This window comes from Scyliorhinus torazame, chromosome 6 (assembly GCF_047496885.1).
Source record: "Scyliorhinus torazame isolate Kashiwa2021f chromosome 6, sScyTor2.1, whole genome shotgun sequence".
NCBI lineage: Eukaryota > Metazoa > Chordata > Chondrichthyes > Carcharhiniformes > Scyliorhinidae > Scyliorhinus > Scyliorhinus torazame.
In genome coordinates, this window is record NC_092712.1 from 286,968,074 (window position 1) to 287,233,967 (window position 265,894).

General features: G+C 50.6%; 1 protein-coding gene and 1 pseudogene across 3 annotated transcripts; one reads left to right on the top strand and one right to left on the bottom strand.

Annotated features, from left to right (window-relative positions):
- The first annotated feature begins 44,588 nt into the window (after positions 1-44,588).
- LOC140425814 (uncharacterized) lies at positions 44,589-195,439 on the top strand. 3 transcript variants are annotated; one of them, XM_072510217.1, is made up of 18 exons: positions 44,589-44,727; positions 53,757-53,897; positions 57,818-57,947; positions 65,462-65,549; positions 66,792-66,857; positions 67,892-68,035; positions 80,319-80,391; positions 85,313-85,451; positions 116,672-116,777; positions 126,558-126,649; positions 135,638-135,759; positions 147,636-147,666; positions 151,184-151,278; positions 152,596-152,620; positions 157,827-157,931; positions 166,940-167,071; positions 181,879-181,996; positions 195,080-195,439. In XM_072510217.1, the coding sequence occupies exons 2-18, from the start codon at positions 53,789-53,791 to the stop codon at positions 195,248-195,250; spliced, it is 1,746 nt and encodes a 581-aa protein (XP_072366318.1). In that variant the 5' UTR covers positions 44,589-44,727; positions 53,757-53,788; the 3' UTR covers positions 195,251-195,439. The 3 variants fall into 3 exon arrangements, with proteins under 3 accessions (XP_072366318.1, XP_072366317.1, XP_072366319.1); XM_072510216.1 differs by having other exon boundaries at positions 44,589-44,682; XM_072510218.1 differs by lacking the exon at positions 166,940-167,071 and having other exon boundaries at positions 44,589-44,682.
- Positions 195,440-207,468: 12,029 nt separating this feature from the next.
- LOC140425481 (zinc finger protein 706 pseudogene) lies at positions 207,469-208,253 on the bottom strand (annotated as a pseudogene).
- Positions 208,254-265,894: the final 57,641 nt, after the last annotated feature.

Here is a 265,894-nt window from a genome sequence, read left to right on the forward strand (position 1 = left end):
ATATGCCCAGGCGGATCATTACATTCATTTCCATGTGGACTGAGCCCACCAGGATGCCCGTTCAGCGGGGTTTGCTGCCAACGCTGGGATGTCCCGGGTCCAGGGGGCGTTAGGAAAGATGCATGTCGCCCTTCGGGTACCTGCAGATAACAGGCTGCTCTACACTATCCGAAGGGGGTACCACTCAATGAACGTACAGCTGGTCTGTGACCATCAGCTGCGTATCGTGCACCTCTGCGCCCGATACCCGGGCAGTGTGCACGACTCCTTCATCCTGGCACACTCGGTGATTCCTGACATGTTCGAGGGGGAGGGGCGGGCAACCCCCCACCCCACCCCACTCCCACCCCCCCCACCCCCCCCACCCCCCCCCACCCCCCCACCACCCCACCCCCCCCACCAGCCCCCCCACCCCCCCCACTCCCCCACCAGCCCCCCCCCCACCCCCTCCCCACCCCCCCCACCGCCCCACCCCCTCCCCCTCCTCCTCCCCACCCCCCCCACCCCCCCCATCCCCCTACCACTCCAGCCTCCTCCCCGCGGCAATGGGTTGGCTCCTGGGCGACAGGGGTTAACCGCTGATGGCACCTATCCGGAGGCCACAGACCGACGCGGAGACCCGCTACAACGACACCCATACAGCGACCAGGAGTGTGATCGAGCAGTGTTTCGGCATCCTGAAGATGCGCTTCAGGTGTCTGGACTGCTCTGGAGTCGCCCTCCAGCATGATGCAGAGAGGGACCCCCGCATCGTGATGGCCTGCTGCATCCTCCACAACATCGTGCAACAGAGGGCGATGTGCTGGAGGAGGAGGAGGAGAAAGGACAGGCCTCATCCGGCGAGGTGGATATGGGGGAGAGGGACAACGATTAGGACATGGGGCCCGGGTTATCGCCAGGCCCAACGCGCAAAGGATGCTCTGATCGCCTTCAGGTTCACCAACAAGGAGGGAGGGGGTGGAGGGGGGCGGGGGGGTTGCTTGACAGGGGCACGGACACCAGACTCCAGACCCGCACCCCCTCACCTGCCATACCGCCAAACTGCCCGCTTGCACACCCCTCGTTATACATACCTGCGGCGCTATGAGCCCAGGGTTGGCAGTGACAGCAGGTCTGGTCCATGGGATGGAGGATGATGACAACCCGCTCTGCGATGAGCTCCATGCTCCACATCAAATGACGATGTCTGACTCATGCTCACAGTAGCAACTTCCACCTGGATGATCCCTGCATGCGAGCTGGTCAGTCCGTCACACAGTTCCGCCGAATCCCTGGAGTGGGGGTACTGGGGACAGTCGAGGGGGCGGGGGGTGGGGGAGGGGGGGATGTAGCACGGCCCTCCCATAGGGAGGTCCGGTCATTGCTCGGGTGTCTCGGGTGGCATGGTGCCGCTCTGCTCTGCCCACTGCCTACCAGATGCACCATGGACGGGGGGTGGGGGGGGAGGAGTCCGAGGTGCTGTGGTGTTCCGGCACCTCCCCTGCGGGAGTCACCGGCACAGGCCCCATCACCTCCTCCTCCCTCGGGGTGCCTGATGGCTCCTGGGCTACTTCATTAGCTGGGGGTGCGAGTGGAGCCATGCCCTGAGCCCCCCCTCCTGCCACATGGCGCTGCCAGTCCTGGAGGCCCGCTCTGGTCTCGACCAGGGTCTGGACGCTCGCAGCCATGGAGCACAGGGAGTAGACCATCTCCGTCTGGGACTGTACCGCATCATGCTGCAACTGTGCCATCAGCCAGTGACTGGGCCATCTCCCATTGGGACCAGGTCACCCCGCCCAGTGTCTGCGCAATGCCGGCCAGCACCTGGGCAATGCCGCTGACGTTCCCAGCCATAGCCTGCTGTGACTGGGCCATGCTGAGGAGCACCGCTGCAATTTCCAGGTAACTCTGGCACATGGCTGCCTGTGAGAGGGCAGCCCTGTCCTGGGCCTCAGCCACCGCCTGCACAGAATGCCCCAGGCCTTGGACACGCTGATCCATAGCTGAAACCCCAATGCCTCCACTGTGGACGCTAACCGTGTGGTGTCGGTCTGGGTGGCATGCATGACCGACGCCGCTCCCTGCTCCTGCAAGCAGATGGACTCCTCCACCTGCCGGTGCTGGATACTCACCGTCATCCCCTCTTGTGGGCCCTGGGTCTCTGACTGCACCTGCACTGTGGATGGGACTGGATGTTCCAGAAGCCCAGGAGCCGCCTGGACAGCAGCTGGTTCCTGGGGCCGGCCAGCCCTCCGACCGTCCGGCCCCTCGGCTGCTCCTCCCGCCACCTGCTGTATCGGATGCGATGCGTGGTGTACACCAGATGGTGTCCCAGGAGCCTCTTCGCTAAAATGCCCAACTGAGGTGATAGTCTCTGGGATGGTGGAGGGTGTTGGAGACAGCTGTGACGGAAAGTCAGTGTTCTCCTCCGACCCGAGCTCCGGGGTGTCCTGAGTCTCGGGCGGAGGGCTGGCGTTCGGCCTGCTGCCCCCGTCAGTGCTCGGCCATCTGGGGGACACCAGCTCTGGCACTGGCTGGGGGCGGGGGGCTCCGGATGAGCCGTCCGCATCTCCGGCAGGTCCTGTAAGACACAAGATGACCTGAATGGTTAGACAGCGGGCCGCGGGGGCATGGTGGGGGCAGGTTAAGGGGGGTGAGGGGGTGTGGGCTGAGAGGGGTGAAGAGGTTCCGGATTCAGGGGGGGTGAGGGGTGTGTGGGTTGAGGGGGGGGAGGGGTGTGGGTTGCAGGGGATGAGGGACGTGTGGGGGGGAGGGGATGTCCACACATGGGGATCCTCAGCTAAGCAGGGTCTCACTTCTGTGCCCGCCGCTGAACTCCACCTCGGTGGCCTCCCTTTCCTCCGGGCCACTGACCACGTTCAGTGCCCTCTGCTCGGGCATGGTGAGGTGCCGCAGTTCTGCTGGTCCCCCTGCCGGTCTTCTCCCGCTGCCAGCGGTTGTGTGCGGTCTTCTCCTGGGGGAGGGGGGGACACGCAAACACAAACAACAACACCGTTAGACGGGCCGAATCATGCATCCCAGGGGTTGGGTAGATGGTGGCCTCAGTAGCTAGGGCACCCAGCCATGGAGGCTGGCATGGGTGTTGGCATGTGGGACGGGGGGGGGGGTTCGGCTGTCCCCCGGGGGGGAGAGGCCAGGTTACGGGTGTGTGTGTGGGGCGGGGTTAGTGCCAGGGGGACGGAGCAGGCGACTCACCCTGGCCGCCCTGAGGAGGTTGTGGAGTTTTTTCTGGCACTTGCTGCCAGTACGGGCGACGTTGCCCATGGCGCTGACCGCCTCTGCCACCTGCGCCCAGGCACGGCGAATGGCGGCGCCTGGCGGCCTTCCTCCCGGGCCAGAGTACAGGGTCATCCACCTCTCCTCCACGGCATCCAAGAGGGTGCATCCCTGAACCGTAGGGCTGCTCTCCTTCCAGCCATCTTGTTGGCTGGGATGGTGTGTGTGGGAGGTGGGTCGTTTTAGTGCGGCTGCAGCGTGTGAGCCTCATGTCCACCAGTCGCGGACCCGGCAAACCCGGCACCGTGTTGCATGGAATTGATTGTGTTCCTCGTGACGGAACGCCACTGTTACCACGCTGGCGTCGGCACTTCGTCTCAAAATCGATGAATCCAGCCCAATCTCCCACATAGAGAATCCTGCCCATTGTCTGGTCATTATCACATTTCTGTTATTGGAAGATCCACGAGCACAAACTGGCAGGTGCACTTTGTGCATTATAAGTGACCAAACTTCAAAAAGAACTTCAGTGGTCATGAAAGGCAGTATATAAATGCAAGTTTAAAAGTAAACCACAACAGATACTCTCTTACTCCCCATTTTGTTACTCATTTTATAGAAATGTTCGTCCTTTAGTGTTGATTTATTACAGTCTCACTTGCTTTCTTTGCTTTTCGTTACATCAATATCTCAGAAGCCTCTTTCCCCTCAAAGGTTGATTGAGCAAACTGCTAACGGTGAGGTTTAAATTCGGAGTCTGCAGGCAAATGACATGGCCACTGGATGGCTGGTTTGCCTTTTCTAATACTATTTCAGTTTTTTTAAAGAACTGTTTACTGCTAAGAATACAGTTGGGCTTGCAACAAGGGGCAACACCAAGGGTATCTGTGCTGCAATCACTCGTGACAAAGGTCATAATGTCAGTATTTGATTTATTCCCGAGTGTTCAGGCTGAAACCACAAAGATCTTCAGCAGAAACCTTAACTGCTCCTTGGAAAGGTCATCAGATCATTGCTTGAATGGTGAGTTACACAAGGGAGCTTCAGCAATATAGCTGTAATAGGTCTGCTTCAATGTTAGCTGCTAGGTGCAGTTCAATGTAAAAGGCTTCCAAACAAAACATTAAATATGAAATCCCATGGATATAAAACCTCAAACTGTACTATAAGGGGATAATCTATCAAAATGTTGACATCAAAACCAACACTGGGACATTGACATATCAAAGACAAAACAGTGGCTATCAGACAATCCAATGAAAGAAACTGGGAAGCTATCAGAGCTTTGGTACCAAACAACAGCCATTATACAAATAAAGATCCCCAATAGCTACTGGACTTCATCACATATATATCAACATATCAACATTACACCTGAATGGGGTCCATTGTTTCGGTCGTGGGAACAATATCCCAATGAATTGTTTGTCTGGATTAAGGCTGGATTAAACCAAGATAAAAGAGATTAAAAGGTGCTAAACACTGACCATCCAAACAGATGTCTACAAGAATATGCTTTGATGTTTTAGATGATAGTTTTGTGATAAAAAGGGCAAGACACTGCAGTCACCAAGGTCAGGAATGGTCAATCTGATTCCAAAGATGTGCGGGTTAGGTGGATTGGCCATGCTAAATTGCGCTAAGTGTCCAAATAATGTTAAGTAGGGGTTACTGGGTTACGGTAGATACGTGGGCTTCAGTAGGCTGCTCTTTGTAAGGGCCGGTGCAGACTCGATGGACCGAATGGCCTCCTTCTGCACTGTAAATTCCATGATTTCTATGATTTCTATGATTCACCACCTACAGATCCTACCAGAAGGACCAACTGCGTGGGCAGTTGTAAGTATGAGGCAGATTGGAGAGATATTGGGGCTGAGAGAATTTAAGGGTCGCAACTAAATCCTGAAGGGGTTTGAGTTGACGTTTGGGCAAAAATATAAGGGGCTGGATACTCCGATCCTGCGGCTACTCCGTCCAGTGGGGGGTTAGCAGCCGCGCAGCGTAAAGCCCCCGGCTTTACCTGCGGATACGGCCAGAGAATGACCAGGTCCGTGGCCGGGCCTGCGCACGGCAGCAGCCTGTGGCGGCTGAGCCTTGCGACATGGCGCCGGCAGCGCGCGGACCCGGCCTGGCAAAAACTGCCCCCACCAGCCCCCCCCCAGTCCCTGCCGAAGCCACCCTGCCAGCGGAACGTCTCCATCCCACCCCCCCCCCCCCCCCCCCCCGGGAGTGTGGCGGCGCTGGACTCAGTCTGCAGCGAGGTCCCCAAACGGTGTGTCCCACGCTGTCGGGGACTCGGCCCATCGGGACGGAGCATCAGGGGAGGGCTCAAGTGGCGTCCTGAGGCCGTCCACATGGGGCGGAGCATCGCAAACTGCCGCCGCCCCCGATTCCGGCGATAGCAGGGATTCTCCGGTCGATCGCCAAGCGCGATTTCGCCGTCGCTGAGCGGAGAATCCAGCCCAAGGTCTTTTGCCTGTGGTTTTTTGTGGAGGCTTTTATTAATAAGTCGTTGTTTTGAGTGTTGTCCGGCATCATTACCCTAGTTTAGAGCTCTTGTAGTAGGGCATCAGGAACGTTGTTAATAAAAATGTTTGTGGTTCAGCCTAAAAGCCTGTGTCTGTGTAAGTTTGTCCTTTATAAAATCCTAAAGTCAAGAAGCAACAGTAAGGGTAAACAGGAGCATGCACCTCTTACCATATTGAATCCCAAGCCCTTTTTGTGGAAACACAGCCATTAAACAGAGAGCCAAAGAAAGCAAAACAACTAGAAAATGGAAACACAGTAAAATATGGAAAATAAGGAAATTCAAAGCGGGTAAACGATGGACAAATCATAGAACTTTCACAAGGAGATTAAGCATCAAAGGAATGGGTGAAGCACAAAATACTATTAACAAGAAAGCAAATGAACAGAAATTTTATAAGAAGGACTTCTAGTGGCGGCCATGTGTGAGTGGTCACACACAGGGCAGCTCCTACTCGAAGCATAGGAAAGAGCTCTTTTTACTGAAAACGGAAGAAATATCGATGGAAAAGTGTAGCTGAAGCTTGGAGGGGAAGTTACTCTTTGGGTGGGGCATGTCTGCTGGTTACCAAACTTGGAAGAAGAAGGTGAAAGACCTGGCCAAGGAGTTGGAAGAGACCTGTGGCACGCAGTTATTGGAAAGGTGGCAGCGGGGAAGGACCAGTGCAGGTTGAAAGCTCCTGATGGAACAGTCGATGGCTTTCATCAGGGAAGAGTTCCGTCAACAAAGGAAAGAGATGCAGGAGGACAGAACAAAGGCCATCGAAGAGGCTGTGGCATCCTTGAAGGACTTGATGGAAAGGGTTGAAAAGTGCTTGGAGGCTCCTGTGTCGCAGATCCCAGAGCTGGAGAAGGTGATGTCACACCAGAGCGATCGCGTGGTCCCATTGGTGGCAGATGTGGGGCACGTAGGAGACATTTGAAAGATGCTGAGAACAAAAGGTGGAAGAACAGGAGACTAGGTCGAGAAGGCAGAACCTGCGCATCGTCAGCCTGCGGAAGGAGTGAAAGGCACGGGTGCCATGAGGTACGTCTTGAGGATGTTGGCAGGGCTGGTGGCGGAGGATATGCTGGACAAGGCCTCAGAGGTGGATCGAGCGCACAGGTCTCTGAGGCAGAGCCAAGAGCTGGGGAGCCGCCACGGGTGGTGATCGTAAGATTCCACAAGTTCGTGAGAAAAAGAGAAAACCCTGATAGGGAGAAACCAAACTGTGAATGAGAGAGCAACAAGTTCTGAATATACCAGGACATTGGAGCTGAACTGGCAAAATGGCGTGCCGAGGGTTTAACAGGGCCAAGGCGGTGTCATATCGACAGCAGATCAGGTTCGGGGTGCTCTATACCTCAGCAAAACTGTGGGTGACTTATGAAGGCCGGGAATACTATTTGGAGGACCCAGAAGTGGCCAATGACTTACAGAGCTCAAACTGGAGGAGAACTGCAGCGGGATTTTCCGACCCACTGCTGGGTCGGTGAATCCCCGGGATGCGCGCAAATCCCGCCCCGCCACCCTGACGCCGGCTGCCGTATTCGCCGGCGCCGGTTTTCGGGCGGGGGCAGGGTTCACGCCACGCCGGTCGAGGGCCGTTGGCAGTGGCCCTCCCGGCAATTCTCCGGGCCCCAATGGGCTGAGCGGCCGTCCGTTTTTGGCCAGTCCTGCTGGCGTGGGTTAGACTTGGTCCCACACGGCGGGACCTAGCAGGTAAGTTGGCTGGGGCGGTCCTCGGGGGGGGCGTGGGGGATCTGAACCCGGGGGGGGGGGGGGCGAGAGCCCCGACGGTGGCCTGGCCCGCGATCGGGGCCCACTGATCTGTGGGCGGGCCTGGACTTGTTCCTTCTGCGCCGGCCCCTGTAAGGCTCTGCCATGGCCGGCGCGGAGAAGACAACCCGCTGCACATGCGCCAAAATACGCCGGCCGGTCTGCGCAGACCCATGCCAGCGGTTCCGCGCATGCGCGAGATCACGCCGGCCCTTCGGCGCCAGCTGGAGCGGCGCCAACCCCTTCACCGTCCACCTAGCCCCTGGAAGTGCGGAGGGGGGCTGTTGACGCCGGAGTAGTTGGCGCCAGTTCTCCCGCCTGGCGTGGGGACCTAGTACTCAGAAAGGAGAATATCGCCCCTGAACTTTATTGGCAGATGGTGGTGTCGGCACTTTGGAGTACAGAAGATATGGGTAGAGTGGTGATGGAAGGTGGGGGGGGGGGGGGGGGGGGGTTTCTTTTCCTCCACAGGTGAAGGGTTTTTCTTTTTTTTTTTGTTGGGTCGACAAAGGGTAGCAGGGTTGAAAGGTTTGTAAGGGGACAGCCATTCCCGCCCCCCCCCCCCCCCCCCCCCCCACCGCGCCACCCCCCCCCTCCATGCTACAGCTTGTGGCTCTGTTTTTCTTTATTTTTTGGAGGAGACGAGCTGTGGTTCGGGGTGTTTCTTTGCTTGGGTGGGGGAGGGGGAGGTCCGTGGGGAGCCTTCTGCACAGAACAAAGGGGAGAGGGTGGGGGGGTGTCAGTAGGAGGAGCCTTTGGTCAGGAGTTGTCACGCTGGCAAGTAATGCTGGTGAACGGAAGTGAGGTGCGGGAGAAGGCCGTTAGAGAAGGCTGTAGGGACTGGGAGGGAGGGCTGGGGGCAAGGGAAGCAGTTGCGACGTGGCAGGGTTGGAGAAGAAGCTTGGTCGGGGCAGATACGAGGGCCATCTTAAATGGGCCCGGTACAGGGCACAATTAGAGGGGGCAGAACCAAAAGGGGAGGATGGTGGACAATAGAGGGGAATGGGGTCGTAAGCCCCCGGTAAAGCTTATAACGTGGAACGTGCGAGGGCTCAATTGATTGGTGAAAAGATCGCGGGCCTTCGCGCACTCGGGATTTGACTCAACGCCGCGCGGGGTGGGGGGGGGGGGGGGTGGCGGTGGCCATTCTGATATGCAAGAAGACGGGGCTTGTGAGCACGAAGGAAGTGAGGGACCCGGGGGGAGGGGCGGAGATATGTGATAGTGAGCGGGGTATTGGAGGGGACACCGGTGGTGTTGGTGAATGCATACGCACCAAATTGGGGCGATGTAGGGTCTATGAGGGGGTTTTTGGCAGTGATCCCGGATTTGGCCATGCACTTGTTGAGTATGGGAGGAGGAGACATTAATTGTGTGCTAGAGCCGAGGGTGGATAGGTCGAGCCCCATGTCAATGGGAAGGCTATGGATGGCAAAGGAGCTGGGAGGGTTCATAGAAAGGGATGGGTATGGGGGACCCGTAACATGTTAAGAACCCAGTGGTACTCCTTTTTCTCGCCTGTCTACAGGGTACATTCAGGAATTGATGTTTTTTGTGGTGAGCCGTGAGGTGTTGGTAGGGGTGGAGGGGGCAGAGTGTGCAGGGATAATAATTTCGGACCAGTTCCGTCGCATACCTCTTATAAAAGTCCGGCGGGTAACCGTCCGGCCCCAGTGCCTTTCCCAATTTCATCCCCCTTACACTGTCCAATACCTCCCTCAGTCCCAAAGGCTCCTCGAGCTCCTGCCTCTTCTCTTCCTCCTGTTTGGTCCTCCGCAAACACCCCCGGGACAAAACCTTCCATCCTCCCCACCACCAGCTTAGCCAACGCTTTTACATCCGTATTTAACAGCAATATGGGCCTGGCTGGAGGTTCGTCTTAGATCGGGATGGGAACAGAGGCCGGGATGGAGGCTTGAATCGGGAATGTTGACAGAGGATTTTGTGATAAGATGCGGTCGGCGACTAAAGATTATGTAGAGTTGAACCAGAAAGGGGAGGTGTCGGCGGCACTGGTGGTCCGAGGGGAAATAATCTTGTTTAAGACACATGAGGAGAGGAAAAGGAGTGAGGCGTGCAAGTGGTTTTTGGGCGAGACAGTCGAGGTTGACAGGGAGTATTCGGGGGCACCCACCACGGATGGATTTGCAAGAATCATAGAATTTACAGTGCAGAAGGAGGCCATTCGGCCCATCGAGTCTGCACCGGCCCTTACAAAGAGCACCCTACTCAAGCCCACGTATCTACCCTATCCCCGTAACCCAGTAACCCCCATTTATTTGGACACTAAGGGCAATTTTAGCATGGGCAATCCACCTAACCTGCACATCTTTGGACTGTGGGAAGAAACCGGAGCACCCGGAGGAAACCCACGCAGACACGGGGAGAACGCGCAGACTCCACACAGGCAGTGACCCAAGCCGGGGATCGAACCTGGGACCCTGGAGCTGTGAAGCAACTGTGCTAGCCACTGTGCTACTGTGCTGCCCACACACAAAAATGCTACAGGGGCAATTTGATAGGTTGTCGATAGGGGGGCAGCTGCGCTGGGTGAGCTGGTGCAGTATGAATACGTTGAGAAGGCAAGTTGAATGTTGGCACACCAGTTACGGAGGCAGGCCGCGTCCAGGGAAATTTTGAGGATACAGACAGAGAAAAGGGAGGTGCTGGTGGAGCCGGGGAAGATAAATGAGACATTTAGGGAATACTGTAAGGAACTGTACAGGGCGGACTTGGGGGGGGGGGGGCGGTGTAGAAGGGGATATGGGGTGGTTCTTGGATGGGCTAGAGTTCCTGTAGCTAGAGGAAGAGAAGAGGCAGGTGCTTAGGGAGCCTTTGCGGCTGAAGGAGGTATTGGACAGTATAAGGGGGATGAAGTCGGGAAAGGCCCCAGAGCCGGATGGTTACCCGGGGGAATTTTATAAGGAGTTTGTGAAGGAGATGGCACAGCATCTGCTAGGGGCGTTTAGTGAGATGCTGGAGAAGGGGGAGCTGCGGAGACGATGATGTAGGCGATGATTACATTAATACTAAATAAGGGAAGGATCCTTTAGAATGCGGGTCATACAGGCCCATATTGCTGTTAAAATCAATGTAAAAGTGCTTCCAAGCTGGTGTGTGTGGTGGTGGGGGGGCGGGGGGGGGGGGGGGGGGGGGGGGGGGGCGGGTGGGGGGAGGGGGTGCAGGTTGGAAGGTTGTCTCCAGGGGGTGGTCGCGGAGGACCAGAGGGGCTTTGTAAAGGGCTGGCAACTTTACAACTGTTAAATGTGATTATGACCCCGTTGGGAGGACGGGGACTGGAAGTAGTGGTGTCCATGGATGCGGAGAAGGCATTCGACCGTGTGCAGTGCTGGTACCTGTTTGAGGTCCTGGGAAGGTTCGGGCTTGGACTTCGCTGCTGTTCACACTAGCAATAGAGCCCCTGGCAATGGCCCTCAGGGGGTCGGCAGAGTGTCAAGGGATGACCTGTTACTGCACCTGCCGGACCCGCTGGAGAGCGTGGGGAGGATTATGGACCTATTAGAAAGGTTAGGGGTGTTCTCAGGATACAAGTTGAACATTGGGAAAAGTGAGGTGTTCCCGGTGAATGAATTGGGTCGGGGAGCCAGCCTGGGGGGGGGGCTCTGCCATTCAAGGTAACCAGAGACAGGTTCAGATACCTGGGGATTCAGGTAACGGGAGTGTGGGCGGCGTTGATAACAAAGCTGGTGCAGGAGGTTCGGAAAGATTTTAAGAAGTGGGATTCACTGCATCTGACTCTGGCAGGGAGGGTCCAAATGGTGAAGATGAATGTCCTGCCAACGTTCCTATTCATATTCCAGATGCTTACGATTTTTGTACCAAAGGCCTTTTCTTGGACGGTGGATATGATCATTTCATGTTTATGTGGGCGGGGAAGGTGCCAAGGGTAAAGAGGGCCCTGTTACAGAGGCAGAGGCTGAGGCAGAGGCAGAGGAAGGGGGGGGGCGGGGGCATTTCTGAACCTGCTTCATTATTATCTAGTGATAGATATGGAGAAGGTGAGGCGGGTGGTGGGAGGGAGAGCGGGCAGAACGGAGGAAAAATTCTGAAAGGGGTCCAACCTTTTTTTTTCTTTTCCAATTCAGGGGCAATTTAGTGTGGCCAATCCACCTAACCAGCACATCTTTGGGTTGTGGGGGTGGAACCCACGCAGACATGGGGAGAATGTGCAAACTCCACATGGAAAGTGACCCGGGGCCAGGAGGGGGTCCAACCTGAGGGCTGTGGTGACAGTGGAGTTGCCACTGGTGCCAAGGAGATATACGGAGAGCCCAGTGGTGCAATCCATGGTGAAGGTGTGGAGTCAGCTGAGGAGGCACTTTCGGATAGAGGGGATGTCGGTGTTAACGCTGTTATGTGAAAACCACAGATTTGAGCCGGGGAGGGGGGGCGGGGACAGACGGTATGTATAGGAAGTGGAGCGAAATGGGGCCGGTGCGGGTGGGAGATCTGTACCTGGAAGAGAGGTTTGCTAGTATAGTGGAACTGAAGGAGAGGGAAGGGCTCCCAAGATAAAACGAGTTTAGATATTTACAGGTAAGGGACTTTTCACGGAAGGTCTGGAAAGAGTTCCCCGAGCTGCCGAAGTTTGCCCCACTGGAGCGGTTGTTGCTCCCAGCTAGGATCGGAGACATATATGGATGGCTGGGAGAACAGGGGGTGGTGAGCAGGTGGTGAAGATTAAGGAGAAGTGGGAGGGGGAGCTGGGAGGGGAGATAAATTGGGGAATATGGAGTGAGGCACTCAGATATACCCTCAGCTTCTGGTGGACTGGCAAAAAGCATTTTCATTTTCAGCCAAACCACAATTCTGGACTGGGAGCTAAATTGATCCATTGAGTTTAACAAAAAGACAGCACCTTCAGGCACTATAATAATCTAACCACTTTCCTCAGGCTTGATACCCGCACGTTCAACCGCACACATACTGTGGTTTAACATAACTTCCCCCAGTGCTAAGAAAAAGCTATTTTCCTGTTGATAGTATAAGTAATTGCTAATGGTAAAACAAATAAACTTTGGGAAATTATAAATAGATTTACCAATTACACGTAGACATCGATTTACATCATTTGCAAGTTTAACTGCAGCAGACTGTGCCAGTGTCAAAAACACAAGAGCTCCATTTTGAACCCCAGCTCAATATCTTTCCAATCTCTGAAACAGGAAATGCAAAGAAGCGTACTGCGGTTTTGCAATCTCTATTTTAGCAGGTTTTTAGAGGTGACGATGAACTAAACATTAATGGCAAAAACCTTGTGAAATACAATAGTTTTCACATTCACAAAACTTGAGGGCCTGTTCATATATCCAAGGAAACACTATGAAAAGCAGCATTTCCAGGTTTACAGCTGTGTCCACTTTCAACGGGCATAAAACCCCCAATAACATTAATTTCAAAATGCAAGTATTGTTTGCAGTCGAACGTAATAGCTGTAACTATTGTCTGAAGTTTACAGGATCCTCAGAACAGCTGGAGCAACATGTCAAGGCATCTACATTTTTTTTAATAAACATTTTATTGAGGTATTTTTGGTATAGTAACAACAACAAAATAAACAATATACATGAAACCATAAAGATAGTGCAAAAGCCATTTACCTCTCGTACAGGTCCCACCCTTATTGACCTCCTACTCTAATCTAAACTACTCCCCCTCCCGCCCCCTTCTGCTGACGATTAATTTCCCGCAAAGAAGTCGACAAACGGTTGCCACCTCCGGGTGTACCTGTAGCCATCTGGGATGGCCACTTACAACAAGAAACATGGACGTTCGCAAAGCCCAAAGGGAAATATGGACAATGTAAGATTCAGGCAGGCACAGAGCCTGCATGTATATTCGTGAGCAGAGAATCCAGACAGCATCGAAACCCCCAACCGATTAGCATTTTAATGGCCCATCTCCGTAAGACAAAGGATTGATACTCAGTCCAGACATTTTGGCGCCACTCCCTTTACTCAGGGTCCAAACCTAAGGACCGCCCAAAAGAACGCGAAACCTCCCAACGATAAAGAGAGACACTGCCATGTGTTCGATCTCTTTTGGACATGGCGCTCCGGCAACGTCCATCTCCAATCGCAGCACCACGACCAGAAGCAAGTTCAAGTTCAATGCTCACTACCAGGCGGATGAGCCCAGCTGAACAGCAGTTACTTCTCCAGACCCAGTAGAGACCAGATTCGAACAAAGGCCACTGTTCTTCTGACCTAAGCTGGGTGCCTGAAGTTAAGTACCGTTGTCATAGTTGTTAGGTATAGTTTAGCTCGTAATGTTTATGTTGCATGTATAAGTTAATCTTGTGTGTGAATAAAGTATTATTGAACTTGAACTAACTAACTGGTTGTTGGGTGTTTGATCGCTATCCGGTTAAACCTTGTGGTGGTATTATTTGGTACCTAACCTGGCGACTCTGAAAGCAATATAATATCAATATTTAGACAAAGAAGGGCAACCTTATTGACTGCCATATTTATAGCGAGCAGAAAAGGCAACAGTTATTGGCGACTCTGACGGGACTCGACCCAGAAGTGACTGTGTCACTCCGAGAGAATCCACAAAACGGTTAAATTAGAAATCCAAATTTGGCAAAGTAAAAGAAACCACAAGCATAAGACCAGTATCGATCTAAGCTCCAAGATTCGGAAGTGTGTAATTTGCATGCGTACTAACAGGGATATAAGGTAACCTCGATAGATTTTATTGCGTGAAACTTTTGGGGGTTGTGTGAAAATAGCCTAAGCCATACCCGCTGTTTGCACCACCGCTTTATTCCCCCCTGTCCCAAATTCACAGTAGAGATACAGAGATTACGGTAGAGATGGCAATGAAGACAATGGAATGCCTTATGCACCCACAGGAACCCGAGGTCGCAGCGACCAACAGAGCAGAGCAGTGTCCCATATGGGAAGAGGAAATTGGGAAGTACCTAAAGGGGAAAGGATGGCTCCTCTGGTCTGAGTTTTGAGCAAATGAAGAGACAGGTCCTGGTAGTATAGGACAAACTTGGTGGGATAACCTGACCGAGATCCATAAAAAGAATTTAGGTAGAGTTCGTAAGCCAATGGCAATCGTGTCCTGTTTGGCACAATTGTGAGGCACAGAGGAGGTCGTGAGGATGCTCCGCAGACAGCTTGAAGAGAAAGAGAAGAGTAGTGAGGGAAACGTCAGCGAGTGTGAGAAAGTAAATGAGTGACTCCGAGAGAAGCTAGCGGCAGAGGACAAGGAGATGCCTGATGTCAAATGGGCACACCAGTCTTATCTCGCTCACCTAAGTAGCAGTATGATAAGGCCTACCAAGACACGCAACACGCGGTCTTGGTAAGAGAGGAAACAGAACACCAAGTAGAACAATTGAAAAAGCAATGCGAGGACTTAAAGGCAGCCCTACGAGCACTCCACAGTTCCACCACGGAACAAAGGCAGAGGTCGGTAGACCATGCCAAATGCAAGCAGCAAATTGCAAGATTGCAATCACTGCTCTCAGTTCAGAATGGGTTCAGAGGTACCTTTGGACCAAATTTAGATCAGGAAGATGGCCCCGATTGGCAGAAACTTAATGAAACGGCCCATCGATATGTAAACGGAACTGAGATTCAGAATAGAGCCCCCCCAGGCCCCGAAAAGGAAAGCACCCGCACCACCGACTGCACAGGCAGCACCCAACCCTATGAATCCAGTCACCACGCAGCACAGAGTACCGACAGAAGACCAACCCGATTTTGTGTACACCACCCCACCAACCATCACCCAGTTGAGGGTTGCCCGTGATAAAATAGAAACCTTTCACCCCCACATCAGACTCACACAACTTCTTTGAACGAGTTAGGCAACAGACAGTCATGTATGGTCTGGACGAGCAGGAAGAAGTAAAATTCATAGTAATGAGCCTTGACCCATCTGTTAGTTCAGCTCTTCCCGACCCACAAAATGTAGGAGGAGGTAGCCTCCAGGATATGAAAACAGCCATCCTAGATGCAATTGGCTATAGTAGAGGAGACCCAGTAGAAGGACTCAACCGATGTAGGCAGAAAAAAGGAGAGCATCCAACAGCATTTGCCGGACGCCTCTGAATACACTTCATGGCAGTATTTGGAGATCTAACCCACGCCCATTTATCTGCAGACAATACGGCCAAATGGATCTGTATTTTAATCTCCCATGCCACGGAGGCAGGACAAAAAGCATGTGCAAACTACGACCCCTCAGACCCGGCACACAATGAAGTGTGGGTTCTGAAGAGACTATCTAGAGCTTGGGAACAATCCCTACATAAAAAGGCAGAGCAGGAGAAAGTAGACGCAAACATGAATCCAGTAAGGACACACCAAGACCCCGCATGGATGAATGAAGGTAGAAATAACATGCAGCACCCTAAAACGCAGGGATGCTACAATTGCGGACAGAAGGGACATTACGCCCGAGAATGCCAAGCCCCCCCCGAAACAGCAATGGAATCAGCCCACAAATGCCCCACCTAGGAACAATGCCAGACCTATCCACAGCATTCGTGCCCGTTCAGACAATTTGGCCATAAATGGCACCGATTGACGGTGTTCGGACTCCCCAACTTGGGTCTGCGACATACTTTGGGAGAAGACCAGAAGACCGGTAGTTGCAGGCACAGTCCGGGGACACCCCGTAGAGTTCCTTTGGGACACAGGAGGGTCCCGAACCATGTTAAACTCCTCCACGATGTACCAACGAGATCTATGGCCCACTACAGACACGATCACTCTTAGTGGATTTACAGGACACCTCCAGCAGGGACACATTACGGCCCCTGTGGATATTCAGATCAGTAACGTTAAAACCAAGCACTCAGTCATTTTGGTAGATTTACCCCAGACAGCAGAACACATCCTGGGGATAGATTTCATGAGCTCACACAACCTTTCTTTTGACCCCGTAAATAAGTGCATGTGGAAAATGGCTAGAGTAGCACGAGCCCCCGCCACGCTCACAGTAGGAGACTACGAACACAGGATTAGCTCAGTGGGAGATTACTGGTTTGATCCACAAACCATTACCACGGACAAAACAGTTAGGGAAGTCTTGAAGAGACACAAAGCATCTTTTGCCCAGCACAAGCACGATTGCGGTAAAATTCCAGGAATGGTCACCATTACAGGTCCCGATTCCAAGCCCCATAAACAATACGGTTTTCCACAGCAAGTCGAGGGAGAAATAGTTGATGTAATTCAAAGTTTATTGGCTCAAGGCGTAATTCGGCCCATAGCCTCAACAAACAATGCCCCGATTTGGCCCATAAGAAAACCAGATGGTTCATGGCGACGGACCATCGATGATAGAGAATTAAACAAAGTAACTCCATTAGCAGCCCCCACCATTGCCACGAGTCCCGAGACCAGGTTAAAGCAGGGACTTCAGTCAAACTTTTTCACGGTTCTGGACATTAGCAATGGCTTTTGGTCCATTCCATTGGATAAAACGTGCCAATACAAATTTGCATTCAGGGACAGCAGTACACATGGACATGCCTTCCACAAGGCTTCCACAACTCCCCCTCCATTTTTCAGACAATTGGCGAACGGATTAGCAAAATTTTCCCGACCTGAATGCCTCATTCAGTATGTGGACGACTTTCTCCTACAGACTGACACCAAGGAAGAGCACATTTCACTTCTTTCTGAACTATTAGGTCTCCTAACAGAAATTGGATGTAAAATCAACCCCCAAAAAGCCCAAATTCTCCAAGAAAAAGTCACTTATTTAGGTACGGTTATAACGCATGGTAAGCATGAGATAGAACAAAAATGTATCGATTCCATGTTAAATTGTCCTTGCCCCATAATGTTACAGCACTTCAGTCATTTTTAGGACTGGTCGGTTACTGCAGGAACCATATAGACGGTTTCACCACAAAGGCAGCCCTACTTTCCGAGCTCCTTAAGAAACAGGCCCCATGGAAATGGCTTCCACAGCACACGGATGCCGTAGATGCGTTGAAATGCGCCCTAAGTACAGCCCCCGCTTTGCAGGCACCAGACCTACACTCCCCATACGCAATAGAGGTAGCGACCACCGACCGAACCCTTTCGGCCGTACTTCTCCAGGAAAGGCACGATCATTTAGGACCCATAGCCTATGCCTCACAAGTTTTAGATCTGGTAGAACAAGGATTTTCAGCCTGCGAAAGGCACTTGCTCGCAGTTTTTTGGGCTGTTCAGTACTTCTCGTACATAACAGGACTCAACCCCGTAACCATTTTGACCGAGCACACCCCGACACAGCTACTGTTAGACGGTAGGCTAAAAGACGGTACAGTAAACCAAATTAGAGCAGCACGCTGGATCCTACTCCTACAAGGACACGACATTACAGTAAAGAGGACAAAGACGCGCACGTTTCTGGCCGATAATTTACAATATGCAGGAACCCCACATGAGTGTGAAATCATTGCAGCCAAGCACAACACAGGACCCTTTGTTCCCAAATTGTCACCGACAAAGACAGGCATCAGATCACAGAGAACCCAGCCCACAGATAATTCGCTAAAAGTTTATGTAGATGGCTTCTCCACAATTCTAAATGGAAAAAGGATTACAGGATGTGGCATTTATGTCGAGGATGCGCATGGACGTTAGAGGAGATATCATTAACGTTGCCAGGACATTTAGGTTTGCAGGCAGCCGAGTTAGCAGCCATTGCTTACATTGTGCAGTACCCAGATTCATTCTCGACCCCAGCAGACATAAATTCGGACAGTTTATATGTTTGCAACAGCTTGAAGGAATTCCTGCCCCTGTGGGAATCTAGAGGATTTATATCCACCGACGGTAAACCCCTACCCTCAGCACCATTACTAAAGCACATTCTCAAAAAAGTTAAAGATTTCAAATATGGAATCATAAAGGTTAGAAGCCAGATCGTTCCTCCCCACCCGGTAATGTAAAAGCAGACGCCCTAGCAAAAGCAGGCTCATGACATGGTCACTTTTGGCAACCCCCCCGAGAGTGTCCCAGTACACGCGGTCCAGGTCTCACAGACCAATATTCAAGATTTGGCACAGGCACAAAAGGAAGACGGCACGCTTAAGGAAATTTTAAAAGGAGACTTCCCAGCCCCCTATGATAGGTTCAAAGACACTTTAACGGTACACGACCGAATCATATTAAAGAATGGTATTTATGTGGTCCCCACCCAGGACAGGAACCAAATTATTTGTCAATTCCATGAAGGACACGGACACAAATCCATCCTTGCCCACCTCAGACCTCTCTGCTGGTGGCCCGATTTAAAAACTGATGTAACCCACTACATTGAAAATTGTTTAATTTGCACCCAGAACAACCCAGACAGATGCGCAAAGAAAGGTCAGCTAAGACACACCCGCCCTGTTAATGGCCCATGGACGAACTTGCAGTTAGATTACATTGGTCCCCTTCCCCCCTGCAGAAATGGATTTAAATATGTGTTGGTCATGATCGACACCTTCACAAAATGGGTGGAAGCATTTCCTTCCAGGACAAACACGGCGAAAGCAACAGTAAAACTTCTCACCCAGCAGATTTTTACTAGATGGGGACTCCCCCGTAGTATTGATTCGGACCAAGGTTCGCACTTTACAGGAAGTGTAATGAAAAACGTCCTCACAATTTTCAGAATTAAACAGAAGTTTCACGTTGCCTATCACCCACAATCCAGCGGCATTGTGGAACGCATGAACCGAACCCTAAAGGCAACACTTAGGAAGATGGTGCAACAGCACAATACAACATGGGACACAGTTCTCCCCTTTGCACTGATGTTTATTAGAAACACTGTGTCGAGTTCGACAGGATACTCCCCCCACACCCTCATGACTGGATGACCCATGAAGGGTACCGAGTATTTATTTGGACTTGATTTGGCCAGCCCCACAGTCACCGCCCTTACCCACGAAAAAGCGGTCCAACAAATAAAGGAGAATGTTAAAGCAGCACAGTTCGCTGCAGCTGTTCGACTAGGCACTAAGAAAAAGCAGAGTAAGGCCTGCTTTGATAAAACAGTACACCCGGTAGAATATACAGTTGGCCAGCAAGTCATGGTCCCCATGTACAATCCGAGTTCATTCCTCTCCCCCAAATTCGCAGGACCCTACTCAATTTCTGATAAAGTAAGCCCCTCAGTTTATAAGATTACGTATCCAAATGGAAAGTCAGGATGGTTTCATATAAACCAGCTTAAGGTTTATGGAACGCAGTGCAGCCACTCACACCACATTTCACTGGCAATAGCAGACAATGAAGACCCGCCCACTGGCAACCTAATCCAACCCTCCCCCAGCCAGGACAGCATGTCCACAGACACAACCTTAACTCCACCCCCAGAGAGCAGTTTCCGCCTCACACTTGATTCAGCCGCTAGCGATAGCGATAGCGACAGCGAAAGCACCACGGACGCCTTTGAAATTCCCGATCAATGGCAAAACAGACCAGGCCCCAGTCACTACAGCCCCAGTGACACCAACCACGATATGTTCGGCCCGCAGAGACCATTTATTTGCCACTACCAGAACCTGACCCACCGCCCGACGATAGCGACCCCCCCCCCCTTGCCCCTACCACCTTACAGGATAAGAAACACTGGCACTGCGACAATTCTTATCGACTGATCAGAAATGACGAGATGGATCCCACATCGGCCCATGCCGCCTTGGCACAGAAACTCCAGTCACGAGTTTGGCAACCGGGAGATGGTGATGACTCAGAGTCTGACTTCCACCATGCTAACCCCTTTATGACCCTTTTCGGAATGGATCCTTGAGGTGTCCAGATGATGAGAGAAAGGAACCGATTGAGATTTACGGTGTCCTATTCGCTGATGGAGCCTGCCAGCTTTCTTTCTTTAGTTTTTTAAAAATGTTGAATGTTTCTCTCTTGTACGACTTTGTGTGTCGATCGCATGCAAAATTTCTTGATACAGTTATGACTACTCCTTTGACGCCACATGGTAGTTAAAGGGACAAGTTTGTCAGAAGTCCATAGAAATTCAAATTCTTACCGTTCTTGTAAGGTGACTCAGGCAGTGGAGTAACAGCACTGATCCCCGCCCTGCCTGAGGACCCACTATGTATTTGGTCTGCCAAGCTCGGGTAGTGGAGCAAAGGCACTGATCACCGCCCTACCCGGGAATTCCACCCATTCTTGCCCTGCCATGGCTCATACGCACCCCATTCAGAAAGTTCTTTTTGAAACTCTTTTACTGTTCTTTTAAAAGTGTGGTTTAAAGAATGCACTTTGCCACAATTTTTGTTCCCTTTCCGGCGACCCTTCGATCGCTAACCCCCACCTGCTATTTACATGTTAAAACACTTGGTTGAAACGAATCTGCTGCTAGTAAACACTACCTCACTACTGGACAGAGAAATTGTCCGCCCACTCAGCCCATCAAACACAGGCTGCGAGATTGCTTGCACTGTGACAGAATTTCTTTTTCGGATGTCTTGTCTCCCAAATGGTTGGTTTAAAAAGAAAATGAGGGAGTCACATATGGTGACAATTCTAAATGGGAAATTGATGTTAAGGAGAAACAGACAGACAAACAAGATATTAAACAACAAGATAATAACAAATATTATGCTTGTACCCCCAGGAAGATACGAATATACCAGGAGACAGAGGAAGACAAAGACAAAATGAAGACGGACCTGATGACTTGCATCATGATCATCGTTGGATCACTACAGTTGCGTGCGTTATCAGCCCCTATACCCCTCACCACACAGGCCCTAAACATGACCACCCAACACGATACCCCTAGCCCAGACACTACACCACACATAGAAACAGCCACTGATATCCCCACATAATATCATAAAGTGGTAGTACCTTTCTTACACGGTAGAAGCCCTATTGATTATAGCATTACTTTGCAGTGTTGTCCAGACACTCAGACTTCGGAAATGGCGAAGGAGAGCCTCCCACCCCCCCCCCCCCCCCAGTAAACACACTCAGAGCCCCTTTTCTCAGACTTCAACAGACCCCACACTCTTTCTGAACCCTTTTTCTCCCTAATAAATTCCGTGGTTTTCAAGACAAATTACTTTCCCTGTAAATGGCATAAGTGTTAAGTAGAAATGTGATGCTGCTATTGTTTATTTTGTACTGTAATATAAGTTCCTTTCGTTATTAGCTAGCAGCATAAGTGTAGTTTAGGTAAGGACAATTAGAGGTCCCCCTTTGTGTAAAGAAATTGAAATGTATGATTGAATGTTATAGTGCCCCCTTAGAATTTTTATAGGTGTATGTTGTATTCAGAAAAAACTTAGGTAAATGTTCCAATCCATAGGATAGAATAGGATAGAACCTGTCCTTGATTGAGGGTACCCGGCATACCAGAGAACAGAAGAAGATTCAGTAGTGTGATCCATCACACTTCGCGTTTAGGGTCAAGAGGACGGACTGTAGCCACCTGGGATGGCCACTTACAACAAGAAACATGGACGTTAGCAAAGCCCAAAGGGAAATATGGACAATGTAAGATTCAGACAGGCACAGAGCCTGCATGTATATTCGTGAGCAGAGAATCCAGACTGCATTGAAACCCCTAACCGATTAGAATTTTAATGGCCCCTCTCCGTAAGACAAAGGATTGATACTCAAGTCCAGACATTTCGGCGCCACTCCCTTTACTCAGGAAGCATAAACAGCAAGGTCAATGACCGCTTCGGACATGCCCATCAAGGCACCTGTCCCTTTATTGGCTCAGATCGAAGGCAGTGTTCGAGAACTGCCCAATTAATTGGGTCCAAACCTAAGGACCTCCCAAAAGAGCGCGAAGCCCTTCAAGGATAAAGAGAGACACTGCCATGCGTTCAATCTCTTTTGGACATGGCGCTCCGGCAACGCCCATCTCCAATCGCAGCACCACTTCCAGAAGCAAGTTCAAGTTCAATGCTCGCTACCAGACGGATGAGCCCAGCTGAACAGCAGTTACTTCTCCAGACCCAGTAGATCCAGATTCTAACAAAGGCCACTGTTCCTCTGACCTAAGCCGGGTGCCTGAAGTTAAGTACAGATTGTCATAGTTCTTAGGTGTAGTTTAGCTCGGAATGTTTATGTTGCATGTATAAGTGCCACAGCAAAAAACCGCATCGACCTCCTCAGAAGACAAACATGGGACACAACCAACAGAATACCCTTCGTCGTCCAGTACTTTCCCGGAGCGGAGAAACTACGACATCTTCTTTACAGCCTTCAACACGTCATCGATGAAGATGAACATCTTGCCAAGGTCATCCCCACACCCCCACTACTTGCCTTCAAACAACCGCGCAACCTCAAACAAACCATTGTTTGCAGCAAACTACCCAGCCTTCAGAACAGTGACCATGACACCACACAACCCTGCCATGGCAATCTCTGCAAGACGTGCCAGATCATCGACATGGATACCACCATGACACGTGAGAACACCACCCACCAGGTACGCGGTACATACTCGTGCGACTTGGCCAACGTTGTCGACCTCATACGCTGCAGGAAAGGATGTCCCGAAGCGTGGTACATTGGCGAGAACGAATGAACGGACATCGCACGACAATCACCAGGAAGGAATGTTCCCTTCCAGTCGGGGAACACTTCAGCAGTCAAGGGCATTCAGCCTCTGATCTCCGGGTAAGCATTCTCCAAAGCGGCCTTCAGGATGCGCAACAACGCAGAATCGCCGAGCAGAAGCTTATAGCCAAGCTCCGCACACATGAGGGCGGCCTCAACCGGGACCTGGGATTCATGTCGCATTACATTCATCCCCCACCATCTGGCCTGCGAAATCCTACCAACTGTCCTGGCTTGACACAATTCACACCTCTTTAACCTGGGGTTACCCCATCTCTGGATCTGTAAAGATTTAATCACCTGCTAATGCTTGCATTCCAAGCATTGTCTGGCATCTTTGAATCTGTCTATATATATGTGCCTCATTCACCTGAGGAAGGAGCAGCGCTCCGAAAGCTAGTGACATCGAAACAAACCTGTTGGACTTTAACCTGGTGTTGTAAGACTTCTTACTGTGCTCACCCCAGTCCAACGCCGGCATCTCCACATCATAAGTTAATCTTGTGTGTGAATAAAGTATTATTGAACTTGAACTAACTAACTGGTTGTTGGGTCTTTGATTGATATCCGGTTGAACCTTATGGCGGTATCATTGATACCTGGTGACTCTGAAAGCAATATAATATCAATATCTAGACAAAGAAGGGCAACCTTATTGACTGCAATATTTATAGCGAGCAAAAAAGGCAACAAACCCTAACAGTGACCCTCTCAAGGCGAACTTGTTTTTCTCAACAGAGAAAGCTAGCCATGTCCGATAGCCTGGTCTCCGACTTCGGGGGCTTTGAGTCCCTCCACGCTAATAGCATCCGTCTCCGGGCTACTAGGGAAGCAAAGGCCAGAACGTCTGCCTCTTTCTCCTCCTGGATTCCCGGGTCTTCTGACACCCCGAAAATCGCCACCTCCGGACTCAGCGCTACCCTTGTTTTTAACACCATGGACATGATGTCCGCAACCTCCAGCCAAAATCTCCTAAGCTTTGGACATGTCCAAAACATGTGGACATGGTTCGCCGGTCCTCCCGCGCATTTTGCGAACCGGTCCTCCACCCCAAAGAATCTGCTCATCCGGGCCACTGTCATGTTCGCCCGGTGAATAACCTTAAATTGTATCAGGCTGAGCTTGGCACATGTTGTGGACGCGTTGACTCTACTCAACGCGTCCGCCCATAGACCATCCTCTATCTCTCCTACCAGCTCCTCCTCCCACTTGCGCTTCAGCTCCTCAGTCTGTGTCTCCTCCGACCCAATAAGCTCCTGATAAAGGTCTGAGACGCTCCCTTCTCCTACCTACCCTCTGGAAACTACCCTGTCCTGAATCCCCCTTAGCGGTAGGAGCGGGAGGGTTGACACCTGTTTACGAAGGAAGTCCCGCACCTGCAGATACCTGAATTCGTTTCCCCTCGCCAACCCAAAATTTTCCTCCAAATCCCTCATACTCGGAAAGCTCCCCTCTATAAACATATCCCCCATCCTCTCAATCCCTGCTCTCCGCCATAACCAGAATCCCCCGTCCATACCCCCGGGGCAAGCCGGTGATTATCACAGATTGGGGCCCAGACCGATGCTCCCACTGCTCCCACATGCCGTCTCCACTGGCCCCAAACTCTCAGGGCCACCACCACCACTGGACTGGTGGAGTAGCGTGCCGGTGGGAACGGCAGAGGTGCAGTTACCAACGCCCCAAAACTGGTGCCCTTACATGAAGCCACCTCCATACGCACCCATGCCGACCCCTCCCCCACCACCCACTTCCTGATCATGGCCATATTAGCCGCCCAGTAACAGTTGCTAAAATTTGGCAGCGCCAGCCCGCCCACTCCCCGACTCTGCTCAAGCATTACCTTCCTTGCCCGTGGGGTCTTGTTGCTAACTTTGCCTTAGTTTAATTGCTCTGTTTTATCACCTTTGCTCTTGAGTCGCCAGGTACCTTTATGATACCACCACGTGGTTCAAGTCCGAGTAATGATCAATAATCCAATACACCGCTTAGTAAGATTTAAATCAAAGCACATTTATTATACACAGTAATCACTACACATGTACAAATTCTACGTCTAAGCTACTTCTACAGCTAACTGGCCAATGCTTAACTTGGAACTGGCCCACCAGGTCAGGGAAACGAATGGCCTTTCGTTTGGTTCTGAGCCTGCGGGATTCGAAGTTGGTACAGATTGGTAGCTAGGAGCGCCTATCTCGTAGCGAGCGTTGAAGTAAGACTTACAATTTTGAGCTGCTGTTGAAGAGTGAAGAAAGCTGCAAGCGGTTGAAGAGAGGTGGAAGAGAGTGAAGAGCTGGAAGAGAGTGAAGAGAGTGAAGAGAGCGCCTTGAACTTGGGGCTTAATTCTTATAGTCCCCAGGGGCTTCCCGCCTTTCGGGGCGGACCCTGTACCTGGTTCTAAGTGATTGGACTTTGTCCCAATCACTTGGTTCGATTTTCTCCAATGCCTGATCGATGTGCGGTCTTGAGGTGGTCGTTCACCTCCCATTGTGTAGGCTTCTGCTGGCGCCGAAGAGTCTGGTTTTGCTTTATGTGTCTAAATGTTGCTCATTGTTCCCGGGGATTGCTCATTAGTATGCAGATGGCTGGTGTTTTGTTATGCTGATGGTTGCTGATATCGATCTTGTCTGGCCTTTCCAGAGATAAATACACAGTCAACCTGCAGCTGCTTGTTTTTGTTCTGTTGGCTGATTTTCCCATCAGCCTTTGCCGTTCGCCATTTTAAATCGGGAGTTAGCCATTTTAAGTGATCCTCCTTGTGATCCTAACGCGAAGCGTGAAGGATCACATAACTATGTTGCTTTCCATTCCCTGACCTGGGGGGACACTTCCTTCATGGCCCCTGCACTGACCATAGCTATGCAAAAATCTTTTAACTAACAATTCTAAGGGCGCTATGTCAAACAGGGACATGCACTACAAAACAATAAACTGGGAACCTCTAACTATTCTTAATACACTACACTCACTTAAACATTTCACCATCTTAACTTCCTCACCCTCCTTGTGATCCTAACGCGAAGCGTGAAGGATCACATAACTATGTTGCTTTCCATACCCTGACCTGGGGGGGGGGGGACTTCCTTCATGGCCTCTGCACTGACCATAGCTATGCCAAAATCTTTTAACTAACAATTCTAAGGGCGCTATGTCAAACAGGGACATGCATTACAAAACAATAAACTGGGAACCTCTAACTATTCTTAATACACTACACTCACTTAAACATTTCACCATCCTAACTTCCTCAACCATACAAACAAAATCATAACATTTTATACATCAGTCTTCCTGGCTTGGCAGTCAAGCTCAGGATCGTACAATTTGCTCATGAACAGTTCTGTACATTTCTTTATTTACAATAAACGCAAGTGGATGCACTTTATTATAGATCGCGGGGGTCGGGGGTCTGGTCGTATCCGAAAATAGGGGATCTGATCCTATGTACCGGGGTTCGAGCGCGGTAGGCTCTCCTCCATTTCCATAAACGCATAGTCTGCACTATGCAGCAGAATATCGCTAATACCAGTAAGGTTTCTATTACATAGGACAGGGAGTAGCAGGTTATGAATCTGGCACACCAAGATGATGTGGTGTCGTTGGTGACTGGGCTCTGGGTACTGCGGGGAAGTGAAACATTAACGGCTGGGGGGCTTGAAGTCATGGGGTTCGCGTTCACGCGCAACCAAATGTCCATAAATATGATGCTGATCCATGTGAAGGAAGTCCTCATGGCTCTTCTCGTTCCTTTTCTTCTCTTCTCCGGTCCTGGAGCTTCTGGAGTTCTGTGGAAACAAGCATAGTGTCTGTAACTATCTTTGTTTAATATCTCGTACGATAGTGTGTCTGTCCTTTTGTGCCAATTACTCCCTTTATAATTGGTCACTATGTGTGACTCCCTCATTTTTTTTTCTCCAAAAACCGAATTTTAGGACAAGACATGCTTCCCAATAATGAACCAGTGCGAGCCGTCTCACAGACTGTGCAATTTACCATCCAAATGTTTCAGGATGTAAATAGCATGTGGTTGGCAACCTAAAGGTTACCTAAACAAAACAAAACTTTTTGAACTGAAAGTGCCAAAATGAGGTGCGTATGGGCCGCGACGGGTAAGAGTTGGATGGAGTCCGCGGGTAGGACGGCTACCAATGCCGTGTCTCTCCTACCCGAGCCTAGTTGACCAGAGGGGGGTTCCCAGGCAGGGCGGGTCCCAAGCCGTTTCTCCACTGCCTAAGCAACCGACAAGAACGGGCAAGAAATGTAGTCATCGCGGTGGGGCTGCCGTAGTGGTTCTATCCTTCGAACCAGAAGGGCAGTTATGAACGGGCATCTGGTGCCTTAACCAGTCTCTGCAGAAAAGTTAGTTTCGCTGAACTAGTGTCCAGCAATAGCGAGTCTCTGTAGGCAAGTCCTCAGAGGTTTCGGACGAATAGGCGTGGGGCAGTGATAAAAAAATTCTCCTGTCGGACCTACAACATTTAACAAACTTACAACCAAAATACAACATTCTGCAGGTTCCATCAGAAAGGACAACACTTCTCCCAAGCGGTTCCTTTTAAAACATCATCTGGACACGGGCAGCATGGTAGCATTGTGGATAGCACAATTGCTTCACAGCTCCAGGGTCCCAGGTTCGATTCCGGCTTGGGTCACTGTCTGTGCGGAGTCTGCACATCCTCCCCGTGTGTGCGTGGGTTTCCTCCGGGTGCTCCGGTTTCCTCCCACAGTTCAAAGATGTGCAGGTTAGGTGGATTGGCCATGATAAATTGCCCTTAGTGTCCAAAATTGCCCTTAGTATTGGGTGGGGTTACTGGGTTATGGGGATAGGGTGGAGGTGTTGACCTTGGGTAGGGTGCTCTTTCCAAGAGCCGGTGCAGACTCGATGGGCCAAATGGCCTCCTTCTGCACTGTAAATTCGATGATCGATGACACTTCAGTTCTCGGTTGCGAACAGGGTCGCAAAGGGGTTCTCGGTATGGGAGTCAGGCCCAAGGTCATCATCTTCTCCCGGGTGCCAAACTCTTGAGTGTATCAGGGCTGAAAGGGCTGCATGGTGTGAGGTGGGGTCGCTCTCGTCGTTGCGGACGAGTCGGAACGAGTTATCTCGGTACCAATAGTTGGTGTCTAGTTGTGTGGGGACAAAATCGGGGTCGTCAGTGTAGTTCGGTTGTCGGTGGTGGGGTTTATTTAGGAAAGTGATCATGAAGGGATCACTTGGATCGAAGTCGGAATCGCTGGGTGTGGGTCCTGTTGCATGGGGATAGTAGGGAGGCGTGCTGTGGCTATCATCCGAGTCACAGTCGCTGTCTCTGCTGCTGCAGTCTGTGGGCGTTCCGGGGCGGAGTGTATATTTTGGGGGTGGAGTCGAGGTCGAATCCGTGGCTGGGCTGGACGTGTTGGGGGATGGTAGGGTTACGTTGGCTGTGGGCGGGGTGTGGTGTGCTGCATCAAGCATGACATGGTGTGCGTGGTTCAACTGTGTTCCATATGCCTTCAGCTGGTTTATGTGGAACCACGCAGTCTTACTGTTGGGGTACTTTATTTTATACATGGAAGGGCTTACATTATCCGCAATGGAGAATGGACCCGAGTATTTTGGGGACAGGAATGTGCTGGGGTTATATACAGAGAGCATAACTTGCTGTCCTATACTGTACTCAGTCGCATGCACTGTCTTGTCGAAACAAGCCTTGCTCTGTTTCTTTCTGGTGCCCAATTTTACTGCGGCTGCTAGCTGAGCCGTTTTAACATTTTCCACTAATTGCTCTACTGCTTTCTCGTGTGTGAGGGCCGTCACCTCGGGGCTGGTCAAGTCTAAACCTAATAAAAATTCTGTGCCTTTCATGGGGCGTCCGGTCATGAGGGTGTATGGGGTGTAACCTGTGGAAGTAGAAATAGTATTACGCAGAAACATCAGCGCAAAAGGGAGGACTGAGTCCCAAGTGGTGTTGTTCTGCTGGACCATTTTTCTGAGGGTGGATTTTAGGGTCCGATTCATGCGCTCCACGATACCACTTGACTGTGGGTGGTATGCTATGTGGAATTTTTGGGTGATGCCAAATATCGTGAGGATGTTCTGCATGACACGTCCCGTAAAATGGGAGCCTTGGTCTGATTCAATGCTGCGGGGGAGTCCCCATCTTGTAAAGATGTGGTGGGTCAAAATCTTGGCTGTGGTTTTTTGCAGTGTTTGTGCGGGCTGGGAATGCTTCCACCCATTTCGTAAATGTGTCAATTACCACAAGTACATATTTATAGCCATTCCTGCAAGGGGGCAATGGTCCTATAAAATCGATCTGGAGGTTAGTCCAGTGGCCATTAACGGGTCGGGTGTGGGTGAATTGAGCCTTTTTGGCATATCTGTCCGGATTATTCTGGGCGCAGATAAGACAATTCTTGATGTAGTGGTTTACATCTTCCTTTAAATTCGGCCACCAACAAAGCTGCTTGAGATGGGCTGTAGTGGGATCGATTCCCTGATGTCCATGACCGTCAAGGGTGTCTTTTAACACCACACCGTCATGTGTGGTCAGTGCATTTTTAAATCTCTCATAGGGAGCTGGATAGTTTCCTTTTACAATTTCGCTGAGATTGCTGTCCTACTTCTGGGCCTCCACTAGATCCTCGATCTTTGTCTGTGAGACCTGAACTGCACTCACTGGTGCGCTTTCGGGGGGTGTCCAAAGGTATCCATGTCTGCAACCTGCCTTAGCCAGTGCGTCGGCTTTTACATTTCCAGGGGGGGAGGAACGATGGTGACTGCGGACTTTGATTATCCCATAAGTCCTGTTCTGGGCTCGCTCTAAAATGTGACGGAGCAATGGGGCTGAGGGGAGGGGTTTTCCGTCTGCGGAAACAAATCCTCTTGCTTTCCACAGGGGCAGAAATTCCGTGAGGCTGTTACAGACATAGAGGCTGTCTGAGTATATGTCTGCTGGGCTGGCGAAGGAATCTGGGTGTTCCACTATATACACGATGTCCGCAAGCTCTGCTGCCTGCGCGCCTAAGTGGCCTGGAAGTTTTAACGATATTTCCTCAAGGGCGCGTCCCTGCGCGTCCTCAACGTATATACCACAACCTGTTATGCGCTTCTCATCCAAGACTGTGGAGGATCCATCGACATAGATCTTTATGGGCTCACACGTGTCCATGTGCTGGGGGCTCTGGGTTGAACTACCTATCTTTCTGGGGGGTGTTTTAGCAATAAAGGGGCCTGTGTTGTAGTGTGGAGAGATAATTTCGCATTCATGGGGGGTTCTGGGGTACTGTAAGTTGTCGGCTAAAAAGATGTGCGCCTTTGTCCTTTTAACAGTGATGTCCCGTCCCTGCAAGAGAAGGGTCCATCTAGCTGCTCTAATCTGGCTTACTGTACCGTCCTTGAGTCGTCCATCCAGTAAAAGTTGGGTGGGGGTGTGATCGGTGAGAATTGTGATGGGGTTCAGTCCGGTAATATATGAAAAATACAGCACTGCCCAAAATGATGCGAGCAGGTGCCTCTCACAGGCTGAAAATCCCTGCTCCACAGCATTTAAAATTCTGGAGGCGTAAGCTATGGGCCTTAACTGGCCGTGCCGTTCCTGCAGGAGCACGGCCGAAAGGGTGCGGTCTGTGGTCGCTACCTCTATGGTGTAAGGGGAAAGCGGGTCTGGAACTTGTAGTGCGGGGGCTGCTATGAGTGCCTGCTTTAAAGAGTCCACAGCATCCGTATGCTGCGGAAGCCATTTCCAGGGGGCTCCTTTCTTTAGGAGGTCTGAGACGGGTGCTGCCTTGCTGGCGAAACCCTCAATGTGGTTTCGGCAGTAGCCAACCAGTCCTAAAAATGACCGGAGGGCTGAAACGTTCTGGGGAAGGGGCAATTTAGCAATCGAGTCAATCCTTTTATGCTCGATCTCGCGTTTACCATGTGTGATAATTGTTCCCAAAGATATCACTTTTTCTTCCAAAATCCGGGCCTTTTTGGGGTTGACTTTACAACCGATTGAGTGTAATAGTTCCAGGAGTTCAGACAGAAGCTCAATGTGCTCTTCCTTGGTGTCTGACTGCAGTAGTAGGTCGTCAACATACTGAACCAGACATTCGGTGCGAGAGAATTTGGCTAAACCATTTGCCAGCCGTCGGTGGAAAATGGAGGGGGAGTTGTGGAATCCTTGTGGCAGGCATGCCCACGTGTACTGCTGTGCTTTAAAGGTGAAGGCAAATTTGTACTGGCACGCCTTTGCCATTGGAATGGACCAGAATCCATTACTGACGTCCAAAACCGTAAAGAATCGGGAATTGAGTCCCTGCTTGAGCATGGTCTCGGGACTTGTGGCTACTGTGGGGGCTGCTGCGGGGGTGATTTTGTTGAGTTCCCGGTAATCGATGGTCAGTCGCCATGATCCATCGGGCTTTCTCACTGGCCAAATCGGGGCATTATTAGTGGAGGCTACTGATCTAAGTACGCCCTGCTCTAATAAGCTTTCTATTACCTTGGAGATTTCTCCCTCTGCCTCTTGGGGAAATCCATGCTGTTTTTGGGGTCTAGGGTCAGGTCCTGTTATTTGTACGGAGCCAGTCATCCGTCCACAGTCGTGCTTGTGGGCCGCGAATGCTGCCCTGTTCTTTTGCAGAACTGCCCTAACCTGCTTGTCCGTACTAAGTGTGGTCGGGTTAAACCAAAATTCGCCTACTGCGCTAATTTTGTTCGTGTACTCTCCTATGTTGAGCGTTGCGGGGGCTCTTGCGGATTTTGCCATCTTCCAGACACACTGGTTGACTGGATCGAATGAGAGATTATGGAATTCATGAAATCGATTCCCAGAATGTGTTCTGCTGTGTGGGGCAGGTCAACTAAAACTACGGGGTGCTTGGTGGTGATGTTACCGATTTGAATGGGTACAAGGGCTGTGATGTGTCCCTGCTGTGAGTGGCCTGTAAAGCCGCTGACGGTGATAGTGGCTGTAGTGGGCCACGTGTCTTTTTGAAACAGGGTGGAGGAATTTATTGTGGTGCGGGACCCTCCTGCGTCCCAGAGAAATCCGATGGGCTGTCCCTGAATTTTCGCTGCAACTACCGGTCGTCCGGACCTATCCCAAAGGGTGTCACAGACCTAACTGGGGGAGCCCGTACACCGTCAGTCCATTCCGGTCAAGTCCGTCTGATCTGAACGGGCGCTAACGCTATGAATGGGCTCTGTCTTTTTCTTACTCAGAATGCCCGTCTGCTGGGCTCTCTGCGGCCTTTTAGGGGCATTGCACTCTCTTGCGAAGTGTCCCAACTGTCCGCAGTTGTCACACTCCTGTGACTTGGGTTGGGGGCTGTTCTTTCCCTCATTCACCCATGCGGGGTCGTGAAGTGTTTTTACTGCCTGCATTTCTGCGGCGGCCTGCTTTTCCTCGGTATTCTTAACTGCGGGTTTGGTTTGAACAGATTGCTCCCAAGTGCGGGACAATCTTTTCATTACCCACTTCTCGTTATGGGCCTTCTCTGAGGGATCATAACTCGCGCAGGCTTTCTGTCCTGTTTCTGTGGCATCGGAGATAAGGGTGCGGGTCCATTTAGCCATGTTGTCTGGGGACAAATGGGCACGGTCTAAGTCTCCAAAGACTGCTGCAAAGTGAATCCACAGGCGTCCAGCAAATGCTGTGGGGTGCTCGGATTTCTTTTGCCTACATTTGTTGAGGCCATCTATGGGGTCACCCCGGTTATACCCGATCGCATCCAGGATCGCGGTGTGCATTTCTGCAAGGGTGCCTCCTCCTACATTCTGTGGGTCGGGTAGGGCTGCTGCTACTGAAGGGTCTAAACTTAAAACCGTGAGCTTTACATGCTCTCGCTCATCCAGGCCGTACATGGTCGCCTGATGCTCAACTGTGGCAAAGAAATGGTGGGGGTCTGAGGTGGAGAGGAACGGTGTGATCTTATCGCACGCATCCCGTAATTGGGTCACTGTTAAGGGGGGGGGAATATAGAAATTCCGCATCATCCGATGTGGCTGTGCGGTGGGTGGTTACTGGGTTCATTGGAGCTTGAACTATCTGCTGTGTGGTTGGGGGGGGTTGGGGCGCTTTTCTCTTTTGTGGCTTTCCCTGCGCACATGTTCCCTGAATATATCTCTGCGCAGTTTCGTTCAATTCTTCCCAATCAGGGCCGTCTTCCTGATCTAATCTTTCTCCAACGGTTTCCTGAAAACCTTTCTGATTGAAGCTCTGCAATCTGCTTCCGGCACTTTGCGTGATCTAGCGTGCTTTGTCTTTGTTCTGTGGTGGCGGCATGGAGTGCTCTTAATACTGCCTTGAGGTCGCTACACTGTTTCTGTAATGCCTCTACCTGCTTTTCCGTTTCTTCACGTACCAGGACTGCACGTTGCGTGCCCTGATAGGCCTTTTTGTATTGAGACTGGAAGCTGCTTAAGTGCGCCAGACAAGGCTGGTGTGCCCTTTTGGCATCCTCCACCTCTACATCTTTTGCTGCCAACTTCCTTCTCAATTCCAAATTCTCCTTTTCTACCTCGCTTACATCGACCTTACTCATTCGATGTATGCCCTCAACTTCTTTCCGGAGCGTCCTGAGGATCTCCTCTGTGCCTCGCAATTGTGCCAAGCAGGACACGATTGCCATCGGCTTGCGAGCTTTCCCTAAGCTCTTTTTGTGGATCACGCTCAGGTTCTCCCACCAAGTATGTCCTATATTCCCGGGACCTGATTCCTCGTTGTCACAGAAATCATTCCAAAGGGGCCATCCTTTCCCTTTGAGATATTTCCTGATCTCTTCCTCCCAAATGGGACATTGTCCCACTCTACTGCTGCTGGTCGCTGCGACCGCAAATTCCTCTGGGTTCATTAGGTGCTGCATTGCCTGCATTGCCGTCTTTCGTATGTTCCGTCTTTCGAAGAGACTTATGTAAGGCTGAGGAAACAAGATTCAGACAGGGCATTGGAGGGATACAAGATAGCCAGGAGGGAACTGAAGAAAGGGATTAGGAGAGCTAAGAGAGGGCATGAACAATCTTTGGCGGGTAGGATCAAGGAAAACCCCAAGGCCTTTTACACATATGTGAGAAATATGAGAATGACTAGAGCGTGGGTAAGTCCGATCAAGGACAGTAGCGGGAGATTGTGTATTGAGTCTGAAGAGATAGGAGAGGTCTTGAGCGAGTACTTTTCTTCTGTATTTACAAATGAGAGGGGCGATATTGTTGGAGAGGACAGTGTGAAACAGACTGGTAAGCTCGAGGAAATACTTGTTAGGAAGGAAGATGTGTTGGGCATTTTGAAAAACTTGAGGATAGACAAGTCCCCTGGGCCTGACGGGATATATCCAAGGATTCTATGGGAAGCAAGAGATGAAATTGCAGAGCCGTTGGCAAAGATCTTTTCGTCCTCACTGTCAACAGGGGTGGTACCAGGGGATTGGAGAGTGGCGAATGTCGTGCCCCTGTTCAAAAAAGGGACTAGGGATAACCCTGGGAATTACAGGCCAGTTAGTCTTACTTCGGTGGTAGGCAAAGTAATGGAAAGGGTACTGAAGGATAGGATTTCTGAGCATCTGGAAAGACACTGCTTGATTAGGGATAGTCAGCACGGATTTGTGAGGGGTAGGTCTTGCCTTACAAATCTTATTGAATTCTTTGAGGAGGTGACCAAGCATGTGCATGAAGGTAAAGCAGTGGATGTAGTGTACATGGATTTTAGTAAGGCATTTGATAAGGTTCCCCGTGGTAGGCTTCTGCAGAAAGTAAGGAGGCATGGGATAGTGGGAAATTTGGCCAGTTGGATAACGAACTGGCTAACCGATAGAAGTCAGAGAGTGGTGGTGGATGGCAAATATTCAGCCTGGATCCCAGTTACCAGTGGTGTACCACAGGGATCAGTTCTGGGTCCTCTGCTGTTTGTGATTTTCATTAATGACTTGGATGAGGGAGTTGAAGGGTGGGTCAGTAAATTTGCAGACGATACGAAGATTGGTGGAGTTGTGGATAGTAAGGAGGGCTGTTGTCGGCTGCAAAGAGACATAGATAGGATGCAGAGCTGGGCTGAGAAGTGGCAGATGGAATTTAACCCTGAAAAGTGCGAGGTTGTCCATTTCGGAAGGACAAATATGAATGTGGAATACAGGGTTAACAGTAGCGTTCTTGGCAATGTGGAGGAGCAGAGAGATCTTGGGGTCTACGTTCATACATCTTTGAAAGTTGCCACTCAAGTGGATAGAGCTGTGAAGAAGGTCTATGGTGTGCTCGCGTTCATTAACAGAGGGATTGAATTTAAGAGCCGTGAGGTGATGATGCAGCTGTACAAAACTTTGGTAAGGCCACATTTGGAGTACTGTGTACAGTTCTGGTCACCTCATTTTAGGAAGGATGTGGAAACTTTGGAAAAGGTGCAAAGACGATTTACCAGGATGTTACCTGGAATGGAGAGTAGGTCTTACGAGGAAAGGTTGAGGGTGCTAGGCCTTTTCTCATTAGAACGGAGAAGGATGAGGGGCGACTTGATAGAGGTTTATAAGATGATCAGGGGAATAGATAGAGTAGACAGTCAGAGACTTTTTCCCCGGGTGGAACAAACCATTACAAGGGGACATAAATTTAAGGTGAAAGGTGAAAGATATAGGACGGATATCAGAGGTAGGTTCTTTACCCAGAGAGTAGTGGGGGCATGGAATGTACTGCCTATGGAAGTAGTTGAGTCGGAAACATTAGGGACCTTCAAGCAGCTATTGGATAGGTACATGGATTACAGTAAAATGATATAGTGTAGATTTATTTGTTCTTAAGGGCAGCATGGTAGCATTGTGGATAGCACAATTGCTTCACAGCTCCAGGGTCCCAGGTTCGATTCCGGCTTGGGTCACTGTCTGTGCGGAGTCTGCACATCCTCCCCATGTCTGCGTGGGTTTCCTCCGGGTGCTCCGGTTTCCTCCCACAGTCCAAAGATGTGCAGGGTAGGTGCATTGGCCATGATAAATTGCCCTTATTGTCCAAAATTGCCCTTGGTGTTGGGTGGAGGTGTTGAGTTTGGGTGGGGTGCTCTTTCCAAGAGCCGGTGCAGACTCAGGGGGCCGAATGGCCTCCTTCTGCACTGTAAATTCAATGATAATCTATGATTAATCTAGGACAAAGGTTCGGCACAACATCGTGGGCCGAAGGGCCTGTTCTGTGCTGTATTTTCTATGTTCTATGTATGTTCCTATCCGAATTGTGCTCTTCAAATTTGGGACAGGCGTTTTAATCCGAATGCTGCTCTTCAAATTTGGGACAGGGGTATTAAGGAGGTGCTGTAAATACGGGTACGGCTTTCGCTACTTTGCGATATGCAAACATCCAACAGTTTTGTCGCAACAAAAAAATCTATCAGTTTTACCTTATCGCCCTGTTAGTTACGTATGCATACACACACTTCCGAATTTATGAGTATTGATCAGAACTGCTTGAACACTTGTGGTTTTCTGTTCCCAATTGGATCTCTAATTCAAATTCTGGGTTCTCCCGGAGTGGTTTTCCACATCTAGATCGGGTCCCGGCGGAGTCACCAAATAATGTTGCTAACTTTGCCTTAGCTTAATTGCTCTGTTTTATCACCTTTGCTCTTGAGTCGCCAGGTACCTTTATGATACCGCCACGTGGTTCAAGTCCGAGTAATGATCAATAATCCAGTACACCGCTTAGTAAGATTTAAATCAAAGCACATTTATTATACACAGTAATCACTACACATGTACAAATTCTACGTCTAAGCTACTTCTACAACTAACAGCCCAATACTTAACTTGGAACTGGCCCACCAGGTCAGGGAAACGAATGGCCTTTCGTTCGGGTTCTGAGCCTGCGGGATTCAAAGTTGGTACAGATTGGTAGCTAGGAGCGCCTATCTCGTAGCGAGCGTTGAAGTAAGACTTAGAATTTTGAGCGGCTGTTGAAGAGTTGCAAGCGGTTGAAGAGAGGTGGAAAAGAGTGAAGAGCTGGAAGAGAGTGAAGAGAGCGCCTTGAACTTGGAGCTCAATTCTAATAGTCCCGAGGGGCTTCCCGCCTTTCGGGGCGGACCCTGTACCTGGTTCCAAGTGATTGGACTTTGTCCCAATCACTTGGTTCGATTTTCTCCAATGCTAGAGCGGTTCCCTGATCGATGGGCGGTCTTGAGGTGGTCGTTCGCCTCCTTTTGTGGAGGCTTCTGCTGGCGCCGAAGAGTCTGGTTTTGCTTTATGTGTCTAAATGTTGCTCATTGTTCCTGGGGATTGCTCATTAGTATGCAGATGGCTGGTGTTTTGTTATGCTGATGGTTGCTGGTATCGATCTTGTCTGGCCTTTCCAGAGGTAAATACACAGTCAGCCTGCAGCTGCTCGTTTTTGTCCTGTTGGCTGATTTTCCCATCAGCCTTTGGCATTCGCCATTTTAAATCAGGAGTTAGCCATTTTAAGTGGCTACAGTCTTGCCCATCCAGACAAAGCCCGTGATCACTCTGTTGATCCGCTTAAAAAAGGACCACGGAATAAAGATGGGTGAACACTGAAATACAAACAGGAATCTCGGGAGGACCGTCACCTTCACCGTTTGTACCCTCCCAGCCAGAGACAACGGAAGCGCATCCCATCTCTGAAAATCGTCCTTCATTTGATCCACCAGCCGGGCCAGATTCAATTTATGCAGTCGGTCCCATTTCCACGCCACCTGGATGCCTAGGTACCTAGGCATCTACATTTTTAGTGCAATCTTAAACCCAAATGATTAATTAATTTCTCTTGCTTGAAGGACGTTGCTCTGAAAAAGAACAGTCAAAGATCTGAGCTATGATTTAAACCGCAAACATTTCCACTCTGGCGTTTAGAGTTAGCTGCTGAAGATGCAATAATGAACAAATAATTTAAGCCGACCTATTATATTTCCACCTTTGCAATGTTCATGTAGCCGTTTATACTCAATACACCATTGTGTGACAGTTGTTTTCTTTTGTGTGTGGTTTCTTTCTCCTCATCAAAGCTTGGAAACCACATAACTTTCCGCTAGATGCCTATTCATTCTTCAACAAGCAGAACAATGTGCATCTCAGCTTTATCATTCCTTTGATCTTGAACACCAGCATCACCTGAACTTAGTCCTCAATTAAACTAACACCGCGACGCCAAGAAGTCCAATGCAGACTGGTTGTTGTCATTTTTTTTTTTCTGTGCGCCTCCGAATAAACACTGTGGAACATTTTGGTCCTGGAATTATTCAAGTCAAGGTTCGAGCCAATCCAGTCACAGCCTGCAAATTGTTGCAAAATAAATAAACACTTGAGTGGATTCGTGTTCGGTGCGTTTAAGGTTATAATTATACTCCCCACTTCATTTTGCAGCTTTTCACAAGTATTACAAACCAAAGATTCACAGGATATTCTGGTCACTGAAAAAAAAAACCCAGTATGCAGATAATAATCTGCTGAGACAACGCAGGGGCACGCGACGTCCGAATAAATTGGGGGAGTAGATGGTAAACGCAGGAAAGAACAGTACACACGTAAAGATTCAGTCTGGAATCGTGCCTTTCGAAAGATTAACAAAAATCAGTAAGTTCAGCTCCAAAGGCTTCCATAACCCCAAAAAACAATCTACTTAATCAGTGGTGTAGGTACACCCACAGTGCTGTTAGGGAGGGAGTTCCAGTTTTTACAAAAAGGGTGGCCTAAGTGATTAGCACTGCTGCCTCACAGTGCCAGGGACCGGGTTCGATTACGACCTTGGGTGACTGTCTGTGTGGAGTTTGCACTTTCTCCCCGTGTCTGCGTGAGTTTCCTCCGGGTGCTCCGGTTTCCTCCCACTGCCCAAAGATGTGCAGGTTAGGTGAATTGACCATAATAAATTGCCCCTAAGTATCCAAAAGGTTAGGTGGGGTTACGGGTATGGGGTGGGGGCGTGGGACTAGGTGGAGTGCTCTTTCCCTTGGTCGGTGCAGACTCAATGGGCCAAATGACCTCCTTCTGCACTGTAGGGATTCTATGAGTGCTCGATTGCAACAGCCTGGAAGGATGTGGATGATGAGTTAAAGCGTCTTTTTGGATGGGTCGGGGGGGGGGGTGGGGCATCTCAGACTACTATTACACAGCGACTGGCTAGCACTGGATTGCATTGCTTGGAGGTGTGGTGGAGGCAGTTTCAATCCAGGCATTTCTCTCAGCTTTGCTAGAAGAAAAGCCATACCATGGGCTAATGGTTAAGAAAACAAATGCAGAGGTCTGAACTGCAGCTAATTAAGAAAATTAGGGAAATGAAGAGAAGCATCAAAGAAGTCGGAAGTTAAGTGAACAGAGACCAAGGTATTGTTCAGAAGAATTCAAGGAAGAGTAAAAGAGTTGGATAGGAAACCAACATCGGACATGTGGGAGTCTTTCAAGTGACAGTTGATTAGGATTCAGGAAAGTCACGTTCCTGAGAGAACAAAGGATAAGTATGGGAAATTAAGGGAGCCTTGGATAAACGAGGGATATTGTGAACCTCGTCAAAAAGAAAAAGAAGACTTTTGCACAGTCTAGAAGGGTGGGGACAGTCGAAACCCTTGAGGAGTATAAAGAAAGTAGGAAGGTACTGAAGCGGAAAATTAGGAGGGGGTCATGAAAAATCCTTGGCAAGTAGGATTAAGGTGAATCCCAAAGCTTTTTATTCATATGTAAAAAGCAAGAGGGGGGCAAAGGGAAAGGATTGGGACACTTAAGGACAGTGGGGGGAATCTATGTGTTGAGTCAGAGGAAATGGGCGAGGTACTAAATGAGTACTTTGCATCAGTGTTCACCAAAGAAAGGGACTTTGTGGAAGACGATTCTTGGGTAGGGTGTGTGGACAGTCTGGATCATGTTAACATCAATAAGGAGGCGGTATTGGGTCTTTTAAAACATATTAAGATAGATAAGACTCCTGGGCCGGATGGGATTTACCCCAGAATATTGAGGGAAGAAAGAGACGAAATTGCTGGGGCCTTGACTGATATATTTGTATCCTCATTGGCTACAGGTTAGATCCCAGAGGACTGGAGAATAGCTAATGTGGTACTGCTGTTTAAGAAAGGTAGCAGGGATAATATGGAAACTATAGGCCGGTGAGCCTCACGTCAGTTGTAGGTAAATTATTGGCGAGAATGCTCAGGGACAGGATTTATACCCATTATGAAATAAATGGACTCATAAGCGATGACAGCATGGGTTTGTGAAGGGGAGGTTGTGCCTCACTAACCTGATCAAGTTTTTTGAGGAGGTGACAAAGATGATTGATGAGGAGAGGGCGGTGGATGTTGTTTACATGGACTTCAGTAAAGTCTTTGACAAGGTGCCTCAAGGCAGACTGATACAAAAGGTGATGTCACAAGGGATTAGAGGTGAGGTAGTAAGATGGATACAGGACTGGCTCGGACACAGAAAGCAAAAGGTAGCAGTATGGAGGGTTGTGACTAGTGGTGTTCCACAGGGATCTGTGCTTGGGCCTTTGTTGTAGTGTACATAAATGATTTGAAGGAAAATGTAGCCAGTCTGATTAATAAGTTTGTGGATGACACCAAGGTTGGTGGAGTGGCAGACAGTGTTGAGGATCGTCTGAAGATCCAGCAGGACATAGATAGGTTGGAGACTTGGGCAGAGAAGTGGCAAATGGAGTTTAATCCGGATAAGTGTGAGGTAATGCATTTTGGTAGGTTTAACATAGTCGGGAAATGTACCGTAAATGGCAAAACTGAGAAATATAGAAAGTTAGAGAGATCTAGGCGTGCATGTTCACAGATCTTTGAAGGTGGCAACATAAGTGGACAAGGTAGTCAAGAAAGCATACGGAATGCTTGCCTTCATTGGACGGGCATCGAGTATGAAAACTGACAAGTCATGCTACAGTTGTATAGAACCTTGGTAAGGCCGCACTTGGAATATTGCGCACAATTCTGGTTGCCACACTACCAGAGGATGTGGAGGCTTTGGAGAGGGTGCAGAGGAGGTTTACCAGGATGTTGCCTGGTCTAGAGAGTCTTAGCTATGTGAAGAGGCTGAATAGACTCGGTCTGTTTTCATTAGAAAGACGGAGGTTGAGGGGTGACCTGATAGAGGTTTACAAGATTATGAGGGGCATGGATAGAGTGGATGGGCAGGCACTCTTTCCCAAGGTGGAGGGGTCCGTAACTTGGGGGCATAAGTTTAAGGTCCGTGGGGCAAAGTTTAGAGGAGACGTGCGAGGCAGGTTTATTACGCAGAGGGTGGTGAGTGCCTGGAATGCGATGCCAGGGGAGGTTGTGGAAGCAGATACATTAACGCCGTTCAAAAGGCATCTTGACAAACACATGGATAGGATAGCATAGAGGGATACGGTACAAGGGAGTGCTGAGGGTTTTGGCAAAGGTTGGTATCATGACCGGTACAAGCTTGGAGGGCCGAAGGGCCTATTCCTGTGCTGTATTGTTCCTTGTTCTTTGAGGTATTCTGAGTTAAAGAGACAATTGCAGTAACCAGATTTAAAGTGAGACAACAGCCTTCAGAGGTAAAACAAAATTCTGATGTCATTTTTATACAGTCTGAGAATTGAGAGCTAAAGCAATTGTGAGAAGTTTGCACAGCAGTCAAGACAAAGAAACCCAAAAGGGGTTAGTGTGAAATCCTGGATTGGAACGCTGTTAAAAGTGGAGCGGAAGCTTTGTTTAAAAGTGTCATTTGGAAAACCAGGGACGGGATTCTCCGCCGGCATGATTCTTCATTTTGTCGGCGCCCAGGAGTTTCCCGACAGCATGAGGCTGCCCCACAATGGGAAACCCCATTGACCAGCTGGCGTAAAGGAGAATCCCGCCGGCGGGTTGGGGCAGAAATGTGGCATGGCGGGGCAGAGAATCCAATCCCTGGTCTGGATTTTGGAAAGCAAACTGCCAAGGGAAAGCATTATAATTATGAGAGAAGATTTTAAAGCATGTTTTTAGAATGGGAAACAATCATCTGGCCGGATCTGAGGAGACATCCATAAACATTCACTTGGGGTTCAGAGTAGAGAGTGTATTTGCTCACAGTCATCTTGTGTGCTTAAAGGGGACTTTGTGTGAATGAGACCTGATGCTCAATCAATGACTCCAGAAGTGAGATTGGATGACAATTGAAGGCTTTATTGGACTAGATGTTTCCCCCAGCAGCGCAGGTACTGAGTGCAGCTGCTAGGGAGACACAGACTCTTATACTCCGCCTCACTGGGCGGAACCAGCATGCAGGCTTCACCAATGATCTTCCTGTCTCAGGTACCTCCCACACCAATGATCTTACAGCCTCAACCTAGGTACCGTAATACCCCTAATACCGACTAATTCAAGACGATTGTAGATTAAAATGTACTTTGTAATCTGTGTTAATCCCAAAACCTGTGTGTAATTGTTAAACTAAGGGGGGAGCAAAGGAGTATTGAATATCTAATCCATTTTTAAAATGTTTAATAAATGTATTTTTTCTTGTTGTTAAAACTAATTGGCCATCCCATGACACTGTTCCTCCACATTTTATAAAGAAAATAATAGTAGTAATGATAATAATGTTTAGTGTCACAAGTAGGCTTACATTGACACTGCAAGTTACTGTGAAAAGCCCCTGGTTGCCACATTCCTGCACCTGTTCGGGTATACGGAGGGAGAATTCAAAATGTCCAAATCACCTAACGGCACATCTTTTGGGACTTGTGAGAGGAAATCGGAGCACCAGAGGAAACTCACACAGACACGGAGAGGACGTGCAGACTCCGCACAGTGACCGAAGCTGGGAATCGAACCTGGGGCCCTGGGGCTGTGAAGCAATAGTGCTAACCATTGTGCTTTCGTACTGCCATAAAAGTTACAGGGCGGGATTCTCCATTTCTGAGACTAGGACTAGATTCGCTGATTTTGAGACTAAGTTCTGACGTCGACGTGGAAACAGTGGTGTTTTACGACAGAAAAAATGGTGCAACAGCTGCACCAATTCAGCTACTTTAAATGGGCTAGCACAATCGCCAGGGGAAACACAATCAATTCCATGCAAATTGGTGCCGTATTTGCACACATGAGGCGCACACGTTGCAGCTGCACTTAAACGATGCATCCCCTGGAAGGAGAGAAGCGCCATGGTTCAGGGAGGCTGAGCTGGACACCCTCATGGATGCTGCGGAGGAGAGGCGGATGACTTGGGATGAAGACCAGCAGGTACCTCTGTCCAACGTGGCTGGGCGCAGGTGGCCTGCACCATGGGCAACGTCGCTCGGACTGGCATGCAGCGCAGGAAGAAACTCCACAACCTCCTCAGGACGGCCAGGCTGAGTAGGCAGCACTGTGCCCCTGGCACTAACCCCGACCCCCCCCCCCCCACATTCCCGTAACCTGGACCCTCCCCCCAGGGGCCGGTCGAACCCCCACCCTGATCCATAAGCCAGCCACCATGGCCGGGTGCTCTGGCCACTGAGGCACCATCTACCCAACCCCTGAGCTGCATGCATCGGAGCGTCTAACTGTTGTGTTGTTTGTGTCCCCCCCCCACCTCTCCCCAGGAGAAGGCCGGGAGAAGACCGGAGGGGGACCACCAGAATTGAGGCCCCTCACCATGCCCAAGCAGATGGCACTGGATGTGGTCGGTGGCCTGGAGGAAAGGGAGGTCGCCCAGGCGGAGTTCAATGCACTCAAGCTGTATCAAGGAAAGGAACAGCTGTATCTATACGAGGTCCCAGGCCTCCCATTGGCATTCACAGCAGCTGACATTTTCGAGTGGGATGGTAAACAACATTTAGTTTTACTTGATTTGTATTCTGGGCAGTTTGAACTTGACTACCTGCCAAACATGATGAGTAAACCACTCATCATCAAGCTTAAGAGACACTTCACCACACACGGCATCCCATAGAGATGCATGACAGGCAACGCTCACCAATTGTCTCTGCAGAATTTCACAACTTTGTCCGCACATGAGACTTTGAGCATATCAGCAGCAGCCCCCTATATCCACAGTCAGATGGTTTGGTGGAACAGATGGTTCGCTCAGCCAAGCATCTTCTAGAGAAATGTGCCCAGGATTGCACAGATTACTCAGCTTGGGAAACCTACAACAGGGCCTGCTCTAGTCAGCACAATGACTTTTTCCCCAAGCGCACCAGGATAGTGATTCCTACTGCTAAGGTTGTGCTGCAGCCCAACCCAAACCTCAAACCAATGTGATCGATGCCCTCCTGCAATGCAGGTTGCAAAAGCACTATGGTCACGATGCCCATAGACTCGGACAAGCAAAATCTAGTGGCCAAGTTGCTGGAGGGAATGACATTGGTGCCCAGTGTGGGAGTGACCCAGACAATGGATCATGCGGTATATGCACCAGGAAAAGGACAGCAACCCTGCAAAAACTACCCCCTCGGCAACAATGGTGTGTGAGCCTGGCCCGAATTCCCAGCAGCCTAACCCGCACCCCCTGGATCTCCTCCTGGTGGTGTGGTGCTGAGCAGGCCATGCTGGGGCCTTCATTGTTGCTGGCAGCGTCACCGCTGATGTGGGTCGTGTTGCTTTGTGGAGCGGCGCCTCTGCCGCTCCAACCCAGTGACAGAGGCAGATGGTCGGCGGCGGGGAGAAGCTCATAAGACGCACCCGCTAACATTCCGGACGCGCGGCGCTAACGGCTCACTTTGTGTCAACGGTAAAGTTTATATTTGCTTCCAGTGTGGGGTTTCTCCTTTGACAGGTACGCTTTTAAAATAAACGCGGGGGGAGGGAGGTATTAACTTCTTATCAACAACCAAATCATGATGTTTGGAAGTGTTCTTAAAACTTTGCAAACTGGATCGGGGAAAGATGTGCGGGGTAAACCCTGGCCCAGCGCTGCCCACTGACCGGTCCTGCTGTGGGACCTCCAGCTTCAGCCTGATGGCGCCATTGGTTGCTTTTAGTGGTACTTGGGAGGGTAGCTTGTTGGGCTGGACGCTACCAGCCCTCTGAAGAGGGATTGGGAAGGGGCAGGGCTGGTAAGGGGGTGTGAAGGGGCAGGGCTGGTAAGGGGGTGGGAAGTGGCAGGGCTGGTAAGGGGGTGGGAAGTGGCAGGGCTGGTAAGGGGGTGGGAAGTGGCAGGGCAGGGAAGGGGGTGGGAAGTGGCAGGGCTGGTAAGGGGTTGGGAAGGGGCAGGGCTGGTAAGGGGTTGGGAAGCGGCAGGGCTGGTAAGGGGGTGGGAAGGGGCAGGGCTGGTAAGGGGTTGGGAAGGCGCAGGGCTGGGAAGGGGGTAGGAAGTGGCAGGACTGGTAAGGGTTGGGAAGGGGTTGGGAAGGGGCAGGGCTGGTAAGGGGTTGGGAAGGGGCAGGGTTGGTGAGGATTTGGGAAGGGGCAGGGCTGGTAAGGGGGTGGGAAGTGGCAGGGCTGGGAAGGGGGTAGGAAGTGGCAGGGCTGGTAAGGGGCAGGGCTGGTAAGGGGTTTGGAAGGAGCAGGGCTGGTAAGGGGCTGGGAAGGGGAAGGGCTGGGATGGAGTTGGGAAATGGCAGGGCTGGTAAGGGGTTGGGAAGGGGAAGGGATGGTAAGGGGGTGGGAAGGGGCAGGGCTGGTAAGGGGTTGGGAAGGCGCAGGGCTGGGAAGGGGGTAGGAAGTGGCAGGACTGGTAAGGGTTGGGAAGGGGTTGGGAAGGGGCAGGGCTGGTAAGGGGTTGGGAAGGGGCAGGGTTGGTGAGGATTTGGGAAGGGGCAGGGCTGGTAAGGGGGTGGGAAGTGGCAGGGCTGGGAAGGGTAGGAAGTGGCAGGGCTGGTAAGGGGCAGGGCTGGTAAGGGGTTTGGAAGGAGCAGGGCTGGTAAGGGGCTGGGAAGGGGAAGGGCTGGGATGGAGTTGGGAAATGGCAGGGCTGGTAAGGGGTTGGGAAGGGGAAGGGATGGTAAGGGGTTGGGAAGAGACAGGGCTGGTAATGGGTTTGGAAGGGGCAGGGCTGGGATGGAGTTGGGAAGGGGCAGGGCTGGTAAGGGGATGGAAGTGGCAGGGCTGGTAAGGGGTTGGGAAGGGGCAGGGCTGATAATGGGTTGCGAAGAGGCAGGGCTGGTAAGTGGGTGGGAAGGGGCAGGGCTGGTAAAAGCGCAGTGGAAGGTGTCGCGAGGTGTGCCCTATATCTCCCTGTTGCCACGGCATTCACCGCCGTAGGAAGCACAGTGATACGGCTGCCCCACTGGGCAGTGACGTTTGGGGCAGTTGTACCTACTGCCTCCCCTGGCCTTCTGCCCATGTTGGAAGGGGATGCTTACTGCATGTAGCGACTGCAAGGTAAAAAAAACACTGAAAGCCTTGCGGTGGATGTCTGGGTTGGGGCGGGGGTCAGGGTCTAAGGCACCAACAGAGCAAATTCCACGCTGATCGCAGGGCCTGCCTGCCCCTGCCTGGTTAATGAGAAAGCTTGCTTTCTCTTCAAGTGTGTCTTGGCATTGAGATGGCCTCACCTTCAAGCTGCAGCTTCAGGAGCGGCCATATCTAACAAAAGAATAAAATTGAAGGGCTGCAATGGGATGGAAGGCAAGGCAGATTAGGTAAGCAAAAGGATGCTGGTGCAAGAAGCTGTGAGAAATGTCAGCCACTCTCGATCAAACAAAGATTTTATGCATATGCAAGGGAGAGAATCTCGGTGAACCAAAGTACCTCTCAATGATACAGAATTTGCAACACATATTTCTTGTTCCTATCTTCTGGCTTGCACTAGATTTCACTACAGTCATTAACCTTAACCCTACCATTCTATCAATGACCTGGATCAAGTAGGCCCAGCAGATGATCCTGGCATCTCAACCTTCAGCCTGGGATTTGCTCGTTGCCATGATGACTCCACCGTCTTGTTTGGCCTATAGTTCCCCTCATCTCCTTCCTCTGTATAACAATGTTTATACAGGTTGTTATTGCTAGCTGCTTAGTCAGCATCCCTAGGGCTGCCTTTGGTCAAGTATCACATCATGCCAAGGAAAGGAACCCTCATAACCACAGTGAAGATGAGTAGAGCATTTTAATGTTCGCCCTACTAGTGTACGCCCCCTGGCCCCTACTTCAAAGGCAAATGGGACAATAAAAAAACAAAAGGTGCACCTGGAGGAGGTGTACTTGAGAGTACCTTTAAGAAATGGGTGTTTATAAATGGGTATGTATATAAATATCTGTAGTGAGAGTACCTTTAAGAAATGGGTGTTTAAGAAATGTACCTTTAAGAAATGGGTGTTTATCAGTGATGTCAGAGTGTGGGTGGAGCTGGGCTGTCTGCTTTACTTTTGTTTTTGAGCAGGCTGCTACAGAGTGAGTTTTTAGTTTTGTTTTCAGAGCTGGGTAGCAGCAGTCACAGCCAGAAGGTGTATTAGTCTCTCTCTCTGTAATCTAAAGACTGTAAATCGATCCTTTGGTGATTTAAAACTAATAACTGCTCTCAGTAGTGACTTTAACCTGATGTGCTTCTGTTAAAAGTTTTTTTTAAAGTCTTATGAATGTTAAAAGGACAGCTTAAGGATTACTTAGTGTTGTATTCTTTGGGGGTTATATTTGAATTGATGGTTGCTAAGATGTTCACTGTATGTTTTAAAAAGCTGAACTTGAGTTCATAGAATAAACATTGGGCGGGATTCTCCGAACTGGAGGCAGAGTGTCCGCGCTGTCGTGAATACCGTTGTGTTTCACGACGGCGCGAAGCGGGCGCGGGCACTACCGATTCCGGTCCCCACAGGCGCTGGAACGGTTCACGCCATTCCAGCCTCTCTTCCCGGCGCCAACTGGGCGCCACGCCAACCCGCGCATGCGCAGTGACGCCGCACCAACCCACGCATGCACGGGGAACTTACTCAACTCACCGGCCCCGAAGCAACATAGCGTGGAGGTTCAGGGGCCAGCCGCGTAACAAAATACGGCCGAGGCTTAAGAGGCTGGCCCGCCAATTGGTGGGCCCTGATCGCGGGCCAGACCCCATCGGAGGCCCCCCCCCCGGTGAAGGAACCCCCATCCCCCTCCCACAGGCCGCCCCCGACCCTGCGCGCCGAGTTCCCGCTGGCTGCGAGCAGGTGTGGCCGGCGCCGGCGTGGCTCTGCTGTTTCCGCACAGCCGCTCGGCCCATCAAGGCGGGGAATCGGCGGCCTAGCCACGGACAGCGGCCCGTGATCGGCGCTGTGCTGATTCTCCGCTCCTCGGAGAATCACGTCCGCCGTCGGCGCGGCGTTGCACGGCTGTGGCGATTCTCCGGCCCGGCGCGGGGCTCGGAGAATCCCGCCCATTGTTTTGCTTTAAAAAATACTTTTCGATTTCTGCTGCACCACACCTGTAGAGTGGGCCGTGTGCTTCCCATACCACAATCTATTAAAAGTTGTGGGTCAGATGAACTCCACGATACACTTTGGGGTTCTCTAAACCCTGGCCCATAACAAATTGGGGGCTCGAGGGGGATAAAAGTCTATCTATTGGATTGGCTTAGTGAACTTAAAGACAGTGAGGGGTGAGCATATTGTGGTTGCTTTTCAGGTGTGGTATTTTAGTTTAAGTAGAGAGTGTGTTGTGGACAATGGCTCTTTCAGAGGCTCGGATGTTTTTGGGGGTGGAGATGGTCACACGCAATACCTTACAGACAGAGACTAAAAGCAGACTTTTAGATTTGGCAAAAACATTGCAGTTAATATTACCTGACAAAATGCGAAAAGGTGAGGTACATACCGTGGTAACTGAGCATTTAAAATTGCCTGAGGTACAGTCTGACTAATTAGAAATGGCAAAGATCCAGTTGCAGATGAAGCACCTTGAACATGAAAAAGAATTAAAGCAGCTTGAATATGCAATGAGAGAAAAAGAAAGTGGAAGGGAGATACAGATCGGGGGAAAAGAAAAGGAGAGAGAAGGAAGAAACAAAGAAAGAGTAGCCCTAGCAGAACGAAAAGAAAGAGATAGGAAAGGGAAAAAGAGAGAGAGTTTGAACTTCAGCAAATGGCTATGAAACTTAACAGTCAGTTAAAATTGGCAGACGTAAAGGGAAACGTACAGTTGGAGGATAGTGATGAGGATAGTGAGAAAGAGCATCATAGTCGAAGGCTATATTTAAGATCTATTTAAATATGTCCAAGCATTGCCAAGGTTTGATGAGAAGGAGGTGGAAGCCTTTTTCATTTCATTTGAGCAGGTCGCTAAACAAATGAAATGGCCACAGGACATGTAGGCATTACTGATTCAAAAAAAGCTGGTAGGTAGGGCTAGTGAAGTGTTTGCATCACTATCGGAGGAGTTATCGTTGTATGAGGAGGTGAAAAACATCCATCTTAGGTGCATATGAACTAGTTGTGTTATGCTGCTTCCTTGATGTATGCTTTGACAAAGGAAGCTCCAGACTATGAAATGAGTTCAACATGTTTATTGAACTATTAACACAGTTCTTAAATGAGTTTGACTCTCTGCTAATCTAGCTGTAGTAACTCAGTCTATCTTTACCAGCCTGCTCTGAGCCACGTGCTGCGTGTGATGCTGCTGATCAACCCTGATGTCTGTCTGTGGAAAGAGGCAGAGCATGTGTGTCCTGTCCTTTTATATGGGTTGTGAAATGCCCCCTTGAGGTAATGCCACCTCTGGGTGTCCTGATTACCCATTGGTTGTGTCCTGTTGTAATGACCCATTGGCTGTATGTCTGCATGTTATGACATCTCTGGTGCTCCCTCTAGTGGTTACTTAGTTGTAGTGTACTTACATTAACCGCTTGTGTATATACAGTGATGCATATCACCACATGAGTGCCCGAAGCCTACAGACAAAGGTTTAGAAATTTAAGGAAAGAATTTGGTCAAAACATACATGGAGTTTGAAAGGCTCAAACAGAGTAATTTTGATAGGTGGATAAGGGCTTTGAAAATAGACCAAACGTATGAAGCTCTCAGAGAAATTATACTTTTGGAGGAGTTTAAAAATTCAATTCCTGATGTAGTGAGAACTCATGTGGAAGAGCAGAGGGTTAAAACTGCGAGATTAGCAGCAGAAATGGCAGATGATTATGAATTAGTTCATAAATCAAAGCTTGGTTTCTGACATCAGTTTCAGCCTGTGAGGGATAGAAACTGGGGACATGAGAAATACTCAAGTGGTAAAGGTAAAGGTGATCTGATGGGAGATAATAAGGAGAGTGTACCTCAGATTAAGAAAGAGATCCAGGAGGGTGGAAGAGACATGAAAAGTTTCAAATATTTTAACTGTAATAAACTAGGCCATGTAAAGTCACAGTGTTGGTGGTTGAAGAAAAGCACTGGGAAGGCTGGTGTGGTAAAACAGGATAAGACAGTGGGGTTTATTAAAGTGGTAAAGGAAAGCCCAAGTGAAGTGAAGGAGGTGCAAAAGATTGTACCGCCTGATCAAGAGGTTATTGATAAGAAGGTGCCAGATCTCTTTAAAGAATTTACTTGTGTGGGTAAAGTTTATTCATGTGTATCAGGAGGAGCAGGTAAAGAAGTCACAATTTTAAGAGATACAGGAGCTATTCAATCTTTAATGGTAAGAGATGAGGAGTTATGTAGTTTGGGAAGAATATTGCCAGAAAAGGTGGTAATATGTGGAATTCAGGGTGAGAGGAGTAGTGTTCCATTATATAAAGTAAGGTTGGAAAGTCCAGTGAAGTGTGGTGAAGTGGTAGTAGGAGTAATAGAGAAACTATCTTGTCCAGGAATACAATTTATCTTGGGTAATGATTTAGCTGGATGGCAGGTGGGAGTGATGCCTACTGTGGTTGATAAGCCAGTGGAAAATTAGACAACTGAAGTGTTGAAGGACGAATATCCTGGGATTTTTCCGGATTGTGTAGTAACAAGGTCGCAAAGTCACAGGTTAAGACAAGAGGAGAAATCAAAGAGTGAATATGAAGTTGAAATGCAATTATCAGAAACAACTTTTGATCAGATGCTTGAAAAAGAACAAGAACAGGTGGAGGATGAGGCGGATATTTTTAGTTCAGGCAAATTGGCGGAGTTACAACAGAAAGATGCAGAAATACAATCGGATCAAGGATCGACTTTTACCTCAAATTAAATTGGAAAACGAGAATGTTCTTAAAAATTGGGATAAATTGTTGAGTTACCTTCCAGAGGAAAAACTGACTGACCTGAAAGAGTTATTGATATCACATGGGCAAGTTTGTAGAGATAAATTTGGAAGTACTAAAATGGCTATACATGATGTAGCCAATCAAACAACATCCATACAGACTTAACCCTTTAACATTGGCACAGGTTAACAAAGAGATTGAGCGTATGCTTAAAAATGGCATAATTGAAGTGGGACGCAGCCAATGGAGCTCACTCACAGTGATGGTACCATAGCCAGACGGTGCCCAACGGTTGTGTGTGGACTATAGAAAGGTTAATGCAGTTACAAGAATGGACTCTTATCCTATACCACGTTTGGAGGATTGCATTGAGAAGGTGGGACAATCAGCTTTTATTTCCAAACTGGATTTACTTAAAGGTTACTGGCAGGTACCTTTATCCGAAAGGGCAAAGGAAATTTCGGCTTCTGTGACTCCAGATGGTATGTACCAATTCAAAGTTATGCCGTTTGGCATGAGGAACGCCCCAGCCACATTTCAACGGTTAACTAACAAAGTAGTTTCAGGATTGCCCAATCCGGTATACATCGATGATCTGGTAATTTTCAGCCAGACATGGAAAGAACATTTAAAACATCTGATGGAGGTATTTGATCGACTTCAGGAGGCGGGGTTGGTGATAAACCTAGCCGAAAGTGAATTTGTAAAACTTTCCTTGGCCATACAATCGGACAGGGTCGAATGGTCACACGGGATGTGAAACCAACAGTTATTGAGGAGTTTTCAATACCCTTGACACAAAGGGAAATAATGTGATTTCTTGGCATGAGTGGATTTGATCGAACATTTGTGCAAAAGTTTTGTTGCGTGGTTGCTCCACTGTTGGACTTGCTGAATGAACGTCAAACATTTTCAGTGGACAGCGGACTTTCAACAGGCACGTGACTGCCTGAAAGCTGTGATAACCAATGCTCTTGTGTTGGAGAATTACCAGGGACTCTCTGATCAGATTGAACTAAAGTATCTGACTTTAAAGAGAAAAGCCAAAGCGTAGAGAAAAGGACGGATCGTGCAAAGACCTTCTTGTTCAATGAGACTGTCAATCGAGAAGGATTCCAGTTGGAGGAACAAGAACAAAAATGGACTATATTATTATACCTGTTTGCGTGCGTTGCTTTTTGAAACGAAAAAGTATATTTACTGTGTGCATTTCTAAAAGGATGGTGAAAAGGTGAAAAATGAAACCATTTTGAAGTTGATGGTTTATTTTTTTTTCTTGGGGGGAGGTGTCATGTGAGAGTACCTTTAAGAAATGGGTGTTTATAAATGGGTATGTATATAAATATCTGTAGTGAGAGTACCTTTAAGAAATGGGAGTTTAAGAAATGTACCTTTAAGAAATGGGTGTTTATCAGTGATGTCAGAGTGTGGGTGGAGCTGGGCTGTCTGCTTTACTTTCGTTTTTGAGCAGGCTGCTACAGAGTGAGTTTTTAGCTTTGTTTTCAGAGCTGGGTAGCTGCAGTCACAGCCAGAAGGTGTATTAGTCTCTCTTTCTGTAATCTACAGACTATAAATCGATCCTTTGATGATTTAAAACTAATAACTGCTCTCAGTAGTGACTTTAACCTGATGTGCTTCTGTTAAAAGTTTTTTTAAAGTCTTATGGATGTTAAAAGGACAGCCTAAGGATTACTTAGTGTTGTATTCTTTGGGGGTTATATTTGAATTGATGGTTGCTAAAATGTTCACTGTATGTTTTAAAAAGGTTAACTTGAGTTCATAGAATAAACATTGTTTTGCTTTAAAAAATACTTTTCGATTTCTGCTGTACCACATCTGTAGAGTGGGCCGTGTGCTCCCCATACCACAATCTATTAAAAGTTGTGGGTCAGGTGAACTCCATGATACACTTTGGGGTTCCCTAAACCCTGGCCCATAACAGTGGTAAAAGCAGAATCATTATCAACAGTTGCTGTTCAAAAACAGAAGACACAAAATACCAGCAGTGTCTAAGGTCTGAAACTATTGGAACTCATTATTGAGTCTGGAAGGCTGTAAGTGCCTTTTTGAAAGTTTACATTGAAATTCACTAGAATAATCTGGGAGTGGAGGACAAAGATGTCAAAGCGGGAGTGGAGATGTTGCTTACAGGCTGCTGGAAGATTGGGATCACACTTGTGGACTATATGGAGATATTCCCGAGAGTGGTGACCCCACCTGTGTTTGCCTTAATTAGGCAAGTTTTTTTTTGAACAGTTGGATGTGGTCTGGGCATCATTTAAAAATAGCAATAAACCTTATGAACAATTCCTGATCTCTCTTTTGGGTTCCAACCAGTCAGGGCCAATGCATAATTAGGCCTTATTCTATGAAGGAAAGTCAACTACCATATACAGAGCTCCTTCCAACTAGGTTTTCCCATCCCTCTGACGGGGAATTAGAACTCAAAGAGACAATGGTGAAATCGAAACAAGGCCCCGTTAGAATGGACGGAGGTTTCCTGACTTCATAAAAGTTTCTGCAGAATTTTATGAGGGGATTGAACCTGTGTCAAAAACAAGGCAAACACACACGAACGGTAGGTTGTCTGAAATGTTGTAGTTGTTGTTAGAAAGTGGGTCAATAATTAGCATTAGAGGTCTACTAATCTTTCATTCCTTGGGAAATTTTGTTTTAAAATTGGAAGTTATATTAAAGTATTTTTTAAATAATTGCAGATACGTTGCAAAGCGAGAGTCGTGACTTCTGAATGGCGGATTTATTTAGGAGACCAGTTGTTCAAGAACAGATTCTGAAAGAGAAGGATCTTCAGCTTTTCAACTTTGTAAAGCAATGCTTTGCCACAAAAGCACAAGATGGTTTGTGTTTAGAAAATGCAAATACAGAGATCTACTTTCTTCACAATTAGCAAAATAACATCAGCAATGTTGTATTTCCGCCAGTTCCGCTACTTCCTTATTTAATAATAATAATATAATAATCGCTTATTGTCTCAAGTAGGCTTCAATGAAGTGACTGTGAAAAGCCCCTAGTCGCCACATTCCGGCACCTGTTCGGAGAGGCTGGTACGGGAATTGAACCTGCGCTGCTGGCATTGTTCTGTATTACAAGCCAGCGATTTAGCCCCCAAAAACACACCAGTTTAGGGCGGGACCGGCACATGTGAATGTGGTGGGCAGGCCCTCTCGAGACCGCTCACACTTATCCTTGATGCCTTCTAAAAATTGACTCCTGGCCTTGGTGAAGTGCGCCCTAATTCAATGCGCCCTAATTCAGCCTTTAGCTGAATCAAATTCAACGGCGCGGAGGATGACATCACATTTACCCTACGAAGAGACTCACTCCACACCTCTTCCTCCAAAATGGGTCCCAGCTTCTCGTCCTAACTGGCCTTCACTTCCTGCTCCGAAACCTGCTCTTCCCACATGATCTGCTCACATATCCTGGACGTGCTGCCTTCCTCTGATCCCGCGCAAGAGAGTAGCCTTTCCAGCAAGGTAGACAATGGGGCCTCTGGGAATGTCGGAAATATGCTCCGAACAAAATCCCACACCTGAAAATACCTGAACGCATCCGACCCCCGACCCCCCTCTCCCCTCAAAGCCCTCCTTTCTCCTTCAAGTCTTCCCAGCTGGAAAACCGCCCCTCCAGAAACAAGCACCCTCTCCAGCCCTTTGCCTTTCCATCCCCCAAATCTAGCCTTCAATTTTGCCAGCTTAAACAGATGGTTCCTACAATTAGGGGCCCACCTTGACACACCCTCAACTTAAAATGCTGACAGAGTTGCCATCATATTTTTAACGCAGAGTCTCCACGTTAAAAATATGATGGCAACTCTGTCAGCATTATTAGTTGAGGGTGTGTCAAGGTGGGCCCCTAATTGTAGGAACCATCTGTTTAAGCTTCCCCAATAATTGAGAGAAAGGCACCCAATGCAGGATTATCAAACTATTTGCAGGTAGTTCTGGTGTTGAGACCCCTGATCCCTAATCTTTTGGTGGTGGGAGGAAAAGAGTTGTTTCATTTACAAACAAAAATGCCACCTTAACTTTTATTATCTCCTCACTTCCGGTGGCGACATGTCGGTGTAAGTCGCACATTAGGTGGCTCCTGGTAGAGTCTCTGGTTTTTAGACTTTTATGTCTGGTTTCAGAGGCAGTTTGTGAATGAGTCGGTGTGGGAAGTTATAAGGAAGGTGTGGGACGTCAAAGAACCAGAAGACAGGCACTGGAAAAAAGGGGGCGAACGAAAGTCTGCCGTTGAGTGAGTTGGTGAGTCTTGCAGGAAGAAAGATGGCAGGGGCTGGGTCTCTGGGTGGGGCCGCTCCCCTCACAGTGGAAACTCTGACTGAGGTGAAGTCAGGGGAGTTTGAGAGGCAGTTCACCAATCATATGGTGGTGCTACGGAGGGAGATGATGGCTATGATGAAAGAGTGGGTGGAGGAGCCGATTACCCCGATGAAGAAAGTAGTGTCAAAGACATTGGTCGAGGTGCGGAGCAAGGAGCGAACTTGAAGTGGGTGGAGGAGCCTCTGTCGCAGCTCAGTGACCAGTTCACCTCAATGGGGAGGAGCTGCGGAGGGTGGCGGAGGTCAACAAAGGGCTCAGAGCTAAGGTGGAGGACCCGGAGAACAGGTCAAGGAGGCAGAATCTGCAGATTGTCGGCCTGCCTGACGGGGTGGAGGGCCCAAGGCCGAACGAGTACTTTGTGAAGATGCTGGCGGAGCTGATGGGGGGGGGGGGGGGGGGATGGGGCGGGGGTGGGGGGTGGGGGAAAGCCCTCTATGAGTTGGACAGGGCACATTGGTCGCTCAGGCCGAAGCTTAGAGCAAATGAGCCACAAAGGGCGGTTATAATCTGCTTTCATAAGTTCCACATGAAGGAGAAGATCTTGAGTTGAGTGAAGCAGAGACGTGAGGTGAAGTGGAAAGGTATTGGTTTACGAATATACCAAGATTGGACTGCGGACTTGGCGAAACGCAGGTGGCCTTTGGATGGGCGAAGGCGGCACTGAATAGCAACGTCGTGAGGTTTGGAGTGATTTACCCTGTGAAGTTGGGAGTGACGTACAACTCAAGGGATTTCTACTTTGAAACGGTGGCGGCAACGGTGGCGATCGTGAAGACTGAAGGACTGGGACTGAAATGTGTTGGGGCTTAGACTTGGTTTGAGGGGATGGGGTTTATGTTTTTTCTTATGGAGGTTTTTTTTTCTATTTATTGGGGGCTTTTGATTTGTCTGTCATTTGGATGGGGGGGTGTAGTTTACCTCTGTTTATATGTGTTCATGTATGTTTTGGGTTTATGTCTTTTTTCTGGGGCGTGGTTCTGGACTCCCCCACCATCGGGAACATTCTTTCTGAATCTACCCTACCTAATCCTGTTAGAATTTGTACGTTTCTATGAGATCCCCTCCCACTCTTCTGAACTCCAGTGAATGTAATCCTAACCGACTTAGTCTCTCCTCATATGATAGTCCCGCCATCCCAGAAATTAGCCTGGTAAACCTTCGCTACACTCCCTCCATAGCAAGAACATCCTTCCTCAGATAAGGACACCAAAACATCACAGAACACTCCAGGCATGACCTCATCAACGGCCTATACAATTGCAATAAAACATCCCTATTCCTATACTCACATCCTCTCGCTATGAAAGCCAACATACCATTTGCCGCCTTTATTGCCTGCTATACTGTGTTTACTTTCAGTGACTGATGTATGAGTATCCACCTCTCTCAATTTACACCCATTCAAATAATAATCTGCCTTCTTATTTTTGCTACAAAAGTGGAGAACCTCACATTTATCTATGTTATACCTCATCTGCCATGCACATGCCCATTCACTCAGCCTGTCCAAATCCTGCTGAAGCATCTCTGAATCCTCCTCACAGCTCACTCTCCCACCCAACTTTGTATCATCTGCAAATTTGGAGATAATACATTTAGTTCCCTCGTCCAAATCATTAATATATAATGTGAACAGTTGGGGTTCTAGCACAGATCTCTACAGTACTCCACTAGTCACTGCCTGCCAATCAGAAAAAGATCCATTTGTTCTAACTTTTTGCTTCCTGTCTGCTAACCAGCTTTCTATCCATCACAAGACACTGCCCGTAATCTGCGCTTTAACTTTAATTAGTAACCTGCTATGTGAGAACTTGTTGAAAGCCTTCTGAAAACCTAAATAAACCACATCCACCGGTTATCCCTGTTCAACTCTACTAGTTACATCTTCAACGAATTCTAGTAGATTTGTCAAGAATGATTTTTCTTTGGTAAATCAATGCTGACTTTGTATAATTACACCTCTGTTTTCCAAACGCTGTGTTGTGAAATCTTTGATAATGGACTCCAGCAACTTCCCTACTACTGACGTGATGCTCACTGGTCTATAGTTCCCTGTTTCCTCTCCAACTCCCATTGCGAATAGAGGGGTTATATTAGCAACCAGTGCCATTTCTCAGCACATGGCTACATTAGGATCATGGGTTGTGCCAGGAGTGCATTGTGGGAAGGATAATGACCGGAACTTGGAAATACAGGTCATTGCAGGCAGTGTGTCTTAATGGTGGTCTTGCCTGCTGCCCAACGAGAAGCAACACAGGAATACTTATTGTAGTCTTCCTTTGTGGATAGTTTGTTTATCTGAATTATTTTATCAAAACCTGCTTATAAAATAGTATTGTTCCTTTGCATATGAGTAGAAGATAACCAAAATAAAATGGATACATTAAGAAATAGAGCAAAAATAAATTGCAATTTTTCCCTTGTAAAAGGTAACAGCGCTATTGAACTCCAGGATGCAGTCTATGATGATAACATTTCACCTGTAGAAGCAGCTTTGACGAAGAAATATGAAAGAAGGCTGGAGCTTCTCCACTGTGGGTTTTTTACACCCCTTGCAAAGTAATTATATGTATTTTTTAAAAGTTTATCAAAATTGTGAACGAATAAACTTTCTCAATGTATTTGGTAAATTTGAAACTCACTGTTCCAGTAGAGAAGCATATATTCCAGAGAATAATTAAGGGTCAGTATTCAAGATTGAAGCATTGTTTGCTGGCTTTGCATGTTTTGTGACCAAAATTATGGATTACCGGCAGCACGGTAGCATTGTGGATAGCACAATTGCTTCACAGCTCCAGGGTCCCAGGTTCGATTCTGGCTTGGGTCACTGTCTGTGCGGAGTCTGCACATCCTCCCCGTGTCTGCGTGGGTTTCCTCCGGGTGCTCCGGTTTCCTCCCACAGTCCAAAGATGTGCAGGTTAGGTGGATTGGCCATGATAAAATTGCCCTTAGTGTCCAAAATTGCCCTTAGTGTTGGGTGGAGTTACTGGATTATGGGGATAGGGTGGAGGTGTTGACCTTGGGTAGGGTGCTCTTTCCAAGAGCCGGTGCAGACTCGATGGGCCGAATGGCCTCCTTCTGCTCTGTAAATTCTATGATAATCTATGATAATCTATGATGGAAAATTGTTTTCTCATTTACTGCTAATCGCCTGGCCTCTGTGCTGGAACCTTGAACTTGTGAGATTGGCCTTCAGTGTTCTTTACGAGGTTAGGTTGGTCAATATTATATCAAAGGTACCCCTATCATTGACATTTTATGTATTCAATATTTTTTATGGATTCCAAGCTTACGTCCTGCCAAGTAACAATTACTTCTGGTGACGTTTTCCTGTAATATCTACTTGCTATATTCTTTTTCAGTCATACATAAGAATATAAGAACTAGGAACAGGAGTAGGCCATCTGGCCCCTCGAGCCTGCTCCGCCATTTAATGAGATCATGGCTGATCTTTGTGGACTCAGCTCCACTCTCCGGCCCGTACACCATATCCCCGAATCCCTTTATTCTTTAGAAAGGCATCTATCTTTTTCTTAAAAACATTTAAAGAAGGAGCCTCAACTGCTTCACTGGGCAAGGAATTCCAGAGATTCACAACCCTTTGGGTGAAGAAGTTCCTCCTACACTCCGTCCTAAATCTACCTCCCCTTATTTTGAGGCTATGCCCCCTAGTTCTGCTTTCCCCGACCAGTGGAAACAACCTGCCCGCATCTATCCTATCTATTCCCTTCATCATTTTATATGTCTCAATAAAATCCCCCCGCATCCTTCTAAACTCCAATGAGTACAGTCCCAGTCTACTCAACCTCTCGTCATAATCTAATCCCCTCAACTCTGGGATCAACCTAGTGAATCTCCTCTGCACTCCCTCCAGTGCCAATATGTCCTTTCTCAGGTAAGGAGACCAAAACTGAACACAATACTCCAGATGTGGCCTCGCCAACACCCTATACAATTGCAGCATAACCTCACTAGCCTTGAACTCCATCCCTCTACAATGAAAGACAAAACTCGATTAGCCTTCTTAATCACCTGTTGCACCTGCACACCAACTTTTTGCGACTCGTGCACCAGCACACCCAGGTCCCTCTGCACAGCAGCATGTTTTAACATCTTACCGTTTAAATCATAATCCATTCTGCTGTTATTCCTCCCAAAATGGATAGCCTCACACTTGGCAACATTGAATTCCATTTGTCTCATTTCTGCCTGTCATAACTGAACATACCTTTTCATTTTATTTACCACTAAATTACCTCCCTCTTTAAGTCCTTACCTTTGGTTTTTAGTTAGCCCTGAGAAACACTTTGAGATGTGTGGTTCTACTGAGGTGCTAAATCAGTCTAAATTATCGATGTGTAAGTTGTCAGTATAATTCAGGATTTATTCCAGTTTTGCCTAAATATGCCTTCCCTTTGTACCGTATAGCCATGGCCGAATTTTGGAATGAAAATTACTACCAGTCAGAAAATCACCCCTCAACTATTTTTAACAGTTGGGGGAAGTACCTTACAATAGAAATTTGCACCACCTCACATTCTTTTTTTCAGTATAACGGTTTAACATGTAAAGCACATAATATTTACAAAGTGGCAACTCACGTGTATCTGCTATTTACAAACAAGTTTGTGCCTTATGTACAATGTTTTTTACAAGTGCCCCCTCCTCCCTTGTTGGTGACATGTTCCACTTGCTTTTATTTCCGGTTTGGTGTTGGGGCGGGAGGGGGGGGGGCGGGGGAGGGAGGGGGGGTTGCATGACCCTTCCCCTCCTCCCCTTGCCCCCCATGCTTCGTTTTGTGCCTTCCTTAGGATCCCTTCCCTTGCCTCCCACCCACTCTGCCCCGTCTCTTGTGCATGCCTTCCCTCATCTTTCTCTCTCTCTTCCCTCCCACCCCCTCTCTTCCTAGTCACTGTTTGCCTTGACCAGTTCTTGGAACAGGCTAATGAACGGCCCCCACGCTTTGTGGAAGCCCTCGTCCGACCCTCGGATGGTGTACTTGATGTTCTCCTGGTGCAGAAATTCCGAGAGGTCTGCCAGCCAGTCTGCAGCTGTGGGTGGTGCTGCTGATCGCCAGCCGAGCAGGATTCTCCGTCGTGTGATCAGGGATGCACAAATCAGGGCATCGGCCCTCTTCCCCATGTGAAGATCTGGCTGGTCCGATACCCCGAAGACTGCCATTCTCGGGCACGGCTCCACCCTCACCCCACAACCTTGGACACTGCCTTGAAAGACATAGGACCTCGAGGGTTGTAATCTCGGGATTACTCCCTGTGCCACGTGCCAGTGAGGCTAGAAATAGGAAGATAGAGCAGACAAACACGTGGCTAAACAGCTGGTGTAGGAGGGAGGGTTTCCGTTATCTGGACCACTGGGAGCTCTTCCGGGGCAGGTGTGACCTGTATAAGATGGACGGGTTGCATCTAAACCGGAGAGGCATAAATATCCTGGCCGCGAGGTTTGCTAGTGTCACACGGGAGGGTTTAAACTAGTATGGCAGGGGGGTGGGCACGGGAGCAATAGGTCAGAAGGTGAGAGCCTTGAGGGAGAACTAGGGAATAGGGACAGTGTGGCTCTGAGGCAGAGCAGACGGGGAGAAGTTGCTGAACACAGCGGGTCTGGTGGCCTGAAGTGCATATGTTTTAATGCAAGGAGCATTACGGGTAAGGCAGATGAACTTAGAGCTTGGATTACTACTTGGAACTATGATGTTGTTGCCATTACAGAGACCTGGTTGAGGGAAGGGCAGGATTGGCAGCTAAACGTTCCAGGATTTAGATGTTTCAGGCGGGATAGAGGGGGATGTAAAAGGGGAGGCGGAGTTGCGCTACTTGTTCGGGAGAATATCACAGCTATACTGCGAGAGGACACCTCAGAGGGCAGTGAGGCTATATGGGTAGAGATCAGGAATAAGAAGGGTGCAGTCACAATGTTGGGGGTATACTACAGGCCTCCCAACAGCCAGCGGGAGATAGAGGAGCAGATAGGTAGCAGATTTTGGAAAAGAGTAAAAACAACAGGGTTGTGGTGATGGGAGACTTCAACTTCCCCAATATTGACTGGGACTCACTTAGTGCCAGGGGCTTAGACGGGGCGGAGTTTGTAAGGAGCATCCAGGAGGGCTTCTTAAAACAATATGTAAACAGTCCAACTAGGGAAGGGGCGGTACTGGACCTGGTATTGGGGAATGAGCCCGGCCAGGTGGTAGATGTTTCAGTAGGGGAGCATTTTGGTAACAGTGACCACAATTCAGTAAGTTTTAAAGTACTGGTGGACAAGGATAAGAGTGGTCCGAGGATGAATGTGCTAAATTGGGGGAAGGCTAATTATAACAATATTAGGCGAGAACTGAAGAACATAGATTGGGGGCGGATGTTTGAGGGCAAATCAACATCTGACATGTGGGAGGCTTTCAAGTGTCAGTTGAAAGGAATACAGGACAGGCATGTTCCTGTGAGGAAGAAAGATAAATACGGCAATTTTCGGGAACCTTGGATGACGAGTGATATTGTAGGCCTCGTCAAAAAGAAAAAGGAGGCATTTGTCAGGGCTAAAAGGCTGGGAACAGACGAAGCCTGTGTGGCATATAAGGAAAGTAGGAAGGAACTTAAGCAAGGAGTCAGGAGGGCTAGAAGGGGTCATGAAAAGTCATTGGCAAATAGGGTTAAGGAAAATCCCAAGGCTTTTTACACGTACATAAAAAGCAAGAGGGTAGCCAGGGAAAGGGTTGGCCCACTGAAGGATAGGCAAGGGAATCTATGTGCGGAGCCAGAGGAAATGGGCGAGGTACTAAATGAATACTTTGCATCAGTATTCACCAAAGAGAAGGAATTGGTAGATGTTGAGTCTGGAGAAGGGGGTGTAGATAGCCTGGGTCACATTGTGATCCAAAAAGACGAGGTGTTGGGTGTCTTAAAAAATATTAAGGTAGATAAGTCCCCAGGGCCTGATGGGATCTACCCCAGAATACTGAAGGAGGCTGGAGAGGAAATTGCTGAGGCCTTGACAGAAATCTTTGGATCCTCGCTGTCTTCAGGGGATGTCCCGGAGGACTGGAGAATAGCCAATGTTGTTCCTCTGTTTAAGAAGGGTAGCAAGGATAATCCCGGGAACTACAGGCCGGTGAGCCTTACTTCAGTGGTAGGGAAATTACTGGAGAGAATTCTTCGAGACAGGATCTACTCCCATTTGGAAGCAAATGGACGTATTAGTGAGAGGCAGCACGGTTTTGTGAAGGGGAGGTCGTGTCTCACTAACTTGATAGAGTTTTTCGAGGAGGTCACTAAGATGATTGATGAAGGTAGGGCAGTAGATGTTGTCTATATGGACTTCAGTAAGGCCTTTGACAAGGTCCCTCATGGTAGACTAGTACAAAAGGTGAAGTCACACGGGATCAGGGGTGAACTGGCAAGGTGGATACAGAACTGGCTAGGCCATAGAAGGCAGAGGGTAGCAATGGAGGGATGCTTTTCTAATTGGAGGGCTGTGACCAGTGGTGTTCCACAGGGATCAGTGTTGGGACCTTTGCTGTTTGTAGTATATATAAATGATTTGGAGGAAAATGTAACTGGTCTGATTAGTAAGTTTGCAGACGACACAAAGGTTGGTGGAATTGCGGATAGCGATGAGGACTGTCTGAGGATACAGCAGGATTTAGATTGTCTGGAGACTTGGGCGGAGAGATGGCAGATGGAGTTTAATCCGGACAAATGTGAGGTAATGCATTTTGGAAGGTCTAATGCAGGTAGGGAATATACAGTGAATGGTAGAACCCTCAAGAGTATTGAAAGTCAAAGAGATCTAGGAGTACAGGTCCACAGGTCATTGAAAGGGGCAACACAGGTGGAGAAGGTAGTCAAGAAGGCATACGGCATGCTTGCCTTCATTGGCCGGGGCATTGAGTATAAGAATTGGCAAGTCATGTTGCAGCTGTATAGAACCTTAGTTAGGCCACGCTTGGAGTATAGTGTTCAATTCTGGTCGCCACACTATCAGAAGGATGTGGAGGCTTTAGAGAGGGTGCAGAAGAGATTTACCAGAATGTTGCCTGGTATGGAGGGCATAAGCTATGAGGAGCGATTGAATAAACTCGGTTTGTTCTCACTGGAACGAAGGAGGTTGAGGGGCGACCTGATAGAGGTATACAAAATTATGAGGGGCATAGACAGAGTGGATAGTCAGAGGCTTTTCCCCAGGGTAGAGGGGTCAATTACTAGGGGGCATAGGTTTAAGGTGAGAGGGGCAAGGTTTAGAGTAGATGTACGAGGCAAGTTTTTTACGCAGAGGGTAGTGGGTGCCTGGAACTCGCTACCGGAGGAGGTAGTGGAAGCAGGGACGATAGGGACATTTAAGGGGCATCTTGACAAATATATGAATAGGATGGGAATAGAAGGATACGGACCCAGGAAGTGTAGAAGATTGTAGTTTAGTCGGGCCGTATGGTCGGCACGGGCTTGGAGGGCCGAAGGGCCTGTTCCTGTGCTGTACATTTCTTTCTTTGCTTGTCTTTGTTTGTTTGAAAAAGGCTGCCCAGAACCCAACAAATCTGGGGCAGGCCCAGAACATGTGGGTGTGGTTGGCCGGGCCTCCCTAGCAGCGTTAGCATTTGTCCTCCACCTCCGGGAAGAACATGCTCATTAGTATTTTGCTAGCTCTGCCCCAATGTCCTGGTAGATTCTAATTTAGTGTCCTTCCCAGCTGCTCACTTTCATCTGGTGTACCAACTGCAGGATCCTCTCATGGTCCTGATATCGGTGGAGCTTTGCAATAATCGCCTTGGCTGCTCCCTGGCATAGATTTCGGTCTGAGTGACCTGTGTGCTCTGTCGAGCTCTGGGGGTTTGGGGAAGCAGTCTCTCCTGACTAAGTTGCCCAGCATTTGGGCGACGTGGTCCATTAGGTCTTTGTCCTCAATGCCAACAAATCTGGGGCAGGCCCACGATCCTGATGTTTTGTCGTTGGGACCTGCTCTCCTGGCCCTTGACTTTCCCCTTGGGTTCCCCTGGACCGCCGCCAACCCTTTTACCTCTACCGCCAGGGCGATGATTCTGGCGCTCTGGTCTGTCGAGGCTTTTTCCCGCTCGAGGATCGTCCTCTCCTAAGTCGCCACTTTCTTCCCCAGCCCATCGATTGCCTTCTGCACGGTGGCCATCGCCTCTGTCACTGCCACCTTGACCGCCACCTGGATTTCTATCCTGATTGCCTCCTTCATGGCGGTCAGCTCCTTCACCAGGAAACTCTTCCATCCGTCTCCAGGTGGTTGCGAGGTTGGGGGAGGGAGGCTAATGCTCGGGTTGTTGGCCGCCCTCTCTCCTGGGTGGTCGGGGCCCCTTCGCCTGGTGGGTCTGCTAACTCGTCCGCCTGTTGGTCTTGGCTCTTTCCGCCGATTCTGACATCTCTTCGGCCCCTCGAGCTCCCATCCGCTGCCATCTATTCTTGGTTACCCTCCTTTTACTGTTGAGGGATTTTTTTCATTTGAAATTTGGAGAAAATTCAACAAAAGTGCCTTTTTTTGTTCTGGTTCAGAGGAGAGCCACCTGATGTGCGTCTGCTCAGCACATCACCGTCACTGGAAGCCCCCAACACATTCTTAACCTTTCCTTCAATGATTGAGGGATAGCTAAACAAATACACAGAGCAGAACATTCCCCTCAGCACAGAGTGCTAGCTAAGGTGAGAAAATCAGCGTGCAACTCTCCAGCTGCACAACTGTGTTTTCTCTCCAGAATTTAGTGGTCTCTCGTACAAAACAAGATCTGGGGACTTGGTTTTCGGCATCACTCAGGCATGTGATAGAGCTGGCACGAATTTTGTTTGCCGGCATCCGTCTCTAAAGGGCGCCCCAATCTGCAATCTGCAAGAATCTCGTTTGCCGATTCTCGCGAGATTTGGGGCCAGCATCGCTGTTTACGCTGACACCAAAAACCGGCTCAAATTGCCGCCCATAACATCAGATTCTGCTATTATTAGAACTGCTTTGTTCAACGTGATCATGAATTATTGGCTGCTGATGTAACACTAAGTAAGTAATAAGAGACTACGGAGGTAATATGGAATATTTCTTCTGTTTTGTAGACCCTACCGTGGTGTGGGGACTGTCATTACGAATAGCCAAGATCTGTTCACATCCTATATGAGTTTCGAACAGCAAAAACAATTAAAGGTAAATATTTTCTTAATGATCAAGACATCATAGAATGCACCTTTCGGTTTTCCGTGCTGGCTCTTTGCAAGGCCAGTCATTCCTTGTTCCGCAATCTCTGATTTTTGTCTTTAATCTTGTGAACCCCTCATCCTCGAGTACTTTTTTTTAACTCCCTTTAAAAATTATTGATGGAATTACCTTTTCAGGTGGAGCTCCGGGGGTGGGATTCTCTGAGCCTCCACGCCAAAACCACATTCGGCGCGGGAGCAGAGAATGGGCGCCGACGCCGAAATCCTGCGCGACGCCTCTCCCGGAGAATCGGTGCGAATCGCGCGGTCTACGCGGCGCGGGTAGGGGGCCATTGACAGAGGCGATTCTCCAAGTGTAACTGGCTGAGTTCCCGACGGCGTGGTTCTCGCATGGTCCCACCCGTCAGGAACTCGGCGTGGCGGCTGCGGACTCGGTCCCCGGCCGCCCTGGTGTGGGGATCCTTCACCGGGGTGGGGGGGGGGGCTCACAGACAGCCAGACTGTCAATCAGGGGCTACCGATCCGCGGGCACGCGGGATCTTGGGGGGGGCCTATATATTTGGTGCCGGTACGTGGTGTGGGTCCGCCATGTTGCGCGGGGCAGCCGATGCCGTGAGCATGCGCAGACCCTCGACCGGAAGTGCAGGGCCCGTATCGACAGCCGGAGCTGCGAGGGTTACTCCGGTCCCTGCTAGCCCCCTTCAGGTAGGAGAATCACTCTGGACTTTCTTAAGGAAAGTCCAGAGTGATTCGCCCATGTTTTCACACTGCAGTGGGGACATAGCCCCATTATTGGAGAATCCCGCCCCGGATCTTTAGCCAATTAATTTAAATCTATGACATCATGTAAATGACTGCTCGCCAGAATCTTTCCTCTCTGTAGATCCAAAGATGTGCAGTTTAGGTGAATTGGCCATGCTAAGTTGTCCCTTAGAATCCAAAGGGTTAGGTGGGGTTAGGGGTTACTGGGTTATGGGGATAGGTTGGGGCGTGCCCAAGACATTAGAGCCTGAATGGCCTCCTTCTGCACTATAGAAATTCTATGTGTTAGATCTGCTGTATCTAAACCGCTCATCACCTTTAGAAACCTCAGTTAGGTTACATCCTAACCGTCACCGTTTCGAGGGAAACAGTCCTATCTTTTTCAACCGCTCTACACAATCAAGATTGCATTTGCATGAATGAATTATCCAAACCTTAGCAGATTTTTTTTTCTTTGTTGCTGTAACAGAAAATTATGGAAAAAAGGGCAGAGGATAAATCAATTATAAAGATTGTTCAAGCAAAACCAGAACAGGTAAGTGGAACATGGAACTATCAAGTTTCAACCAATGCCTTTCTTTGAAACAGGTACTTAAAAAGGTAAAGTAATATGCAGCTGGCATTTTCACTTTCGTTTGAACCCTTTCCGGTACTAGTTCACTCACTCCTTTCTCATTCTTTTTTCTGAAGTAAGACCTTGTTGGGATCTGAATGATGTCACCGAACTTCAATATTTCACAATATTAATCAACTCCACTAATATGGCAGGTGTGAAATATTCTTTTTGTTCATGGGACGCAGGTGTCGCAGGCTGTGCCAGCATTTATTGCCCATCCCTAAAGGACATTAGTGAACCAGATGCGTTTTTACGACAATTGACAATGGTTTCATGGTCATCATTAGACTTTTAGTTCCAGATTTCTTTTACTGAATTAGATTTCACCACCTGCAGTGGCAGGATTTGAACCAGGGACCCCAGAGCAGTACTCTGGATGTCTGGATTGCTAGTCCAGTGACAATACCACTACGCCATTGCCTCCCCTGTAATATTGTCCAGTTTTCCACCTGATTGCCATTTTAAACCCCCGACTACACTTCCTTTGTCTGGGCAAGGTTGAAATGAGGTTATTTCCTTTACTATTCAGCAATTGTTCTATCCAAGTTATTTTTGATACAATGCATGGATAGTATAAGACAGATAGCATAAGAATCCTTTTAAAAATGGCATTGGCCTGTGGCGTTTTGGTGCACCCCGATTAGGTGTTGCTAAACTGAGTATTGGCTTGCCTTTTGTCTTCTTTCAATCATTTAAGTTCTTCATTTTACTCCTGTTACGCTTGGCGGAAGCCCATTGCTTCCACCGTGGCCTGCTTTTGCAGAGCTCACCGTGGCTTGCTTTCAGAGCGGCTTTTGCAAAGTCAGAAAGTGGATCACCATTGATTAGGTTTTGTCATGACTATCATTTTTGTCAAAGAGTAAATACGTAGAGACGGATAAGTATGTTCACAGTTTCACCTTGCCAGAAATAATTTAAACTTCCATCATTTTAAAATTGCATTTGCAATGCAGATGAAGAAACCTCAGGCCCCCTCAGCCGAGCAGTCAAAGCGACAGAATGGATACTTCCATATTCATGAGTATTTGGAAGAGAATAAATGGATAACAAATGCAATGCACACAGGGAAGCCCCTTTCTTTGTGCCTGAAAGAACTGGTAAGATTTTAAAAATCCTAACAGTACTAAAATTAATTACTGAGTTTGAAGGCATAAATATATTTTTGGATGGATAATTGTTTATAAGATTTGCTTTTTCATCTAATTATTAGAACTTATGGAATTGGGAATGATTACACAAAATAAAAATCCACTGTGCATATAGAATAAGTGTGCCACATTTATCTCAGTCGATATGCTTTGATGTATGTTTGAAATTCATTCATTATGTAAGAAATCACTGCTATAATTTGTTGTCAATGTAAATCTGTGTTTAGCATTGATAAGAATAAAGGGTTGTATTTGACCTGACTCAAGGAAGTCCAACAGCAGGGACTGAAAGCACGTCCCGAGCCTACGTGGTTGGCAGGACAGTGAAGGGCGATTTTACCTGGAGTGTCCAATCAAGAGGCTGCTTCTGAGTCTGCTGTCCCAACTCCGCCAACTCCGCGCCTCTTACCTGGGAAACCACTGGGAGGCCTTCCCGATGCCGGTAAAATGCCAATGGGGATAAAGTGGCTGTTGACTGGCCATATAATTGAATTGAGGAGTAGGGAAAGTGGGGCTTAACATGCCCATTTAAAGGGTTGCAATAGTTTCAGGATAATAACAATAATAATCGCTTATTGTCACAAGTAGGCTTCAATGAAGTTACTGTGAAAAGCCCCTAGTCGCCACATTCCGGCGCCTGTTCGTGGAGACTGGTACGGGAATTGAACCCGTGCCGCTGCCTTGTTCTGCATTACAAGCCAGCTATTTAGCCCAGTGTGCTTGGAGGTAAGTGGGTTGTGACAAAATGGAATACAATGGCAGTTGCAGGAGGAGGGAAGCGCAGGAAACATTGCATTTTCTGAGGTTGAAGTTCCACTTCAGAAATCAGAGAAAAAAAAGCTGCTATATTCCGGTCCCAAAGAAGAACCAGGCTACGTGCCTCAATGACTACCAATCGATGGCCTTGACATCTATCATTATGAAGTGCTTCGTGAGATTGATCATGAGACACATCAACTCCATACTCCCAGAAGCCCTGATCCACTGCAATTTGCATACCAGCACAACTGGCCCACAGCAGTCACTATCTCCCTGGCCCTTCACTCATTCTTAGAGCATCTCGACAACAAGGACTCCTACATCAGACTCCTATTTATTGACTACAGCCCCGCCTTCAACACCATAATCCCAGCCAAGCTCATACCCAAACTCCAAAACCTAGGACATGGCTCCTCACTCTGCAATTGGATCCTCGACTTTCTGACCCATAGACCACAATCATTAAGGATAAACAATGACACCTCTTCCACGATAATCCTCAACACTGAGCCCCCGCAAGGATGTGTATGTAGCCCCCTACTATACTCCCTATACACATGACTGCGTGGAAAATTCGGCTCCAACTCTATCGACAAGTTTTCTGATGACACAACCGTAGTGGGTTGGATTTCGAACAACGATGAGTCAGAGTACAGGAAGGAGATAGAGAACCTAGTGGAGTGGTGCAACGACAACAATCTCTCCCTCAAAATCAGCAAAACTAAGGACCTAGTCGTTGACTTCAGGAAGCAAAGTGTCGTACACACCCCTGTCTGCATCAACGGGGCCGAGGTGGAGATGGTTGACAGCTTCAAATTCGTAAGTGTGCACATCACCAACAATCTGTCCTGGTCCACTCATGTCGATGCTATGACCAAGAAAGCACAGCAATGCCTATACTTCCTCAGAAACTAAGGAAGTTTGGCATGTCCACATTGACTGTTACTAATTTTTACAGATTCACCATGGAAATCATCCTATCTGGCTGCATCACAACTTGGTTTGGCAACTGCTCGGTCCAAGACTGTAAGAAACTACAGAGTCATGACCACAGTCCAGTCCATCACACGAAACTGTCTCCCATCCACTGATTCTGTCTACATCTCCCGCTGCCTCGGAAAAGCGGGCAGCATAATCAAAGACCCCTCCCACCCAGCTTATTCACTCTTCCAACCTCTTCCATCGGACAGGAAGTACACAAGTTTGAGAACACACACTAACAGATTCAGAAACAGATTCTTCCCCATTGTTACCAGACTCCTAAATGACTCTCTTATGGACTGAACTGATCTCTCCATGCATCTTCTATAATGTGTAGCCACTACACTCCGTATGCTTCACACAATGTCCATGTCTATGTATTTATATTGTGTATTTATCGTATGTCCTATGTTTTTTCATGTGTGGAATAATCTGGACTGCGCGCAGAACAATACTTTTCACTGTACCTCGGTACATATGACAATAAATCTAAATCTATTGTTAAAATAGGTAGGACAAAGCCATCAAGGGCAGCAAGACTGAAGAGGCTGACTATGAACATTGGATTAGATTGGATTGGATTTGTTTATTGTCATGTACAGTGAAAAGTATTTTCTGCGAGCAGCTCAACAGATCATTAAGTACATGAAAAGAAAAGGAAATAAAAGAAAATACATAATAGGGCAACACAAGGTACACAATGTAACTACATAAGGACCGGCATCGGATGAAGCATACAGGAGTGTAGCGTTAATGAGGTCAGTCCATAAGAGGGTCGTTTAGGACTCTGGTAACAGCGGGGAAGAAGCTGTTTTTGAGTCTGCTCGTGCGTGTTCTCAGACTTTTGTATCTCCTGCCTGATTGGAGAAGTTGGAAGAGTGAGCAGGGTGGGTGGGGAGGTCTTTGATTATGCTGCCCACTTTCCCCAGGCTGCGGGAGGTGTAGCTGGAGTTAATGGATGGGAGGCAGGTTCGTGTGATGGACTGGGCGGTGTTCACGACTCTCTGAAATTTCTTGCGGTCGAGCAGTTGCCAAACCAGGCTGTGATGCAGCCAGATAGGATGCTTTCGAAAGTGCATCTGTAAAAGCTGGTAAGAGTTAATGTGAACATGCCGAATTTCCTTAGTTTCCTGAGGAAGTATAGGCGCTGTTGTGCTTTCTTGGTGGTAGCGTTGATTTTCAGCCTTCACACCCTATACCACTGGTGCACAGTGGGTTGTTTGGGCAATCTACAAGATGGACTGAATCAACTTTCTAGGCTTCCTCAGCAACACCTCCCAAACCTGTAACCTCTACCTCCGAGAAGAACAAGGCCAGGAGGCACACGGGAACACCTTACTTACCACTTTTCCTCCAAGTCACACACTATCCCGACTTGGAAATATATCGCTGTTTCTTCATCGTCACTGGGCCAAAATCCTGGAACTCTCTATCTGACAACACAATGAGACTAACCTACCCACTCAGTTGCATGTATTGAAAAGGCAAATCATCGCTACCTTCTCAAGACCAACTGGGGATGAGTGAATAAAAAATAAGCTAGGTTAGTGAAATAGATACAGAAATGGCGAATGCTGTTTAATGTAAAGGGTGGTGGTATGGTAATAATTTTGGGAAGAAAACTGGGATGGGAGCATACCTCTAATAGAGAGAAGTTAAATATGTCAATCCAGAGGGACCTAAGGATTCAAGTATCTCACTTCTTGGAAGCACGGGAACAGATAAATAATGTTATAAAGAAACTGAATATCCTTTGCCTCCTTGATACCCATGGGAATGACCTGATTAATCTCCCCCTGGGGCTTGTGGAATACAAGCTCCCCTGCTGAGGGGCAGATGCCCAACAGCAGGGGCTTGTTAACTTCACAAGATAATTGCCGGCCCAGACGGGAGCCGGTTTCTTCGGATAGTCCCAGCTGGGATTTTTTGTGTTCTTCACTGCTTGCTGTGAGTAAGAAAATAAACTTCTAAGACACAATTTTCGGTACTCCTCATTGTTTACCATATTGGCGACGAGGACAAAACGGAACTACGGGTGGTGCTGCTGGACACCTGTACCACGGCTGCATCACTGGTTTAAAAATGTTGTTCTTCAGGAGACTCAAATCTTTTGACACAAGTATAGAAGACTGAGAAGGAAGTGGCATAGTGGTATTGTCACTGGGCTAGTGATCCAGAGACTCAGAGTAATGATCTGGGGACCCAGGTTTGAATCCCACCAGGACAGTTGGTGGAATTTGAATTCAATTAAAACAAAATCAGGAATTGTAGGTACAATGATGACTATGAAACCATTGTCAATTGTCGTAAAAACCTATCTGGTTCACTAATGTCCTTTAGGGAAGGAAATCTGCCCTCCTTACCTGGCCTGGCCTAATGCAACTCCAGACCCACAGCAATGTGGTTTACTCTTAAATGTCCTTCGGGGTGGACAATAAATGCTGGCCCAGCCATCGATGCCCACATCCCATGAGCGAATTTAAAAAAAATTGGGCTCAGTACGCTGAGCGAATATGTTACTTTTTCAGGAAAACCACATTAGTGGGGATGACCGCCAGAAGGTGATTCTCCTGACCGACTGTGGGGCTGCCACTTTTACTGTCAAAAAGAGCCTAACCTACCCTGCAGCCCCCGACTCCCAAGACATTTGACGAATTGGTGACGCTTGAGGTGGACCACTATAACACCAGACCGCTGCTCAGTGTCCAAAGATACTGGTTCAGTACGGCCAAGAGCACCCCAGGGGAGACCATTACTGAGTTTCTAGCACGCTTACGCAAACTAGCTGGGCACTGCGATTATGGGCCATCCCTACCGGAGGTGCCAAGGGACTGCCTTGTGTGCGGAGTATATAACATGATGGCCAGGGAAGACTGCGGGCTGAACCATCTTTGGACTCGAAAAGGGCCATTGGGATTTCCCTCTCATGGGAAAGCGTGGAGAAGGGAGTACAGGAACTCCAGGGCGCGTCCGTGATAACGTAGGGCGGCCCCCCACCTCCATTCAGGCGAATAGCACCCCCTATGAACAAAGCCTCTGGGGCCCAGCCCTTGCCCGAGCATATTTGGGGCCTGGCTGGTTGGCTGAGGGCCACTGCAGCCAGGTGAGACATCACCCCTGAACCACTGGAGGAGGATTCACTGATGTGCTGCACGTGTGGCCGGAGGACCCGAAGGGACCAATCAGACAACAAACGTGTCACCCCAGTCAAGTTACACACCCGCCAAGGGCCCGGGCCTTCCACCAAGTGCAGCCCGACAAAGATGGATGTATGCAGTTAAAATGCATTGCCACGCCAAGAGTAGCTCCCCATCAAAGTCACCATCCAGGTGGATGGTCACCCACTCATAATGGAACTGAACTGGGGACTGCGGCGTCGGCGATTGGACAGCAGGCATTCCATAAGGTCAAGAAGGAAATCCAGTGATTAGACTTGAGGGACATGGAGTTCACTAGAGAACCATTGGCCATCGTGGGCAGAACAATGACCCCAGTTGCCTACGGACAGCAGGCCTTCTCCGCGTCCATCACGACCGCCACCTCCACCTTTCGTACCTCCGGGGCACCATTATAACATTTAGCAGGCGCCTGATATTGGCCAACATATGCCTCCCTTTTATGAATCCCGTCTTGTCTCCCCATCACCTCCGGCACACAATCCTCAATCTGCAAGTCCAGATTCTTAGCCAGTAACTTGGCATCCACATTCAACAACGATATTGGACGGTAGGACCAACACTCCTCCGGGTCCTTGTCTTTCTGCAGGATCAGCGACATTGAGGCCTGCGCCAACATGAGGGGGAGCTCACCCTTCTCCCTCGCCTCATTAAATACCCTCACCAGCAGGGGCCCCAGGTCACCCAAAAACTTTTTGTAAAACGTTACTGGGAAGCCCGTCCGGACCCGGGGCCTTCCCTGCCTGCATTGCCTCCATACCCTCCAACACCTCCACCAATCCAATGGGCTCTCCCAGCCTCTCTACCAGCCCGTCCAAAAAATCCCGCATTCCCTCCCCCCTCAGCCGAGGGCTCCGATTCATAAAGCCTCCTATAGAATTCCTCAAACACCCCATTCACCGTGACCAGATCCAATACCACTACTCCACCCTTGCCGTCCTTCACCCTGCCAATCTCCCTCTCCTGAGCTGGTGGGTCAGCATCCTACTAGCATTCTCCCCGTACTCATACACTGCCTTCCGTGTGGACACCAACCCAAACTCCATCTGGAGCTTCTGCCTCTCCTTCAACAATCCCACCTCCGGGGCTTCCGCGTACCTCCTGTCCACTCGCATAATCTCGTTCACCAATCTCGGCATCTCTGCCCATTCCTCCTTCTCCCTGTGAGCCCGAATTGATATAAACTCCCCCCTGACCACTGCATTGGGTGCCTCCCATAGTTTGGCGAGCAAGACCTCACCTGCATCGTATACTTCCACGTACCCCCTGATGGCGGCCCTCACCCGCTCAAACATCTCCTCGCCCGCCAGCAACCCCACATCCAACCTCCATTGCGGCCGCCCCTGATCCTCTCGCAAGTCCACCCAATGCGGTGGGTGGTCTGAGACCACGATCGCTGAATATCCCGAGTCCACCACCTCCACCAGCAATGATGTACCCAGCACAAAAAAAAATCAATCCGCGAGTAGACCGTATCCACATGCAAGAAATCGGAAAATTCCTTCACTCTCGGCCTCCCAGACCTCCATGGGTCCACAATTTGGGGCGTAAACATTAGCTAGGACCTGCCATTCCCTCCAATTTCCCGCTAACCGTCACAAACCTCCCCCCCCCCGAATCCGTTACAATATCCCCCACCTCAAACGACACCCGCTTATTGACCTGCACTGCCACTCCACGCATCTTCAAATCCAACCCCGAATGGAAAACCTACCCTACCCACCCTTTTCTTAGCCTTGTCTGGTCCCCAATCTTCAGATTTATCTCTTGCAAAAAGGCCACATCCGCCTTCAAACTACTCAGATGCACGAAAACACACGACCGTTTGACTGGCCCATTCAGCCCCCTCACGTTCCATGTGACCAGCCTGGTCGGAGGTCTTCTCGCCACCCCCCCTGCTGAACAACCATACTCCTTCTTAGGCCAGCCCCCCGCCCGTGCCACGCAACCCTCCAGGCCCACCCCCGGATGTCTACCGTCTCCACTCCCTCCCATATAACGCCACGGCAGCAATACCTTCATCAGCAGTGCCCCCTTCCCCTAAACAAAGCAACAACCCCATCCCCCCTTGCTACACTACCCACCTGATCACCCCCTACTGCGCTCCCGTTAACCAGCTCACACAGCTAGCCTGGTAGCGCCCGCCCAAGACGCCACCACCTATTAGCCCCACACTGATTCCCCCCCCCCCCCCCCACCCCCGCTCACTCCCTCACAACGGTGCAATCATAAACAACAACAAAAAAAAGAAAAAACAACAGTCAAAAAGGTACACTCACCCCCTCATCGCCTCGAAACATTTCGGAGGAGAAGAGTTCCCAATCACCCACCAAACCAAAAAAAATACAAGCATAACCAAAAGGAACACAACAAAAGAAACCACATTCCTCTCCTCACCCCTCCTCCACAGTTCAATGTCCTCTTTCACCTGCCAGTCCGTTGTCCTTCACAAATTCCGTCGCCTCTAGTGTTCCAAAATAGTGCTCTTTATTGTTAAAGGTCATCCAGAGGCAGGCCGGGTACAGCATCCCAAACTTCACCCCCTTTTTAAAGAGGGCAACCTTCACCCGATTAAACCCGGCTCTCCTCTTCGCCAAGTCCGGGCCCGGGTCCTGATACACGCGCAACTCACTTCCCTCCCAGGTGCATCTCCTCGTCTGCCTCCCCATCTCAAGATCTTCTCCTTAACTAGGAACTGCTGAAGGAACTGCACCACCATTGCCCTCGGCAGCGCGTTCACCTGCGGCCTCCTCATTAGTGCCCTGTGCGCCCGATCGACATCCAGGGGCCGGCCAACCAGATTCTCCAATATTTCAGCCACGTACGTGGCAGTGCCTGCTCCCTCGATGCCTTCAGGCATCACTACAATTCTCAAGTTCTGCCTCCGGGAGTGGTTCTCAACGTCCTCCGCCTTCTCCTGCATCGTCTCTGGTTATCTCCCATTACTCCCACCTCGGCCGCCAGCGAAGCCAACTGCTCCTCGTGCTCCCCCACCGCCTGCCCCACTTTCCGGATAGCCTGACCTTGGGTCTCCAGCCTCTGCTCCACTTGGTCAATCCCAGACTTCAACAGGTCTACTGCCTTGGCTAGGTCCTAATGGGCCTCTCTCCTCTGCTGGCTACACATCCCGTTTAAGAAGTCCACCAGTTGGTCCATTGACCATTGGGATGGCCACTTTCAGAACACAAAATGGACACTCGCAGAGACTATAGGGAAATGTGGACAATACTAAGCAACAAGCAGACACAGAGCCTGAATGTATATTTGGAAAGCAGTCAGCAGACGGAATCGAAACTCTGGGTCGATGAACATATTGATGGCCTATCTCCGAGGAACAAAGGACTAACACTCATGTAGCCGGTACTGTCGCAGACAACCCGGCGCCAGTACCCCAACCAAAAGACACAAACAAAGCAAGGCCAACGGCCACCTAGGACACGCCCATCCATCAGGGCACCCACCCCTTTATTGGTTTAGATCGATGACAATGATCAAGAAGCTGCCCAATTAATGTGGAACAAATTTAAGGCCCGCCGAAAATCGCGCGAATCCCCTCCAGGTATAAGAAGGAACCCCCACCAGAGATTCAGCCTCTTGGATTCGGCTCTCAAACGGAGAGACCCTTCCACCAGCATCACCAGAAGCAAGTAAATTCAAGGCCAACGCTCGCTACCAGACGGACGACCTTAGCTGTACTCCTGTTACCTCTTCGAACCCAACAGCCTCAGATCCGAACAACGGCCATTGTTCCTCTGACCTAAGTGGGCACCTGAAGCTAAGTATAGGTGTTAGCGATAGAGATAGTTTAGCTTATTGTGCATGAGTAAATCATACTGTGTGTAAATAAATACCATTGACTTTGAACTAACTAACTGGTGTATTGGCTCTTTGATCGGTATTCGGGTTTGAACCTTGTGGCGGTATCGAGAGATACCTGGCGACTCTGAAAGTAAACATAATTAGGATTAAGAAAGGCGATCATATTGACCGCCATATTTGTAACCAAATAAATATAGCAACAGTAGGCAGCGTCGGCCCTACACTCTCTGCCATCTTAAGCTGTGACGTACAAAGATTCTCCTGCTTCAGCTGCTCCCTTCTTCTTGACCCACTTCTAGTCCTTGGATCCATCCACCAGTTATTACGGGAAATTCATCCCAAACTTGGCGACAATCCTCGGCCCACTTCATGCATATTGAAAAAGCAGCAAGATTAGGTGTGGAGAGTGCCGCAAAAAGAAGCGTTCGCCAAGGTGAAGCAGCGACTGTCGTCATGCGTCTTGTTGACCCACTACGACCCCTCACGGCCTCTCCTGGTCGGTTGTGGTGCCTCCCCATGTGGGGCTGAGGTCAGGTTATCCCACAATATGGACAACATCACGGAGAGGCTGCTTGCCTATGCATCGAGGACTTTGGTCGATGCGGAACTCAATTATGCTCAGTTCGAGAAAGAAGGGCTAGCCGTCATTTCCGCAATGAAGAAATTCCTCCAATACATATTATGTGTGACGTTTTACAAAGATAACGGACCACAAGCTATTGCTCGAGTTATTTATAGAGGACAAGGCAATCCCGCTGATAGCAACTGCCCGGATTCAGCATTGGGCCCACCTGTTCGTGGTGTACAAGTACGTGTTCGAATATCGCCCGGGCACGCACACCGCTTTGAGCTGACTCCATCATTGACGCAATCACATTTCCGCCAATGACTGACAAGGTTGTATCAGCCCTAAATTATATGGATACCTTGCTGGTTACTGTCGCAAAGGTTCGCAACTGGACACAGAAGGATCCAGTCCTGGTGAAGTTACTTCGTGTTATCTTGCACGGGGATTGACAAGGGAAACTGCCTGCGTAACTGTGGGCTTTCTTGGCAAGCAGAAAGAGTTCAGCATGGAGGACTGTATCCTCCTGTAGGAAGCTCATGTTCTGATTCTGAGTCAGGGCAGACAGGCTATACTTCTAAACCTACAATGGACATCAGGGTGTGTCGCAGATGAAAATGCTCAGCAGGACTTATGTATGGTGGCCAGGTTTGGATGGGGACATCGCACGGTTGGCACAGCAATGCAACTTGTATCAGAACATCAGAAACTCCCACCAATCGCACTCATCCATGCATGGGAACAGCCAGGCCGACCTTGGGTATGTCTGCATGTGAACTTTGCTGGATCTTTCAAGGTTTGATAGTGGATGCCCATTCCAAATGGTTAGACATCCATTGAATGTTGTCCACCACTTCAAAGGTTACCATTGAGAATCTATGCCTCTCACTCAGTACCCATGTCATCCCGGAGGTATTGGTCATAGACAATGGTACTCTGTTTACTAGCGAGGAATTTGCACACTTCACAAAGTCAAACGGGGTGAAGCACATCCGGGCCACCCTATACCACCCTTCCTCAAACGGTCTGGCAGAACAAGCAGTACAGATGCTCAAGAGGGGCATGAGGAAACAGGCCATGGGATCTGTGGAGATGAGGTTGGCATGTGTTTTGTTTAGTTACGGTTCCACGCCACACATCACGACCGGAGTGGCACCGGCGGAACCGCTGATGGTCCGGAGTCTGAGAACACGCCTTAGCCTGATGTTCCCCGATATTAGCGGGAAAGTAGAACGGAGACAAGGGGCGTCATTCTCCGACCCCCCCGCCGGGTCGGAGAAAGGCCGTTGGCCGCCGTGAATCCCGCCCCCGCCGAAGTCTCCGGTACCGGAGATTGGGCGGGGGCGGGAATCGGGCCGCGCCAGTTGGCGGGACCCCCCGCTCAATTCTCCGGCCTGGATGGGCCGAAGTCCCGCCCAGAAATTGCCTGTCCCGCCGGCGTAAATCAAACCTGGTATTTACCGGCGGGACCAGGCGGCGTGGGTGGGGGGGGGGGGGGGGGGGGGGCCTGGGGGGGGGGGGGGGCGTGGGGTGATCTGACCCCGGGGGGTGCCCCCACGGTGGCCTGGCCCGCGATCGGGGCCCACCGATCCGCGGGCGGGCCTGTGCCGTGGGGGCACTCTTTCCCTTCCGCCTCCGCCACGGCCTCCACCATGGCGGAGGCGGAAGAGACTCTCCCCACTGCGCATGCGCGGGAACTGTCGGCGCCCGCTGACGCTCCCGCGCATGCGCCGGGAAACTGTCCGCGCCAGCTGGCGGGGCAACAAACGCCATTTCCGCCAGCTGGCGGGGCGGAAATCCCTCCGGCGTTGGCCTAGCCCCTCAATGTTGGGGCTAGGCCGCCAAAGATGTGGAACCCGTCTGATTGGCGCCGTTTTTGGCGCCAGTCGGCGGACATCGCGCCGTTGGGGGAGAATTTCGCCCCAGATGTCCAGAGACAGTACCGAAGCAGACGGACGCAGAACAGAGATTGCCAACTGGGGGACACGGTATATGTCCGAAACTTCAGAGACAGCGCCCAGTCGATTGTGGTGGAATGGACTGGACTGGTATCCTACACGGTGAAAGCATGGGAGCGGACAGTGAAAAGCATGTGGACCACCTCCGGAACAGGAAACCAATGTCAAGCCCGACCCCACCGGATGGGCCGTCTTTTCTTCCCGCCTGCCCAGCACCAAAGGACCTGGGGCAACACCCCTTTGAGGCCCTAACACCGAGATGCATGAGGTGGAGGACACAGGATGTGACATGGAGACTCAAGCATCCACAGTTTCGGAGAACAGTCTCGCCAAGGAACGGTCGCTGATGACGCGCCCGCCCCAGATGATCGGCGCAAAAGCGATGTTCCCCAACACTACATGCCCCCCAATCCAGCTCCTCAATAGCTGGAGGTGCAGCCACGGATAAAGCAGGGAAAGAGGCCTCCTCCACCCTCTACAGTGGAGGGACTTGCGGACTTTGAAGGGGGAGGGAGGCCTAACAGTGGGACCCGTTAACTTCCCAAGATAAAAGCCGGCCCTGAAGGGACTAGGCAGGGAGTAAGTGTGCTGTTCACCGCTGGACAATCTTGCTGTGAATAAGAAAGTACACTTCTTGGATTTACCTGTTCGGGACTCCCCATTGATTACCATAAATTGTTTTTTTTTAAAAAGGGGGCATTTAGCTTAAGGGGAAAGAACTACTGATCATTTTGTTCAAAACTATGGTTATGCTGTATTTGGAGAAGTATGAACAGTTTTGGGTGGCTGTTGGGATCCTAGCAAGCATGAAATGTAGATTCACCAAGATAAGGGGATGAAAATGTGATGGGTTCCAGAGGGATAAATGGTCCATTCCACCAGATTATTGCCCAAGTGGAGAAAATGAAAATAGCACCCAATATTTTTGACTTTACTTGTAGATCTAATATATTCCTATTCTGTTTATTTTCCAGGATGAGATGTATGCTGAAGCCTTAAGACAAAAAGAATTTGGAACCTTAAGAATGGCCCAGGAAAAAGCACCATGTAAGTGCTGGCTGAGTGGTGTTTGGGGATTATGGTACATTCAACTGAGTGCTAGAGGTGAATATTTAAAAGTCTCTAAACACCCATCAACTCTGAATGTGCAAGACCAGCGCAGAAGGACAGAAATCCCTGAGGTTGCAGAGGACAAAGCCTGGTCACAGAGTTTGCAAGAGGTCTGATTGTAGGAAATAACCTAATTCCTCCAGGGTCACTCTCAACTCTGACCGAAGTGGGGAGGCATGTGGAGCTGGCATGACTTCTGCCCAAACGCTCCCCACACCAAGTCAGAACGTCCAGAAGAGCTCCTGGGCAATTCTGGGAATTCTGCCCATCAACTCGCTGTAAGGCCCCAAACAGGTCGGCAATGTCATGGCTTCCATTGAGGCCACTGGAAAGGCCCCTGATGGTTCCAAGGTGACGGCAAGTAAACTGGTGAGTGCAGAACAAGATGAGGGAGGGGTGTGGGTTGGGGAGGAAATACAAGCTCAGGATAGAGGATCGATTATTAGGACTGGGATGAGGAAAGTTTTCTTCACTCTGATGGCTGGGACCCTTTTGGCTTCTCTACTCCAGAGTCCTGTGAATGCTCCATCCCCGCTGTTTCCAGACTCCTAAATGACCGTCTTATGGACTGATCTGATCACTTCGCACATCTTCTCTACTGAGTAGTACTACACTCCTGTATGCTTCACCCGATGCCTGTGTCTATTTATTTACATTGTGTATTTATATTTGCCCTATGTTTTTTTATCATGTATGGAACGATCTGTCTGGACTGTACGCAGAACAATACTTTTCACCGTACCTCGGTACACATGACAATAAACAAACCCAATCCAATCTAACCCCCCATTGAGTATATTCAAGGCTGGGATAAATAGATTTTAGATCCCCTGAGGAATGAAGGGATATGGGGAGTGGGCTGGAAAATGGAATTGAGGAAGAAGGTCAATCATGCTGGAATTTTGGCCTTTATAGCTAAAGGAATAGAATATAAATATAGGGATGTGTTGCTGCAACTGTACAACTACACTCTGAGTACTGTGTACAGTTTTGGTTCCCTTATTTGAGAAGGGATGTAATTGCATTCGAGGTAGTTCAGAGGAGGTTCACCAGATTGATTCCAGAGATGACAGTTTAGTCTTATGAACAGAGATCGCGTAGTTTAGGCTTATCCTCTCTCGCGTTTAGAAGAATGAGAGGAGATCTAATGAAGTATAAGATGATAAGAGGTATTGACAAGATAGATGTAGAGTGGATGTTTCCTCTTGTGGGGCATTCTAGGATGAGAGGTCATAGTTTAGGATAAGGGATAGCTGATGTAAAACAGAGATGAGGAGAAATTACTTTTCTCAAAGGGTCGTGAATCTGTGGAATTCACTAACCCAGAGTGCAGTGAATGTCGGGACTTTGAGTAAATTTAAGGAGGAGATGGACCGATTAAAAAAAAAAAATTTAGAGTACCCAATTGTTTATTTCCAATTAAGGGGCAATTTAGCGTGGCCAATCCACCTAACCTGCACACCTTTGGGTTGTGGGGGTGAAATCCACGCAGACAAGGGGAGAATGTGCAAACTCCACACGGACAGTGACCCAGAGCTGGGATTCGAACGCGGGTCCTCAGTGCCGCAGTCCCAGTGCTAACCACTGCGTCGAATGCCACCCTTTACGGATTTTAAATTAGTAATGGGTTGAAGGGTTATGGAGAAGATGCATAACGGTGGAATTGAGGCCGAGAGGAGATGAGCCATGATCGTATTGAATGGCGGAGCGGGCACAAGGGGCTGAATTGCCTAATCTAATATGCAGATTTTCCAAAAATTGATCCTGTCCATTGTGAGCAGGATTCATCTTGCAACGTCTCGTGAGTTTGCGTTGAATCTTGCGAGGCATTGCGAGCCGGCTAGATCCCAGGAACGGGATCTCCCGGCTCTCAATGGCCACGCTGTGCCGCAGCGAGCTGCTTTTCCGGCGCAGCGTGGCTGGAGGGTCGCGCCCATAGAACTTTGTTTTCATAGAATTTACAGTGCAGAAGTAGGCCATTCGGCCCATCGAGTCTGCACCGGCTCTTGGAAAGAGCACCCTACCCAAGGTCAACACCTCCACCCTATCCCCATAACCCAGTAACCCCACCCAACACTTCGGGCAATTTTGGACACTAAGAGCAATTTAGCATGGCCAATCCACCTAACCTGCACAACTTTGGACTGTGGGAGGAAACCGGAGCACCCGGAGGAAACCCATGCACACACGGGGAGGATGTGCAGACTCTGCACAGACAGTGACCCAAGCCGGAATCGAACCTGGGACCCTGGAGCTGTGAAGCAATTGTGCTATCCACAATGCTACCGTGCTGCCCACTTTTAGCACTGGGGAGCTGAACTCAGAGATCGGGCCGCAATTTTGAAAGGGTGCCCCGATCTCTAAGTGAACTCGCCAACATTGAGGGCATTTAAAAGTTTATTGGATAAACATATGGATGATAATGGCATAGTGTAGGTTAGATGGCTTTTGTTTCGGTGCAACATCGTGGGCCGAAGGGCCTGTACTGCGCTGTATCGTTCTATGTTCTATGAACTTGTGGGTCCCATACATCCCCCACCCATGGGCAATGTCACCCCCACAACACATGGGCACGACCCCACACCCCCCATGTGAGGGCACTCTGCAATGGAGTCCCTGGGAGTCTCCCTTCTTCACGCCCCAAGCCCCCTTACAGCACCCCCCTCCCTTCCAGGATCCCCATCCGTCACTCCCCCCTCCAACCTCCCAGAGGCCCCTGCTTACCTGACCTGCACCCCCCCCCCCACCTTTTAAACCCCCCTCCACCCTCCTTTCATGGGCATGACCCCCCTCAGGCCCTGACCCTTGGCAGTGCCACCCTGGCACCAGGGTGTGCTTTCACTGGCACCGAGGCAGTACTCTTGCCAGCTTGACAGTGCTACCTGGGGACCTTGGCAGTGCCAAGATGCCCAGCTGGGCAGTGCCAAGGTGTCCACATTCCAGGAGAAGTACCAGGGAGCCACCCTACTTTGACCTTGAGCCCCCAGGGGTCCCCCCAGGTGCTGTTCCGCCTGGTCCACGTTCTATGGACCAGCACTGATGGACGCCCGGCTGCAGCCTCCATGGGAAGGGCCGGAGAATTGATGGAGGCTGGTGTATCCGGGTCAGTAGGTCTTAAGTAGGTATAAGACCTACTTCTGGGAGCGTCGTTTGGTCCCGCGACTTTCGGGCAGAGTTCCGATTCCGCCGCTTCATGAGACTTGGGTGAATTCCACGAGGCGTGGAGGCTGCCAGGAAGCCCATGAGAGGGCTCTCCCGGGATACTCTGGCCACGTTGTGCTCTCGCTTGAGCGCACTGCGGCCAGAGATTCGTGCCCAACTTCTGAGAAGTTGGAAATCACTTTGACATCGTGAAATCAGGATCTCAGAATAAGTCTTGTGAGCACAAGCCTTTTCCCGCAGACTGGTCCCAAGCATTGTAATATCATTTTTTAAAGGCTTTCTGGCAGATCAGTTTCATTGAACAGTAAATGAAGAAGGAACTCAGTCGAATATATACCTCTCCAACGCTGTGTTAACTCAATATTAGTACAATTATGCAGCTCTTCCTTTGGGCTTTGCCCTGCCGGTTCATTCTTTGTACGTACAAAGCTGAAAAAAAGTGCTTTTATTAGGAGCTTCCATCTCACAGGAAACTTCAGGCCAACCTACATCCAACAACCTGCTCCAAAACCTCTGCTCACATTTGGACAGCTGTGATAAATTCCACCATAGCTGCTGAGACAATCCTAAAACAATCAACAACATTCTTTTTTAAAAAAAGCAATTTGCCCCATCTTCCACCGTTAACAGACCCTTTAAATGATCCCATAATCTTGATTTGCGTCCATATCTTTGCCATAAAACAGATCCGTTCTTCCTTGGGTCATGCTCGATATGTGTATCAGGTTTTTTTGAGATCTGTCTATTAGTTTTTGGGATATATTGTTGAAAAACAAACTAATGGGCCAAAACGTCACCATCATGTACCTACAATGGTAGATATAATGATTGCCCAATGTGTTCTTGCCCTTGTTGATGCTGGTGAGATCCATGCAGCAAATTCTATGGGAAACTTATGCGCTTGCTTTAATAACCGAATGCTGGATTAAATCCATATTTAATTGTGAAACTTATTTATGGTTTTAAACATTAAAATGACCTACTCGGTCGCTCACTGGTGTTTCCCACACTCGCCTGCAAACTCACCCAGTTAAACCCAGAAATGGATGGGACCATGGTGGGTTCCTGATTCAACACTGCTTTTTAGGGCTTAAACCCTCCACCCCCCTCACCTGCACTGAATCTGTCCCCCTTTTGGTAGTTAAAAGTCTGCCATTAGTCCGTATTGTAAAACTGGGAAACAGCAGCCAATCTGCATAAAACAAAGTCTTGCGCATGACAATGAGTTTAATTACCGGATGTTCTGTATTAGTGGTGTTGATTTGAGGAATGAGTACTGGCCCAAGTCACCTAGAGAGCTCACCTGCTTTTCCTCAAATAGCCCCGTGGAATCCTTTACATCCACCTAAGATGGCTGTACCTTTTGTTTCACACCTCATCCAAAAGATTACAGGCGGGATTCTCCGTCCGATCATGGCAACGGAATTCTCGGGTCCCACTGCAGCGAATGAGAGATTTGTCTGAGTGCCAAATTCTCCATCCACACTACCAGCGGTAGCAGGGCTCACACTGGCATCGGAGAATCCTGGCCTCCAATTGCGGCAGTGCAACCCTCCCTCAGTGCCACATTCACTCGGCAACAAGGTGAGGTATTCAGATTGATTCAGATCTCTGGAATGGGCTTTGAATGCACAAGGTTTTAATGAAGGTAAGGATGCTATCACTGAATAAAAGTAATTTCCCAATTATCTTCTAGCACGCCGTTATTCACGAAAACCAGTAGATGAGCTAGTTCCACTTTCCACATTGAGAAACAAAGCTGCCAGACGATATAAGGAATGTGGTCTCTTAACGCAACCAATTCCCAAAGACCTAGATCAGGAAGAACAATTAGTGTATGGAAAGTTTATCTACCTATGTTCATAAGCTTGTTGTTTGAGATTGAAAGCTACATGAATTGTGTGAAGATATTGCGTGCATGTTCTGTCTCTTACTTTCGCTCGTATTACAATCCTCCTCTAGGCCACACACCAACAAGATTGTTTCCACCAACACAACTGTTACACGCTGAGAAATGTGCAAGGACTCACCTTGATTTTCAGTGTTCTCTGGAAAACACTGAATGTTAAATCCAATAATAGTATATGGTTAAGGAATCATCTGAAGCCTTTTATCTTCAGCAAGTTTATTCCCAGAAAAGCCCAACAGATTAACAGCCTCTTTATGTTCCCCATACCCAACTATTCCAGCTATGTCCATTTATACTTTTTGAGTATAAATAAATTGGACAGACAAAGGGACCAATCAAAAAAGCAGCCCTTTAAAGAGACAATGTATCAAACAAAAGGAAAAGGAAATTAATCACATATTGGCTTGATGGCTTAAGGGATCGATAAAACATACCAGCCCCCACCAAGTATGGAAGGCCTTGATGCGTTTTCTTTATTGAATTAGAATTCCACCGTCTCCCATGGTGTGATTTGAACCCAGTTCCCCAGAGCATTGCACTGAGTCACTGGATAATGAATCCAGTGAAAATAGCACACTGTTAGCACTGCTGCCTCACGGCACCAGAGACCCAGGTTCAATTCTGGCCTTGGGTGACTGTACAAAGTTTGCACTTTCTGCCCATGTCTGCATGGGTTCCCTCCGGGTGCTCCGGTTTCCTCCCCCAGTCCAAAGATGTGCCGGTTAGGTGGATTAGCCATGATAAAATTAGTGTCCAGGAATGTATAGGTTGGGTGGGATTACAGGAATAGAGCAGGGGAGTGGACCTGGATGGGGTGCTCTTTTGGAGGGTCGATGCAGACTCGATGGGCCAAATGGCCTCCTTCTGCACTGTTGAGATTCTGTGAATCTTGGCCTGTGTCCATTTATAGTTGAGCTAATGCTCATCATCTGTCTTGAACAATGCAATTGGCAATGGGTGCAATTACTGGTACATTGACTCTGATCAACCCCAGTCACTACATTGAGACTGCAATTGACAACACAGTGCAGTGTCAGGTCACATATCTTTAATTAATATTATGTGATAGAACTCTAATACTCTCTGCCACCACTCTGCCCAATTAATAGCAACTTTATTTGTAAGCGAGCTCCATTGGTTTAAATATTTGAATCCCCAATCACCCAGAAAGTTGAGCGATTAATATGAATATTTCAAAACTCTATAAAGTACAATTTTCTAACAACAAATAAAACTTCTCTTTGTTTATGCTGACACAGATGACATAAGTATATTGTTAAATCGCCTAACTTTAGTCCAAATGCAAAAGTGTTATTTTCTCTAATTATTATTGCATGAAATTGAATATAAAGCAAACATTTCACCCCGTCAGCTGCTCCCCACATATATATATTTGCTGGACCCAAAGTAGAAACATTCTGGCAAAGTTTTATTTAAACATTTTGAATTTAGTTAAAGTAAATTAAAACCTCACTGTGCTGTTAACACTAATGATGCCATTGGTTCAATTTTTATTGCGGTTGTAACTAAAGGCATCTATCTGATTCAGGCGCACGACTCCTTTCTATTTAGAAATAATTTCACAATATCCCATTTTTCATTTTAGGGCTGAGTAGGACAGAGCCTGCAAAGTATTCACAAAGGAGAGGGACACATTGATTGGTGGTGTCTCAGAGAGATTTGTAAACACTTTAGAACAGGTCGTTATTATGAGGAAGGAAGTGTTAGGTGTGTTAACAAACATTAAGGTAGACAAGTCCCCAGGGTCAGATGGCATCTATCCCAGATTGCTGAGGGAGACAAGAGATGACATCACAGGACCTCTGACAGAAATCTTTGTGTCCTCATTGGCCACAGGTGAGATCCCAGAGGATTGGAGAATAGCCAATGTTGTACCGTTATTTAAGAAGAGTTGCAAGGATAATCCGGGTAATTATAGGCCAGTGAGCTTGAGGTCAGTGATAGCAAAATTTCTGGGAGAGGATCTATACACATTTGGAAGTGAATGGATCTATACACATTTGGAAGTGAATGGTCTTATTAGCGATGGACAGCATGGTTTTGTATGGGGAAGGTCATGCCTCCCTACACCCTGTCAGGACTCCATCCCTTTCTCTCAACTCCTTTGCCTCCGTCGCATTTGTTCCGATGATGCCACTTTCCAAAATGGTGCTTCGTAAATGTGTTCCTTTTTCCTCAACTGTGATTTCCCACCTGTAGTTGCGGACAGGGCCCTCAACAGTGTGCGGTCCATTCCCCGCGCCACTACCCTCGCCCTCTCCACTCCCTCCCAGAACAAGGATAGAGTCCCCCTCGTTCTCACATTTCATCCCACCAGCCTCCGTATGCAAAGCATAATCCTCCGCCATTTTCGCCAACACCAGCGTGATGCCACCACCAAATACATCTTCCCTTCACTCCCTCTGTCAGCATTCTGCAGAGACCATTCCCTCTGAGACAATCTAGTCCACCCCTCCACCATACCCAGTACCTCTCCCATCACCCATGGCATCTTCCCATGCAATCGCAGAAGGTGTAATGCCTGCCCCTTTACCTCGTCCATGCTTAACATCCCAGACCCAAAACACTCATTCCAGGTTAAGCAGTGTTCCACTTGCATCTCTTCCAATTTGGTCTACTGCATTCGCTGCTCCCAATGTGGTCTCCTCTATATCGGAGAGACCAAATGCAGACTGGGGCCGGGATTCTCCCCTACCGGGTGGGGCGGGGGGGTCCCGGCGGGATGGAGTGGCGTGAACAACTCCGACGTCGGGCCGTCCCAAAGGTGCAGATTTCTCCGCATCTTTAGGGATCAAGCCCTCACCTTGAGGGGCTAGGTCCGCGCCGGAGTGGTTGGCGCGCCGCCGGATGGCGGGAAAGGCCTTTGGCGCCACGCCAGTCGGGGCCGAAGGGACTCTGCCGGTCGGTGGAACTCCACGCTAGCGCGGGAGTGTCAGCGGCTGCTGACGTCATCCCCGCGCATGCGCGGGGGGGGGGTCACTTCCGCATCGGCCATCGCGGAGGCTGTGGCCAAGGCGGAAGGAAAAGAATGCCCCTACGGCACAGGCCCGCCTGCGGATCGGTGGGCCCCGATCGCGGGCCAGGCCACCATGGGGGCACCCCCTAGGGCCAGATCGCCCCGCGCCCCCCCCAGGACCCCGGAGCCCACCCGCGCCGCCAGTCCCGCCGGTAAGATAGGTGGTTTGATTCACGTCGGCGGGACTGGCATTACAGCAGCGGGACTTCGGCCCATCGCGGGCCGGAGAATCGGCCGGGGGGGGGCCTGCCGAACGGCGCGGCGCGATTCCCGCCCCCGTCGAATTTTCGGTGTCAGAGAATACAACAGGATACAGACAGGCTGAAAGATTGGGCAGAGAAATGGCAGATGGAATTTAACCCGGACAAATGCAAGGTGATGCATTTTGGTAGATCAAATTCAGGTGGGAGCTATAAAATAAATGGTAGCACCATCAGGAGCACAAAAACACAGAGAGATCTTGGGCAGCATGGTAGCATAGTGGTTAGCACTATGGGTTCACAGCGCCAGGGACTCAGGTTCGATTCTTGCTTGGGTCACTGTCTGTGCGGAGTTTGCACGCTCTCCCCATGTCTGTGTGGGTTTCCTCCGGGTGCTCCGGTTTCCTCCCACAGTCCAAAGATGTGCAGGGTAGGTGGATTGGCCATGCTAAATTGCCCTTAGGTTAGATGGGGTTGCTGGGTTACGGGGATAGGGTAGAGGTGTGGGCTTAAGTCGGGTGCTCTCTGGGGGCTTACGGTGGTGCGCGCGAGCGGAGCGGTCGCGCTGGAGAGAGGCTCCCGCCGGTCCGCAGCATTTCGGCGTTTTCCGGGGATTTCCCTGTGGCTTCGCCGGTCGCGATTTCTTTGGCCGTTGGGGCCTGAGGGCCGAGTGCCGGGTCGGGCCGGTTTGGAGCCGGTGGGGACCTCCGTGACCGGAGGAGAAGGGGCATCGAGCCCGAAGCAAACGCCGGGGGAGGAGCGTGGCCTGAGACGAGGCCTGAATCCAGCACAGATGTAGAGGGGGAGCAGCGCACACCGGGTGGCTCCCCGCTGAAAATGAATGTTTGGGATGTTTGAAGTCCGGTCCCTGGAGAAGAGAGGTTTTGAACTTTGATTTTTGAATTTTAAAATTTTTTAATAAAAGACTTATTTAATTTTAAATGTTTTAAATTTTATTATTTATTTATCTTGAGATTGAAAAATACTAAGTGGTTAAGGGATGCCAATAACAGCTGTGAAGAAGGGAGGAAACGCGGGTTTGTCGCCAAAGGAGAGGACCAGTAAAAGTGCTGACAAGATGGCGGAGGCCGGACCGCGTGGTGGGGCCGCACTACTTACAGTGGAAAGGATGACCAAGGTGATGGCTGTGGAGCTAGAGAAGCAGTTTGCGAGGCACATGTAGGCGTTGAGGAAGGAGATGGCGGTCGCACTGAGATCATTGGTGGAGGAGGCAATCGCCCCGGCGAGGGTGGATGGGGCAAAGACATCGGCCGAGGTGAGAGCACAGGGTGAAAAGATGAAGGAAGTGGAGGAGGCCATGTCGCAGCACAGCGACCAGCTCACCTCGATGGGAGACGAACTACAGAGGGTGGTGGAGGTCAACAGAGGACTCAGAGCAAAGCTTGAGGACTTGGAGAACCGCTTGAGGCGGCACAATCTGAGAATTGTGGGCTTGCCTGAAGGGGCAGAGGGTTCAAGGCCAACAGAGTACTTTGCTAAGATGCTGGCAGAGTTGATGTGGGAGGGTGAAGACCCCTCCCGTTATGAACTGGACCGAGCTCATCAGTCGTTAAGGCCTAAATCCAAAGTAAATGAGCCGCCGAGAGCAGTAATTATCTGCTTCCATAAGTACTGCATGAAGGAGAAGGTGTTAAGCTGGGCGAAGCAGAAGCGCGATGTGCAGTGGGATGGTGCTAGAGTTCGGATTTACCAGGACTTGACGGTGGAGTTGGCAAAGAGATGAGCGGCATTCAGCCAAGTGAAGGCAGCACTGTACAACAAGGGAATGCGATTTGGTATGGTATACCCGGCAAAGCTGAGGGTGTGTTTGGTTTGATTGGCATTTTTGCTCCTTTTTTTGTTGCAACGGTTATATGTTATTTCATTGAATGGCATGGGTTCGATTGCTTTTCTTTTTCTTCTGGGACTGGGTGGGAGGGGACAGTACGCCTTTTGGGGTGGGAGGGGGACTACCCCCGCTAGCTAATTAAAGCCGGCTAGTGAACGGAGGTGAGGTGAGAGGAGGGCTGCGGACATTGGAGCCTGGACCATTGCGGACCAGGACATTGGAGCCTGGTTAGCAGGTTTCGATGGGCCTACGAGGTGAGCAAGTGGGGGTGGGGGAGGATCGATACTGGGTGAGATTCTTTCGAGGGGAAGTATGGGGGGGATTCTGGGAGGGGGGAAGGGGTTCGATGTTAATAATGGATAGGAGTGGGTCAGGCTCATGGGGCAGGGCCCAGTGGTACGATGATGGTGGATAAGAAGGAGGGGGTTTGAGAGACTCCTAGTTAGGATAGTCACGTGGAACGTGAGGGTGTTGGGAGGCCCAGTCAAGAGGTCAAGGGTGCTTGTGCATCTTAAAAGTTTGAAGGCCGATGTAGCAATGCTGCAGGAGACTCACCTGACGGTGAAGGACCAAGTGAGACTTAAAAAGGGCTGGGTTAGTCAGGTGTTTCGTTCTGGATTTGACGGAAGAGCTCGAGGGGTAGCGGTAATGGTCAGCAAAAGGGTACGATTCCAGATGGAGAAGGTGGTTGCAGATCAGGGAGGTAGGTATGTGATTGTGACAGGGGCGCTGGAGGGGAGGCTAGTGGCGCTGTTAAGCGTATATGGTCCCAATTGGGACGATGTGGGATTCGCGAAGAAGGTGTGTGGGGCCATCGACCACCTGGACACACGCGAATTGATAGTGAGGGAGACTGGAACCTGGTGCAGGAGCCAAGGTTGGACAGGTCACGGCCGCGCTCGCTGGTCTGGTCGGGGGGTGGTGGCGAAGGCGCTGGCTGGGCTAATGGTGGAAATGGGAGGGGTGGACCCTTGGAGGTTTCTGCACCCGAGGGAGCGGGAGTACTCGTTTTTCTCAGCGGTCCATAAGGTGCACTTGCGGATGACCCTTTCATGGCGGGGAAGGCGCTGCTGGCTGGGGTTAAAGGGTGGGAGTACTCGGCAATTGCAATATCAGATTATGCTCCGCATTGGGTGGATATGGTACTGGAGAAGGGGATGGTACAGAGACCAGGGTGGAAGTTAGATGTGTGACTGTTGGGGGACCAAAGGTTCTGTGACAAAATTGAAAAAGTAATCGAGGAGTATGTAGGTTTTAACTGGACGGATGAGGTGTCGAAGGCGGTTGGGAGGCTTTAAAGGAGGTGGTGAAAGGTGAGGCGATCTCGTTCAAGGCTAGGCTAGACAAAGAGGAGAGGTTAGAGGGTAATAGATGAGATGTTGGAGAAAGATAGGAGGTATGCAGAAGGTAGGGACCCAGCGTAGTTGGAAAAGAGGAAAGATCTCTAGGCGAGCTTTGACCGACTATCTACCAGGAAGGCGGTGCGCCAATTGAGGCGAGCAAGGGGGGCAGTTTATGAGCATGGAGAGAAGGCGGGCCGTATGTTGGTGGATCAGCTCCGTAGGGAGGCTGCGGCAAAGGAAATTGTCCAGGTGCGGGACAGGGCAGAGAAGTTGGCGGTAGCGCCAGATCAGATTAACAAGGTCTTTAAGGAATTCTATGAGAGGTTGTACAGGTCAGAGCCACCTGGGGGAGGCCGGGAGATGCAGGAATTTCAAGATGGGCTGGAGTACCCAAGGTTAGGGGAGGGAGACAGGGCTACATTAGAGGGGGCAATAGTGGAGCAGAAGATAAAAGATGAGATTGGGAGGATGCAGTCGGGGAAGGTGGCAGGGCCGTGTAGCCATCTGGGATGGCCACTTACAACCAGGAACAGGGAAGGTCGCAAAGCATAGCGGGAAAAATGGACAATGCGAGATTCAGGCAGGCTCAGAGCCTGAATGTATATTTGCGAATGAGGAATCCAGACGGTATCGAAACCCCCAACCGATTAGCATTTGATGGCCCATCTCGGCCAGACAAAGGACTGATACTTGAGCGACCGATACAATCCCAGACATTTCGGCGCCACTCCCTGTACTCGGGAAGCGTAAACAACAGGGTCAATGACCGCTTAGGACACGCCCAGCCATCAAGCACCTTTATTGGATCGAATCGAACACAGTGATCAGGAATTAGCCAATTAGTGGGGTCCAAACTGAAGGACCACCCAAAAGAGCATGAAAACCCCCAAGGATAAAAAGCGAGTCCACCATGTGTTCGGCCTCTCTTGGACCTGGCGCTCCGGCTACGTCTACCTCCAATTGCAGCACCACCAGAAGCAAGTTCAAGTTCAACGCCCGCTACCAGACGGATGAGCCTAGCTGAGCAGCAGTTACTTCTCCAGACCCGATAGATCCAGATTCGAACAGCGGCCACTGTTCCTCTGACCTAAGCCGGGTGCCTGAAGTTAAGTACAGGTTGTCATAGTCGACAGGTGTAGTTTAACTAGTAGTGTTTATGGTGCATGATTAATTGTGTGTGTGAATAAAGTACCCTTGATCTTGAACTAACTAACTGGTGTTTGGCTCTTTGATCGAGATCCGGTTGAACCTTGTGGTGGTATCATTTGATACCTGGCGACTCTGAGCAATATAATATCGATATCCAAAGGAAGGAGGGCAACCTCACTGACTGCCATATTTACAGTAGGTAAAAAAGTCGACAGTTATTGGCGACGCCGCCAGGACTCGACCCAGAAGTGCCCATATCACTCCGAGAGAACCCACAAAACGATTGCATTAGAAGTCCAATTTGGCAAAGTAAAAAATCACAAGCGAAACCAGTATCGATGAAACCTCCAAAACCCGGAAGTGTGTAATTTGCATGCGTACTAACAAAGGGATATAAGGTAACCTCTGTTTTGTTATGCTCTTGACGTAGTATAACCTTCTTCCTTGATGTGCACTCTGACAAAGGAAGGTTCAGACTTGGAGATAGCTTTAACAGGTTTATTAATCGATTAACAATTCTCCTACTTGGATTCTACTCTACTGTTAATCCTTCTATAGCTACTCAGACGGACTAACCAGCCTGCTACAATCCACGTGGTGGGAGTGATGTGTTTCAATCAACCCTGTGTCTGTACTCACTGAGTGTCTCCACTGGAAAGATACTGAGCATGTGTGATGTGTCCTTTTATATGGGTTGGTGTAATGCCCTCCTGTGGTAGTGTCACCTCTGTGTGTATCTTGAATGCCCATTGGTCGTGTCCCATCTTACTGACCTATTGGTTGACTGTCTGCATGTCATGTCTCTGGTGCTCGCTCTAGTGTCTAGCTAGGTGTAGTGTATGTACAGTAACCCTTTGTGTACTTACAGTGATGTATATCACCGCATCACCCCTTTTTTCATGTTACATATTTTCTGTACAGTGTTAAAGAAATTTGACCAAACTAGGTGGATGAGGGATGCTATGTACAAGTTATGATGACTGAGCAACCAAATAATAGTTGCTATGACTTTGAGGATAAGACAATACAAAATAAAAGGTATGAGTCCAAAGTTCATGAATTTATATGGTCTGGTATAGAAGTGTCAATGGTGACGGTGTCATCCCCTTGTGAACGTCGTCAGTGTCCTGGTGTTTGGTCATCAGGAGGTGTTCAAGTGTTCAAATCACTTCATTGACTGATTTGGAGCCTGTGTCTTTTTTTTTTCGATGCTTATGGTAGCAATTCTTGATGGCATCTGTCCTGAAATCCATGTTGCCTGTTGGTAGTGCAGCAAACGTGAATTGGTAAGATGCATCGTCCTGCCATGGCATGTCATTGTACTGAGCTGAGCAGTAACAGTGTCCCTCATTTGCAGAGCTGTACCATGTCGTACCAGTCGTAGTTCAACTGGCGTTGTGTTTGTCGTGCTTATTGTCGACGTTGTTGCCTTTGGTACGCTTCTTGTTATTGTTTTTGATGTTGTGTGTTGGTTGGTTTTGCTGCGCTCAAGGACCACACTCTGTGGATAATACGAGTCCTTCACACAGTTACTCGTGTCAGCGTGCTTTGTGGCTTCTGCTGTTTTCTTGAACGTGCCGTCACTGAGTTCGCGGCGCTGCCCGTCTGGAGTCATGTCCGGCTTACTTGAATCAGCTTTGGCTTGTCGTTGCTCCCCATCTGGAATCTGGTCTGTTTCACCTGAGTCAGTTTTGGCTTGTCGATGCTCCCCATCTGGAGCCCTTTCTGGTTCACCTGAATCAGCTTTGGTTTCTTAACGCTTCCTGTCCGGAGTCATTGCAGGTTCACTTGAGTCAGTTGAGGTTTCTTGATGCTCCCCATCCGGAGTCAAAACATTCAGGAATGCATTTGCTTGTGGAGAGGCTCGAGCGAATGAGGTTTGAAGTAACGTGGTGTCACCGGAGTCACCAGTAGTCTCACTGTGTTTGTCGAGTGCCTCTGTACACACTAGCTGAGGTCTGTCATGTTGCACATCTGGTATGGGAAGTGGGATGCCGTCGTCACTTGCCGCACATATAGTGGGTAGAGCCTCAGTGTGTTCTTGTCGTTCACTTGAGCTGGGAAGACTGTCAGAATCTTCTTCTGGTGGCTCAAACAATCTGAGTGGACTGTCACAGTTGCTTTGTTGTTCACTTGAGTGTGGTAGACTGTCATAGTCTTTCAGTTGTTCACTTGAGCGTGGCAGACCTGCATCGTCTGCTGCTGGTTGCTCAGAGGAGATTGCTAGACCCTCATGGTCTTGTTCATGCAAGGACTGCGCTCTGGAGTCTTGCGTTCCTTCCATCATGGAGTCCGTCCACAAGCTCGCTGTGGAGGCTTGTGTCACTCCCTCTGTGGAGTCTTGCAGCGTTCCCTGTGTGGAATCGTGCATTGGTCTCGCTGTGGACTGTCATCACTTCTTGTTCATGCAAGGATTGGGCTGTGGAGTCTTGCATTGCTTCTATCGTGGAGTCTGTCCACGAGCTCGCTGTGGAGGCTTGTGTCGCTGGAGTCACTTGTGTGGAGACATGCAGTTGTCTCGCTGTGGAATTTTTCATCGCTTTCTGTGTGAAGGCTGGGACCTCTGTTTGGAGTTGGGGACCCTTCGCGGTGTGTGGACCACTCTCTGTGGGCTTGTACCGCTCTCTGTCTCTTGGTTTCAGGCTGCAGCATAATCCTGCACTCACGAGTCGGGATGTCATATGTGCTGGGCTGAAGATCCTCAAATACGCGGAACACAGCTACGTCTGTGTCGGATTCTTCACTATAGAACACATCTCGTTGCGGTTCGGTTTTGGTACTGGGGTCGCCATCTCCAATGATGAAATTATCGTCTGAGTCGTAGTCTTCTAGGACCATATCATCACCTTTTATGTCGGAGCTGGCATTGGGCTCGCGATGTCCGAAGAAGAATTCAAGGTCTGAGTCATAGTCTTCAAGGACTGTATCATCTCTTTGGGTGGTTCTCCTACTTGGAATCGACTCTACTGTTAATCCTGCTATAGCTACTCAGACGAACTGACCAGTCTGCTACAATTCATGTGGTGGGAGTGATGTGTTTCAATCAACCCTGTGTCTGTACTCACTGAGAGTCTCCACTGGAAAGAGACTGAGCATGTGTGCTGTGTCCTTTTATATGGGTTGGTGTAATGCCCTCCTGTGGTAGTGTCACCTCTGTGTGTATCTTGAATGCCCATTGGTCGTGTCCCATCTTACTGACCTATTGACTGTCTGTGTGTCATGTCTCTGGTGCTCCCTCTAGTGTCTAGCTAGGTGTAGTGTATGTACATTAACCCTTTGTGTACTTACAGTGATGTATAGCACCACAACCTCGATAGATTTTGTTGCGTGAAACTTTCGGGAGTTGCGTAAACCAGAAAATAGCTTGAGCCATACCCGTGTTGCCCCACTGCTTTATTCCCCCTTGTACCAAATTCCCAGTAGAAACAGAGATAATCGGAGGGATGGCAATGAAGGCAATGGAATGCCTTATGCATCCACAAGAGCCCGTGGTCGCAGTGACCAACAGAGCAGAACAGTGTCCCATATGGGAGGAAGAGATTAGGAAATACCTAAAGGGGAAAGGATGGCCCCTATGGTCGGAATTTTGTGCGAATGAGGAAGCAGGTCCTGGCAGCATAGGACAAACTTGGTGGGATAACCTGACCGAGATCCATAAGAAGAATTTGAGTAGAATTCGTAAGTCGATGGCAATCGTGTCCTGCTTGGCACAATTGCGAGGCACAGAGGAGGTTGTGAGGATGCTCCGTAGACAGCTTGAGGAGAAAGAGAGGAATAGAGAGGGAAATGTTAGCGAATGTGAGAGGATAAATGAGCAACTCCGAGAGCAGCTAGCGGCGAAGGACAAGGAGATGGCTGATGTCAAGAGGGCACACCAATCTTGTCTCACCCACCTAAACAGCTTTCAGATTCAATACGATAAGGCCTACGAGGACACGCAACGTGCAGTGTTGGTAAGAGAGGCAGCAGAGAACCAAGTAGAACAGTTGAGAAAACAATGTGAGGATTTAAAAGCAGCCCTCTGAGCACTCCACAGTTCCACCACGGAATAGAGGCAGAGTTCGGTGGATCATGCCAAATGCAGGCAGCAAATTGCAAGATTGCGATCACTGCTATCCGTTCGGAATGGGTTCCGAGATACCTTTGGCCCACAGCTAGAACAGGAAGATGGCCCCGATGGGCAGGAACTTAGTGAAACGGCCCAACGGTACGTGATCGAGACAGAAAATCAGAATAGAGCCCCCCAGGCCCCGAAAAGGAAAGCACCTGCACCACCGACTGCACAGGCAGCACCCAACCCAATGAATCCCATCACTACGCAGCGTAGAGTAACAACAGAAGACCAACCCGATTTTGTGTACACCACCCCATTAACCATCACCCAGTTGAGAGATGCCCGTGATAAAATTGAGACTTTTCACCCCACGTCAGACCCACACCACTTTTTCGAACGAGTTGGGCAACAGACCGTCATGTACGGTCTGGACGAGCAGGAAGAAGTAAAGCTCATAGTGATGAGCCTTGACCCGTCGGTTAGTTCAGCCCTTCCCGACCCACAGAATGTAGGAGGAGGTAGCCTCCAAGACATGAAAACAGCCATTGTAGAAGCCATTGGCTACAATAGAGGAGATCCGGTAGAAGGACTCAACCGGTGCAGACAGAAAAAAGGAGATCATCCAACGGCATTTGCTGGATGCCTCTGGATCCACTTTACCGCAGTATTCGGTGATTTAGCCCGTGCCCATTTATCGGTAGACAATACGGCCAAATGGACCCGTATTCTAGTCTCCCATGCCATGGAGGCAGGACAGAAGGCATGTGCCAATTACGACTCCTCAGACCCGGCACACAATGAAGTGTGGGTTATGAAACGATTATCTAGAGCTTGAGAACAGTCCCTACAGAAAAAGACAGACCGAGAAAGAGTAGACGCCAACATGAATCCAGTAAGGGCACACCAAGACCCCGCATGGGTAAATGAAGGCAGAACTAACACACTGCACCCTAAAGTGCAGGAATGCTACAATTGTGGACAGAAAGGACGCACGAGAATGTCAAGGCCCCCCAAAACAGCAACGGAATCAGCCCACAAATGCCCCCCCCCTAGGTACAATGCCAGACCCATCCACAGCGTTAGTGCCCGAGCAGATAATTTGGCCATAAACGGCACCGATTGATGGTGTTCGGGCTCGCCAACTTGGGTCTGTGATACTCTTTGGAATAAGTCCGGAAGATCGGCAGGTGCAGGCACAGTCCGGGGACACCCAGTAGAGTTCCTTTGGGACACAGGAGGGTCCCGAACCACGTTAAACTCCTCCACGATGTACCAGCGAGATACATGGCCCACTACAGACACCATTACTCTTAGTGGCCTTACAGGTCACCTCCAGCAGGGACACATTACAGCCACTGTGGATATCCAGATCGGCAACATTTAAACAAAACACTCAGTCGTTTTGGTAGATTTACCCCAGACAGCAGAACACATCTTGGGAATAGATTTTATGAGTTCACACAACCTTTCTTTCGACCCCGTAAATAAATATGTGTGGAAAATGGCCAGAGCAGCACAGGCCCCCACCACGCTCACAGTAGGAGACTACGCACACAGGATTAGCTCAGTGGGAGAGTATTAGTTTGATCCACAAACCATTACCACAGACAAAACGGTTAGAGAATTCTTGAAAAGCCATAAAGCATTGTTTGCCCAGAACAAGCAGGACTGCTGCAAAATCCCAGGAGTGGTTAACATTACAGGTCCCGATCCTAAGCCCCAGAAACAATACGGCTTTCCCCAGCAAGCCGAGGGAGAGATAGCCAAAGTAATCCAGAGTTTATTGAACCAAGGAGCGATTCGGCCTCCCCGTAGCATCAACGAACAATGCCCCGATTTGACCAGTACGAAAACCAGATGGTTCATGGCGACTGACCATCGATTATAGGGAATTAAACAAAGTGACTCCGTTAGCAGCCCACACCGTTGCCACGAGTCCCGAGACCATGCCGCCTCATCCCCCTCCATCACCCACTTACGTACCATTGCCACGTTGGCGGCCCAATAATACGCACAGGGGTTAGGCAGCGCCAACCCCTCCTCATCCTTGCACCAGCCTCGTGAAGTTAAGCTTATGTAGGGCCCCCCAGCTCCTAGCCACCTGGACCCTCAGGTACCTGAAACTCCTCTCTGCCCTTTTTAGCGGGAGCTCACCAATCCCCCTCTCCTAGTCCCCCGGTCCCCCGGGTGCTCTACGAACAACTCGCTCTTCCCCATATTAAGTTTGCACCCGGAGAAATCTCCAAAGACCCTAAGGATCCTCCTCACCTCCAGCATTCTCCCCAACGGGTCCTCCACATATAGCAGCAACTCATCCGCATAGAGCGACACCCGATGCTTCTCCCCACCCCGCGCCAGCCCCCTCCAGTTCCTCGACTCCCTCAACGCCATGGCCAGGGGTTCAATCGCCAGTGCAAAGAGCAGGGGGGACAGGGGACACCACTGCCTCGTCCCCCGGTGTAGCCGGAAATACTCTGACCTCCTTCTGTTCGTGGCCACACTCGCCACCGGGGCCTCATACAGCGGCCTCACCCACCTGACGAACCCTTCCCCGAACCCAAACCCAAACCTTTTCAACACCTCCCACAGGTACCCCACTCCACCCTATCAAAGGCCTTCTCCGCATCCATCGCCGCCACTATCTCCGCCTCCCCTTCCATCGACAGCATCATTATAACATTCAAGAGCCTCCGTACATTAGTATTCAACTGCCTCCCTTTCACGAACCCCGTCTGATCCTCATGTATGATCTGCGGCACACAGTCCTCTATCCTCATGGCCAAAATCTTTGCCAGCAACTTTGCATCTACATTTAAGAGTGAGATCGGCCTATATAACCCACACTGTAGGGGATCCTTGTCCCGCTTCAGGATCAGGGAAGTCAGCGCTCTAGACATCGTCAGAGGCAGAGCCACCCCTTCCCTTGCCTCGTTGAAGGTCCTTACCAACAGCGGGCCCAGCAGGTCCGCATACTTCTTGCAAAATTCAACCGGGAACCCATCCGTCCCGGTGCCTTCCCCGCCTGCATGTTCCCTATCCCTTTGACCAACTCCTCCAACCCAACCGGCGCCCCCAACCCCGCCACCTGCCTCTCCCCCACCCTCGGAAATCTCAGCCGGTCCAGAAGCGACCCATCCCTCCCTCTTCCAGTGGGGGCTCGGACCGGTACAGTTCCTCGTAGAAGTCCCTGAAGACCCCATTGATACCCACCGCACTTTGCACCGTGCTCCCTCCTCCGTCCCTAACTCCCCCGATCTCCCTAGCTGCCTCTCGCTTCCGAAGCTGGTGCGCCAGCATCCGGCTCGCCTTTTCTCCGTATTCATGTACCGCCCCCTGCGCCTTACTCCACTGCACCTCCGCCTTCCTGGTGGTCAACAAATCGAACTCAGCCTGGAGGCTACACCGCTCCCCAAGCCATCCCTCCTCCGGGGCCTCCGCGTACCTCCTATCCACCCTCACCATCTCCCCCACCAACCTCTCCCTCTCTCTCCTTGTGTGCGCTAATGGAGATCAGCTCTCCTCTGACCACCGCCTTCAGCGCCTCCCAAACCACCCCGACTTGCACCTCCCCATTGTCATTAGCCTCCAGGTACCTCTCTATACACTTCTGGACCCGCCCGCTCACCTCTTCGTCCGCCAGCAACCCCACCTCTAGGCGCCACAGCGTGCGCTGGTCCCTCTCCTCCCCCAACTCGAGGTCCACCCAGTGTGGAGAATGATCAGAAATGGCTATCGCCATGTACTCAGTATCCTCCACCCTCGGAATCAGTGCTCTGCTCATGACAAAAAAGTCAATCCGGGAGTAGGCCTTGTGGACATGGGATAAGAATGAAAATTCCCTGGCCCCCGGCCTCGCAAACCACCATGGATCCACCCCTCCCATCTGGTCCATGAACCCCCTCAGCACCTTGGCCGCCGCCGGCCTCCTGCCCGTCCTAGACCTGGAGCGATCCAGTGCCGGGTCCAGCACCGTGTTGAAATCTCCCCCCATTATCAGGCCCCCTGTCTCCAGGTCCGGAATCCGGCCCAGCATACGCCGCATGAACCCCGCATCGTCTCAATTCGGGGCATATATATTGACCAACACCACCCGCTACCCCTGCAGCTTGCCACTTACCATCACATACCTACTGCCATTGTCTGCCACAATGCTCGACGCCTTGAACAACACTCTCTTCCTCACCAAGATCGCCACCCCCCGATTTTATGCATCCAAACCCGAATGAAACACCTGCCCTACCCACCCCTTTCTCAACCTTACCTGATCCGCCACCCTCAGGTGCGTCTCCTGAAGCATGGCCACATCCGCCTTCAGCCCCTTCAGGTGCGCGAACACCCAGGCCCGCTTGACCGGCCCGTTCAGTCCCCTTACATTCCAGGTTATTGCCCGGCCCTGTCTCCCCTGGCGCAGCTCCCTTTCCAGGCCCTGTCCCACTACCCCCAACTCAGGCCTCCTCCCCCCCCCCCCCCCCGCCGTGGGGCCCCATCTCCGCTACTGACCATCAATCCCTCAAGCAGTTTACCTACCCCTCCCCACGAGCCCACCTGGCGGACCTAATCAAAACAATGCCCAATCAACCCCCGAAAAACAAAGAACCCCCCCTCGAAACACAACCCAACAATCCCCAACCATCCCTCCACCGCGACCCCACAAACCGACCCTTAGTCTGAGTCCAGTTGTACGGCCTGAACAAAGGCCCACGCCTCCTCCGGGGACTCGAAATAATGGTGTCGGTCCTTATAGGTGATCCACAGATGCGCTGACTGCAGCATTCCGAACTTCACCCCCTTCCTGTGCAGCACTGCCTTCGCCCGGTTGTAACCGGCCCTCTTCTTCGCCACCTCCACGCTCCAATCCTGGTAGATCCGGACCTCCGCGTTCTCCCACCTGCTGCTCCGCTCCTTCTTGGCCCACCTTAACACACACTCTCGATCAGCAAACCGGTGGAACCGCATCAGCACCGCCCGCGACGGCTCGCTGGGCTTGGGCCTCCTCGCCAGCACTCGGTGGGCTCCCTCCAGCTGCAAGGGCCCCTGAAAGGCCCCCGCTCCCATCAGCGAATTCAGCATGGTGACCACGTCGGCCCCCAAGTCCGATCCCTCCAGCCCCTCCGGGAGACCCAGGATCCGCAGGCTTTTCCGCCTCGACCGGTTCTCCATCTCCTCGAACCTCGCCTGCCATTTCTTGTGGAGCGCCTCCACCTTCACCGCAGACGTCCCAGCCCACACACAAAGCTATAAAAATTTATGTAGATGGCTCCTCCGCAGTTCTTGATGGAAAAAGAATCACAGGGTGTGGAATTTATGTAGAGGACGTGCAGGGACGCACTTTAGAATAAATCGCATTAACGTTGCCTGGACACTTAGGTTCGCAGGCAGCCGAGTTAGCAGCCATCGCTTACATTGTCCAGCACCCCGATTCATTCCCGACCCCTGCAGACATATATTCAGATAGTTTGTATGTCTGCAACAGCCTAACAGAATTCCTACCCTGTGGGAATCTAGAGGATTTATATCCGTCGATGGAAATCCCCTACCCTCAGCCCCATTACTCAAACACATTCTCCAGACAGTGAAAGGTAGAAAATACAGAATAGTTAAAGATAGAAGTCACCACCGTTCCTCCCCACCCGGTAACGTGAAAGCAGATGCCCTAGCGAAAGCAGGCTCACGACATGGCCACTTTTGGCAACCTCCCGAGAGTGCCCCAGTACAGGCGGTTCAGGTCTCACAGACCAACATTCAAGACTTAGCCCAGGCACAAAAAGAAGATGAGACACTGAAGGAAATTTTAAAAGGAAACTTCCCAGCCCCCTATGATAAGTTTAAAGATACTTTAACGATCCATGAGAGAATCGTTTTAAAGGATGGTACTTATGTGGTCCCCACCCAGGATAGGAACCAGATTATTTGCAAATTCCATGACGGACACGGACACCAAGGGATAGAATCCACCCTTGCCCAACTCAGACCTCTCTGCTGGTGGCCCGATTTAAAAACCGATGTAACCCATTACATTGAGAATTGTTTGATTTGCGCCCAGAACAACCCGGACAGATATGCAAAGAAAGGTCAGCTAAGACACACCCGCCCTGTTAATGGCCCATGGGCAAATTTGCAGTTAGACTATATTGGTCCCCTCCCCCCTGCAGAAATGGATTCAAATATGTGTTGGTCGTCATCGACACATTCACGAAATGGGTAGAAGCTTTCCCTTCAAGAACAAATACGGCCAAAGCCACGGCAAAAATTCTAACTGAACAGATTTTCACTAGATGGGGACTCCCCCGTAGTATTGAGTTGGACCAAGGTTCACACTTCACAGGCAGAGTCATGAAAAATGTCGTGATGATTTTTGGCATAAAACAGACGTTTGACATTGCCTATCACCCGCAGTCCAGCGGTATTGTGGAACGCATGAATCGGACCCTAAAGGCAACACTTAGGAAGATGGTACAGCAGCATAATATGACATGGGACACAGTGCTCCCATTCTCACTGATGTTTATTAGGTGTCGAGTGCAACAGGTTACACCCCCCATACCCTCATGACCGCACAACCCATGAAGGGTACCGAGTATTTATTTGGACTTGATTTGGCCAGCCCCGCAGTCACCGCCCACCCCCACGAAAAAGCGGTCCAAAACATGTTGGAGAATATTAAAGCAGCACAGCTCGCTGCAGCTATTCGACTAGGTGCTAGACGGAAGCAGAGTAAGGCCTGCTTTGATAAGACAGTACACCCAACAGAGTATACAGTCGGACAGCAAGTCATGATCTCCCTGTACAATCCTAGTTCATTCCTCTCCCCCAAATTTGCAGGACCCTACTCAATTTCCAATAAAATAAGCCCCTCAGTTTACAAGTTCACATATCCATAGGAAAATCGGGATGGTTCCATATAAACCAGCTTAAGGTTTATGGAACGCAGTGCAGCCACTCGCACCACCTCTCATTGGCGATGGCAGACAGCGGAGATCCGCCCACTGACAACCCAATCTCGCCCTCCCGCAGCAGCGACAGCACGTCCACAGACACGACCTTGACCCCGCCCCCAGAGTCCAATTTCACCCTAACACTTGATCCGGCTGCTAGCGACAGCGATAGCGACAGCGACAGCACAACTGACGCCCTTGATAGACCCGAACAATGGAAACACAGACCAGGCCCCAGTCACTACAGCCCCAGAGACACCGACCACGATATGTCCGGCCCCCTGGACACAATGTATTTGCCATTACCAGAACCTGACCCACCACCCTACGATAGCGACACCCCCTTGCCCCTCCCACCCAACAGAATACGAAACATTGGCACCGCGACAATTCTTGTCATCTGACACGGAACGATGGGATGGACCCCACATCGGCACACTTCGCATTGGCACTCAAATTCCAGGCACGAGTTTGACAGCCGGGAGATGGTGATGACTCATCGAGTCTGACTCCCACCATGCTAACCCCTTTTAGACCCTTTTGGGATTGGAACCTTGAGGTGTCCAGATGATGAGAGAAAGGAACCGATTGAGCTTTACGGTGTCCTACTCCCTGATGGTACCTGCCTGCTTTCTTCTTTAGTTTGTTTTTTAAAGTTGAATGTTCTCTCTCTTGTACGGCTTTGTGTGTCGGCCCCAGGCACGTTTCTTGATACAGTTGTGACTACCCTTCTGACGCCACATGGCAGTTAAAGGCACAAGTTTGCTGAAGCCCATATATCCTCAAATTCTTACCGCTCTTGGAAGGTCACTCAGGCAGTGGAGTGATGGCACTTGTCCCCGCCCTGCTTGAGGACCCCCTATACATTTGGTCAGCCAAGCTCGGGGAGTGGAGCAACGGCACTGATCACCGCCCTACCCGGGGATTTCACCCATTCTTGCCCTGCCGCGGATCATACGCACACCATTTGGAGAATTCTTTTCAAAACTCTTTTGCTGTCTTTTTACAACTGTGGTTTAAAGAATGCACTTTTGCCATAGCCTTTGTTCCCTTTCCGGCAACCCTTCGGTTGTTATTCCCCCACCTGCTATTTACATGTTCAAAACACTTGATTGAAACGAGTTTGCAGAGGACAGAGAAATTGTCCGCCCACTCAGCCCATCAAACACAGGCTGCGAGAGCACTTGCACTGTGACAGAACTTTTTTTTCGGATGTCTTGTCTCCCAAATGATTGTTTAAAAAAAAAAAATAACGAGGGAGTCACATATGGTGACGATTCTAAATGGGAAATTGACATTAAGGAGAAACAGACAGACAAACGAGATATTAAGCAACAAGATAATAACAGATATTATGCTTGTACCCCCAGGAAGATACGGATACCTGAAGACAGAGAAAGATACAGACAAGATGAAGGCGAACCTAATGATCTGCATCATGATCGTCGTTGGATCAATACAGTTGCATGCATTACCTGACCCTACACCCCTCACCACACAGGCCCTAAACATGACCACCCAACGCGACACCCCTAGCCCAGACACTACACCACACATAGACACAGCCACTGACACCCCCACAAGGTGTGATAATATCATAAAATAGTACTCCCTTTCGTACACAGTAGAAGACCTACTGGTTATAGCTATACTTTGCAGTGTCATCCAGACGATCAGACTTCAGAAATGGCGAAGGAGAGCCTCCCGCCCTCCAGTATACACACTTAGAGCCCCTTTCCTCGGACTCCAGCAAACCCCACACTCTTTCTGAACCTTTCCTCCCTAACAAATTCCGCGGTTGTTTTTTTAATAAAGTTACTTTTTTGCACATGGACATTAGTGATAAGTAGGAATGTGATGCTGCTATTATGTATTTTGTATTGCAAGATAAGTTCTTTGGTTATTAGATAGCAGCATGAGTGTAGTTTAGCTAAAGACAGTTAGAGGTTCCCCTTTTCGTGTAGAGAGACTGAAATGTATGTTTGAATGTTATGGTGTCCCCTTAGAATTTTTAGAGATATGTGTTGTATTAGGGAAAACTTAGGTAAATATTTCGACCCATAGGACAGAATAGGATAGAACCTGTCCTTGATTGAGGGTACCCGGCATGTCAGAGAACAGGAGAAGATCCAGTAGTGTGAGCCTTCACGCTTCGCGTTGAGGATCAAGAGGACGTAATGTAGCCATCTGGGATGGCCACTTACAACCAGGAACAGGGAAGGTCGCAAGGCATAGCGGGAAAAATGGACAATGCGAGATTCAGGCAGGCTCAAAGCCTGAATGCATATTTGCGAGTGAGGAATCCAGGCGGTATCGAAACCCCCAACCGATTAGCATTTGATGGCCCATCTCCGCCAGACAAAGGACTGGTACTTGAGCGACCGATACAATCCCAGACATTTCGGCACCAATCCCTGTACTCGGGAAGCGTAAACAACAGGGTCAATGACCGCTTAGGGCACACCCAGCCATCATGGCACCCGCCCCTTTATTGGTTCGAATCGAACACAGTGATCAGCAGTTACCCAATTAATGAGGTCCAAACCGAAGGACCACCCAAAAGAGCGCGAAAACCCCCAAGGATAAAAAGAGAGACCACCATGTGTTCGGCCTCTCTTGGACCTGGCGTTCCGGCAACGTCTACCTCCAATTGCAGCAACACCAGAAGCAAGTTCAAGTTCAACGCCCGCTACCAGACGGATGAGCCCAGCTGAGCAGCAGTTACTTCTCCAGACCCGATAGACCCAGAATCGAACAGCGGCCACTGTTCCTCTGACCTAAACTGGGTGCCTGAAGTTAAGTACAGCTTGTCATAGTTGATAGGTGTAGTTTAACTAGTAGTGTTCATGGTGCATGATTAATTGTGTGTAAATAAAGTACCCTTGACCTTGAACTAACTAACTGGTGTTTGGCTCTTTGATCGCTAGCCGGTTGAACCTTGTGGTGGTATCATTCGATACCTGCCGACTCTGAGCAATATAATATAGATATCCAAAGAAAGGAGGGCAACCTCACTGACTGCAATATTTACAGTCAGTAAAAAAGGCAACAGCCGGATGGGTTTCCGGTGGAATATTATAAAAAATTCAAAAATAAGCTGGTACCGCTGATGTTGGGGATGTTTGAGGAGGCGTTGGAGAAGTGGGTGTTACCACAAACTTTGGGGCAGGCATCGATTTCTCTGTTAAGAAAGATAAGGATCCGACGGAGTGTGGGTCGTATAGGCCCATATCACTTTTAAACGTGGACGCAAAGATATTGGCAAAGGTACTGGCAGATAGGCTGGATGAGTGCCTCCCGAAGGTGATAGGTGAAGATCAAACGGGGTTTGTGAGAGGGAGGCAGCTCTTTTCGAACATTAGGAGGGTATTGAACGTGGTTATGGCACCGGCGGAGGGGAAGTAAACAGAGTTGGTTGTGGCATTGGACGCCGTGAAAGCGTTTGACCGGGTAGAATGGGGGTACTTGATGGCAGTTCTAGAGCGGTTTGGAATTGGATCTAGATTTGTGGACTGGGTAAAGCTATTATATAAGGAGCCGAGGACCAGTGTCCGCACAAACATCAGCTCAGAGTACTTTCCTCTCCACCGTGGGACTAGGCAGGGATGTCCTATGTCCCCCCTGCTGTTTGCACTCTCGATTGAGCCATTGACCATCGCATTAAGAAGTTAGGGGGTATGGAAAGGGATAGTGCGGGGGGCGGGGTGGGGGCATCGAGCATAGGGTTCCTTATATGCCGATGACTTGTTATTATACGTGTCAGAACCAAGAGTATCAATAGGGGGAATACTAGAGCTGGTTCGGGTGTTTGCGTCTTTCTCAGGGTACAAATTAAATCGAGACAAGAGTGAATATTTTGTGGTGTCTCGGCCAGGGGTGGGGTGGAGGGCTGCCATTCCGTATGGCAGGGACTCACTTTAGATACCTGGGGGTGCAGGTTGCTCGAGATTGGGGGGGGGGCTCCGAAGGTACAACATTTCTAGTTTGGTGGGGAGGGTGAAAGCTGATCTGGCAAGGTGGGATGGTCTCCCTCTGTCACTGGCGGGTCGGGTGCAGGAGGTTAAAATGAATGTGCTGCCGCGATTCCTGTTTATCTTTCAATGCCTGCCGATTTTCCTGCCAAAGGCATGTTTTAGAGAGATTGAAGGGATGATTATCTCGTTCATATGGGGAGGGAATGTGGCCTGAATTAAAAAGATGCTACTACAGAGAGGAAGGCAGCAGGGGGTTTAGGTCTTCCGAACCTGGTGTATTATTACTGGGCGATGAATGTGGAGAGGTACGGAGCTGGGTCAGAGGGGTTGACTCCCAATGGGTCAGAATGGAGGAGAGTTTGGGGAGGGGGTTGGGATTGAAGGTGCTAGCGACAGCGCCGCTCCCAACGGCCCCGGGGAGATACAGGGAGTCCGGTAGTAATAGTTTCATTGAGAATTTGGAGGCAGTTTCGACAGCACTTCGGGTTGGGGGCAGGGTCAAGGGAAATGCCAATTCGGGGGAACCAGACATTTGAGCCAGGGAAGTGGGATGGAAATTTTCGGAGATGGGAGGAGAAAGGAATTAGGACACTAAAAGATTTATTTCTTGGGGGTCGGTTTACGGGATTGAAGGAGCTGGGAGCGAAGTATGGGCTGGAGCAGGGGCAAATATTTAGATACATGCAGGTTCGAGACTTTGCCAGAAAGGAGATACAGAGCTTCCCAGTAGAGCCGGCTTCCACATTGCTGGAGGAGGTGCTGACGACAGAGGGACTGGAGAAGGGGGTAGTATTGGCGGTTTACAGGGCTATTGGAGGAGGAGAAGGTGCCGCTAGAAAGGATCAAGGAAAAGTGGGAGGAAGAGTTGGGAGAGGATATGGAGGAGAGGTTCTGTCGGAGGTGCTCCGGAGGGTGAACGCCTTCACCTCATGTGCGAGTTTGGGGCTGATACAGCTGAAGGTGGTGTACAGAGCGCACCTTACAAGGGCGAGGATGAGTTGGCTCTTTGAGGGGGTAGAAGATGTGTGTGAATGTTGCGGTGGGGGGACCCCGCAAACCACGTTCATATGTTTTGGTCCTGTCCAAAGCTGGAGGATTACTGGAAGGAGGTTTTTAGGGTAATCTCTAAAGTGGTGCATGTGAAACTGGACCCGGGCCCTCGAGAGGCCATATTCGGGGTGTTGGATCAGCCAGGGTTGGAAACGGGCACAGAGGTAGATGTAGCCTTCGCCTCGTTGATCGCCCGAAGGTGGATCCTGTTAGGGTGGAGATCAACCTCACCACCCTGTGCCCTGGCGTGGTGGGGGGACCTGCTGGAATTCTCGACGCTTGAAAAGGTCAAATTTGAACTGAGGGGAAGGATGGAGGGGTTCTACAATTCATGGGCGTTATTCATTATGCACGTTCGAGAATTGGATCACATCCAACATTAGGAGGGACGCTGAGAGGATTGGGGGGAGAGGGACTGTAGGTGTTAATGGCGACTATGGGTGATTCCTGATTCCTTTCTGTCATTTGTTTATGTTAACATACGGGCTAATGTCTGGGGTTTGGTGGGAGGATGGGATCGTCGTTATTGATATGGAGATTGACATTACATCCGTTACTGATTATTGTTTAGTGTTGGGTGTAAATTTGGGAGAAAATGTGAAAAAGGAGAATAAAAAATATTTTAAACAAATAGTCAGGTGCTCTGTCCAAGAGCCGGTGCAGACTCGATGGGCCAAATGGCCTCCTTCTGCACTGTAACTTCTATGATACTATGATATGCAGGTCCACAGATCCTTAAAAGTGGCAGCACAGGTGGAAATGGTGGTAAAGAAAGCATATGGCATGCTTGCCTTTATAGGACGGGGTATCGAGTATAAAAGCTCGAAAATTATGTTACAGTTATATGGAATGTTGGTTAGGCCACATTTGGAATACTGTGTCCAATTCTGGTACCGCACTACCAGAAGGACGTGGAGGCTTTGAAGAGAGTACAGAAAAGGTTTACCAGGATGTTGCCTGGTATGGAGGGTATTAGCTATGAGGAGAGATTGAATAAACATGGATTGTTCGCCCTGGAGAGACGGAGGCTGAGTGGCGACCTGATAGAAGTTTACAAAATTATTAGGGGTATAGATAGGGTGATCAGTTGGAGACTTTTTCCCAGGGCGGAATTGAAAATTACAAGGGGCACAAGTTCAAGGTGAGGGGGGAAAGGTTCAGTGGAGATGTGTGGGAGAAGTTTTTTACACAGAGGGTGGTGGTGGCCTGGAGTGCACTGTCAGGTGAGGTGATTGAGGCAGATACCTTAGCGACCTTGAAGACTTATCTGGATAGGCATCTGAACAGACGGGATATAGAAGGATATAGGCGGTTGGTCTAGATAGGACATGTGATCGGCGCAGCCTTGGCGGGCCAAAGAGCCTGTTCTTGTGATGTATTCCCCATTTGGGTTCCCCATTTGTGGGGACTTGCACTGAGGTCTCAAAGGCAACGGGGTTAGATCGCATTTAACCATGTATGCATTCCCATGATGTACCATTGAGTACATCGTGGGAATGCATATCAGAGTGAGGTTAGCTGTCTCACTCCAATATGCAGATTTGCTAAAAGGTGAACCCGCCCACAATGGGTGGGATTCATAGAACATAGATCATAGAACATACAGTGCAGAAGGAGTCCATTTGGTCCATCAAGTCTGCACCGACCCACTTGAGCCGTCACTTCCACCCTATCCCCATAACCCAATAACCCCTCCTAACATGTTTGGTCATTAAGGGCAATTTATCATGGCCAATCCACCTAACCTACATGTCTTTGGACTGTGGGAGGAAACTGGAACACCCGGAGGAAACACACGCAGACATGGGGAGAACGTGCATACTCCGCACAGACAGTGACCCAGCGGGGAATCGAACCTGGGACCCTGGCGCTGTGAAGCCACAGTGCTATCCACTTGTGCTACCATGCTGCCCACTGTTGCTCTTATTAGCCTTAGTTTTATTAGCTCTGATTATGTCACCTTTGCTCACGAGTCGCCAGGTATCTTTCTGATACCGCCACGTGGTTCAAGCTCGAGTTATGGTTAATAAGACAGCACACCGCTTAGTAAGATTGAAATCAACGGTCATTTATTATGTACAGCAATAAATACTTACACAATAATCCTACTTTCTATATCACTACCTACCACTACTGGCCAATACTTAACTTTTGGGAATGGCCCACCAGGTCAGGGAAACGAATGGCTTATCGAATTGGGTCTGGCCTGCGGGATTCAAAAGGCTGATACGGGTCGATGGCTAGGAGTCTCTATCGGGTAGCGATTGCTGGAGTCAAACTTATGGTTTCTGATCGATGGTTCTTGCGAAGGTTGCGAGCAGGAGAAGAAGGGAGAGAGAGGGAGATCTGAACTTGGCCCCTCAATTTATAGGGCCCAGGGGCTTCCCGCCTCTCGGGGCGGACCTTGACCCTGAGTCCCAAGTGATTGGACTTGTTCCCAATCACTGGGTTCGATACGCTCCAATAATGGGGCGATTCCTCGATCAGGGGGTGGTTGTTCACCTGTCTTTGTCTCGGCCACTGCTGGCGCCGAGAGGTCTGGCCCGGCATTCAATTGCTAATATGTTGCAATTGTTCCCGGGGATAGCCGATTAAACTGCAGATGTCTGTGCTGATGTGCTGCTAATGGTCGCAGGTATCGACCTGGGCCGACTTCCCCAGAGCCGAATACGCTATTCTGTCTGCAGCTGTCCGTTTGTGCCCGGTTGGCTGCTTTTCCCATCAGCCTTTTCGGTTAGCCATTTTACATCGGGTTTTGGCCAAATTAATCGGGAATCAGCCATTTTAGGTGGCTACACCACATCGCGACGTCTCACGAGATGGTATTAGATCTCACAAGGCATGGCGAGCCTGGTAGAACCCGGAAGTGGGATCACTCGGCATCTACTGGCCATGTTGCCTTTTGGGCACAACGCAACTGGTATATCTCACCCGTGCTCTTTAGGTCACATCCCAGGTTCCCACTGACTGGTATCCCATTTCCATCTCGAGGGAAGCATTTTAACCTTCTGATTTTCACTTCCTCAGTGAGCAGAATTAGATTCTTGACTCTGTTGTTTAGTCCTTTCTTTTTGTGGATTGAATTGAATTTTTTCTGATAATCTCGTCAGTTGATTGAAGCATCTGTCGATAAGTGCCAGCTTTATGATGATAAACTTCCAGTGTAGCCGTCCTCTGGGAAAACTGTAAAATAAGTCCTGGTATCAACATTTGCAAAGAGAGCAAAATGGTATGTAGAATGTCATTTCTCTGGTCAGAAACATGGTTAATTCTACTAAACCTGTCTTTGAAGCAGCATGTTTAATGAGAGTGTGTAATGCTGGCAAGGGAACATTATATTTTTATATAATAAGCAAGGATGACTCACACTCTCCTATCCATCCTCCACCATTCCCTCCACCATCCATTAACTGAATTTTATAGCCACCCATAAGGACTTTCTTTCTCTACTTCCAAATCGCTGGACGTCTCCAGGGGTGGTGCACAGTGGAACGGAGAGAAATAAAAAAAGTCAGAATATTATTACAATGTAAGATGGGTAAGCCTCCAGAGACTCTACTAAGGGGACAGACGTTTGTATAGGTCTTACGATCATTGCATTTCCCTGCTACTGTCTCCAACTCAAGTCCAGTAGGCCACGATGAGAGTTCACACTGAGCTGTAGAAGGAAATAATGTTTTATTTACAATAACTATTATTAACGCAGCACAAAAGATCCTAGCCTGGTCTCTCCTTGCTGTCGGTACCCTAACTGGCCGATTTTATGCAGAAGTGTAGCTATACATGGTTTAGGGATCCCCGTCTGCTTTAACGTGGGAGCTCGTATTCAGCGAGGGAGTTTAATCATTGCCCCTTCGCAAGTCCCATGTGGGTTATGACATCAAGTCCTGGGAATATAGTCATATAAGTATTCAGCATAGCTGCTCTAAGCCTGGAGAAATGCAATAGAGTGTAATATTGTCAGTATTCTCTCCAAAAAAGGGGCAGTTGAGGCCCAAACAGAGTCGAAGTCCAGGTTAAAAAATGCTAAAGCTTTGTGACAAAGTCACATTTCAGAACAGGCAGCTGATTCTTCAAGGATTAATTGTCACATGTTGTCTTGATCGATGGCAAAACTTAAGGCCCACAATAGGTACAGCAGAACTGGGCAAAATTCCTAGTATAACCCTGTGGTATTATCAGGTATTGTAGTATCCGAGAGGCTGAAGACCATTGGTTAAACCTAGGAGTTTTAACTCTGACAGGTGGGGTATCAGAACCGGTGCCGTCCCAGCAGCCCTCATTCTGTACCGAAGCTGCTGGGGAACAGTTCTAGTCTATTAAAGTCGTTTTAATAGTAATTGATCGTGCATCAAGCCCAAACTGCTGTGAGGCCTAACAGAGGTGGGTGGAAAAAGCAACTGCCTCCTCTGGGTCAGGATTACTATGTTGTCTTAGGTGGGCAGAACTCAACTGATTCCAATTCCTTCTGGTGTGCCATCATTGGGATCCCATCAACAGAGGGACAGAATTTTAATTTTAGAATTTTAATGTCACGGGGTCAATTTTCCCGTTCCGCCCCGCCATGGAAATCGTCGTGGGCGGGAGGGACAATTTGGTGGACCATTGAAAGGTCCGTTGACCCGAGGCAGGAATTTCCAGCTTGGGGGCAGGTGGGACCGGAGAATTCTGCTCTATGACATTTTTGGCAAATGAAAGGACAATTTAGCCCCCCAAAAAGCATCTCTTGTTTCAACATAAATGCCACCTTCTTGCCTTTTCAGCACATTGTTTGATTGATTGGCAAAGAAATTTAGCTGTGCAGCACCTGTTTATCAGGTGCTGAATCATACAAGCAAAGAATGGTCAAAGCACAGAAGGAGGCCATTCAGCCTGCCATGGCCATGCTAGTTCTTTGCAAGAGCAAAGCATTTAGCCCCACTCCCGAACATCTTCCTGTAACCCTGCAATTCTCTTTCCCGTAAAGTTCTTATCTGATTACGTTATTGGAGACCTTATATACATCCAATATTTTAAGTAACATGTTCGCTGCTCACCATATAGGTATGTAGGAAGAAAAGGTTTGCTAACCAGGACCCACTCTTGAAACAAACATTAGGATATTTTACAAATACAAAATAGGATCGAGCATCGGTTTGAAGCTCCCCCTGCAATGTGGGTTTGCCCTGGGGCAAACGTTCATCCCTGGGCCGCCACTGATATTGCAGTAGCCTGGTGTTCAATTTGTTTACATGGATGAGTTTACTTTGAATGTTTAATAGATGTCCTCAGCTTGTTCGCCCGTTGATAATCAGGATTGATATCACCTCTGCCCCTCTGTATGGGTGTGAAGATTTGACCCCCCCCCCCCCCCACACACACACACACCCCCAATACCTATTTTTGGGTACACTCAAATTTCTAGACATTTCTATCTTCAGGAACAGAACTACAGTCAGAGCTTAGAGTTTTAGAACACAAAGAGACCCATAGTCCCATCATGTCTGTGCCAGCCACCAAACACCTATCTGTAATAATAATCTTTATTAGTGTCACAAGTAGGCTTACATTAACACTGCAATGAAGTTACTGTGAAAATCCCCGAGTCGCCACACTCTGGCGCCTGTTCGGGTACACTGAGGGAGAATTCAGAATGCCCCATTCGCCTAACAAGCATGCCTTTCGGGACATGTGGAAGGAAACCGGAGCACCCGGAGGAAACCCACGCAGACATGGGGAGAAAGTGCAGACTCTGCACAGACATTGATCCAAGCCGGGAATCGAACCTGGGACCCTGGCGCTGTGAAGCAACAGTGCTAACCACTGTGCTACCTAATCCCATTTTCCAGCCCTTGGTCCGCAGCCTTGTACGCTATGGCTTTTCAAGTGCTCATCTAAACGCTACTGATATGTTGTGAGGGTTCCCCACCCTTTCAGGCAGTGAGTTCCAGACTCCGACCACCCTGTGGGTGAAAAAGATTTTCCTCACATCCCCTTCAAATCTGTCGCTTATCTTAAACCTATGTCCCCTGGTTGTTGATTCCTCTAATAAGGAGAAACGTTTTTTCCTATCTACCCTACCTATCTCCCTCGTAATTTTGTACACCTTAATCAGGTCCCACCGCAGTCTTCACTGCTCCAAGGAAAAAAAACCCTGCCTAACCAGCCTTTCTTCACAGCTGAAACACTCCAGTCCAAGCATCCTCCTGGTGAATCTCCTCTGCACTCTTTCTAGTACAATCACATCCTTCCTATAGTGTGGTGACCAGAACTGTACACAATACTCTAGCTGTAGTCCAACGAGTGTTTTACACAGCTCCATCATAACCTCCCTGCTCTTACATTCTATGTCTCAGTTAATAAAGGCAAGTATCCCATATGCCTTCTTAAACACCTTATCTGCCTGTCCTGCTGTCTTCAGTGATCTTTAGACATGCACCCCAAGGTCCCTCTGGTCCTTTGTACTTCCTGTGTCCGACTGTTCATTGTACATTCTTTTGCTTTGTTTGGCTTCCCAAAATGCATCATCTCACACTTTTCAGGCTTAAATTCTATTTGCCACTGTTCTGCCCATCTGACCAGCCCGACTATATCGTCCTGTGGTCTGAACTTTTCCTCCTCGCTTTTTACCACACCACCAATTTCTGTGTCACCTGCGAACTTATTGATCTACCTCCCTAATTCATCTCTAGATCATTAATGTACACTATTAACAGCCGATCCCAGTGGTACACCACTGGACACAGGCTTCAAGTAACAAAAACTCTGCCTCCTACCACTCAGCCAATTTTGGATCCAGTTTGCCAAATTGCTTGATGAGTGAACTGAGAGTTCACCCCACCCTTAAATCCAGTAAACGATGAAAATTGAAGGATAACTAAAGCCCCTGAATATTGAAAACCATAAGACAACAAAAAGGAGTACCTTTAAAAATGATAAATAAAATCCCTTACAGATATAATAGAGCTATCGGTAAGTTTGACCACCAACCGTAATCAACTCGCGGTTTTGCCGTACTCAAGTGGTGAAACCTTATAGGTGTGAGCCTAAACAAAGGAACTTTGATGAGTGAACCTTTCCAATTCATGTCTTAAAGATAGATGACATATGCTATGAATATGAAGTTAAGATACAATTAGAAATAATAATCAATAATCTTGGCAATTACAAAACAACTCATCTTAGATTCAATTAAATCTCAAATTCCTTATTGTCCAGAGATAATCTCACCAAATTGTGCAGGGTAAAATGGAAGGCAACTTAATTTTCCAGGTCAGTTGAATGCAAGTAATTTGGGTGCGTATCCAGCACCTTTCACACGCTTTGTTACGCAGCCTTCCCCACACACTGCCGCCAATATTGGGGTCATATTTCCCTCAAACCTGCTGTGTAAAGTTAGTAAAACTAAAACAAAATTCACTTCCCCTTGTGGGCTCAGGCCTCTTCCCTGGCCCATTGATGGATTCCTTCTTTGTCCATTTAGATGCTGTTGCAACTCAATTGAAATGTTGCACTATATATGCTGTGTAACTGATACTGTGTTAAATACTTTAATATTTTCAATGTTTTTATGAAGGAGCATACATGCCAGAAGAAGAGAGTACATCAATGAAAAGCTGCAAACAATTTACAGTCTATTATGTGGGGTTGTCAATATGAAATGCAAGGATCTCAAACGTTTTGTAAGTCTATAAGTTCTGTATTTTTTGGCAACCCATGACAGTATAAGTGTAGAAAAGAAAGTCTGATTGAATATAAAGTTATTTGTTTTGCCTATGCATATAATCTATAAAATAAATAAGTAACGGCAGCTTTTAGTCTTGAAGGATGATGGTTTGCAGTATGGTGGTCAACTCTATGTTAACATTGCCTGGTGTGGCTCAGCACCCCATTCCAGCATTGCAGTCTCTCTGTTGCATTTGCTGCAGAGAAGGGACTGGATTTGTTGGCCTCTGTTTTCTCTCGGCCCTTTCCTTTGTCAGCTGAGCTTTTAATTTCACCTCACCTTTTCCAATGCCCTTCCGAACAGTGTGGCCAAGTTATATAGAGGCAAAGCTTTACAGGTGAAAACTAATGAATCACTCTCTCACTGCCTGGGTTGACTGGTTGATCGGCAGGGTTCTGTTCTTCTTGAAGCAGGCTAGTCCCTCCTGTTCTGTTGATTTTCAGACTGATCAAGCACATCCTGGTTCTCGGAGTAAAAAGATTTGTGATCTGAGGTCAGTTTTGGTCACTGAAATAAAAGCAAAATACTGCGGATGCTGAAAACCTGAAATGAAAAGGGAGCACTGGCAATGGGTCTTGCAGCATCTGCAGAGGGTGAAATGAAGGCCCTACTGCAGCGGGGTTTTCCTGGGGTGTAAACGGGTCGCTGATGGCCAGCAGGTTCCCCGGCAGTGCAGCCTGCGAACAACGCAATTGGACATTGATGCAATTGGGACTGAAAGATCCCGGGTGCGATTCTCCGCTCCCGCGCCGGTTGGGAGAATCGTCTGGGTCGCCAAATTTTCCCGCGACGCCGGTGCAACGCCCTCCCGCGATTCACCAAGCGGCGAGAACGGCCCCGTCGAGTTCCGCGCGTGCAGGCCGGAGAATCGCCCGAGACACCCAAAATGGCGATTCTCCGGCACCCCCGCTATTCCCCGGGCCGGATGGGCCGAAGTACTGTCGCCGTTCATACCTGCTATTTAAAGTCGTCAGCCAGTCGTGCTGGCTGACGCTGACCAGTGCGGAGGTGAGCGGACTGTTCCGCAGCTCCTGGAGACCGGGTCGGCTTCCCCGAAGGCTGCGGCCAATGGGGGGATGAGCGAGAGTGTGCAGGTGGGAGGAGGGGGTGAGGGAGAATGTGCAGGTGGGAGGGGGGATGAGGGAGAGTGTGCAGGTGGGAGGGGGGGGTGAGGGAGAGTGTGGATGGTATCGTCCATCCGCGGATGCAACATGTCAGCCACCCTGATATGGCAGGACGGTGACGGGGACACGGCCGCAGGTTGCCGTGTGGCTGATGGGCACAGGCGACTGGCACACTGGTGAGGAGGACAGTGTGAACTGACCGTTGGACGCAGACAGTGACCAGATGTTAGGCTGGGTGCGTATCTGCTGCGCGACCACCCCACCGGGGCACACAGGGATGCCATGCAACCCAGCTGGCGAGGTGTGGAAGAACCTCCGTGTAACATGTTGTTTCTCTGGCCCCAACTACCCTCCTGGAGGTCACCATGTATGCCAACCATGCCGTGGTTGGAGTCGCAGCTCTGGAGTTTGCCATCCGGCAGTGTAGAGTCAGATGGCCCACAGTAGCTGCAGATGCAGCGGTTGCCGGTGCAGCAGAGGGGATGGCCGCGGAGTGGCCCGTCGTCGCCGCGCAGGCCACAGGCGCTCAGGACCCAAATGCACAGGGGGATGCCGAGGGGAACATTGGCCCCCTGACGGCGAGGAATGCAGAGGTAGTGCTTGGGGGGGATCAGGAGGAGGAGGAGGAGCAGGAGGATCCACTGATGGTGGTGCCAGGGTGAGGGTGTACCGTGACAGAATGTCGTTCGAGGCCCTACCGGACATCACATGCAGGAGGAGACTACGGTTCAACAGGGAGACAGTCGCACATATATGTCACCTCTTGGCGCACCTCGCACCACGTGGAATGGGAGGAGGACACGCGATACCAGTCTCCGTCAAGGTGACGGTGGCCCTAAACCTTTATGCGACCGGATCCTTCCAGGCGTCGAGCGGGGACCTCTCCGGGATAACACAGGCATCGGTCAACAGGTGCATCAGGGCCGTCACCGATGCCTTGTACGCCATCGCGGACAGGTACACAAAATTCCCCGAGGACCGAGCACAGCAGGAAGCACGGGCACGTGGATTCGCCAAGGTGGCCGGGATACCGATGGTCCAGGGTGTCATCGATGGTGTGCACGTCCCCATGCGCCCGCATGGCTCCGACCCCCCCAAACCCCCCTGACCCCTGCAAACTCCCCAACCCCCCCGACCCCCCAAACCGTCCCCCGATGCCCCAACCCCCCCTTGACCCCCCAAACCCTCCCCTAATGCCCTGACCCCCCCAAACCCCCCCTGATGCCCTGACCCCCCAAACCGCCCCTGATGCCCCAACCCTCCCTGACCCCCCCAAACTCCCCCTGATGCCCCAGCCCCCCCATGCCCCAATCCCCCCCTGACCCCCCCAACCCCCCTGACCCCCCACCATCGCCCCTGATGCCCCAACGCCCCCCTGAACCCCCCAACGCCCCCGACCCCCCACCACCCCACTTCCCCCCCTCGTGCCGGGGGGGGGGGGTGCCTTGGGGCACCGTCATGGCGCTTACCCTCGCAGCCTGAGTGAGGTCGTGCAGCTTCTTCCGACACTGCTCCCCATCTGGGGGATCTGCCCCACAGCACGCACAGCGATGGATGGCTGCCGATGCCCACGTCTTGGGCAGAGGGTGTCCCTTCTCTGCTCGACCTCATCCAGCAGGGTGTCCAGGTCCGTGTCCCGGAACCTCGGTGCGGCTCGTCGGGGCTCAGCCATCTCTTCCTCTCTCTTCTCCTCCGGGTCCAGTCTGCGCGGATTGCGCCATTTATGACGCAGCGCCGCGTCATTCGGGCGTTGCGCGGTGACGACGCGGCTTTCGTGACACGCCCCCCCCCCGAGTTTCTCACGGCCCCGATCCTAGCCCATTTTCGGGCCCTGAATCGGTCGGGATCGGGGGCCGTTTCGCGCCGTCGTGAACCTCGACGGCGTTCACGACGGCGTGGGCACTTCGTCGCGGGAGCGGAGAATCGCGCCCCCCATTTGGCGGCCAATGATGAGCTCCCTCGGCCACCGGAAAACTCGACGCAGGGGGCAGGAAAATCCCGAAAATCTCGAGTCCGTATGACTCATTCATAAGGTCTCAAAACGTGAACTCTGTTTCCAGATGCTGCCAGACCAGTTTGGTGTTTCCAGCATTTTCTGTTTTTTATTTCAGTTTTGGCCAAGTGCCCTGCCATGATCAATACTTCAACTACCTACATAACTGGTTTGAAGTTAGGAGCCACTGCTACGCAATGGGGTTTAATAATAGCTGTTCACACCTGCTTGTGATAACTGGTTTCTCTGCACATTTCTTTGTCAAGGGTGGAGCTCGCAGCCACAGTGCTACAGTCAATATCCAGTCAACAGCAAGTATAAATTCACAAGTGGTTTCTCAATGTTAGGGTAATTCAAGGGAGGGCAATTCTTTGTGCAGAAATCGCAGAAGGTGACCTAATCTTTTGTGGCCATCTTGGGTAAAGTAAATTTTCATGAGCCTTATCTGTATCATGAAAGTTAGGAACATGTTATCTTTAAAGGCATGGTGTGACCGTCACAGAGGTGTTAGAGAGTCTGTCCATTCGCCACTGCCGGTGTTCCTCAGTATGGAATGTTAGTGCGGCATCGTCAGCAAAGAGCAACTCTCTGATGAGGACTTGGCACAGCTTTCTCTTGGATCTCAGGTGAGCAAGGCTGCATAGCTTTCCATCCGTTCTGGTATGTTAGTATACACCTTCTGCAGATATCATGAAGGCAGCTGTAGAGAGAAGAATATACCAGGGTCTCAGTGCCAGAACACAACTCTGACCTCACTGCGGATCTCAAATGTTTCCGATGTTGCACAGTCACAGCTGACCTTATCCGTCATGTTGACATGGAAAGAGGAAATCACACTGAGCAGCTTCAGCAGGCAGCCAGTTTTCTCCAGCTGCTTTAGTCGACCCCCTCTGCTCACATGGTTGAATGCCTTGGTGAGATTGATGAAGACAATATATAGCAGGTTCCTTTATTCATGGTATTTCTGTTGCAACTGCTGGACTGAGAAGATCATGTCAATTGTAGATTTTCTAGTTCTGCAGCCACACTGGAACTCGGGATAGATGTGCACAGCCAGGATCTGCGGTCTATCAAGGGCAACACGGTCAAATATTTTAACCTCGATGAAAAGCAGAGGAATGCCATGGTAGTTGTTGCTGTTGCTGAGGTGTCCCTTGTTCTTGTGTTGGTGGGGGTATTACAGATCACTCAGGAAGTCCAAGTTGCTGTGGCAACATGCACTTTTATATGTTGTAGTCTGGAGCTATGGATGGTGTTGGTAGAGGCACCAACTTTCTTTCCACCACATGGCTGCCCAGAAAATTCTGCTGTTCTTACTGCTTGTCATTGGTGTACGTTGGAAGGATTAATGTAGATACTCAACCTGTTTGGCCAGGTTATGAACACACCTTCCTCGACCATCACATCCTAGGATGGGACTCGAATCCGGAGCTTTTGCTGCAGAGGCAGGGATGCTGCCCATTGTGCCAGAAAGGCCTCCTCCCTTTTATGGTAGAGGTCATGCCTGTTACATTATGCATATCCTGAGACACTCCCCCCTCCCCCCCCACCCACCCCTCCCCTCCAACAGAGACAGTGAGGTGTGTGCAGATGCTGCAGGTGTGCTGGTTTCCCATGCTTGATAAGTATTGCATTACCACCTGGAGCTTCGTTCATGGCAGGTGAGTCAATAGTTTGCTCAGCTCCCTCACTGTGAGTTTGATATTCAGCATTGCCATGACAGGCAGGCTTTCTATGGTATCTGGAGCCTCCTCCCTGACAGTGTTCTCCTGAGAGTACAACTCAAGCTAGTGTTCCATCCATCTCTCCAACTAATTCCAGCCAATGATGATCTCACCTGCCTTTGTTTTGAATGGAGCCGTTTTCTTTGCTGGTGAATCTGTTGACCTTTTGATCCCTTCAACAATGCCCCTCGCAGTCCCTGTGTCGGCAGACATTTGGGATTCAGGAAGAGATGTGGCCATTGGCACACCACCTATCCGTCTGTTGGACTTTACCTCGAGCGGTTCTTTATTCATTCAGGGTCTACTCGCTCGGATCTGTCTCGTAATTAATGAGTGGACTGCTTGGTTTCCATCAGTGATGGTAGCCATGAACTAATCAGAATTTTCCTGCTCCTGTTTCCCATTTATTGGGAATGCGCTGTTGTGAGATGGGTGTCTCAAAGCATGTTCCATTTTATTTCTACACCGTGTAGGAATGATGGACAGTGCCTGTTCAATTGAGCTGTGGAACTGTTGTTTTTTTATCTGGGTAGGATACATGGCTCCGATATGAGGATAGAATTTCTGCTTTGAATTACAAAGCTTCAGGGCTTGCCTTCTAACCCTCAGGCATACCAGTGAGTGACCTGCAACACAGTCAGCTCTGTGGTCGCTGCATGTGCTTCAAATGCGGTGTGGAGAGTCCCGTCTGGTGATGGTCAGATCCAGCTGGTGCCTCCTGTAACACTTTGTGGCATCGTTTATTCTGAAAGAAGGTGTTGGTTACAGAAAACTTGTGGAAGCAACAAGTTGTGGTCCACGCCCACTCATTCATCAAAATACCCCAGTGGATATAAATGTTCTGACTTGGGGATTCTGTTAATCGCAGTGTCAAGTTCCAATGGAACTGATCTTTCACCTCTGTCATGGAGTATATGTAATCGTAAGATTAATTGACCCCACTTGAGTTGAGAAGCAGATGGAGAGAAAACGTTCTGAACTATTTCTGGGGTTTTCTATCATTGAGAGTAGCGATTCATCACAGTGAAGCCTGTATCTTGCACACACATTTCCTATGAACTCTTTCCCTGCTACATGAACGTATGATGATTTTCTTTCAGTGATCTGCACTCGGCAAGCCTGGTCTCTTTTTATTCCGATGTTCAGGCTATTACGTTCCATGTCGATCACAGCTGGCTTACGTGCATTATCATCCAGCCGCAAGCGGTCTGTCAGTCCTGTGCACATGGTCCTGAGGCGCCAGCTTGCCAATGGGAGAGTTGGCACCTTTTGTTTTGTTTGGTTGTCTGAAGTGATGAATTCTGCCCACTTGGTGAGCAGAGACTCTGAGCTCCAAGCGCCATTGAAGCAGATGAACTGAGGAGGGGGACCAGACTTTTATCAGTCAGGGGCTGCCCAATTTGAGGTGGGTGGTGGCTGATTAGTGGGGCACAATGGTTCCTCTCAGAAGACTGTCCGTGGCACCCATTCTTTATGTCAGCCGTGTTGGGCTTATCACTCCATAGAATCCATGGAATCCCTACAGTGCAGAAGGAGGCCATTTAGCCCATCGAGTCTGCACCGAGCTCCGAAAGAGCACCCTACCTAGGCCCTATCCCCGTAAGCCCGCACATTGATCATTGCCAATCCACCTAATCTGCACATCTTTGGACTGTGGTATGAAACCAGAGAACCCTGGAGAACGTACAAATTCCACACAGTCACCCAAGGCTGGAACTGGAACCAGGTCCCTGGCGCTGTGAGGCAGTAGTGCTAACCACTCTGTTACAGTGCCACTCGTAACTGCTGTCGCCCCTGTTGTGTTAACAACCTGCAGTGAAACTGGAGTGCTCTCTCCAGGGCACAAGCCTGGGAAAAATTTATGGAGACACTTGGCTGCCCAAATGTCAAGGTCCCTTTTATGACCTCTTCGGTTGAGTTCAGAGGAACGCAAAGCACCACATTTGGCACTGGTTCAGTTGCAGGAGCTGGTGGGGGGAGGGGGAGAATCTTTGGCGGGGGGGCAGCATGGGGCGGTGAAGGGGAAGGAACCTCAAGCTGGGTCTCCTGCTGCCAGATTTCTATTCCTCCGTCGTCACCTCCACTCATTTCTTCTCATCCTTGTTCAGTACGTCGCTTGGTGCTCAATCCATTGCCACAACATTGCTTGTCACGGTTGTGGTGAGTGATAACAATTGCTGTGAAGTGTTTGGAGCATTGTTACCATGGTACCCACTTCACCTCAGGGAGGTTATCGAGGCCTCAAAGAAGGTGTGGAAGAGACTTTCCAAACACGAGTACCAGATATGAGCAGTTTCATTTGTGCAGAGAGAGACTGGGGAAACAGGAGTTGTTCCCTTTAGAGCATTCAAACCCCAGTTTCGCAGCAAATCAGGCCATTATACAGCACACCAAATTGTGGTGACAGGAAATGCCTTGCCCGAAAGGGTGATAGAAGCAGATTCAATAGTAACGTTCAGTGGAACTGTATCAGAACTTCAAAGGAAACGGTTTTAGAGTGCTTTGGGGAAGATCAGGGGAGTGGTGTTGAGTGGGCAGTTGTACCAAAGAGCCAGAACAGTGGACAAAAAAATCTCCCTCCTGTGCTCTGAGGGAATGTTAACCAGCTGACACAGGGGGTTGGGTTTGGTGGGATGTTGAAATCTGAAAAATGTTATACCCTCCACAAACCTGCCCATTTTCAGTTTTAATGCCCCAAGAAGCAGATTGATTATTTAAGTCTTCTACATTCCTCAGGTTTAATCTCCATTTTATTAATTCTGGTCAACCAGGATTCCCAGGCCTCGAGAAACTAGCAGTTGGAGGAAGGTGAGGAATGCTGGATGTAATAGCTACCCCCCCTTCCCCATGGGATCAGGTAGCACCATTCCCTCAGTTCCCCCTCCCCCAGTAATTCCGATCCCTCACTTTGGTCCGTCCCTAGACAGCAGCTTCCAAACTTGCCCCAGGATGACACCTCCAACCTATTTCCCCTCCCCACCCCTCCACGAGGTCTCTCAGCTTCCTACCTCTGCTAACCGTTCCAATCTTCCCCAAGTGACCCTTTCGATCTCTCAACTGAAGCTGTCCATCTACCTACAGAGGTCTCCCATCTCCTCCAACTACAGGGGCCTGGAATCACCCCCCCCCCACGCTCTTGAACTGATGGACTGACCTCACCTCCCTGAGACTTCCAAAGTATCTCCCATCACAACCCCCCACCCCCCTGGCATGGCCTTCATTCTCCCTTCCCCTTCACTGAAGCATAAGGTTTATAATCACCCCTTCCCTCACACTTGCTCTCCCCATCTCCAAGGGCTCTGATCTCCAGCTGACATGGCCTCTGACCTCTCAGGCCCAGACCCCTGACACTGGCCTCTAATACCCCCCCCCCACCTCCTCCCCCTCCCCCCCAACTCTTGCAGCGTGGTGCCCAAAACGTATCCACCTCGCCAGCCAGCCATTTAGGTTGGCTGCTGCCAGCAATTAGAGACAAGAATAATGTATTGCTGTTGAATCTGGCAGTACCTGGGGGTAACTCATTCTGCTAAGTTTGCCACATGCAAGACAGCCATCCAATGCGACCCTATACCTCTCCACACATCTGAGCTAATATCAGTGCCTGTGATACTATATCCTACTTTCCATAAATAATGGTGGTCAGGGAGGTATTCCCTCATTGATCGAGCAAACCATATCCAACTGTTGGATGGGATCCCACTGATGCCCTAAGGTACAGGAATTCCTGAAATGACATTCCCGTATCCCTCCTCTTCTGATGTTCAGCTTTAGGCTGGGTGCAGTTTCTGCCCCCTGAGGTTATATGTATCTGGCTCCAAATTCCTGGGAGATTTGCACTAAAATTATGGTCAGAGTGTCCTGGACTGAATATTCAACTGGATATTCAAAGGCCTCCTGAGAAGATTTTGAAAATAATATTTTTTGTTCTCCACGTGCGTCTTACATCCAGTTTTATTTGTATTTGCTGGCTGCTGAATCTTGATTACTGGTTTCCATACCACCTCAGTCTTAATTCCTTGGTAGCCTTTTTTACAGGCTTGTCACATATGTGATATTATCATACATGAAGACAATGCAAGGGTTAATGAAATGTATACAGACAGCCACTAGAGGGAGCTAGTCTTATATAAGGGATGATGCTGAGCCTTGTGGGCCAGAAGACGAGAAGGACAGATGGAGGGGGTAGCAGCAGGAGTGAGAAATTAGCTAGAGAGAACAGTTGTATACTTGAGAATTCTGTTGGTTAGAGATAGCATAGTTTAATATAGAAACTTCTACTTTAGGAATGTGAACAAATTTTAGTAGTGTAAATAAATTTGTGGTTTGGTTTGTCAACAAAGCATAGTGTTCTTTATTCAACAGTACGCACCCATGCCTTTCAGGTAAAGCAAAATAGAGAACACAACAACATATTCATTGGTTCCGTTTTATGAATTTGATAGTCAAATCAGTTAGGAGAAAATGCATCATCTGAATTATTAAATATCTCACTATGAAGGAGTGTAGAAAATGCTGAATGCAAGACAGTTATATCGAAATGGGGGGGGAGGGGGATTAGTTTGAGTCGTGCTGCTTCTGTGCAGGCATGGAGGTGGTGCTATGCAAACAATTTTCTTCCCCATCAATCGACTGTTGAAGGTAAAATCAATGGAAAGTGAATTATATTGCAAGATGTACTTTTTTTTCCAGCTTTATCCTGCAGTGTTGTTTAATGTTCCAAGAGCCTTATCCACAAAACACCTTTGTTAAGGATATTCTGGATTCTATACATTCGAACTCAGTGCTGAGCTGCTCATTAATGTGCAGCTCTTTTGGTATGGTTATGTTTTGGCAAATTAAAAAAAAATCCTCATGGAATATTACTGATGGATAAACTACACATCTCTTTCAATCAGGTGCCGTTGCCCTTCCCTTATGTCGAGTTCCTGTTGCAAGGACCAGAAGAAGGGGAGAATCCATTTCCTTTAGGACTCTCCCAGTTGCTAAGGTAGATGCTGTAAATATCGTGACAAGTTATAAAATGGCAATTGCCGTTAAGGTTAGTGAATTGCACTTTGTAGGCAGCGTTGACACCAAGCTTGCATCTTGGAATGCACAAGGTTTTTGAGCGTTACTCTGAAATCCCCCTGTTATTTTCGGTTATTAGAGACTGCCATCGCATTGTGAGCCTGAAAGTTGTCAAGAGTGCTCATTTTCAGCAGAGGGAAGGTTCTGGGTTTGCTCACTTCCATTGCTTTTCCGACTGAATCTTATAGGGAGATTGCCTGTGATCTGCTTGCCAAGTATCCATGGAACTGGCTTAAACTAATTTAATCAGACCCGGAGGCAATAATAATGGGAAAGGAGTTAATGGCAGAGACAAAAACAGAAAATGCTGGACCATCTCAGCAGGTCTGACAGCATGTGAGGAAAGAGAAGAGAACTGAACTAACCTTTCAAGTCTGGATAACTCTTTGTCAAAGCTGGCAGAGGAATTAAGCAAGTTGTACCTGTCTTCACAGCAGATGACACTTAAAAGCAGCCAAAAAATAGAGAATTAATGGAGAAAAAGGAAGGGTGGGACTTAGAGCAATCACGACCACTCGCGGAAAAATATTAGGGCAACAAATGGAACTAAAGGCTGACAAATCCCCTGGGCCTGATGGCCTGGATCCTAGGGTCTGAAATGAATCAGTTGCAAAGTTAGTGAAGGCAATGTTTGAACTCCTCCAAAATTCCCTACATGTCGGAATGATTTCAGCGGATCGGAAAACTGCAAATGTAACACCCCTATTAAAGAAAGGAGGGAGACAGAAAGTAGGAAACTACAGGCCACGTCTATCATTGGGAAAATGTTGGAATCCCTTAAGTACAGGACATTTAGAAAATCATAATCCAATTCAGCAGAGTCAACATGGCTACATGAAAAGGAAATGGTGTTTGACAACTTATTATTAGAGTTCTTTGAGGACGCAACAAACAGGGTGGATAAAGGAAAATCACAACCTTTTTCTACACGGAACAAACTGGTCTCAGAATCTACAGTGAAATTTGCACTTGTTATTGTAACAGGTTTTATTGGGAGCCAAAGATTTTCCATTATGAGTGTTTTCAATTCTTTTTTTTCATTCATGGGGTGTGGGCATCACTGGTTCAGCCAGCATTTTTTGCACATCCGGAATTGCCCTTGAGAAGGGGAGGGTGGTGAGCCCCCTTGAACCGCTGCAGTCCCTATATTGCAGGAACACTTGCAATTCTGTTAAGGAGGGAGTTCCAGGATTTCGACCCAGCGGCAGTGAAGGTGATATTGTTCCAAGTCAGGATAATGTGTGGTTTGGAGGGGAGTTTGCAGTTGGTGGTGTTCCCATACATCTACTGCTTTTGGCCTTCTAGATGGGAGCAGTCATAGGTTTGGAAGCTACTGCTGAAGGAGCCTTGGTGAGTTGCCGAAGTGTAGATGTTACACACTGCTGCCACTGGCGTTGGGGAGAGTGAATGTTTGTGGAAGGAGTCCCAATAAAATGGGTTGCTTTGTCCTGGATGGTTTGTGCTTCTTGAGTACTGTTGGAGAACTGTGTGGTAGTCACTCCAATAATACTGTCATGGAAAGATGCATCTGCGATAGGTAGATTGGTAAGAATCATAGAATCCCTACAGTGCAGAAGGAGGTCATTTAGCACATCGAGTCTACACCGACCCTTTGAAAGACTACCCTCCCTAGGTCCAATCCTCCACCCTATCCATATAACCCCACCCAATATTTGAACACTTAGGGGCAATTGAGCATGGCCAATCCACCTACACTGCACTTCTTTGGTCTGCGGAAGGAAACTGGTGCACCCGGCGGAAACCCACACCAACACAGGGAGAATATGCAAACTCCACACAGACATTAACCTAAGGTCAGAATTGTACCCAGATCTCTGGCACTGTGAGGCAACAGTGCTATCCACTGTGCCGTTCAAGGACAAAGTCAAATATGTTTTTGCCTTTTGTTGGCTCCCTCACCACCTGCCCCATTACAGAGACCCCCACCATAGACGCCCATTACAGAGTCTCCCACCAGAGACCCCTCATAAGAGAGACTTCCAGCAGGGACCCCCCAGAAATTCCACCACAAGAGAAACACCTACCAGAAACCCCCCCTCCCCTCGCAATGTCTGCCACACACAAATTTGCTTGGCAAAGTGAATTACCTCTGGATTCTCACTCACGAGCGCAAATCAAAGATGATTCATCTCTGGCGGGAGAGCAAAGGGCTGGATTCTCCGGTTTTCAGGCTATGTCCGGAGCATGTGTCTAGTCTTACAACCAAAAAATCGGCGGGGCCCCTGCACCAATGCTCCGCCCGGTCGGGGCCGAGCAGCTGCGCCACATACCTGCAGATCCGGACGGAGAATTGCCGGGTCTGTGGCCGTGCATGCGCACAGCGACGACCTGCGGTGGTCGCGCCGTACAACATGGCACCAACCGCGTGCGGACCCGACCTGCCAGATAGTGTCCCCCGTAACCCCCCTTCCCACCCTTGGGCCAACCCCCACCAGTCCCCCCGGTTCCTGTCGAAGTCCCACCGGCCAGCGGAACGGCTCCCCCCCACTCCACAACTGTGGCGGAGCTGGACACAGTCCGCAGACGCCACGTGAGGTCCCCAAAAACTGTGAGCACCTGCACCCCACACCAGGAAGTCGGCCCATCGGGGGTTGGCGCATCGGGGGAGGGCCTCAGGCAACGTCCTGAGGCCGTCCCAACAGCCCACTGTTTGGACTGCTCTCTAACTTCCAGGCAGGCGTCTCTGTAATGGGAGGAGGGGGGTCTCTGTTGGAGATCGCTGCAATCAGAGGCCTCTAGTGGGGTCTCTCTCCTGGAGGGGTCTCTGGTGGGGGTCTCTCTTATGGGATGATGCGATGATGCTGTTTCTGAGGGGGCGGAGCATCTGAAAAACGTCACCTCCGCCAATTGCGACGTCAAACAGATTCTCCAGCCAATCGCCGAACTCGATTTTGGCATCGGCAATCGGGGAATGCAGTCCATAATCTCCCAGATGGAGAATTAAGCCCTACAACAGTTTGGGAGACATTATTTGATATCATTGTGAAAATTGGTGGCTGGACCTCGGAGTTTGTGTAAAAGTCTTGAAGGCAAAGGAAACCTGAAGGGAGAGGTGTAAAACCTGGGAGAAAATCACTGATGGAAGCAGCTGAGGGAAAGCATTGTTTAAAAGAAGATTTGAAAATATGTCTTTTTGAAACGGGAATTCAAAATTACTCAAATGGAAGCCTGAGTTCAGTGAAACAAGGTGGCTCACTGTATAAGAATCAGGGGTGGATTTTGAGGACAAATTCACTGAAATTCACTCGGGTTCAGAGTGGAGTGTCATGGGAGTGTATCTTTAAGAAATGGGTGTTTATCAAATAGCTGCAGTGATGTCATTGTGTGTGGGTGGAGCTGGAATGTGATTCTGTCTTTGACTTTTGTTTTGAGCTGGGAGCTGCAGCGTGTCTTAGTTTTGTTTTCAGTTGAAAGCTGTATTCAGACTACAAGGATGTTGGAGTCTCTTTCTCTTTATGTTAAAAAGGTGTTCAGATCACTTGATAATTTAAAAGTGATACCTGCTCTCTGTAGAGATTTCAAACCTGCTGTCTTTGTTAAAAAGGGTTTTTCGACTTATGGATTTTGTTAGAAAAGTTATTCAGGGCTACCTATAAAGTATTGTATCAGTGGGGATTATCGGTGTTGGTAGTTGATACACTATTTACTGTGTGTTTATAAAGTGCTAACTGAATTCATAGAATAAACATTGTTTTGTTTTAAACATATTTTAGATCTCTGTTGCATCACACCTGTAAAGTGTGCCCTTGTGCTCCCCATAACCAAAATCTATTAAAAGTTGTGGGTCAGGTGAACTCCGTGATATACTTTGGTGTTCTCTAAACCCTGGACCATAATAGGAGTGTGTGTCTGACTACAACCAGCCTGTGTTAAAAGGGACTTTATGTTACTGAGACCATTGTGTTACTGAGCCTAAGAAATGTGTTGTTGCCCAAGTTAACCTTAAAATCTGTTTACATTTTTGAAACCAATGGGGGATTAAAAAAAAGTAATGTATCTTAATCAACCTTTTCATGTTAAGTGCTTTCTGCAGAGAAAAAGAGGAAGTGAGAGCACTTAACTACCTTTGATGTTGTCGAAATGCTGTCAATTATAGCTCGATGTTCAGAAACATTGTAGTTAGTTTTACAGCTGGATACTTGATATCCATTCAAGCATGCAGAGAAATTAGATTAAACAATACAGATAGCTGGCTGTGTGTAAGGTGTCAACCAGAGCCTAATAAAACCAATTCCAATTGATGTGAATGAAATCCTTGCAGATGAAAGATCTGAGGGGGTTTAATCCCAGCTGATGTAGTTTTCACTTTCTAGGAATTTACAGATGCTGCTTTCTCTACCTGAGCCAGCAGCTGAGTTTTAAAGCAGTAATTGTTCACTGTTTGGACTGCTCTCTAGCTTCCAGGCAGGGGTCTCTGTAATGGCGGAGGGGGTCTCTGGTGGAGATCTCTGTAATGGGGGTCTCTGTAATCAGGGGCCTCTAGTGGGGTCTCTCTGATGAGGGTCTCTAATGGGGTCTCTGGTAGGGGTCTCTCTAATGGGGTCACTGTTGGGGGTCTCTCATAGGGGGATCACTGCTGGGGGTCTCTAGAATTGGGAGGTCTCTGACGGGGGTCTCTCTTATGGAGGGTTACTTGTAGGGCTGCTTTTGATGGTGGAGATTTGCACCCCATTCAAGCAGGAGGATGCAAATAGGTCAAATTGATCCTATTAATGGGCTGGGCACCGAATTCTCCGAGCTCGCATGATTCTCTGGCCCTCTGGGCCAGGATTCACATGAGCGAGAATTGGTGCAGGTATTTCCCTCGGGATGGGCAAAGGGATCTCCTCAAGGTCCATCGGTGGACTTCTACAGAACAATGCAAATCTTGCCCACCCCACCCTAACCAGACCCCCTCACCAGACCCTCTCCTGGATCTCTGTATTGGGGGTCTCAGGTGGGGTCTCTCTTAGGGGTGTCTCCCTGGTGGGAGTCTCTTATGGGGGGAGTTTCTGGTGGGGTTCTATGTAATAGGGGTCTCTGGTGTGAGGGTCTGGTGCAGCAATAATTGGAAAGATGGCGGAAGGGGAAGGGTCGTCGCATGTTGGGAAAGTCCAGATGGAGTAGCTGATGGCGTTTATTAGAGAGGAATTCCGGCAACAAAGAAATGAGATGCAGGAAGACCCACCGAAGGAGCGGTTGCCCCCCTAGAAGGCTTTATGGAGAGTCGAGAAGTGCTTGGAGACACAGGAGTCGCAGATCTGGGAGATGGAGAGGGTGATGTCTGACCACAGTGATTGGTGGCATTGGAGGAGGAGGGGGGGCTCCTGGGGGACCTTTGCAAGTCGTTAAGAGCAAAGGTAGAAGAGCAGGAGAACAGATCTGGAAGACAGAACCTGTGCATCATTGCCTGACTGAGGATGTGGAAGGTACGAGTGCCATGAGTGTCGCGAGGATGTTGACTGGGCTGGTGGCGGAGAGGGTGTGGGACAAGGCCCCAGAGGTGGATAGAGTGCACAGATCTCTAAGACAAAAGCCAAGAGCGGGAGAGCTGCTGCGGGGGGTGATTGTGAGGCTCCACGAGCTTGTAGAGAAAGAGAAGATCCTGCGGTGGACCAGGGAGAAACAGAACTGCGAATGGGAGGGGAATAAGGTCCGATTATACCAGGCCATTGGAGTGGAACTGGTGAAAAGGCGTGCTGGGTTTAACAGGGCCAAGGCAGCTCTTTATGAACAGCAGATCAGGTTCAGGGAGCTGTCCCCTGCAAAAGTGTGGGTGACTTTTGAAGGCTGGGAATATTATTTCAAAACCCCAGAGGTGACCAGTGACTTTATTCATAGAATCATAGAATTTACAGTGCAGAGGGAGGCCATTTGCCCTATTGAGCCTGCACCAGACTTAGAAAGAGCACGCTACTTATGCCCATGCCTCCACCCTATCCCTGCAAACCGAGTATCCTGACCTAACATTTTACAGACTAAGGGGCAATTTAGCGTGGCCAATTCACCTAACCTGCACATCTTTGGACTGTGGGAGGAAACCAGAGCACCCGGAGGAAACCCACGCAGCCATGGGGAGAAAGTACAAACTCTACACAGACAGTGACCTGAGGCTGGAATTGAACCTGGGACCCTGGGGCTGTGATGCAGCAGTGCTAACCACTGTGGCACCCTGCACAGAGAGCATAAACTGGGGGAGAACTGAACTATGATGGGAGACGGAGGCGTTGGAACAACGAAATTCGATAGTGTGGGTGCCGGTGGGTGGGGGAGTTTTCTTTCTTCTCGGGTGGAGTGAGTTCATTGTGGTGATGTTTTGTTAAGGGGGATGTTTGTAATGGGGCAGCTGCCCCCCACCCCCACCCCCCAACCTCCAGCTGCCTGTGGTGGTGTTTATTCTTTGGAGGAGGTGACCTGTAGTTTTGGATGAGTCTTTGTTTGGGTGGGATGGAGAGGATAGGGCAAGGGGGTGGGGAAAGGAGGAGGAGGGGAGGGGGAAGGGGATGCGACGTGGAAGTTCTGGAGCAGGTCATTGACGGAGAAGGGGGCCATCTTGGATGAGATGGTTTAGGACAAAATTAAAGGAGGTAGAATTGCTAGGGGCTGATGCCGGACAATAGAGGGGAATGGAGGCGCAAGCCACCGGTATGGTTCATAACATGGAACGTGCGGGCTGAACGGGCCGGTGAAGAGATCTCAGGTATTTGCGCACCTGAGGAGTTTGAAGGCAGGGGTGGTCTTTCTGCAGGAGACGCACATCCAGGTGAGGGATCAGGTTAGGTTGAGAAAGGGATGGGTGGGTCTGATGTTTCACTCGGGTTTTGACTTGAAGTCGCAGGGGGTGGCCAGTATGTTGAGTAAGACAACGGGGTTTGGAAGTGACAAGGAAGTGTGGGACCTGGGTGGGAGATACTTGATAGTGAGCGGTGTGCTGCAGGGGTCGCTGGTGGTGCTTGTGAATGAATATCAAAATTGGGACGACATGGGTTTGTGAGGGGGTTGCTGGGAGCGATCCCAGACTTGGCCATGCACCAGTTAATTATGGGAGGGGACTTTAAATGTGTGCTGGAGCCGAGGGTGGTCGTTGAAGGGGAGGGTAGGATTGGGGACAAATACGGGTGGCTGGGGGAGCAGGGGGAGCGCATGTGGTGAGGATCAAGGAGAAATGGGAGGAGGAGTTGGGGGGGGGGGCGGTATAGGTTGGGTAGTGTGGAGGCGCTGCGCAGGGTGAATTCGACTTCCTCATGTGCGAGGATGAGTTTGATACAATTTAAGGTGGTACACAGGGTGTATATGATTCGGGCGAGGATGAGTGGGTTCTTTCAGGGGGTGGCAGACGAGTGTAGTAAGTGTGGGCGAGGACCAGCAAACCATGCGGGTGTGAGAGGTTGGAGAGAAACTGGGCGGGAGTGTTCGGGACGTTAGCAAAGGTGGAGGGGGTAGAGGCCGGGTCGCACCCTATGGTGGCAATATTTGGGGTATCGGAAATGCTAGAGCTGATGGAGGGGAAGAAGGCTGGTGTCGAAGCCTTCACCTTTCTGGTTACCCAGCGAAGAATTTTGCTGCAATGGCGGTGGACAATGCCGTCTGGGGTGGCGCCCTGGGTGGGGGAACATGTACGATTTCCTCCGTTTGGAGAAGATCAAGTTTGAATGAGGGGGTCAGCGGAGGGCTTTGAGACACAGTGGGGATTGTTCACAACCATGTTGGAGGAATTGTTTGTCGCAGATGGGGAGTGGGGGGCTGGTTGGGAGAATGGCAAGGTTGAAAAAGGGGAAAAATTGTACAGGCTGTAAAATTGGGAGTTGGGGAGAATGTTCCCCAGATTATTTATGTTTTGTATTTTTTGGGTATGTTTGGAATAATGTACATTTCTTAAAAAAAAGTTCGTAATAAAAGAAAATATTTCATGAGTGTTCCACATATTGGGCTGGATTCTTCGTTCCCCCAGCTGTGTGTCTCTCGGCAGCACACCATTCACTGGCGGCGGGACTCTCTGCTCCCGCCTCTTGTCAATGGGATTTCCCATTGAAGTCACGTCACACCGCCGGGAAACCCGTGGATGGCCGGGGGTGTGCTGCCGGCGGGAACAGGGGGCGTCATTCTCCGACCCCCCACCGGGTTGGAGAATCGCCGGGGGCTGCCGTGAATCCCGCCCCCGCCGGTTGCCGAAGTCTCCGGTACCGGATATTCGGCGGGGGCGGGAATCGGGCCGCGCCGGTTGGCGGGCCCCCCCGCTGAATTCTCCGGCCCGAATGGGCCGAAGTCCCGCCGATAAATTGCCTGTCCCGCCGGAGTGGATTAAACCACCTTTTGAACGGCGGGACAAGGCGGCGCGGGCGGGCTCCAGGGTCCTGGGGGGGGGCGCGGGGCGATCTGGCCCCGGGGGGTGCCCCCACGGTGGCCTGGCCCGCGATCGGGGCCCACCGATCCGCGGGCGGGCCTGTGCCGTGGGGGCACTCTTTCGCTTCCGCCTCCGCCACGGTCTCCACCATGGAGAGGCGGAAGAGACTCCCTCCACTGCGCATGCGTGGGAAACTGTCAGCGGCCGCTGACGCTCCCGCGCATGCGCCGCCCCGAGATGTCATTTCCGCACCAGCTGGCGGGGCAACAAAAGCCGTTTCCGCCAGCTGGCGGGGTGGAAATTCCTCCGGCGTCGGCCTAGCCCCTCAATGTTGGGGCTCGGCCCCCAAAGATGCGGAGCATTCCGCACCTTTGGGGCGGCGCGATGCCCGTCTAATTGGCGCCGTTTTGGGCGCCAGTCGGCGGACATCGCGCCGTTTCGGGAGAATTTCGCCCATTAATCCCAACAACCGGAGAATTCCAGTCACTGTTTTCAAAGTGCAGTTGTAAGTATTTAGAAGTTTCAACATTCAATGTTCATGTTCCTTTCAAAAAACTATTGCAGGATTAATCGTCAAAAGATGACCAAATGTTACCCATCAATGCATTTGGACCCCAAAGAATTGAGGACTACTGAACTTGCATGGAAAACCTTTCTCTGCAATGATAATGTGCCACTGATCTCAGGTATTAAGTTTAAAAACAAACTGTATCTTGCAGAATGAGCATTTTCAAAACAAATTATTAGGAAGATCTTTCAAATTTTTGCAATACAATTTCAGTGTTTCCTTTAAAAGCAAAACTTTACCCGGCTGCTTTGCGCTCAGTTCATCTGTCTTCAGAGGTAGCTTTTGCTTATAAATTACTGAAATTAGATGTGGTATTATGGGCGGGGGGGGGGGGGGGGGGGGCGGGGGGGGTGGCGGGCGGGCGGCGGTATACTATGAAACTGCCGTCTCATTCCGAGGTCTGAGAATAAGCAGTTATCGAGAGTGTCACAGCCGAGATGTGACAGAATAGAGATTAGTCAGTGTGAATATTGTATAAAGTCATTTTTTTTCTGGGCTGTTAAAAATGGAGAATTGCTGAGGTAGGAAATGGTGCAGCCAATCACCTGACACCTTGCTGCAATTTTAAAGTAACAATGGTCACAGCGACAGGACATCTCGTCCACCAAACTCTGAACTTTGCAAATCGTGCGGCTGGATTCTCCGTTCCTGACTCCGGGGCAGGATTCGTGGACGTCCATGATAGCAAACCTGGCACCGCACCTGGACCGATTCAGCGACCGTTAATGGGCTAGCACTGGCGCCACGTGGAACACAATCGATTCCAATGAGAAACGGTGCCGGATTCACGATTGACATCCAGGAGGCTGACAAGCTGCAGCTGCATATCCACACTTCACCCCCCACACACGTCATCCCAGGTAACAAAAAGGCAGCAAGACAGTGTCATAATATACACACAAGTATGTGATGGTGCACAGACAGACAGTGAGTGACACAAAGGATGACCAATGAACAGACAGAACACAGCAGCCAATCATCAGACAGGACACGGCCACTATATAACCAGGGGGCACTAGTTTTCCTGCTCTCTGGGGATGCAGCCTCTGAGACAGTCAGAACCTGTGAGCAACAACTAGAACATCCACCATGTGGTAGTAAGATAGTCTGGTCAGGTTAGCCCCAGGTCTCCAGTCAACTCAGCATCATGTCAACCCACAGTTCAACCATGTTTAATAGTTAAGAGTTTAATAAAATAGAGTTACATTTCTTTAAGTGTTGGAAGCCTATCTCTCTCTGCTACAGTAAACACAGTCCTCGCAGACCCAGCTAACCCAACACATCATGGTACCAGTGGGTTATGTTTGAGTTTGACGGATCCACCTTGAGATAGTCTGCCTTTGATCAGCCATCAGGTAACATGGACAGCGTCCGCCCTCCCCCGCCGTTCCGCATTGCCGGCAACCTCGGTGCGAACTGGAAGATTTTTAAGCAGAAGTTTCAGCTGTATCTTGAAGCCATCGACCTCGAGGCCGCATCGGATAGCAGAAAGATTGCCCTCTTCCTCTCTACAGCCGGGGACCACGCTATCCACATTTTTAACTCCCTCACCTTTGCTGAAGGCGAGGACAAGACAAAGTTTAAAACAGTCCTGCTGAAATTCGACAGCCACTGTGACATCGAAGTCAACAAGAGCTTTGAATGCTGTGTTCCAGCAGAGGCTTCAGGGTAAGGATGAACCTTTTGAGTCCTTCTTAAACCATCTCTGTATCCTCGCGCAATCCTGCAACTATGGCTCCACTCACGACTCCATTTTAAAAAAAAAATTTTTTTTTAAATTCTCCTTTTTCGCATTTTCTCCCACATTTACATCCATCAACAATAAACAATAATCAGCAAGATATGTCAGTCCCCATAATAACAACGATCCCATCTACCCACCAACCCCCAAACCTCAACGCGCATGTTTACATAAACAAATGACAAAAAGGAATCAGGGATTACCCGTAGTCACCCTTAATCTTACACAGCTCCCCCCCACCCCTCCCCCCCACCCCAGGTCTCCAGCTCCTCCCGTCCACTGCCTCGTGTAAAACTCCTCCTCCCAACCTCGGTTCCTTCCCCCCAACTTTCCACCCCGGCTAGACCACTCGGACCCTGTTCTGCCAGGCTCTGATGGCCGCAGCCCCTCCCCCCACCTCACTCCCGTTCACTGGCCGGCTTAAACCGGCCAGCGTGGAGGCCTCCGCCCGGGTCCCTTTCCCACTTGCCCGGCCCTAGGAAAGCCCAAAGATCCCCTTTTAGCACACAAACCCTGCATATCCACCTACACCCCAAAGAACTCTCATTTCGAGTGAAAGTCCCGTCCCTTCCCTTCTCCAAATATATACCACATTGGCTCCTTTAATCTCTACACCCGCGCGCAGTGATACAAAAAAGAAGAAAATACAGTCCTGAGGTTACATCGGCATATGGCCATTCCTCAATTTGTCAGTTCTGCCACAGTCCTTCTGCTTTCGCAAACGCCTCCGCTGCTTCCGCTGTTCCAAAATAAAAGTCCCTGAGCTTGTAAGTCACCCTCAGCTTCGCTGGATATACAATGCCGCACCGCACCTTGCTAATGTACAGTGCCCTCTTCACCCGGTTGAAGGCAGCCCGCCTCCTTGCCAGCTCCACCATAAAGTCCTGGTATACACGTATACCAGCTCCAGCCCACTGCACCACCCGCTACTGCTTGGCCCAGCTCAGGAGCTTCTCCTTCACCCTTTACCTACGGAAGCACAGAGTCACTGCCCTTGGCGGCTCACTCGCCTTTGGTACAGGCCTCCATGACCGATGAGCCCGATCCAGTTCATATCGGGAGAGATCCTCCCCCTCCCTCAATAGTTTTGCCAGCATCGCGGCAAAATACTCAGTCGGCTTCGGTCCTTCAACTCCTTCGGGCAGCCCCACAATCCACAAATTCTGTCGCCTGGATCTGTTTTCCAGGTCTTCCATTTTTCCTTGCAGATCCTTGTTAGTATCCATCACCTTTAACATCTCTTTCCCCATCGAGGCAAGTTGATCACCGTGCTGAAATAACGTCTCCTCCATTTCCTTCAGTGCCTCCCCTTGCTCTCGCACCTCCGCCACTGCGCTCGCCACCTCCGTCCTCACCGGGGAAACCACCTCCTCCACCAGCACACTCAAAACCTCCCTCATCTCCTTCCTCACCGTCTCCATGCATTTCGCAATCTGCGCCAACTGCTTTTCAAATTCCGCAGCCATCACCTTAGTTATTTCTTCAGCCGTAAGCAGTGCGGCCTTCCCTGGTGCTCCAGCCTCCATTTTTCCTGGTGATCCCGCGGTGACCTTTCCACTCCCCGACGGAACTCCAGCTGTTTTCTTTTCGGCCGTCTTCTTGCTCACCCTCGACATTTTTCTTTGTTCTTTTTTTCCTCCTGTGTCTTCACTGTGCCTCCTCCGTGCCCTCTCCCTGCTTCTGCTGCCTCCGCGGACCCTGGGACCGGGCTTAAAGCCCCGAAAATGCCGTTCCCGAAAGGGAACCCTCCATTGTGCGGCCGCCTCCCGCCCGCCGTCACCGGAAGTCCACTCCCGACTCCATGATCCGCGACCAGATCGTTTTCAGGGTCCATTCCGATCCCCTTCGCCAGCAGCTCCTCAAAGTTAAGCAGCTCACCCTCACCATCGCCATCGAAACCTGCGTCCTACATGAGCACGCTAATGACTGGTACTCCCATATCAAGGTGGCAGAGACGGAACAGCAAAGCCCCCACGATGCAGAGCAGGTGCAGGCCGTAAAACAGCTCCAGGGCCCGAGTCTGGATGAGGGCAGCCATTTCGCTCTGCACTTTTAACACCCCATTTGGTCGTTACTGTTACAACCGCTGCCCTTTGGCACCATCTCCGCCTCGGAGGTGTTCCACCGAATAATGGAGCAAATGATGGAGGGCATCGAGGGGGTGCGAGTGTATGTCGATGACATCATTGTCTGGTCCACAACTCCTCAGGAACACATTGATCGTCTCAAGCGAGTGTTCCATAGGATCCACGAGCATGGCCTCCGACTCAACAGAACCAAGTGCCCGTTCGGTCAAGCAGAAATAAAGTTCCTCGGCGGCCATAGTTCACAGTTCGGTGTGCAGCCAGACGCAGATAAGGTGTCGGCGATCAATGCTATGAAGACACCAGAGGACAAGAAGGCGGTCCTCCGCTTCCTAGGGATGGTCAACTTCCTTGGGAAGTTTATCTCCAACCTCGCATCTCACACCACAGCACTCCGCAATCTTGTAAAAAAACACACCGACTTCAAGTGGCTCCCCGCTCATGAGCGAGAGTGGCGTGAGCTCTGGGTGAAACTCACCAAGGCCCAGGTCCTGGCGTTTTTTGACCCTGCCAAGGAGACGAAGATCTCCACCGACACGAGCCAGGCTGGCATTGGGGCAGTACTCCTCCAGCGCGACAAATCCTCCTCCTGGGCCCCAGTCGCATATGCATCTAGAGCCATGACCCCTACTGAACAGCAATATGCTCAAATCGAGAAAGAGTGCCTGGGCCTCCTCACGGGGATTGACAAATTCCATGATTACGTGTATGGACTCCCCAAGTTTACGGTCGAAACGGAGCACAGGCCACTGGTTCACATCATACAGAAGGACCTCAACGATATGACGCTACGCCTACAGCGTATCCCCCTCAAACTCAGACGCTATGATTTTGTCCTGGTCTACACCCCAGGCAAGGAGCTCATTGTGGCCGATGCACTCTCTCGCTCCATCACCACGCCGTGCAAGCAGTCGGACTTCGTCTGCCAGATCGACTCCCATGTTGGGTTCTGCACATCCAACTTTCCGGCCACTGACGAAAGGGTCGTGCAGATTCGTCAAGAGACGGCCAGGGATCCTTTACTCCAACGGGCCATGCGCCATCTCACAGATGGTTGGCAGAAGGGCCAGTGCCCACAGTTCTACAATATAAAAGATGACCTGGCAGTGGTCGATGGCATACTAATGAAACTGGACAAGATAGGAATACCACAGAGTATGCGAGAGCTCGTCCTCGGCCAACTCCACGAGGGTCACCTGGGGGTGGAAAAGTGTTGCCGGCGAGCCCAAGAGGCTGTATATTGGCCTGGCATCAATGACGACGTCACCACCACGGTCCTAAATTGCCCAGCGTGCCAACGGTTCCAGCCGGCTCAGCCGAAAGAGACTTTGTAGCCGTATGAACTGTGTCGTCCCCATGGACCAAGGTTGGCATTGATCTCTTCCACGCAAAAGGCCGGGACTACGTCCTCCTCGTGGACTATTTTTCAAATTACCCCGAGGTGGTCAGACTGCATGACCTCACATCAGCAACAGTCATCAGGGCGTGCAAAGAGACCTTTGCCCATCATGGCATTCCACTTATGGTCATGACAGATAATGGCCCGTGCTTCTTCAGTCAGGAGTGGGCGGATTTTGCCCGACGGTACAATTTCACGCATGTCACTTCAAGCCCCCACTACCGCCAGTCAAATGGGAAAGCAGAAAGGGGTTACACATTGTAAAACAACTGTTGTGTAAAGCTGCTGATTCGGGTTCAGATTTTCACCTGGCACAGCGACTCCTTTGTCTGCTGGCCTGTCCTCAGCACAGCTGCTAATGAACCGCACACTACGGACGACGGTGCCAGCTATCCACGTCCCGGACATTGACAATTTTCCGGTCCTGCAAAGAATGCAACTGTCTCAGGCCCAATGCAAGTCGGCGTATGATGCCCACGCCACAGATCTCTCTGCTCTGGTCCCTGCTGACCGAGTTCGTGTTCAGCGACCTGACGGTGGCTGGTCTGCCACAGCTGTGCTGGTCAAGCAAGTGGCCCCCAGATCATTTCTCGTTCACATGCATGATGGCTCTTTTCTTCGCCATTATAGGCGGGCACTGCGGCTGCTTCCGCACTCGCCACCTGAACGTGATGTCCCGCCTCGCCTGCTGATTCCTCAGGACACACCTTTCCAAGAGGTCACCGATCTGCCGTTTCTTTTGCTACCGTCTACGTTGGACGCAGCTCCGCCCATTGCAGTGCAGGCGGCCCCTGACCCACCCTTGAGGCGGTCAACCAGAATTTGTCGCCCGCCACAGAGACTGAACTTATAGACTGAATGTTGCATTGCCTTGTGCTTCGTCTGCACATCTGTACATATTGTGTCTTCCTAATTTGTTGTATGCACTCTATCTGCACCAGACACGTTCCCTTGTAAATACGTTCACGGATTTTGTATATAGGTCAGCTCGTACTCATGTAAATATGCTCACAAACTTTGTACATAGTCAGGCTCATACACACACCCACTATTTATTGACACATACACATATTTTTTGAAAGGGGGAGATGTCATAATATACACACAAGTATATGATGGTGGACAGACAGACAGTGAGTGACACAAAGGATGACCAATGAACATACAGAACACAGCAGCCAATCACCAGACAGGACACGGCCACTATATAACCATTGGGCACTAGTTTTCCCGCTCTCTCGGGATGCAGCCTCGGAGACAGTCAGAGCCTGTGAGCAACAACTAGAACATCCACCCTGTGGTAGTAAGATAGTCTGGTCAGGCTAGCCTCAGGTCTCCAGTCAACTCAGCATCGTGTCAACCCACAGTTCAAGCATGTTTAATAGTTAAGAGTTTAATAAAATAGAATTACATTTCTTTAAGTGTTGGAAGCCTGTCTATCTCTCTCTGCGACAGTAAACGCAGTACTAGCAGACCCAGCTTACCCAACACATCAGACAGTAGATCAATCATGATAGAGGGAAGATAAGGGTGATTGAGGACAGCTCAAAGGTGAGGTTGGAGAGCCGACGGTAACAAGGGCAGGTTAAAATTGATAGCAGGAGGGTCAAGGATGATGGTAGGCAGATTGAGCGTACCAGCGGCCAGCTAGATGGTGACGGGGCACGTCTAGGTTGAGAGACGGTTGATGCAGGGTGACTCAGTCATCAGTGGAGGCACGGCAAGGGTGATGGAGGAAGGGGCAACGTTGATGGAAGGAAGGTCAAAGGTGACTGATGCGCAGATTGGGAGTTTTAAAAATTCATTTCTAGGATGTGGGAGTCGCTGGCTCGGCCAGCATTTATTTCCCATCCCTAACTGCCCTTCAGAAGGTGGTGGTGAGCTGACCTCTTTAACTGCTGCTGTGCATGTACTGTAGGTACACTCATAGTGCTGTTAGGGAGGGATTTCCAGGATTTTGACCTAGCAACAGTGAAGGATCAGTGACATATTTTCAAGTCAGGATGGTGAGTGACTTGGACTGTACAGGAACATACCTTCAAGAGCAGGAAGAGTTGGCTGGAAACCAGATCGAGGAGGGATGTGGCCATGATGGGATGGGTGGAGGCCAGGCTGTGGGCACTATAATACAATGGGCTCCCAATATTCCAGAGTCCTCAAGTCAGGCAAATAAATTGTACTGACCAGACCATTGCCCGCCTTCTGGCAGTTTTTGATTCTGTGATACCAGGATTCTTCAAGTGCAGACTTGTTGAATTTGGTTTGCGAGGAAGGCTTCCTGGTGGAGTCTGGGTACTGATGGCAGGCATGATGAGATTGCTGATCCTTTGTGGCCTGATGTCACGACGGCCAGTCATTGACCTATGAAAGGGGAGGCAAGTTACTGGAGAAGATCTTCTCGAACCCAAGCCTGCCCTTATTCATTGACTTCCTCAGCCCAGCAGCAGTATGTCTTCCCTCACACCATGCCACAAGGTTAAACGCACCACGCCAAGGAGTAACAGCTGTGGACCTACAGTAGGAGGATTGGCGGGTGAAGATGTTCAACAGAAAATACTCTCTCATCATGGATCCCACTGCTTGTGTACCCGATGATGACCTCCCATGGCGACAATGGACCTTTTTAAACTGATTCCCGACTGGCCAAGGCCTCCGTGCAACCATCCAAAATCAGTGGGTTTGCCACACGGCAGTTGGGGTGCAGTCCATAGAATGACTCACATTGTCGAGGAGAGTATGCTGACTGTCTAAGCCATCGGGTCATTCCAGGGCTCCATGGGGGGCCTTGTGTGACATCTTGCAGTCAGCCACACACAATGCCCTGTTCAAAAGAGCCAATAATTTTTTGAGGTTCGCCACAAACCCAAGCAGAGCCAAGCAGCCAGGATGACAAGGAAACGCACATGGAAAATAGGAGCAGGAGGAGGCCATTCAGCCCTTTGAGCCTGCCCCGCCATTCATTATGATCACGTTGATCATCAAGTTCAATATCCTGACCCCACCTTCCCCCCATATCCCTTTCGCCCCAAGAGCTATATCTAATTCCTGTTGGATTTGTCTCCATGATTGTATTTATCCAAGTAGAAGATGCAATTGATTGCACAAAGAGAGTCCTCACTTAAATTGTGGCTGCATTCCTGAAATTCACGACTTTAAATTTAATTTAATCTTTATTGTCACAAGTAGGCTTACATTTATGCTTCAGTGAAGTTACTGTGAAAAGCCCCTGGTCAAACAACTTTAAGTGAATCAAAGATTCACATGGGAATCAATGTTAAAGCCAGAGTCAGACTTCAAGGTCGGGAAATGTGTGAAGGAATCGATGTACGTCATATATGTCCAGCTGAGATAATTTGCCAAATAAAGTATGTAACAAAATGTAAAAGATACATAACGGGCTGGATTCTCCAATTTGAAGACTAAGTGCTGACGCGGGAGGGGGAAACTGGCATTTTACGCCAGAAAAAACGGCGCAAAAGCTGCACCGATCCTCCGTCTGGTGGGGGGCGAACAGCTGAGCAGCGTAAAGCCCCCGGCTTTACCTGCAGATACAGCCGGAGGCTAGCCGGGTCCGTGGCCACGCATGCGCACGGCGGCGGCCTACAGTCGCCGCACCGTGCAACATGGCGCCGGCCGCACGCGGACCCAGCCTGCCAAAAACTGCCCCCCTGTAACCAGCCTCGCCAACTCCGGACCACACCCCACCAGACCCTCAACCCCCGACGAAGGCCCCCCTGCCAGCGGAAAGGCTCCCCTCCTCCACCGACTGTGGCGGCGCTAAAGCCGTCATGTGTGGTCCATGGAAAAAAAAAGGATGAGTGTTCCATGCCGTCGGGAACTTGGCCCATCAAGGGCAAACCATTGGGGGAGGGCCTCGGGTGACATCCTGAGGCCGTCCTGACAGCGTGCGGCGTACGAATACTCCGTTTTCAAGGGGGCAGAGCATCGCAAAAGTGGCACGGCCCCCGATTTTGTCGTAAATGGAGATTCTCCGGCTGATCGCCGAACGCGATTGTGGTATCGGCAACTAGAGAATCCTGCCCAATGTTCCACAGTGTAAAATGTTTAAAAGATTTACTGTACTCTCACGTAAGAAAAGGCCTTAACTTCCTCGGAGTAGCAATTAGGGTTGGATTACCACTCCATATCCAGTTACCTGCACTAAGGTTCATGGCCTGTCGCACCTGAACTTCCTGACTCAGGATGTGTCCCTGGGTCCAGCGGCAGAGTCCTAAAGAACTGCAGCAGTAAGTGTCCAAGGGCAGTTAGCGCTTCAGGATAATTAATAATAATAATCTTTATTCGTGTCACAAGTAGGCTTACATTAACACTGCAATGAAGTTACTGTGAAAATCGCCACACTCCGGCGCCTGTTCGGGTACACTGACGGGACTTGTGGGAAGAACCCGGAGCACCCGGAGGAAACCCACGCAGACACGGAGAGAATGTGCAAACTCCGCACAGACAGTGATCCAAGCCAGGAATCAAACCCGGGTCCCTGGCGCTGTGAAGCCACAGTGCTAACCACACTGCAACTGTGCCACCTATATTGCTGGATCAACCCTTACCTGGGAACTTTTGAGAGTGATTCCCCAATGTATCTTTGGGGTACCCGCCAAACCCATTGCTGGGGATCCAGGAAGTCAGAGCCAGAATTTTTAGATTGATCACGATCCATCTAGTGTCAGAAATTGGTCGGTGCATGGAGCAGCTGAAGTCCTATGCCGACCGACATCTGCCACTAGATGGTGCCGAAGACATTTTTTTATTCGTTCATGAGATGTGGCCGTCGCAGACTGTGCCAGCATATTTTGCCACAATTTGGTTGATGAATTAACTGCGCTGACAATCATTAACAGATGAGTATGTGAAGATGCCGGCGTTGGACTGGTGGGCACAGTAAGCAGTCTTACAACACCAGGTTAAAGTCCAACAGGCTTGTTTGAAATGGAAATGAAATGAAAATGAAAATTGCTTATTGTCACAAGTAGGTTTCAAACAAAATTACTGTGAAAAGCCCCTAGTCGCCACATTCCGGCGCCTGTTCGGGAGGCTGGTACGGGATTCACTAGCAGGGATGTGTGGCATTCTCTAAGAGTTCTGAAGTGTCATCCTCAGAGGTGGACTTCTGCATTGCTGCCGGCTGTGATTAAGTCCTTTCCTGTAAGTGAGGACCAACAGTAGAGAACACATAGAATTATATTCGCGCTTCCCAGCCCTACATCTCGTATACCACTCATGCATTTACCTAGCCTTCTGCCATCATGAGTGCCACTTTGTAGTAATTATTTGTCGTGCCACTTACCCTTGGAAGGAGGCATTGACCCTTTTGCAGTCATTGGACTCGGGTTCACTTAAACATCCCACAGCTGCTAGCCTCAGTTGAAACCGCCATCAAGACCACCTTGGTCAGGCATGAGGGTCTGCTGCTGCCATGACAGGGAAACAGGACCACCGCCGTGCCAGCCCAGACAGCCTGGAGAAGGACCTGCAGGGAGGCATCGCCGCTCGTGGGTTGCAGCTACAGTTGCAGTTTTGCTGAAGGTTCGATCAGCAATGTGCTGCATTTGTACCCCATCCACTCAAACAGCGAGACTGACGTTGCTGGATTGCAGCAAGGGTATGCCTGTCTGGGGACCTTTCAAAAAATGGCACCCTGTCTGGGTATCGACCACCTGCCAGCCCCATCACTAGATTGGTTGGGCCCTCTACGATGATAGTTAGACTAATATGAATAGATCATCATCATCTGTATGTGTATTATAAGCTATATGTTTTACTGTTATAGTTCTAGCATCCGACCAGCAGGTGGTGCAAGTATGCAGGCACGTGACCCAGACGCACCATATGTTCCAGGACAAGGTGTTAGTAAGGAGTTCATAGCAGTCGCATATTAGAGTAGCTTTGTAGTATCTTAGTGTAAGTTAGAGTTGAACAATTATTTCTAACTGTATTAATTGTGGACATTATAATAATCCTTTAGAGTAGTGTTGGTAATAAATAGTTTTGTTGTAAAACAAAGTTTAATGTTCTTTGTTAACACAACCACATCAAGATTCAACATCAGCATAATCAAAGAACATTACACCCTCGACTGTGAACGTCCAATTGGTTGGCCTATAATTGGCTGCGTAATTGTGTCTGGTCAGTTGCCCTGCCTCCGAGCAGAAGTACTGGACACTTCTAGTCTGCCACCAGGATTCTCAACGTAACTATAAGTTTTCACCCGTAGAATTGGGGGTATTAAATTAACAAGAGGCAGAAAGCAGAGTATAAATAAATGGTTACTTTCAGGTTGGCAGGCTGTAACAAGAGGCATATGCAACAATTGGTTCTTGTGTCTCAGCTAGTTACAATCTATATCAATTAATTAGATGAGAGGACTCAGTGTAGCGTATCCAAATTTGCTGACAATGCAAAGCTAGACGGGAAAACAAACTGTGAGGACTACAAAAAGAGGTTGCAAAGGATTCAGAAAGATTATGTGAGTGGCAAGAACATGGCAGATGGGATGTAATATGGAGGAATGTGAAGCTATCCACCTTGGGAGGAAAACAGTAAAGCAGAATACTTTCTTCCAACAGAGGAATCTGGGTATCCTTGGAGGCAAATCATGTAGTTAACCAGCAATTTGGAAAGTGAATAGTATGTTAGCCCCTTTTACAAAGAGATTGGGGTATCAGAGTAAAGAAAACTTCGAAATAAGGACATAACTTTTATTTGTACTCAAATTGTAAACTAATTAATACTAAGATTTCTTTCTATTTAAGATGAATGCCGGAGAACTTCCCAAGTACTTAGGTAAGAAGATTTTTTGGTTGCAGTTGAAGTTGGCAATTGTTGCATTTTTTACAAAATTAAACCTTTTCTTCAAGTGACATGGTCCAGAATGTTCTGCTTTTGGAGAATCCAGGCACACCTTTGACCTTCAGGATTTCCACCTTCAACTCAAAAGGGCTTTCTGGGCATTTTGCAGTTGTTGGTCGACTGGCCAGAGTTTGCTGGAGCCTGCGTCTGCGTCACAGAGATTGGAACAGATGGCCTCATGTATATTGTGGGGCCAGCAAATCCTCTGCTGGCTGAAGAGGCTGGATCTTTCTAGGTGGAGACAAGACGTTGATCGCCCTGTGACCATTAAAGCCATATATGTTAGATGAAAGACAACAGGGACTTGGATGTCATGCTGCAGGAAATCTCATGGTACGCAGTGGGTAGGGTTTCTCTTGGCCAGATGCATAAGGCACTGCAACTGGATGGGACCAAGCAGAAGGACAAGCTGGTCCTTTCCTTCCTGTTATTTTATCCTATTTCTTGTCTACATGCCTCTCCCCAGTGACATCTGAAAACATGCATTTGTTTCTACATGTACGCCAACGACACCCAGCTCTACCTCACTACCAACTCTCTCAATTCCTCCACTCTGGCTAAATTATTTGACGACTTGTCTGACATCCATTACTGGATTGACAAAAATGTCATTCAATTAAATATTGGAGAGACTGAAGCCACTGCCTTTCATACCTGTGACAAACTCTGTCCCGAATCGCCAACTCCATCCCTCTCCGTGGCAACTACCTGAGACTGAACCAGACTGGGCTCAATCTTCTGTTCACTGAACGACATCATCCAGTCAAACAAAGCCTTGATTTTTAAAATTATTCTCCAGGAACAACAGTAATACAGTTTTGTTTTCTAATTCAGCAATGCCCACAACCCATGGAAGAATTTAAAGAAAGAATTGTACTATTTTCTTAGGTGAAAGATTGGCGGCTATTTTCTCCATTTCTCTGACTAAGTATTGACGTCGACGCAGGATCCGAGGAGTTCCACAACAGCAAAACTGGCACCGCGCCTGGACCAATTCAGCTACTGTTGATGGGCCAGCACTGGCACCACGTGGAACACAATCGATTTCAGTGAAAAACGGTGCAGGATTTGCCGTGTTACACGATTGACACTCGGGAGGCTGACAAGCTGCAGCTGCATATACACATTGCACTCCCACACACACCATCCCAGACAACAAGATGGCAGCAAGGAGAGCGGCTCCCTGTTTCATGCCAAGCTCGAGACCCTCCTGGACACGATGGAGGAGAGGCAGTTGACCCTGTACCCCGGCCCGGGAAGGAGGCTGCCAGCCGCCACTACCGGTCTTGCCTGGGCGCAGGTGGCAGAGGCTCTCAGCGCCGTCAGCAACACCGTCCAGATGGGTCAGCAGTGCCGGACGAAACTGCATGACCTCCTCAGGGCGGCCAAGGTGAGTAGGTAGGACTGCCCCTGGCACTAGCCCTGTCCAAGAAACCCGTAACCCCCTCCCCCACAACCTGCAGGGCGGCAATTGGAGGTGGTGGTGCCGACCATGTGTGCCACCCAGGCCCACACCACACGGGCGATGTCCTCGGTGGAGGCATTGGTGGTGACGGTTCTGGCTATGGATCAGCATGTCCAAGGCCTGGGGCATTCTGTGCAGGTGGTGGCTGAGGCCCAGGACAGGGTTGCCACCTCACAACCCCCATGTGCCCTGAGTGTGGCCCAGTCACAGCAGGCAATGGCTGGGAATGGCGATGGCATGCCCAGGCGCTGGTCAATGTAACGTGGACACAGAGGGAGGTGGTCCAGTCCCAGAGGGAGATGGCACAGTCACTGGCTGATGTGACACAGACCTGGAAGGTGGTGGCACAGTCACAGTGTGATGTGGTGTAGTCCCAGATGGAGATGGGACATAACCACTCCCTATGCTCCATGGCCGCGAGATAAGAGCAGGGTGGCATGATGGCACAGTGGCTAGCACTGCTACCTCACAGCTCCAGTGTCCTGGGTTCAATTTCGGCCTCAGGCGACTGTCTGTGTGGAGCTTGCACTTTCTCCCCGTGTCTGCATGGGTTTCCCCTGGGTGCTCCAGTTTCCTCCCACAGTCCAAAGATGTGCAGGTTAGGTGGATTGGCCATGCTAAATTGCCCTTTAGTATCCACAAGGTTAGGTGGGCTTACTGGGTTACGGGGATAAGGTGGAGGCGTGGGCATAAGTAGGGTGCCGGTGCAGACTCGATGGGCCGAATGGCCACTTCTGTGCAGTAAATTCTATGATTTATGATCTACGGACTATGCTATCTCGCATCCCTGTCGCAGTGAGTAGCTCGGGGGCCATCAGGCACCCCAGCTAGCGGGGCTAGTATCCGGCCCGGCAGCCCACAGTCACTCTTCTCTGTGTCCAACCCCCTCTATCTCCCTCATCAGCCACAACGCCGGTTTCATAATTTTTAAAAGCACAAGTGAACCGCCCCCTTGGGAACTCGCCCATCGGAAAACAGAGAATCACGGAGGCCCCGGAGAATAACGGGTCAGACTCACTAATGACATTCAAATGGTATGTATTGTGTATGCATTCCGGATGCTGTCGAGGTGGTGGAGAATTGTGATTTGGCATCAAATCGGAGACCGCCACGATTTTGGTGTCGGAACCTATTCTCCGCCCAATTGTGTTTTGCGATTTCGGCGTCAGCCAATGGAGAATCCCAACCTATGTTCTCCCACTGGAGGTGAAATGGAACTGGGAGAGCAGATCAGGAAACAATTCAGTATCCATGGTGAGGAATACAAGGGATTCACGAGGTAATCCCGCTATCAGGCCACCATTTTGAGCAGCACAGAAAAGAGAGCCCTGTCTGGAAGCTAGAGAGCAGTCCAGACAGGGGCAGTGATAAAAATTACAGTTGGAACACTCACCTGGGCAATGCACCTGCTGGCTCAGGCTGAAGAAGCATCACGTGTCCATTTCAAGAAAGAGTAAAGCAGCTGCAAGCCATTCATTCATTTCCCTTAGTGGGTGTGATTAACAGCTTCCACAAACACAGGTGTGAGTCTTGCTTCATTCATCTCCCTTCATGGATGAGTAACTCTGAAGTGCTGTAACCACAATGTTTACAAACATCAACCACTTCAAAAGGAGTTAAGTGCTGTCAATTTCCAGCTCAGCGCTTCAAAATCACTCAAGTGTGAAGGGGGCTGATTGGAATGCATTTATCTCTCTTTGAAATGGTTGATGCTGCCAGCAGGTGGCCGGGGCATCAGAAACTGATTGGCGCCCACTGGCAATTATCAGATTTCCTCCGGGCATCCGATTCTCCGCTGATTGGGAACTCTACTGCCAGCGTCGGAAGGAGAATCCAGGCTAATGTCTGTAAAATCAACACTTAAATGGATGGAATGACTTATGTATGTTGTACGAGAATATTGATCATGCAAGATCAGTGGCTTGTTTTCAATTTAAGGTTATGGGATGACAACCTGTTAATATATAGGTTTTACCCTCTCTATAGCACCACAGCGGCATCATTGATATCAGAATTAACTGAATCGGAGGCTGCAGTGTTTGAACTTCCTCCGTGGCTAGCACTCATTGAAGCTAAGAACAGTAAGTGGCGTAGTTTCCAAAATACCGTTAAGTCTAAAACGTATTGGGCAAAATCTTCCAGTAATTTGTCAGTGTGTCGCTTTCAGTGAAAAATTGGGCGTGTAGCTCTCCAGCTGCACAGCCGTGCATTCCTTCCAGATTCACTGACAATCTGCACAGAGAATCTGGAGGTATGGCTTTGACCGTCACTCTAGCGGGTCAGGGTCTGATAGAGCTGGCAACATAGCTCCACAGAGATCAGAGTGGCATCTTTAAAGGGCGCCCCAGCCTCATTAGAAAAAAACTCCCCCCCCCCCCCCCCCACCCCCTCCCCTCATGAATGTGGGTCCCTCCCCATGAGCATTCCCCCCTCTCCACCATTGGCCCTGAAAATTCATGGGCTGGATTCTCCGTTTTTGAGACTATGTCCCCCACGCCGTTGTGAAAACTGTGGTCTTTTACGCCAAGAAAACTGGGTTCAAAAGGCCACAGATTCCCTGTTTTGCAGGGGGCTAGCAGGCAGCTTCCGTAGAGCTTGCAGCTCTAGCTGCCGATACGCCCCCCAACACTTCCGGAAGGTCAGAGGCCACGCATGCACATGGTCCCCCAGATCGCCCGCACACATTGCCCCGAGCCCCGAGTTAAGCCCACCCCCCCACCCCTACCGGCTGATCAGCCCTCCCCGACTGTGGCGGCCCCAGACTGAGTCCGCAGCCGCCACACAAAATCACGGAAGGTGGGACCATGTTAGAACAACGGCGTTGGGAATTCGGCCGGTTGGCAACAGACCAATGGCCTGAGTCGGTGGATACTTGGCGCGGCGTACTCCATGAGTACGCCAATTTTCGGGAGGCGGAGAATTGAAGAACTGGCGCCGCTCCCGATTTTGTGCGTGAAAACGGATTCTCCACCCTGTGGCCGAACGCAATTTCGGAGTTGGGGTGCAGAGAATCCAGCCCCATGGCTTTTAGTCCCACCTTCTCCCAATGACTGCGTGAGTCTCCTCCGGCTGCTCGTGTTTCCTCCAACAGTCTAAAGATGTGCATGTTCATTGGATTGGCCATGCTAAATTACCCCTTAGTGTCCAAAGATTAGTTGGGGTTACTGGGTTACGGGGATAGGAAGAGTGCTCTTTCAGAGGGGCGGTGCAGACTCGATGGGCTGAATGGCCTCCTGCAGTGTAGTGATTCTATGAAAGAATTCCTTATATGTATGTGGATAGCATGTACTTTTCAAAAATAAGCTCAAAGCTATGTATGCAGTCAGTGAGCTGACATTTATTCCTATCTAGGTTTCAATTTTTAAAGTGAAATTCCTATTATATTTTTTCTAATTTAGCGACAGAACTACGCTTTCGGCAGAAGTGAGTATTCATTTATTGCTTAGTTTATCCTAAAACATATAATCAAAAGTTATTAACTTCTGTAGTCACAAATCAATGCTTTGGAATATTTCTGTTTTCTCACTCAATCCAGCAATTTGTGCTAGTAAAATCAATGAAGAAGGAAGTCTTTCAGCCCGTTGTGTCAAAGCTTACTTCCTACCAGAGTAATTCAGCCAGTCGCAGCATCCTGCCCTTTCCCCGTTGTCAGTTGAGAGTACCTTTAAGAAATGGATGTTTATAAATGGGTGTGTATATAAATCTGTAGTGAGAGTACCTTTAAGAAATGGGTGTTTACTGCTGCAGTGATGTCAGAGAGTGGGTGGAGCTGGGCTGACTGTCGGCTTTTTACTTTCGTTTTAGGCTGTTTCTGCAGGGTGTGTTTTGGTTTCGTTTTCAGTGTTGGAGCTGAAGCCAGACAGAGCAGGTGTACTGTTGATCTCTCTGCCATGAAAAAACTATCTCTTGATCATTTGGTGAATTCAGAATTATAAATGTTTTCAGTAGTGACTTTAACCTGATGTGCTTCTGTTAAAGGGTGTTTCTTTTGTAAGTCTTCTGGATGTTAAAAGGACAGCGTAAGCTGTCCCCCCAATTCTTTGGGGGTTGTATTTGAATTAATGGTTGCTAAGATGTTCACTGTATGTTTAAAAAAAGGTTAACTTGAGTTCATAGAATAAACATTGTTTTGCTTTTAAAACATACTTTTCCATTTCTGCTGTACCACACCTGTAGAGTGGGCCGTGTGTTCCCCATACCACAATCTATTAAAAGTTGTGGGTCAGGTGAACTCCATGATACACTTTGGGGTTCTCTAAACCCTGGCCCATAACACCGTGGTCCAGCAGTTTATTTCTCCTCGGGTGCTAATCCAATCCTCTTTTGAGAGTCAATTGAATTAGTGTCCATCACAGTTTTAAACGGAGCCTTTTGGGTTCTAACCATTTGCTGCTTTTAAAATGTTTTCCCTCACGGCACCAATGTTTAGCTCTGGTTTCTGACCCTTCCACCCAAAGGAAAACATCTACTCTGTCCAGAGCCCCTCACAGGTTTGAACACTTCTATCATTACTCCCCTCAACTAAGGGCGGCGCAGTGACACAGTGGTTAGCACTGCTGCCTCAAGGCGCCGAGGACCCGGGTTCGAATCCCGGCCCTGGGTCACTGTCCATGTGGAGTTTGCACATTCTTCCTATGTCTGCGTGTGTTTCACCCGCACAACCCAAAAAGATGTGCCGGTTAGGTGGATTGGCCACGCTAAAGTGCCCCTTATTTGGAAAAATAATTGGGTACTCAAAATTTATATATTTTTTAAAATTACTCCTCTCAACCTTCTCTCAGGAGAACAACCCAGCTATCCAGGTGATTAAAGTCTCTCATCCCTGGGACCATTCTCATAAAATCTTTTCCGCGGCCTTTGTAAAATGCAGCACACAAACTGGATACAACACAAATACTCCAGTTGAGGCCAAACCAGTTTTTTTAAACAAAGGTTCACCATGATGGCCTTGCTATTTATAAAGCCAATTGGTCTTGTTAACCACTTGCCTTGTTAACATTACTGCCCTGGTATAAACATGGACATAAGAGCTGAATGCCAGAGGTGAGGTGAGAGTGACTGCCCTTTGACAGCAAGGCAGCATTTGACCGTGTATGGCATCACGGAGCCCTAGCTAAACTGGAGTCAATGGGAATCGGGAAAAACTCTCCGCTGGTTGGAGTCATGCCTGGCACAAAGGAAGATGTTATAGTTGTTGAAGATCAATCATCTCAACTCCAGGACATCAATGCAGGAGTTCCTCAGGGTAGTGTCCAAGGCCCAATCATCTTCAGCTGCTTCAATGACCTCCCTTCCATCATCAGGTCATAAGTGGGGATGTTTGCAGATGACTGCACAATGTTCAGCACCATTCACAACTCCTCAGATAATGAAGCAGTCCATGTTCAAAGGCAGCAAGACCTGGACAATATCCAGGCTTGGGCTGACAAATGGAAAGTTACATTTGCGCCTCACAAGTGCCAAGCAATGACCGTCACCTACAAGAGAGGATCTAACCACTGCCCCTTGCATTCAATAGAACATAGAACATAGAAAATACAGCACAGAACAGGCCCTTCGGCCCACGATGTTGTGCCGAACCTTTGTCCTAGATTAATCATAGATTATCATTGAATTTACAGTGCAGAAGGAGGCCATTCGGCCCCTTGAGTCTGCACCAGCTCTTGGAAAGAGCACCCTACCCAAACTCAACACCTCCACCCAACACCAAGGGCAATTTGGACATTAAGGGCAATTTATCATTGGCCAATTCACCTAACCCGCACATCTTTGGACTGTGGGAGGAAACCGGAGCACCCGGAGGAAGCCCACGCAGACACGGGGAGGACGTGCAGACTCCGCACAGACAATGACCCAAGCTGGAATCGAACCTGGGACCATGGATCTGTGAAGCAATTGTGCTATCCACAATGCTACCGTGCTGCCCTTAAGAACAAATAAATCTACACTATATCATTTTCCCGTAATCCATGTACCTATCCAACAGCTGCTTGAAGGTCCCTAATGTTTCCGACTCAACTACTTCCACAGGCAGTGCATTCCATGCCCCCACTACTCTCTGGGTAAAGAACCTACCTCTGATATCCCTCCTATATCTTCCACCTTTCACCTTAAATTTATGTCCCCTTGTAATGGTGTGTTCCACCTGGGGAAAAAGTCTCTGACTGTCTACTCTATCTATTCCCCTGATCATCTTATAAACCTCTATCAAGTCGCCCCTCATCCTTCTCCGCTCTAATGAGAAAAGGCCTAGCACCCTCAACCTTTCCTCGTAAGACCTACTCTCCATTCCAGGCAACATCCTGGTAAATCTTCTTTGCACCTTTTCCAGAGCTTCCACATCCTTCCTAAAATGAGGCGACCAGAACTGTACACAGTACTCCAAATGTGGCCTTACCAAGGTTTTGTACAGCTGCATCATTACCTCATGGCTCTTAAATTCAATCCCTCTGTTAATGAACGCGAGCACACCATAGGCCTTCTTCACAGCTCTATCCACTTGAGTGGCAACTTTCAAAGATGTATGAACATAGACCCCAAGGTCTCTCTGCTCCTCCACAATGCCAAGAACTCTACCGTTAACCCTGTATTCCGCATTCATATTTGTCCTTCCAAAATGGACAACCTCACACTTTTCAGGGTTAAACTCCATCTGCCACTTCTCAGCCCAGCTCTGCATCCTATCTATGTCTCTTTGCAGCCGACAACAGCCCTCCTTACTATCCACAACTCCACCAATCTTCGTATCGTCTGCAAATTTACTGACCCACCCTTCAACTCCCTCATCCAAGTCATTAATGAAAATCACAAACAGCAGAGGACCCAGAACTGATCCCTGCGGTACACCACTGGTAACTGGGATCCAGGCTGAATATTTGCCATCCACCACCACTCTCTGACTTCTATCGGTTAGCCAGTTCGTTATCCAACTGGCCAAATTTCCCACTATCCCATGCCTCCTTACTTTGTGCAGAAGCCTACCATGGGGCATTACCATCACTGAATCCCCCACAATCAACATCCTGGGGGTTACCATTGATCAGAAACTGAACTGGACTAGCCACATTAATACTGTGGCTACCAGAGCAGGTCAAAGGCTAGGAGTCCTATGGCAGCTATCTCACCTCTTGATCCCCCAAAGCCTGCCCACCATCTACAAGGCTCAAGTCAGAAGTGTAATCGAATACTCTCCACTTGCCTGAATGAGTGCAGCTCCAACAACACTCAAGAAGCTCGGCACCATCCAGGACAAAGCAACCCGCATGATTTCTCCCCCTTCCATAAATATACAAACCCTCCACCACCGACGAACAGTGGCAGCCGTGTGTATCATCTACCAAATGCACTGCAGTAACTCACCAAGGTTCTTTAGACAGCAACTTCCAAACATATGACCACTTCCATCCAGAAGGACAAGAGCAGCAGATACCTGGGAACCCCACCACCTAGAGGTTCCCTTTCAAGTCACTCACTATCCTGACTTGGAGATATAACACCATTCCTAAATAAGTGATTATTATTATTGTTATTTACTATGGCTTGGAAAAAAAAATCCTGGAACGGCCTCCCTAACAGCATAGTGGGTGCACCTACACAAGGACTGCAGCGGTCCAAGAAGGCAGCTCACCACCACCTTCTGAAGGGCAACTAGGGATGGGCAATAAATGCTGCCCTAACCAGCGACGCCCACATCCCATAAATGAAACTTCCTCCACTTCCCTGCCACCTTTAAGTATTTCTGCATGTATACCTACAGGGGCAGAATGAGGTATCCACAGGGCAAATGAATACCTCACCGCGTCACCATGAGATTCGACAAGCTTTTTGACGCACAATTAATGAGTTGAAAAGTGGATAATGGGACGGATTAATATGGTCCGCCGACCAGCGGCAGTTATGCCGTCTTTCCCATTTGCTACCAGAATGTTAAATTCTGCCTTTGGATTCTGAGGACTGCTTGCCAGGTGGAAGGGCAGCTGTCGCTAAGTCTTCGGTTGGTGGCAAGGGAAACCCTGCCATCCTAAAAATCCTGGCTTGGCTCGCTGTGGTTCCTGCACCCCCTTTTAAATTGCATCCTTGTTCCGACCAAAGGTATCGTTTCACACTTTTCTGCATCCCATTTCATCTGCCTGTCCCACCAGCCTGTCTCTGCCTTCTTGTAGTCTAACACCATCCTCCTCACAGTTCACCATACTCTGAAGCATTGAAATTGTGTACACCTTTACACCCACGTCCAAGTCTTTACTATACATCAGGAAGAGCAGTGGTCCAAGCACCGATACCTGGAGACCCCCACTATGTGCATTACTCCAGTTCAAAAGCTACTATTCACCACGACTTTCAGTTTCCTGTCATTCAGCTAACTTTATATCCATGTTGATACTGTCCCTTTTATGCCATGAGCTCCAAATGGTATCAAGTCTATTATATGACATTTTTATCAAACTAAATTATACAGGCTCGGAAAGTCCCAGACCTGTTGCTCAGAATGGGGTCACTTAACAAGAGATTTTAGAAAGCTGTTCCCATGGAACAATTTATGTCACTTTCCTTAGGTAAGGAAGGGAGTGCAGGAACGTGGAGTGAGGTGTAAGCGATTTTTGATTTACTGAATTTGTTTTCTGTTCAGATTAAGGGAGAGCAAGGATACCATTCAAACTTTGAAAGCAACATTTACAAATTTGCAGAAAACCATGGCCAAACTGACGCAGCGAAGATTATTGCTGAAGAAGGAGTAAGTACAACACAGAGAACCTCTGACTGCATTCCTACACATGATACCCCAGGTTTGCCAAATTCAGAATAAGGTTACCTCGCCACTGTTCAAACACTTTGTCTGAACCTCTCAACCTGAGAACAGTGGCTTTGACTGCACTAGAATGATATTTTTCCATTTTCCAAATGTGGTAAACCACTGTGTTCCTATATTAAGGGTTGTACGGTAGTACTTGCACTACAGGTTCACCTGGGCCCCTGCATGCTAGCTCCGCCCAGGAGCCGGGTTATAAATATGCGTGGCCTCCAGCTCGCAGCCATTTCGTCAGCTGCTGTAGGAGGCCTCACTTCAGATACTAATAAAGCCTCAGTTTGAATTCAACTTCGTCTCCAGCCAAATTGATCGTGCCTCACCAAATGTTACACTTGAGGTATCTTTGACTGAATTGTCTCGCTGAATCAAAATTGTGAAGAGTTTTGTGTTCTGGAGCTGAACTCATTAGGAATCTAGTTAGTAAAAAAAAGCTGAAGAACCGGTTTCATCCAATTATTCATGGCTGGATTCAAACCCAGGCCTCATTGGCAAATGAACCCACTCACCACCTCATCAAGTACCCACATCAGCAAAAACTGTTGTCTTTTAAAAATATAACAGTGCGAGCTTTGTAGCAGGTTTCCAGCATGTCCTCGACTACGTGTATTTTCTAACGCCCAAGATTTGGCGAGGGCTTTGGTTCTCAATCAGGAATTGGAACATAGCATCAGGAAAATGTAAATTATAGTCGTATATTTTAATGGACAGAATAGGAAATATATTTAGTGCTATGTACCTCAATGGTAACACTGTGATCTCTGAATCAGGTGGTTCCTGGCTGTGGTAAACCACTGTTACACCTGTATTAGGTGATGTAAGGTAGGACCTGCACTACAGGCTCGCCGGTAGCCTCTGCCTGCTGGCTCCGCCCAGTAGGAGGAGTATAAATATGTATGTCCTCTATTCAGCAGCCATTTCACCAGCTGCTGTGGGAGGCCACACATCTTACTGCAATAAAGCGACTGTTGTATCCAACCTGAGTCTTTGTACAATTGATCGTGCATCAATTTATTGCAGTAAGATTTTCTAGAAGATGGACCTCCGAATCAACCAGATCGCCTGCAGCTGGATCCGCAGTCTAGTGACGCCAGAAAGGACTTTAATCACTGGCTAGCCTGCTTCGAGGCCTATATCAACTCAGCGACCACCCCTCTGATGGAGGCTCAGAAGATACTGATCCTGTACTCAAGGTTGAGCTCTAGCGTGTTTCCGCTGATCCAGGACGCCCCGAACTATGCGGACGCCGTGGCGCTCCTCAAAGAGAACTACACACAGAAAGCGAATACACTCTTCGCCAGGCATGTACTCGCCACTCACTCTCAACTCCCTGGTGAGTCCATAGAAGACTTCTGGCGGGTGCTAATCCCACTCGTCCGGGACTGTGACTGTCAGGCCGTTACGGCCACCGAACATTCTAACCATCTTATGCGCGATGCTTTTGTAACGGGGATTGGTTCGGACCTCATTTGCCAAAGACTGTTAGAAGGTGCCACGCCATCTTGTCCAGCCCCCGCAACGTGCGGCCCATGGGCGCTGCCATTTTTTCTTTCCCACGGGGCATGGACGCCGACAACATTCCATGACCTGGGCCCCCCACGCTCTCCATCTTCGGAAGCCAGCAACGACCAACCGCAGGTCGCCTCAATGACGCTCGACCAGTCTCGTCCACACAACCTGGCCACCGCCTCGAGTACGGTGAAAATCAACGGCCACGTGACATCTTGCCTGCTGGACTCCTGGAGCACCGAAAGCTTCATCCACCCGGATACAGTAAGGCACTGCTCCCTCGCGATCCACCCCGCCAATCAAAGAATCTCCCTGGCCTCCGGATCCCATTCCGTCCCGATCCGGGGGTTCTGCACGGTCACTCTCACGGTTCAGGGCGTAGAACCCAGCGGCTTCCGCCTCTACATCCTTCCTAATCTCTGCGCTGCACTACTACTAGGCCTGGACTTCCAGTGCAATCTCCAGAGCCTCACCCTCAAATTCGGCGGGCCCCTACCACCCCTCACTGTGTGCGGCCTCGCGACCCTACAGGTCGACCCACCCTCCCTCTTTGTCAATCTAACTTCGGATTGCAAACCCGTTGCCACCAGGAACAGACGGTACAGCACCCAGGACAAGACCTTCATCAGGTCCAAGGTCCAGCGGCTGCTTCAGGAAAGCATCACCGAGACCAGCAACAGCCGCTGGAGAGCTCAAGTGGTAGTCGTTAAAACTGGGGAGAAGCACAGAATGGTCGTGGACAACAGCCAGACCATCAATCAGTACACGCAGCTCGACGCGTACCCCCTCCCATGCATATCTGATATGGTCAATCAGATTGCGCAGTACAGGGTCTTCTCAACGGTAGACCTAAAATCTGCCAGCTTCCCATTCGTAAATCGGACCGTCCATACACTGCCTTCGAGGCGGATGGTTGTCTCTATCACTTCCTCAGTGTTCCCTTCGGCGTCACTAACGGGGTCTCGGTCTTCCAAAGGGAGATGGACCCAATGGTCGACCAGTACGGTTTGCAGGCCACCTTTCTGTACCTAGACAACGTCACCATCTGCGGCCATGATCAGCAAGATCACGATGCCAACCTTGTTAAATTCCTCCGCAGCGCCACTCTCCTCAACCTCAACAAGGAGAAGTGCGTGTTCGGCACAACCCGCCTAGCCACCCCCGGCTATGTGGTCCAGAATGGAGTTCTGGGGCCCGATCCCGACCGCATGCGCCCCCTCATGGAGTTTCCCCTCCCCCACTGCCCCATGGCCCTCAAACGCTGCCTGGGGTTCTTCTCCTACAACGCCCAGTGGGTCCCAAACTACACGGACAAGTCCCGCCCACTCATTCAGTCCACCCACTTTCCCCTTACGGCCGAGGCATAACAGGCCTTCGCCCGTATCAGAGCTGATATAGCCAAGGCCGGGATGCACGCAGTAAACGAGACACTGCCCTTCCAAGTAGAAAGCGACGCTTCAGACGTCGCACTTGCCGCTATCCTCAACCGGGCAGGCAGACCCGTGGCATTCTTTTCCCGCACCCTTCATGCCTCAGAAATTCGGCCCTCGACCATCGAAAAAGAGGCCCAAGCTATCGTCGAAGCTGTGCGGCATCGGAGGCATTACCTGGCCGGCAGGAGATTCACTCTCCTCACTGACCAACGGTCGGTAGCCTTCATGTTTAACAACACGCAGCGGGGCAAGATCAAAAATGATAAAATCTTGCGGTGGAGAATCCCAGATGCCCTATCCCGAGGTACATGTGCCAGCGCACAAGTAGACCGACTCCGGGCCCTACACGACAGCCTTTGTCACCGGGGGTCACACGGTTGTACCATCTTGTCAAGGCTCACAATCTGCCCTACTCCATCGAGGAAGTACGGACAGTCACCAGGGACTGCCAGGTCTGTGCGGAGTGCAAGCCGCACTTCTACTGGCCGGACCGTGCGTGCCTGGTGGAAGCCTCCCTCTCCTTTGAACGCCTCAGCGGGGATTTCAAAGGGCCCCTCCCCTCCACCGACTGTAACACGTATATTCTCAGTGTGGTCGATGAGTACTCCAGGTTCCCCTTCGCCATCCCCTGCCCCGATGACGTCTGCCACCGTCATCAAGGCCCTCAACACAATCTTCGCTCTGTTCGGCTTCCCCACCTACATCCACAGTGACAGGAGATCCTCATTCATGAGTGATGAGCTGCGTCAGTTCCTGCTCAGCAGGGGTATCGCCTCCAGCAGGACGACCAGCTATAACCCCCGGGAAACGGGCAGGTAGAGAGGGAGAATGGGAGAGCCGTCAAACTGGCCCTATGGTCCAGGAACCTTTCAGCCTCTAGCTGGCAGGAGGTCCTCCCTGATGCACTACACTCCATCCGGTCACTACTGTGCACTGCTATGAATAACACACCCCATGAACGTCTTTTTGCCTTCCCCAGGAAGTCCACATCCGAGGTGTCACTCCCGACTTGGCTCGCAGCTCCAGGACCGGTCCTGCTCCGTAGGCACATCCAACTCCACAAGGCGGACCCGTTGGTGGATAGGGTGCACTTGCTCCATGCCAACCCCCAGTATGCCTATGTGGTGTACCCCGACGGACACCAAGATACTGTCTCCCTCAGGGACCTGGCACCAGCAGGTTCCACTCATACACGCTTCTCTGGCCCAGCGCCACCCTCCCCTGGCGCTCCCAACATTAACCCCACCAGGACCTCCCTCCTTCCCCTGCCCACGCAAGAGGATGAAGAGGATTTCGGCACATTCCCGGGGTCACCCAACATCAGGCCAGCACCGATGTCGCCAGCATCAACATCATCGCCACCGTTACGTCGCTCCCAGCGGAACGTCAAGGCACCAGACTGGTTGAATCCCTAACTGGCACCGGACTTTCAGAAGGCATTTTTTTCTCTCCTAATAAAACACTGTACATAAATTCACGAGTGTATATAGTTCTCCACCACCCCCACCGGACTCATTTTTAACAGGGGGTGAATGTGGTAAACCACTGTTACACCTGTATTAGGTGATGTAAGGTAGGACCGGTAGCCCCTGCCTGCTGGCTCCGCCCATTAGGAGGAGTATAAATATGCGTGTCCTCTATTCAGCAGCCATTTCGCCAGCTGTTGTGGGAGGCCACATATCTTACTGCAATAAAGCCACAGTTGTATCCAACCTGAGTCTTTGTACAATTGATCGTGCATCACTGGCTCCATGTTCTACCCCAAAAACCTGGACATAAAATCTAGCTGAACCTTCTGATGCAGTACTAAGGGAGTGCTGCACTACATCAAGTGTGCTCTCACAGATGAAAACTGAGGCCCTGTTTTTCTTGTTATGTGGCCAAAAATGGTCCCAAGGCACTATTTCAACAAAGAGATTTCCATAGTACCCTGGCCAACATTTCTCCCTCAATCCAATCATTGGGCTGAATCTTACCAGTGTTGGATATTGCAAAAACGCTGCCGCTTCCATGCTCACATCATGTGAACCCCCAGGCCTGATGAGAATGCGAAAGGTTGAAAACCTGTGCCTCATGCGTAGGTGGTGAAAATCACCAGGACTCCTGACTTCGGAGGAGGCAGCTGACATTTGTCTTTCAGCGTTCGTTCAATGGCTCGTCGCATTCACCTCTCTTTCAGGCAGGAGTCAGACACTTTGCTGAGGATGGGAGGAGCATTACTCTGTATTCAGTGCAAGTCATCATCATTCTCCTGCAGCATCCGGCCAATTGTTTTAGTGCCCTGCCTGTTACATTAGCCACCGTTACAATGACCTCCCGCAGGCACTCTGTAGTGGGTGGATGTCAGACCCGATGGTGGAGAGCTCTTCACAACCTAGTCCTGGATGTCCCAAGCCGAGGATCAATGAGGGCACCCCTAGGCCTGTGCCCCATGAGGGCCTAGTCATCGGCGTTGGCCTTGTTTATCTCATCCCCTGTGTGTTGTCCCTTTCCACTGAGCCGCACTCCCTCTCCTGTCACACAACAGCCACTTCCCCACAGTTGTCCCTCTCAAACCCTGCAGAATGACTCCTGCTTCGACCCTTGAAAGCCTCAGAAGGCCATGCAACTCCCTCAAGGGTGAGGGTTAGGGCAGTTGAGTGCATTAAATAGACCTGCATTCTAACCTCAGGGGGAATAAGACAATGCCCTCTGTCATCCCTTGAAGGTGGTAACTGATGAGTGACTTCCCCATAATGCCTTGCATTTAGAGCCACATCTGTGGCACTTCTCTGTTATGTATATGTGAGTATGAGCCTTAGAGTTCAATGTTTGGGTACTAAGCTTCCAAAGGGTTAAAAAAATTGGGTGCCAATCAGTGGCAAACTCATGCATTGCAATGCTGATAAAATTGGCACAATTGACTCATCGGTGAAGGTTTGGGAAGCTGATTAGGCAACTGACTTCCTCTCGTGGCTGGTGAGGCACACATGATGCGTGTGAAGACTGCAATTAGCATCTCAGCTTCATCCTTAGAGAACACCCTCATTCTCCCAGCTCTCATGAATTGTGGATTAAACAAGCCTTCTAACTCGAACTGCCAGCCATTCAGATACTAATCACTAACAACCTGGCCTCCATAACCAATGGGATTGAGCTTCCATACAGCTCTTGATCTCTGGTTTTGCAGTGCTGCCTGAATGTGGGGGTTCATTCTGACTGCACTCATCTTGCCCCGGTGTGAGGGAGGGTCTTCAGCCATCATGAGGCTGAAAAACACCCCTTCACAGAATCAGAAATTCTGCCCATGCAGCCTGGCCTTTCATGGGACCCATTCAAGATCCTCACAGTCGCCCCTCAGTGCTGACCCTGTGGATTCACCTCCTCCCAACCACTGTCCAGTTGCCACTCTGGAAGGGCAATCCCTCAGGGGTTGTAGCACCCCAAGGAGGACACGGGAAGCGCTGCCTGCAAAACAGCTACCAGACCCCTTTTAACCTGGAGGCTCACAGACATGAAGGGCCACTAAGGTCCCCATCATTGTGCTTGCCAATGCAAACTCAAAACCACCCCCATTATCTTGTGGCTGTGGAAACTTGCTGTGTGCAATTTAGCTGTGCATTTCCTACAGTACAAAACTAACCACAGTTCAAGAATTGGTTGTGAAGTTGTTTGAAGAAGTGGACGGCGCTGTCTAAACACCAGTCTTTTTTCCCCCTTTTTATTCATGCTCAGCTGATTTCAAAAAGGACAATTATCGCCACTCTACATTGTAGATTTGCATCAAAATGCTGCTTTAAAATGATCGTAACTATTCTAAACTCAGCAGTTTCTGTATCTAATAAAAATGTTCCTGCCAGATCAGCCCTCATGCCCCACCCTTTTAATTTTCCAGTCTAAGGGTCGGAAATTCGCTGCATCCCCACTCTCTGCTCCCTTTTATTTTCTGAAGTGTGGATTTGCTGTGTGAAGAAGCACCTGTGCACACTAATGAGATTAAAATGCGAGAAACCGTCTCTCCTGCATGTCCTGCATTTACCCTGATCAAACACGGAGTGCAGAGGCCGCACGATCCAAAGTTCAAAGGTCAGCAGAGGGACAAAACGAGTGTTGATGGCCTGTGCCTGTGTCTTTTGGCATTGCCCGACTCAGGTCCCGCAAGTCAACAAGAGGTTTTTGGCATTTTCCTCGGCAGTCATTATGCTGCTCACACGCCTGCCCTGAGGAAGATCCCTGAGACCTGCTACTTCTGGTTTCACTTCCAATGCTGCTCTCATTCGCTGACAGAGGCTGGAAAAGCCACCTCTTGAATGCCGGCAACCCTGGGGCTGGAAATGCAACTAAAATGAGGGACATCTCCGGGCAGCCAGTGTGCAGCCCTGACGGATATGACCGCCTCCCTCCCAAATCCAAAAGCTTGCTTATTTTTGTCGGATTTGGGAAATTTCAATACAAATAAGGAAATCTTGAAATGTATACTCCCATTAGAAAGAAAGGCTTGCGTTTACATAGAAGTACTTGTGAAGTGTTGTCATGCAGCAGCCAATCTGCATCCAGCAAACTCCCATAAACAGCATCGTGACAGGATCAGTCGTTTTTTATAATGACAATTGAGGAATACATGTAACTTTTTCTCCCTGACTTTAAGGGTCAAGTCAGGAACACCATGATCAATAGGGAAGGTGTGGCACCCTGCTCTTGGTCACACTAAATAATACCTCCACTGGAAGTTGGAAAATTCAGCTACCTTGGGTCCATGGTGACCGACAATCTGTCCCTCGATGCAGAACCTGATACACGCACACACACACACAGAGGGAAAGCAGCCACCAGCTTTGGCAAACTCCCTGTGCGCGGCACGGTGGCACAGTGGTTAGCACTGCTGCCTCACAACTCTAGGGTCCCAGGTTCAATTCCGGTCTCGGTTGATTGTGTGGAATTTGCACGTTCTCCCTGTGTCTGGGTGGATTTCCTCTGGGTGCTTCGGTTTTCTCCCACAGTCCAAAGATGTGCAGGTTAGGTAGATTGGCCATGTTAAATTGCCCCTTAGTGACCAAAAATGTTATGTGGGGTTACTGGGTTATGGGGATAGGGTGGAGGCTTATGAAGGGTGCTCTTTCCAATGGCTGGTTCAGACTCGATGGGCTGAATGACCTCTTTCTGCACTGTAGGGATTCTATGATGTGCATGGAAATAACATCAAGCTGACGCGTAAGACCAAGCTGGTGGTTTATAAAGTCTGTGTTCTCAGCATCTTGCTGTGAAACATAGTCAACGGATAGCTACCAAGAAGTTCAACAATTCCCATTTCCATTGTCTGCGACCAGTACATGTATATGCTGACAGGACAAAATCAGGAACATGGCAGTCCTCTCAAGAGCAGAGCTCACAAGTTTGTTCACGTTCATCAAACAGATGCAGATTTGTTGGCTCAATGACAGTCGCATTCACAAGGGCGTTCTGTCTGGTGAGGTAGCTAGGACCTGCTGACTAGTCGAATGCCCAAAGCTCTGCTTCAAGGGTACATGCAAGCCCGACAGGAAGGCCCTAAACATTGATTATCTCACCTGGGAGTCACCATCTGAAAACGGTGATGCCTCTTGTGGGCTGGCCCGCAGCGGCATGGCAACAGACACTAACACGAAAAACAACCACCCACAATGATGTCTGGAAGCTTCATGTGTGGCACATTTGGCAGAGCTTGCCTCTGGAGGATTGGCTTCCTTTAGATATGAGCACCATATGAAGATACCCCCTCTTAAACGGTTTATTTGCAGCATATCCATCCTTTATAGATGGAAGAATACTGACGACAATTAAGGGATAATTATTTGGCTAGAAAATAATTCTTATTCATTCTGCCAGCAGAGACAAATAAAAATCCCTTCCATCCTGTCGGGGAAAGCACTTTGAGATATTGTCTCACCAGATTTTCATCCTTAATGTTGTTTAATGTTGTAGAATCATCTTCATTGAAGAACTCAGGACTGACCTAACTTTTTCCATTTTGAACAGAAATCGGACTATCAGAATGGGTGCCATCCTCCAGCTTCTCGACATTAGCCCTGAAGTAGACTTTGGGACAATGATTGATTCAATCGATCACGACACAAAGGTTTTAGAACCACCCAAACATCCACCCCTTTGGTGAGCTCTCTTTTCAAGTGGATTGTTAATCTTAACCGGGGAACTCTTCTGAAAATAGTTTGGCATGCAGATTGTTAAAAATCGTGAAAGTTAGGAAAATAATTTTTAAATCCGAAAGTAAGTAGCAACTTCGCAATTGACTCACATCATGGACCAGGAATACTTGTTTTTAAAGTGGAAACTCCTAATTTTGGGTTTTTCTAGTTATTTTGCAATTTAAATGGGACAGTGGGCTGTTCGCACATAGGTCCTCGGTGGGTGTCACTTTAAGGCTGTAGTTTGCTAAACTCAAAGATAGCTTGCAAAATTTGCTGCAAATTTAAAGGCAATCCATAATGAAATAATGGATTTCCCTTGGAAGACTTGATATTTCCTGTGTTTTGAGAAACTGGATGGCGAGGATGTGTGAAAAAGCAAAGGATGGAAGCCAGGAGAGTGCAGCTCTCTTCTGGCAAGCAGTCTGTGACTCAGGGGAATCGATCACATAGGATCTCCTGCCCTGGTGGACCTAGTTTAGCACAGTTAAACAGCTGGCTTGTAATGCAGAACAAGGCAGCAGCGCGGGTTCAATTCCCATACCGGCCTCCCCGAACAGGCGCCGGAATGTGGCGACTAGGGGCTTTTCACAGTAACTTCGTTGAAGCCTACTTGTGACAATAAGCGATTATTATTATTATTATATGGATATTTCCTACAAACAGGGTCTGAGAAAAATGCCAGTTGTCGGGACCTGACTTGCAGTCTCTTTCATAAGGATGCAGCCTTGTGTACACAGCCCTTAGGTAACAAGAGCACCTTTGTGCATTTTATGCATTGGGATGCTTTATTAATTATGTCCATCAGTCAGCAACGCATTGGTGCAGATCATTCTGCTCAGGCACATCTCTAAGTTCATTCATTTCCACATCGCGTTCACACACACTATTGGTATCTCAAAGTCCTGTCGGAGTCCTGTGTACATCATGGTACCATGATTTCCATATTACAGTTGTGCCACAATCATTATTGATGCTAATATATTCTCACTGACATGATGAAACAGTAGCATACATGTCTACTCCTTGCAGACCACAGCAGACCACAGGTGCAAGGCATGGGCTCAGTGGGCTAATTATAAGCATGAAGTAAGATCAAATTGTCCTAATTAATTGCTGAGAGCCCTTTGGAGATAACAGCCTGTTAATCAAGTGCTTTCTTCTGTAAGATTCTGGCATCGGTGGGCCCAAAGGAGATTAATTTTAAGAAGATTATCTTTTGGAATCAGAAGATATGACTGGGCAATAGCAGCTAGCCAGTTCTGTGAGTGCTCCATCCTAATACCAGTATGAACCTGAAAGCTCGATTCCGACTTCTCTGCCTTCGACAATCTCTCTGGTGGTTACCCAGACATTATGGAACTTTCTCCTGATGACTACAGTAGGACTGATGGTGGCCAATTCTCTTTCCATATCAGCTCCTTGTCTCTGGGTGTGTGCTCTTCTGAAGAACAGATTTGGGCACGAGGCAGACCAATTCTCAATGGCTGCAAAATTCACTTCTGCTGTTATTGGCATTATGAAGATCCAGAAAGTGAAAACTGATCACCGAACCGCGTCCGATCATTTTCGCCTCCCTATGGTACTCCTGTGAAAGTGCCATGCCTCTGCTGTAGGATCATACTGAACCGAAAGATTGGGACATCATTCAGGGTCTCACATTGAGCTTGAATCCAACATGCCATTTTGTATTTGCAGGTCTTTGTAGTATAAAGGGTTAATGGCTATTGTGCAAATAGCTAATATACATAATCAGCAAAATCAAATCACGTGAAACTAGAACTCAGAGAGAGAGGCTTCTGGAAGGAATCTTATGCTTATCTATCTCAGTATGTAGTTGTGTATAGTGAATAAATGTTTGCAAGTTCCTGGATGCCTTATTTCCGGTAGTGTCTGTTTAGCATGCCCTGGGACCATTTATGGGGACAGTTCAGTCTTATTAGCACCCTCTCTCAAACACTCCTTGCTGACCATGCTTTCAGTTGCATGAGAGATCGACTGCCACCTCCCCTAGATAAGTACTATTTTGAGGTGTCAGCATGGGACTTTCAGGTCAGATGCTTCAAACTTACTCTTACTGCTACAGAGTGAGTGGAGATACTGGGCAAAATTCTCCTACCCGCCCCGCCACATTTCTGTCCCGACCGGCCGGCGGGAGTCTCCGTAACACCGGCCGGTCAATGGGGTTTCCCATTGTGGGGCAGCCCCACGCCGTCGGGAAACCCCCGGGCTCCGGCAAAATGGAGACTCCCGCCGGCGGAGAATGACGCCCACTGTGTTCCCCATTGAAAGACTTCTCAAAAAGCCCGGAGTCAGTAGCGAGTGATGCTGAACTTTTACAAGGAATTCTGAAGACTTTGAAGATTGGCAGCAAGTTTGTTACCACCGCTGTGGCTATAGCTGCAGTCCCTCATGGGCTCCAGCATAGCATGACATTGGCCGGAATTCTCCGGCCGTTCACTGGCGGCGGGAATCTCTTGTCCCGCCGGCAGCACACGCACACCCGCAGGGTTTCCCGGTGGCCAGGTGTGGCTTCAATGGGTATTCCCATTGACAGCAGCAGGAGCAGAAATTGGCAGACGCCGCACTACCTTCCACCGTCGAGAAACACGTGGCTGGGAGGCCAGAGATTCTCGCCCATTTGAGATTGAACACCTGCAGCAGAGAGAGGAAGTTGTGCGCAGTGAGAGGAAGTGGATTCCTCTCATTAGTAGGCTGTACCAAACTATGGCATTCAGGGAGCACGTCCCCTACCCGCATCTCAGCCATGAGCAATATCTGAGGCAGCTATGATTCATCACGGAGGTGTTGAACTGTGCCACCACCTCCACACAGACCAGCAGTGACAGAACAGGCTTGTGACCATGAAGATCTCCGTGGCTCTGAATCTCCATGGTCCACATTGTAGCAGATGGAGTAATATGTGGAAAAGTACAAAGTTGCCTACTTTGGCCTTAAGAAAAGAAAAACACAATTTATTTTTCAAAGATGTGAAACTGGTCGCCGTTGCTATTCAGAGGGACGTGAGTGTATTCATACAGGGAACACAGAAAGTTAGCCTGTAGGTACAGCAAACAATTAGAAAGGCAAGTGACATGTAGGCTTCCATTGTCAGGGGATTGGAATACAATAGTGAAGAAGTCTTGCTACAATCATACAGGGATAACAACTGTTGAGTCTTGATCTCCATAATTAAGAAAGGAAATACTTGTATTGGAAGAGATAAGAGTGAAGGTTCACTAGACTGTGTTGAGAGACTAAGTAAATTGGTCCTTATTAAGTGGAGCTTAGAAGCGTGAGAGGTGATCTCATTGAAACATATAAGATTATGAAGGGACGAACAAGGATAGACACCGAGAGATTGTTTCCCTTGGCTGGGTGTCTGGAACTTGGGGGCACAGGCTCAGGAAAAGGGGTCAATCATTTAGGACTGAGGTGAAGAGCTGCGAATGGTTGGAATTCTCCATTCCAGAGGGTCATAGCTGCTCCATTGTTGAATCTGTTTAAGATTGAGATAGGCAGATTTTTGGTCTCTTGGGGAATCCAGAAATATGGGTAGCAGGTGGAAAAGTGGAGCTGAAGCCAAAGATCGACCACGATCGTATTTAATCGTCAAGTAGGCTCAACGGGTCATATGGTCTACTCTTGCTCCGATAGTTTATGTTATTATTTCTACCTAAGTAGATTCCTCCAAGCAAAAGTAAGCAGCATTGCCAACATTGCACCGTACAGCATTCATACTGAATCAGGGAGAAAATAGAGGCACTGTTGTCAAGTGATGGAATTAATCGTCTTCTTGTTAACCATAGAGAAGCAGGGGGAGTGAGCTTGTTGCTTTATCATACTGGCAGGATTGCCAATGATGCGGGCGGGTTCGGGGGAAGCGTCTGTACATTTGTGGCTCTGCAGGTTCCACACATTAAGGGGAGATATACTGCACAGCAAGGCTACCACCCCCTTTAACTGTTTTGCAGCCGTGCACAGATTATCTTGTGGATTAATTCTTCCACCCTAGCAGCAGCTATAATGATTTCATTCCACCGCAGTCAGCTTTGCTCTGCCTTATTTGAGCCAATACAATATAGCAGAAACCAGTTGCTTGATGACAAGTGCTACTCACTCGACACGTGGTTCAGTACATAGAAAGGTGCATAGGAACAGGAGGAGGCCATTCGACCCTTCGAGCCTGCTCCACCATTCAGTGTGATCATGGCTACTCAGTAATCTGTTCTCGCTTTCCCCTCATAGCCTTTGATCACTTTAGCCCCAAGAGCTATATCTAACTCCTGCTTGAAAACACACAGGGAGTGAATCTCCGTTGGCTGACACTGGAATTGGGAAAAGCGATTGGGCGGAGGACCGGTTTTGGCGCCAAAATCATGGTGGGCGCCGTTTCACGGCAAAACTCAATTCTCTGGTTCTTCGACAGCGAAGTCAATGCGTTCCACTCTGCACGTACAGTAAACGCCGTTGACATATCATTAGCGGATCCGACCTAGTATTCTCTGAAGCCTCCGCGATTCTCCACCTCCACTGGAGTGAAGTCCCGACAACGAGGTTCACTTGTGCTTTTAAAAATCGTGAAACCGTGGCTGATGAGGGAGAGAGAGGAAGTAAGAGACGGAGAGGCATGACTGTGGGCTGCTGGTCCTGACACTGGTCGGACTGGCAGTGGGGGGCCCTGCAAAACAGCCTCCACCCTCCGCCCATCAACCCGCACCCCAGCCCTCACCCAACCACCCCACAGCCCACCATCGCTGCATCCCAGCTCCCACCCTCCACTGTACCACCTTCACCCCCCCCAGCCGGCTGGTACCCATCGGCATGATATCACTCAGCCCAGCCAAGGGCAACGTGCACAGTAGCCCCTTTGGGGAGGAGCGCCAGGCAGGGGCTGCAGAATATACCGCTGGCAAGGGCAGCTACAGCCGAGGGTACCCTTGGCAGGAGGGATGGGCGCCAGGGCCAGAGGCCCCCATGATGCCGGGCACCGACGTGGCAAAGGGTGCGGAGAAGACAGGGGGAGGGGGAGATGCGGAGGCAGAGGCTGCAGTGCCAACCGGGGCCATCATGTAGCCCATTGGACCTTGTTTGGCACAGGGGTGCACACCGTGCTAACGTGTCAGCCGCCCACCCCCTGCAGACTGTCATGATATTCAAACACACACATCATGATAGACAGACCAACAGACAAATCAGCACACACAACACGACAGCCAATCACAGACAAGGACAGAGACAGTATAAGAGAAGAAACACGACACCTGGTGGCCAGTCCATCTAGAGACCAGGACAAGGACAGGACCTGATTAACAACACACTCAGGGAGTCACCACGTGCAGAGTATCAAGACAGAACTGTAAATAGCATGTTAGAATAAAACAGCGTTGTACCAAATACAACCGTGTTGGCTCATCTGTACATCAGAGCACCCAACACCACACTGACAATGGATATTGGAATTCAACCAGCAATGGTTGCCTTCCTGCTGGTCCCAGCAGCCCTGGGGATGCACTGCGGCTGTACGAGTTGGAGCTGCTCAAGGAGGAGGAAGCTGCAGCTGGGGAGCGTGCAGCAGCACAGTGTGCAGCCGCAGCCACTGAGGACGGAAAGCTGGCCACCCAAAAGGCCGAGGAGGTGGTGCAAAGGAGGCGCCGCATGAGGCCCTGCATGTACGGGCAGTGCCTATCATTCGAGGATCTTACCGATCGGGCATGCTGTCAAAGATTCTGGTTGTGCAGGGGGACAGTGTGACATATCTGCCAGATCATGGTGCACCTGGCAGCGCGGGGGTATGGGGGAGGACACCCTGTCCCGGTGGCTGTCAAGGTGACGGTTGCCTTGAACTTCTGTGTCACGGGGTCCTTCCAGGCCCCGAGTGGGGATCTGTTCGGGATCTCACAGAGCTGGGTGCATAGGTGCATCTGCGACGTCACTGAGGCCCTATATGGCCAGTCGGCACAATGCACCCCCTTCAATGTGGACTGAGCCCACCAGGACGCCCGAACAGTGGGGTTCACTGCCATCGGGGACATACCTCGGGTCCAGGGGGTGATCCACGGGGTTCATGTTACCCTACGAGCACCTGCAGATGACAGGCTGCTCTACATCAACCGAAAGGGGTTCCACTCGATGAACGGGCAGCTGGTGTGTGACCATCAGATGCGCATCATGCACGTCTGCGTCCAAAACCCAGGCAGTGTGCACAATGCCTTCTTCCTGGCACACTCGACAATTCCTGGCCTCTTCGAGGCGCACCCCTGGCTATGGGGTTGGCTCCTGGGTAACGGGTTATCCACTGCGGTGGTGGCTGATGACACCTATCCAAAGGCCACAGACCAACAAGAAAACCCACTGCAATGACATCTAGGCAGCGATTAGGAGCGTAATCGAGTGGTGCTTCAGACTCCTGAAGATGCTGTTCAGGTGCCTGGACTGCACTGGAGAGTCCTCCAGTAGGATGCTGGGAAGGTCGCCCGCATCATGGTGGCCTGCTGCATGCTTCACAGCATCGCGCAGTAGAGGGGTAACATAAAATGCACAGTGTTTAATAGTTTGACGCATGCAGCTGGTGGGTAGCTGGTGGCTTCAGTGGCCAAGGCACCCGGCCATAATGGTGGTATGGGTGCCGGCGTTTGGTGTAGGGTGTGGGTTCTACCGTTTTCCTGGTGGGGTGTTAGGGTTACAGGTCTGTGGGGCGGGGGTTGGTGCCAGGGCACAGTGCTGCCTACTCACCCTGGCCAACCTGAGGAGGCCATACAGTTTTTTACTGCAGACTGTCAGGATGGTGTTGATGATGGCGCTGACTGCCTCTGCCACCTGCGCCCCAGGCATGGCGGCAGCTGGCAGCCTCCTTCCCAGGCTGGGGTACAGACTGACCTGCCGCTCCTCCACGGCATCCAGGAGGGTCTCAAACTCGGCGTCAGTGAAACGTGGGCCCGCGCATCTTGCTGCCATCTTGTTGGCTGGATGATGTGTGTGTTGTGAGTGAAGTGCGTACATGTGGCTGCTGCTTGTCAGCCTCCTGAGTGTTAACCACAAATCCGGTGAATCTGGCACCATTTCTAAGTGGAATCGATTGTATTCCATATGGTGCCAAAGCCATCTCCTCAATAGTCACTGAATCGTTCCAGGTGCAGCGCCAGTTTTGCTGTTGTGGAAGTCCACGAATCCTGCCCCAGCGTCAACATTTAGTCTCAGGATCGGAGAATCCCGTCGACAATGTTTTGGCCTCAACTACTTTCTGTGGGAAAGCATTCTACAGGCTCACCACCCTCTGGGTGAAGGAATTTCTCCTCATCACAGTCCTATATTACATAGATTACATTACATAGAACATACAGTGCAGAAGGAGGCCATTCGGCCCATCGAGTCTGCACCGACCCACATTAATCCCTCACTTCCACCTTATCCCCGCAACCCAATAACCCCTCCCAACCCTTATGGACACTACGGGTAATTTAGCATGGCCAATCCACCTAACCTGCACGTCTTTGGACTGTGGGAGGAAACCGGAGCACCCGGAGGAAACCCACGCGGACACGGGGAGAACGTGCAAACTCCGCACAGACAGTGACCCAGCGGGGAATCGAACCTGGGACCCTGGCGCTGTGAAGCCACAGTGCTAATCACTTGTGCTACCGTGCTGCCCTTATGGTCTATATGGTCTACCCTATATCCTCAGTCTGTGACCCCTGTTTCTGGACACCCCCACCATCAGGAACATCCTTCCTGCATCTACCTGCATCACCAACAGCCTGTACTGGTCCCCCCATGCCAACACTATAGTTAAGAAAGCCTACCAACGACTCTACTTTCTCAGAAGACTAAGGAAATGTGGCATGTCAGCTACGACCCTCACCAACTTCTACAGATGCACCATAGAAAGCATTATTTCTGGTTGTATCATAGCTATGGAGCCTGCTCTGCCCAAGACCGCAGGAAACTACAAAAGGTCGTGAATGTAGCCCAATCCATCACGCAAACCAGCCTCCCATCCATTGATTCTATCTATAATTCCCGCTGCCTCAGAAAGTCAGCCTGCATAATTAAGGACCCCACACACCCCGGACATACTCTCTTCCACCTTCTTCCATCAGGAAAAAGATACCAAAGTTTGAGGTCACGTACCAACCGACTCAAGAACAGCTTCTTCACTACCGCCATCAGACTTTTGAATGGACCTACCTCGTATTAAGTTGATCTTTTCTCTGCACCTTGCTATAACTGCAACATTATATTCTGAAATCTCTACTTCCCTGTGTACGGTATGCATTGTTTGTACAGCATGCAAGAAACAATACTTTTCACTGTATACTAATACATGTGACAATAATAAATCAAATCAAATCAAATCAAACCCTGTCTAGTGCTTTTAGAATTTTCTAGGTTTCTATGAGATCTCCCTTCATTCTTCTAAACTCTAGCAAATACAATCCTAACCGATTCAATCTCTCCTCATTTGTCACTCCCTCTATAGCTAGAACATCCTTCTTCAGATAAGGAGATCAAAACTGCACAGAATATTCCAGATGTGGTCTCACCGAGGCCCAGTATAATTGCAGCAAGACATCCCTTCTCCTGTACTCGAATCCTCTTGTTATTAAGGTCAACATACCATTTGCCTTCTTTACCGTCTGCTGCACCTGCGTGCTTACCTTCAGCGACTGGTGTACGAGCACATCCAGGTCTTGTTGCACATTCCTCTCTCTCAATCCATAGCCATTAAGATAATAATCTGCCTTCCTGTTTCTGCTACCTCACATGTATCTACGTTATTTTGCATCTGCCGTGTATTTGCCCATTCACTCAACTTGTCCAAATCAAACTGAAGCATCTCTGCATCCTCCTCACATCTCACCCTCCCACCCAGCTTTGTGTCATCTACAAATTTGGAGACATGACATTTAATTCCATCATTTAAATCATTCATCTATATTGTGAATAGCTGGGGTCCCAGCACCAATCCCTGCAGTACCTCACTAGTCACTGCCGCCATTTGGATAAAGACCCATTTATTCTAACTCTTTGTTTCCTGTCTGCCAACCAGTTTTTTATACATCTTAATGCACTGCCTGCCAATTTAATATTACAGCCTAATCTCTTCTGTGGGATTTTGTCGAAAGCCTTCTGAAAGTCCACATCCACTGGCTTCCCCTCATCAACTCTATTAGTTACATTACTCTCCTCTGCTGTCAAACCAAATGTGGAAATACAGATATGAAAGCCAAGCTGTTAGAGTTTTTTGAGGAAGTAACAAGGAAGTTAGACAAAGGAGAACCAGTGGACGTGATTTATTTAGATCTTCAGAAGACTTTTGGCAAGCTGCATAGGAAATTGTTAAATAGGTTAAGAGCCCATGGTGTTAAGGATAAAATCCTGGCATGGCAGAAGGCAGAGAGTGGGGATAAAAGGGTCTTTTTCAGAATGGCAGCCAGTGCCTAGTGGTGTGCCTCAGGGGTTGGTGCTGGGGCCAGAACCTTTCACAATATTCATTAATGATCTGGAAGAAGGAACTGAAGGCACTGTTGTTAAGTTTGCTGATGATACAAAGATCTGTAGAGGGGCAGGTAGTATTGAGGAAGCAGGCGGGCAGCAGAAGGATTTGGACAGGCTGAGAAAGTGGCAATGAAGTGGCAGATGAAATGCAATGTGAAAAGTGTGAGGTTATGCACTTTGGAAGGAGAAATGGAGACATAGACTATTTTCTAAATGGGGAAATGCTTAGGAAATCAGAAGCACCAAAGGACTTGGGAATCCTTGTTCATGATTCTCTTAAGGTTAACGTTCAAGTTCAGTCGGCGGTTAGGAAGGCAAATGCAATGTCACCATTCATATCGAGAGAGCTAGAATACAAGATCAGGGACATACTTCTGAGGCTATATAATACTCTGGTCATACCCCATTTTTAGTATTGTCATCAGTTTTGAGCCCCGTATCTAAGGAAGGACGTTCTGGCCTTGGAAAGGGTCCAGAGGAGGTTCACAAGAATGATCCCTGGAATGAAAAGCTTGTCGTATGAGGAACGGTTGAGGACTCTGGGTCTGTACTCGTTGGAGTTTAGAAGGATGAGGGGGATCTTATTGAAACTTGCAGGATACTCAGAGGCCTGGATAGAGTGGACATGGATAGGATGTTTCCGGGAAAAATTAGAAGCAGAGGTCACAATCTCAGACTAAAGGGATGATCCTTTAAAATAGAGGTGAGGAGGAATATCTTCAGCCAGAGGGTGGTGAATCTGTGGAACTCTTTGCTGCAGAAGGCTGTGGAGGCCAAATCATTTTAAGACAGAGATAGATAGGTTCTTGATTAGTAAGGGGATCAGGGGTTATGGGGAGAAGGCAGGAGAATGGGGATGAGAAAAATATCAACCATGATTGAATGGCGGAGCAGACTCGATGGGCCAAGTTGCATAATTGTGCTCCTATATCTTATGGTCCCTAGGGATGTCATGGAGCATGCCAGGAGTGTTGCAAATCAATGATTCCGCTGACTAGCCTGCGCAGGTGAGCCCTCCAATTCTCTTCAGGGCATTTCTACAAATTTGTGGTGGTTTGTTGCATTCTCTTCAACCTTGCTGTCATGAAGGTTCAGCCTTTTGTTGTAATATGCTTTTATGAAATTGCAGAATGCTATCACTAAAAGGAAAGTGTGTCATGTGATCCAATCTTAGTTTGCCCTGTAAGCAGAACACAGCACACACAGCTCTGCTGCTGCACATATATTTATCCTCATATGCCTAGTTTAAATAAATGAACTCACAAACGTGTTTACACAATTCCTTATGAGTGATTGTGCGGCACGGTAGCATAGTGGTTACCACTGTTGCTTCACAGCGGCGGGTCCCAGGTTTGATTCCTGGCTTGGGTCACTGTCTGTGTGGAGTCTGCACATTCTCCCCGTGTCTGCGTGGTGCTCCGGTTTCTTCCCACAAGTCCCAAAAGATGTGCTTGTTAGGTGAATTGGACATTCTGAATTCTCTCTCTGTGTACCCGAACAGGCGCCGGAGTGTGGCGACTAGGGGCTTTTCACAGTAACATCATTGCAGTGTTAATGTAAGCCGACTTGTGACAATAATAAAGATTATTATTATCATCTCTATATCATTACAAAAACATGACACCATTGACATCAGGGGCTGAATTCTCCGTCAGCGGGATCCTCCGCTTCCCCAGCAGCGCACTCACGCTCGTGGATTTCCCGATGTTGTGGGGATGCCCACAATGTTAAACTCCATTGGCCAGCTGCTGCGACGGAGAATCCGCTGCTGGTGGGGGCGCGCTGCACCAGAAAACGGCGTGGCGGGACGGAGAATTCTACCCCAGCTCTTTAACTGAACCACATGAGGACAAAGAGGAAGAAGGGGAGGAAGGGAGGAGGCATCTAGGATGTCTGCATTTCCTATAGATTATCTGTGAATGGCTAATCAGTCTTCAGTTTTCCCAAAATCTCATCGCCACAGGACCACAGATTCATAATTTCCCACTTTACCCCTCTGCTGTGGATCATAATAGGGTCCTCTTAGCTAAGGATCTGAAATAAAGGACACCACAGAAAAGCTTTTCCATAAAACTTTATCCAGCAGCAATTTCAATAATGCTCAATTTATCGCCAAGGTGCACTCCCTTACTGTCTGTCCTATCGATTCCTTTGCCTGGCCTATTGCTCCTTCCTCTACTGCTGTGGCTGCCACATGGCAAGTGGGAAGGTGCTGACCTTCAGTTGGCAAGACAGTAGCTGGCGATAGATAGAGTGCCATCAAGCAGCTCTGGGCCTTGGGGCCTGGTTTTGGACTGCACCACCTTGGCACATGTGGCAGCAGTTCTGGACTGGCTGGGCGTTGTGCAAGGCAGCATTTTTGGAAAGGCAGTGGTGGGACTGTGAATGCCATCACCGTGAGAGAGAACAACATGCTTGTGCACAAAGGAACCACTGCCACTTCCTCCATGAAACTCCAGTAAAGTGTTGGAGCGCAAACTGCTGAACTACTGTAAGAATCTGCATGCTACTTTGAGCACTGGTATCTGCTGCCACGATGGCATAAGCCTGAACCTGTCAGGCCAGCATGGTGAGAAGCAGAGATCTTATGACCGGGGCAGCACGGTAGCATTGTGGATAGCACAATTGCTTCACAGCTCCAGGGTCCCAGGTTCGATTCCGGCTTGGGTCACTGTCTGTGCGGAGTCTGCACATCCTCCCCGTGTGTGCGTGGGTTTCCTCCGGGTGCTCCGGTTTCCTCCCACAGTCCAAAGATGTGCAGGTTAGGTGGATTGGCTATGATAAATTGCCCTTGGTGTCCAAAATTGCCCTTAGTGTTGGGTGGGGTTACTGGGTTATGGGGATAGGGTGGAGGTGTTGACCTTGGGTAGGATGCTCTTTCCAAGAGCTGGTGCAGACTCGATGGGCCGAATGGCCTCCTTCTGCACTGTAAATTTTATGATAATCTATGATAATCTATGACCTCAGTTTGAACTTCCACCGATGCACTTGAACTAATTTCAATTTTCGACCTGCTACCTATTCACAAAATTTACTTTCATTGCAGACCTTCTCTTGTGAATGTTCTACTGTGGTGAATGTATTATGCCAATAATCCACCATTGTATTTGTATCTGTGCTGTTGCCCTTGTATTTGTATCTGTGCTATGCTGTTGCCCTTGTGGGCTCCTCCTATGGGCCATTGTATGGCATTATCCATCGGGGAACATGTTGGGGACTGTTTTGGCTCCGCCCATGGCTCATCCCCTTGAAGGGAGGTATAAAGAGCAGTCGACCTGTAGGTGGTTCTCAGTATTGGATCAGTCGCAGGCAGGCACTGTTCTTAGTTGATTAAAGCCACAGTTTACTTCTACTCCCATCTTGAGTGAATTGATGGTCGCATCATCTACCAGGGTCAAGCAAAACATAATCACTTCCTGCTAAAACATTGCAAGAAATGTGATATGAGACAGTGTGTGAGGGAGGAGTGAGATCCCTGAGTCAGACAGTGGTTTCTGCTTCTGCCCACCTCTTTTACACAATTATGGTTCAGAATCAATCATATTTTCAGCATTAATTCAGCATCTGCATGGCCATTCATGTCTTTACTTACCTTGCTCAGCTTGGTGAACTCTTTAAAATATTTCTAGTGCTGAATAGTTGTCTGTTGGGGTCATAGAATTGACATTGACATCCATTGTCACCTCCTCCCCCAACCCCCAAGTGCCTGCAAATCCTTTGATATGGAGCTTGGGAACGAAAAAGCTTTTTCTTTCTTGTCTTTCCTACTTCAAGCAGCATTTCCAATGTTGCTTCTGAGGACCGGTTTGGCACCACACTTGCCCACGTTATGCTCCTCCTTCTTCCATTGCTTTCTGCATTCAAGTGCAGGTCCTTCTTCTCTGACTTTCTCTCTTCCTTTCTCTTCCCCTCCATGTCCGCTGCGTCACCTGATGTGCTTCTGACTATTTAACTTGCAGCAGCCTTTGTCCCAACAGTGGAGACACAGTCAGGAGTGATACTTCATTGAAATCCTGCCCTGGGTGCCTGGGTGAGAACCTTTCCCCCTACCAGATGAAATGTGGCCTGACGTTTCTGAGGTTCATGCTCATGATGTTGATGTCTGGCCAATTGAGAAGAGATTATAGAGATATGGGCCGAGATTCTCCGAAATCCCGGCCAAGTGTTGACGCCGGTGTCAAAACCGGCGCGAGCAACGCCGGCGTCAACGGGCCTCCAGGCCCAGTCATTCTCCCCTTCCTCGGGCTGTGCTGTGCTCCGGCGGCGAAAGCCGGCCCTACACGGCCTGCGCTGGTTCGCGCATGCGCGCCTCGACCGTCTCCGTGCAAGTCCGCGGGCAACATGGCGGAGCCCTACAGGGACCCGGCGCGGAGGAACATAGGCCCCCCCGGAATTAGCACGCACGCCGATTGGTTGCCCCCGATCGTGGGCCTGTCCACCGTGGAGGCCCCCCACCGGAGTCGGCTCCCCCTGGGCCCCCACCAGGACGGTCCCCGCAGCCAGAATGGCAAGGTCCCGCTGAGTAGGACCATATGCAAACGACTTGGCGGGCATTCGGCCCGTCGAGTGTGCAGAATCGCCGAGGGGGCCGCTTTCAATGGCCCCTGACTGGCGCCGCAGCGACCTTGCCGGCGCGATTGTGCCGATTCTCCGGTCGGAGGAGAATCGGCGACCAGGTGTCAGAGCAGCATGGCGGGATTCGCGTGCCTCCCGAGCGATTCTCCGACCCGGCACGGGCTCGGAGAATCCCGCCCATGGAGGTTTAAAGCCGAGCCATCATCGCCCATGCAGTCAACCTTGCTACCATGCAGTATATGAAAGTGATAGTCATCATAGTCCCAGATGACCACAGGTTGCTATCCCCTTTGAGACGGAGAGAGCTGACAGGTGGTGATTTAACCTGAGGGTCACCACACCTCCAGCGAAGGACAAGGTTGAGAAGACGTTCATGGTAATCGCAACCATTATGGGAATTGAAACCACACTTTTGAGATCGCGTTGCATCGTACATCAGTCATTCAGCCAACTGAGCTAACTGATCTCCCAATGCAGTAGAGAAAGGTCTGTCCTATGCTGCAGCATCAATTCTTGTTTTCTCCAGCAGATAAAAAGTATGCCACTTATTGTCAAATCAAACTTCTGGGGCGAAATTCTCCCGAAGGTTTTGGATGGACAATTCTAACTTTAAGTTCAGTTTTGCTTTCTTGCAGCAAGAGTTCAAGTAGAAAATACATCGATCCATGTGCAAACATATTTCCATCTGCGTTTTTGCAGGTTTACTATCCTGAAGAATGAATCTTTCGAATTTGGCACCCCGGAAGAAACCAATCCTCTGTTACAGAAACTTGCGTTTTTTCACCACTTTACTGCAAGTTCTGTACCTTCTGCTGAGGTAGGTTCTAAACTATGGTGTGCATAAACAGTGGCAACAAGCCTTAGATTAAAATATGCAACCTCATTTTGGAAACAGTATAATGTGTTATAGGAAAAGGCAACTACACTGATCAACGAGTTCCATTTTCAATTTTAATCTGTTTGTTTGGTGAGAAAGATATTTTTCTGAAATGGAATACATTTTGAAACAGAACAATAAAATGTTGTGTGTTCCTTGGGAAGAAGTCAAATGCCTTCACAGCACTCCTTGTGGGTCATGGGGGACAGAGGTGTTTCTGCCTGGCCTGCAACCTCCCCCATGATCAGGGGCGAAATTCTCCGTTATCGGCGGAAAAAACGGCGCAAATCCGACTTGCGTCACGTCGGAAAAATGGGTCGAAAGTCTCCGGCCCGAAATGGGCTAGCCGCGACGTAACGGGATCCGCGCTTGCGCAGTGGTTCACGCCGTGCAGCATCATACGCGCTGCACGGCGTGACGGCTCATAAGGCCGCGCTGCTCCCCCCCACCCGACCGGAACACCCGACCGCAACACCCGACTGGATGGCTGGCCGCCGCTCAGCCCCGAGGTTCGTGTCACGGGATGTGGAGGCGCTCCTGGACGCGGTGGAGCAGAGGAGGGACGCCCTGTATCCCGGGCACGGCCGCAGAGTTGCCCCACGCCACAGCCGGCGTCTGTGGAGGGAGGTGGCAGAGGCCGTCACCGCTGTGGCCCTAACACCACGGACAGGCACCCAATGCCACAAGAAGGTGAACAACCTCGTCAGAGCAGGCAGACTGAGCCTCCCCTATATCCCCCCTCCCCCATATCCTCCATATCCCCCCTCCCCCATATCCCCCCACCCCATATCCCCCCTCCCCCATATGCCCCCTCCCCCATATCCCCCCTCCCCCATATCCCCCCTCCCCCATATCCCCCTCCCCATATCCCCCCTCCCCATATCCCCCCTCCCCCATATCCCCCCCTCCCCCATATCCCCCTCCCCCATATCCAACTTCCCCATATCCCCCCTCCCCCATATCCCCCCTCCCCCATATCCCCCCTCCCCCATATCCCCCATATCCCCTCTCCCCCATATCCCCCCTCCCCCATATCCCTCCCTTCCCCATATAACCCCTCCCCATATCCCCCCTCCCCCATATCCCCCATATCCCCCCTTCCCCATATCCCCCCTCCCCCATATCCCCATCCCCCATACCCCCCTCCCCATATCCCCCCCTCCCCCATATCCCCCCATATCCCTCCTCCCCATATCCCCCCTCCCCCATATCCCCCCTCCCCATATCCCCCCTCCCCCATATCCCCCTCCCCCATATCCCCCATATACCCCCCTCCCCCATATCCCCCATATCCCCAAGTGAATCCAGCCCTAACCTTAACCTCTGCAATGCACGCGCAACCGATGGCGTGCATTCATATACCTGCCTAACAGTGTTGCCTTTTACCCCTGCCACCCCCCCCCCCCACAGGATAAGCGCGCACACAACAATAGGGAGCATGTGGGGACTGGAGGAGGCCCCGCTGATGAGAGGCCACTGACCGAACACGAGGAAAGGGCCCTGGAACTGGCTGGCGGACCTGACGACCGGGAGGTTGCTGATGCAGAGGTCGGGGGCGTAGTAGCAAGTGAGCCACCGACAGCCCGTCCCCATATCCCCCCTCCCCTATATCCCCCTCCCCCATATCACCTGATCACTGCCTGATGTCTAACCATGCATGCTTCATTGTGTATCGCAGGACCAAACGTCCAGGCACCCATCCCCGCAGATGCAGACCGCCCGCAGGATGACCCTCGGAGGCCACGGGAGACGGAGAGACCAGGACCCTCCAGCATGCGACGCCCGCAGGATGCCCCTCGGAGGCCACGGGAGATGGAGAGACCCACACCCTCCAGCATGCGACACCCGCAGGATGCCCCTCGCACACCACGGGAGACGGAGAGACCCGCACCCTCCAGCATGCGACACCCGCAGGATGCCCTTCGGAGGCCATGGGAGACGGAGAGACCTGGAGCAACAGGGAGACGACACCCCCGACACGTGCGGGAGCGACCACCCAGCGACGAGGGGGGCAGCCACAGGCCCCCGTCACATCCGAGCCAGGACACCACTACCCAGGACACCACTACCCAGGACACCACTACCCAGGACACCACTACCCGGGACACCACTACCCGGGACACCACTACCCGGGACACCACTACACGGGACAGCACTGCCCAGGTAGACGAAATACCGGACAGTGACTCAGAGTGGATGGGTGGAGACGAACCCCCACCCCAAAGTGCCATGGACTCAGAGTGGGACGAAGAGCACGACACAACGCCACTGCTGTCACCAACACCCTCCACCATCGCAGAAACACTCACCACGGTTGGGCACTTTAGTGATGAGGCGTCTGGTACACTCACTGGTGCGCACGACACAGCCGTCCCGGTACAGCAGGTGGAGGTAGGAGCAGCAGAGGGGCCGGGCGGTCGGAGGGCAGCCCAGCCCAAGCGAACATCTGCCGCCCAGATGGATCCCGGGTTCCTGGAGTTACCACACCCACACATAGATCCGATGCAACCACCGACCCGGAGACGAGCGAAGAGGGTGACGGGCGGCTTGCGGCGGCTGCAGTCGCAGGTGGAGGAGTCCACCCGCATCCAGGAGCTGGGAGTGGTGCCGGTCATGCGTGCCACCCAAGCTGACACCGCACGGGTGGCGTCCGCGGTGGAGGCAATGGGTGCGACGGTGTCAGACATGGGGAACGGTTTGCGAGGCCTGGGGCTTTCCGTGCAGGCGGCGTCTGTGGCCCAGGAAATGGCTGCCCTCTCACAGGAGGCCATGAGCCAGTGCCAGCGCCAGATGGCAGGGGCGCTCAACACCATAGCCCAGTCTCTGCAGGCCATGGCACAGTCTCAGCAGGCCATGGCCCAGTCTCTGCAGGCCATCGCTGAGGGCATCGGCGCCAGTGGCCATGTGCGAGCCGGCGTCGCACTGTCACAGACAGGGTTTGCCAACCCCCTGGGCTCCATGGCTGCAAACCTGCAGACCCCTGTCGATACCAGCACGGGCCTCCAGGACTGGCAGCGCCAGATGTCGGGGGGGGCGTCGGATGGCCAGTCCGTTCACATCCCCCACCCATGTAGAGGCCTGGGGGCCATCGGGCACCCCGAGGGAGGAGGAGGTGGTGTGGTCCGTCCCGGCTCCCCCTGTAGGGGGGGTCCCGGTACACCGCGACACCTCGGACTCCCCCCCCTTCCGCCCCAGGTGCATCGGGTGGGCAACGGGCAGGACAGGCTAGCAGCTCGCCATCCCAGTCGCCCGGGCCGTAGCCTGGCCCATCTAGGCCAGGACGCCCCAGGAAATGGCCGCCAAAGGGATCCAGTGTCAGAGGGCATGAATCACAGGAGTCCACCTCCAGTTCTGCTGTACCGTCTGGGGAACCACGTAGACGTAGTCAAAGGGCCCGGAAGGCCAAACAATTAGACACTGAGTAAGTTGGCACGGGTGCAGGGCACAGATGAGTTTTAGGGGCTAGGGCACGTGCATGAACTCCTTTGGTTATTAAAGTCAACGTTACACCTACAAAAGCTGCCTTTGTGCTCTGTCCAAAGCGTGCGGGGGTGTCATGTACGTTGAGCGCAAGTGTGTGTGTGAGGGGTGGTCTTACCTCAGCCCCAGGTGAGTCTGCCCCCTTCCCCCTGGGCCGCCATCAACATCCCCCGGGCAGAGGACGGGACCGTGCGCTGCAGTGTCACAGCCACATGCAGGGATGGTCCGGGTGGATGGTGGTACTGTGGCCATGGGTCAGACATAGTCCAACGATGTAGAGCCAAGAGCTCACCGCAGGGCGGGTTGTCATCATCCTCCATGGCCTGCAATAGACACGCGTCCACCCGCAACTGTTTGAGCCCGGCCCGTTGTGCCGCAGGTGGATCGGCAATGGGGGGGGTGGTGTGCATGCGGGCGGGGTGGGTGGGGTTGGGGAGGGGGGTGAGGGTGCTGGGTGGGTGGATGGGTGGGGGGTGTGGGTGGTCGGCTGTTGCCATGGTGTGCGGTCTGTGGCCATACTACCCGATTCCCACGCCCATCTAGTCAGTGAAGCGGGCATCTATCAGTCTGTCCCGTGCCCGCTGGGCCAGCCGGTAACGGTGGACAGCCACCCGCCTGTGTCTACCCCGTCTGCCCTGACCATTACCCCCATCCCCCTCATCTGGGGAGGACTGCGCCTCTTCCTGCTGCTCCTCCACTCCGCCCTCCTCTGCCTGCGGCACATCGCCCCTCTGCTGGGCTATGTTGTGCAGGACGCAGCACACCACAATGATGCGGCCGACCCTATCTGACCGATACTGGAGGGCGCCCCCAGAGAGGTCCAGGCACCTGAAACGCATCTTCAGCACGCCAAAGCACCTCTCTATCACTCCCCTTGTCGCTACATGGGCATCATTGTAGCGGTTCTCCGCCTCATTGCGTGGCCTCCGTATAGGCGTCATCAGCCACGATCGCAATGGGTAGCCCCTGTCGCCCAGCAACTAGCCCCTCAGCCGGGGATGGCGTCCCTCGTACATGCCGGGGATGGATGACCACGACAACACGTATGAGTCGTGTACACTGCCTGGGTAACGGGCGCAGACGTGCAGGATCATCATGCGGTGGTCGCAGACCACCTGTATGTTCATCGAATAGGTCCCCTTCCTATTGGTGAACATGGCCCTGTTATCTGCAGGTGGCCGCACGGCGACGTGCATCCCATCGATCGCGCCCTGGACCATGGGGAATCCGGCCACGGCAGAGAAGCCCACGGCCCGGGCATCTTGGCTGGCCCGGTCCACGGGGAAGCGGATGTAGCGGTGCGCCATGGCATATAGGGCATCTGTCACTGCCCGGATGCACTGATGCACCGATGTCTGCGATATGCCGGACAGGTCCCCACTCGGTGCCTGGAATGACCCCGTTGCATAAAAGTTCAGGGCCACCGTAACCTTGACGGACACGGGGAGAGGGTGTCCCCCGCCAGTGCTATGCGGTGACAGGTGTGCCAGCAGGTGGCAGATGTGTGCCACGGTTTCCCGCCTCATCCGGAGTCTCCTCCTGCATTCCCGGTCCATGAGGTCCTGGTATGACTGCCGGGGCCGGTACACACGGGGCGCCCTCAGGTGCCTCCGTTGCCGTGGGGCCGCGACGTCCTCCTCCCCCTCCTCGTCCTGTCGGTCAGGTGTCCCTCCAGCCTGGGCGGCTGCCGCCTGTCCCTCTCTGGCACGCTCCTCCTCCTCCTCCTCATCCAGGGCAACATAGACATGAGCGGCTGCCGCCACGGCGGCCAACATCGCTGGATGATCGGAAAACATGACGGCCTAGTGGGGGGGAGGGGAACAACGACATGTCATCAATCCCATATCCCCTCCTCCCTCCAGCCAGGTGGCATGGACCGCATGGGTCCAACTGTTGGAGGCTGGCACCTGGCCAGGTGGACCAACTCACTTGCCCTCGCATCCCCCTCCTCGGCACGGACCCCCCATCCCCCTCCCCGGCACGGACCCCCCATCCCCCTCCCCGGCATGGACCCCCCACCCCCCTCCCCGGCACGGACCCCCCATCCCCCTCCCTGGCACGGACCTCCCCCCCAACCTCCACCCCGGCATGGACTCCCCCATCCCCCTCCCCGGCACGGACCCCCCCCATCCCCCTCCCCGGCACGGACCACCCCCCCAATCCCCCTCCCCGGCACAGACACCCCACCCCCCTCCCCCGCACGGACCTCCCATCCCCCTCCCCGGCACGGACCCCCCCCCAACCTCCACCCCGGCACGGACCCCCCCCCCCAACCTCCACCCCGGCACGGACCCCCCCCATCCCCCTCCCCGGCACGGACCCCCCCCCAACCTCCACACCGGCACGGATCCCCCATCCCCCTCCCCGGCACGGACCCCCCCCCCAACCTCCACCCCGGCACGGACCCCCCATCCCCCGCCCCGGCACGGATCCCCCTCCCCGGCACGGACCCCACCCCAACCTCCACCCCGGCACGGAAAACCCCCCCACCTCCACCCCGGCACGGACCCCCCCCATCCCCCTCCCCGGCACGGACCCCCCCCCCAACCTCCACCCGGCACGGACCCCCCCCCAACCTCCACCCCGGCACGGATCCCCCATCCCCCTCCCCGGCACGGACCCCCCACCCAATCTCCACCCCGGCACGGACCCCCCCCAATCCCCCTCCCCAGCACGGACCCCTCCCCCATCCCCCTCCCCGGCACGGACCCTCCCCCAACCTCCACCCCGGCACAGACCCCCCCTCCAACCTCCACCCCGGAACGGATCCCCCATCCCCCTCCCCGGCACGGACCTCCCCCCCAACCTCCACCCGGCACGGACCCCCCATCCCCCTCCCCGGCACGGACCCCCCCCCCAACGTCCACCCCGGCACGGACCCCCCCCCAACCTCCACCACGGCACGGACCCCCCCCCCATCCCCCTCCCCGGCACGGACCCCCCCCCATCCCCCTCCCCGGCACGGACCCCCCCCCCAACGTCCACCCCGGCACGGACCCCCCATCCCCCTCCCCGGCACGGACCTTCCCCCTCCCCGGCACGGACCCCCTCCCGTCATTCCCCCGGAGCCCAGCCTATTCTAACCACCCCCCCCGCCGCACACACACACACACAACCCGAGACACACCTCTCCTCACGCATTCAGACTGCGGCCACGCCATCGCCTGCCCAGAGCCAACCCCCCAGGCTGTTACTCACCTCCACGCTGGTCGGCGTGAACCTGGAGCACAGGGTCACGCCGATGAAAAGGAGGTTTGATTCACGTCGACGTGAACGGTCATCACGTCGACGGGACTTCGGCCCATCCGGAAGGGAGAATATCGGCAGGCCGAAAATCGGCTGCCTTGCGCAGACCCGTGACATTCTCCGACGGCAGCGGCGACATTAACGCCCTGCCGACTTTTCTCCCTTCGGAGACTTCGGCAACCGGCGGGGGGGGGTGGGGGGGGGGGGGTGATTCACGGCGGCCAACGGCCATTCTCCGACCCTCTGGGGGGTCGGAGAATGACGCCCCAGATGTTGCCTGCTACAAACCGGCCCTTCCTCAGGATTGGATACCCCTTTGAGGTTGGTCAGTAATTGCACCCCTGCACCCAAATTGTAGACCTGTGCGATCAGGAATTGAAAGTCCCACCGCCGCCATTTAATGTGCCAGGGTGACATTTAATGCCTTCCGCGGAGTGAGTTTGGTGCAGAGGTATCTAATGACGCAGGGTGTTAGGGTAGGGACTCTGCCACCTCTACCCTGATTACGTCCGGGGAGGACAGGCTTATGGATTGCCTTCCTTCTTCATTACCAGTTGAGGCCCTTAAGTGACCAATTATTGCCGACTTTAGGGCCTCATCCCCTGCTGCAGGTATTGGCCATGCAGCAGGCAGGGAATTCGATGTGTGGGAAACCCAAAAAGCAAATCCTGAGGCGTAACCCGTGGGCCTCGGCAGGCGGGAGGAGTAGCGATCCTCATTGTCAGGCACTCAGTACATGAACGAGGGACCTGGCATCAGGAAGGACACGGGGCACGTGTCCACTTAGAGAGAGAGTGACCAACTCCTTTCCCATGTTGCCGACAGGCCCCCGAGACCCCACTAGCCCATCACACTCTACGGTCCTGGGTCTGGGATGGGTGCATCATGGGAAGCAGCTGCAGCCTCTTCCGTGGCACTGTTGAGCAAAGCTCAACTGCCGGCCTCTGGGTGGCTTGCAGCTGTGTGGGGATGAATTGTTTTCCATGCGCCCTTGGTCCTGGGAAGACCTGCTGCTTCCTAATTTAAGATCGGTGCTTAATTTGGTGTGGGTGGGGTAGGGACTCCTTCCCAGTCTGCAGGTGTGTAGTACCAAATTTTGAAGTACCAGAGCCCAAGTCTATTTTAAAATTGTTTTCCTATGCATTAATCATTTAAATCTCAAAAGTCAATAAAACTATGGATAGAATTTTCTGTGTTTTTTTTCTCTGTTCGGGAGACTAAGGGCGGGATTCTCCGTTGCCCGACGGCGATATCGTATTCGGCGATCGGGCGGAGAATCCCGGTTTACGACCGAATCGGGGGCGGCGCCTGTTTTCGGATGCTCCGCCCCCTCCAAAGCGGCGTTCTCGAGGAGTACGCCGCACGCCGTTCGGACGATGTGAACAATGACCTCAGAATGTTACCTGAAGGCCCTCCCCCGATTCTCCGCCCCCGACGGGCCGAGTTCCCGGCCACGCGGGGCACGTGTGCTCTCAGTTTTCGGGAACCATGCTGCTGGCCTGGGTGGGGGGGGGGGGGGGGGGTCGGGGGGATTGGTGGGGGGTGGTGAGGGGGTGTCCAGGGGGGCACTATCTGGCAGGTGGGGTCCATGTTGTACGGCGCGAGCGCTGCAGGTCGTCGCCATGTGCACGAGCGGCCACGGACCCAGCAATTCTCCAGGTGTTTATATCGGGAAGGCCATGCATTTTACGTGGCGTGGCTGCTAGCCCCTCACCGGTCGGAGCATCAGTGAGGGGGCAGCACCAACTTTTTCATCGTAAAACCAGACACGTCCTCTGGACATAGCCTAAAAATTGGAGAATCCAGCCCAAAGTTTTCCTGACAGCGTAGAATCGTTCCTGGTCCCCGTTGGCACTAGGAGTGGTGTCCAGGAGCGATTCACTGCCCTTCTCCATGTAAATTTCTGCATCGGAGGGGAGCACTCGGGATTCTTTCAGAATCCCGGTGTCAGCCACCATTTTGAGTGGGCAGCCGGATACTGAGATCCAGCGGCTCCACCCCCCTACCCCACAATACAAATATTGCAGCCACCCACACCACCAGTGGAATTATGGGTCACCCCCCCACTCCACAGCACATACATGTGAGGGTTACCCACCCCCCCCCCCACGACCCCCTCATCAGACCACCCAACCGAGACCCCCCATCAGATGCCCCCATCAGATCCCTCCAACAAAGACCCACTATCAGACCAATTCCAGCCTCCCACCAGACTCCCCCAACATGGGGGGGAGGGGGGGTCCTCTGATGGGGGTTTCAGTTGGTGGTCTCTGTGGGGATTCGGTTGGGGGTCTGATGGGTGGTTTGATGGGGGTCTCTGTAAGGGCCCTGTTGGAGACCTCTGTTTGGCATCTCTGATGGGGGTCCGATGGAGGGGTCTCAATTGGGGATGCCGGGCACCAGTCTTGGGCTGCATTCTCCGACTTTACGCCCGAAAATTCAGCGCAAAATGGCCACCGATGCACAGTGTAGCTGGGAGCTGGCATTCCAGCAGCGTAGAGCACCCGGCTCTAACTGCCGATATGGCCCGAAGTATTACCGGGTCCGTGGCCACGTAAGGCAGCGACCGGCAGCGGCCGCACCGTGCAACATGGCGCCGGCCGCTCGCAAACCCGTCCTGCGAAATAGTGCCCCCCCCCTTTGGCCGGCTCGCGTGCCCCGGACCACCACCCCCCACAGTGCCCCCAGCCTCTGGCAAAGTCCCCCCTACGCGCAGATCGGCCCTCCCCTGACTGTGGCAGCGCTGGACTGTGTCTGCAGCCGCCAAGCCGAGTTCCCGACAGAATGAGACCATGAGAGACCCACGGCGTCAGGAACACGGCCGGTCGGGGGCGGAGCATCGGGCGGCGGGCCTCAGGCAACGTCCTGAGGCCGTCGATACGTCGCTTTGGAGGGGGCGGAGCATCGCAAAAGCGGCACCGCCCCCGATTTGGTCGGGAACTTTGAATATTGTTTTTAGCCCGAAGCGCGATTCTCGGCCGGATCGGGAACCCTGCTACTACCGCCGGACAATCCAGCCCAAAGTGTTCTCTCAGGCGGGAAAAGCGGTGTGAAACCCACTGTTTGCAGTGCCGGACCTGCCCACCAAAATTTTTTAAACTTTTAAAAAGATACTGGAGACAGGCCCCATGATGACATGCTGCTGGGCGGGCGCTGAGTGAGCCCACCCCACCAGCAACCTCAGCTTTCAAGAGACTGTGGCCCCTTTCTTAAAGAATGACCTAATCTAAAAATTGGATCCTCTCACAGAAACGGTCCCCCCCCCCCCAAATCCCTCCCATGGACCTGCCGCCCCATAAGAGAACCCCCCCCCCCAGCCAATACCAAACACCCCCCAACAAAAGCCCCCCCAAGCACTGCCCTCTGGCACTGCCCATTAGCAATGCCCCTTACTGCCAGGGTGCAATGCTTCGGGAAATCCAGCCGGAGTGAAAGTTGTTTTGGGACTTCCGCTGGATTTTCAGCCACCTCTGCCATTCTCGCCCACTGGAAACAGGACAGAAATCCAGGTCTCTGATGTTTAAGTAAAAAACATTTGCCTCCCTTGTTGCCTGTCCAGTCCATTCTTGCGGACCCCATCCGCATCTGCCGGGACAATGAAATGATGTTCTTTTCTATGGTAAGTTGCCCAGAGCCTGGTTGGGAATAACATCCCGAATCTTCCCTGGCTCTTGTACAGGGCCACCTTTGCGTGGTTGAATTTGGCCCTGCGCTTTGCCGGGTCCACCCCTATGTCCTGGTACACTCTTATTTTATGTCCCTCCCAGTTGCACGCCATCATCTATCGAACCCAGCGAAGGATCCTCTCTCAGTCCTGATGCTTCTGGCTATTATTGTCCTCAGCTGTTCCCCGGCCCTGGGCTTTGGTCGGAACAACCAGTGAGCCCTATCGATCTCCGGCAGTTTGGGGAAACTGTCCCTCCCGATTAGGTTGCCCAGCATTTGGGAGAGCTTGTTCTCTGGGTCGCCAGTCTCTCTCTCTCGGAGGAGGCTGGGGACCCCCTCACCTCCTGGGTCCGCCGACCCGCTTGCTTGCCGAACCTCTCCTTTGCTGCAGTTTCTGGTGGCCCTGCGGCCTCTTGAGCTTTTGCTTCCTGGCATTTTTGTTGTTCGTACTGTTGTTGAGGGTGAGGGGATGTTTAAGTCTGGTTTTGCGGGCTAATTTTGGCCAAAAGTATCTATTTCGCTGTCGTATGGAGGAGAGCCAGCTGGTGTGCGACTACTCAGCAGATCCCCGTGTGTCAGTATCATGCAGTTCTAATTCTAAATATCTCTGGCTGAATATATAACTGTTTCTGTCCCAAAGATTTCACAACCCAGATTCCCAGGTTTCCCGCACCATACCATGCCTCCTTTCCTAGCATCTTAGAATGTGAAAATTCCTCCTGGCTTGGTCTCAGACAAAAAAAAATGTGAATAGAGGATAAAAGGAAATGGAAGGAGGGAAGATTGAAGGAGGCCTCTGGCTTCTCACACTCCTCCCCTTGGGGAGAATGAGTGGGAAAGAGATAAATGGAGGACTAAGGGTGAGGTAAGTACCAATGGAGTCAAGAGGATAGAAGTATGATTGGATTATCAGGTAATCCAAATGGGAAGAAATGAGGGAATGAGTTAAGAGGGTGATTGGAAGGACAGAGGACAGTTGCAAGATGAAGGAGTCAGTAACATGATAGAAACAAAGAGGTGGGGAGAAGTAGTGTGATTGAGAAGGAGCTGAGAGCTATCAAAGGCCTATTTTCATGGGCATCTTTTTGAAAATGTAGCCAACAGCTGTATTGTGTGTCTCCCTTCCCCTAATTCCTACCTGAAAAAAAAAGGCAGAGGGATGCAGAAGTAGAGGCAGATCAACACAAAAGACATTAAAGACGAAGAGCGCCATTCTCCCGCCGCTATGCACTCAAGCGAGAGCGCAACATGACCAGAGGCTGCCGGGAGAGCCCTGCAGCGAGCTTCCCAACAGCCTCCGTGCCTCGCGGGATTCTCCAAAGTCCCGCGAGACGCCGGAGTCGGAACTCCTCCCCAAATGGGCAAGACCGAATGCCGCTCGCGGAAGAAGGTCACAAACCTACTTACGGCCTACCTGCCCGGGATCCACGGCCGCCCTCGATTCCACGGTTTCCCCAGGGAGGCTGCAGCCGGACGCCGATCAGGGCTGATCCACACAAACGTGGACCAGGTGGAATGGTACCCGGGGGGTATCCCGGGCCATCGGAGACCCCTGGGTGGTATGGGTAAGTGCAGGGTGGCCCCTGGCCCTCTCCCTGGAATGTGGGCACCTTGGCATTGCCACCCAGCACTGCCAAGGGGCCCGGATGGCACTGTTAAGCAGGCAGGAGCACTGCCTGGGTGCCAGGGTGGCATTGCAAGGGCCAGGTGGCGAGGGGGCCATGCCCATGAAATGAGGGTTGGCGGGGGTGGTTGAAGGGAGGGCAAGTAAGTACGGGCCTCCGGGAGGTTGGGTGGTTGAAGGGTGGGGGTCCTAGAAGGCAGCAGGTGCTGTAAGGGGGTTTGGGGGGGCTGAACAGGGACGACCCCAGGGACCTCATAGCAGGGTGTCCTCACTTGAGGGTTGTGAGGTAGTGTCCATGTGTGTGTGGGGGGTGACATTGCCCGTGGGTGGGGGATGTGGGGGACCCTCAAGTTCACTTTGAGACTGGGGCACCCTTTCAAAATGGCGGCCTGATCTCTGAGTTCAGCTCCCCAGTGCTAAAAAAATTCTTAGTGGGAGCTAAACCGGTGAGAAACTCCCCAGGGCCCAAAAAAGTGACTAAGTGTCACTGAATAGCAGTGAGGCACCCACTTGCAAAGCCGGCAGGAAACTCCCTAGAAAGCCACCACTAATTGACTTAGACATTTTGGGGAAGACTCGTGCCCCAAGAGCCCATATTCTCTGACTTTCTTGGGCCTGCACATGCTTTCTGCCAACCATTAATAATTCTTACACCTTGATTTATAATGGAAACTCTCAGAAAAAATATCACACACACCCTTCACCACCATACTCTCCACACAATGAAGGTGGGAAGTAATGAGGCAAATAAAAATAATGATAGAATCCATGGCGGGGCTCCATTGGCAGCGGGATTCTCCATCCCGCCAGCCAGCCAATGGGATTTCCCATTGTGGGCAGCCTTCGGGAAATTCCCAGGCGTGGGGGCGCTGCTGGCGTAACGGAGAATTCTGACAGCTGAGTGTCCAGCCCCATGACTTTAAAATAGGCGTGAGTTATTGTGTGTGTGTGTGTTTCGATGTAGCACACTGAATTGTTAAACGTTTTCTTTATATTTTCCTTTTCAGGAAAAGTTATGTCTTTTGGCAGTTTCCCTTCCAGCACACCAGCTCCTCAAGCTCGCAGTTCAGGATGCTCTGCTCTTTATCGTGCAATGTATTTTCAAGTGCTCCTCAAGACATGTGAAGCAATGGTTCCAGTATAGGAAGTTGCCCTTTACACTTCTATGTGGACATTAGAAAATAACACACTTTGGCTGAAGTGGACCCAGATTACTGAGCACACCAATCTGTTTGGAAAAATACATCTTTTATTCGTTTTTGCAATTTCACACTAGGGGGGGGCGGTGGTGGTTAAGGAGGTTTTAGCATAGCTGTGCTTGTACCATATTCTCGAGTTGGAAATAAAATCTGGCCTGCCATTGAAAAGGTTTCAATTGTTTGCTGTTTGAAGGTGAAGTACTTTTGCCCATGAATACTTGGTAACTGCCACTTTTCATTAACAATGGATTCAACTCCTCTGTCCTTCAGCAACATGCAGAATAGAAATGAGGCCTTCCCTTTCCCGCCGCCAGCCCTGTTGCAGTCAGCACAGGTACCTCTTTGGCATGAGCTGATTGATTTGATTTATTATCATGTGTACCGAGGTACAGTGAAAAGTATTATTCTGTGTACAGTCCAGACAGAGCGCTCCACACATGAAAACACATAGGACATGCATAAATACACAATGTAAATACATAGGCACAAGCATCGGGTGAAGAGTGTGTACGATACCTTGCTTTCTGAAGTCAATGACTAGCTCTTTAGATTTGCTGACATTGAGGGAGAGATTGTTGTCGTTGCACCACTCCATTAGGTTCTCTGACTCTCTCCTGTATTCTGACTCATTGTTCTTCGAGATCTGACCCACTACGATCGTGTCATCAGCAAATTTATAGATGGAATTGGAGCCAAATTTTCCCATACAGTCGTGTGTCTATAGAGAGTATAATAGGGGGCTAAGTACCCAGCCGTGCGGGGCTGCAGTATTGAGGATTATCATGGAGGAGATATTGTTGTTTATCCTTACTGATTGTGATCTATGGGTCAGAAAGTCGAAGATCCAGCTGCAGTGAGGAGCCAAGTCCTAGGTTTTGGAGTTTCGATCGGAGATTGGCTGGGATTACAGTGTTGAAGGCATAGTTGTAGTCAATGAATAGGAATCTGATGTAGGAGTCCTTGTTGTCGAGATGCTCCAGGGATGAGTGTAGGGAGATAGCGCCTGCTGTGGTATGTGAATTGTAATGGATCAAGGCATTCTGGGAGTATGGAATTGATGTGTCTCATGACCAACCTCTCGAAGTACTTTATAGTGATAGATGTCAGGGCGACCAGATGGTAGTCATTGAGGCACGTTGCCTGGTTCTTCTTTGGCACCGGTATGATGGTGGTCTTCTTGAAGCAGGTGAGAACCTCAGAACGGAGCAGGAAGAGGTTGATGAGAGGTTGCTAGAGTAGAGCCTGTCTTCTGATCTGCCCCATTTCAAGTTCTCCAGGTAAACTATGCCAGAGGCAGCAGAATTTGCCGAACCTGCAGAAAATGGAGCTGGATGCCTAATAGACATTTGCCTGCTGAAGGTCTCTATCTTGGCTCCATTTTTAAAGAGCTCTGTGCTGCCCATAACGTCGTTCCTGCTGTTTCGGGTCTGCAGCACCAGTCTGTAATCACTCCCAAATGCACAAAAGCTAGTAATTCGTAAATCATTCAGCCACAGAGTTTGTTGTGCCTAGCAAGGTTCCTTGGGCTGGATTCTCTGTTTGGGAGACTAAGTCCCGACGCTGACGTGAAAACGGTGGTGTTTTATGCCAGGTAAACTGGCGCAAAATGGGCACCAATTCGCCGGCTAGCAGGGAGGCAGCATAGAGCTCCCAGCTTTAGCTGCCGATACGGCCCCGAGCATTTCCCGGTCCGTAGCTGCGCATGCGCCGCTGCCGCACTGTGCTTCATGGCGGACTCAGCCCGTGGACCCGGACCGCAAAAATGGTCGCATCCTTCGGACCGCCCGCTTAATGTGCCCCCAGCCCCGAATGAACCCCCCCCCATCCCTGCCCATGGGATCGGCCCTCCCCCGACTGTGGTGGCGCCGGACTGAGTCTGCAGCCGCCACGCTAAGTTCATGACGGGTGTCCCACGCCGTCGGGAACCCGGCCGGTGGAGATGGAGCATCGCGCCTGAGGCTGTGGAAACGTGGCGTGGTGGAGCATCGCGAAAGCGGCGGCGCGCCCGATTTTGGCGTCATCGGGGATTCTCTGCCTCCTCGCTGAACGAGATTTCGGCATCCAGCCTCGATATTTGATAGAAAATTATATTAAACATACAAATCTGACATCTCTACTGAATTACTAAAGATCAGAAATTTCCTGATTATTTGTGTTGATGTCAAACTCAGTTTCTAAGGGCATTTAATTTAGAATCAGAGTAAATAACTAAACATTTAGAATTGGCATTTTACTGATATTCCAGAAAGAGTTTGAGCAGTGCCAACACAAAGTTCAATATATAAACAAGCAGTGAGGGATATATCCATTCAAAATCTTAACTCAGGATATAGTGGGCGCGAATAGCAGGAGAGGCAGAAAACGAGAACCGCGCCAGGCGCCAAACAGTTTGCGATACAACCGACCTGCTCCCATAGCATGGCGAGAAACCAATTATCACTAGTTAAGTCCTATTTCCATACAATTAATGGGAGCCACCCCATATCCAGCGGCCTCCCATCATTCATCGGCCTGCCCAGCAAGTGGTCACGCTGGTGCTGATTAGTACTCCTTTAGAAAAACGTGAACCTGACAGGACGGCTTCTGTGGGGAACCGAGGAGGTGAGTAGCTATCTTTGCTCACAGGCAAAGAGCAAGGCTGCACTGGGCTTGCTGCCACACTGCTTGGCAGCCATACTTGGATGTGGGTAGGGGATCCTCCACAGAGGTGAGCCGCCATGGGAGGGTGCGGGGACAACTGGGGTGGGGGAGGGCAACCGCTCGGGGCACCCCCCTGCCAACTCCTGGAGCATGTGTACCCATTCTGAGGGCAACCCCTGTCCCTGCCCGTCTGCCCCACTGACCACCCATAATCCCCACCGAGCGCCGAGGCTTCTGGTTGTACGCCTGAGGCTATTGCTAATAGGGAATTGGCAATCGTGGTTAAGTGAGCATTTCATACATTCCAAGTGGATTCCCGTGTGTGGGCGGGCCATGTAGCATGTGGGAGTCATTGTCTAGAATCCCAATTAGACCGTGATTCCTGAACACTGCAGGAAGCAACACCACCCACGCAGCAGCCAACATCTGAACACCATGGATGGGACACAGCTCCGGGGACAAGTCCACGGCTGGAGGGTGGGTGGGTGCCACTGGAGGGGTCCTGCACCCGGTCCAGGTGATGTATGAGTGAGTGTCTGGGGTACAAGGTCTGGGGTCTGGTGAGGGGGATGGGGGCTCTGTGGCCAGGGTGTGTGGGCAGGGCATTCTGGGTAGGGGCGAGGGGAAAAGCAATGGGGGATTGGAAGGTCCCGGTGTGGGAAATACCACTGGTTGTCAGTCTAACACCCTCTCCCAATTCCTTACAGATATTGAATGTTATGGCAGGGATTCTGGGCCCAGAACTTGCCCTAGTGGTGCTGATGCCAGGTCAGATGGCCAGACACCGGAGAAGACTGCAGCAGCAGCAGATGCTCGAGGTGAGGGACCATTTGCTGGACCCTGCCCCACACCCTGAGGACCCAGTCACCCATTAGGCCAGGGAGGGTCCCAGAGGGGAGTCCGGCGATGGCCCAGGGTGTAAAGGCGCCTCTTGCCGTTTGAACAAATGATGGACAGCGCATGCTGCAGGAGGCTCAGTCTCATCAAGGTGACGGTGCAGCATCTGTGCCATGTCCTCACGGACTTGGCACCACAAGGAACAGGAGGACACCCGCTCCCAGTGGCCATCAAGGTCACTGCAGCCCTGAGCTTTTACGCATGGAGATCGTTCCAGGACTCAAGCGGGGATCTGTGTGACATCACGTAGGTGCATCCAACAGGTCACGAATGCCCTGTGCCCGGGCGAAAGGCTACATCACCTTTGACATGGACCAAGCCCAGTAAGGTACCCGGTTAACAGGTTTTTCCGCCATTGCCGGGATGCCCCAGTTCCAGAGGGTAATAGCTGCCACGCATGTTGCCCTGTGTTTACAGGGCCAACTGGGAGTGCCCTATGTTAACAGAAAGGGGTTCCACTCCATGAACATAGAGATCATGCATGTGTGTGCACATTTCCCAGGGAGTGTCCATGACAGCTACATCCTGGGGCAGTCGGTCATCCCCGGGCTCTTCGAGGACCACCCCACGATGGGCGGCTGTTCTTGGGGGATAAGGGGTACCCGCAGAGGACCTGGCGAATGACGCCAGTACGGAGGCCGGAGACCGAAGTGGAAACCCGGTACAACGAGGCCCTTGAGGCTACCCGGGCTGTCACTGAGCAGTGCATCAGACTGCCCAAGATGCGGTTCCGACGCCTCGGCCGCTCCGATGGTGCACTGCAGTACACCCCACAGAGGTCCGCCTGCTTTGTGCTGGTTTGCTGTGCCCTCCACAACCTCGCACAGCAGTGCAGCAACGAGCTGGAGGTTGGTGATGAGAAACATGTGGTCACCCCCGAGGAGGAGGAGGGTGAGGGTGATGAGGTGGCGCCGGACCAGCAGGGGCTGGAGGACGAGGCCAGGGAGGAACCAGAGGACCAGCTGAAGGCTGCAGGACAGGCGGCAGCGGCGAGGGTCGGGCAAGCTCGGAGGGCCCGGGAGGCCCTCATACTTGCCCGATTCATTTAGGACACGGCCTGGTCTGTCACCCCCCAACTCCTATTTTCCACCCTTGCAGGGCCTGTGTCACATCACTCCAGGCTGCTGGGACTGTGTTGGCACCATCACTCCAGGCTGCTGGGACTGTGTTGGCACCATCAGCGGATCACTATCGAGAGCAAGGGGGTGATGATAACCCGCAGAGAGCTGCGTTCCAGTGCTCCTCAATATATGCTATTGTCTGATCCGTACCGGTCTGCTGAGTGCGCGCTCACACCCATCACCTGCATACGGTGTGCTCGGGGAGGGGGGAATGTCTGGAGAGATGGACCAAGGGTTCGGAGGTTGGCCCGCCTTGCGGAAGAAAGTGACAGAGGCATCATACTGGTTGTGCTCAAGGGTGTTTATTTTGTGTAACAGTTCCCCACTCTCCCCATGGTGCCACCCCTCCCCCCGCCATCACCCCCCGCCTACCCCCACAACCCTCACCCCCTGCCTACCACACCCCCACCCCGTCCCCCCTTACCCCGGCGCCCTCAGTGATTCTCGATGTGCTTTGCTCTCCTAGCTCTACCACTACGTCTAGTCGTGCACGTCTGAGGTGGAGGCAGCCAGCTGCTTACCACGTCCCATGGTCTTCGATGCCCGTGGCGGGCATCATCTGGGGGCTTTGGGGCCAGAGGGCCCTGGCTCACTTGTCGGCGGCACATGCACAACCGTGCCGTCCTGTCCCGTGTGCTGGCTGTGAGACACAACCTCATCAGAGGGGTGGAACTCGGGGCAGCTTGTGGCCACCGTTCTTGTTATTGATATCACAGGACCTTGCAAACAATTCACCAGTCACCTGCCCTTTGCATTTATAGACAACTGAGTGTAAGACATTGATGTGTCTCCAGTAGTACCCTGGAAGGATAAGAGGCAAAGGAAATTGAGGGCAGGGGGCAGTACGGTGGTGCAGTGGTTAGCACTGCTGCCTCACGACGCCGAGGACCCGGGTTCGATCCCAGCCCCAGGTCACTGTCCGCGTGGAGTTTGTACATTCTTCCCGTGCCTGCGTGGGTCTCACTCCCACAACAGAGGGTCGGTGGACTGGCCACACTAAATTGCCGCTTAATTGAAAAAAAAATGAACTGGGTACTCAAAATTTATTTTACAAAAAGAAAGAAATTGAGGGCAGCGGTAACTTTGAGAGCTACAGATAATTCATGGCCTCCAGGTCCAGCAATTAGATATGCTCCATCGAGGAGACCGCAGATATCTGCAACCACCTGATGTGACAACCTCAGCCTTCAGGAGCACTGCTTTTCCCAGAGGCTAAGGAAGCTGAGCCCCATGTCTTCCTCATCAAAAGTCATATCCAAAGCAGTCATGACACCAAACAACCAGATGTTTTCTGTATGAACGCCTGCAAACTGCAACATTGAAGTCTCTTACGAGTACTGTCACTAAACACCAAACTATTTCCCAAAGAGATCTGGGAAAGCAATTGCAAGCACTGAGTTTTTAATTATATCGGAATTCCTCATCTTTACCGTGCCCATGAAATGTCACCCAATCTCACCTCCATTTTAATATCGAGTTTCCCGCGCCCTCCATTTTTGGAGGCATTACATCCAAATCGCTGCCAAAATCTCTCGAAAGGCCCTTGATTTAAATATTAGAGTTGTCGATCTATCTCCCCAGAGCCCTTTACACGGGTACACCCAAACCTGCCATGTGAAATAGGATGGTTTGTTGAAGTAGCACCGCACTACATCCTCATTATGTGCCTCACCAGCTGCCTAAAATGTCTAAAGGGGGATGGCACAGTGGTTAGCACTGCTGCCTCACGGCTCCGAGGACCTGGGTTCGATCCCGGCCCCGGGTCACTGTCCGTGTGGAGTTTGCACATTTTCCCCGTGTCTGCAAGGGCCTCACCCCCACAACCCAAATATGTGCAGGATAGGTGGATTGGCCACGCTAAATTGCCCCTTAATTGAACATTTTTAAAATAAATAAACAGAATGGCTGAAGAACCCTCGTAGAGTTTTTTCATGTTTGGGATGTAAGCATTGCTGGCTAGAGTGGCATTTGTTGTCCAGCCTAAGTTTCCCTGCTTGCTTTGATACAATGGTCTTCTATGCCACATCAGAGTCAATCAAGTTGATGTGCAACTGGAGTCAAATAGAGGCCAGACGAGGTAGCAATGGCAGCCTTTCTTCCCTAATGGACATTAGTGAACGGATTGGGCAGAATTCTCCGTCCATTTGCTGGCGGCGGGATTCTCTGGTGTCCCCCCCCCCGCCGACAGCGCACCCTGGCCTGCGGGTCTCCCAGCGGCATGGGGTGGTTTTAATGGGAAATCCCATTGACAAGCAGCGGGAGTAGAGATTCCCGCTGGCAGCCAATGTCGCGCCAAATTCTCAGTCCTCGCAACAGCGGTAGCAGGGCGGACTCACAGCGGATAATCCCGGCCATTGTGTTTTTTACAGCAACTCTCACAGCATTGTGGCCACTCTCAGTGTCATACATCGCAGATATTTGACAGACAAATCAATGGGAGATATAGTGATACATGAACCCTTTCGAAAATTTATCGATTGGTGGTTTTTGGACTATTGCAGCCTTTTGCTCTTCCTTTAAAATAAATGAAAAATCATTTAAAAATTCCTTGTACGTTCTGTCAATAATTCCGAAGTGAATGGCTACAGGTTATGTAGTTGGGAGACAATTAATAGGTTATCTCATTAAAACACATTTTGGCTCATTAAGAATTAAATCTCTCATTCTTCCTGTTTATCTGACAAATGGGTTTTTTAAAAATCCCGTAGGAACCTTTCTCTCTTTGCATTATCAGATGATGACTGCCAAGTCCATTTGAACACATCGGGAAGTCTTCATTCTGCGAACAAGATTTCAAGTTGGTCATCATTTTTCAGAACAGCACATTACTTTTTTTGTTCAACATATTCCACAGAATTGCTATAGTGTTGGAGGATGCTGTTCAGCCCATTGAGTCTACACTAACCCTCTGAAAGAGCACCCCATCTAGGCCGACTCCCCTGTCCCAACCCCGTAACCTCATAACCCCACCCTAACCTGCACATCTTTGGGAACTAAGGGGCAACTTCGCTTGGCCAATCCACCTAACCTCCACTTTACCAATTGTTAGCCTGTCCAATGCCTCAACCACAGTCTTTCACTATAATATCAGCAGCAGGTTCTTCCTTGGTAAAGTCAGAGGCAATGTTAATTTAGTACCTCAACCACATCCCCTGCTTCCATGAGTTTGTTGGCAGAATCAGCACCTCACTTCTATATTTTTTTACGTTTCTCTCAGCCTCCTCCATTCCAACGAAAACAAATCCAGGCCATCCAACCTTTCCTCACAGCTAAAATTTTCCATTCCTGCCAACGTTCTTGTAAATCCCTATCTTCCCTTGTGATCTTTCAGCATCTCCATTCCTCAATCTCAACTCTATTTTAATAAAAGGTTTTCTGAAGCCTGTAAGACCCATGGTGGAAGAATTAATTTGCAATCACGGCAAATATTTCTGGAAAGAATTTGCATTTAAATAATATAATTAACGACTTGCCACTCTACATCCTTCCCATAATGTGATGACTAGAACTGCACACGGTTCTCAATCTGCAGTCTCACGATAGTTCTCTTAACTATACTCCTCCCTGCTCTTAAACTCAAGGCTTCAAGCAGTAAAGGAAAATTACCCAGTATACTTTCTGACCACTTTAACTGTTTGTCCTGTTACCTTCAGTGATCTGCAGACATATATTTGAGGTCCTTTTATTCATTTACGCTGTGGCCTGAATTTTCAGGCTCAAGGTGGATAGAAACATAGAAAATAGGAGCAGGAAGAGGCCATTTAACCCTTCAAACCTGCTCCACCATTTATTATGATCATGGCTGATCATCCAACTCAAAACTATGGCAATGTTGAACACTTTCCATAACCCCTCTCCCTTCCCAGCAGCCATGGCACCTGTTTCGCGATTTTTAAAAGCACAAGTGAAGCCCACCATTGGGAATTTCCCTAGTGAAGGCAGAGAATCGCGGAGGACCTGGGGAATACCAGGTTGGGCCCGCTAACGATATGCAAACGCTGTTTACTGTGTGTGCGTTCTGGAACGCACTGAGGCCGCTGTCGAGGCACTGGAGAATTGCAATTTGGCGTGAAACCAGCACCAGCCATGATTTTGGAGTCAAAACCAGTTCTCCGCCCAATCACATTTCACGATTCCGGCATCGGCTGAGGGCGAATCCCGCCCACAGTGCTTTGGCTTCAACTGCTTTCTGTGGTAATGAATTCCACAGGCTGACCACTCCCTGGGAGAAGAGATTTCTGCTTCTCTCAGTCCTAAATGGTCTACCCCGTATCCTGGGACTGTGACCCCTGGTTCTGGACACCCCCCACCATCAGAAACGTCCTTTCTGCATCTCGCCTGTCTAGTCCTTGATGTGTTAGGCAGGTAGGTTCGATGTGGACTGCACTCAATGCAGGGAAGCTAGAAACAGACGTCTAACACTGGAGAAGATCCAACACTGTTTTATTCAACGATAGAACGGATATATATATATTCAGCTGTGAGTCGACACTATACTGAACTGACTGGAGATCTTGTAGTCGCCTAACCAGACTTACTAGCTACCGCATGGTGTTTGTGCTTGCTAGCTCGTGGACTCTGACTGTCTCAGTGGCTGGGTCCCGAGAGAGAGGGAAACCTAGTGCCCTCTGGCTTTATAGTGGTAGTGTCCTGTCTGGTGATTGGCTGTGCTGTGTTGTATGCTTACTGGTCATCCTGTGTGTCAATCACTGCCTGTCTGCATCTCATTATATACATGAGTGGATATTATGACATCTCCACTATTTCTTTTGATAAATATATACTAAGGTGTGCGTGCGTATATATATATATGCCTGACTATATACAAAAGGTGTCTAAATGAACGTATATATATAGGAAGGTGTCGATAGTGCAGATACATGGCAAACAAAACAATATTTACAGAGGTTAAATTGATGAAGTCACAAAATGTACAAAAGTTCAGACTACAGATTCAGTCTTTGTGGTGGGTGACAAATTCTTGTCGATCGCCGCAGAGGTGGATCAAGAGCCGCCTGCACGTGGATAGGTGGGATCGCTGCCATCGCGGTGGTCGCATGGGCCGGCAGGATTGCTGGTAGATAGGTGGCCTCGTGGCAGGGTATGTCTGGAGGAAGCATCGTAGGCGGCGGGGCACTTCGGTCAGCTAGCGGGCGTGGAACTCTTCACAGTGCCCGTCTGTTGCGCCGTAGCAGGGACCCATCAGCCATGCGGACAAGGAATGATTTTGGGGCCACTTGTTTGATCACAACAGCTGTGGCTGACCAGCCGCCCTCTGGCAAATGGACACGAACATGATCAGTTGGGGCCAGCTCGGCTAGGTCCGTGGCATGAGCATCGTATGTGGCCTTCTGTTGGGCCGGTGACTGCTGCATTTTCTGTAAGACCGTGAGGTGGTCAAGGTCTGGAACATGTATGGCTGGAACTGTGGTCCTCAGAGTGCGATTCATGAGCATCTGCGCGGGAGACAACCCGGTGGACAGTGGGGTTGCCCTGTATGCCAGCATCGCCAGGTTGAAGTCGGAGCCTGAGTATGCAGCTTTGCACAGCAACCGTTTTACGATATGGACCCTGTGGTGAATGTATAGTACTAGTAATTCACCAGTGTATTAGTATCATGTTCTGCCATTGTGTTACAGCTATGTTATGTTGTTGCCATTGTGGGCTCCACCTATGGGCCATTGTGTGGCTTCACCCACAGGGGGATATGTTGGGGCATGTACGGGCTCCGCCCATGGCTCAACCCCGTGAAAGGAAATATAAAGAGCAGTTGACCTGTAGGCGGTTCACAGTATTGTACCAGTTACAGGCAGGCAGTGTTCTAAGCTGATTAAAACCACGGTTTACTTCTACTCGTGTCTTTGAGTGAATTGATGGTCTATCAGACCCCTTTCCTGGCCTGCCCATTTGCGGGGAGTGGGGACTGGAGGTTACGTGATGGAAGTTGTAGGACTGTGCAAAATCAGACCATTCCTGGCTGTAAAAGCAAGGACCGCTGTCGCTCATTACCGTGAGCGGAATCCCATGCTTGGCGAACGTTTCTTTGCAGGCTTTGATTACCACCTTCGGCGTGAGGTCGGACAGTTTCACCACTTCTGGGTAACTGGAGAAGTAGTCAACCAGGAGTACGTAGTCACGTCCCTTGGCGTGGAAAAGGTCTACACCTACTTTGGACCACGGAGAGGTCACGATCTCGTGCTGTTGCAGCGTTTCCTTGGGTTGAGCTGGTTGAAACTTCTGACATGTAGGGCAGTTGAGGACTGTGTCGGCAATGCCCTGGCTGATGCCCGGCCAATAGACCGCCTCCTGAGCTCTGTGTTGGCATTTCACGACCCCAAGGTGACCCTCATGGAGTTGGCCCAGCACCATAGCCCGCATGCTCTGAGGAATTACGATCCTGTCGAGTTTCAGCAGGATTCCCTCCACCACCGTCAGGTCGTCTTTTACGTTATAGAACTGGGGACATTGTCCCTTCTGCCAGCCATTGGTAAGGTGCTGCATCACACGCTGCAGCAGAGGATCCTTGGTCGTCTCCTCACGAATTTGGACCACCCGCTCGTCAGAGGCCAGAAGGTTGGTGGCACACAACTGCACTTGCGCTTCTATGTGTCAGGTGAAGTCACTTTGTTCATGTGGTAGTCTGTGTAGAGGTATTACGGTACCTGGTAATGCTGGAACACCATTGGTAGATATTGTATGTTTCCTATTGGGCAAGCTGCAAGGCGGGGTATAAGAGCCCGTGCTACCCCAGCAGCTTTTTTTTTACAAGAAAATGTGCTTCTGATATTTATTAAAGAAATTATAATGAGCTCCAGATAAATCACAAAACACAGCATGTGCATGACTTTGCAAGGTTGCTACAGAACAAAGACTTAAAAACACGGCCAAAGGGTAGAACTAGGTGAAATACACAAGCTATTGCAAACCCAGTTTCTGTGATTTCAAATAGGAATTTTCTCAAGTCAATTTCAGAATTACCTTCCCATTACATTTGAGAAACCCCTTCAACTTTTTTAGACTTTAAAAAACATGACTAGTTTAAGACACATTACTACTAACCTGCGAGCTTTGCAATGTTAACTCTACAATTGTTAGCTACAAAGCAACAGTTTGAAAACAGTCAGCAATGCTCAGACACACCTGCTTATTAGCATTTATGCATCTGGAAACCACCTCTCCACATTTTAAACTGTTTGGGATGCTACAGTATAATTTGCAATAGAAAAATCATGGAGCTCAGATGAAATCTGTTATTTTCAGGTAATCAAGCACTTCATAAAATAAGTGGTTTTAAAACGAGAGAAGTGGCTGAGTTTTGCAATCATCTGGAAACATCCACTTTATGGCCAGTGAGAAAGACCCTATTGTCATCTTCAGAATTCTTCATTGTTTGATTGCAATTATCATTTAAGTTAAAAGATTGCAACAGTGAAACAATTTATCTTTAATATATTGCATCAACCCTTCTACAAAGGCGGCGCTGAACACAAGCTGTACAATGGGTACTTATCCTAATGTGGACGACTGGCCTGCGCTTAGCAAGGTCAAGGTATTTTATTAGTGATAGGCCAATGTACCAACTTAACCAAACTTGTAAAAGCAAGACAACATTCACTGATAGGAGGTTCCTGCTAAACCAATGCAACGATAAGCCACAGATGATATGCTTCCACATTATAGTTTTGCAATAGTCTCCAACAGTACAGGTATCACAACGATGCCAGTGCTTAAAAATAGTGAATGGAAGAGATAAGCAAATATTAGTACTGGTCTCACGAGGACAGTACCACTTTCTCACCCAGCTCACTTGAAGAATTGGCAGCTTTGTTATGTTTGGAAAAAAAAAAAATGTTGACTCCAATGCTCCCTTGTCCCAAAACATGAAAGGAATAAACATTGATTGTTCAGTAGTAATAAGTAGAAAGTGAAAAGGTTGAAGAATCAAATATTCTTAATCTTTTCCAGGCCTTGTGTAGTTGGTTCAGTGCATCATGTCAGCAGAATTCCAAGTCCAAATCCAAGTTTTGTTTTCTTTTTATGCCTGTACATCAACCAATTCAGGAGGCAAAGGAGATTTAGGGTGTTTACTCTCAAAATGTTGTTTGAAAGTTTTAGGATCTGGCATCTGTGTCTTACAGACTGGACATGTGTGCACAAGTGCTGCATTCGCTGCTGCCTTTTGATCAGATCCTCCCTTTTTCTTTTCAGCTTGCCTCTCGGCATTCTTCTGCTGGGCTTGTATTTTCTGCTGTCCACGAGCCATGATGAAACTCAGGAAATCAGGCGGCGCCCACCCGGGTCGCAGTTAGTCGCGGGGGTGGGGGGGAGAGTCTCCAGCAGCTTTCTTTCTGTACCTGAGCTGCTGGGGGAAACATCTAGCTTATTAAAGCCTTCAGTTGGACTACAACCTCGTTTTAGTGGTCATTGATCGTGCATCAATTTAATAAACTAGATTTAAAAGGATGGAGCTCCAAATCAAGCCGGAGTGTCTGCAACTCAGCCCCCACGCAGCGAACTCAGCGGCAATCTTTAAGCACTGGCTGGCGTGTTTTAAAGGATATCTCGGAATGGCCGAAAACACGCCCACGGGAGAACAGAAATTGCAAGTCCTGCACTCGAGGGTGAGCCCGGAAATTTACACCCTCATCGAGGACGCGGGCGACTTCGATGCAGCAATGGAGCTGCTAAAAGGACACTATATTCGCCCGATAAACCAAGTCTACACCCGACATCTGCTAGCAACGAGGTGACAAATCCCTGGGGAATCGCTGGAAGAATTCTACCGTGCGCTCCTGGTGTTGGGGAGAAACTGCAGCTGCCCGCACGTTTCGGCAAGCGACCACACAGAACTCGAACCGGGACGCTTTCGTGGCAGGTATGCTGTCCTCCCAAATCTGGCAGCGATTGCTGGAAAAAGACACCTTAGGCCTCAAGGAGGCACGGGCCCTTGCGGGCTACCTGGATGTGGCCTCCCGAAATGCCTGCGCTTACGTTCCCGACTGCGCGGCAGCCGCCTGGGCAGCGTGGAACGCCTCCGCAGCCGACCCCGAGACATCTCCCATCCCCCCACAAGCTTGTGCTGCAAGGCGGCCTGGCAACACCGGGGGGCCCCGCTGCTACTTTTGCGGGCAAGCCAAACTCCCCCGGCAGCGCTGCCCGGCCCGCGCATCCACCTGCAAGGGATGCAGTAAAAAGGGCCACTTCGTGGTGGTATGCCAGGCCCGTGCGGTTGCCGCGGTCTCCGGTGGCGAATGCGGACCGCCTCCACAAACCTCTCCACGGTCCCCGTGCGGATGCGGGCGCCGCCATCTTCCTCCTCCAGCCACGTGCGGCCCCTGGGCGCGCCATCTTGTTCCATGGACGCCACGTTCGATGGATGGGTGCCGCCATTTTGTGCACCCCCAGCCATGTCCAACCAATGGGAGCCGCCATCTTGGATGGACTCCCAGGACCCCAGCTCGGCTGACCGCACACCGCCCGAAGAGAACACTCAACTGCTGCGATTAGCCTCGGTGACCCTGGACCAGTCCCGGCCTCGAACACTCTCAACTGCTATAACAACAGTACAAATCAACGGACACGAGACGTCCTGCTTAATCGACTCTGGGAGTACGGAGAGCTTCATACACCCCGAAACGGCAAGGCGCTGTTCTCTCCTCGTCCACCCCGTTAATCAAAAATCTCCCTGGCCTCCGGTTCCCACTCAGTAGTGATAAAGAGGTTTTGTGTAGCAAACCTCACGGTCCAGGGAAGGGAGTTTAAAAATTACCGGCTCTACGTCCTTCCCCACCTCTGCGCAGCCACACTCCTAGGTTTAGACTTCCAGTGTAATCTACAAAGTCTAACTTTCAAATTCAGCAGCCCTTACCCCCCCCCCCCCCCCCCTCACTGTCTGCGGCCTCGCGAGCTTCAACGTCGATCCGCCTTACCTGTTTGCGAACCTCACCCCGGATTGCAAACCCATCGCCACTAGGAGCAAATGGTACAGTGCCCAGGATTGGATATTTATTAGGTCAGAGGTCCAAAGGCTCCTGAGGGAAGGAGTCATTGAAGCGTACAACAGTCCCTGGAGAGCTCAAGTAGTGGTGGTAAAGACCGGGGAGAAGCATAGGATGGTCATCGACTACAGTCAGACCATCAACAAGTTTACGCAGCTGGACGCGTACCCTCTCCCCCGCATATCCGACCTGGTAAACAGGATCGCGCATTACAAGGTCTTCTCCACGGTGGATCTTAGGTCCGCCTACCACCAGCTCCCCATCCGCACTAGTGACCGCAGATACACTGCCTTCGAGGCAGATGGGCGGCTCTACCACTTCTTAAGGGTTCCCTTCGGTGTCACTAAGGGGGTCTCAGTCTTCCAGCGCGAGATGGACCGAATGGTTGACCGGTACGATTTACGGGCAACATTCCTGTATCTCGATAATGTCACCATCTGTGGCCACGACCAGCAGGACCACGACACCAACCTCTGAAAATTCCTCCAGACCGCAAAGATTCTTAACCTTACGTACAAGGATAGCACTGACGCATAGCCATCCTCGGCTACGTAGTGCGAAATGGAGTTACAGGCCCCGACCCTGAACGCATGCGCCCCCTTATGGAGTACCCCGTCCCTCACTGCTCCAAGGCCCAGAAGCACTGCCTCGGGTTTTTCTCTTACTATGCCCAGTGGGTCCCCAAATATGCGGACAAGGCCCGTCCCCTGATCCAATCCACAGTTTTCCCCTGTCGATAGAGGCCCGCCAGGCCTTCAGCCGCATCAAAGCAGACATTGCAAAGGCCATGATGCATGCCATTGAAGAGTCCCTCCCCTTCCAGGTCGTGAGCGACGCATCTGACGTAGCTCTGGCGGCCACCCTCAACCAAGCGTGCAGACCCGTGGCCTTCTTCTCACATACCCTCCATGCTTCCGAAATCCACCACTCCTCAGTCGAAAAGGAGGCCGAGGGCATAGTAGAAGCTGTGCGACATTGGAGGCATTACCTGGCCGGCAGGAGATTCACTCTCCTCACTGACCAATGGTCGGTTGCTTTCATGTTCGATAATGCATAGCAGGGCAAGATAAAAAACGCTAAGATCTTGTGGTGGAGGATCAAACTCTCCACCTACAACTACGAGATCTTGTATCGTCCTGGGAAGCTAAACGAGCCTCCTGATACCCTGGCCCGCGGCACATGTGCCAACGCACAAGTGGACCACCTCCGAGCCCTCCACGAGGACCTCTGCTACCCGGGGGTCACTCGCTTTTTCCAATTTATCAGGACCTGCAACCTGCACTACTCCATCGAGGAGGTCAGGACAGCCACCAGGAACTGCCAAATCTGCGCAGAGTGCAAACCGCACTTCTACCGGCCAGAGAAAGCGCACCTGATAAAGGTTTTCCGTCCCTTTGAATGCCTCAGCATGGACTTCAAAGGCCCCCTCCCCTCCACCGACCGCAACACGTACTTCCTGAACGTGATTGACAAGTACTCACGGTTCCCATTCGCCATCCCCTGCCCCGACATGACCGCAACCACCGTCTTCAAGGCCCTCCATAGCATCCTTACACTGTTCGGGTTCCCTGCTTACATACATAGTGATAGGGGGTCCTCCTTTATGAGCGACGAACTGCGTCAATTCCTGCTCAGCAAGGGCATCGCCTCGAGCAGGACGACCAGTTACAACCCCCGGGGAAACGGACAGGGAGAAAGGGAGAACGGAACGGTCTGGAAGACCGTTCTACTGGCCCTACAGTCCAGGAATCTCCCAGTCTCCCGCTGGCAGGAAGTCCTCCCGGATGCCCTCCACTCCATCCGGTCACTGCTTTGTACCACGACCAACCAAACACTTCACGAGCGTCTTCCCCAGGAAGTCCTCCTCTGGGACCTCACTCCCGATCTGGCTGGCAGCTCCCGGACCCATCCTGCTCCGAAAACACGTGCGGGCGCACAAGTCGGACCCGTTGGTCGAGAGGGTCCATCTTCTCCACGCTAACCCCCAGTACGCCTACGTGGCGTACCCCGACGGCCGACAAGATACAGTCTCCCTACGAGACCTGGCGCCCGCCGGATCCCCACGCACACCCCACCCACCAGTCCCACCCTCCCTCCCACCGGTGCACCTTACAGGAGGATCGGTCCTTCCGCCGGCCCCGTCCAGGCCCCCCACCCACCGACGCACACCGCAGACGCTCCCTTCCCAGGTCAACCGTTTTCCTCACCAGCGCCGTCTAGGGGTGTTGAAGCTGCCACAGAGATCGAAGCCACGCCCCCGGAGTCACAGATGCCTGAGCCTCCACCGCCATCACCACCAAAGCTTCGACGATCACAGAGGACGACCAGGGCCCCCGATCGACTGATTGCTTCATTTTAAAGTGTATATTGTTAATTGTGAATCTGTAAATAGTTACAAAACGCTGTACGGAGGTATTAGGGTACCTCCATAACTATAACTTTTATCACGTTTCCATGTTGTAATATCAGGCCACCACCCCCACCGGACTCTTTTTTAACAGGGAGTGAATGTGGTAGTCTGTGTAGAGGTATTACGGTACCTGGTAATGCTGGAACACCATTGGTAGATATTCTATGTTTCCTATTGTTCAAGCTGTATGGTAGCTCCGCCCTGAAAGGCGGGGTATAAGAGCCCGTGCCGCCCCAGCAGCCTTCTTTCTGTACCTGAGCTGCTGGGGGAAACATCTAGCTTATTAAAGCCTTCAGTTGGAATACAACCTCGCTTTAGTGGTCATTGATCGTGCATCAGTTCACACAGTGTGGTAATGGACCTGGATAGGGCATCTGTAACGATCAGCCCTTTGCCTGGCGTGTAGGCAAGTTCGAAGTCGTAGCGGCGTAGCTTAAGAAGAATTCGCTATAACCGAGGTGTCATGTCATTTAAATCCTTCTGGATTATATGGACTAGAGGCCTGTGGTCCGTTTCTACTGTGGATTTTGGCAGGCCGTAAACGTAGTCGTGAAACGTGACTATCCCTGTCAGGAGTCCCAGACACTCCTTCTCAATCTGAGCGTACCGTTGCTCAGTGGGCGTCATGGCCCTGGAGGCATACGCCACTGGAGCCTAGGACGAGGAGTCATCTCACTGGAGGAGCACCGCCCCAATGCCGTCCTGGCTTGCATCAGTCGATATCTTGGTTTCTTTGGTTGGGTCGAAGAATGCAAGACCCGGGGCTGTGGTGAGCTTTGCTTTCAGCTCACGCCATTCCTCTTCATGCGTGGGCAGCCATTGGAATTCCATCGACTTCTTGACGAGATGGCGGAGGGCCGCGGTGTGGGATGCCATATTGGGAATGAATTTCCCGAGGAAGTTGACCATCCTGAGTAAGCGGAGGACCACCTTCTTGTCCTCCGGGGTCTTCATGGCGTCGATCGCCGAGACCTCGTCGACATCTGGCCGCATGCCCTGCTGCGAGATGTGGTCACCCAGGAGCTTAATATCCGATTGACAAAATGAGCACTTGGCCCTGTTGAGCTGGAGATCATGTTCATGAATTCTCTGGAATACCTTCTTGAGGTGAGCAATGTGTTCCTGGGCTGTTGTGGACCAGATAATTACGTCATCAACGTATACGCGCCCCCCCTCGATGCCATCCATCATCTGCTCCATGATGCGGTGAAATACTTTGGAGGCAGATATGATCCCAAAAGGCATCCGGTTGTAGCAGTAGCGACCGAACGTGGTGTTGAACGTGCGCAGCTTGCGATTGGACGCGTCCAGCTGTATTTGCCAAAAACCCTTGGAGGCGTCCAGCTTAGTAAAGAATCTGGCATGAGCCATCTCATTGGTCAACACTTCACGTTTTGGTATCGGGTAATGCTCCCGCATGATGCTGTGGTTTAGATCCTTAGGGTCTGCCGGCTTCTTAACACAGACCATGGAGCTGACCCAGTTTATTGGCTCTGTGACATTCGATATGATGCCCTGGTCTTTGAGGTCCTGTAATTGCTTCTTCAGACGATCCTTGAGGGGTGCCGGCACCCGGCGTGGTGCATGAATTACAGGAGTGGCGTCCGGCTTGAGCAGTATTTTGTATCAGTACGGGAGCGTGCCCATTCCATTGAATACGCTGTGGTACTGCGTGATAATGTCGTCTATGTCGGCTTGCAAGTTTCCATCAGGCGAGGCCGTCACCGGTGATGGTGACATTGTGTGGACTCACTGAACCAGGTTCAGGAGCTTGCAGGCTCGAGCACCGAGCAGGGACGCTCTGTCAGGCCCAACGATTTCAAACCGCAGCGTTGCCTTGATCGCCTTGTTGGATACCCCTAGTTGACAGGAGCCACTAGAAACATAGAAACATAGAACATTACAGCGCAGTACAGGCCCTTCGGCTCTCGATGTTGCGCCGACCTGTGAAACCACTCTAAAGCCCATCTACACTATTCCCTTATCGTCCATATGTCTATCCAATGACCATTTGAATGCCCTTAGTGTTGGCGAGCCCACTACTGTTGCAGGCAGGGCATTCCACACCCTGAGTACTCTCTGAGGAAAGAACCTAGCTCTGACATTTGTCTTATATCTATCTCCCCTCAATTTAAAGCAATGTCCCCTCATGCTAGACATCACCATCCGAGGAAAAAGGCTCTCACTGTCCACCCTATCCAATCCTCTGATCATCTTGTATGCCTCAATTAAGTCACCTCTTAACCTTCTTCTCTCTAACGAAAACAGCCTCAAGTCCCTCAGCCTTCCCTCATAAGATCTTCCCTCCATACCAGGCAACATTCTGGTAAATCTCCTCTGCACCCTTTCCAATGCTTCCACATCCTTCCTATAGTGCGGCGACCAGAATTGCACGCAATACTCCAAATGCGGCCGCACAAGAGTTTTGTACAGCTGCAACATGACCTCATGGCTCCGAAACTCAATCCCTCTACCAATAAAAGCTAACACACCGTACGCCTTCTTAACAACCCTCTCAACCTGGGTGGCAACTTTCAGGGATCTATGTACATGGACACCGAGATCTCTCTGCTCATCCACACTGCCAAGAATCTTACCATTAGCCCAGTACTCTGCCTTGCTGTTATTCCTTCCAAAATGAATCACTTCACACTTTTCTGCATTAAACTCCATTTGCCACCTCTCAGCCCAGCGCTGCAGCTTATCTATGTCCCTCTGTAACTTGTAACATCCTTCCGCACTGTCCACAACTCCATCGACTAGTGTCATCTGCAAATTTACTCACCCATCCTTCTACGCCCTCCTCCAAGTCATTTATAAAAATGACAAACAGCAGTGGCCCCAAAACAGATCCTTGTGGTACACCACTAGTAACTGGACTCCAGTCTGAACACCATCAACCACCACCCTTTGTCTTCTTCCAGCTAGCCAATTTCTGATCCAAATTGCTAAATCACCCTGAATCTCATGCCTCCGTATTTTCTGCAGTAGCCTACCGTGGGGAACCTTATCAAACGCTTTACTGAAATCCATATACACCACATCAACTGCTTTACCCTCATCCACCTGTTTGGTCACCTTCTCAAAGAACTCAATAAGGGTTGTGAGGCAAGACCTACCCTTCACAAAACCGTGTTGATTATCTCTAATCAAAGTATTCCTTTCCAGATGATTATACATCCTAACTCTTATAAACCTTTCCAAGACTTTGCCCACAACTGAAGTAAGGCTCACTGGTTTATAGTTACCAGGATTGTCTCTACTCCCCTTCTTGAACAAGGGGACAACATTTGTTATCCTCCAGTCTTCTGGCACTATTCCTGTAGACAAAGGTGACTTAAAGATCAAAGCCAAAGGCTCAGCAATCTCCTCCCTAGCTTCCCAGAGAATCCTATGATAAATCCCATCCGGCCCAGGGGACTTATCTATTTCACACTTTCCAGAATTGCTAACACCTCCTCCTTATGAACCTCAAGCCCTTCTAGTCTAGTAGCCTGAATCTCAGTCTTCTCCTCAACAACATTGTCTTTTACCTGTGTGAATACTGACGAAAAATATTCATTTAGCACCTCCCCTATCTCCTCGGACTCCACACACAACTTCCCACTACTGTCCTTGACTGGCCCTACTCTTACCCTAGTCATTCTTTTATTCCTGACATATCTATAGAAAGCTTTTGTGTTATCCTTGATCCTACCTGCCAAAGACTTCTCATGTCCCCTCCTGGCTCTTCTTAGCTCTCTCTTTAGGTCCTTGCTGGCTAAATTGTAACACTCGAGTGCCCTAACTGAACCTTCATGTCTCATCTTTACATAAGCCTCCTTCTTCCTCTTGACAAGTGTTTCGACTGCATTAGTAAACCAAGGTTCCCTCGCTCGACCACTTCCTCCCTGCTTGACAGGTACATACTTATCAAGGACACGTAGTAGCTGTTCCTTGAACAAGCTCCACATTTCCATTGTGCCCATCCCCTGTAATTTTCCTCTCCATCCGATACATCCTAAGTCTTGCCTCATCGCACCATATTTGCCTTTCCCCCAGATATAACTCTTGCCCTGCGGTATATACCTATCCCTTTCCATCACTAAAGTAAACGTAATCGAATTGTGGTCACTATCACCAAAGTGCTCACCTACCTCCAAATCTAACACCTGTCCTGGATCATTACCCAGTACCAAACCCAATATGGCATCGCCTCTCGTTGGCCTATCCACATATTGTGTCAGGAAACCCTCCTGCACACATTGGACAAAAACGGACCCATCTGAAGTACTCGAACTACAGCGTTTCCAGTCAATATTTGGAAAGTTAAAGTCCCCTATAACAACTACCCTGTTGCTTTCGCTCCTATCCAGAATCATATTTGCAATCCTTTCCTCTACATCTCTGGAACTTTTCAGAGGCCTGTAGAAAACCCCTAACAGGGTGACCTCTCCTTTCCTGTTTCTAACCTCAGCCCATACTACCTCAGTAGACGAGTCCTTATCAAACGTCCCTTCTGCCACCGTAATACTGTCCTTGACTAACAATGCCACCCCTCCCCCCTTTTTACCACCTTCTCTGAACTTACTGAAATATCTAAACCCCGGCACCTGCAACAACCATTCCTGTTCCTGCTCTATCCATGTCTCCGAAATGGCCACAACATCGACGTCCCAGGTACCAACCCATGCCGCAAGTTCACCCACCTTATTCCGGATGCTCCTGGCATTGAAGAAGACACACTTTAAACCACCTTCCTGCCTGCCGGTACACTCCTGCAACTTTGAAACCTTATTCATGACCTCACTACTCTCAACCTCCTGTATACTGGAGCTACAATTCAGGTTCCCAAGCCCCTGCTGAACTAGTTTAAACCCTCCCGAAGAGCATTACCAAATTTCCCCCCAGGATATTGGTACCCCTCTGGTCCAGGTGTAGACCATCCCGTTTGTAGAGGTCCCACTGATCCCAGAATGAGCCCCAATTATCCAGAAATCTGAAACCCTCCCTCCTGCACCATCCCTGTAGCCATGTGTTCAACTCCTCTCTCTCCCTATTCCTTGTCTCGCTAACACGTGGCACGAGTAACAACCCAGAGATAATAACTCTGTTTGCCCTAGATCTAAGATTCCACCCTAGCTCCCTGAATTCCTGCCTTACATCCCTATCCCTTTTCCTACCTATGTCATTGGTACCTATGTGGACCACGACTTGGGGCTGCTCCCCCTCCCCCTTAAGGATCCCCAAAACACGATCCGAGCCATCACGGACCCTGGCACCTGGGAGGCAACACACCAACCGCGAGTCTCTCTCGTTCCCACAGAATCTCTTATCTATCCCTCTAACTATGGAGTCTCCAATGACTAATGCTCTACTCCTCTCCCCCTTCCCTTCTGAGCAACAGGGACAGACTCTGTGCCAGAGACCTGTACCCCATGGCTTACCCCTGGTAAGTCATCCCCCCCAACAGTATCCAAAGCGGTATACTTGTTACTAAGGAGAACGACCACAGGGGATCCCTGTACTGACTGCTTCCTTCCAGCCCCTCTCACCATCACCCATCTATCTTTATTCTGCAGAGTAACTACATCCCCGAAGCTTCTATCTGTGACCACCTCTGCCTCCCGAATGATCTGAAGTTCATCCAGCTCCAGCTTCAGTTCCCTAACGCGGTTTCTGAGGAGCTGGAGATGGGTGCACTTCCCACAGATGAAATCAGCAGTGACACCGACGGCATCCCTCACCTCAAACATTCTGCAGGAGGAACATTGCACTACCTTCCCTGCCATCCCCTCTAAATAAAAAAAGAAAAAGAAAGAAAGAGCTCACCTGTTATTCACTCTACCCCTTGGGTTAAAGGAGGTGGAAGGGTGGGGGAACACTACAAATGTAGTGTCTAGGGTTTAGAAACTGCCCAACTTAAATACAGGTAAAAATAAAACACAACCAGCAACCACGGCACCCCACACAAAAACAGCAATCAGCTGTTATTGGCCTGCGCAAACAATTTAAATCTTTACTACTTACCCAGCAGTCACTCTGTCCTCACTCCGACCGGATTCAGCTGGAAACACCCTACAGTAAGTTTTAAAAAAAATTTACTCCCCTTCTCAGCAAGCACTCACTCAGCAACCTCTGCGCACGATAACACTTGAGGGAAAAGAAAAGAAAAACTACTTACCAGTCACCAGCCAATCCCTTACCTGCAGGCTGTGACGTCACAGTTCAACTTCTTTCTACTTCTACCTGCCCTCGAGCCTTCCTCTTGATCTTTACAGCGGTTGTTTTTTTTTGTTTAGAGGAGGGGGTAGGGTGGTAAACACTGGAGAAGTGTTTCGGGTTTAAGTGTCACTTGACAACAGCTCCTCCACAAACCACCTTCAAGTTAGGGTGACCACAATGCACGTATGCAAATTTCCCCACAACAGCCAATCAGCAGCTCTGCTCTACTGCCCTCTGATGGATGCTTGTCTTCACTTGAACAGCTAGGGTCTCTTGCACAGGTACACCTTCATGTTAGGGTGACCACAATGCACGTATACAAATTTCCCCCGCAACAGCCAATCAGCAGCTCTGCTCTACTGCCCTCTGCTGGATGCTCCACTGGCAGCTATGGCATTGCCATTGTAGTCAAGGAACTGGCAGGCCGGTGGAAGAATGCTTGGTCTGGCGCAGATGGTGTCGAGGTCGGATTTTGAGATGAGGTTCGCTGATGCGCCGATGTCCAGTTTAAATCAGATGCGTGCCTTGTTCGCTGTGAGCACAGCAGACCACTTGGCATCGGGATCCACACTGAGGATCGAGAGGCATCTAGCCATTGTGGTGGAAGGCAGCGCATATGTAGTTATGATGCCCACCCGGTATGGGGCCTTGAGGCACTCAGCATCAGGGTCTGTTGGGCTGTCGGGATCGGATACTGGCATGCCTTGTTGTATTGAACGGACGCTTCTGCGCCGCGGCTGGGATCACTAGATGCTGGGCAGCGGAGCAGATCTGCAAAGGGCTGCATAGTGGCCAAGCTTGCCACACTGTAGACACCGTTGTGATTTTGCCGGACATTGCAGCTTTAAATGGGCGGAGCCACAATTTGGACACGTCATGACGCCGACGCCAGCGCGTTCCGTGCGCCATCACGCATGCAAAGTGCGGTTGGTCGACGTACGCACCTGCGCAGTCGGGTTGTCGGGCTCGTCGTTCACTCAGTCGTGGCGCGCATGCGCAGGGACCCGGGAAAAGCGTGCGAAACGGCGACTCTCCTCGACGCTCAGGCCCTGCATTTGTGCAATGGCCTGCACCCGTTCCGCCTCGTGGGAGGCCAGCTTTGCAGTTTCTGCCGCCCTGATGTGGGAGTAACGATTCTTAGAATGCTAATGGACAACGCACGTCTCGATAGCGACAGAGAGAGTCAACTGTTTGACTTTCAGGAGCTGCTGCCGAAGGGAGTCGGAGTGGACCCCGAAAACGATCTGATCCCGGATCATGGAATCAGCCGTCGAGTCATAGTTACATGACTGCGCTATGATGCGGATATGGGTCACGAAGGACTGAAAAGGTTCATCCTTAACCTGAAGCCTCTGCTGGAAAACATACCGTTCAAAGCTCTCATTCACCTTAATGTCACAGTGGCTGTCAAACTTCAGCAGGACTGTTTTGAATTTCGTTTTGTCTTCGCCGTCAGCGAACGTAAGGGAGTTGTAGATGTGGATAGCGTGGTCCCCCGCGGTGGAGAGAAATAGCGCGATCTTCCTGGCATCCGATGCTGCTTTGAGGTCGGAGGCCTCGATGTACAAGAAGAACATTTGCTTGAAGATTTTACAATTGGCGCCGAGGTTGCCGGAGATGCGGAGGAGGCTGGATGTTTTCTATTTCACCGGATGGCTGCTTGCTGGTCAATGCTGATTCACTCGAGGTAGGTCCGTCAAGATCAGTATCACTCTGGTACTATGATGTGTTAGGCAGGTAGGTTCGATGTGGACTGCACTCGATGCAGGGACGCTAGAACCAGCCGTCTAACACTGGAGAAGATCCAACACTGCAGGTTCATGTGTTGGACTGGGCGGTGTTCACGACTCTCTGAAGTTTCTTGTGGTCTTGGGCCGAGCAGTTGCCATTCCAGGCTGAGATGCAGCCAGATAGGATGCTTTCTATGGCGCATCTGTAAAAGTTGGTAAGAGCCAGTGTGGATATGTCAAATTTCCTTAGTTTCCGGAGGAAGTATGGGCGCTGTTGTGCCTTCTTGGTGGTAGCATCGACATGGGTGGTCCTGGACAGATTTTTGGAGACGTGTACCCCGAGGAATTTGAAACTGCTAACCATCTCCAACTCGGGCCCGTTGATGCTGATGGGTGTGTACAGTGCTTTGCTTCCTCAAGTCAATGTCCAGCTGTTTACTTTTGCTGGCATTGAGGGATAGATTGTTGTCGTTGCACCACTCCACTAGGTTCTCTATCTCCCTCCTGTATTCTGACTCATCGTTATTCGAGATCCGGCCCACTATGGTTGCGTCGTCAGAAAACATGTTGATGGAGTTGGAACCAAATTTTGCCACGCAGTCGTGTGTGTACTGGGTGTATAGTAGGGGGCGAAGTATGCGGCCTTGTGGGGCCCTGGTATTGAGGACTATTGTGGAGGAGGTTGTTCATTCTTACTGATTGTGGTCTGTGGGGCAGAAAGTCGAGGATCCAGTTGCAGAGGGAGGAGCCAAGTCCTAGGTTTTGGAGCTTTGAATTGAGCTTGGCTGGGATTATGGTGGAGTGTAGTTAATAAATAGTAGCAATCAATAACTCCAGAAGCAAGGTTGGAGACAATTGAAGGCTTTAATAAGCTAGATCTTTCCCCCAGCAGCGCAGGTACAGAAGAAAGCTGCTGGGGTGGCACGGGCTCTTATACCCCGCCTTGCAGGGCGGAGCTAACATACATTCTCCACCAATGGTATTCCGGCATTACCAGGTACCGTAATCCTTCTAACACAGACTACCACATTCACCCCTGTTAAAAAGGAGTCCGTCGGGGGTGGTTACAGTTATGAAGGTACAGTAATACCTCCGTACAGCATTTTGCCTTATTACATCTTAACTATTTACAACAGTAATGTACATTTCAAAATGAAGCAATTAGTCAATTGGGGGCCCTGGTCGTCCTCTGCGATTGTCGTAATTTTGGTGGTGATGCCGGTGGAGGTTCGGGCGTCTGTGACTCCAGCAGAGTGGTTTTGGCTTCTGTGGCCGCTTCATCACCCCTTGACGGGGCCGGTGGAAGGACCGACTGACCTGGGAAAGGGCGGCTGTGGGGTGCGCCGGTGGGCGGGAGGGCCTAGACGGGGCCGGTTGAAGAACCGATCCATCTGGGAAGGGGGCGGCTGTGGGGTGCGCCGGTGGGAGGGAGGGTGGGACTGGTGGTGGGGGTGTGTGTGGGGATCCAGCGAGCGCCAGGTCCCGGAAGGAAGACCGTATCCTGTTGGCCGTCGGGGTACGCCACGTAGGCGTACTGAGGGTTAGCGTGGAGGAGATGGACCCTCTTGACCAATGGGTCCGATTTGTGCGCCCGCACGTGTTTTCAGAGCAGGGTGGGTCCGGGAGCTGCCAGCCAGGTCGGGAGCGAGGTCCCAGAGGAGGACTTCCTGGGGAAGACAAGGAGACGTTCGTGAGGTGTTTGGTTGGTCGTGGTACAGAGCAGTGACCGGATGGAGTGGAGGGCTTCCGGGAGGACTTCCTGCCAGCGGGAGACTGGGAGATTCCTGGACCATAGGGCCAGTAGGATGGTCTTCCAGACTGTTCCGTTCTCCCTCACTATATGTCCGTTTCCCCGGGGGTTGTAACTGGTCGTCCTGCTCGAGGCGATGCCCTTGCTGAGCAGGAATTGACGCAGTTCGTCGCTCATAAAGGAGGACCCCCTATCACTGTGTACGTAGGCGGGGAAACCGAACAGCGTAAAGATACTGTGGAGGGCTTTTATGACGGTGGTTGCGGTCATGTCGGGGCAAGGGATGGCGAATGGGAACCGGGAGTACTTGTCAATCACGTTCAGGAAGTACATGTTGCGGTCAGTGGAGGGGAGGGGGCCTTTGAAATCCATACAGAGGCGTTCAAAGGGACGGGAAGACTTTATCAGGTGCGCTTTCTCTGGCCTGTAGAAGTGCAGCTTGCACTCCGCGCAGATTTGGCAAATCCTGGTGGCTGTCCTGACCTCCTCGATGGAGTAGGGCAGATTGCGGGTCTTGAGGAAATGGAAAAATTGAGTGAACCCCGGGTGGCAGAGGTCCTCGTGGAGGGCTTGGAGACGGTCCACTTGTGCGTTAGAACATAGAACATAGAACATTACAGTGCAGTACAGGCCCTTCGGCCCTCGATGTTGCGCCAACCGGTGAAACCACTCTAAAGCCCATCTACACTATTCCCTTATCGTCCATATGTTTATCCAATGACCATTTGAATGCCCTTAGTGTTGGTGAGTCCACTACTGTTGCAGGTAGGGCATTCCACACCCTTACTACTCTCTGAGTAAAGAACCTAGCTCTGACATTTGTCTTATATCTATCTCCCCTCAATTTAAAGCTATGTCCCCTCGTGCTAGACATCACCATCCGAGGAAAAAGGCTCTCACTGTCCACCTTATCCAATCCTCTGATCAACTTGTATGCCTCAATTAAGTCACCTCTTAACCTTCTTCTCTCTAACGAAAACAGCCTCAAGTCCCTCAGCCTTTCCTCATAAGATCTTCCCTCCATAGAATCATAGAATTTACAGTGCAGAAGGAGGCCATTCGGCCCATCGAGTCTGCACCGGCTCTTGGAAAGAGCACCCCACCCAAGGTCCACACCTCCACCCTATCCCCATAACCCAGTAACCCCACCCAACACTAAGGGCAATTTTGGACACTATGGCCAATTTTTTTTTTTTTTTAGCATGGCCAATCCACCTAACCCGCACATCTTTGGACTGTGGGAGGAAACCGGAGCACCCAGAGGAAACCCACGCACACACGGGGAGGATGTGCCGGCTCCGCACAGACAGTGACCCAAGCCGGAATCGAACCTGGGACCCTGGAGCTGTGAAGCATTTGTGCTATCCACAATGCTACCGTGCTGCCCCATACCAGGCAACATTCTGGTAAATCTCCTCTGCACCATTTCCAATGCTTCCACATCCTTCCTATAATGCGGCGACCAGAATTACACGCAATACTCCAAATGCGGCCGCACCAGAGTTTTGTACAGCTGCAACATGACCTCATGGCTCCGAAACTCAATCCCTCTACCAATAAAAGCTAACACACCGTATGCCTCCTTAACAACCCTCTCAACCTGGGTGGCAACTTTCAGGGATCTATGTACATGGACACCGAGATCTCTCTGCTCATCCATACTGCCAAGATTCTTACCATTAGCCCAGTACTCTGTCTTTCTGTTATTCCTCCCAAAATGAATCACCTCACACTCTTCTGCATTAAACTCCATTTGCCACCTCTCAGCCCAGCGCTGCAGCTTATCTATGTCCCTCTGTAACTTGTAACATCCTTCCGCACTGTCCACAACTCCACCGACTTTAGTGTCATCTGCAAATTTACTCACCCATCCTTCTACGCCCTCCTCCAGGTCATTTATAAAAATGACAAACAGCAGTGGCCCCAAAACAGATCTTTGTGGTACACCACTAGTAACTGGACTCCAGTCTGAACATTTCCCGTCAACCACCACCCTTTGTCTTCTTCCAGCTAGCCAATTTCTGATCCAAACTACTAAATCACCCTGAATCCCATGCCTCCGAATTTTTCCCTGTGCCACGGGATAGGGCATCAGGAGGCTCGTTTAGCTTCCTGTCGATACAAGATCTCATAGTTAAAGGTGGAGAGTTCGATCCTCCAACGTCTTGCCCCACTGTGCATTATCGAACATGAAAGCAACCGACCGTTGGTCAGTGAGGAGAGAGGAGAGTGAGTCTCCTGCCGACAAGGTAATGCCTCCAATGTCGCACAGCTTCTACAATGGCCTGGGCCTCCTTTTCGACTGAGGAGTGGCGGATTTCGGAAGCGTGGAGGGTGCGTGAGAAGAAGGCCATGGGTCTGCCCACTTGGTTGAGGGTGGCCGCCAGAGCTACTTCGGATGCGTCGCTCTCGACCTGGAAGGGGAGGGACTCGTCGATGGCGTGCATCGTGGCCTTTGCAATGTCTGCTTTGATATGGCTGAAGGCATGGTGGGCCTCTATCGGCAGGGGAAAAACTGTGGATTGGATCAGTGGACGGGCCTTATCCGCATAGTTGGGGACCCACTTGGCATAGTAGGAAAAAAAACCTAGGCAGCGCTTCAGGGCCTTGGAGCAGTGTGGGAGGGGGAACTCCATAAGGGGGCACATGCGTTCAGGGTCGGGGCCTATAACTCCATTACGCACTACGTAGTCGAGGATGGCTAGGCAGTCGGTGCTGAACACGCATTTTTCCTTGTTATACGTGAGGTTAAAGATTTTTGCGGTCTGGAGGAATTTTCGGAAGTTGGTGTCGTGGTCCTGCTGGTCGTGGCCGCAGATGGTGACATTATCGAGGTACAGGAATGTGGCCCGTAAACCGTACCGGTCAACCATTCGGTCCATCTCTCATTGGAAGACCGAGACCCCATTAGTGACACCGAAGGGAACCCTTAAGAAGTGGTAGAGCCGCCCATCTGCTTCGAAAGCAGTGTATTTGTGGTCTCTAGTGCTGATGTGGAGTTGGTGGTAGGCGGACTTAAGAGCCACCGTGGAAAAGACCTTGAATTGCGCAATCCTGTTGACAAGTTCGGATATGCGGGGGAGAGGGTACGCGTCAAGCTGCGTAAACCTGTTGATGGTCTGACTGTAGTCGATGACCATCCTATGCTTCTTTACAACCACTACTTGAGCTCTCCAGGGGCTGTTGCTAGCCTCAATGATACCTTCCCTCAGCAACCGTTGGACCTCTGACCTAATAAAGATCCGATCCTGGGCACTGTACCGTCTGCTCCTGGTGGCGACAGGTTTGCAATCCGGGGTGAGGTTCGCAAACAGGGAAGGCGGACCGGCCTTGAGGGTCGCGAGGCTGCAGACAGTTAGGGGGGGTATAGGGCCGCCGAATTTTAAAGTTAGACTTTGGAGGCTGCACTGAAAATCCAACCCTAGGAGTGTGGCCGCGCAGAGGTGGGGAAGGACGTAGAGTCGGTAGTTTTTGAACTCCCTTCTCTGGACCGTGAGGTTAGCTATACAAAACCCCTTGAACTCTACTGAGTGAGATCCGGAGGCCAGGGAGATTTTTTGATTAACGGGGTGGACGGGGAGAGAACAGCGCCTTACCGTGTTGGGATGTGTGATGCTCTCCATGCTCCCAGAGTCGATTCGGCAGGATGTTTCATGCCCATTGATAAGCACCGTCGTCGTAGCAGTCGAGAGTGTTCGGGGCCGAGACTGGTCCAAGGTCACCGAGGCTAATCGTGGCAGCAGTTGGATGTTCTCTTCGGGCGGTGTGTGGTCAGCCGAACTGGGGTCCTGGGAGTCCATCCAAGCTGGCGGCACCCACTGGTCGCACATGGCTGGGGGTGCAGAAAATGGCGGCGCCCATCCATCGCACGTGGCATCCGCGGGACAAGATCGCGGCGCCCGGAGGCCACACGTGGCTCCGGAGGAGGAAGGTGGCGGCGCCCGCTGGCCGCACGGGGTCCGTGGAGAGGGTTGTGGTGGTGGTCTGTATTCGCCTCCGGAGGCCGCAGCGACCACCCGGGCCTGGCATACCGCCACAAAGTGGCCCTTTTTGCCACTTCCCTTGCAGATGGATGAACGGGCCGGACAGCGCTTTCGGGGGTGCTTGGCTTGCGCCCAAAAAAAGCAGTGGGGCCCCCCGGGGTTGCCAGGCCGTCTCGCAGCACAAGCTTGTGGGGGGATAGGAGATGCCTCGGAGTCAGCTGCGTGGAGGTTCCACGCTGCCCAGGGGGCTGCCGCGCGGTCGGGGACGTAAACGCAGGCGTTTCGGGAGGCCACATCCAGGGAGCCGGCAAGGGTCCGTGCTTCCTTGAGGCCTTGTGTCTCTATCTCCAGCAATCTTCCAATGAGAGATGGACAGCATCCCTGCAACGAAAGTGACCCGAATCAAAAGTTCTGTGTGGCCGTTTGCTGAAACTTGCGGGCAGCTACCGTTTCTCCCCAACACCAGGAGCGCACGGTAGAATTCTTCCAGTGATTCCCCAGGGATTTGTCACCTCGTCGCTAGTAGATATCGTGTGTAGGATTGGTTTACAGGGCGAATATAATGTCCTTTCAGCAGCTCCATTGGGGCATCGTAATCGTCTGCGTCCTCGATGAGGGTGTAGGTTTCTGGGCTCACCCTCGAGTGCAGGACTTGCAGTTTCTGTTCTCCCGTGGGTGTGTTTTCGGCAGCTCTGAGATATCCTTTAAAACACGCCAGCCAGTGCTTGAAGGTTGCCGCTGAGTTTGCCGCATGGGGCTGAGTTGCAGACACTCCGGCTTGATTCAGTGCTCCATTCTTTAAAAACTAGCGTATTAAATTGATGCACGATCAATAACTCCAGAAGCGAGGTTGGAGACAATTGAAGGCTTTAATATGCTGGATGTTTCCCCCAGCAGCGCAGGTACAGAAGAAAGCTGCTGGGGCTCTCTACCACATTGCTCTGGTTCTGGAGTCACAGGTGGACCGGACCAACTGAGGGCGACCGACTTTCTTCCCGAAAGGACATGAGTGAACCAGATGTGCTTTTATGAGAATCGACAATGGTTTCATGGTCATCGTTAGACTTTTAATTCCAGATTTTTATTGAATTAAAATTTCACCATCTGCCATGGTGGGATTCGAACATGCGTCCCAAAAGTATTACCCCTGATAATACCATCATGCCACTGCCTCCCCCAGAGATATCAGGGCTTCATGAAGGGGAAGTTGTGCCTGACAAACTTATGAGAATCCTTTGAGGTGATAAGGAGCAGGACAGATGCAGGGGAACCAGTAGATGTAATATACCTGGATTTCAAACAGTGTTTGATAAGGTACCAAGCAAAAGGCTACTGAATAAGTTGAGCCCATCGTGTTGGGGGGTGGTATATTAGCATGGATAGAGAATTGACAAACTAATAAAGGACAAAGACTTGGGATAAAAGGTAATTTTCAGGATGGCAACCTGTAACTAGTGGAATACCACAGGGATCAGTGCTGGTGATACAATACCTATTAATGGTTTGGACAAGGGAAGTGAATGTTCTTTTGCAAAGTTTGCGGATGACTCACAAATAGGTGGAAGGGCAAGTGGTGAGGGTGACAGGGGATATAGACAGGTTAAGTGAGCACTTGGCAAAAAACTTGGCGGATGGAATATAGTGAAGGATAATGTGATGTTGGTAAGAAGAATAAAGGAGCTGCATATTATTTAAATGGAGAAAGGCTACAGACAGCGGCAGAACAGAAAAATGTGAATGTCCTCTTGCATAAATCACAAAAACTAGAATGCAACAAAAACAGAAAATACATAAAATACTAAACAATCTGAGCATATCTGACAGCATCTGTGGAGAGAGAAGGGAGCTAATGTTTCGATGACGTAATGATAACTCTTTATCAAATATAACATGCAGGTTCAGCAGGTGATAGGGGAAGTAAATGGAATCTCAGCCTTTACTTCAAAGGGAATGGATATGAAAATGGGGAAGCCGTGCTATAACCACACAAGATATTAGTTAGACCACACCTGAAATAGTGTGAACAGTTTTTACCCCCTTATCTAAGGAGAGATATACTGACATTGGAGACAGTACTTGTGGTTTTTTTAAGCAAAGTGTAGCATTTTGCTCATCCTGGAAATCCCTATCCTGTTTTAATAAGTCCAGAGTGAATAGTGCCAAGTTATGTAATTAGGAGGAAAGTAATGGGTCCATTTCGTCAAAACTGCCTCATTAAAAATGAAAATCTCCCATTCTTCCTGTTGAGCTGGCAATTTAGTTTAAACCCCCTAGGAACCCTTCACTATTTAAATGATCAGATTATGACTGCGAAACCAACCAGCATCTTTTTACTTGCACATTTAGAAGTATTCTTTCTGCTTACTACAAAATTTTGAATCGGTCAAATATTTGAATTCTATGGTACACCCAGAATCAGGTAAGCACATTCTTTTGTTAGATGGATTACGATTAGTCTTCGTGTATTTTCTCGAAGCAATGTGTGGTCCTCCGATAAAATAAAGCTAGTGGCTCTATAAAGTCATCTGGTCAAAAACTACCTTGCTAATAATTTTTTTTTAAATTTAGAGTACCCAATTCTCTTTTTTCCAATTAAGTAGAAATTTAGTGTGGCCAATCCACCTACCCTGCACATCTTTCGATTGTAGGGTAAGACCCACGCAGACAAGGAGAGAATGTGCAAACTCCTCACAACTCCTCATGGACAGTGACCCGGGGCCGGGATCGAACCCGGATCTTTGGCACCGTGAGGCAGCAGAACCTTGCTAATAATAATGCATAAAATATAATAATCAAAACTAAACATATGATGCGCAAAACACTGTGTATTGAAGCTTTTGCAGCCTGGATAAAAATAATCCCCCAGACAAATTTTAGTTTAATTATCACAGCACTTTTCTTTTCCTATATCAAGACCATTCAGGAATTGCTGTGATCCTGACTTACTGTATGATTTCCCGCAGAACAGTAAAGGCTGGATAGTGGATTTTTACGTGCAAATACCTATTGCCCTAGGTAGTGTAGCAATCAGGCTTCAGGTTTATGGGTTATTCCAACATTTATTTGGAATACTAACATACAGGAGCTCCTGAAATTTCATCTGTAATCTTACCAGTGCCTGGATTCTACTTTATCCACCTCATTTGGTTAGACAGCTGGTTCGTAATACTGAGCAAGGCCGTCAGCGTGGGTTCAATTCCCGTACCGGCTGAGGTGATCCTCAGGTTAAGTCACCACCAGTCAGCTCTCCCCCTCAAAGAGGAAAGCAGCCTGTGGTCATCTGGGGCTGTGGCGTCTTTACCTTACCCACCACAGGATCTCAAACAAGGACTTGCACATATAGTTTAACACATGGGGCGGGATTCTCCCCTACCTGGCGGGGCGTGGGGTCCCGGCAGGATGGAGTGACGTGAACCACTCCGGCGTTGGGCCGCCCCAAAGGTGCGGATTTCTCCACACCTTTAGGGGCCAAGCCCTCACCTTGAGGGGCTAGCCCCGCGCCGGAGTGGTTGGCGCGCCGCCAGCCGGTGGAAAAGGCCTTTGGCGCCACGCCAGCCAGGGCCGAAAGGACTTCGCCGGGCGGCGGAAGTCCGCGCATGCGCGGGAGCGTCAGCGGCTGCTGATGTCATCCCCACGCATGCGCATGGGGGGGGTGTCTCTTCCGCGTCGGCCATGGTGAAGACTGTGTCCGAGGCGGAGGGAAAACAGTGCCCCCACGGCACAGGCCCGCCCGGGGATCGGTGGGCCCCGATCGTGGGTCAGGCCACCGTGGGAGCACCCCCTGGGGCCAGATCACCCCTAGCCGCCCCCCAGGACCCCGGAGCCCGCCCGCACCGCCTTGTCCCGCCGGGAAGAGAGGTGGTTTGATCCTCACTGGCGGGACAGGCATTCCAGTAGCGGGACTTCGGCCTATTGCGGGCTGGAGAATCGCAGGGGGGGGGGGGGGGGGGGGCGCGCCCGCCGACCGACGCGCCGTGATTCCTGCCCCTGCCGAATATCCGGTGCCGGAGAATTCGGCAACCAGCGGGGGCGGGATTCACGCCAGCCCCCGGCGATTCTCCGACCAGGTGGGGGATCGGAGAATCCCGCCCATGGTCTTCACTAATGAGTCCTGTAAGTTTAAGTTGCTGTCATCTCGCTCTAATAAAATGGAAAGTTAAATGAATTTCTGGAGAACAAAGGCTGAGTACTATTTTTGTTCGAAAACATCTCTGTGACCTCCTCCAGCGTCATCAGCTTTTCTACACTCTCCTTGTGCCTTCGTTGACACTGCAGCTTCTCATCCCATCTGGCGACCTTGCTTTCAGTCCCCTATGTCCTAATCCCTGGAATTCCCTCAGCTTTCTCACCTCCTTTCCCTCCAAGTGTCCCTTGAAGTCTCACCTCTTTGCTGGCTGATCGCTCACAATCCCTCCCTCTCTGACTCATTGTTAATTTCTCACCATGTTCATTGATATAAACCCAAGTTGTTGGTGCAGGTGTTGTATGTGAGGGTCCAGTAGAACTGTTGCAAACTGGGCCTGGAGTTGGATAAGCTTTATTAAACTTTATTCAAGAGATTTCCAATCCACCTCTGCTCAACCTAGGATTGGATTGGATTTGTTTATTGTCACGTGTACCGAGGTACAGTGAAAAATATTTTTCTGCGACCAGCTCAACAGTTCATTAAGTACATGGGAAGAAAAGGGAATAAAAGAAAATACATAATAGGGCAACACAAGGTATACAATGTAACTACATAAGCACCGGCATCGGATGAAGCATACAGGGTGTAGTGTTAATGAGGTCAGTCCATAAGAGGGTCATTTAGGAGTCTGGTAACAGAGGGGAAGAAGCTGTTTTTGAGTCTGTTCGTGCGTGTTCTGTATCTCCTGCCCGATGGAAGAAGTTGGAAGAGTGAGTAAGCCGGGTGGGAGGGGTCTTTGATTATGCTGCCCGCTTTCCTCAGGCAGCGGGAGGTGTAGATGAGGGTCAATGGATCGGAGGCAGGTTCGCGTGATGGACTGGGCGGTGTTCACGACTCTCTGAAGTTTCTTGCAGTCCTGGGCCAAGCAGTTGCCATACCAGGCTGTGATGCAGCCAGATAGGATGCTTTCTATGGTGCAACTGTAAAAGTTGGTAAGGGTTAAAGTGGACATGCCAAATTTCCTTAGTTTCCTGAGGAAGTATAGGCGCTGTTGTGCTTTCTTGGTGGTAGCGTCGACGTGGGTGGACCAGGACAGATTTTTGGAGATGTGCACCCCTAGGAATTTGAAACTGCTAACCATCTCCACCTCGGCCCCGTTGATGCTGACAGGGGTGTGTACAGTACTTTGCTTCCTGAAGTCAATGACCAGCTCTTTAGTTTTGCTGGCATAGAGGGAGAGATTGCTGTCGCTGCACCATTCCACTAGGTTCTCAATCTCCCTCCTGTGGAAGAGAACTCCCTTGCATGCATGGAAATACACCGGCTGGTCTGCGCATGTGTGAACCTTTACAATGCCCTTGATGTGGTAAAAGTTGTGGACTGTTTGTGCTGGGCATTCCCACTTTGCTGGCTTGCAGAAAGCCAGTATAAGTTTCATATCCAGAATGTGATGTGGGATGTATGAATGTTTAATTAAAGGGACACAATTTAGACTCCAGAAGGTGAATGAAGAGTCGAATTGCATTTTTGGAGGAAGAAGTGAAATTGGGGAAGTGAAGGGGAAGGAGAAGATGCGAACCATTCATATCAACATACAAACAAAGATCAGGAGTTGGCCATTCAGCCCCTCGAACCTGTTCGATCATTTAATAAGATCAAGGCCAATCAGATAGTGACCTCTAATCTGCATCCTGTCTACCCCTGACATCCAATCACCCTCTTTCTAACCAAGAATCTATCCACCTCTGCCTTAAGAATATTCAAATACTCTGCTTCCAACACCTTTTCCGGAAGAGAGTTACAAAGACCCACAAGAGGAAACATTCTCTCCACATCCATCCTGTCAAGATCCCGGAGGATCTGAGGACTAAGTCCCCATGCCGGCGGAAAAGCCGGCGCCAACCACTCTGGCGTCAACAGCCCCGAAAGTGAGGAATTCTCCGAATTTTCGGGGGCTAGGTGGATGGCGGAGGGGTTGGCGCTGCCCCAGTCGGTGCCGAAGGGCTGACGCGAGTTCGCGCATGCTCAGAACGGCCGGTGTATTTCCACGCATGCGCAGACCAGCCGGCATATTTCCATGCATGTGAGGGGGTTCTCTTCTCCCCGCCGTCCTCCGGGCAATATGGCGGAGCCCTACAGGGGCCCACGTGGAGGAAAGAAGTCCCCCACGGGACAAGCCCGCCTGCAGATTGGTAGGCCCCGATCATGGGCCTGGCCACCGTGGCCCCCCCCCCCCCCCCCCCCCCCCCGGGGTCGGATCTCCTCGAGGACTGCCCCCGCACACTCACCTACCAGGTCCCGCCGTGCTTGAGGTGAGTAATTCACGCCGGCGGGACTGGCCAAAACTGGATGGCCGCTCGGCCCATCGGGGCCTGGAGAATCGCCGGGGGGGGGGGGGGGGGCGCTGTCAACGACCCCCGACCGGCGTGGCAGGAATCCCGCTGCCTTCCGAAAAACGGCGCCGGAGAATAGGGCAATCGTGGCAGGATTCGGGCCTCACCCCGCGGATTCTCCGACCCGGTGGGGGGTCGGAGAATCCCAGCCGAGATGTTTCAATCAAGTCATCCCTTACTCTCCTAAACTCTAATGGATATCAGCCTAGCCTGTCAAACCTTTCTTCATAAGACAGCTCCTTCATTCCAGTATTAATCTGGTAAACTAGAAACATCAGCTCTAGAGGGCAGGGCATTGTTTCCAGAAAGCAATGGAAAGTGCAGAGTTTCCATCTACCCTCACCTAAAAGCACTATCAAAATGAGGTGGCGGGACTGGGAGGGTATGGGCTCCCCTAAGCTGGACATTCCTATGCAGCAAGTTCACAGGACTGCAGTCAGAGACTGAAAGCCAATTTGTTGGTGTTTTGGCTTCTGCAAAACACGGTGCAGTCATGTTTGCGCTGGACAGCAGAAATGTTCTCTTTGCACGTATTGTTAAAGGACAGGGTGATCCATCCTCCTCGCAGTAAATTTTGTTTCTCTTTCTAGCTTTATTCTATTTGCTCTGTTTCGGTCACCTTTGCTCATGAGTCACCAGGTATCTTTATGATACCGCCACGTGGTTCAAGTTTAGGTTATGATTAATAACACAGCACACTGCTTAGTAAGGATTAAAACAACAGTCATTTATTATATACAACAAGCAATATTAATACCCTAATACTACTTTCTATATAACAAACCTATCACTACTGGCCAATACTTAACTTAGGAAGAGCCCACCAGGTCAGGGAAACGAATGGCTTGTCCAATCAAATCTGGCCCGCGGGATTCAAAAGGGCTGCTACAGGTCGGTGGCTAGGTGTCTCTATTCAATTGCTAATATGTTGCAATTGTTCCCGGGGATAGCCGATTTAACTGTGGATGTCTGAGTTGATTAGGTGTAAACAGTCCTGAATGAAACTGCGGATACCTGGGTGGAAGGGCTGTTGATAGCCCTGAGTATCGATCTGGGCTACATTCCCAGAGCTGAATATGCAAACCCGTCTGCAGCTGCCTGCTTGTGTCTTCTTGGCTGCTTTTCCCAGCAGTCTTTCAGGTTAGCCATTTTAAACTGGGTTTTGGCCAGATTAATCTGAACGCAGCCATTTTACATGGCTACATTCCCGCCTTGTGATCCTAACGCGAAGCGTGAAGGATCACATAAATTTTGTCCTCTTCGTTCCCCGACTGGGGGGTACCTCCCACATTGCCACTACTCTGACCCTAGCCATGCACAAAAATTTACCTAAACAATTCTTGAGGGCGCTATGTCAGGCAGGGGCATGTGTCTATAAAAAAATAAACTGGGAACCTCTAATTTTACCTAAACACTCTATACTCCTAAGCATTGCATTATCCTATCTTCCTAAAACATACAACAACAATCACAACATTTAATATACTCTTTCCTGGCTTGGCAGTCAAGCTCAGGATTATACTTTTTTTTAATGAAACGTTCAGTATATTTCTTTATTTACAGGAATAATGCACATGAATACTCTTTATTCTTTATAGGTCGCGGGGGTCTGGGGTCTGGTCATAGCCGAATATCGGGGATCGGATCCGATATACCGGTGTTCGAGCGCGATACGCTCTCCTTTTCCACTTGCGGAGCCGCATGGTCTGTACTGCACAACTGAGTATAGCCAATGCCAACAGTGCCTCAATGATGTACGATAGAGAGTACCAAGTTATGAACTTGGCACACCAGGATAATGCAGCGTGGTTGGTGACTGGGCCCTCGGTACTACGGGGCAGTGAAGCGTTAACGGCAGGGGGGTTTGGAGTGATGGGGTCCACGTTCCCGCGCAACAAAAAGTCCACAATAAATATGTTGAGCGCGAAGAAAGGAGTCCTCATGGCTGTCTTCTTTCTTTCCTTTTCCTGTTTTCGCTGGTTTTCTCTGGACTTGGAGTTTCTGGAGTTCTGTAAGACAAGCGTAGTGTGTGTAAATACTTCGGTTTAATATCTGGTGTGTTAGTGTGTCTGTCCTTCTTGGGGGCCAATTAAACCCTTATAATTAGTCACAGTATGTGATTCTCCCCCCCATTTTTTTTCAAAACAAATGTTTGGACACGGCACACTTCCCAATGGTGGACCAGTGCTAACTTTACCATGCAAATGCTCTAGGATGTAAATAGCATGTGGCAGCAACCCAAAGGTTGCCTAAATAAAATAAAACGGTTTTTTGAAAGTAAAGTTCGAATGAGGTGCGTGTGGACTGCGACGGGTACGATTTGGGTGGAGTCCCCGGGTAGGACGGCTACCAATACCGTATGTTCCCTACCCGAGCGTTTGTGACCAACAGGGGGGTCCCCAGGCAGGGCGGGTCTCACGCCGTTTCTCCACTGCCTGAGCGACCAAAGAACGGACAAAAATGTAGTCATCATGGTGGGGTTACTGTTCTGATTCTACCATCCAATCAGAAAAGTAGCTACGATCGGGCGTCTGGTCTGGTGGGCCTCTGAGGCAAGTCCTCAGAGGTATCGGCCGAATGGGCGTGTGGCCGCGGTGGGGGTCAGTGGGAAAAGTTAAAAAGTTCAGGTGAATGGGTGTGGGGCAGTGAGAAAATTCTCCTGTAGGACGAACAACATTTAACAAACAGGCAGACAACATAAAACATTCTGCAGGTTCCATCAGAAAGGACAACACTTTTCACCAAGTGTCTCCTTTAAATCATCATGTGGACACCTCAGTTCTCGGTCACTACGGGCTCTGCCTTTTCCTTATCGCGAGTGCCTGTTGGTTGGGCACTCTGTGGTTTCTTAGGGCCATTGCATTCTCTAGCAAAATGTCCCAATTTTCCGCAATTGTAGCACTCTTGCGGTTTGGCTGGGGGGCTGTTCTTTCCCTCGTTTACCCAGGCGGGGTTGTGGAGAGTGGTTTTTACTGCCTGCACGTCTGCGGCAGCTTGGTTTTCCTCGGGTGTTCTAGTGGCTGATTTGCCGTGAGCCGCTTGTTCCCAAATGCGGGACAATCTCTTGACCACCCACTTCTCATTATGAGCCTCCTCCGAGGGGTCATAATTGTTACAGGCATTCTGTCCTGCTTCCGTGGCATGGGAGATAAGGGTGCGGGTCCATTTGGCCATATTGTCTGCGGACAAATGGGCACGATCTACGTTGCCGAAAACGGCTTCAAAATGAATCCACAAGCGTCCTGCGAACGCTGTGGGGTGTTCAGACTTTTTCTGTCTGCATTTATTCAGACCGTCTACGGGGTCGCCCCGGTTGTACCCGATCGCATCCAGGATCGCGGTTTGCATTTCTGCAAGGGTGCCTCCTCCTACGTTCTGTGGGTCGGGAAGCGCTGCTGCGACCGATGGGTCTAAGCTGAGGACCGTGAGCTTTACCTGCTCTTTCTCATCCAGGCCGTACATGGTCGCCTGGTGTTTGACGGTGGCAAAGAAATGGTGTGGGTCTGAAGCGGGGAGGAACGGTGTGATTTTGGCACACGCATCCCGTAATTGGGTCACTGTGAGGGGGGTGGAATATAAGACGTCCGCGCGTCTGCTGTGGCGGTGCGGTGGGTTGTTACAGGGTTCATGGGAGCCTGTATTATCTGTTGTGTGGGGGGTGGGGGTGCTTTCCTCCTTTGGGGTTTTTCCTGCGCACATGCTCCCTGAACATATCTCTGCGCTGTCTCTTGCAATTCTTCCCAATCAGGGCCGTCTTCCTGTTCTAAACTTTCCCCAAAGGTTTCTTGAAATCCCTTTTGGACAGAAAACCGTGCTTTCAAGTCTGCAATCTGCTTTCGGCACTTTGCATGGTCCAAAGTACTCTGCCTTTGTTCCGTTGTTGTGGCGTGGAGCGCTCTCAAGGCTGCCTTGAGATCACTGCATTGTTTCTGGAGCTTCTCTAACTGGTTTTCTGTTTCTTTCTTTACCAGGACTGCACGCTACAGGTCCTGATAAGCCTTCTCATACTGCGACTGGAAACTACTCAAGTGCGGCAGACAAGATTGGTGACCCCGTTTGGCGTCAGCCACCTCTTCGTCTTTTGCTGCTAATTTCCCTTTCAATTCCTGGTTCTCTTTCTCAATTTCACATATATCGGTTTTACTTATCCGATGTATGCCTTCTATTTCCTTGCGGAGCGTCCTGACGACCTCCTCTGTGCCTCGCAATTGTGCCAGACAGGACACAATTGCCATCGGCTTGCGCGCTTTTGCTAAACTCTTTCTGTGAATCTCACTCAGGTTCCCCCACCAAGTATGCCCTATACTTCCAGGACCTGAGTCGTCGTTACTGCAGAAATCCTTCCACACGGGCCATCCTTTGCCCTGCAGAATTTTGAGGATTGCCACCTCCCAAACGGGACACTGTCCCGCTCCTACGCTGCTGACTGGTGCGACAGCAAAATCTTCGGGGTTCATGAGGCGCTGCATCGCTTGCATTGCCTGCATGGCTCTCTCTTATCTGCTCGTTACGTTCGAATTTGGAACAGGGGGTCAAGGTGGTGTGGTAGATACGGGTACGGCTTGCGCTAATTTCCGAAATACCAACTGCCGATAGTTTTGACGCAACAAAAAGTCTATCAGTTTTGCCTTATAACCCTGTTAGTTACGCATGCATATACACACTTCCGAATTGTGAATTATTAACCAGAACCGCTTGAACACTTATGGGTTTTTTTTTGTTTCCGATTGGATTCTAATTCAAAATGTTGGGGTTCTCCCGTGGTGGTTTTCCACTTCTAAGTCGGGTCCCGTCAGGATGTCGCCAATTATGTTGTTCTTTCTAGCTTTATTCTATTTGCTCTGTTTCGGTCACCTTTGCTCATGAGTCGCCAGGTATCTTTATGATACCGCCACGTGGTTCAAGTTTAGGTTATGATTAATAACACAGCACACCGCTTAGTAAGGATTAAAACAACGGTCATTTTTCTATACAACAAGCAATATTAATACCCTAATACTACTTTCTATATAACAAACCTATCACTACTGGCCAATACTTAACTTAGGAAGAGCCCACCAGGTCAGGGAAACGAATGGCTTGTCCAATCAAATCTGGCCCGCAGGATTCAAAAGGGCTGCTTCAGGTCGGTGGCTAGGTGTCTCTACCGGATAGCGATCGTTGGATTCAAACTTACTGCTGCCGGTGGCTGGTCTTCCGAAGGTCTCGAGCAGGCGAAGATGAGAGAGAGAGAGATCTGAACTTGGACCTTTACTTTTATAGGGCCCAGGGGCCTCCCGCCTTCCGGGACGGCCCTTGACCCTGAGTCCCAAGTGATTGGATTCTGTCCCCAGTCTCTGGGGTCGATGTGTCCAATGGTGAGGCGATTCCTCGATCGGGGGGTGGTCGCTCACCTGTCTTTGTTTCGGCCACTGCAGGCGCCGACAGGTCTGACCCGGTATTCAATTGCTAATATGTTGCAATTGTTCCCGGGGATAGCCGATTTAACTGTGGATGTCTGAGTTGATTAGGTGTAAACAGTCCTGAATGAAACTGCGGGTACCTGGGTTGAAGGGCTGTTGATAGCCCTGAGTATCGATCTGGGCTACGTTCCCAGAGCTGAATATGCGAACTTGTCTGCAGCTGCCTGCTTGTGTCTTCTTGGCTGCTTTTCCCAGCAGTCTTTCGGGTTAGCCATTTTAAACTGGGTTTTGGCCAGATTAATCAGAACGCAGCCATTTTACATGGCTACAATTTCCACAGTCTCTGCGGGAGATATAGCTTTGGCGTGCTTACAACAGGCTATTGAGTTGCTGCTGGTCATCTGGAGCGCAATAGACTGGTTCTTGGCTTTCACATTTATATTAGATATAAATATGCAGACGATATTTCTATTTTGTTTTTATTTCAACAGATGGAATACTGTACGAGACATTAATTAAGCATCCGTCAATCATCAGCAAGTGGTATCAAGAGGCACTTGTACATCAATAACCTGCTCACTGAAGTTCAGTTTGGGTTCCGCAAGCAGCACTCAGCTCCTGACCTCATTGTAGCCTTGGTCCAAAGACAGACAAAAGAACTGAAAAGAGGTGAGGTGAGGGTGACTTCTCTCGACCTAAGGACAGCATTTGGCTGAGTGTGGCATCAAGGGATGACGGTGAGCACCCAGCACCTGCGGGCGCAGGTGGAAGTGTCCATCCACGTGCAGGAGCAGGGGTAGTGCCAGTCATGTGTGCCACCCAGGCCAACATCAGACGGGTGGCGTCCGCGGTGGAGGCATTGGTAGCGACGCTTTCGGCTATGGATCAGCGTGTCCAAGGCCTGAGGCATTCTGTGTAGGCGGCGGCCAAGGCCCAGGACAGGGCTGCCCTCACACAGGCAGCCATGTGATAGAGACACCTGGACATTGCAGTGGCACTCCACAGTATGGCTCAGACACAGCAGGCCATGGCTGGGAACATCGGCGGCATTGTCCAGGTGCTGGTTGGCATTGTGTAGACACTGTGTGGGGTGGCCCAGCCCCAGAGGGAGGTAGCCCAGTCACTGGCTTAGGTGGCACAGTCATAGCGTGATGTGGTGCAGTCCCAGATGAAGATGGTCCACTCCCTGTGCTCCATAGCCCCAAGCGTCCGGATTGTTTGCTAGAGATGTTGGGGAGGGTTTAAACTAATGTGGCAGGGGGATGGGAACCGATGCAGGAAGTCGGAAGGTAGTAAAACAGGGATAGAAACAAAAGGCAGTAAGGGGGAAAGTGTAAGGAAGAGAAGCCATAGTCAAAAATCAAAAACGGCGACAGTACAAGGTACAGTGACTGAGGGGAGCTCAGTGAATAGGCCCAGTAATACTAAAAGGAATAAAACGGGAAGTAAAAACATAAATGGTAAGCGATGCGGCAGGTTGTTACATGAAGATATGGGTTCAACGACAAGGAAAATGTAGGAGGAAAATTAAGAGTAAATATAACTTAGGAGAGGTTACTGATTGAGATGTTAAGATTCAAAACAGAGGTATAAAAGCCAACATAAGTGTACTTTACCTGAATGCTCGTAGTATTCGGAATAAGGTAAATGAGTTGATGGCGCAAATCATCGTGAATGACTATGATTTAGTGGCCATTACTGAAACATGGTTAAAGGATGGTCACGACTGGGAGTTAAATATGCAAAGGTATCAAACTATTCGGAAGGACAGAGTGGATGGTAAAGGAGGTGGTGTAGCTCTGTTATTTAAGGATGATATCAGGGCAATAGTAAGAGATGACATCAGTGCTGTGGAGGATAAGGTTGAATCCATTTGGGTGGAAATCAGGAATAGTAAGGCGGAAAAGTCACTGATAGGAGTAGTCTATAGGCCACCAAATAGTAACATTATGGTGGGGCAGGCAATAAACAAAGAAATAACTGATGCATGTAGAAATGGTACAGCAGTTGTCATGGGGCATTTTAATCTACATGTCGATTGGTTTAACCAGGTCGGTCAAGGCAGCCTTGAGGAGGAGTTTGTAGAATGTATCCGCGATAGTTTCCTAAAACAGTATGCAATGGAACCTACGAGGGAACAAGCGGTCCTAGATCTGGTCCTGTGTAATGAGACAGGATTGATTAATGATCTCATAGTTAGGGATCCTCTCGGAAGGAGCGATCACAATATGGTGGAATTTAAAATACAGTTGGAGGGTGAGAAGGTAAAATCAAACACTAGTGTTTTGTGCTTAAACAAAGGAGATTACAATGGGATGAGAGAAGAACTAGCTAAGGTAGACAGGGAGCAAAGACTTTATGGTGAAACAGTTGAGGAACAGTGGAGAACCTTCCAAGCGATTTTTCACAGTGCTCAGCAAAGGTTTATACCAACAAAAAGGAAGGACGGTAGAAAGAGGGAAAATCGACCGTGGATATCTAAGGAAATAAGGGAGAGAATCAAATTGAAGGAAAAAGCATACAAAGTGGCAAAGATTAGTGGCAGACGAGAGGACTGGGAAATCTTTAGGGGGCAACAGAAAGCTACTAAAAAGCTATAAAGAAGAGTAAGATAGATTACGAGAGTAAACTTGCTCAGAATATAAAAACAGATAGTAAAAGTTTCTACAAATATATAAAACAAAAAAGAGTGGCTAAGGTAAATATTGGTCCTTTAGAGGATGAGAAGGGAGATTTAATAATGGGAGATGAGGAAATGGCTGAGGAACTGAACAGGTTTTTTGGGTCGGTCTTCACAATGGAAGACACAAATAACATGCCAGTGACTGATGGAAATGAGGCTATGACAGGAGAGGACCTTGTTATCACTAAGGAGGTAGTGATGGGCAAGCTAATGGGGCTAAAGGTAGACAAGTCTCCTGGCCCTGATGGAATACATCCCAGAGTGCTAAAAGAGATGGCTAGGGAAATGGCAAATGCACTAGTGATAATTTACCAAAATTCACTAGACTCTGGGGTGGTCCCGGTGGATTGGAAATTAGTAAACGTGACACCACTGTTTAAAAAAGGAGGTAGGCAGAAAACGGGTAATTATAGGCCAGTGAGCTTAACTTCGGTAGTAGGGAAGATGCTGGAATCTATTATCAAGGAAGAAATAGCATGGCATCTGGATGGAAATTGTCCTATTGGGTAGACGCAGCATGGGTTCATAAAGGGCAGGTCGTGCCTGTGGTTGTATGCATTAGGGGTCATGTGGGACTGTGAAGCCATGATGTCATTGGCTGACAGATCCCGGGTCCTGGTTGGATGTTGACCTCTAGCTCCGCCCTGAAGGCGGAGTATAAGTACCTGGAGCCCTCCCCCGCAGGTAGTCTACTACTGAACTGCGGGGGAAACAGTCACGCTTAATAAAGCCTCATCGATTTCACTCTATTCGTCTCTCGGAGTCTTTGTGTGCTACAATTTATTAAGCGTGCCTAAAAAGGACTATGGAGCTCAGGATCATCCCGGAATGCCTGAGAATCAGCACCCACGCAGTGAACGCGGCAGCAGCTTTCAAGCATTGGCAGACTTGTTTCGAGGCCTACCTCAGAACGGCCACCGGCCGGGTCACAGAAGACCAAAACCTACAGGTCCTGCACTCGAGGTTAAGCACGGAGATTTTCTCTTTCATCGAAGCCGCAGAGGATTTCCAGACGGCGTTCGCAGCACTGAAAAGTCTCTATGTCCGCCCAGTAAACCAGATCTACGCTCGCTTTCAACTCGCAACGAGACGGCAAAGTCCCGGAGAATCGATAGATGAATTCTACGCCGCGCTACTAATTTTGGGACGAGCCTGCAGCTGCCCGGCGGTGAACGCAAATGAACACACGGACATGTTAATGCGCGATGCTTTTGTGGCAGGTATGAACTCCTCCCAAATCCGCCAAAGACTTCTAGAAAAAGAGTCGCTAGGACTCTCAGAGGCACGGGCCCTAGCAGCCTCCCTAGACGTGGCCGCGCGTAATACCCGCGCCTACGGCCCCGACTGCGCGGCAGCCCATTGGGCTCCGTACGTACCCGTCGCGACAAACCCACCCCCCCCCCGGACACCCCACAGGCTTGCGCGGTCCAAACACCAAGTCGCACCGGGGGCGCCCGCTGCTATTTCTGCGGCCAGGCGAAACACCCCCGGCAGCGCTGCCCGGCCCGCGCAGTGATCTGCAAGAGCTGCGGGAAAAAGGGCCATTTCGCGGTTGTGTGCCGGTCCCGCGAGGTCGCCGCTGTCCCGGAAGAACAGGGAGCCCTGCACGCCGCTTACGCTCCCCAACCCCCCCAGCGCCCCATGTACGACCCGCAGGAGCAGCCACTCTGGGTCCCGACCACCGCGGTCCCGGGAGAACAGGGAGCCCTGCACGCCGCTTACGCTCCCCAACCCCCCCCCCCGCGCCCCATGTATGACCCGCCGGCGCTACCACTTTGGGTCCCGACCACCGCTCTCCCCGGAGAAGAGGGAGTTCTGCGTGGCTCTAACGCCCCCCAAACCCCCCCCCCCGTGCCCCACGTATGACCCGCCGGCGCTACCAATTTGGGTCCCGACCACCGCTGTCCCCAGAGATGAGGGAGCCCCGCGCGTTCCTAACGCTCCCCAACCCCCCCAGCGCCCCATGTGCGACCCGCAGACGCCGCCATTTTGGGTCCCGGCCACCACGAGGGGAGGAAGGGCGCCGCCATCTTGGACCACCCCAGACCTGTACGACACATGGGGGCGGCCATTTTGTCCACCCCCGCCGCCATCTTGTGACCCCCCCAGCCATGTGCGATGCATGGGGGCAGCCATTTTGTTCATCCCCGATGCCATCTTGGACGGCAACAACGGACCCCAGTGTCGACGGCTCCACAGGGTTCGAAGAAGACGCTCCACTACTACAACCACGTCTCGCTTCAATAACGCTGGACCAAGCTCGGCCCTGGACACTCCAGACGACGACGACAACGGTGCTGATAAACGGGCACGAGACACCATGCCTAGTCGACTCCGGGAGCACGGAGAGCTTTATCCACCCCGACACGGTAAGACGCTGTTCCTTGACCACCCATCCCAGCGCACAAAAGATTTCCCTAGCTGCAGGATCCCACTCCGTACAGATCAAAGGTTTCTGCATAGTTACCCTAACGGTGCAGGGGAGGGAGTTCAAAAACTACAGGCTCCACGTCCTTCCCCAACTCTGCGCCCCCAGATTACTGGGATTAGACTTCCAGTGCAATCTACAGAGCCTTACCTTCAAATTCGGCGGCCCAATACCCCCACTCACTATCTGCGGCCTCGCAACCCTCAAGGTGCAACCCCCGTCCTTGTTTGCGAACCTCACCCCGGATTGCAAACCCTTCGCCACTAGGAGCAGACGGTACAGCGCCCAGGACCGGACCTTCATTCGGTCCGAAGTCCAGCGGCTACTAAAGGAAGGCATAATCCAGGCCAGCAATAGTCCCTGGAGAGCACAGGTGGTAGTAGTGAAGACAGGGGAGAAGCAAAGGATGGTCATAGACTATAGCCAGACCATCAACAGGTACACACAACTAGACGCGTACCCTCTCCCCCGCATATCCAACATGGTCAATCGGATTGCCCAATATAAAGTCTTCTCCACCGTGGACCTCAAGTCCGCCTACCATCAGCTCCCCATCCGCCCAAGTGACCGCAAGTACACAGCCTTCGAGGCAGACGGGCGATTATACCATTTCCTAAGGGTCCCATTTGGCGTCACAAACGGGGTCTCGGTCTTCCAACGAGAGATGGACCGAATGGTTGATCAACACGGGTTGCGGGCCACGTTCCCGTATCTCGACAATGTAACCATCTGCGGCCACGATCAGCAGGACCACGACGCCAACCTCCAAAAATTCCTCCAGACCGCTAAAGCCTTGAACCTCACGTACAACGAGGGCAAGTGCGTTTTTAGCACCAACCGGCTAGCCATCCTGGGCTACGTAGTGCGTAATGGGATAATAGGCCCCGATCCCGAAAGTATGCACGCCCTCATGGAATTTCCCCTCCCGCACTGCTCAAAAGCCCTGAAACGCTGCCTGGGGTTCTTTTCATACTACGCCCAGTGGGTCCCCCAGTACGCAGACAAGGCCCGCCCTCTAATACAGACCACGACCTTCCCTCTGTCGACAGAGGCTTGCCAGGCCTTCAGCCGCATCAAAGCGGATATCGCAAAGGCCACGATGCGCGCCATCGACGAGTCCCTCCCCTTCCAGGTCGAGAGCGACGCCTCCGACGTAGCTCTAGCGGCCACCCTTAACCAAGCGGGCAGACTCGTGGCCTTTTTCTCCCGAACCCTCCACGCTTCAGAAATCCGCCACTCCTCAGTGGAAAAGGAAGCCCAAGCCATAGTGGAAGCTGTGCGACATTGGAGGCATTACCTGGCCGGCAGGAGATTCACTCTCCTCACCGACCAACGGTCGGTAGCCTTCATGTTCGATAATGCACAGCGGGGCAAAATCAAAAACGACAAGATCTTAAGGTGGAGGATCGAGCTCTCCACCTTCAACTACGAGATCTTGTATCGTCCCGGAAAGCTGAACGAGCCGTCCGATGCCCTATCCCGCGGCACATGTGCCAACGCACAAATTAACCGCCTCCAAACCCTCCACGAGGACCTCTGCCACCCGGGGGTCACTCGGTTTTACCACTTTATCAAGTCCCGCAACCTCACATACTCCTTAGAGGAGGTCCGTACAGTCACAAGGAACTGCCACATCTGCGCAGAGTGCAAACCGCATTTTTTCAGGCCGGATGGTGCGCACCTGATTAAGGCTTCCCGCCCCTTTGAACGCCTTAGTCTGGACTTCAAAGGACCCCTCCCCTCCACCGACCACAACATATACTTCCTTAATGTGGTGGACGAGTACTCCCGCTTCCCATTCGCCATCCCCTGTTCTGACATGACCGCGGCCACAGTCATTAAAGCCCTGAACACCATATTCACACTGTTCGGTTGCCCCACATACGTCCACAGCGACAGGGGGTCCTCTTTCATGAGTGGCGAGCTGCGCCAGTTCCTGCTCAGCAACGGGATAGCCTCGAGCAGGACGACCAGCTACAACCCCCGGGGGAACGGGCAAGTAGAGAGGGAGAACGGCACGGTCTGGAAGACCGTCCTACTGGCCCTACGGTCCAGGGACCTCCCAGTTTCCCGGTGGCAGGAGGTCCTTCCGGACGCCCTCCACTCCATCCGGTCACTACTGTGTACTAGCACTAATCAAACGCCTCATGAGCGCCTCCTTGTCTTCCCCAGGAAGTCCTCCTCTGGAACGTCGCTGCCGACCTGGCTGGCGGCCCCAGGACCCATCTTGCTCCGAAAGCACGTGCGGGCGCACAAGTCGGACCCGTTGGTCGAAAGGGTTCACCTCCTTCACACGAACCCGCAGTACGCCTACGTGGAGTACCCCGACGGCCGACAGGACACGGTCTCTCTGCGAGATCTGGCGCCCGCCGGCAACACACACACCACCCCGACACCAATCACCCAACCCCCCCCCTTCCTGCCACCGCCGCACCCCGCGACCGCCCCCTCCCCAGGAGGATCAGTCCTCCTCCCAGGCCCGACCAGGAATAAAGCCCAAGCTGAAACCGTAAGGCTCCCGGAGAAGACAACACCAGAACAAGCACCACCACCACCGGGGCCGAGGCAATCGACACGGACGACCAGACCGCCCGACCGACTCGTGGCGTCGATCTAACAGTACAATGTGGACTTTAACGAGAGCATTTTGTCTTTTCCTGACGATTGCTGTAAATAGTTGAACAAAAAAAAAACCTTGTACATACTGTTATATTGAAAGTTTTCCTCCCAGGACCAGCTTTGTAAACCCTTACCACCATGCGAAGCATCACCCCGCCGGGTTCATTTTTAACAAGGGGTGAATGGGGTAGTATGCATTAGGGGTCATGTGGGACTGTGGAGCCATGATGTCATTGGCTGACAGATCCCGGGTCCTGGTTGGACGTTGACCTCTAGCTCCGCCCTGAAGGCGGAGTATAAGTACCTGGAGCCCTCCCCCGCAGGTAGTCTACTACTGAACTGCGGGGGAAACAGTCACGCTTAATAAAGCCTCATCGACTTCACTCTATTCGTCTCTCGGAGTCTTTGTGCGCTACAGTGCCTAACTAATTCAGCGGAATATTTTGAGGACATTACCAGTGCGGTAGATAACGGGGAGCCAATGGATGTGGTATATCTGAATTTCCAGAAAGCCTTTGACAAGGTGCCACACAAAAGGTTGCTGCATAAGATAAAGATGTATGGCATTAAGGGGAAAGTAGTAGAATGGATATAGGATTGGTTAATTAATAGAAAGCCAAGAGTGGGGATTAATGGGTGTTTCTCTGGTTGGCAATCAGTAGCGAGTGGTGTCCCTCAGGGATCAGTGTTGTGCCCACAATTGTTCACAATTTACATAGATGATTTGGAGTTGGGGACCAAGGGCAATGCGTCCAAGTTTGCAGACGACACTAAGATGAGTGGTAAAGCAAAAAGTGCAGAGGATACTGGAAGTCTGCAGAGGGATTTGGATAGGCTAAGTGAATGGGCTAGGGTCTGGCAGATGGAATACAATGTTGACAAATGTGAAGTTATCCATTTTGGTAGGAATAACAGCAAAAGAGATGATTATATAAATGATAAAATATTAAAACATGCTGCTGTGCAGAGAGACCTGGGTGTGCTCGTGCATGAGTCGCAAAAAGTTGGGTTACAGGTGCAACAGGTGATTAAGAAGGCAAATGGAATTTTGTCCTTCATTGCTAGAGGGATGGAGTTTAATACTAGGGAGGTTCTGCTGCAATTGTATAAGGTGTTAGTGAGGCCACACCTGGAGTATTGTGTTCAGTTTTGCTCTCCTTACCTGAGAAAGGACGTACTGGCACTGGGGGGCGTGCAGAGGAGATTCACTGGGTTAATCCCAGAGCTGAAGGGGTTGGATTATGAGGAGAGGTTGAGTAGACTGGGACTGTACTCGTTGGAATTTAGAAGGATGCGGGGGGATCTTATAGAAACATATAAAATTATGAAGGGAATAGATAGGATAGATGCGGGCAGGTTGTTTCCACTGGCAGGTGAAAGCAGAACTAGGGGGCATAGCCTCAAAATAAGGGGAAGTAGATTTAGGACTGGGTTTAGGAGAAACTTCTTCACCCAAAGGGTTGTGAATCTCTGGCATTCCTTGTCCAGTGAAGCAGTAGAGGCTCCTTCATTAAATGTTTTTAAGATAAAGATAGATAGTTTTTTGAAGAATAAAGGGATTAAGGGTTATGGTGTTCGGGCCGGAAAGTGGAGCTGAGTCCACAAAAGATCAGCCATGATCTCATTGAATGGCGGACCAGGCTCAAGGGGCCAGATGGCCTACTCCTGCTCCTAGTTCTTATGTTCTGATGATCGGAGCGCCTTTTAAAGGTGACGCCCCAATCTATCCCGAGTCGACTTTGCCTTCTTTGGATACTGTCGGGGGGGATAGCCTATCAGGGGAAAACAGCAGCAGCCAGAGCAGTGGCACCACGGCTGGCTCTGATGTTCAGAAGGGAGGGTCAAAACGCAGAAGAGCAATAGTCATAGGGGACTCTATAGTCAGGGGCACAGATAGGCGCTTCTGTGGACGTGAAAGAGACTTCAGGATGGTACGTTGCCTCCCTGGTGCCAGGGTCCAGGATGTCTCCGAATGGGTAGAGGGCATCCTGAAGGGGGAGGGCAAACAGGCAGAGGTCGTTGTACATATTGGTACTAATGACATAGGCAGGAAGGGGCATGAGGTCCTGCAGTAGGAGTTCAGGGAGCTAGGCAGAAAGTTAAAAGACAGGACCTCTAGGGTTGTAATCTCGGGATTACTCCCTGTGCCACGTGCCAGTGAGGCTTGAAATAGGAAGAGAGAGCAGTTAAACATGTGCCTAAACAGCTGGTGTAGGAGGGGGGGTTCTGTTATCTGGACCGCTGGGAGCACTTCCGGGGCAGGTGTGACATATATAAGAAGGACGGGTTGCATCTAAACTGGAGAGGCATAAATACCCTGGCCGCAAGGTTTGCTAGTGTCACACGAGAGGGTTTAAACTAGTATGGCAGGGGGTTGGGCACGGGAGCAATAGGTCAGAAGGTGAGAGCATTGAGGGAGAACTAGAGAATAGGGACAGTATGGCTCTGAGGCAGAGTAGACAGGGTGAAGTTGCTGAACACAGTGGGTCTGGTGCCTGAAGTGCATATGTTTTAATGCAAGAAGTATTACGGGTAAGGCAGATGAACTTAGAGCTTGGATTAGTACTTGGAAATATGATGTTGTTGCCATTACAGAGACCTGGTTGAGGGAAGGGCAGGATTGGCAGCTAAACGTTCCAGTATTTAGATGTTTCAGGTGGGATAGAGGGGGATGTAAAAGGGGTGGCGGAGTTGCGCTACTGATTCGGGAGGATATCACAGCTGTACTACGGGAGGACACCTCAGAGGGCAGTGAGGCTATATGGGTAGAGATCAGGAATAAGAAGGGTGCAGTCACAATGTTGGGGGTTTACTACAGGCCTCCCAACAGCCAGCGGGAGATAGAGGAGCAGATAGGTAGACAGATTTTGGAAAAGAGTAAAAACAACAGGATTATAACAATATTAGGCGGGAACTGAAGAACCTAGATTGGGGGCGGATGTTTGAGGGTAAATCAACATCTGACATGTGGGAGGCTTTCAAGTGTCAGTTGAAAGGAGTTCAGGACCGGCATGTTCCTGTGAGGAAGAAGGATAAATACAGCTATTTTCAGGAACCTTGGATAACGAGAGATATTGTAGGCCTCGTCAAAAAGAAAAAGGAGGCATTTGGCAGGGCTAAAAGGCTAGGAACAGACGCAGCCTGTGTGGAATATAAGGAAAGTAGGGAGGAACTTAAGCAAGGAGTCAGGAGGGCTAGAAGGGGTCACGAAAAGTCATTGGCAAATAGGGTTAAGGAAAATCCCAAGACTTTTTACACGTACATAAAAAGCAAGAGGGTAGCCAGGGAAAGGGTTGGCCCACTGAAGGATAGGCAAGGGAATCTATGTGTGGAGCCAGAGGAAATGGGTGAGGTACTAAATGAATACTTTGCATCAGTATTCACCAAAGAGAAGGAATTGGTAGATATTGAGTCTGGAGAAGGGTGTGTAGATAGCCTGGGTCACATTGAGATCCAAAAAGATGAGGTGTTAGGCGTCTTGAAAAATATTAAGGTAGATAAGTCCCCAGGGCCTGATGGGATCTACCCCAGAATACTGAAGCAGGCTAGAGAGGAAATTGCTGAGGCCTTGACAGAAATCTTTGGATCCTCACTGTCTTCAGGTGATGTCCCGGAGGACTGGAGAATGGCCAATGTTGTTCCTCTGTTTAAGAAGGGTTACAAGGATAATCCCGGGAACTACAGGCCGGTGAGCCTTACGTCAGTGGTAGGGAAATTACTGGAGAGAATTCTTCGAGACAGGATCTACTCCCATTTGGAAGCAAATGGACGTATTAGTGAGAGGCAGCATGGTTTTGTGAAGGGGAGGTCGTGTCTCACTAACTTGATAGAGTTTTTCGAGGAGGTCACAAAGATGATTGATGCAGGTAGGGCAGTGGATGTTGTCTATATGGACTTCAGTAAGGCCTTTGACAAGGTCCCTCATGGTAGACTAGTACAAAAGGTGAAGTCACATGGAATCAGGGGTGAGCTGGCAAGGTGGATACAGAACTGGCTAGGTCATAGAAGGCAGAGAGTAGCAATGGAAGGATGCTTTTCTAATTAGAGGGCTGTGACTAGTGGTGTTCCGCAGGGATCAGTGCTGGGACCTTTGCTGTTTGTAGTATATATAAATGATTTGGAGGAAAATGTAACTGGTCTGATTAGTAAGTTTGCAGACGACACAAAGGTTGGTGGAATTGCGGATAGCGATGAGGACTGTCAGAGGATACAGCAGGATTTAGATTGTTTGGAGGCTTGGGCGGAGAGATGGCAGGTGGAGTTTAATCTGGACAAATGTAAGGTAATGCATTTTGGAAGGTCTAATGCAGCTCGGGAATATACAGTGAATGGTAGAAACCTCAAGAGTATTGAAAGTCAGAGAGATCTAGGTGTACAGGTCCACAGGTCCCTGAAAGGGGCAACACAGGTGGCGAAGGTAGTCAAGAAGGCATACGGCATGCTTGCCTTCATTGGCCGGGGCATTGAGTATAAGAATTGGCAAGTCATGTTGCAGCTGTATAGAACCTTAGTTAGGTCACACGTGGAGTATCGTCACACTACCAGAAGGATGTGGAGGCTTTAGAGAGGGTGCAGAAGGGATTTACCAGAATGTTGCCTGGTATGGAGGACATTAGCTATGAGGAGCTGTTGAATAAACTCGGTTTGTTCTCACTGGAACGACGGAGGTTGAGGGGCGACTTGATAGAGGTCTACAAAATCATGAGGGGCATAGACAGAGTGGATAGTCAGAGGCTTTTCCCCAGGATAGAGGGGTCAATTACTAGGGGACATAGGTTTAAGGTGCGAGAGGCAAGGTTTAGAGTAGATGTACGAGGCAAGTTTTTTACACAGAGGGTAGTGATTGCCTGGAACACGCTACCGGAGGAGGTGGTGGAAGCAGGGACGATAGTGACATTTGAGGGGCATCTTGACAAATGCATCAATAGGATGGGAATAGAGGGATACGGACCCAGGAAGTGTAGAAGATTGTAGTTTAGTCGGGCAGCATGGTCTGCACAGGCTTGGAGGGCCGAAGGGCCTGTTCCTGTGCTGTACCTTTCTTTGTTCTTTGTTCTCTATCAGGTTCTGCCCCACCAGACTGACAGCATGAACCCTGCCCACTGACTGTGTTTTTTTAATCAGGGTGCCTCAAGATCTGGAATGAAAACTCGCCTGTGCAACTGGAGGGCTACACATCGGTTTCCAGTCAGAGTCTGGCACTTTGAAAAAGATATGGTACAGTTCTGCCTCTGGAGTTGAAGCCACAATCAGATCATCCATTATTTAATTGTCTGGGAGAGCAGGCTCGAGGGGCTGAATAGTCTACTCCTAATTCGTATGTTGGAGTGTTCATAGAGACAAGGGCGACAGATACCTAGGAACACCATCACCTGCAAATTCCCCTCGAAGCCACTCACCATCCTGCCTTGGAAATACATCGCCGTTCCTTCACTGCCGCTGGGTCAGAATCGTGGAACTCCCTCCAAGCAGTTGGTGTCCCAGAGGTGAGGTAGATGTTTCCATTCAAAGTGGATTGATATTTTCTGTTCACATATATCTGTACTGCAACATGCTGTGTGGTGTATTCACTGAGCTTCAAAGTGTACTATCTATGGTGAACATTGTTTCTGCTTTTGTAGGGTTGGCAACCCCACTGAAAATGGATACAACACCACTGGCTTCTACTGCAGCAAAAGGGGGTAACTCAAGCATGGACTGCACGATTCTGAGGGAATACCTAGTCCCACTCACTGCTGTGAATGGCTGCTCCTTGATTGACAGAAATTTGTCTTTGGTCCTCTCAACCCTATCTTACATCTTCAGCCCAGTGGGAATTTTAATTAGCTTGTTCCAAATCATTTATATGCTGAGGAGCATAAGAGCCTGGACAACTATACGAATGCACACACTAAATCTGACATTTGTAAACATAATTTCACTCCTAGCTTACCTACCATGGACAACGTACGTCAACACTCAGTACAACTGGCAACTCGGAAAAGCAATGTGCATTTGTACTAACTTTGTCTATTACTTAGCAGAGACTGCATATCTTCTGTTCACCTCTGCTCTAAGCATATTTACGTATAAGGCTGCTCTACAACCAATGACCTACATAAATCTCCAAACAGAACAGTCTGCAGTGTTTTTCACAATGCTGCTGTGGATCCTGGCCATTGCAGTGGCTGTCATCGGTGGTTCAAACACATTGTACATTTCCATGGATGGTCAGTTTTACTGCGGCGGGATTGTCATCTCCAACACGACCCCCCTCTCCAGCTTGGGTTCATTAATTCACTTGTTCAGCCTGCAGCTCCTGATCCCATTATTGATCGTGATTCCATGCTATATCAAAATAATTGCGATGGTGTTTCTCTCCAACAAGAGAACTTCCCCAGGAAATAGAAACAACTGGCTTGAACTACAAGCAGCTGAAATTACTTCCTTTCTCCTTTTCTGGGTGTTTGGTCAGTTATTACTCATACTTTACTTCATCATCTACCTGACAACAATCAACTGCAGTAATGTGTGCTTTTGGGCGAAGCTGATTAATAATGTCAATGAAGTGGCCCTGTTCCTGTCTGCCTTGAATGTTTGTCTCTGTCCACTGACCTACAAATTGTATATTAGGGCATTTCACTGCTTCTCTTCCTGAGGCTGCAAGAACCAAAGGCACTGCTCATGCGCTTCCTTCTGCTATATTCTTCGGAGCCACCTTCCCCCCATTGAAGTAACACTGTTTCAGAAATTTCTGCCAGCTTATGAACTCTTTATTGTTCAAGGTACCAATTAAAAATTGTGAGATCTGACCAGCCATTTGAGAGTTGGAGGACATCATGTGATGCTCTGATTTTTCACCCAGATTGAGCTGTATTGAGGGAGTTGAACAGAAATGAGGGCCGGGATTCTCCCCTACCCGGCGGGGCAGGGGAATCCGTCGTAATGGAGTGGCGGGAACCACTCCGGCATCGGGCTGCCCCAAAGGTGCGGAATTCTCCGTACCTTTAGGGGCCAAGCCCTCACCTTGAGGGACTAGGCCCGCGCCGGAGTGATTTCCGCCCCACCGGCTGGCGGGAAAGGCCTTTGGCGCCATGCCAGCCGGCGCCGAAAGGACTTCGCCGGGTGACGCATGCGCGGGAGCGTCAGCGGCGCTCACGGCATCCCCACGCATGCGCAGTGGAGGGGTCTCTTCCGCCTCCGCCATAGTGAAGACCATGGCAAAGGCAGAAGAAAAAGAGTGCCCCCACGGCACTGGCCCGCCCGCCGATCGGTGGGCCCTGATCGCGGGCCAGGCCACCGTGGGGGCACCCCCCGGGGCCAGATCGCCCCGCGCACCCCCCAGGACCCCGGAGCCCGCCCGCGCCGTATGCTCCCGCCGGTAAGGTAGGTGGTTCAATCCACGGCAGCTGGCGAGGGTTGACAGCGGCGGGACTTCGGCCCATCGCAGGCCGGAGAATCGCCGGGGGGAGCCCGCCGACCAGCGCGGCGCAATTCCCGCCCCCGCCGATTCTCTGGTGGTGGAGAATGCAGGACACAGCGGGGGAGAGATTCACGCCAGCGATCAGTGCCAGTTGCCAGTTGCAGGAGTGGCCTGCTACAGTCCCATTGAACTCTTGGAAATGACCTCGTCAGCCATGGGTGCGTGTCCACATTGATTATGTGGGGCCATTTTATGGCACAATATTTTTGCTCATGGTAAATGCCCATTTGGAGTGGATGGAAGTGTTCAAAATGAAGTTTATGATGTTGCATGCCACAGCTGAGAAATTGCACCAGTCTTTTGCATCCCATGGGATACCTGACGTAATCATGTTGGATAATGGAATGGCCGTCATGTATGCTGAATTTCAGAATTTCATGCCCACAAATGGTATAAAGCATATCCGGGCTGTGCCATACCACCCAGCAGCCAATGGACTGGCTGAACGAGCAGTCTAAATTCTCAAGGCAGGTCGTAAAATGCAGTCAGGTGTGACTCTGTAAACCAGAATGTCTCAATTTCATCTGGAATACCGGACAACGTTGCATTCTACAACAGGAGTGCCGCCACTGGAATTACTGATGGGACGGCATCTGAGCACCAGACGGAATCTGCTGCTCCCAAATTTGCCGGGGACGTAGGGGCCAGTCGGGGCAGTCAGAAGAAAAAACACGATTCGGGCAACACAAAAAGGTTGTTAGCAATATGTCAGAAATTTCAGAAGTGGACCAAGCTGGGTCCCAGGAACTGTTGGAGCCAAGACAGGACCGCTGTCTTACCAAGTGAATGTACAAGGTACAATTGTCAGGAAACTTTGTGTGCCACTTATGTGGACAAGAGTTGTCCCAGCAGCCAGAACTGCAGCGTGAAACCATATTGCCAACAGGAAACATTGTTGGTTGTCGGGGTTGTGAAGTAACCAGTCAATCTGTGACAGGAGAGCCTGCCGTCACCACAGAAGGTGGATGAGGCTGAATTTCCAGTACCTGAGGAGATACCAGGTGCCACAGTTTCTGCAAATGGTACCCCAGCAGAACAATGTTGGTGGAGTTACACCCTTCAGCCAGAAGATGGAAACAACCAGAAAGACTAAATCTGGTGGACTGGTTGAATGGGTTAAATGTTACATTTATTGGGGACTGTATAGTTCAACTGTTATCATTGCATAAAAGGACTTAGAGGGGGAGGGATGTGCAGGTGCCTTGCCTCTTTATTGGCCGATTGGGACACATGATACAGGAAAGCCACTCAGGGGACCCGGGGGTGGGGGGGTCACTCTAGAAAGAGTGGGCTTTTGCTTCAGATCGATTCCGGACGCTGACTGACAGCCACGAAGCTGCAAGACTCCAATTCCGTACGTTGTAAATAAACATTGGTTGTTTCATACTTGGCTGGTGAGCCAAACGTATTACAAGAAGCCAAGTTTACTGTTGGCATAACAATCGAAGGAAGAACTATTGCGGGATTTACCGATCACCCCACTGCGTGGTTGTCGGCAGCAGAGGCAGCCTGCCATTATCAACGGGATTTCCCGTTGACTGTCCCCCTCATCGCTGGGAAAGCCGGGCTCCGGCGTGAACGGCCAATAAACCCCACCCCTAGTTTCCATTGCACACACGCAACATCCAGAAGCTGCTTACAGAAGGGTACTTGGATAGGTTTGTGATCTCTGAGACCTGTACCAGGGGAGCACTGTTCTGGCTATTTGAAAGTCTGCTTTGGCATAATGGTGACATCAGTTGACAAATATCCTATTGAACAACATAACCAAAGTGGCTGGAACTTTTACAATGGATAAATGTAGGCCAGAATACCACAGGTTCCAAATGTACCGACCGGGATTCTCCCTTCTGGGGACTAAGTCCCCACGCTGGCGGAAGAACCAGCACCAACCACGCCGACGTCAACAGCCCCCAAAAGTGCGGAGAGCTCCACACTTTGGCTAGATAGACGCCGAAGGGCTGGCATGATTTTGCGCATGCGCGGAGCCGCCGGCGTGATTCCGTGCATGCGCAGACCGGCTGGCGTATTTTGCTGCATGCACGGGCGGTTCTCTTCTCCGCGCCGGACATGGCGGAGCACTACAGCAGCAGGCGCTGAAGAAAGGAGTACCCCCATGGAACAAGCCCGCCAGCAGATCGGTGGGCTCCGATCACGGGCCAGACCACCTTGGGGGCCCCAGGGACCGCCTCCGCCGACTTATCTGCCAGATCCCGCCGGTACGTGAGTTGAGTGATTCATGCCCGCGGGACTGGCCAAAAATGGATGGCCACTTTGGCCATCGGGGCCCGGAGAATCGCCGGGGAGGCCGCTGCCAACGGCCCCTGACCGGCGCGGCGGGAATCCCGCCCCGAAAAACGGCGCCGGAGAATAGGGCAGCCGGCGGCAGGGCGGGATTCGTGCCGCCCCCGGGGATTCTCCGACCCAGCAGGGTGTCGGTGAATCCCGCCCACCATCTTTTAAAAAGAAAATACTGCAAAAAAAGTTCCTGGGCGAAATTCTCTGATCCTGAGGCTAAGTGTTGACGCCATTGTAAATGGCGTCGCGTTTCTCGACAGCGCCAACATGTCCTCAGGAGCAGTGATTCTGACCCCTACAGGGGGCTAGCACGGCACTGGGGTGACCAACGCCGCTCCAGAGGCCGATCCCGGCATCAGATGGACACCGCAGGCCTGCGCATGCGCAGTGGGACCGGCGCCAATGCGTGCTTGCCCAGTGGGACCGGCGCCAATGCGCGCTTGCCCAGTGGGACCGGCGCCAATGCGCGCTTGCCCTGTGGGACCGGCGCAAATGCGCGCTTGCCCAGTGGGACCGGCGCAAATGCGCGCTTGCCCAGTGGGACCGGCCCAATTCGCGCTTGCCCAGTGGGACCGGCGTAAATGCGCGCTTGCCCAGTGGGACCGGCGCCAATTCGCGCTTGCCCAGTGGGACCGGCGCCAATTCGCGCTTGCCCAGTGGGACCGGCGCCAATGCGCGCTTGCCCAGTGGGACTGGCGCCAATGCGCGCTTGCCCAGTGGGACCGGCGCCAATGCGCGCTTGCCCAGTGGGATCGGCGCCAATGCGCGCTTGCCCTGTGGGACCGGCGCAAATGCGCGCTTGCCCAGTGGGACCGGCGCAAATGCGCGCTTGCCCAGTGGGACCGGCACCAATTCGCGCTTGCCCAGTGGGACCGGCGCCAATGCGCGCTTGCCCAGTGGGACTGGCGCCAATGCGCGCTTGCCCAGTGGGACCGGCGCCAATGCGCGCTTGCCCAGTGGGACCGGCGCCAATGCGCGCTTGCCCAGTGGGACCGGCGCCAATGCGCGCTTGCCCAGTGGGACCGGCGCCAATTCGCGCTTGCCCAGTGGGACCGGCGCCAATGCGCGCTTGCCCAGTGGGACCTGCGCCAATGCGTGCTTGCCCAGTGGGACCTGCGCCAATGCGTGCTTGCCCAGTGGGACCGGCGCCAATGCGCGCTTGCCCAGTGGGACCGGCACCAATGCGCGCTTGCCCAGTGGGACCGGCTCCAAAGCGTGCTTGCCCAGTGGGACCGGCGCCAATGCGTGCTTGCCCAGTGGGACCGGCGCCAATGCGTGCTTGCCCAGTGGGACCGGCGCCAATGAGCGCTTGCCCAGTGGGACCGGCGCCAATTCGCGCTTGCCCAGTGGGACCGGCGCCAATGCGCGCTTGCCCAGTGGGACTGGCGCCAATGCGCGCTTGCCCAGTGGGACCGGCGCCAATGCACGCTTGCCCAGTGGGACCGGCGCCAATGCGCGCTTGCCCAGTGGGACCGGCGCCAATGCGCGCTTGCCCAGTGGGACCGGCGCCAATTCGCGCTTGCCCAGTGGGACCGGCGCCAATGCGCGCTTGCCCAGTGGGACCTGCGCCAATGCGTGCTTGCCCAGTGGGACCTGCGCCAATGCGTGCTTGCCCAGTGGGACCGGCGCAAATGCGCACTTGCCCAGTGGGACCGGCGCCAATTCGCGCTTGCCCAGTGGGACCGGCGCCAATGCGCGCTTGCCCAGTGGGACTGGCGCCAATGCGCGCTTGCCCAGTGGGACCGGCGCCAATGCACGCTTGCCCAGTGGGACCGGCGCCAATGAGCGCTTGCCCAGTGGGACCGGCGCCAATGCGCGCTTGCCCAGTGGGACCGGCGCCAATTCGCGCTTGCCCAGTGGGACCTGCGCCAATGCGTGCTTGCCCAGTGGGACCTGCGCCAATGCGTGCTTGCCCAGTGGGACCGGCGCCAATGCGCGCTTGCCCAGTGGGACCGGCACCAATGCGCGCTTGCCCAGTGGGACCGGCTCCAAAGCGTGCTTGCCCAGTGGGACCGGCGCCAATGCGTGCTTGCCCAGTGGGACCGGCGCCAATGCGTGCTTGCCCAGTGGGACCGGCGCCAATGCGCGCTTGCCCAGTGGGACCGGCGCCAATGCGCGCTTGCCCAGTGGGACCGGCTCCAATTCACGCTTGCCCAGTGGGACCGGCTCCGATGCGCGCTTGCCCAGTGGGACCGGCTCAAATGCCGCTTGCCCAGTGGGACCAGCTCCAATGCGCGCTTGTCCAGTGGGACCGGCTCCAATGCGCGCTTGCCCAGTGGGACCGGCTCCAATGCGCGCTTGCCCAATGGGACCGGCTCCAATGCACGCTTGCCCAGTGGGACCGGCTCCAATGCGCGCTTGCCCAATGGGACCGGCTCCAATGCGCGCTTGCCCAATGGGACCGGCTCCAATGCGCGCTTGCCCAGTGGGACCGGCTCCAATGCGCGCTTGCCCAGTGGGACCGGCTCCAATGCGCGCTTGCCCAATGGGACCGGCTCCAATGCGCGCTTGCCCAATGGGACCGGCTCCAATGCGCGCTTGCCCAGTGGGACCGGCTCCAATGCGCGCTTGCCCAGTGGGACCGGCTCCAATGCGCGCTTGCCCAATGGGACCGGCTCCAATGCGCGCTTGCCCAATGGGACCGGCTCCAATGCGCGCTTGCCCAGTGGGACCGGCTCCAATGCGCGCTTGCCCAGTGGGACCTGCGCCAATGCGTGCTTGCCCAGTGGGACCTGCGCCAATGTGTGCTTGCCCAGTGAGACCGGCGCCAATGCGCGCTTGCCCAGTGGGACCGGCGCCAATTCGCGCTTGCCCAGTGGGACCGGCACCAATGCGCGCTTGCCCAGTGGGACCGGCTCCAAAGCGTGCTTGCCCAGTGGGACCGGCGCCAATGCCTGCTTGCCCAGTGGGACCGGCGCCAATGCGTGCTTGCCCAGTGGGACCGGCGCCAATGCGCGCTTGCCCAGTGGGACCAGCGCCAATGCGCGCTTGCCCAGTGGGACCGGCTCCAATTCACGCTTGCCCAGTGGGACCGGCTCCAATGCGCGCTTGCCCAGTGGGACCGGCTCAAATGCCGCTTGCCCAGTGGGACCAGCTCCAATGCGCGCTTGCCCAGTGGGACCGGCTCCAATGCGCGCTTGCCCAGTGGGACCGGCTCCAATGCGCGCTTGCCCAATGGGACCGGCTCCAATGCACGCTTGCCCAGTGGGACCGGCTCCAATGCGCGCTTGCCCAATGGGACCGGCTCCAATGCGCGCTTGCCCAATGGGACCGGCTCCAATGCGCGCTTGCCCAGTGGGACCGGCTCCAATGCGCGCTTGCCCAGTGGGACCGGCTCCAATGCGCGCTTGCCCAATTGGACCGGCTCCAATGCGCGCTTGCCCAGTGGGACCGGCTCCAATGCGCACTTGCCCAGTGGGACCGGCTCCAATGCGCGCTTGCCCAATGGGACCGGCTCCAATGCGCGCTTGCCCAATGGGACCGGCTCCAATGCGCGCTTGCCCAGTGGGACCGGCTCCAATGCGTGCTTGCCCAATGGGACCGGCGCCAATGTGTGCTTGCCCAATGGGACCGGCTCCAATGCGCGCTTGCCCAATGGGACCGGCTCCAATGCGCGCTTGCCCAATGGGACCGGCTCCAATGCGCGCTTGCCCAATGGGACCGGCTCCAATGCGCGCTTGCCCAGTGGGACCGGCTCCAATGCGCGCTTGCCCAGTGGGACCGGCTCCAATGCATGCTTGCCCAGTGGGACCGGCTCCAATGCGCGCTTGCCCAGTGGCTTCCTTCTCCGCGACGGACCCGACGCAACATGCGTAGGGCTGCAGGGACCGGCGCGGAACAAAAAAGGACCCCAGCCCGAGAGGCTGGCCCGCCGATCGGTAGGCCCCCCCCGGGGCCGGACCCCCCTCACTCCCCACCAGGCCGACCCGGATGCATCCACGCCAGGCAAGACCAGGTTTGAATGGCGCCGGCGGGACTCGGTATTTTGTGCGTGGTCGCTCGGTCCATCCCGGGCCGAGAATCAGTGGGGAGGGGGGGGGAGCATGCATAGAGTGGCCCCCGACCGGCATTGCGCCGACCGTGCCGGCGCCAATGGCGATGAATCTCCGCTCTCCGGAGGATTGGCGGACCGCGTTGGGGGGCGTCGCACAATTCGCTTCTGTCCCGGCGATCCTCCGGGCCGGCCTGGGCTGGGAGAATCCTGCCCGGGATGTCTCTTCCATGCTAATCTCCAATATATTGAGCGGGATTCTCTCACCCCGGGGGCATGCCGGAGAATCGCCGGGACGGGCGCGAATCGCGCCACGTCGCCCCGACGCCGGTCTGCCGATTCTCCGGAGAGCGCCATTGGCGGGGGCGCTTTATGGGGCCCCACTGGTGATTCTCCGCCCGGGATGGGCCGGACGACCACGCAAAAAAAGCCGAGTCCCGCCGGCGGGAGGTCGGAGAATCCCGCCCTCTGTGTCAGGTCACTTCTTTAGGCACAGTCGATCAAGAAGGTGGGTTAAGAGAGTAAGTAGGATTCTCCACTCAGCCAGCTCCCTGTTTGTCGGCGGTGCGCCATTCGCTGGCTGCATGATTATCCATTCCCGCCACTGGTCAATAGAATTTCCAATTGAAGTCACCCCACGCCAATGGGAAACCTGTGGGTGAGGGATACTCTCCCAGTGGGAAAAGAGAATGACAACGGCCGGAGATTTCCGGCCAGTGTGATAGTCAATGTTTGACGGGAAGCAATTTGGGTAACCACTCCCCTTATCGTTACCCCTTTGGAAATCAGGCTGGCAACGTTCAAAGATTAATCTGAGAAGAAAAAAGATAGGGGCCATTAAAAACAATTTTCTTATTTTCTTTGAACATTTCATCTCATTAGTTATAAAAAATGGTGGACATGGGAGGTCATGTGATGGTACTTCCAGAAATATGTTCAGGGAGATCTGTTAAATATTCTTCAGGATGTCCCTGCTATTATAGCAGAAACCCCTTTTCCTTCATCACCATTTCATAGAACCATAGAATTTACAGTTTAGATATTTAGAAGATCGACACATAGATACACAAACAGGAAGGAAACCGCAGAAATTACGTTGGCAGTGAAACAGCCATTTTTAGTTGTTGCGTGGCCACATAATCAAAGGTTGGGTCCAAGCTGCGTGAACACACTTCGGATAGCAAGTGCACAGGACCCCATAAGAATACATTTGAAATGATTAATTCCAAAGATATATAAAGCATTAATTTTGTTCCTCAATGGTGTGAGAAGATTTTAAATGTTCATTTTACTAGCTATGTTGGCTCGAAATAATACACTGGAGACTTTCAGTAACAACTAAAAGGGGGTTTATTAACAATAGGCAAAGGTAACTATATACAGGCACAGAGCAATGCTGAATCGGTCTTAACTCTCCCGTTCCGAGGTCCACTGCTCCCGCGGTTCGACCGCTCCCGCGTGATTGGTCCCAAGCCGGTTATGTGGACCACAAAGCCTGTCCCCTTAAAGGGGCTGTGCTATAACACTAGTCATTAGTTATTGTAAGTTAAACTAATGCATGCAATTGAATGGCTCCTAATCCACGCAGCACATTAGCACCCCCCTGTGGTACTGACTGAATGTTTGGCACTAAATGAACTGTTTCAACTGCTGTGCAGACATAATATGAGAAATTTACATTTTGGGGTATTTCAGTTTAATGGCTGGGTCATCATTCACATCCCACGTGAAAAGACACTGATTTTTAGCCCATGAAGATTGAATGGGCTGGAGACCATCAGGCCAAACAGGTATATTGTGGGTTATGACTGTTTTTTGAGGGCCACGAACAATCCAACACGAGTTGGTCGAATAGAGTTTGCAAAATAGAAAGAAATAACTTTATTTACAATTGCATATATATACACACAACAGAAACAGTACTCCCTTGCTGCTCACTCCTCTCTGGCTGGTTCCATACTGGCCAGCTCTATTTATGCAGGGACTCTGATAATGATTTCTCTGCCCCCCTCATTGGGGAAGCTCATAGTCCTCAGCCAGTGGTAAGCAGGTAGGTATAAAATCCTTCCCCCCAAAGTCCAAGGAATCCACCAAAGACCCTGGCGAAGGAGGGCGTCGGACTTGTTTTGCCACAGGCCGGACACCATTTGCCCGAGGCGCTGGATCGGGCGGCTTGTATCAAGATGAGACCGGCGCTTCCGCGATGAACGGCGTAACGGTTGTACATCCACGGCCCGTGGGACCGAGGACTTCCCCCTCTGAGGCACCCTGTGCCTCCATCTCGGAGTCGGAGTCCACTGCCTTCGTCATCTCGGCGTCTCTATCTCCACGCCGTTCTGCAACGACCTACGCAGGCTTTGAGTGCAGCGCCAGAGGAAGATCATGAGGAATACCCTCCACTGTGTCTGGTCTCTGCGGCTGTAGAAGTGAGCTCCGGGGGCATGGAATCTTTGGAATAAGCAGCCATCTGGACCAAGCGTGGGCTACATGCTTGCACTGGAGATGACTGTGGGCTTGCACCTGGTAAGAGATCAGGCCTGTTCGGCGAAAGATAATGCCAGGGACCTACTGGGCACCATCAGCAAAATTTTGGTCACCTGGCTCAAACTGCCGAATCGGCCTATGCCGAGAAAGGCCATGTCCCTGCTGTTCTTGAGTGCGGCGTACTTTTGCGCCAATATCCGGGAAAACCATGCTAGGGCGGGTGCGAAGTCTCCGGCCCATTAGGAGTTCTGCAGGAGCTACCCCAGTCACCGTATGTGGAGTGGTCCTATATGAAAACAAAAAACGAGCTAGTCTCGTGTCCTTAGACTTGGAAGACTGTTTCTTTAGGCCCCGTTTGAATGTCTGCACTGCGCACTCCGCCAACCCATTGGAAGCCGGGTGGTATGGAGCGGTGTGGATTTGGCGTATGCCGTTCATCTTCATTAACCTCGCAAACTCCTCACTTGTGAAAGGGGTGCCGTTGTCCGTGACCAGCACCTCGGGGAGGCCATGCGTACTGAAAGACAAACGCAGCTTCTCGATCGTTGCCCAGGATGTTGTGCCTACCATTTTATGCACCTCTACCCATTTAGACTGGGCATCGATTAATAGAAAGAACATGGATCCTTGAAAAGGGCTGGCGAAATCCGCATGCAAGCGTGCCCAAGGCCGCCCTGGCCATTCCCAGTGATGTAGGGGCGCGGCCAGCGGAAGCTTCTGATGCTCCTGGCAAATGGAGCAGTTTTGGGCCACCTTCTCAATGTTGGAGTCGAGGCCTGGCCGCCAGACATAACTCCGGGCCAACATTTTCATTTTGGTCACACCTGGATGCCCATTGTGTAAGTCCTGTAATGTCAGCTCCTGGCCTTTTTCTGGGACGACCACACGCGTCCCCCACAAGAGGATACCGTCTTCCACGCTAAATTCTGACAGCTTGGAGGAAAATGCCCGCAACTCGCCTGGGAGTTGTCTATGTGCCCACTATACAGTACTCTGTGCCGAACCTTTGACAGAATTGGCTCCATCTAGGTCCACTCAAGGATCAGTGATGCCGTGACAGGTAAGGAGTCCATAAAATTTAGGGTTGCAACCACCTCACCTGTCGTGGGGGTCGACATGGGACCGGTCGACAAAGGCAATCGGCTCAGTGCGCTGGCATTCGCTATCTGGGTCCTTGGTTTATGCTCCAGAGAATACTCGTAGGCAGCGAGCAACAAAGCCCAGCTCTGGATCGGTGCGGAAGCAATGGGCGGTATTGGCTTATCCTCTCGGAAAAGTCCCAGAAGAGGATTATGATCAGTCACGATAGTAAAGTGGTGGCCATACACATACTGGTGGAAGTGTTTCACCTTAAAGACCACCGCCAGGCCCTCCTTCTCGATCTGCGCGTACTTCTTTTCCGCTGCAGTCAATATGCGGGAGGCGAAAGCTATCGGCCGCTCGGCTCCGTTCTACTTTACTTATATCGTTGGTGCCTATATGCACCACGCCAACTGGCTGTTCACTCTCCCCCTTCAATATGTCCTGCAGCCGATCTGAGACATCCCTGACCCGTGCACCTGGGAGGCAGCATACCATTCGGGAGTCTCGTTTTCGACCACAGAAACACCTGTCTACTCCCCTTACGATTGAATCCCCTATGACTATGGCCCTCCCAGTCTTTTTCCCGCCCTTCTGTGCAGCAGAGCCAGCCACAGTGCCATGAGCCTGGTTACTACTGCCTTCCCCTGATGAGTCATCTCCCCCAACAGTATCCAAAACGGTATACCTGTTTTGGAGGAAGATGACCGAAGGGGATACCTGCACTGCCTTCCTGCTCTTTCTCTGCCTTTTGGTCACCATTCCCTGTCTCCCTCACCAATCCTAATCTGCGGTGTGACCAACTCACTGAACGTGCTATCCACGACCTTCTCAGCATCGCGGATGCTCCAAAGTGAGTCCATCCGCAGCTCCAGAGCCATCCTGCGGTCTAACAGGAGCTGCAGCTGGACACACCACCCGCACATGAAGGAGTCAGGGGCATCGGCCGCGTCCCTGAACTCCCACATTGAGCACGAGGAGCATAACACGGGTCTAGGATATCCTGCCATTTTTACACTTTACCTTAACTGATTACAAATATAATATCAAATAATGATTCAGTGAAAGGAATAAAGATTTTACTTACCAATCACGATACTTACCAACACACGAAGAGTTAAATTTCTCACAGCTACTGCTAATTGGAGCACGTTCCTTACCAGCCAATCAGGTCACTGCTTTGCTGTGATGTCACTCTTTAAATTTATCCCCAAAGACTCTGTGGCCGCTGTTTAAGCAGCGAAGCAGCCCCGCCCACTCCAACAGCTGAATTCCCGCCGAAAAGACTCAAATCCGCGAAGCAGCTAGTTTAAATACTCACCGCTCGACTCTGTAGCTCCGCCCATTCCAACAGCTGCATTCCCGGCGAAAAGACTCAAATCCGCGAAGCAGCTAGTTTAAATACCCACCGCTCGACTCTGTAGCTCCGCCCATTCCAACAGCTGAATTCCCGGCGAAAAGACTCAAATCCGCGAAGCAGCTAGTTTAAATACCCACCGCTCGACTCTGTAGCTCCGCCCATTCCAACAGCTGAATTCCCGCCGAAAAGACTGGAATCCGCGTAGCAGCTAGTTTAAATACCCACCGCTCGACTCTGTAGCTCCGCCCATGCCAACAGTTGAATTTCCGTCTAAGTGCAGCCTCCAAATTTTCCAAATGTTCCTGCTCCGACATCCCTGTAATCAAAACATTGTCTAAGTAGACAGCAACACGCGGTACACCTCTCAAGATGCCCTCCATGACGGGTTGAAAGATAGCGCAGGCAGAGGATACTCCAAAGGGCAACCGTGTATATTCATACAGGCCTCTGTGTGTATTAATAGCTACATATGGCCGGGAGGCAGTGTCCAGCTCCAACTGTAGGTAGGCGTGACTCATATCTAATTTCATGAACGAGAGGTCGCCTGCAAGCTTCGCGTACAGATCTTCTATGCGGGGAATTGGATATCGGTCGAGCCAGGACGGCGTATTCACTGTAAGTTTATAGTCGCTGCACAAGCAAACTGTGGCATCTGGCTTCATTACAGGTACAATTGGTGCTGCCCAGTCAGCGAAACGGACGGGCCTGATAATACCCAAGGACTCCAAACAAATGAGCTCCCCTTCTATCTTCTCGATCAAAGCGTAAGGCACCGGGCGCGCCCGAAAATAGCGCGGCGTGGCTCCTGGTTCGACCTGGATATGGGCTGTGGCCCCTTTTATCTTCCCCAAACCGGGCTGGAATACATCTGGGTACCGATCCAACAGGCTGGGCCTGTGGCCGCGCACCATGATAAGATGGAAACGCCCCTCCTGGCGGCCATAAACAACAGGGGTCATCGTAGTTCTGGCTGCTTAGCACAGGGCTAAATCGCTGGCTTTGAAAGCAGACCAAGGCAGGTCAGCAGCACGGTTCAATTCCCGTAACAGCCTCCTCCACCAGGCGCCGGAATGTGGCGACTAGGGGCTTTTCACAGTAACTTATTTTGAAGCCTACTTGTGACAATAAGCGATTTTCATTTCATTTCATGTCCAATGGTTCCCCAGTGTAGGTGGCCAACCTGGCCTGTGTATCATTTAATGTAAGGGTCTCAATACCCTGCTTGATGTGGTCGAATGTCCTCTGGGCAATTACGGAGACCGCTGCGCAGGTGTCCAACTCCATCTCAAGTGGTTGACCATTGACCTGTACTGTCACCTTAATGGGGGCCACACAGGGAGCTGCCACACAATGCAGCTGCAGGCAGTCATCCTCCGTCTCCACGTCCTCAGGAGTAGTCGCCGCAAGTTCATCCACATGGAAGGTACGGCCCCTGGGCTGGCCCCAGTTTCTGTCGGAACAACAACGCCTCTGGCGCCCCCAGGACCGGTGTCCGCGACGGGGTCGGCGCCTACAAGTCTGACACGGACATGGCTCCTCATCCATTGGTTCTAGAGAAGGCTCC

Bases quoted from the DNA above. Each gene is read 5' to 3' on its own strand.
- LOC140425814 (XM_072510217.1), top strand. From the start codon at position 53,789: ATGGCGGATTTATTTAGGAGACCAGTTGTTCAAGAACAGATTCTGAAA. The intron at 68,036-80,318 runs GTAAGATTTTAA...TTTATTTTCCAG, and splicing joins CTTTGTGCCTGAAAGAACTG to GATGAGATGTATGCTGAAGC. The intron at 126,650-135,637 runs GTAGATGCTGTA...AAACTATTGCAG, and splicing joins GGACTCTCCCAGTTGCTAAG to GATTAATCGTCAAAAGATGA.